The 239,855-nt window shown below is 40.4% G+C and overlaps 2 protein-coding genes across 3 annotated transcripts; one reads left to right on the forward strand and one right to left on the reverse strand.

Moving 5' to 3' along the window:
* Positions 1 to 2,994: 2,994 nt before the first annotated feature.
* On the reverse strand, positions 2,995 to 149,019 carry zmp:0000001301 (uncharacterized). The gene is made up of 19 exons (XM_059645010.1): positions 148,868 to 149,019; positions 137,142 to 137,243; positions 123,253 to 123,337; positions 116,141 to 116,177; positions 112,242 to 112,320; positions 110,391 to 110,467; positions 105,642 to 105,716; positions 101,949 to 102,095; positions 99,816 to 99,867; positions 94,480 to 94,606; positions 77,321 to 77,401; positions 56,758 to 56,845; positions 52,336 to 52,384; positions 21,395 to 21,482; positions 14,014 to 14,073; positions 13,635 to 13,735; positions 11,805 to 11,889; positions 6,537 to 6,641; positions 2,995 to 3,099 (listed from the first exon to the last, which is right to left on the reverse strand). Exons 2-19 carry the CDS (start codon positions 137,201 to 137,203, stop codon positions 2,995 to 2,997), a joined length of 1,503 nt encoding a protein of 500 aa, XP_059500993.1. The 5' UTR covers positions 137,204 to 137,243; positions 148,868 to 149,019.
* On the forward strand, positions 147,896 to 228,622 carry mfsd14ba (major facilitator superfamily domain containing 14Ba). 2 transcript variants are annotated; one of them, XM_059644610.1, is made up of 13 exons: positions 147,896 to 148,243; positions 178,932 to 179,027; positions 182,305 to 182,367; positions 186,183 to 186,310; positions 188,012 to 188,126; positions 200,100 to 200,318; positions 207,627 to 207,740; positions 209,151 to 209,222; positions 211,682 to 211,794; positions 212,019 to 212,116; positions 221,959 to 222,104; positions 224,035 to 224,097; positions 225,842 to 228,622. In XM_059644610.1, the coding sequence occupies exons 1-13, from the start codon at positions 147,917 to 147,919 to the stop codon at positions 226,049 to 226,051; spliced, it is 1,764 nt and encodes a 587-aa protein (XP_059500593.1). In that variant the 5' UTR covers positions 147,896 to 147,916; the 3' UTR covers positions 226,052 to 228,622. The 2 variants fall into 2 exon arrangements, with proteins under 2 accessions (XP_059500593.1, XP_048383423.1); XM_048527466.2 differs by lacking the exon at positions 224,035 to 224,097 and having other exon boundaries at positions 147,901 to 148,243.
* Positions 228,623 to 239,855: the final 11,233 nt, after the last annotated feature.

A 239,855-nucleotide genomic window follows, 5' to 3' on the forward strand; every position in this document is an offset into this window, starting at 1 on the left:
CCTGGGTAGCAATGATGCCAAAGCAACTACTTCTGACTGCAAAAAATCACTAAACAATTACCACCCAGGTTGTTTAACGGAACAATGATGTTTCTGTGTAGACATCCACATAGAGAACTAGGAAAGCACAGCACCACAAAGATCACACCCCCCTTCTATTGTATCAACAGTCGTATTCAAATTAAAGATCTCAGAGGTTTTCCATGGACTGGGAGGCGGGGGAGTGGTGGTTTGATGATTGGTTGGAAGGATGTCTATGAGTGCGTGACTTTTTAAAAGAGTGGATTGGTGAGTTGTGGGTGGGTGATTGGGCAAATGAGAGGGGGGGTGAGTAATTTAAGGCCTAAATGGATGAGTGGTATTTGATCGGGTGTATGAATGGTGAAATGTAGTTGGTGGTGTACGATGTTTGCTCAGGGGATCAATAAATGGGCCACGGCTGAGAAGTCAACTCATTTGGGTTTGTGGGTTGAATTATGCTGATCATTATTGTGTTATACTGAAGATTGAACGGTATAATATTTCTAGGGTAAGGTATCTGCACAGGTAGCCCTGTGTAACTCAACGCCTCAACAATGCAATAATGCAAGAGATCTACACAGGGTTCTAAGCAGCGCAGATGATTTAAACTTCTGGGTAATTTTAGTCCAAATGTACAGGCCAGCACTTCCATGAGGTGTAACAATGGCAGACAACTCATTGTTCACTACTGTTGCCATCTGAAGCTCTGGGATGATACTTTTTTAATTGGAAAGTATTTTTATTACCCATTTGTAACTGCCCTTGAGCTGAGAGTGAACCATCTCTTTGGATCCTGGTGCATTCACAATGCTATTAGGAAGGGAGTTACCGGATACTGACCTAGTGATAGCAAAAGAACATTTATGGAAATTATATAACATTTGGCATATGACAATTATATAAAAAATATGACATTTAGGGAAATCCTCAGGATGCAAAAGATTTTAGTAAAGCAGAGATGATGGGCTATTTCTATCCCCTTTAGTATTCTAGGAAAAATTACATGCAAGCCCTTGAGATCATCATAATTCAAGAGCAGCTAAACTAAACATGGCTTTCAATTAGTCCTTCCAAAAATATTTCTCATCATTTATGACCCCTATTTCATACAGTTGTTGCACCATTATTTAGCTCAAACCTCATCAACATAAATAACAGTAAAGGTAAGGTAAAGTTGCCATAGTCCCAGGGAACCACACTCTCATCAGAAAGAAGCAACAGGTGGTGGTTTAATTAGAGGATCACCATACTTCATGAGCAGGAGAGTTGTTCATGGTAACCTCAGCTAATGTGGGAATTGAATCCATGCTGTTGCTGTCACTGCAGTGCAAACTAATTGTCCAGCCAACTGAACTAAATGATCTTTTAGAAATCTGAGTGCATGGTAGACTATATTTGTTTCGGACCTTTATTACTCATTTAGCCCCTATAATATATACATAAACACACACACACAGTCATGGTTGAACAGAGTACTGGATACTGATGAGACTGTAAGCCTGTTGATAATGATGTGTCATGGTAGCCTTCCCTTTGTCCTATCTATTTACCAGCTTTGATGATAAAACAGCTTTTGTCACTTATACCTGCCTTCAAATGTCAATAATAATATGACAGAGGAGGCAATTAAGGCTCTTTATTACCACTTAATTGGGCCCAAGGACAAGTGACCTCATGGGCATTTTATCTGCTGGAAATACACTTGGTGCAATGTCGGGAGGTGGGCATAAAATCCAGCCCAATGTCTTTCACTTAGATTTTATCCCAGTTATAATGCTGAAACTTACTCTGCTTTACACATATATCTCCAATATTATCTGAGGTGGCTTAAATGCACTTGTTCTGGGAGCATTCAGAAAAGATTCAGTGGGCTGAACTCAGAAGTTGGTCTTATGAGAAAAGATTGAGCAGGGTAGGCTTATACTTATTGGTCTTTAGAAGACTTAAGAGGCAATCCTATTGAAACATGTAAGATTCTGAAGGGGTTTGACAGGGTAGATGCTGGAAGTCATTTCCTGTAACTAGAACTGCAGTTTCAAAACAAGAAGACAGATAAGACAGTAATCCTTCTATCAAGATCATCAGTGTTGGGATTCTCTTCTCCAACAAGCATTGAAGGTTGAATCATTGAGGCAGTGGCTTTGTGGTAATGTCATTAGCATAGTAATCCAGATCCTTAAGCCAATGTTCTGGGGATACAGATTTGAACTCCACCATGACTGGTGATGAAAGTTAAACCTCGTAAAAATTTGGAATGAAAAGACTGGCCTGACAGAAATCATCAAATCACCGAAGCATTGTAAAAACCATCTGGTTCACCAGGGAACAAAATCTGCTGACCCATGTTTGGCTACATGTAATTTCAGATCCACAGCAATGCGATTGACTCCTAATTGTCCTCCTGGATAGTAAGAACCGCAGCTGCTGAAGTCAGAGATAACACAAAGTGGAGCTGGAGGAACACAGCAGGCCAGGCAGCATCAGAGGAGCAGGAAAGTTGACATTTTGGTCCTGGATGCCACACGTAACTATGCAGAAATAAATGAAAGGGAGTCAAGAGTTATCGGGGACAAAAAGTGGAGTCGAGGCAATAACCTGAGCAGCTATGATCTGATTGAATGGTGTAACAGGGTTGAGGGGTCAAATTAACTATGGCCGCTCCTGTTTTTATGTTCTTAGCTCTCAGTAGCAACTAAATTGTCAAAGATTTTCAAATAAACATAGAAACATACAGAAATTTTACATATAATTAACAGCGAGGAGTAAGTCAGCCAATGTAACACATTCCTATTATGGAAAATTTACAAATAAATGTAGCTTCCATCCTATTCCTTACAAGATTGGATGTCAATACTACCTTGACCTTTCTCATACCTGCTTGCTACCGATTTGCAGAAGTCTAGTGCCTTAGAAAGAAAGGCTAAATACAGCAGGGTGATTTTAAACAGATTTTTTAATTCTCAATGTAACTTCTCACATTCCTTTAAATTGCTGCATTAAGGAGAGTAGTTGCTGACTACGCATTTGAAGAACAGAAAAACCTTCATGCAACTTGTCTTGTTCCTGAAGCAATTTCGCCTGCAAATCGAGATTAATTTGTTAATTTAAAAAGGTATCTCACCTCACAACTGATGTTCTCACATTTGCATCCCATTTTACAAATCAGACCATTAAAAATCATTGGTTTTAACATTTTTTGATCAGGAAAATGGACATTTTTACTCCAACAACATGTTTCAAACATTTCACACGGGGAATTGTGACAGTTCACCTAAAGACAAACTATGCCTTTTAAAGAGGATACAAGAACAGAAATTTCTTGAAAAGATCAGCAGATCTGGCAGCATCTTTGGACAGAAATTAGAGTCAATGTTTTGGGTCTAGTGACGCTTCCTTAGACCCTTCTTTTTACAAATGAGCTCAATGGAACGAATTAACAGCAACTGTTGGCACCAGGATAATAGCAAAAGCATTATAAATAGAGTGACTAGTAAGAAAGACACTTTCACATTTTCTTATCTGATGTTAATGCATCAGTTGACAAGGTAGAAAGAATGAGAGAAGGAACATTTTCATAAACATCCAGGATCGCAATTGGCTTGAGTGGCCAAATGGCCTACTCCTATGTCCCATATTCAAGGCTCTGAGAAGCAAATGAGAGCAGATGGCATAAAGTGCAAGCTGCTGATGGTGTGACTGTAAACCTTTTCACACTGCCTCATTTTTCCAAAATGCAACCATCTGCTTCTGCATTTCTGCCTTAGATACCTGAGATGTGCCAAGTGGGCAGCACAGCAGCTTCACCAAAAAGAGTGAAAACCAGAACAGACCTCTGATGTTGCCAAATGAACAAAAAACAGAGCAAATGCATGCTCCAATCAAATTTTCATGGATTATATTGCACTTACCACCTCCGAACTGTGAAAAACAGATATATTATTCAATTTTTTGCATCTTAACAGCAGCATGATGGCTCAAGAGGTTAGCACTGCTGCTTCACAGCACCAGGGGACAGGGTTCAATTCCACCCGTGAGTGACTGTGTGGAGTTTGCACATTCTTCCCGTGTCTGTGAGGGTTTCTTCTGGCGCTCTGGTTTTCTCTCACAGGCCAAAGATGTGCAGGTTACGTGGATTGGCCATGCTAACTTGCCCATAGTGTCCAGAATATGCAAGCTAGGTGGATTAACCGTGGGAAATGTAAGGTTACAGGGATGATGTGGGTCTGGATGGGCCCGATGGGCTGAATGGCCTACATCTACACTGTAGGAATTCTATGGCTCTGTGATTAATGTTCCCCCGGCAGCAGGTCACTGTCAGGTAAGCACACCGGCTATTTACTCCCAGGATCTACATGTGGGCCAGTTTGGCATCTAACGCAGCCAATTAGAGGAAATTGCGGAGGTGAAATCCAAGGGCAAAGGTGCAGAGTGTCTCATGGTGTTAGGGGTAATACTTTTAGCTTGTATACAGGCCTGGTTAACTAACCGGAAACAAAGTCAGGTTAATGGGTTATTTTCCGTTTAGCAAACAGTGGTGAGTGAAACATCGCAGGGTTTAGTGCCTGGGACTCAACTACTTACAATCTATATTGATGACGCGGATGGACAAACAGTATAATTTAGCCAATTCTGCTGATGATATGTAGACAAATAGGAAAGTATGGGTATGGTGTGCAAATGACACAAAAAGTCTGCAAAGGGATACAGATATTTTAAGTGAATGGGGAAATACATCAGCAGATGAAGTATAATGTAGAAAATGTGAGTTTTTGCAGAATATTATTTAAATTGTGTGCACAATGATGTCATACAGAGGGATCTGGTTACTCTCTTTAATTATTCATGAAATGTTAGCATGCAAGAAAGTAATTAGGAAGGCAATTGGTAAGATCACACTCAGAACGCTGGATACAGTTTTCCTTACTTACAGAGTGATGATACTTGCATTGATGCAGTTTAGAGAAGTTTCTCTAAACTCTGGGATTAGGGGTTGCATCTATACTTATTGGAACTTAGAAGAATGAGAAGTGATCTTTATTGAAGGTAATGCAGTATAAATTTATATAAGATTCTGAGACAGCTTGATAGTAGATGCTGAAAGGACATTTCCCCTCATGGAGCAATCTGGTTCAAAGAGCACAGATTAGAAATGAAGCATTTTCAATTTAGGATGGAGATGATGAGAAACGTTTTCTCTCATAGGATTAGTCAAAGAGTCGTACAACATAGGAACAGGCCCTTTGGCCCAGCATGTATGTGCTGATCAGCAAACACTAAACTACACTAATCGCATTTACCGGCACTTGGTCCAGAGCTTGGCATGTTAAGTACTTGTCCAGATCCATCTTAAAATGTTGTAAGAGTACCTACCTCCACCACCCTTTCAGGCAACATGTTCCACATTTCCATCACCCTCTGGGTGGAAAACCTCATGCCCCCTCTAACCCACTTAGTCCTCACTTTAAATATTTGCCCCCTGGTTTTAGATGTGTTGCCATGGTGGAAAGATTTTCATGAAGCACCCTGTTCATGTGTCTTATAATTTTGTATACCTCAATCAGATAACACTCAGCCTTTTCTGCTCCAAGGAAAATAAATCCAACTTATCCAACCACTCCTCATATCTGAAAAATTTCCATCCTAGGCAGCCTTCTAGGCTCCCAGCATCAATCCCAGTCAAGGTTGGTGACTGACATCCAATCACAAAAATAGCCTCCACCATCGTCCTTTGCCTCCTATTTATGAGACAATTTTGGAACCGGTTTGCCAATTTGTCTTGGATCCCATGCACTCTTATCTGTTGGACCAGCCTTCAACTGGAACCTTGTCAAAGGCCTTACTGCGGTCCAACAGGTAAGCAACATCAACTGCATTATCCTCATTGACATATTTAGTCACATTTTCAAAAAACTCAATTAAATTAGTCAGACAGGATCTCCTTCCTGTTACTCTTCAGAACACAATAGAACAATGGAAGCACTGTCATTGAACATATTCAAGGCTGAACTTAATAGAATTTCATAAGGGGGTGAAAAGTTTTAAGGGATAGACAAGTTAGCGAACACGATTAGATCAGCCATCATCTTATTTAGTAGTGGAGCAGATTCAAAGAATGTCTGGTTTATTCCTGCTTCTATTTTTTATGATGTGGAGGTGCTAGTGTTGGACTGGAGTGAACAAAGTCAGAAGTCACATAACACCAGGTTATAGTCCAATAGGTTTATTTGAAAGCAGAAGCTTTTAGAGCACTGCTCCTTCATCAGGTGAAGTGATGAAGGATGCAGCACTGATGAGCTGCACCTTGGACTAGTGAAGTGCAGTGCTCCAAAATCTTCTGATTTCAAATAAACTTGTTGGACTATAGCCTGGTGTTGTGTGAATCCTATTTTTTATGTTCTTGAGTTTCTGTCTTTGGGTTCAACACAGATTTCCTTTTGCGCTAGTACTAGCATTGACCTACTCCTTAATTTTTGGAAATGCTTCATAAAATTTAGGAACAAATGGATAATCCCCACCCTTTGTCTGAACAGCTCTTGTCTTTCTTGATCATTTTGCTCAGCCCGCATTCTAAGCCAGGCTTCATTCTGAGATTTATGTTTTTCTAGCATCTCCTGAAGTTCCTGAAAGACAATGATAAGAACACTTTATTTACAAAATTGAAAAAAGCTGGAAGTTATTCAAATTGGATTTGAGATTTTATTCCAATGCTTCAGGGTTTTAATTTTTCAGGTCTCCCAAGTCATAAAAAAGACACTCTAAACTGGAATAAAGGCAAAGTATCTGCGAAGAGAGAAAAACAGAATTAATATTTCAAGTCCAATGTGACTTTTCTTTGAAATCTTAAACTTAAGTTTGAATTCTATCAGGTTGAAATTAAAAGTTAATTTTGACAATTTGCCTAGAATACAAACACAGAGAACACTAAATATACATTATGTGTTTGCTATTATGATTCTCAATGTAGCGCATTCCTTATTTGGAAATTAAAATGTGCAGCCCTAGCATTATCCCAAAGTGAGGCAAATAATAGGACCAGTCACCCTGATAGGTCATGCACAGATTTTAGCTGTTGATTTTGGGAGGGTGTGGGAATACATTTCAGCCAGCATGATGCATGTTCTAGAGGTATATGAAAATAAAGTTAAATCAAGAAATATAATAGAAAGTAATTTACTATTTAAGAAATACTCTTTTAGAGTCATAGAGCACAGAAACAGACGCTTTGGTCCAACTCACCCACACCGACCAGACATCCCAAATGGACCAGGTCCCATTTGCCAGCATTTGACTCATGTCCCTCTAAGTCCTTCCTATTCATATACCCACCCAGATACCTTTTAAATGTTGTACTTTAACCTGCCTCTACCACTTCCTTTGGCAGCTCATTCCATACACACATCGTCTTTACCTGAAAATGTTATACTCAGGTTCTTTTTAAATCTTACTCCTCTCACCTTAAACCTATGCCCTCTCATTTTGTACTCCCCCATCCTAGGAAAAAGACCTTTGTTATTCACCCCAGCTATGCCCCGCACAATTTTGTAAACCTCTTTAGAGTTGCCCCCCAGGCCTCTGACTTAAGCTGGGTTGATGCTACACAATGAAAAAATATATGATTGCATCTTCAGAGTCTGTGATTTGATACTGCATCTCCTTTGTGCAACACATTCTAGGCAGTTGGTATCACAGTTACGATCTTGCAAACAGACTGTCTACAATTTATAGAATCTCATTCCAGGATATCCCAAAGCCCTTCAAAACTTATTTCATTAGATTAAATTATAGTCATTTTTGCAAAGTAGAAAAAAGTGACAGCCAACATGAGCTCAGCAAAATACTACAAACAGTAATAAGGTGATTGAGCTCACATTGAGGATGGAATTTGCTAACCACAAAATGATTGTGAGGATTATACTAAGTCAAATGATTGTGGCAACCAGCATTAAACACACAAGTGAATACCTGCACAATTGTGTAACGGAGTGCAAAATCATGTGGAGGTAACACAATTTTACACCATCCAACACCACTTAAAGCAGACTTCCAATTCCCTGGCCCCCAACACCTCATATTCACCATGGACGTCCAGTCCCTGTACACCTGCATTCCGCATGGAGATGGCCTCAAGGCCCTCCGCTTCTTCCTGTCCCGCAGGCCCGACCAGGCCCCCTCCACCGACACTCTCATCCGCCTAGCGGAACTCGTCCTCACACTCAACAACTTCTCTTTTGACTCCTCCCACTTCCTACAGACTAAGGGGGTGGCCATGGGCACCCGCATGGGCCCCAGCTATGCCTGCCTCTTTGTAGGTTACGTGGAACAGTCCATCTTCCGCACCTACACAGGCCCCAAACCCCACCTCTTCCTCCGGTACATTGATGACTGTATCGGCGCCGCCTCTTGCTCCCCAGAGGAGCTCGAACAGTTCATCCACTTCACCAACACCTTCCACCCCAACCTTCAGTTCACCTGGGCCATCTCCAGCACATCCCTCACCTTCCTGGACCTCTCAGTCTCCATCTCAGGCAACCAGCTTGTAACTGATGTCCATTTCAAGCCCACCGACTCCCACAGCTACCTAGAATACACCTCCTCCCACCCACCCTCCTGCAAAAAGTCCATCCCCTATTCCCAATTCCTCCGCCTCCGCCGCATCTGCTCCCACGATAAGACATTCCACTCCCGCACATCCCAGATGTCCAAGTTCTTTAAGGACCGCAACTTCCCCCCCACGGTGATTGAGAACGCCCTTGACCGCGTCTCCCGCATTTCCCGCGACACATCCCTCACACCCCGCCCCCGCCACAACCGCCCCAAGAGGATCCCCCTCGTTCTCACACACCACCCTACCAACCTCCGGATACAACGCATTATCCTCCGACACTTCCGCCATTTACAATCCGACCCCACCACCCAAGACATTTTTCCATCCCCACCCCTGTCTGCTTTCCGGAGAGACCACTCTCTCCGTGACTCCCTTGTTCGCTCCACACTGCCCTCCAACCCCACCACACCCGGCACCTTCCCCTGCAACCGCAGGAAATGCTACACTTGTCCCCACACCTCCTCCCTCACCCCCATCCCAGGCCCCAAGATGACATTCCACATTAAGCAGAGGTTCACCTGCACATCTGCCAATGTGGTATACTGCATCCACTGTACCCGGTGCAGCTTTCTCTACATTGGGGAAACCAAGCGGAGGCTTGGGGACCGCTTTGCAGAACACCTCCGCTCAGTTCGCAACAAACAACTGCACCTCCCAGTCGCAAACCATTTCCACTCTCCCTCCCATTCTCTTGATGACATGTCCATCATGGGCCTCCTGCACTGCCACAATGATGCCACCCGAAGGTTGCAGGAACAGCAACTCATATTCCGCCTGGGAACCCTGCAGCCATATGGTATCAATGTGGACTTCACCAGTTTCAAAATCTCCCCTTCCCCCACTGCATCCCTAAACCAGCCCAGTTCATCCCCTCCCCCCACTGCACCACACAACCAGCCCAGCTCTTCCCCCCCACCCACTGCATCCCAAAACCAGTCCAACCTGTCTCTGCCTCCCTAACCGGTTCTTCCTCTCACCCATCCCTTCCTCCCACCCCAAGCCGCACCCCCAGCTACCTACTAACCTCATCCCACCTCCTTGACCTGTCCGTCTTCCCTGGACTGACCTATCCCCTCCCTACCTCCCCACCCACACCTTCTCCACCTATCTTCTTTACTCTCCATCTTCGGTCCGCCTCCCCCTCTCTCCCTATTTATTCCAGTTCCCTCCCCCCATCCCCCTCTCTGATGAAGGGTCTAGGCCCGAAACGTCAGCTTTTGTGCTCCTGAGATGCTGCTTGGCCTGCTGTGTTCATCCAGCCTCACATTTTATTATCTTGGAATCTCCAGCATCTGCAGTTCCCATTATCTCTGATACCACTTAAAGCAGATCTGTTTAAAAGGGAGGTATAGTTTATGTTGGACAGGTGCTTGAAACCATTGTAAAAGATTTTGATTTGGGAAAGGTACAGGCATTGCTCAACAAGTCAGAAAGCAAGTTTCAAGATTTGCTGACAGTGCACTGGAGTCTTTGCTACAGGAGATGGAAAGGAGGAGAGATGTCTCTGATTCAAAGTAGGCAAAAAATCAGGAGGCCCTCTAGACAACCTTTACAAAGGCAGTTGGACAAGATATCTGGTAACAGTCAATGCTAGAAAACTGGTGTTGAACATTTGGACACAATAACACAACCAGTTTAATAATCATGACAGTATTCAGTGAAAGTATCTTCAAATGCCACATCCCACCAGTTATATCACTATCCTCTCACATTCAAAATGCGTCACATCACCCTTGGCACTTAGCATCAAATTCCATTAATGGTAACTCATAATCCCACCTCACCTATAAGCACATAGCATATGTTATTCACACCTAGCACAAAGGAAGATGGTGATAGTTTTTGGAGGCCAAATCATCTCAAACCAGGGCATTGTTAGAGGAGTTTCTCAAGGTACAGCGTCACACCCAGGATCGTAGTTACTACAGCAGTGCGCTTCCCATCCATCATAAGGTTAGAATTTTGGGTATTCATTTATGATTACTCAGTGCCCAGAACTATTCGTGAGTCCTCAGATACTGAATTAGTCCATGTCTAAATAGAGCAAGACTTGGTCTTGAGCTGATAAGTAGCAAATAACATTTGCACCACAGGCAATGATCAGATCCAACAAGAGAAAACCAAACAATGCGTCCTTGATAATCAACAGGATTACCATCACTGACTTGGGAGTCTTTAAAAACTGTGATTGGAACTCAATTCTGGGATTCCAAGCCCCATTTCTGGTGGCAGCTATTTTTGACAGCACAGAATAAAGGTGTAGGCAGCAAGCATGCATCTTGCACTTCTGGCCTTGTTGGCTCCATTGCAGGGTTGGACAACTCATAACTGCAGTGACTTTCTGGAGTTAGGCCAGATTCTCCATGATTTGTGGTTCATGTCACCTCAAAAGAATGTTGAATCGTATTTTGGTTCAGGAATCTTTTGAAAGGCAAGCTCAAAAGATCTTGTTTATGTTCCCTATACCCATTTCCCTGTTTCCATATTACATTCATGACCCCATTACTCCTTTGACCATCTCTTTATGCTCATGATGTGGTCTCCATGTCCACTATGCCTTTCTATGGCCTGCATATCCTCAACATATCCACTTATCTAGAGGGCAGTATATACAGAATCAATGAACAGATGTAATCAAAAATGTAGAAATGCTGAGGAGAAAAATGTAACCCAACTGCTGTTCCTACAGATCTACAAAACTTTCAATTATACAGAAAAAATATAGTATCAATAATAGAAGCTTTTACAACTTCACATCTCCTAATCTCAACTAAATCAATATTGAAATGTCGACAAACAAGATCACAGAAAAATGTTTTCTATAACCATATAAAGATGTTAATCATAAAACAAAGTTGTCAAAACAGCAAACATGGAGCTAATATATTTGAAAATCTTGGAACACTGACATGCATTAATAACTGGCAAACGTGGAGAAGCTACCCCTGCTATTTCTCTCAATGACTTCCATGAATCAGGCGGGACTTGTGGCCCTTCAGCAAACAACATAAAGGTTAAACCAGGTTCTGATGCCTCTTGTCCAAGAAAGAATCATATCAAACTTGAAACATTAACACTGTTTCTTGTTTCTTGACAAAGCTAGCCAGACCTGCTGAGTATTCAGAACAAATTTTATTCACTGTTCTAATTTCTGTTGTTTTTTGATAGAATATCTCACCTGTTGCTGATTTCTGTACTGTTTATTGTAAGCCTCTTTTTCTTGCTGAAAAGCAATTTTGGCCTGACTAAGTTCTCCTTGCTCACTGTGATCAAAAATGGGACAAAGGTTATTCACGTTATCTGTTATTCTATTTTGTATGACGCATAATAATCAGATGGCACTGTCATTTTTATTCAGTCAGATGAATGAGCTAAATGGTTATCCTGTGGTTCATATCGCCAACAGTGGGGGTTAGAAAGAGTTAATGTTGAAACTGCTTTAAGCTCTGCCAATCTCACAATGTTACAAAACAATGGGGTGGAGACAAACAGTCTAGCATGATGTCCTGATGGAAACTGAAGGTCTGTTTTCAAGTCCCACCTTCCCCAGACATATGCCATAACACACCTGAACAGGTTCATTAATAACATCAGAAATAAGAATATTCTACCTTAGCCACAAAATGTCACCAGTTGGTACCGCAACATATGAGGGACATAGTCTCTGAACAAGGTCAGGCAATTTAGAGCTGAGATGAGGCATCAACGAAATAAAAACATTAATACACGTGGGGATGATACAGGAAAATGATGTGGAAGCAGACCAGTCACGGTCGCATTGAATGGCATATGGGCTCAAAGGGATGAATGATCAACATTCGTATGTTTGCTCTGAACTCACTAATGTACTCATGGTATTTAACAGCTCTGCTGTATAGCTGCCCTACACCCTCCACAAATATACATTCCTAAGGCTTTGGAACAGACTTGTAGCTCGGGTTGTGGGTGTTGAGGTTAGTCCACTACAGAGGAACCCAGAAGTCAGGCAATCCATCGCAATGGACCCCAGAGTTTAAAAGGCAGGCAGGAAAGCAGACCGGCACTTCATCAGAAGCTGCAATGAGGATGTCACCAAGCATGGTAATGAAACGTCAATGGAACAGCAAACCAGCTCGGCCAGCCAACCAACCTCAATATACATTCCTGTGTAGCATCTTAAGTCTACTGGACAACTAACAAATGTCAAGTTCCTGTTGGAAACTGCAAATTATGTTACAGTTAATTGACTAAGCATATGCTATGTTGCTGCCATATTGAATAAATTTTATTACTGCATTGCACATGAAAATTGATATTCAGTTGCTGTATTTCATTCTTTGTCATAAATACCTCATTTGCTTATGGCATGAACAGCTGGATAAAAAATGTTTTGTGTATTCATGAGAATACATTTAATGAAGCTTTTATAAAAATGATCTTCAGCTTTGGGCCAGGAAACATAGTTACCCTATTCCGCATGTTTGGTAGATTGTGTAATTCTGTTCTTTATGTATTATGTGCCTTTGAGTACATCTCGACCCTCCTATGCATATTTGTTTACCCTTCTGTATTTCTTTCCCATTATTAAAATTGAACAAAAATCAGAAATCTTTGTTGCACCAGAAACATTGCAGATAAACTGACAAAATAAATTAACTGCCAGCAAGTAAGTCTGCAAAGTTATTCTACTGCATTCACAATGTAAAGTCTAAAATCATACTTTCATGCATCAATATTCACAGGAAACAAAGTGATAAAATCTCTGTCACTCTACCTTCCTTGCTTTTTTCAGACCCTCATTAAAATTGAATTCATCAACAAAGCTTTTTGTCCCTCATTACTATATGCTCCTTTGACTCAGTGTCTATTTTCTCTTTATATCTCTGTGTGTATTTTTATAGGTACAGTTTCAATTATGGTAGAGAATAAGAAACTCTATTTCACTTAAAATCGATTGCTCCAATGTTTGCAGATACCAATTATATTAAAAGGTAAATTTAAAGTATATTTGAAATACGATATAACATACATATCCAATTTCTGAAACTCGGCGTCCAGCACAGCAAAAGCATTTGTAATCATTCCCACAGCTTGCTTGTAAATGGAACTCAAATCCCTGGATTCTGTTGCCTGCAAATAAAATTTTGAAAAGATATCATAAGATGTTCACAGCAGCCATAGACGTTTGGCATAAACATCTTGGATTAAATTTCATATCTGATGAGCTTATGATCTCACTTAGGCTTGAGATGGAATCTTAGGGTGTAGGTGATGCTATCCATTGAATGAAGTACAACATGGCTGATGATTGCCTAACCAAATTCTCAACTGAGAATAATATGGCACAAAGAAAAATTCAACTTGCAGCATGGTGCAAGGATGGAAATCAGGCAAGTATTATGCAGTACCGTCAAATCAGATAGTTTCAATTTGGAAGTTGTGTTCTTCTCCAAGGTGACATTTAACATCTGAATGGGTAATTGAGATTAATAAATTACATTGCACAAATTCTTGGCATTATTGGAAAGTTGATAATCTGATAGATGAACACCAAACGGACTACAAAAGATGGCGTGTGGAGTTTCAAATTTTGTTTTATAAAATCATGGAATTCTTACAGCGCAGAAAGAGACTATTCAGCTCATTGAGTCTGCATAACCCAGTGAACAGCATCCCACCGAAACCCCACAACCCTACATCTACTATGGCCTGCACATCCCTGGATACTATGGGGCAATTCAGCATGACCAATCCACCTAACCTGCACATCTTTGGAATGTGGGAGAAATGATCAGCGATGCCCAGTTTGGGTTCCTCCAGGGCCACTCAGCTCCTGATCTTGTTATAGCCGTGGTTCAAACATGGACAAAAGAGCTGAATTCTAGTGGTGATGTGAGAGTGACAGTTCTTGACATCAAGGCCGCATTCGACTGAGTGTGGCATCAAGGGGAAAAACTAGAATCAACGGGTAGCAGGGGGCAAACTCTTCAGAGGTTGGAGTCACATAGGAGGATGGTTGCGTTTGTTGGAGGTCAATCATTTAAGCTCCAGGATACCTGTGCAGGAGATCTTCAGGGCATTGTCCTCGGCTCAACCATTTTCAGCTGCTTCATCTTCCCTCCATCATAAGGTCAGAAGTGGGAATGTTCGCCAATGATTGCATGATGTTCAGCACCATTTGTAACTCCTCAGATACTGAAGCAGTCCATGCTCAAATGCAACAAGATCTGGACGATATCCAGGTTTGGGCTGACAAATTTCAAAGGACATTCACATCACAAAATTGCCAGGCTATGACCATTACTAATAAGAGACAATCTAATTACCACCCCTTGATATTCAATGGTGTTACCATTACTGAATACCCCACTATCAACATCCTGGGAATTATCATTGGCCAGAAACTCAACATACTGCAGAAATTCACCAAAGATCCTCAGACAATACCTTCCAAACCCAAAACCACTTCCATATAGAAAGGACAAGGGTAGCAGACATATGGGAACACCGCCACCTTCATGTTCCCCTCCAAGCCACTCACCATCTTGAGTTGGAAACATATCACTGTTCCTTCATTGTCCCTGGGTCAAAATCCTGGAACTCACTCCCTAATGGCATTGTGGGTCAACCTACAGCTGATGGACTGCAGCAGTTCAAGGCGGCTGCTCACCACCACCTTCTCAAGGGTAACTAGGGATGGGCAAGAAATGTTGGCAAGCCAGTGACACTCATATCCCTCAAATGAATAGAAAAAAAAAGCTGGGGCCCCCCAAGGAAACATGTACAGACACAGGGAGAAAGTACAAACTTCAGGTTTTCTGTTCTTTAGAACAAATAGGGATAGCCGTGCACTTTTAATCATCTATATGTTTTAGAGTCAATAATTTTCCTATCCACTTCCTACACTTCTTTCAGGAATGACCAAGCAGTTTTAAAATAATCTATACAACTCATTCTCCAGCTAAATTAGCCAAGACTAAGAATTAACTTTAGGGTTGTCAAGTCATGAAATATCATTGAGCACTTTGCATAGTTTTAAATTATACTGATTAGGCACAATACTAACTTCCCAGCCGAGGCAGGATAAGAAAGATGAAAATTCCTGAGACTTTGCCGCAGGTGCAAAAGGTTGGACTTCTGTTTTTACCAAAATGACTGTTTTTTACTTAGTATCTCTGCAAGCATAAGTTGGAAGGGGTAGCTATGACAACAAATTCATAAGGTACATTAGGGAAAGTTTCCTAGAGCAATGTGTCATGAAGCCAACCAAGGATGTTGTTTTAGATACGGTAATGGGTAACCAAGGAAGTGTAATACATGACCTCAGCAGAAGATCCCCTAGGAAGGAGAGATTGTAACATACTAGAATTTAATATTCAGTTCGAGAGTGAGAACAGTAGCACTTGAAATGCAGTCAGCCAGGCAGACCTTACAGGGCAGTTAAACTAGTCCAATTGGGCAGCCCTCACTGACAGATAAAAAGAAGAGTGTCAGACATTCTGACACTTTGAGAGCAGGCTCTGAGGGAGCTAGACCAGTGTTAAAGAGTTTACACATGTAAATTAAGGTGACTTGATGACAGAATACCAAAGTCTGTGGAGTTATTTCAATAACCTTGTGTCAGAAACAACCATGTCTAATTTAAATAAAAGGAATTACAGTGACATGAGAACAGAGTTAGCTAAAGTGGACTGTGCAGTTAGGTGACCAGGAATGACAGTAAGCAGGCAAAGGCAGAAATTTAAGGAGGTAATCCTTGACTGTCCATAAAATAATATACATACCAGTTATGAGTAAAGTTTCTAAGAAAGGGATAAACCAACCATGGTGAATGAAGTTAAGGAGAGTATAAAGTTGAAAGAAAAAGCACAGAAGGAAGCAAAATTCAGTGATACAACTGAAGACTGGGTGACATTCAGATTCCAGCAAAGGAAGATTAAAAAAATACCAAAGAGGGAGAATCTGAGATAACAAAGTGTGGAGCTGGATGAACACAGCAGGCCAAGCAGCATCATAGGAGCACAAAAGCTGACATTTCGGGCCCAACGTCAGCTTTTGTGCTCCTAAGATGCTGCTTGGCCTGCTGTGTTCATCCAGCTCCACATCTTGATATCTCGGGATCTCCAACATCTGCAGTTCCCATTATCTCTCACAAAGAGGAAGAAGATAAGCTACATAGACAAACTAGCATGGAATATAAAATCTTGACAACAAAAGCTTCTTCAAATATATGAAATGGAAGAGAGAGGTCAAAATGAACATAGATACTGTAGAAAATAAATATAGGGATATAGTTACAGGCAACAAGGAAGTGGTGAAGGTTTTAAACGGGTATTTTGCATCAGCCTTTATGGTGAAAGACACCTTGAACATTCCACTAACTGTAAAAGAACATCAGAGAGGAATTAAATTCCATTACCACCAACAGAGAACTAGTAATAGACAAAATAATGGAGCTAAGGACAGATAAATCCCCTGACCTTAATGGCTTGTATCCTGGGATTCTAAAATAGGTAGACACTAAAATAGTGGAAGCATTAGTTGCAATTTTCCAAAATCCATGGATACTGGAGATTTGGCAATCTGCCATTGTGACACCCCTATTCAAAAAACTAGGGATTCAAAAAGCAGCTAACTATTGACCAATTAGCCTAACATCTATTGCTGAAAAAATGTTGGAATCAATCATTAAGAAAGTAATAGAAGCACATTTGGAAAGCCATATTCAAAATTAAGCTAAGTCAGCACAGCTTCATGAAATGGAAATTGTGTCTGGCTAATATATTAGAATTTTTCAAGGAAGTCATAATCAGAGTGGATAGAGGGGAACCAGTAGATATGTTGTATTTGGACTTCTCGGAGGCATTTGACAAGGCACCTCACAAAAGATTACATTATAGATAAGACCCCATGGTATGGAGGTAATATTATGGTATAGATAGAGAATTGGCTAATGGGTAGGAAACAACAAATGGCAATGGACGGTTCTTTTTCAGGTTGGTAGCCTTTAACCTGTGGAGTTTCAGATGGATTAGTGCTGGACCACAACTGATTCTAATTCACATTAATGAACGATGAAGGAAGCAAATGTGTTGCAGCCAAATCTGCAGATGACAGAAAAATGGGTGGAAAGACAATTAGTGAGAGGTATACAATTTTTTACTCAGAACGTAGTAAGGGAATGGAACGCTTTGCCTGCAATGGTGGTAGATTCGTCAACTTTAAGTACATTTAAATTATCATTGGACAAGCATATGGACGTACATGGAATAGTGTAGGTTAGATGGGCTTCAGATCGGTATGACAGGTTGGCACAACATCGAGGGCCGAAGGGTCTGTACTGTGCTGTAATGTTCTATGTTCTGTGCACAAACAGGTCACAGAGAGATATTGGCAGGTTAAGTAAGTGTAAGTAAGGAAAAGGTTGCCAAATGGAGTGTAATGTGGGAAAATGTAAAGCTGTTCATTCTGGAAGGAAGAGCAAAAGAATAGAATGTTATTTTAACATAAAAATGCAGAAAGCTGCAACACGGAGACTTGGGAGAATTAGTGCACGAAACTGAGAATGCCAGCACATAGGTGCAGCAGGAAATCAGGAAATCTAATGCAATGTTGGCATTTATTTCAAGGGTGTTAGAGTATAAGAGTAGAGAAGTTTTATTGCAACTGTATAAGGGGCTGATAAGACCACATTTGGGGTACTGAGAGGACTTTTGGTCTCCTTATTTAGGAAAAGATACTTTATATCTCAAGGAAAGGTCCCCTAGGATGATCACAGGTATGGAGGGATTCTCTTATAAGCACAGGTTAAACAAATTAGGGATCTACTCCCTGGAGTTTAGAAGAACGAGAGGTGATCTTTTTTGAGACATATAGGATTCTTAAGGGGCTTGATTCAATAAATGCTAACAGGATGTTTTCCTTCGTGGAACAAATAATAATAAGAATAAAAGGGTGCCAATTTAAGACAGAGTTGAGGAGGAATTTCTTCTCTCAGCTGGTTGAGAGCCTTTGGACCTCCTTGCCACAGAGAGCTACGGGAATTGTGTACATTTAATGCTGAAATAGATGATTCTTGATGAGTAGAGGAACCAAGTTTTAAGGGGAAAATACAAAAAAGTGGACATGAAGAATGTTGGAATAGCTACAATCCTATTGAATGGCACTGCAGCTTGAGGGGCCAAATGGCCTATTCCTTTCCCTTTCTTATGGTCTTATGGCCATCTCCTGTTCCTATGTTTTGCTGTTAATCTCCAACCTTAAAAATATATTCCTGAAACAAAAGGTGATATTCTAAAACAGATGAATTATGCGATCATATATCCACAACAAGGGCCAAGTCTTCAAATAATTATCTCTACATGATAATCACTGATCTGAAAATCTCACAGAGGTTGACTACGCACCTCAAGACATGCAGTAGTTAAATACGTTAGTTACTGTAGTCATGCTGAGTTTCCAATCTGCAGGCATTTTGTTTTTCACCTTTAACTAGATCTGCCATAATTTCCCCACAGGTTTAGACACTTACAGTCCGAGGCAAGTTGAAATTCCCTATTATGAATCAAATTCATTCCAGGCTGGTGAGATGAGATTATTAGCTTTCAGGTTCCTTTTTTATATGTATGGACTAAGCGAAAAGCTAGAAGATAAGGAACTGTTTGAACACCTTCTGGATTGAAAAGAGCCTTTATCAAGTGATTTCATGGAAAATGAAGTCAACAGTATAATGTGTGCTCTGGCCTTTATAGAAAGTCAATGACTTTGGAGAAAAGTCAAGCAAAGTTTTTAGGAAGATAAGAGATGGGCCCTTAGTTACAGAAATCTGGCTATGAGACGGCTGTGGGTATCTTTGTGTTGATGTTTGCATAGCAACCCTTTCTGGACTTGAATTCTATTTTCACAGACCTTGGTGGTCACAAGGAAGAAAACTGCAAAAGCTTCAAGTCTCTGTCATTGTCTCAGGAGAACTTACATCACAAAATTTCCAAATATCTGCACTTCCAACTACCATATAAACCCTGAAATGCTGAATGCTGACCTCTTTCCAAAGTCTCAGATTCAGCTTGGTTTCATTCCAAACTGCAGATTTTCCATTGGCCTATCGCTGTCCGTAAAGAAGAAAAAAATACAGTGCACTTGAGGATTCAAAAAATTCTAACCTTTGCTTTCAGAATCTTGGTCAATAGGGAAAATTTTCCTTAAATTGTTTTGTTGAAAACATGAGCCCAAAGAGTCTGCTTTCTTTTGTAATGCAAGAGTATGTCTGCTTTGGGAAAAAGATTAATTCCAAATTATAAATTGGATGTTAACCAACGCTAGCCACTTGTTTTTTAAGAGCAAGTTCATTAAAGAAGCCTGGTAAAACTCTCATTTATTCTGGATTGTGGAACAAAAGTAAATCAATTGGCCATTTTGATTATTAGATCTAAACATTTTGACTAATCATCACACCTCACTTGTGATAGTGTACTGTAAATTGAGCCCTGCTATTCCCAGAATTGTTACAAAGTGTAAAGATTCTAAAAAGTATACAAAGATTCCCTAATTTACCTGTCTTTTAGACCCAAGTTGACAGAAAGCATGGACCAAGTTTCTGTACTTAACAAAATGGCTATTTAATGCAAGTAAGTATACTCTAGCTACAGGTAAAGAATTGTGTACTGTCAGCATATAACCCTAATAATTAAACTCAAATCCCCTCAAACTCTCTTTCACACACACTCACACTAAAAGAAAATGTGTTATGGATGGAGGGAAATCTTGCGAAGTAGTTCAGTGGTATCTGTTCACAGGATGTGCTGAAACATTTCTTGCGTTGGTTAGAATGCTGCTTCTTAGTCTTCTTCTCCAGATGCTTCTTCTGGCTTGGAATCTGCAAAGGGTAGTTCGCTCACTTATAAAAGGTCTCTCACTTATAAATTAAAAGTGATAGCTTATGGCAACTGCTGTAGGGGAAATAAACTGTTTTCTTCAGGTTTAAAGTGGCTTTTACTGCAGAGAACAGAGACAGCTCCTGAGCTGGTGGAGATCTGATGACCTCTCCATAACTTGTTTACAGCCCCAGTTGTTCAGCTACCTGGGAGCCAATCGCGTGGTTGTTGGCAAGCAGAAGGCCTTTGTTATTGATAACTAGTCACTGGTACACACCTGCCTGTGCCCACCAATGCACCATTTGTACACAACTCCTCGACTCCAGTGCATCTGCAACTACACTTTAACTGCTGGTCAAACAAATTATGTAAATGGTACTTATAAAACATGCTTTCAAAAATGCGCAATCTTTGGTTTTTAAACAGTACTTTTTCTCTCATTTTGGTTCACAACAAAATTGCAGAAAAATAAAAAGTTATGGACTTTACATAATAGTGAGATTGGTGGAGCTTGATTACCAGCGCATTCCTCCCATCACTCCTGTAACAGTCCTATGTGAAATGATGTTGAGCAATCTGAATTAATTCCTAATATGCACAAGCTCAGAGTTCAGTTAACTTTGATATGCAGTCACAAGAATTAACATTGGATAAATGTCACACAAATGCACTATAGTGTACTCATCTGAGGTTAGAATAGAGGGACATGTTGTGAGGTAAGAGTACTTTATTCTGTGACTAAGTGGAGGTATGTATGTCAAAAGTGGAACGAGCATTAACATCTTTCAATTCCACACTTTTGTGAGCAAAGCATTCACAAAGCAAAGCCACAAGTTAAATTTATAAAGATCAATATCCACAGTAAGAGCTAATAAGTTACACATCTGAGAAATATTGTTGAATGCGATTTACTTACTGGCACAGGTGGTGGTGAGTCTGCTTGTGCAGGAAATGGGCAGACTGCCAACTCATATTTTACCTTGGGGATCCTTGTAGGTGAAAAGCTTCGTAACAGTAATTTTTTATAATTAAATGAATTGCACAGAATAAATGACCATTTTCTGCTTAAATGATCTGCTAACAAGATGATTATATTGAAATATTTCCAATTCCATTGCTTATAAGTAAAGCAAAGTATTAAAACAATAGTACAAGAAGGGGAAGAGGTCAGAGGTTAGAAATTCTATGCAAAGTAAACTTACCTCCTGATTCCCAAAGCCTGCCCACAATGTAAGTTAGGAGTAATGATGGAATTTTTCTTCATTTGTCTCGATGGGTACAGCTACAACACTCAAAAAGCTGGACCCCATCAAGGATGAAAAAGGCCCACCCTGTTGGTACCTCGTCTAACACTTTTATCATTCTCACTCTGTATCACTGTTGCACATTGGTGACAGTGAGTACCATCTACAGAACACTTTACAGCAATTCATGAAGACTCCTCTGACAGCATCTTTCATAAGTAGAACCTTTATTACTTATAAGGAAAAGGCCAGAGGATGTATAGGGACTCGTCCACCTGTAAGTTCCCCTTGAAGTTACATGCCATTAACCTTTGGGACTATATCACTGTTTCTACACTGTTTTTGGATGAAAGACCATGATCTTCCTTCATAACGGAAGAGTGGATATGTCTATGCAATATGAATCACTGTGGGTCAGTCGGGGGCATCCATGTAATAAGTCACAGACAGCTGCCAATATCAGTCCAAGGTTCGGAATGCCATTTAGACATGGAGGGCAGTCAGCAACAGAATCCTCCCCTCATAAGCAGTGAGAAACCGAATGTTAGCCACCTCACCATCATATTCTGAAGGACAATTAGAAATGGGTAAATACTGACCAAGACAGAGGCACTCACATTTCAAGAAATAATAAAAATGAAACTTTGAAGCACTTAGCCTCAGGTTCCCGTTCCAACAACTATCACATAGATAATAAACACCAAGAATTCCTGACTTGGGAACTTCGCGATTCAACTTTGCCACATTTCTTGTGGATTGCATTTTGGACATCTGACACCAACATTTCAAGGTGTGTCCCATAGGCAGTAACTGCATGTACCTCAAATCTACAGACCCAGACATCTGATGCATGCCAATCTCCTTGCATCATCTCAGCACATCTCCAACCAACTTACAGTACTCTTCCACACTGAAATGCTGTACTTTGGAGTCCACTGGTAACTATAAATGGAATGCTGCGAGGACACTTTCTTCACAGACAGCTCAAAGATTGGATCAGGTTGCTTCTCAGGGATGCTCCTGTACTTTCTTAACAGTCACTTGTTCCTACCTGGATGCTCAACATTTCAGTCTTACCTTGCCTTTATATGCTTTTTTCTCTCAGCCAGAGTCAACAGGCACAGTCTTGACTTGTTTTTCAGTGCAGACACAAAGCCAAGAAACTTATGATGATTGGCAGCAATCATCAAGAAAGTGGACATGTCGCTGCATGGCACCATGCTATGTCGATCTCATAGCAGCATATGCCAAAAACGCATTGCATGTTCTTCAGCAAATGACTACATCTCCAAGTCTACGTCAAGTAATCCTCACAGAGACACAGTTTAGTTAGGGCTTATCTGCATTGTAAGTCAAGGACAGCCTCCAATATCTGCACAGGGACAGCATGATCATTTAGAGACTTGGGCAGTTAGAGACTGAGGCCACCCCTCATAAGCAGTGAGCAGACAAATGCAGACCATGTCACTATTCACCTTGGCTGATTCTGCCACATCATGGGGAGTTTTCCTCTGGAATAAGGGAAAGTGAGAAATCAAGTGAAATAGAAGTGGCTGGTATAGTTAGAGTCATAGAATCCCTACAGTGTGGAAGCAGGCCATTTCCCCCATTAATTCTACACAGACACTCTGAAGAACATCCCATCCAGACCCACCTCTACCTTATCTCTGCATTTCCCACCCTAGACATCATGGGCAATTTAGCACAGCCAATCCACCTGGCCTGCGCATCTTTTGACTGTGGGAGGAAACCGGACTGGAGTAACTGGAGAAAACCCACACAGACACAGGGAGAATATGCAAACTCCACATAGACAGTTATCCAAGGGTGGAATTGAACTCGGGTCCCTGGCGTTGTGAGGCAGTAGCGCTAACCACTGAGCCACCGTGCTGTTATTAGTGCTGGTGCAGTTGGGGAAAGATGGTGACGAGTGCCACATGAGTAAGCAGCAGAGAGGTCATGCAGAGTTAGTGATGTGGGGGGGTGGAATTGGTTGGGTAATAGTGAATGAGAGAAGATGCTGAATGTAATAGTGAGAGTGGTACAGCATGAGCCTTAGTGAAAGATGGAGTTAGTGTGTTTCAGAGTCAGTTTCAGAGGAAAGATTGGGAAGACTGAAGCAAGTTATTGACCTTCTTCCGACACTGTTAGGTGTCTCTCCAGGTGGCTCAGACCACGCTGGCCTGGGAGACAACCTCTGACCAGGATAATAGGATTTGGTGTCATGGCCTCCTCTGTCAGTCCAGTGGGTACAGAACTTCCTTCCTCTGCACCATCCCATCCATCTCTACTCTCCAGGACCACGTCCACAAAGCAGGGCATCAATTTTCTTTTACCTGCCATTTTTAGACATTTAGGTGTTCAGGTGTCATAATATCCTTAACAGGGCAAATGCTACGAACTGTGTAGTGCAGTTCCAGACTGACAGCACTAGTCTGGGTTTACAACAGCCTTTTAAATATGGTGTTCATACCAGGGATTCCAGGATATCCTAAAATATTACTGGCTACAGTGGGTGGGAGAATCAGGCTAGCATCAGACAAGAGTGGTACCATAAGTATATGTGTAGGTAATTACTGAGTTGGGTTTGATATAATAAACTTGAGAACTTTTGGTAGGCCTCTCAGAAAGAACCTCCCTACGAAACTCAATGAAAACAATATTCCACTAAATGTTGGCAATTCAAATCTACTGTTCCCAATTTTCATGAGTGCAGTTCAATGTAAGACCTGTGACCAATTTCCTGCTTTTGCTACTTGTCACAAAATGCTAAATGAATACATGAAAGTCCACAGTTTCACCAAGTAACAAATTGATTTTTGCAGAATCTACTGAGAAGTGGATTTCATAGTTGAATCACCACTCCTTAAATAATGAAAGGTGTCATCAATAGTGCTATCTTGTTTAACAATATGCATTTGCAATTCAATTTGTATTCAGCCAGGGCCACTTAACACCTGACTCATACAGCCATAGTACAAATGTAAATGAAAAAGCTGAATGTCAGACATGAGGTGAGAGTCTGTTCTTGATATCAAGGTTGCATTGAGGAGCCTTAGCAAAATGGAGTCAATGCGAATTGGGGTAAAAATCTCTACTTGTTGGAGTCATACATGTCATAAAGGAAAGATAGTTGTGGCGTTGGAGTTCGGTCATCTCAGCTCTAGGACTTTACTGTAAGAATTCCTTAGGGTAATAAGACAGGCACAACCATCTTCTGCTGCTTATTTAATGACTTTCTCACCATTATAATGTCAGTAGTGGGGATGTTTGCTGATGGTTGCACAATACTCATCACCAATTGTGACACCACAGTTACTGAAGCAGCCCATGTCCAAATGTAGTAAGATTTGGACAAGATATGGGTTTGGGCTACAAGTAACATTCCAACCATACAAATGCCAGGTGTTAACAATTTCCAGCAAAGAAAGAATCTAACCGTTACCCATTGACATTCAAAGGTACTACCATCACTGAATCAACAATTAATCAACATCATTCGGGATTACTGTTGACCATGAACTGAGCTGGACTAGCCATATAATTACTGTGGTCATAATAGGAGTTGAGAGCCCAGGAATCCTGTACTGAGTAAATCACCTCCCCACTCCCCAAAGTCTAGCTGCCATTTCAAAGTACAAGACAGGAGTACAAAGAACGTCACAGCACAGGAACAGGCCCCTTGGCCCTTCAAGTCTGCACTGATACATTTTGCCCTTTCATACTGACACTATTTTCAGTTACAGATCTATATCCTTCTATTCCCTTCTTGTTCATGTATTTGTCCGGGTGGTAATTGAATGCTGCTATTATGGCTGCTCCAACCACCACCTCTGGCAGCACATTCCAGGCAGTGTGAAAAATTTGCCTCACACATCTCTTTTAAACTTACCCCCACCCCCGAACCCACTCCTCTACCATCTTGAATCTGTGTCCCCTACTAACTGACTGTTCTAGCCTTGGAAAAAGCCCCTTACTTTCCACTCTATCCTTGCCATTCACAATCATATAAACTTCTATCAGGTTGCCCTTCAACCTCCTGTGGTCCAGTGAAAATAAACACAGTCTTTCCAACCTTCCTTCATAGCTAAATCCCCCAAAGCAGGCAACATCCTGGTAAATCTTTTCTGTACCCTCTCCGAAGCATCCACATCTTCTGGTAGTGTGGTGACCAGAGCTATCTGCCATATTCCAAGTGTGGAATAACTAAAGTTCTAGAAAGCTGCAACATAACTTGCCTATCCTTAGGCCCATTCCAATGAAGGCAAGTATGCCATAAGCCCTTTTTTCTTGCCTGTGACTTCACCTTTTGTGCCAACCTCCCACGAGAGACCTTGTCAAAGGCTTTACTGAAGTCCATGTAGACATCAATTACTTTTCCCACAATCATCTTCGTCACCTCCTCTAAAAACTTGATCAGTTTAGTGAGTCACGACACCCATTACACAAAACCATGCTGTCAATCGCTAATAAGTCTATATGCTTCTAAATGCAAATCGATCTGGTCACCAATAATCTTTTTCTATAACTTCCCTTCCATCTACATGTAGATCACAGATTTGTAATTTCCTGGATCATCCCCGTATGCCTTCTTAAACAATGGGACAGCATTGGATATTCTCCAGTCCTGTGAGACCTCACTTGTGGCCAAAGAGGGTACAAAGATGTCTGTCAATATTTCACCAATTTGTTCCCTTGCCTCCCTCAATATTCTGGGACAGATCACACCAGGACCTAGGGACTTATCCACCTTAGTACTTTTTCAGATGCAAAACAATTCTTCCTGTTTAATAGCAACTTGGCTTAGAAATTCAATACTCCCTTCTATGAGGTCATCCTCCCACAATTCTCTCTTTGTTGAATACCCTTACAAGGTATTCTTCTAGCTCCACACATAGATTCCCTCCTTTGTCCTTAAGTGGGCCAACCCTTTCCTTGTCTACCCTCTTGCTTTTTATATATGTGTAAAAAGCCTTGAGATTCTCCTTAATCCAATTTGTTAATGACTTTTCATGGCCCCTTTCAGGCCTTCTAATTCCTTGTTTAAGTTCTTTCCTACAACCCTTATATGATTAAAGGGAATCATCAGTTCCCATCCTCCTAGACCTTACATATGCTTCCTTTTTCTTTTTGACCAAGATCATAGCATCTCTGGTCATCCAAGGTTCTCATAACTTGCTACACCTATCCTTCTTTCTCGTGGGAACAGGCTGTTCCTGAACTCTTAACTGCTGTTTTAAATACTCCCGCATGTCTGATGTGGATTTACCTTCAAACTGCTGCCGCCAACCAAAATTCTCCAGTTCCTGCCTAACATTGGTGTGGTTCTATTCCCCCAGTTTAACACTTTCATCCAAGGACTGCTGCTAAACCTATCCATGAGTATCTTAAAATTCACTGTATTGTGGTCACTAATCCTGAAATGCTCCCCCACTGAAAACTTCACTCACCTGGGCGGGCTCATTTCCCAAAACCCGATCCAAAATAACCCCTTTCCTGGTTGGACTGTTTACATACTCTTTCAAGAAACCCACCTAAATGGTTCTTACAAATTCTGCCCCATTAAAGCCCCTCACATAACGTGAGTCCCAGTCAATATAGGGGAAAATTAAAATCACCCACCGCAACATCCCTGCTGTTTTTACATCTTACCAAAATCTATGTACATATTCCCTCCTCTATCTCCTGCTGATTGTTGCGAGGCCTGTAGTATATACCCACAACATTATGATTCCACCTACCTTGTTCTTAGTTCTACACATGCTGCCTTGTTGCACAAGTCCTCTGAGTATCCTCCCTCAGTACTGCAGTGAGATACTCATTTACCAGAAATGTAACTCCCCCAACCCTTTTAGCTCCCTTACTAACACATCTGAAACATCTAAATTCTGGGTTATTCATCTGCCAGTCCAGTCCCTCTTTTAGCAAAGTCTCCAAAATCGCAATAATATTATAATTCCAGGTACTAACCAATGCTCTAAGTTCATCTAACTTGTGCATTATACCTCTCATATTGAAACACATGTATTTCAGACCACTGCCCCTGCTCTTTTCAGCAGCGTTTCCCTGCCTGTCCTTAGTAATGTTGGCCTTGGGTTCTACCTCTCCCTCAATTTCTATATCTCTATATATTTCTATACTCCTCAGGTTCCCATCTCTCTGCCACATTAGTTTAAACCCTCACCAACCACTCTACCAAGTACATCAGTCCAGTTCATACAGGTTCCACCTGGCCCTGAACTAGTCCCAATGCCCCATGAATCAGAAACCCTCCTTCTCATACCATCTTTTCAGCCACATGCTCATCATATATATCCTGCAGTTTCCACAATGACTAGCTCGTGGCACTGGTAGTAATCCTGAGATAACTACCTTTGAGGTCCTACATTTCAACTTTCTTTCTAGCTCTCCATATTCTGCTTTTGAGACCCCATCCTTTTTTAAACCTATGTTGTTAGTATCAACATAACCACAAGCTCTTTGCGCACCCCCTGCAGAATGTCCTGCAACTGCCCTGAGACATCCAGGATCCTAGCACCAGCGAGGTAACACATCATCCTGAACTTCTGTTTGTAGCCACAGAAACAAATATCTATTCCCCTTATGATTGAATCCCCTACAACTACAGCATTTACATGCCTATTTCTCCCTCCCTCAACAGAGCCAACAATGATGCCATGCATTTGGTTGTTGCAGTTATATCCCTTGAGATCATTCCCCTCAACAGTATCCAAAACAGTTTCTGTTTTGAAGGGGAATAGCCACAGGAGATTCCTGCACTACCTGCTTAGCCGTCCTGCGCTGCCTGATGGTCACCCATTTTCTTCCTACCTGTGCAATCTAAATCTGATGTGTGACCACCTCTCTATTTGTGTTATCCATGATACTCTCTGCTTCACGAATGTGCCATAGTGTCCCGAGACGCCACTTCAACTGCACAACTCGGGCTTCCAGGAGCTGCAGCTAGAGAGACTTCTTACACATGTGCAGGTCCCACGCACTGGAAATGTGTCCGGCTTCCCATATCAAGCAAGAGGATCAAACAATGATTTGGAGCTTTTCTGCCAAGACTTACCCCTTTAGCTTAATTAATCCTTCCAACATCAAATACTTTTAAAACTCAATTGAAGCCACTGATGCTCTCTGCTCCAATAAGAATTTCTCAAAACTTATCTGTTACTCACCAACAATAGTTTCCAAAAGCTGTTTAGGCTCGCACTCCTTTTCCTGCTGCCACATCAATAAAATTAAACACTAATTTGGGTGGCACAGTGCTTAGCACTGCTGCGCGACAGCTCCAGGGACCCAGGTTCAATTCTAGCCTTGGGTGGCTGTGTGGAGTTTGCATTCAGGATTGCCTCATGTCAGCCAGGAGATGAAAGGCAAGTCAGCATTGAGAGTTCCATCAGAAAAAAGAGCACAAATAGTGATCAGGGAGCGAGCAGAGGGGGTAGGACATCACAAGAGGGAGGTCAGCAGTGAGAGTTCCAGCAAGTAAAGGAGTATGAAGGATGACTGGGAGCAAATGGAGAGGCATACCTAAACAGCTTCTGGTGACAGGGATCATGAGATCCCAGAGTGATGTCACAGCCAAGCCAGTAAGTGATTAGCTGTTTGAGTGGTGAATATACGTTTTTAATATTCTTTTCCTAATCAAATAACCAGTTGAAATGACTATACTTACTAGTTGGCTGATAATGCTGAATTTAACCCTCACTGACACACACTATTTTGATGGGTAATTTTTGGATCAATTAAAGGGATGGCAGGCCAGCTCCTTCAAGTGGTATGCTCTATCTGTGATTTGTGGGAGCTCTTGGATGCTGATTGCATCGATCAGTAATGTGTGTGAAGGAAATGCCAACAGTACCTCCAACTCAAGCACCAGGTTATGGGGCTTGAGCAAGGTCTGGAGGCATTGAGGAGCATCTAGGAGAATGAGAGTTATTTGGATAGTACGTACAAAGCAGTGGTCACCTTAGTGTAAAATGGTGCTGGGGAACAGGGAATGGTTAACTGTCACAAGCGAGGCAGGTAGTACAGAAGTCCCCTAAAGCCATCCCAACCCCCAACCAGCACTCTGCCGAGTTCTGGTGATGCCGATGATGGCTCAGGGACTTGCAGCCAAAGTAAAGCACGCTACACCATGGGATGGTCAGCTGCACAGAGTGGGGGGGTGGCGGAGAGACGTGTGGTTAGGACTGCAGTGATACGAGACCCAATTGTTAGGGGAACAGAGAGGGGCTTTGGCAGCTGCTCTAGTGACAACAGGATGGTGTGGCACCTGCCTGGTGCAAGGACCCTGCAGGCTACTGAATGGCTGCAGGGCATTTTGGTCAGGGGGTGGGGGGTGGAGCGGGTAGGGAACCAGCAGTGGTTGTGGTACACGTTGCTACCAATGACATAGGTAAGAAGAGAGATGAGGTCCTGAAGGCTGAATTTAGAGAGTTAGAAGCAAGATTGAAAGCCAATAAATCAAAAGGTTATATCTCTGAATTACTACTTGTGTCAAGTGTAAATAAGGCTAGGTTTTGGCAGATTAGGGAGTTGAATACATGGCTGGGGCAGTGGTGTAGGAAGGAAGGCTTTAGATTTCTGAATAATTGAGGCCGTTTCTGGGGAAGGTGGGACCTATTCTATTAGACCCCACCTAGCTCCAGACTATTGGTCTCTACCCAAACAGTGGCAGGACCAATATTCTTGCGGGTGATTTTGTTAGCACTGTTGGGTGGACTTTAAACTAGTTTGGCAGGCAGTTGGGAACCTAAGGGGAGGCTCAGAGTTAGCTAGAGTGGGTGAGGCCTTAAGGAAAAAAAAGAACTAAAAATGTAAATAAGAAGCTGAGCAATGTAGCACTAAGATGAGTAGAAACCATGTCATGACAGAAAAGGAGTGAATGTTTAAAAACAAAGGTTCTTTGGTTGAGGTGCTAAGATTCAAAAAGAAGATTAAAAAGAAAATTAGTATAAGGTCACTTTCCTTGAATGGAGAAAAAGGTTGAGTCAATGTGGGTGGAATTTAGAAATAGTAAGGGGAAAAAGTCATTGATAGGTTTACTCTGTAGGCCACCAAATAATAACATCAAAGTGAGGCTGACAATAAACAAAGAAATAACTGACGCATGTAAAAATGGTACACCAATTATCATGGGGAGTTTTAATCCATATATTGATTGGACAAACCAAGCCAGCAGCCTTGAGGAACATTTTCTAGAATGTATCTGTGATAGTTTCCTTGAACATTATGTAATGGAACCTATGAGGGAGCAAGCTATCTGGTCCTGTGAAATGAGACAGGAATTATTAATGATCTCAGAGTTAGGGATCCTCTCAGTGAGAGCAATCATGATATGCTTGAATTTAAATTATAGACAGAAGGTGAGAAGGTTAAATCCAGTGGCTGTGTTTTGTTCTTAAACAAAGCAGACTACAATGGGATGAGGATGGAGTTAGTTAAAATAGACTGGGAGTAAAGACTATGTGGTGGGATAACTGATGAACAGTGGAGGACTTTGAAAGTGATTTTTCATGGTGCTCAGCAGAAGTATATACCAGTGAAAAGGACTGTAGAAAAAGGGATAGTCAACCATTGATATTTAAGGATATAAGGGAAGGTATCGTATTAACGAAGAAACAAAGAAACCTACAGCACAGGAACAGGCTCTTCGGCCCTCCAAGCCTGCGCCGATCAAGATCCTCTGTCTAACCTGTCATCTATTTTCTAACGGTCTGTGTCCATTTGCTCCCTGCCCATCCATGTACCTGTCCAAATATATCTTAAAAGACGTGTCTGCGTCTACCACCTCCGTGTTCCAGGCACCCACCACCCTCTGCGTAAAGAACTTCCCACGCATATCTCCCTTAAACTTTTCTCCTCTCACTTTGAACTCATGACCCCTAGTAATTGAGTCCCCCACTCTGGGAAAAAATTTTTTGCTATCCACCCTGTCTATAGCCCTCATGATTTTGTAGACCTCAATCAGGTCCCCCCTCAATCTCCGTCTTTCTAATGAAAATAATCCTAGTCTATTCAACCTCTCTTCATAGCTAGCACCCTCCATACCAGGCAACATCCTGGTGAACCTCCTCCGCACCCTCTCCAAAGCATCCACATCCTTTTGGTAATGTGGCGACCAGAACTGCACACAGTACTCCAAATGTGGCCGAACCAAAGTCCTATACAACTGCAACATGACCTGCCAACTCTTGTACTCAATACCCCGCCCAATGAAGGAAAGCTTGCCATATGCCTTCTTGACCACCCTATTGACCTGCGTTATCACCTTCAGGGAACAATGGACCTGAACACCCAGATCTCTCTGTTCATCAATTTTCCCTAGGACTTTTCCATTTACTGTATAGTTTGCCCTTGAATTTGATCTTCCAAAATGCATCACCTTGCATTTGCCCGGATTGAACTCCATCTGCCATTTATCTGCCCAACTCTCCAGTCTATCTATATTCTGCTGTAATTTCTGACAGTCCCCTTCACTATCAGCTACTCCACCAATCTTAGTGTCATCAGCAAACTTGCTGATCAGACCACCTACACCTTCCTCCAAAGCTAATGCATTCAAAGTGGCAAAGATTAGTGGGAAGCTAGAAGATTGGGAACTCTTTAAAGGTCAAAAGAAAGCCATGAGAAAAGCTATAAAGAAGGTAGGTCAGATTATGAGGGTAAACGAGCTCAGAATATAAAAATCATAAAACATAGAACATAGAACAATACAGCGCAGAACAGGCCCTTTGGCCCTCAATGTTGCGCCGACCTGTGAACTTATCTAAGCCCCTCCCCCTACACTATCCCATCATTATCCATATGCCTATCCAAGGACTGTTTAAATGTCCCTAATGTGGCTGAGTTAACTACATTGGTAGGCAAGGCGTTCCATGTCCTTACCATTCTCTGAGTAAAGAACCTGCCTCTGTCTTAAATCTATCACCCCTTTGTAGAATAGCTACAAATCAGATAGCAAATGTTTCTACAAATATATTTAACAAAAATAAGTGACTTAAAATAAACATTGATCCTTTAGAAGATGAGGAGGGGATTTAATATTGGGAAATGAGAAAATGGCCAAGATGTTGAACAGGTATTTTGTGTCAGTCTTTATCACGGAAGATACAAGTAACGTACAATAATCAATGACAAGGACGCTATGGCAGGTGAGGACCTAGAAAAGGCCATTATCGCAAGAGGAGGTATTGGCAAATTAATGGGGCTGAAGGTAGACAAAAACTGACAACTGCAGTGTTTTAAATCGGAAACAAAAGCAGAATTTGCTGGAAAAGCTCAGCAGGCCTGGCAGCATCTGTGGAGAGAAATCAGAGTTAACATTTCAGGTCAGGTGACCCTTCCTGGGAACTCGTTCCAGATGCAGAACTTAACCCAGTTCTAAGGAAGGGTCATCCGACCCGAAATGTTAACTATGATTTCTCTCCACAGATGCTGCCAGACCTGCTGAGTTTTTCCAGCAATTTCTGCTTTTTTGTTTCCGATTTAAAACACTGCAGTTGTGTCAGTTTTTGTCTGAGATAGTGAGACATCTAGATAGAAACAAACGGACACAGCATGAATTCATGAAAAGCAGTTTGTGTTAAACTAATTTACTGGAATTCTCTAAGGACGTTATGAGCATGGTGGACAACAGGGAACCAATGGATGTGATGTATTTGGATTTCCAGAAGGTATTTGACAAAGTGCCACACAAAAGGCTGCTGCATAAGATAAAGATGCGCAGTGTTACAGGTAATGTATTAGCATGAATAAAAGATTGCTTAACTACCAGAAACCAAAAAGTAGGTGTAAATGGGTGCTTTGCTTGATGGAGATCTGTGACTCGTAGTGTGCCTCAGGGATCAATGTTGGGTCCTCAATTGGTTACAATTTTCATTGATGATTTGGAGTTGGAGACCAAGTGTAGTGTGTCAAAGTTCATACATGACATTAAGATGAGTGGTAGAGCAAAGTGTACAGAGGACACTGAAAGTCTGCAGAGGGATATAGATAGGTTAAGTGAATGGGCAAAGTTTGGCAGATGGAGTACAATGTTGGTAAATGTGAGGTCATCCATGTGGTATGAAAACAACAAAATAGAGTATTAAATAACTGATTAAAAATTGCAGTGTGCTGCTGTGCAGAGGGACGTGGGGTGTCCTCGTGCATGAACCAGGAAACATTGGTTTTCAGGTGCAACAGGTAATTAAGAAGGCAACTGGAATATTGTTCTTCATTGCTAGAGGGATGGAGTTTAAAACAAGGGACTTATTCTGCAGCTGTATATAGCACTGGTGAGGCCACACCTGGAGTACTGTGTACAGTTTTGTTCTCCTTATTTAAGTAAGGATGCACTAGCACTGGAGGGGGTGCATAAGAGGTTCACTAGATTGATGCTGGAGTTAATGGAGTTGGCTTATGAGGAGAGATTAAGTAGACTATACTCATCAAAATTTAGGTGAATTCAGGAGAAGGGGGAGGTCTTTTAGAAACATAAAATTATGAAGGGAATACACAAGATAGAAGCAGGGTGTTTTTTTCCACTGGCAGACGAAACTAGAACTAGGGGCATAGCCTCAAAATAAGGGGGAGCAAATTTAGGAATGAATTGAGGAGGAACTTCTTCGCCCAAAGGGTTGTGAATCTATGGAATTCCTGCCCAGTGAAGCAGTTAAGGCTACCTTGTTGACTGTTTTTAAAGGCAAAGGCAGATAGGTTTTTGAGCACTAAAGGAATTAAGGGTTATGGTGAGTGGATGGGTAAGTGGACCTAAGTCAACGAAAAGATCAGCCATGATCTTGTTGAAAGCCGGAGAAGGTTTGAGGAGCCAGGTGGCCTATTCCTGCTCCTATTTCTTACGTTAACCATGTCCATTCCTTCCAGCACCAATGCTAAGCAGCAGCAGTTTGTACCATCTATAAGATGCACTGAAGAAATTCAATATGGCTCCTTAAACAGCACATTCCAAACCCATGACCTCTTCAATCTTGAAGGACAAGGGAAACAAATATATGGGAACACCACCACTTGCATGTTCCCCTCCAAGCCACTCAACATCCTCACTGAATGATGCTGTTCCTTCAGTGTTAAGGTGTCAAAATCATGGAGCTTTCTGTACACCTACAGCATGTGACAGCAGCATTTCAAGAAGGTACCTCACCATCAACTTCTCAAGGATAGTTGGGCGGGAGTGAATGGTTGGGGGCAGGTCAGTTGTGGTGAGAATCAGTGTGACTGATTGGGGGTCAGAGTGACAACTGGGAGCCATATAACCATGAGTTGGAGCAGGTCTTAACTCCTTCTGGTTAACTATTAAGGTTGGTAAGTCAGAACCCTCCAAAACCTCTGACATTAACTCAGATTTGAGGACTTTTTGGGAAGGTTCTGGAGGCCAGGTATTTTCCCATTTGGAAGTTTAAACTCACTGAGTAGTTATTGCATCAAGGCTTCGAAGGGATCCTCAGATATAATTGTTAAGATATGTCCAGTCTCTGAATTTATGGCTTCTGGAAGATCTAGGCTGAAAATCTCTCAAATATTTATGGCTCTGTCATATGCAGCATGTAACCTGTGCAGTACGCTGTTGGGAAAATGAGACAATATTAATGGAGCTCTGGTTACCTAATCTAAGTTATTTTTATTAAAACTCCTCCATTGTACTGATACTGTGGGTGTAGTGTGGCAATAGCCTAATATTCTCATTTCTCAGTTCCATCCTCCCCCACCCTTATTTAATTAAAGAACAATTAGAGAAGAGTTCTCAATATAGTACTGTTAATCTCCCTGGTGGTTTCTGCTTGTGAAACTAAAAGGAGAAAATTTACCTTTAGCTCCCTGCACCATATGAAACCATTTCCTCTTGGCTGTGCTCAGTGTTTAGAAACACATTAAAAAGTCAGGAATAATTATTCAGCAGACCCAAAAATCACACTGAACAATTAAATTGGTTTCTTTTCCCTTTCATCCCTGATGCTCCAAAGTACAGTGATTCATACTCAGTTATGATTCTATTTACACTGGCAGTTCTTCCAAGGACCTTACGCAAATTATCATGAAATTCTGGTTTACATCAGACATTTACCATGGTTGGCAGTTCTACATTGAAGAGGGAAAGTGTTTTGCTGCTCAGTCAATCCTATTGTTATCCATTACACACTGAAACAAATTGTTACATTGAATGTCACTGGATAATTGAGAGTTGCTGGTCGCTGCAAGCCTCAGTCATTGAAGCAACTTGAAATTTCTCTACTGAAGATCTTCCTTTAAAAAAATGTCTTTTCTACTGCAAGTTAAATGTTAGTCATTCATGTGACACAAGTATAAGACTAATTCTATTTGAATTGGTGAGATTCCAACACCTCAACAGTACGTTCCTTGCTGGTACTGTTACTTAACAAGAAAGATTATATATAAATGGGAATAAAGAATGCATACAGAAATTTTCTCTCTTGAGATTACAGTGTGACAACACCTTACAAGCATGATAGCTGTTTCTTCACTTCCTTGAAAGTTGTGGCTTGGCTGACCATTTCCAAAGCTGTCTCAGAGATAATGAGAACTGCAGATGCTGGAGAATCCAAGATAACAAAGTGTGATGCTAGATGAGCACAGCAGGCCAAGCAGCATCTCAGGAGCACAAAAGCTGACGTTTCGGGCCTAGACCTTTCATCAGAGAGAGCGTATTGTATTGTATTGTATTGTAGTATGCAGAGAGTATTGTATGATCTGCCTGTACTGCATGCAAAACAAAGTGTTTCACTGTACTGAGGCACACATTACAATAAGAAAACAAATCATATCAAATCAATTGTCTTCATTCTTGTGGTGATCCCCAGACCCAGTCAGACTGGCAAGGGTGTCTATTTCCATCAAATACCTTGCAACTCATTTCCTCTCCTTGGCGCATTTTCCAAATATAAAGCCAATTGTAGTGCCTGTTTGACATCCAGTTGGACTTCAGCTACTACGCATTTTTGCATAGTTACTTCAATAATCTCACATACCAAACTGCCTCTCAGCATCTCCTTAAGGATTAAACCAAAGTCACATGCCTCTGCCAGTCATCTTAACTTAGTCAAAAATCCTAATATGGATTACTAAATGGCTGAGTAAAACTGATAGCATCTCAGAATTAGAGACTTGGAGTCATACTATTCCTTAACTACATCTGTTAACTCTTGAAAGGTTTTAGTATCTGGTGCCTCAGGGAAAGTTAGGGCTCTAATAACTGAAAAAGTTGCAGGTCCACAAATTATGGGGGGTATTACTCTTTACTTTACCTGAAATATTACACATTCTTTCCACATACTGGGCCCAGTCCTCGATGGCAAGATTAAATGAGTCAATCTTCCCAAATAATGGCATGATACCAGAACTGCTTACCCAAACTCAAAGACAACTACTGTAAGCGAAGTCATTCATGGGGTGTGGTTTTCTCTTGTCACCACTGAAATAACTCCACAGCCTGCCACCCCATCACCAAATCACCCGTTATTTACACATGGAGAGTCCTTGATACTGATCCAGCTCCCTCGGAGCCAGCTCTTAGATGAACAGGATATTTAACATGCTTATTCCTATCTGTTAACCAGGGCTTCCTGATTGGACCAGATTAATAGCCCCAATCAGGATACTGATATACTGTGAGGTCCACCTGGCTGACCTTGTTACAATCATTGCAAGGACATGTATTTATGGGTTATTTTTAAAAATACATTTACCTGAGTGGGCTATAGTAATAAACTAATCTCCCTAACTGAGGAATGCTTCTTTAGCTCAGCTGCTGCAAAGCTGTCCATAATTTCAAATTGGACAAGCAGTGTCCTATCTTAAAAATTTAGAAAGGCTTGTTGCTGTTAAATGGGGAATAGGCAAAGAGGAAAACTGGTGACCTTTCCTGATCTTATCATAATATTAATATTCATGAGGATCTGTGGTTTCTGCACATCAAATCACAATATAATGAGAAAGGTTTGCTATTACAGGCTAGTTTGTCAAATTAGCAAGAAAGTTGGAAGTTTCCTTTCTATTCTGATGCTCTTAATTTTAAAGTTATCTGAGCAATATCAACAATAGGCAGCCATGAGTTCAGTGATATTTCACTGCAAGAAATATTAGTATTCAATCAACTTCAGGCATTTTCCCCTCTTTTCACTTTGCCTTACAGGACTGAATTTTGAACTCTACAGTTGCTCTAAAAAGTAATGACTGGTGATCAAAGAAAAGAGAAAGATTGTTCTGCTAGGAGACTTCATAAAGTTTTAAAATTTGATGGTATAAAGTAACATCTGAAATTTTACAAATAGCATTGCTGAGTATCAAGGTCCTGCACCTAATCTTGCTGAGACCGACAAAATTCTCTGGCAAGTTCCAAAGAAGGAACCAAGAAATGTTGACATAAGACAGATAATTAGCCACACAAAATACAAAAGACAGAGAAGAAGTGATAAACCACCGCATGTTCATTCTCTCTCTCCTTCCCCACTAAGGAAAATCATCAAGAACCCTGCTTTTCCACCCACGGGAAATGGCATAATTGTGCATGATTTCGCAGCAGCCAGTGAGAGCTTACAGTTCCGGTAAACATACCAATTACTTGTCTAATAATCTCAGTGTTGATTTTCCTTCAGACTTTTGATGCTTTAAATTTGTAGACTGCTCATGATTTCAGGAAACTCAATTCCCTCTCCAACCCTGGCTGTTGCATAATCAGTTCATTCAATTGAAATTGAAACGAATATTGATATTAAAATGATTATTGAAATATTGACACAGACCTTCTGGTCTCTGGACAGTTACTGACTGGACATTCCTCAAAGATATGCTTAACAATCCCTCAGAAATTCCAATGGATATTACCTGGCAAGTTAAAACTTTTAGTGGACAATTCCCCAGTTCTCTGGGGGCCTGTGCAAATGTCTCAGACTCTGTGTTACCACCCTGCCTAGCTGCAACCATGCCACTTTATCCAGTTGCATCACTCACATTCACATATTAATAGCCTGAAAATCCATATAAATGTCCCAAAAGCCTTCTAGTGTGTTAGTGAGTGAAGAATTATGAGAATAAGGCAGCTAGTGCTGTTAACAAGGAAGAGGACATGATTTGGCTCCTTCTGACCATCCTTATTGTGGAGGTGCTGGCGTTGGACAAGGGTGGACAAAGTCAAAAGTCATACAACACCTAGTTATAGTCCAACAGGTTTATTTGAAATCACAAGCTTTCTGAGTGCTGCTTCTTTGACAGGAGAAGTGAAGAAACACATTGGGGCTCTGAATTTATAGGTAGAGAGATCAATCCAGATAATCCAAAGCTGTACAAACTAATTAAGATAGAGAGATTATAACAAATTATCAAGGCAATGTTGTTAAAACAGGACAGTAAAGAAGATTTTACAAAGGCAGAACAGTATGATGGGATTTCATGCATTTAAAGTTTTGGCAAAGACTTGTAGCTTGGTTTGTGGATGAGGTTGCTGACTTGCTTGTTTTTGTTCAGACGTTTTGTCACCATGCTAGGTGGCATCATCAGTGGAGCTTCTGATGAAGTGATATTATTCTTCCCCGCTTGGAATTTATACTGTCTGGTCTGTTGTGGTGAGTACTGTCATTTCCAGTTTTGATCTGTTATGGGTTCGTGTATGGGTTCAATTTTTGTTGATTGAAGTATGGGTGGAGAACCATGCTTCTAGGAACTCCCATGCATGGGATGACATGCAACACGAACCCAAGATCACAACTGAAGCCGTCTTCATGGATATGGGTCCTCCAAGGTGGCCTTCAAGATGCACAACAATGCAGAACCGCCGAGCAGGAACTGACAGCTAAGTTCCATACTCATAAAGGTGGCCTCAGCTATGTAACTCCATCATACTGCGCTGTATTTGTAAAATTTTCTTTACTATCCTGTGTTAACATCATTATCTTGATTACTTGTTATTATCTTGCTACCTTAATTAGTTTATACAGTTTTGTATTACTTATTAGTTTGGTTAGACCCTCGGCCTACGACTCTTATACCTATCATGTTATTGCAGCTGTTTGGCTTGTCTCCGGCACCACCTTATTTTGAATTTTTTATAATTATCTCTCTTCCTTGTTTAATTGGATTATAGGTCATTCCCTTCACTTACTATTCAACTATTGACTCTTTTCTCACACCGTCTGACACTTCTAATCACCTGCTGGAGTTATTTATTCAGCTATAGACAATCCACTCACACCATATGTATGATCTTTTGATCTCTCTGCCCATTGATCCCTCTATCTATAAATTCTGTACCTGTATGCTTTTCTTCATTTCACCTGACAAAGGGACAGCACTTCAAAAGCTTGTGATTTCAAATAAACCTGTTGGACTATAATCTGGTGCTGTATGACTTCTGACCGTGACCTTCCTGTATTGCAAAGAAGGACTCTAATTTCAGGTGCATGCTACATCTCTGGAAAGGCAGGATTCAGAAGTACTGGCCAGAAATGCAGAACCTGGTTGTACAGGTTCTGGTATAATCTGGCAACGATTGCAGTTCCTGGAAAATATGCATTATTGGCACCATTATTTAATAGTGCTAAATTTCTGAATTTAATAACTAAACAATTTTAAGAAAACTTTTATGTACTTTTTTTCCAACCAAAGACAATATTCCACTTTATCATAGCCATCTTCTTCATTTTGAGGTTAGACATTTACCCTCTATTCTCCTGATCATCGGTTCCCCCTTCCCAAGTGAGAGGAATCTTCACTCGCTGCAAAACATATTCAGAGTCTAGTTTTGCAGTTTTAGTTCTAGCTTTCCGATAAATATTATATCCAGCCTCTCAAAATTGACCGTACCTTGCCTGTCACCAATTTTTAATCTATAAAATCACATCCAAACAAGACATATTTATCTTGGCAGACATGCGCTGGTACTTTAATATGACAACGACCCAATCCCAGATTCTCCACAGAGGTCATTTTAGGCTATTCTTTTTGCCAACATGCAATACTTTACATGCATTTCATTTGCTATTGTTCTAACAATTGGCTGAGTTTGTCCATATCATTCTCTAAATTCTGAACTGCCTTTCATAGCTGGAATCATAGAATGGTTTCAGCACAGAAGGAGATCATTCAGTCCAATCTGTGCCAGTGCCAGTTCTTTAAAGGGGAAACTCACTTAAACCCAGTCAGTTGCCTTTTTCCCATATCCCTGTAACACCTTGCCTTTACAGATAAATCCCATTTATATTGACTCTGGTTTCACCACACTTTCAGGGAGAACATTCCAGATTCTAACCAATTGCTTGGTGAAAATATTTTCCATCTTGTGACCATTGCTTCTCTTGTTTATCATCTTAAATCTGTATTTTAGTGTATCTTTGCTTGGCTTGCACTAGGATGGCTGCATTGTCCCAGTCGAATTGGTGTCCCTTTTTGTCCATGTGTATTGAAATGAGTGATAGTTGGTCATGTCTCTTGGTAGCTGGTTGGTTTTGTGAATTCTGATGGATAGTTTCCTTCCAGTTTGCCCTATATAATGTTTTTGGCAATCCTTGTATGGTATCTTGTAAATAATGTTGGTTCTGTTAGTTATGACTGTTGGATTCCTTTATTCTTGTCAGTAGATGGTGTAGTGTAGCTGATCGTTTGCGGGCTACCATGATTCCTAGGGGACAAAGTAATCTGGTAGTCATTTCAAATATGTCCTTAATGTATGGTAGGGTGACCAGTGTCTCTGAATGGGATGTGTCTTCCTTTTGTAGGTATCAGTGGATTACACTTTTTGGGTAACCATTGTTTCTAAAGATGCTGTATAGGTGTTCTTCCTCAGCTTTGCATAGCTCCAGGGTGCTGCAGTGTGTTGTGGCTCACTTGAATAGTGTTTCAATGCAGCTCTGTTCGTGGGTATTGGGATGATTGCTACTGTAGTTGAGTACCTGTTCCATATGGGTGATCTTCCTGTGTACTCTGGTCTGGAGCTCACCGTTGGCCATATGTTCAACCATTACATCCAGGAAGGGAAGTCTGTTGTTGTTCTCCTCTTCCCTGGTGAATTTTATGCCAGTGAGGATGTTGATTATGAGTAGATAGGTTTCCTCCTGTTTAGAGCGATTGATAATCACAAAAGTGTCATTCACATATCAGATCCATAGTTTTGGTTGGATGGTGGGAAGGGTTGTCCATTCCAGTCCTTGCATTACAGCTTCTGCTAGTAATCCTGATATCAGTGATTCCACGGATGTTCTGTTGATTTATCCGTATACCTTGCCTTTGAAGGTGAAGTGGGTTCTGATGATGTCGGTGTATGGTGTACCTAGTATGATGACGAAACATTTGCTAACAAGAGTTAGCTCCTCGAGCCTGATGTGACTCTTCAAAATTTGAGATGTCTTGTGAGTTTTGTCACTTGTCATGTTGTTTGTGAAAAGATCCCAATCATTGTTGCTTATTTTGTAAGATTCAAATGTAGAGTAATGTTCAACTAGACAGTTCCCTTGCAAAGATATTCAGCATAGGGGGTTGCTAGTTGCTTCAAGGAAACCAGCAGTAAACCTTTTTCAAAATTATATCTTTCCCTCTAGTTGCCCTGAGAAGGCAATTTCCCTTCTTAAACATCTGCAGCCCATGTGGCGAAGGTCTTTCAGCAATACTGTGTAGTAGGGATTGGCACAATAACATCTTGGTGAGCAAGTCAACAATCCAAGCTACAAATCCTTTCAAAAACCTTTCAGGTAACTTCCTTTATTATTATTTTAATAATAAAGCCCAGCATCCTTCACCTCTTTCAACTTGTCCTGACACTTCAATTGATTTGTGAATGAAAACAACCAGGTATCGTCTACTTTTGTTACACCCTTTAAAACTGCAACCATCATTTGACATCTGCTTTCTTCTTACTAAAATGCATCACTTTGCACTGCTGTACATCAATTTCTGCCTGGCATTGGTTCATCTATTCTACTAACGTGTAATAAAAGCAGTACAACTAGTAATAATGCAAACCAATTCCATAAAAGAGCAGATTTGTTAAATATGATGAATTTTAAAACTGTCAAAAATGAATGTGCATTTATTATGCATTTTCAAAAGATGCCAAAAATCTGATTTGTTTTATTTTATTGTCACATGTTTTTATTACAAATACAGTGCGAAGTGATGCCTAGTGTTGCCATCCTCTAGCTCCATCTTACAACACACATAATACATCAAAATATAGAATATATTACTAAAAAAAAAATTAAAGCTCAATTTATAGTCTTATCTCAATACATTTAGGTGGCCTTTGGAACAACTAACATTTCTAGCTCAGCTATGGGCATGAATCTGGGTTTCTTGCTTCATTGTCAGTAAATTACTTTGTAAAATATTGTTACTGTTGACATATAGTTTCAAAGTGTAAGCTATTGATATGAACAAAAAGCAAATGCTGGATGGGCACTACACCATTAAGCAACCTACTCAATAACATTCCTCATCTAGGCACAGATAATCGAACAACTACAGCATTTGCTGTTTTTTAACCTTAATTTTATTTTTATTCTTACTGTAACATGAGATTTGAACAGATGGGTGGCCCAAAGACGACGAAGCAGGTTCTTTATTCCACTGGCATCAGGTCACTTCAAGCATAAGGGGAAATAAGATTAAAGACAGAAGACACAGTATTTACTTAGAATTATGCCAATGATTTATATTTGGTTGAGGAAATTTCATCTGTCTGATCCTTGAACCCGTGGGCTTTATTTCCCTCATATGAGCCTCTTTTAATCTCATCAATGCGCTCATTGACTGGCCATTTCCAGTAAAGGAAATGGTGAGCCCAAAGAGATGTTTGATGGTGAATACTGGGATAAAATAAAGCACAGAACTGTAAATGCTGGAAATCTGAAAGTACTCGGATAAAATTGCTAAAAATCAATAAAATCGATAAAATCTCCAAAGTAAAAATAGTGTCGTGAATGGCCTGTGGATGATTATGGAGTGCTCTTATAAGGATAAACCAGCTCCAGAAGGTACTCCGAGATAATGGGAACAGCAGATGCTGGAGAATCCAAGATAACAAAGTGTGGAGCTGGATGAACACAGCAGGCCAAGCAGCATCTCAGGAGCACAAAAGCTGACGTTTCGGGCCGAGACCCTTCATCAGAGAGGGGGTTGGGGAGAGGGTTCTGGAATAAATAGGGAGAGAGGGGGAGGCGGACCGAAGATGGAGAGAAAAGAAGATAGGTGGAGAGGAGAGTATAGGTGGGGAGGTAGGGAGGGGATAGGTCAGTCTACCTATCCCCTCCCTACTTCCCCACCTATACTCTCCTCTCCACCCTTTTCTCTCCATCTTCGGTCCGCCTCCCCCTCTCTTCCTATTTATTCCAGAACCCTCTCCCCATACCCCTCTCTGATGAAGGGTCTAGGCCCGAAACGTCAGCTTTTGTGCTCCTGAGATGCTGCTTGCCCTGCTGTGTTCATCCAGCTCCACACTTTGTTATCCAGAAGGTACTCAGGCTGCTTTTGTTTATTCTCAGGAAACATGGTGTACAATCTAAGCTTGAATCATTCACACTATCTATTACCCTCTGGATGATAGAGGGTGGTTCAACTTAAGACAGTGCTATTGGAGTAATTCTCCATATTCCTGTCATTTGGCTTAAGAATGGCTGACATAAGCAACAACCACTATTTTCTGACCTTCAAGCTGAGACAGCATCACTCCTAAGCTAAGGATGTTGTTATCGGGTTTCAGAAAGAAAAGGAGATAGGAATCTTGGTAGTTGACAACAGGTGACGAGATAGGCTTTAACTTGAAGGTAAAAAAGGATACTTCACATTCTGCGGTCCAAACTCCCTGTGATGCTTAGTGAAGTGTCACATCTTGTAAACCTTTCCCAATGACTCCTGCTGATTTCCACAGCAAATTGTGGAGTGGGGCAACAAAGTGTGCAAAGCCTTGCCCAAATCTTAAGCTAGACCAAGGAACCCACGTAGTTCTCTTAGTCTTTGTCCAGTTTGAGCTTACTCACCATTAGGAGGAGTGTCTTTGTTGGTAACAACGGGACCAAAATACTCTACTTTTGGATAGAAAAGTTGACACTTCTCAGGTTTGACTTTCTGCAACAAGCAAGTTACGATAGTGTCTAAGATAACAAGGTGTAAAGCTGGATGAACACAGCAGGCTAAGCAGCATCTTAGGAGCACAAAAGCTGATGTTTCGGGCCTAGTCCCTTCATCAGAAAAGGGAGATGGGGAGAGGATTCTGAAATAAATAGGGAGAGATGGGGAGGCCGCCGAAGATGGATAGAGGAGGAGATAGGTGGAGAGGAGAGTATGTGTGGGGAGATAGGGAGGGGATAGGTCAGTCTGGGGAGGGCGGATAGGTCAAGGGGGCGGGATGAGGTTAGTAGGTAGGAAATGGAGTTGCGGCTTGAGGTAGGAGGAGGGAGGGGATAGGTGAGAGGAAGAACAGGTTAGGGAGGTGGGGACGAGCTGTGTTGGTTTTGGGATGCAGTGGGGGAAGGGGAGATTTTGAAGCTGGTGAAATCCACATTGATACCATTGGGCTGCAGGGTTCCCAGTGTGGAGCGGACAAGGGAGTCGCGGACAGAGTGGTCTCTCTGGAAGGCAGACAAGCAGATGTTCACCTGCACTTTCCACTTCAAGAAGATGTTCACCTGCACATCTGTCAATGTGGTATACGGCATCCGCTGTACCCAGTGTGGCTTCCTCTACATTGGGGAAACCAAGCGGAGGCTTGGGGACCACTTTGCAGAACATCTACGCTCAGTTCGCAATAAACAACTACACCTCCCAGTCGCGAACCATTTCAACTCCCCCTCCCATTCCTTAGACGACATGTCCATCCTGGGCCTCCTGCAGTGCCATAATTATGCCACCCGAAGGTTGCAGGAACAGCAACTCATATTCCGCTTGGGAACCCTGCAGCCCAATGGTATCAATGTGCCTCAAAATCTCCCCTTCCCCCACTGCATCCTAAAACCAGCCCAGCTCGTCCCCACCTCCCTAACCTGTTCTTCCGCTCACCTATCCCCTCCTCCCACCTCAAGCCGGACCTCCATTTCCTACCTACTAACCTCATCCCGCCCCCTTGACCTGTCCATCCTCCCCGGACTGACGTATCCTCTCCCCACCTCCCCACCCATATTCTCCTTTCCACCTACCTTCTCCTCTATCCATCTTTGGTCCGTCAACCCCTCTCTCCCTATTTATTTCAGAATCCTCTCCCCATCCCCCTTTTCTGATGAAGGGTCTAGGCCTGAAATGTCAGCTTTTGTGCTCCTAAGATGCTGCTTGGCCTGCCGCATTCATCCAGCTCCACACTTTGTTATCTCAGATTCTCTAGCATCTGCAGTTCCCATTAACTCTGATTACAATAGTGTCCAGTCTTTCAAAGGTATCCTGAAATGACAAACTGAAGATGAATAAATTCATCAAATACAAAAGGAGGGACTGGAAATTAAGGTCATAAAAAGCTTTATCCATCACAAGTATGAAGTTGGCAGATGGGAAATTACTCAGCCATAACATCACTCTCATTGATTCGTAAAGCCAATCGGTGCTTGTTCAGAATGTCTTCTTTCCATTGTCTTATTCAGCAACGGGTAGCTGCTTTTAACTAGGGACAAACTGAGAAAGCAGACATACTTTGCACTTTTGAGAATTTAGAATATTCCCTCAATCCAAAGCACAGGGCAAGCATTGATATGTACCTTTGCATTGAATGCCCAATAACCAACAAGAATTCTCAGTTTTTTCATCTTTCTTCTGCACTAGTACTATGGGGAGGTGAAGAGGTTTCATGAATCTTGGATGGCACCTTACTTCTGAAGGTCGTCCCAGACTTTCTTCCAGTGATGGGGTGCGATCCGGCAGTAAGAATTCTTATTAGAAGGCCATCTTGAGCCACAATCTTGTGATTTACCAGGTCACACCCTTCTTGCCAAATTTCACACTCACTTTCGGGCAAGTCCCTATTGCTGTACTTGAGACAGAGATTGTTCCTAAAGGAATGCATCTTCACCTCACACTGACTCTCAATGGCTAACCCAATTAGTCTAACATCTAGTTAGAAGGGAAGGCCATTGTACTACATGGTTTTTGGTTAATGGCATCAATAGTATTTGCAGAATCAAGTACCTGATGATGTTGCTGTCCCGTTACAATTGCTTTGAACTTGCATCTTTCTTCAAGCATCAACAGTAAATTATTTAGGTTTGTTCAGAGTTCCTTTCAGGAAGATTTGATAGGTGTAGAGGCAGTGATCAGTTGCACAGCTTTTCACCTAGGCTAGCTTTAACAAAATAATGTTCTGTACTTATGCATCAACATCAGCCTATGGATTGGTCAATACTTTCACATGGCTGTTGGCAGTATGACATGAACTCAAGCCAATGTATTTTGAAGTTGACTTGCATCATCAGTTTATCCTGTCTAGATTTATGTGGTCATTGTAGTGAAGAAACTACCAGGAGATGCGGAGAATTCTTCAGGAAGTTAAACTTTTATTAGCAAACAAAAGCTGTGACAATCAGAAAATGGTTTCCCGATTGCCCCCGATCCTCGGGGCTTTTTTTTAAATACCTTTTTCTAACCTACTTTCTTCAAAATTATCAGCATGCACAATGGTATTAACTGGTAAACAACTTATGTCACTACACTTAGATCATTTTTATCTAACGACAGAGAGCCAATGCACCTGCACTTGAAGGTCAGTCAGAGCAGTCAGTGCTTCTCTATCTTATCAGGTTACTGCTGTATTCTGAAACGTGCATTGTTCACTATCTTCCTTTGCAACGGTCTGAGGGTTAGTGAATTACGTAGCTCTAGCAGAATTAAACAGTTTGCAGCCTAGATGCCATTTCATTGCTAACTTATATCGAGAAGCCATCTTGTGCCTGTATCCAAGTTTCTTATTTATTATTACATCTGCCACGAGCAATTAGATTATTAGATTAGATTAGATTACCTACAGTGTGGGAACAGGCCCTTTGGCCCAACAAGTCCACACCGCCCCATGAAGCATCCCACCCAGACCCATCCCCCCTATAACCCACACATAACTAACCTAGGTGTACTACCATTGTTCTACATTTCCTTGAGCCATGCTTAAGCACTTCATTCTATTAAGGTATAGCATTCTATTGATTATTGTAACACTCCACAAATCTGTACATCATCCTGCTGATCATTGTGAGATTTAACCCTTCGTCTGCCCCTATAATATTAATTTCCATCATCATCATCTGAAATGCTGGAGAAATTTAATTATTTTCAATCGTTTACTCCAGAAACCAATAAACAGTTTGACAGTCTGTTTCTTTTTGTCACGATTTGTTATCTATGAAATGAAGATTTATTCTCTCATTAAATACTTAAAGTTTGGACTGAATTCACTTGAATGAGAGTGTATTTACAGATTTTTGCCTTCCATCCTACTGTGCTTCTTCCTGCTCATTTAATTTACCAGCGGAAAAGGATTCTGTGCTGCAGTGTAAAACTTTTGTTGTCTTTTTGCTTCTATTGGCTTCTCTCTTTTCTTCTCTTATTGCTGTTTTAGAGATTGCAACTTTAAAACAAGCAGCCGAGTTTTAAATGACATCTAAGATGGAGGCGGGAGGGTAGGAAGTGTTCTGGCATCATCTGCTTCTGATTTCTTGGCCTGCCACATCCTTCATCGATTTATTTTTTCCCATTTTTATTTTGAATATTTTACTTTCTCTTGATGGCTTTGGTGGAGGAGGGATGATTTGTGGCAGTGATGGTGGTTCCTCATGGCAACTGTGACCTCACCCGATGATGGTCAGCTTCGGCGCCTTCAACGGCACAGCCCAGGATCACATCGGTCCGGAATGGCACCAGCTTCAACAATGAGGTTGTTTTGGTGTGGCATCCAGTGGTCTGCGATTCTTTTGGACAGTATCTGCAACGTCAATACCGGGATTGCTGAGGCTTCGGGATTCTGCAGAGTCTTGCAGCCCAAGAAACTAGCAAAAAGGATGGCTGGTTTCAGCAATGAGATTGGTCCTTTGGGCAGGGCTTCTGCAGAGCCTTGCGACCCTGGACTGCAGCAGCCAGGTGCAGATGGACTGCTTCAGTGGCAGCTTTTGGGCCAGTATGCCAGCAGCTCAGCTTAGCGGTCTTCTTCTTCAGTGGCAGCTTTGTCAGCTTTCTACAGCGGTACTGTCTTTTCCTGAACCCAGGAACTGTGAACTAAACAACGACGGACTTTGTCTTAATTTTTTTTTCTTATCCATGCCTTCTGTTATTAAGCAAGGTGCCATGGTATGATGACTTAAACACTTTTCACTGTATTCATTTTTGTAGGTGGTGTTTGTTTTATGGATTTCTATACATTAGTTCATACAAAACATACCACAAAGAGACTGGATCGTATTGAGTCAGATATCTAGACACTTATGAACAATTATCAATATTAATATGATGTCTTAGATTTACATATGCAGTGTGGGTTGAATGCTTAGTTAGATTATGGTTACATTGTATACACAGTTGACTGGCTGACTGCACTAACCAGCAAGCTGCCTAACACCTGAATGTACAGAGAATAAAATGTCCTCGTGCTTTTAAGACATCTGTCCAATGATACAGCAGTGGACTCTTTCCTTCTACAAGGATAACCACTAACTACATAGAATTACATTGTATCAAACATGCAACACAGAAATTGACCATTAATTTAATCTAATCTGTGCTGATATTTGTATTGCACATCAGTCTCCCTCTTCTATCTATCTCATCTGAGCCTTTCAATCTATTTTTCTATTCACTTTTCTGTCAAGTACACATCCAAGCTATTTGCACCATATGTGGCTAACCAAACAAGTTAATGTTGTAAAAAGATTGGGAAATCTTTATAAACCAGCATAGTTTGCTAAAAGAATGACTAAAAATAAAAGCAATGATACATATTAAAATGGAGAAATTACAGTATGACCTAAAGTTAGCAAGAAATACAAAACAACAGTAAAAGCAATTAAAGACCGCATAAAAGGAAAAGTGTAAAGAAAGAATTGCCTTAGAGGTTGAGACCTGGAGAATAATAATAGAAACAGGAATGGCAGAAATTTGGGCAAATATTTTATATGTCTCTTCACAACAAAAGACAAGAAAATGCGTCTCAGGAATAGTAGAAAATGATATGGCAAATGTGAGGGAATAACTTGAAATAATCCCTACCACTAGTGAAAAAAATACTCAGAAAAACTAATGTGATTAAGGATTGACACATCCCCTGGACCTGATGGCTTGCAACCTTGAATCTTAAAAGCAGTGGCTATAGTGATAATGTACATTTCAATGGTTATAATTTTCCAAATTCCCTAGATTCTAGGAATATGATGGCAGATTAGAAAACTGTAAATGTAATCTCTCTATTGAAGATTGGAGATGGAAATCATTGTTCAGTTTAGCGTGACATCTGTCACTTGAAAATGGCGAGAGAATCCTTTATGAAGGAAGCAGCAAAAGGTCAATTAAAAAACTAAAATAATAAAATTGGTCAGAGTCAACATGGTTTTGTGCAAGAGAAATCATGTTTGACAAATATACTAGAATTTTTTGATGATGTAACAAGCAGGGTAGAAACTGTGGAACAAGAAAATATAGTGTATTTGGATGCCAAAAAGTCATCAATTGATTGTCACATGATAGGTTACTACAAAAGATAAAATTTTGGGGAGTGATATATTAACATGGATAGAGGATTAGCTAACAAACAGGAAACAAGGAGTCTGATAACAGGATCATTTTCACTCTGAGAAACTGAAATTCTTGTAACTAATGGCATGCCACAGGATCCAATGCTAAGGTTTATTTATTTATAATCTGTATTATTGATTTTGTTGAAGGGATCAACCATATGAAAGCTAAATTTGCTTGTGATACTAAAATAGATAGGAAAGCAAGTTGTAAGGGGGACATAAAGAGTCTGCCATGGGATACAAATAGATAGGTCACATGAGCAGGCAAAATTTGGTAAGGGAATATAATATGAAGAAAATATGAAGTTGTCCACTTCGGCAGAAAGAATGGGGGTGCAGGGTAGGGTGCATGATCAGGCAGCAAAGTGGAATAAAGGCTACAATCATATCAATCCTAATCTAATTGAAGGATGGAGTAGGGTCACATGTCAGATGGCCTTTTCCTATTCTTGTTTCTTATGATCTTAAATTTATATCCAATAGTAGTGAGTTTCATATTGTAACGACCTTGCTAAAAGAGAAAATTTGCCTAATGGACTTAATAGCAACTAACCTAAATTTATTACTGCCAAATTTGGATTTTCCCACAACTAGAAATGTTGGGCTGCATTTGACATGTGCCTGGTGTGTGGCAAAATGGCAAGTAAAACAGGTCAGACAATTAGCCAGCACCTTCCTGCTCACCCACACATTACGTTAACTGGGCAGGCACTGAAAGTAAGGTACACTTAGGATTTTAGCAAATCTATTGATCTGAGAAATATAATTTTCATGCAAAAATATGGCTGACATGGGCAGTTGGCCCGGTGTGGATAGGTTATGTTTAAAGGCCTCCATGAGAAAATGCAAAAAGGGGCACATAATTTGTTGGGGGGGTAGCATCTGGATGTACATTCTCCCCCACTTCCTTTCATGCCAACTGTAACCAACCCCTCAACTACTCCCCAAGCTGTGGGAGGGCTTTAAGGCCGGGAACTTAAGATTTAACTTCTCTGGTCATCCACTACTCATGTCTGGCACTGCCAGGTGAGATGGACCTGCTAGCTTTCCATGATAGGACATCTTCTTGAGTGTAGGGGTACAAGTCAAGCATTAAGCAACTTGCTGCTCACTACAGTGCATCACGGTTGCGTGGCAGACGTTCTCAGTGCAAATCAGTTTCCAGCTAACCTTTCTTCTGGCTAAGCGAGCAAACCACCTACCCTCCCCCTCCCATAAAAAGCAGCTCATTATCACCATCTAACCTATCCAGCTGATTTATAATTTTAAAGAAGGTATCATCTAAGATTTCCCTTTTCAAAAATTTTTAAAAAGTTACCCTAAACTGTCCAATCTTCCCTTGCTGCCAAAATCTTTCATTTCCGGCAACAGTTTTATGAATTTTTTGTGCATTTTGTTCACTGCTTTTATGGCATTCTCATTGAATAGAAACCAGAGCTGTGCATGGAACACTCTTGGCAAACTTGGAAGCCCTTGAGAGTTTTGACAAAAAGGCTCACCTTCTTCCATAGTTTGCACAAGGTAAACAGTGCCTGTCTTCTCTGCTGCTTTGCAGTAAAATTGAAGTTGGTGCAATGGTGCCAATCCAATTTACTTTTATTTTTCCTATACTGCTATAGAATTTGAGCAGGTGATACAAAAGAGTAAATTAACATTTTTTTGTTTAACTTTCTTTCCTCACTTAAGAGAGGACATCAGGAAACTGCTCATTGCTGTTTTAAATAATATAGCAGAGCTGAGTGTATAAGGCCCTAAGGGATAACTTCTGTTCCCATGACATGGAGTGCCATGACCCAGCTGGAACAAAATGGATTAATAAAGTGCAAAGGAGGGGAATTTTTTTATTGAGCTTTTATTCTTTAGTTGAGAGATCAGCAGACAATTTAACTAAAATTAAAAGCACTAACCTGTAACCGACTTCATTGATTCCAAACTCTGAGAGAATCTCTTTCATTACTGAAATTTAAAAGAAAATCAGTTTTCATACAGGCTAATTTTTTTTGAAAATCAAAATGCCAGTGTGATCTAAAGCAAGAATGATTGAGAGTGTATTATGAGGTGTAATTTATTACGCAGAGGAGCTAAAATAATGCACAAATTACAATAGTGTTTACAGAGTGTTCCAAGACTCAAATGTGTTCCGCTCTCAAACACAAATAAAGGCTTTTGATCCAGACTTTTGCCAAGTCAGATTGATTCAGGAGCCCTTGAAAATGGCAGGCTGGTCCCAAATACAAGACTCTTGACCCAGTTCTCAGGTTTAGAAAATTTCAAGAGTTCCCTTTAAAGGTGTGGACTCGTTCAGGTTGCAAACAAATGGAACAGCTAATTTGAGTGGATTCTGCAAGTAGTGGCAACCAGCAAGTAGGAACAGCGTTGCCTCTCAGAAAGATGCTGTCAGTGGGAATAACATGGCCAGCATCAAATGACAGCTCAATCAGCTGACCTGGGGCATGATGAGTACTCTAAAGACTTCCTGGTGCAGACCATATATAGCAGTCCCACAGGTTCTTTATGAGGGTCAGGGATGGAGAAGCTGCAAGTCTAAAAGATGAGCGCAGGCAGATGTAACACACCAGAAGGTACAGGGAGCATCCTCAAGTTCAGCAGTCAGACAGCAGCAGAGGCACCAACTGGGCCAGATAAACAATGGATCTCACCGCGCTTTAACAAGTTTACAGACTATAATGACTTGCAAACATTAAAGCTATAATTTACAATGTTTACAGAGAAATTTTAAATAAGTATTAACTTTACAATGATTGTTTACAAGTCAAGTAGTTTCAAGTACCTTGCAGTTTCAGGTATTGAAACTTTAAAGGGTCCAAATAATTCATATTTTTATTGCCATTTAGTGAATAGAACTTTTTTAAATGAAGTGTATTTAACACAGTAGAAAATCATAAGAGTTATTTTTATACGTGCTACTGTCACTATAGGATTAATTGCTTTAATGCAGTGCGTAAGTTGCCAAGTCCTCCCAAACCATGGGGCTCATTGGAGGAAAACAACTGGTGGTGGTTTAACCTGAGGGTCACCACACCTCAGGGGAGGAGAGAGATTGATAAGGAGAATCCTTCATTGTAATCTCAGCCAGAGTAGGAATTAAACCCACGCTGTTGGCATCACTCTGCATCATAAACTGACCTTCTAGCCACGTGAGCCAAACAAACCCACAATAGAGGGTATAGTAAGTGAATAGACCCGGGAGCGCTAAACCTTGCATGAGTGTATGAAGGGCTATGCGGAATGCAAAAGGGTATACATATTGGCATGCAGGCTTGTTGAATTATGGTTTGTATTTGGGAGGGTCTGATATGGTCTAGGTAGTGTGTTGAGTTGTACGTGGGAAGTGAGGGGAAGACAAGAATGGAGTGCCTTTCATTTATTGCATTTGGAATGAAGTTCCTTAGCAGCAAGACAGGCATTTTAGGTTGTCCAGCACTGCAGCTGGTTGCCTTTGAACATTTTCTGGGGTCAGCTATTGTGGCTCAGCAAGCACTTACACCACCCAGCAATGAAGATCCTGCTTCCGGAGTCAGTAGAAACAGACATGAGGGCATACAGCTGGGAATTGTTGGAACACAGAAACAGGATAGGGCCATTCAGGATTTTGAGCTTGCCTGTCATTGAATATGTTCATAGCTGATCGAACACTTTAGTGACTTTTACACTCCCCATTCCCATTAACCCGTAAATCACTGTTATCAGAAATCTTCCAATCTCTACCATAAACATAATCAAAAACCGAGCCACCATAGCCCCGTGCAGTAGAGAATTCCAAAAGTTTTCAACCCTCTGAGCAAAATAATTTTGCTACATCTTTAAGCTAAATAACATTTCTGTTGCTTTTAGGTTGCCCAACAGGGGAATCATCTTAGCTGTATCTATCTTGTCTACTCCATTAAGCATTTTCTAAGGTTCAGTGAGATCATCTCCCATTCTTTGAAACTCTCGCAAGTACAGCCCAGTTTACCCAATTTTTCTTGACAGAACAGTCCTGTCATCCTGGGAACAAGTTTATTGAGTTCCACTGCACTTTCTTTGGTATCTTTCCTGTGATAAGGAAACCAAAACTGCACAAAATAATCCAGGTGAGATCTAATAAAGCTGTTACAGAATTTAAACAAAATTTCACTATTCCTATACTCAATCCTCTCGTAATAAAGGCTAACATTCTGTTGGTTTTCCTACTATCTTATTGATTTTCCTGTTAGCCTTCAATGATTCATTGACAAGGACATCTGGGTTCTTCTGTACGTCCACACTGATCCTTGTTGTAGTTGACTAGATGCAGCCAGCCAATGCCAGAATGGTCTATTTATTCCTACTCTTTGAGTTCTGAATGTTGGGCAATCATTAATCCATATCAATACATCACCTCCTATCCCACGGGTATTAATCTTTCTAAGCAGCCTCCTGTAGGCCATTTATCAAAAGCATTCCGAAAATATAACTATACTACATCCATCAGCTCTCCTTTACCAGTTTTACTGGTAACATTTCCAAAATCTCCAAGTTCATCAAATACCATTTCCCAATCATAAATCCATGCTGACTATGCATTATCAACCAAGTATTTACTTATTCCATTTGTCATAGTAGATTCTAGCACTTTCCCTCCTGATCCAAGGTTGACAAGTTCTAAAGTGCTGTGTTTTTTTCTCTCAGTTCCTTCTTAAATAGTGAATGACATTTGCTACCATCCAATCTGGAGGATTAACTCTAGCATTTATAACTTTGGAAGCAAACGGTTGACTATTTCTGAATGTACCTTCTTCAACTTTGGAATCTAGACTCTCAGTTCATGGGAACTTATCAATTATCAGCCCCACTAATTTCTCCAGTACAATCTTCTTATTGATGCTAATTTCCTTCAGCTCCTTAACATTTTGGGTTCAGTGACCTTTCCTCAGAACTGTTCTGAGGAAGGGTTACCAGACCCAGAACGTTAACTCTTTTTTTTCCTTCACAGATGCTGGCAGAACTGCTGAGCTTTTCCAGCTACTTAGTTTTTGAGCTTGCCAATTAACCCTTTTTCACTACATAATGTTAGAACTGAAATAGCATGTCCTCTATTTGGCTCCTCAACACATTACTCTAGAAAATTAATCCTAAGATTCGAAAAACTTATCTTCCACAGCTTTAGTGATCAATTGGTTTACCTAGTCTAAATGCAGTTTAAAATCACCCAAGTTACATGCTTTTGTCCATGTTCACGTTTCCCCCATTTCCTGATTAATGTCACACTCCCCATTATATTTTTATTTGTTGGCTTATAATTAACTTCAACTAATGTCTGACAACCTGTGCTGATTCTAAGCTCAACCCAACCAGTTTCCCAAATAGAAAAGAATTTTCTGAAGTAGGGTCTGGGCCTGAAACGTCAGCCTTCCTGCTCCTCTGAGGCGGCTTGGCCTGCTGTATTCATCCAGCTCTACACCTTGTTGTCTCAGGTTCTCTAGCATCTGCAGTTCCTACTATCTCTGCTGATTGGTATGCTGAGTGAAGCATTAGGAAATTTTTAATTTAGGGCATGCAATGCAGTTCACTGTACCACTGATGCTGTTTCCCCCCACTGGTCAATGGGACATGTAATACCTTAAAATGGTGTCACTTGAATGAAGCATGTAATCAGATGAAAACAAGACATTTAGAACTGCTAAAACAACACAGTCTTCATATACCATTGAAATGGGGTATATTTATTTACTAAGCCAATGGGAGATGTTTTATTTGTCTGAAACACATGGAAATACAGCTTACTAATCTCCAAACAAAGTAGCTGAGAAATGGAAATTGATACCATTTCAGGGTGGTAAATATGGAGCTTGAGTTCCTCCTACATAATACAGCATTTATCTGAGGCCAGCAATTGTAGATGTAAGTTTGTAAGAATGTAGCTCCAAAATTGCATGACTTTAATCCAGCTGTGAAGCCTTGACCCTCAGGAGCACAAGTCAGAAAATAGCAGATCTATAGTACTAATAATGTGAGACATTAACCAGGAACCGCACAAAATAAATATGCAGTTCTGTCCATAATCTTCATCTTTTTATTGAACAGGTGTCAGAGTTGGGGGACTGAGTATTGTACCACAATTTAAATTTATGTGTTAATCCCTCAGCATGGTGATTTTCTTTGTTTTATTTAACATCGTAGATGAGACTTAACTTTAGTAAATTGGCAACATCTTCCCGACACTGATCTTATCCACCCTAGGCATGCTCCATCCCAGGATTCACAGTGAGCAAAGCTGCATGATATTGGAGTGCAATTTCATTTTCCAGTTCATTTTTATAACCACTTACTGGAACAATGAAACTTACTTGGTTGTCTGTCGGATGGATTTATTAGCTTCATTGCTTTTATGTCATTAAATTCCTGCTCCTCATTAACTCCACCGAAAATGTAAAGCTGAAAGAAAAAGTATTTACTGTTCATTCATAGATTTAACATGACGATGGCAGTCAAAAGCAATACATTTAATTCTAAATAAAAGCAGAAAATACTGGGTCTACACATAAAACATTTTTCTTTTCAGCTGTTGGCTACATTGGTCCATTTTTGTAGCAATTTTACTTTCCTCTCAGATTTCCACCATTTGTAGATTTTATTGCTTATATTTTATTTGAAAATAGCTTGACTTAATTGTGATCCAGCTTCTGTTGAATTTATTTTATTCATTGACCAAAACATTTCTTAAACACTTTTGGATTTTTTGCGTGGAAAACAAATTAGAGAGTAAATTACTGTTTCCAAGTAATTTGCTCCAAATATCAGTTAGTCCCTTTCAGTTCACAGACTGCTATATCAACTTACATTGATGCTATGCCAGAGCAATATGCAGTCAATTCCTGTCTGCCTCTTCATGACATCTGTTCCAAAGAAGATAAAGGTCCATAGAACTAACAAGCCACAAAAAAACCATCAAGCAAAAGAAAATGAGCTTATCCTGAAATAAACAAGAATTCCGAAATTTTCTTGGGCTTTTATAGTGGTTTATTTTGTTTTGTAGAGGCTAATTAACTAGTTGATCTCAGAATCCACAAGGGTCCGACCATATCCAGGGCTAAATTAAGTAACCCCTGAGTAATGTACAAATGTACCTGCACCTGCTCATTGCAATGTATGCAACATAAAACATTATCATTGGTGTCAGTTGGTGCACTTAAAAACAAACCTGAGCTATCTAAACTTAGTCAACACTCTTAAAGGAGAAAGCATTGTGGCAGTCACACAAATAGTGAACCTTATCTGAGTAACATTGAAGAATGGCGTTACATAGGTGAGAGCGATCTTGGGGTTTTTGGGCCCTGACCTGAAAAGCCTTGGTGGAGGAGGTAGCAAGAAATATGATTAAATCGGAGATTGATAAAATTTTGTTAACTACAGTTATTAAGGGATATGAGGCTAAGGAAAGTATTTAAAATTATGATCTCACTGTATTGCCAAAGATGCTCATGAAGCAAAATGTTCCTACGTTCCTTGGTCCTATGATCCAAACACTTAAAAGGCAGTGGGAATTTATAGCCATGTAGGGCAATGCAAGTAAACAAACCTCAATCTAATGCTGCGAGAGCACCAACGATCTCACACAAATGGTCAAGTCAAGTCATTGCATCTTCAAATGTCATATCCCACAAACAGCACAATCAACTCACTACCAACAATTTCTTTCAATGATATCTAACATTGTTTCACTCCAGAATACCCTCATAGACTTAGCACTACTCCAAGCTCTGCATCCACATCTCACAACCTGTACACACTGCCAGTTATAGTTATAACAGACACATATCCAAACAAATTGCAGGACACTCACTGACATACTTCTCTTTCACTTACACACAAGGTGGCGCACAACTAAAGGCATAGGATCCAACTCAAACAGGATAGACACAGCTTAACATCTTAATCCCAATGTAGCAGATAGTGCCATTGTAATTCGGATACCAGTTGAGGTCACAGTCATCACCAAGACTGATACCGTTGAAAATCATTTACCATTATAACGAATCCTTTTCTTACACCCCACATTTCCCTCATCACACATTTGTTTCTAATTTACAAGCTGCAGATTATGTAATCATGTATCACTTACTTTCACAGCACTACACATGGCTCCCTTCTTTCAAATAACTCAGAATTACAACCTGACCAGGTAATGGAAGAACATAAAGAACACAATGATAAAAATGGAGTTGCATTGTCACTTGATATCACACTCTCAATCATCAGATATCAAATTACGTATAATTTAAAGGTTAACATTGAGGCACAAATTGTGCATGATTAGACAGTGGACCAGAACAGGGAGCATGAAGGTTAAGATGTACAAGAATTCTATAGATGATTGACTGAAGTATTTTAAAAGGCAGTTGACAGAACAGACCTGTTGGGAATGCACAATGAAGCAAATTTTCTGGCATTTGGAAGTGATTTCTTACTGTCCACACTTCTGCATTCACCATGTTCCAACCTGCAGCTTAGGATATTGTTTCAGCTGTTTGCAACAAGCACAACAATCAGGGTACAGTGTTCAACAATAGGCATGATTCTGCAATGGACAACATTTGATACATAGCTATGAGTATGCAAAGAATTATGCTGAAAATCAATTTAGGACTGTCATTCAGGCTCAACATACTGAAACTATATATATTAATACACAGTGCTCAGTTCTTGGCAGACAGAAATAGCACGTACACACACTGTACCTATTTCAATGCAACAGAATTAGTGAGGGCTTAAGTTCTGCTTAATTTCTCAAGGCTTTAGCAGAATCAAACGGCCTTGTTTCAACATTTAAACAAAGTTTGGCAGTTAACTGTCGATCATCAAGTGGTGCACCCTGTATCAGTGTCCACTTGTCAACAAATCAGAATTCTCCCCTCATTTAGCAATACTTGCACTGATGTTGGTCAGCGAGCAGTTGATTTTGAGATGTTTAGTTTTGTAGGTCAGCTAGAAGTCCTTTGCCCTGCTTCCTTTTTTTATTGTGGTTTCACTTGTATTCAGCAAAGAGATAAAATATCCTCTTTTCTTTATTTGCAGCAGAGGGATGACCAGATATTTCTTCAGCTGGGACTTCCAGTCCATACACCTTCACCCACGAGACACACAGAAGAGTGTTGAAAGTGTTTAACGTTTGTTCTATTATATTCTTGAAAGTATACAACTCAAACTTGATTATATTTCAGTTTCCACAGCATTTATGCCCTTTCCTCTAACGCTTCCTTGATACAACGTCAGATATGATATTCCACAGTCTCCCTCAAGGCAGCAGATGATTCACACAGACCTTCTAGACAGTCACTGAGTTACATTGCTCAGAACTTACATTCTTGCATTTAATAAATCATTCATGTTGTATCTAAAAGTTCAAAATATCTGTAAACGATGTGGGGTCATGATCCATGGCTATGATACTTGCCCTGCATGATTCATTCTTATTTCATTACTAAAGTAAAAAAAAGCGAGCAACAGACACATTCACAAACATACTCCTCTTAGCCTTGGTAAATATAATCTAATCAGTTCTAATTGGATCTCTCCAAGTTCTGATCCAGGCATCTGCAATTCCATTTGATTTTCCAGCAACGTGGGTGATTTTTAGGCAGTATGTTTAAAGGAACAAACTCCAATAGAATAAAGTGACCTCTTGGGTTTTAAATATTTGCATACACGTTTACAGGTTGTAGTCAGTATAAACTGTGGTTTTTCTGCACTGATTTTGCACATACATCTCAAAATGTTTGAGAATGATTAATAACCTGACAATAACCTTAACTGAGATAATGGGAACTGCAGATGCTGGAGAATCCAAGATAACAAAAGTGTGAAGCTGGATGAACACAGCAGGCCAAGCCGCATCTCAGAAGCACAACTTGGATTATCATCTCTGATGCTTGTTTATCTTTTTGGAAAGGTACCTGAATAGTCTCTTAATTTTGGAAAAATCTTCTAGAGGAGTACAATATCAACCTCAACATCACTTGCATAGACGGCTATTTTAAAGCTTGTTTAAAGTTTGGAGCTGCAAGCACTGGTTTGCATGTTAAAATGGCCACTGCCTTACAAAAGCTGTGTGCCATTTCTCAGCCACATTTGGTTTTGTTTTTGGTAGTAGCTCTATCTGTGATGTGGCTACTATGCTGAACTTTGTGTTGGATTTTTACTACAACCCACACATCCCTAAGAATTTCATAATTTAGTTTGCTAGGCTACTACCAAGGAGGTTTTATTTCTAACCTCCTTGAATCTTCTAAATTTGTGAAAAATAAGTTTCAGATAATGAGATTGGGGCATTTAACATTTGCAGTGCCACCTCAGCCTCCAGCAGCTAAGCTTGTGCGGCCACATATCTCAATTGCACACAGTTAGAGAAAATGCCAGGCACTTTTGATTGCAGCTGTTCACTCACCCTGACATCAGTGGGCTTCTTGGAGACCATTAAGGAAATTATTATCATTGATCACACCATGTCATTGGCAAGGTCAGCCCTGTCAACAGGCAGACTGTGAAGAACCCACAGGGTCACTGGTCCTGACACACGATCGCACTCTGGATACACCTAGTAAAAGGGGATAGGTGTGGATATTCCTTTCATCCTTTTCGCCAGCATAATGGCACTTGCTGGGAAAATCATGCTTTGTCCCAGCAATAGAGTTTCGCTGGCCACAGTATCCTTCAGTATCACTACAGGCTTGTATGCCTTACCCTAGAGAAAAGTGCCAGCAATAAGCAGCTAGCACTGCTGCCCTCACAGCACAAGGGGCCCAGGCTTGATTCCAGTCTTGGGTGATATTGTGTGTGGAGTTTGCATGTTGTCCCCATGTCCACGTGAGTTTCTGCTGGTACGCCTCTCACTGTTCAATGATGTGCAGGTATTGGCCATGCTAAATTGCCCCGTAGTGTCTAAGGATGTGGAGGCTAAATGGATTAGCCACAGTAAATGAGTGGTTATGAGACAGGCCAGAGGGGTCGGACTGGGTGGAATGTTCTTTGGAGGGTCAGTGCAGACTCGATGGGCCCAACGGCCAATTTCCATACTGTTGGGATTCTATGATTGTAGAATATAATAAAAAGAAATAACAAGCCTGACATGTCCCTTCTTCAGTTGGAACCAAAACTTTAACTCTGTTTCTCTCTCCACAGATACCAGCAGACCTGCTGAGTTTATGCAGCACTTTCTGTTTTTATTTCAGATTTTCAGCATTCACAGTATTTGTTTTTAACCCTTTTAACTCTCTGTTCATCTAAGTGCATTTTTATTGAACAGAAATGAGCTGTTACATTCTAAGGGAGAATTATTTCATAGAGATTTCTGTTTGTGAGGCCTTCTGTGTTTTATACCCGCACCCATTAGTCAAAAACAAGCTGTTTAAACATTTTAAATTCCACGTTCTTCCGGTCAGATTTTTCCTGAGAGTATGGGGCTATTGAAAGAATGCCTCCGGCACTAACTGGTACGCACATAAGACAGCCCATTTTTTAAAATTCTCTTGTTATTAATGCCATTTTCCTCGGGCAAGAAACAGTAAACTTTGTAAGCTTTTGCTGGCAGCTTAAGTTGCAGTAACAAGGACTAATGTTAGACTGGCCACTTTAACTGCTGTACTACCTTCTCAAAGGAGTGAAGAAGGCTTTCATCTCTCATCTTCAAACTTTGAAATCAAATGAACAAATCAAGTTGCCTCCGCCCTTAAATCTGAAGCAGTGGTGCCTTCAAGGTACACAGAAGGATTCCTGCCACTGAGCTGAGGCTGTCATAGTTCAATCTTCTTTTCCTCTTGCTCTTCTCTCCTTGCTCTTTGTTCCTTTTCTGTCTCTTTCTTCTTTCTTGCTGTCCCTACATTTCTTTTTTTCCTACCTTTTCTATCTCCTGACAGTCTAATTTCTGCTGCTCCAATTTTAATCTCTATTGCTACTCTATCTATTTCATTGTCGTCAACTGCCACCTGCAAAACTGTGTTAGCTTTTTTTCAAAATTCATGGTTTTTGACTATCCATAAGATTTAGGAGCAGAATTAGGCCATTCAACCCAACACATTTGTTCCATCACTTAATCATGGCCGATATGTTTCTCAACCCCATCATACTGCATTCTCCCGATAACCCTTGATCCCTTTACTAACCTTACTAGCTCTTTCTTTTCAAATCATGTACAGAGCCCCAGTTTGTTACAAACTGTGCCAGGGCCAGGTTCCATAATTTGAAAAATAGGGTTCCAGGTGGGATGCACCACACTGTCAAGCACCCAAATGAGAGAAAATTAACTGATTCTCCTTTTGTGATCATCATCCAGATGGTTGGTGTCACCAAGGTTAATTTTCTCCCATAGCAAATGAATATATAGGTTTTAAAAATTGGAACACATCCAGGTGCACTGGTTTCCTCCCACAGTTCAAAGGTGTGTGGGTTGGGTGGATTGGCCATGGAAAATGCAGGGTTACAGAGATAAGTTGCATGATCTTCAGAGGGTCAGTCTGGACTCGATGGGTCAAATAGCCTGCTTTCCACAATGTAGGGATTCAATGTAGAGCCAATTTTACGATGCTTTCTCAAAATGAAAAAACGTGAATTTAGTTCTTGTTAAACATGGGAAGAAATGATAAAGCAACTCACATACATACAAAAACAGAAATTGCTGGAAAAGCTCAGCAGGTGTAGCAGCATCTGTGGAGAGAAATCAAACTTAATGTTTCGAGTCCAGTGACCCTTCTTCATAACGGAAAGGTGTTCTGAGGAAGGGTCACTGGATCTGGAACGTTAACTCTGATTTCCCTCCACAGACACTGCCGGACCTTTTCTAGCAATTTCTGTTTATGTTTCTGATTTACAGCATCCACAGACCTTTCAATTTTTACAAATACATACAGATTGGAAATGAAAGATGAGTTTAAAAAAAGACAAAAGTTAAAAATGGTAAGTCTTCAAGCTCATTAACAGTTAATGGGATACCATTGCCATTATATTAGGTGGTTGGTGAGCAGTTGTTTTTGAGATGTTTGACTTGACAGTCAGCTGAAATGCCTCTGTTCTAATTTGTTTTCATTGCAGTTTCACTTGCTTACTGGCATTCAGCAAAGAGAGAATGCCTTTCTTGCATTTAGCTGCACCAGGGAGATGACTAGAGGTGTTCTTAGCTGTGTCTGTCACAGCACAAACCTTCACCCATTAGCATACATGGATCAGGGTTGAAACTAGCTTTTAACCGCTGTTCTTGTATATTCTTGAAAGGGAAAAACACAAACAAATATTTCATTCAAAGTGCTGTCCTTTCATTCATGTTTGTGTCCAAGATAACTCACAGAAGATTACTGTTCAGTTTACAGCACATTTCTCCCTTTGAAGTCCTTCTCTTGGCACTCATCAGTTGTAATATTCCAAGCTCTCTCTCAAAGACAAGGATAATCTAGACAGGTCTTCCAATCAAACAATCATCTAATTATTTTGCTCAGAATTTACATTCTCATTTCTTTTGGTTCACGTCCTCATGTATCAGTAAAAGTTCAAAGGTAAAAATAAAGTAATGATATTCGTACTAGGCTATCTAATCTAAGGGACTCAGGACAGAAGGCAGGAAAATGGGGTTGAGTAACATTTCAGCCATGATCAAATGACAGAGCAGAAACAATTGGCTGAATATATCTTATGGTGTTGTAGGGCTGCTCTCTCATTAGAGACATAATTGGTGATAGGTGTACCCTAGAACTTTGTGAGAAGCTAGGAAAAGGATTGCTGGGCCCCTTGCTGAGATATTTGTATCATTGATAACCACAGGTGTGATGCTGGAAGACTGGAACTTGGCTAACTTGATGCCACTATTTAAGAAATGTGATAAGGAAAGGACAGGGAACTATAAACTAGTGACCCTGACACCCGTGAAATGCAAGTTGTTAGAGATAATCTAAGGGACCCCAGGAATTACATGTGTTTGGAAGGGCAAGGACTGATTTGGGATAGTCAACATGACTTTGTGCCTGGGAAATCATAGCTCACTAACTTGATTGAGTTTTTTGAAGAAGAGTGATGGATGTGATCAGTATGGCGTCCAATAAGGCATTTGACAAAGTTCCTCATGCTAGACTGGTTAGCAAGGTTAAATCACATGGAATAAAAAGGAGAATTAGCCATCTGGATACAGAACTGGCTCGAAGATAAGAGGTAGAGGGTGGTGGTGGTGGAGGGTTGCTTTTCGGACTGAACACTGTGATCAGCACATTGCCATGAGGATCAGTCCTGGGTCCACTGCTTTTTGTCCTTTATATAAATGATTTGGATGTGAACATAGGAGGTAGTATGCAGATGATGCCAAAATTGGAAACATAGTGGACAGTGAAGAAGGTTACCTCAGAGTACAACGGGATTTTGATTAGATGGGTCAATGGGCTGAGGAGCAGCAGATGGAGTTTAATTTTGGTAAATAGAGAAGCTACACTTTCGAAAGGTAATTCAGGGTAGGACTTATACACTTAATGGCAAGGTCTTGGGAATTTTGCTGAACAAAGAGACCTTGTAGTGCAGGATCATAGTTCCCTGAAAGTGGAGTTGCAAGTAGAAAGGGTAGTGCAGAAGCTTTTTGGTATGCTTGCCTTTATTGGTCAGTACACCGCGTGTAGGAGTTAGGAGGTCGTGTTGCGGCTGTACAGACATTGGTTGGGCCACTTTTGGGATACTGCGTGCAATTCTGATCTCCCTGCCATAGGAAGGATGTTGTGAAACATGAAAGGGTTCAAAAAACATTTACAAGGATATTACCAGGTTTGGAGGGTTTGAGCTACAGAGAGAGGCTGAATAGTCTGGGGCTATATTCCCTGGAGCATTGGAGGCTGAGGGGTAACCTTACAGAAGTCTATGAAATCATGAGGGGCATGGATACGGTGGGAGAGTCTAAAACTAGAGGGCATAAAGTTTAACATGAGAGGGAAAAGATTTAAGAGGGATCTAAGGGGCAACATGTTCACGGAGAAGGTAGCGTGTGCGTAAAATAATCTGCCAGGAGAAGTAGTGGAAGCTGGTACAATTACAACTATTAAAAGGCATCTGGATGGGTATAAGACTAGGCAGGGTTTAGAGGGATATGAGCCAAGTGTTGGCAAATGGGACTAGCTTTATTTAGGATATCTGGTCGACATGGATGAGTTGGACTGAAGAGTCTGTTTCTGTGCTGTAGATCTCTATGACTCTAACTATCTTCGTGTTTCCAGTGCCCGAATCAAAAATGAGAGACTTTGTAGTTATATCGACAAATGTGAATTCTATCAAATGTTTGTTTTAAATTGCAACACCATCATGGACCCTTTAAAGCATATTGTGTATGCCGATTTACTGTCACAGTAAAACATATTTATTTCAAATACACAAGGACTTGACATGAAGCTCATATTCTGCACAAGTCCATTTTGATCATATTGAAAATGTGGTCCAATGATACAATATTGACAGTGATGCTTTGTAGGGCACTGATCTTAAAGAGGGCACTAATGGTATCAATCAAAGTTGAAATTTCATTGTGCTTGCACAGTACCCTCACTATTATCGTAGCTGGCATGATTAATTCTAACAACCTGTGTACATTCTGCGAATGCCATTTTTAAATCCTAAGGGCATCCACAGTGTCGAAGAAAGAACATTAACAAGCCCAGCTCTCATCCAACACTTGCAGCAACATAATTAATCCTTCAATACCTAAGCGTTTGGAATAATAGTTTACATGGCAAGATGGATACCTTACTGTTTTCTAGGCTGCATGCAACTCTACATAATTCTGCCAGGCTTGTAATAGAAAGAGGCTGAAAGTTATTTGAAAAGACAAATGTGAAATAAAAGTCCCAGGATTTCCAAAAGTGAAATGAAAAGTGTTAAATGAAAAACCTAAGGCAGCATACAAATTTCGGAACTAACTACAAAAGCATAACAATTTCAGTTCTTTTGAAATTGGAAAAATCAGACCTTATTCAACAGTGAAGTCAGTAACAATACCAGTTGAGGCAGTAACAGTTTTGTTTCTTTTTTAAAAAATCCAACATGAAGAAAGCTTGGCTAAAATAAAATCAGTCTTGCTAATTTTAGGATCTCTAAGCACATTCAAATCTCTGAAAAAAGTCCTATTTAACCAAACACTTGAATCATCCTCCTTCTCAACTGATTGACTTATTCTGATCAGATTTAAGAATCTGAACCCTAGATTTACACAATCTGGAATCAATCCAGGGTATACCTCATGCAAAAATATTCTGAAACTTTCTGAGATGCTCATACTCTCAAATCTGTGAAATCATTACCCAATGTAAAATTGAGCCCTTCTTTAGTAACATTTCCCTCAGTAACAGCCCTGTTTACTCTATCACTTTGTTGTTAAATTTTATCCAAGGACACGTGTTCATAATTGCCATGAATATCCCACAGCAATACTTTTTTGCCACTAAACTATCTGGAAGACAAATTGCATCATCAGCCACCATCAATGACTGGAACTGCCCTGTATCTTTCAGAATGTCAATATTGGCCAGGAGGCTGCTAAAACATGGATAGATTGCTAACTTGGCCAGATAACCAGGAATGCTGGGTGCACTGGTCAAGTAAAATTCTGAAATCACATAACCCGCACGCCAAACATAGTGCAACCACAGCAGCTAGAAGTTAATGGCATGAGCAAAATGTAAAAGGCAATAGTTATCCTGAACAGACATACCCCCAACAGTTTGTCCACCAAACAAAGGAGGGCCCGGACAGAAAGACACTGGGTCCTGCTACACAAAGAAATAAACAGTAACAAAGCCATCTAAATGATTGACGCTGTTTCAAACTATCAAGTGTGTCTGCCTGATTAACCAGAACTATAGAAAGTTCCAGAAAGCCATCTAAAAAGTATAAAACCAGAGTTCACTTGCAGACCTTACTCTTGAATCTTCTGAAGCCCTCTGAGGAGACAGCATTGCAAGAAGCAGAGACTAACTGACCACCCAGAGAGAGGGAGAAAGCAGCTTCACAGTCCCAAAGGCAGATCCAGAGAGACAGCCACTGCATAAATCTACTAGAGACTAGGACAATATTGTAATCTTAAGGGGCCAGATGGAATTGAATATAGCATGGCTAGTATTAGCGGTTATTGTAACTTTGTTCTTAATAACGTTAGGATAGTTTTGCATTGGTACTAGCTTGCATTCGTATTGATTTGATCGCTTCAGTATTGTGAGACACCTGGGCAAATTCATTCAATACATTCTGGTCTCACTTACTTAAAGGAGGAGTAGACAATGGTATCTTCACTTGCTTTGTTGGAGGAATAACAGAGTACTTCTCTCTTAGAGATAAAAGGCAGTATTTTAAATAAATCAGCTAAGAATTTCATGGTGAGTTTCATGAAACGTTTCATTTTGGGTTTTCTCATGTTATCCTCCACAACTCATCACATTAGCAACCCACCACACTCGCATATCTTTCTTCTCATCAGAGGCAGAAGTACTCACTGCTGCTGGGACCACCGGGATTCTTGGTGCACCAGGTCAATTACTGCTTGCTGGAGTTTCCCAGCAAGGTTCCTGTTCCTCAAGGTTTGGCCTGCAGATGTCTCAGAAAGGCAAGTTGACTCCCTTTCTTGCCAACAGGCACAAACAGGACATCTAGGTGGAGTGGACTGATGCAGTGGAGGGTCCTTCTCTTTCTCTAGGCCTGCCAGAGGAGTCCAGGATCACCAGGATCTGTGCATTGTCAACAGTCTAGAGAAACACTGATATTCTGCACTCCATGAGTGTAAAAGCTACCATCGTTTCTGCTATGTCACACTCACTCCATCTCTGCTGCAGCATATACCCTCCACTAAGGCTCATGGTCCACCAGTCTCACTATTGTATGAAACATCTTCCCTCATTCACTCTCGCCACCACCAATCCAGGCCATACCACTAGGCTACTTACTCTGCATGCTGCCTGCATCTATTACTCTCATTCAGGATACCTCACCATCTTTGCCCCATTGGCACCAGGACTAATAGCTATGCCAGCCACTTTCATGTCAACTGGATATTGCTGGAAAAGCTCAGAGATCTGGCAGTATCTGTGGAGAGAAATCAGAGTTAATATTTCGGGTTCTGACCCGAAACATTTAATTCTTGATTTCTTTTCACAGTTGCTGCCAAATCGGCTGAACTTTTCCACCAATTTCTGTTTTTGTTTCTGATTAACAGCAACTGCAGTTCTTTCAGTTTTCATGTCAATCAATTCCTTTTATCATCTCTTTCCAGAAGAAAACAGCCCACAGTTAGCCTGACAGAGCCAGGGTGGTGGTAAGGTGCCTAATATTCTTGTCCTTGCCTCTTATGAGGAAAGAATTCATGTTTTAGCTGGAGACAACCATGATTATTCATGTGGTGATGCCACTCAATGTCTTGGCAACCAAATAAAAATCATTGGTTAACCCCCAGCTGCCTTCCCATTACCACCACTGTGAATGAATTTTTGACATGTCCAAACTTCAATCTCTATTTCACACCTCATTCTTTCTTCTGTCTCCTGCAGCGATGAGTATTATGCTGACAGTCTCTGGCAACAAGAGGATGGTCTTGCAAGACATCCTTCCTCCAACTCTGAGGATGAAGCCACGGCTCTCTCAGACTAAACACAGGCAAGGCTGTTGCCTGCACACTCCAGCAGCTCAGATACTGACTCCTTGGAGGGTATTTTAGCTAGATTACCATCAGGAGCTCAAGCTGATGAACACCTCACCACCATATCTCCGCAGCCGGTTGAGACAACATGCCCCAAGCTACTGGGAATCAGAGGACTTCCAGAGACGAGGTCCTTGCTCAGCCCCAGGCAGGAGAGGACTCAACTGATTTGAAAGTTGGAGGACTCCATCAATTCTGTTCGTACTCTTGTTGCCTTTACATCCAGATGCTTCCGTGGACCGGTTGGTGATTGCCATGGAGAGCCAGATCCAGTAGAGTCAGTGTCTGATGCACAGACCTGTAGTCCATCTCTCTACTGTTGGTGCTGAGCTCCAAGGGTAAAGTGACAGGAGGATGAAGGACCTTGAACTCATTTCAGCTTCTACTTCCTGACAAGGAGACAGGGCATGCCAGTAGGCACCCAAGTGGGGGTAAAGCCATACACAGTTCCCTAGACATCTCTCAGGAGACTCAAGAGTTGGTAAGGCCTTCGATGTCTACACTGCCTACTACAATAAACTCTGTGGGAATTTGGTGCACCTGCCTTTGGATAGATTGTCTCTGCATGTCTGGGCTCTCAAGCCACAAAGGCAGCTGCGAGTCACCCAACCAAAACACTACGGCCAACGTGTTTCACTGCCGGGCAAGCTCCCACCACCCAGCATTACAATTAGGTTCCTTGTTATGTTTACTCACATACAGGGATACATGAATATAGAGAAAAATATTCAAAGTAACCATTTCCAGCACCATCTGAGGTACAAAGGTACCTAGGCTCCCCAGCTGCAGAAGCCAGAGCTGCAACTAAATGTACTGAGTTGGAAAGACAGGAGATGACCTTCTGACGTCACATAGATGGCATGGGTGAAATTTCATTGTAAACTCATTTTCCCATTTGCAAAAATATGATCACTTTTCTCCATTACTGTGTGTGAGCAAATATTATTCTCACTGCAACTATATGAATGAAGGTACAAAGGCTAGTCATTCTCAGTGTTACAGGAAGTTCTAATTCTGCCTAAGCAATAGCTATCCTGTCCATAGCACCCATATCAGCATGAAACATTGTCAGGATTGAATAAGGTAGCACCTGATGTTATGAGGCTTCTTTTCATCTGTAGCCTATACTTTTATCGAACAGCATGAACCTCATAGAAAGATCAAACCATTAAGCAGCACTTGCAGTTGTATTACATAGGGGATGATGATTTCAGCAGCATCAAATCATTTGTACTAAGTGAAAGATAATTCCTGAGATTTATTCCACAGAACAGGATTCACCAGGAAGTCCTTCTTGTGTTGCCATGGCCAAAGCTGCTGTACTGTTGGATGCCAAAGGTGTTGTTCCCCCTAAAGAATGTCCTCATAATTGCAATGCTGCAACTTTCATGGATCCCCATTGTCCATCCCATAGCCTCAGTGCATCCTGCAGTAGTCAGGAGCAGAAATTCTAAGGGTCAGGTAGAGTCTACTGTTTGGACAGTACTGATGTGAAACCCCAGACATGATATACAAATATCATGTGGAGGGGCCATCCCACGTCGTAGATGGCCCCTTTAGAAAGAGAACTTTCATTTGGGAAATATTGGACAAGGTGATATGGGGTTTCAACCTCCACCTCTGAGCTGTGTGCCCACTGCCTACTCACATCTGAGGGAGCCCTGTCCCTCACAAAATAAAAGGTTTGTTCTGGGTGCAGTGGCAGCCATTTTCCAGATATTATTTCAATGAAAATAGAAGAAAACACCAGTCCTACTTCATGGAGTGACTAACAGACTCAGCCTCTCAACAAGGTGACTCCCAAATTTTCATGTTCCCTTCTGACCTCCCTGTCAAACCTATCAGCTTTTAACTTCCTCAAGTTCTCACTAAGCCCGCTGAGTTTTCAATGAGTTTGCCACATATGCAGTTGGCACATGGTGCAGTTGTGACATTGACATAACACAGTGCTGTACAGCGAGGTATTCATCCTTTTGATTGATCACTGCTATAACTGTTTCATTAGCAAATGCATGGAGAACTGTGTACCAAAGAAATCAGTCTGAGTGTTCCCCAACTGTAAACCTACCAAACAGACTCCCACCATCTATGGCAAGGCCTAAACAACATTACGAGATATAAAATGAAACAGTGTAAGATAACGGACGATGGTACATCCTCTTCAACACGCTCAAAGCTTTGTATGCTTGGTTTGAATAGAATAACACTGGTGACACCTGCCCCAATAGGCCCAGACACACCTGTTCCCTCTGTCACAGCTGCAGAAGTCAGATGAGTCTTCCTGGGAGTCAACCCAAGGAAAGCGAGAGGCCTAGACAGCGTCCCCAGCCAAGCACTCATATCCTGTATGGTCCAACTGGTGGAGGAATTCACCAAAATCTTCAACCTTTCCCTCCTAAAAGCCGACGTCCCCACCCGCTTCAAGAAGACCACCATCATTCCTGTACCCAAGAAAACACATGCAGTGTGCTTTAATGACTACCACCCAATAGTTCTGACTATAATAGCCATGAAATGCTTCAAGAGGCTGGTCATGGCCCATCAACTCTCGTCTCACAAACTTCCTCGATCCCCTACAGTTTGCCTACTGACATAACAGACCCACAGAGGTTGCACTGCACTCATCCCCAGAACATCTGGACAATAAAGACACCTATGTCAGACTCCTGCTATTTGACTACAGCTCTGCCTTCAACACTGTTATCCCCTCCAGGCTGATCTCAAAACCATGTGACCTTGGTCTCGGCTACGCCCTCTGCAATTGGATCCTCAGCTTTCTGACCCACAGGCCACAATCAGTGAGAATAGGTAACTTCACTTCCTCCGCAATAACACTCAATGCTGAAGCCCCCCCAAGGATGTAACCTCAGGCCCCTGCTGTACTCTTTGTACACCTACGGCCAAGTTGCCAAATTCCAAACTTGCAAATGGTGTTCATTTGGAATTTGGCAACACAGTTATAACTTTAGAGGGAGTACAGCAGGGGGCTGAGGACGCATCCGTAGAGGGCTCCAGTGTTATTGTGGAAGAGGTGCAGTTACCTATCCTTACTGATTGTGGCCTGTGGGTCAGAAAGCTAAGGATCCAATTGCAGAGGGCAAAGCATCAAGTTCCTCGGAGTGATGATAACCGATGATCTGAGCTGGACTTCGCACGTAGATGCAACAGTCAAGAAGGCACATCAACGCCTCTTCTTCCTCAAGCAGCTCAGGTAATTTAGCATGGCTATAAAGGTCCCTCACCTATTTTTACAGATGCACAACTGAAAGCATACTGTCCAAATGTATAACCAGCAACTGGTCTGCCCAGGACCGTAAGAAACTACAGAAAGTGGTGTGCCAACGTTCCATCCACTGACTCTATTCACATGGCTTGCTGCCGCTAAAAGGTGGCTATCATCCTCAAAGACCCATTGCAACCCGATAATGATTTCCTGCAACCTATTCCATCAGGCAGAAGATACAGAAGCCTGAACACATGCACTAGCAGGTTTAGGAACAGCTTCTTTCCGGCCATTGTCACACTATTGAAAGGACTCTAACCTCAAATAATGCAACCTGAAATGTAACCTGAGATAAAAAGGTGTAGAGCTGGATGAACACAGCAGGCCAAGCGGCATCATAGGAGCAGGTAGGCTGACGTTTCGGGCCTCGACCCTTCTGCTTCTAAGTCATTTTGATCTGTAGATCCTTTGCTTGCTGTGATCTGCCTGTACTATCCATAAACAAAGCTTTTAACTGTGTTTCGGTACACATGACAATCAAATCAAATCAAACCATGACAAGCTGTCTGAATTTGTGCTCGTACTAAGCAGAAGGCAAGACAGAAGTACTGCGAGTCTTTAAGTTCAGACTGAGGGGACAAAATTCAAAAAGTCAATCAAGGAAGAAATGTTGTGGGCATCCAGAGGATCAAAATGAGTGAGCAGTACTGCAAACAAGATGACCCGAGGTACATTCTGGACAAATCTGTGAGATGGGTGCCTGTCCTGCACGCAAGGTGTCCTGCCAGCAGCATTCCAATTAAAGGTGCCAGTGCACTTCAAAGTGCAGCAATAATGTGCAGGACTGTACTGTTCATGAATTGGAGATATACTTTGAGAGTATAGCTTGGCCTGTGTCTGATGCCAATGTCCATTGACAGGGGTGGAGCCAGTCTCTACACATGGAGCTTGCCCCAAGATTTTGGGGTCTGCTGGCCAAGATGGAGGTCTGGAGGATTAAGCAGCAAACTGGAGTTTCCAAGTTCACTCTCTGACTTTCATGTCAGTAATTATTGCTATCTAGTTTCTAGCTGGCACGCACGAGTATGGGAAATTGCAAATCAATGAGATGAGATTAGGCAATAATTGCATGCTAATGTATGTGAATGAGCCTCTTGCTGCTAACAAGGAAATTCTCTTTTTTAGACATATTTATTTGTCATATGTACTAAGTATAGGAATATGTAAGTACAGTGAAAAGTGCACAAAGTCGCCCTCATCTTGCTGTTCAAAACCTGTTGGAAAATTGGACATGTTAACCCCTTGATATCCCATTTCTGCTGATCTCACCACATTTTCTCAAGTGACTTGCTGATGGCCACCTTATTTGGGCTGGGAATATTTCACCCTTAACATCTCTTACCTGCAGTAACCTGACTTACTAAATTGGTATCTATTAGAAAATGGGTTTTCTTCATTATCCCGATCTATATCCACTACTTGAATTGGTTCTAAAGAAATACTTTGCAATTGTATTGTTGCTACTGTGCTATGACACTTTCTTTACCTTTGTTCAAAGGCCCCATTGACATCCCACATGCTGCTGCAGATTTAATTGTAGCTTTCAATAGCTCCCTTTTACATGTCTTGATGTGTGGCAATGAAAACAAAGATTCCTTTATATCATTTCTGTTGTCTGGAACAGCTTCTACGTCTTCATGAGCAAGAATTATTTCCATTTTGAAACTTCCTATTCCTCCATTTTCTTAGTGGATTTACAAATGAAGATCTTTCATCCCATTGCTTCATATGTAATATATTGTACCTATCTGCCACAACTTGCCTCTTTCAGAAATCGTATTATATTTCAGGTGTGACCAAACAGCTAGTTGTTTCTAAATTCTTCCTTTACTATTTTCTTCACATTTTCAAAAGTCTCTTTTAACTTTATTGATCAAAAACACTGGTCAAACAACAAAATCTGCAAATTTTTGATGCAGTTAACTTCAGGCTCAAAAATTTTAATTGATACACTTCTGAGACAAGCTTATAGAAATTAATTACCATTATGTTTATGATTCATAATTGGAAAACTGCTCAGCTGAAAAACTTGAATATATATCCAGAGGGTGGGGGACAACTTCTTCAGGTGGGCATCCTTGGAACAGGCTTCGCAGTGGGGTCATAAATCACTCAAAGATAGCAAGAACTGCTGGAGTCAGAGACAACACAGTGTGGAGTTGGAGGAACACAGCAGGCCAGGCAGCATCAGTGGGACAGGAAAGTTAACGTTTTGGGTCAGGGCCCTTCTTCAGATTTCTATGTTGTCGCTGAATTCAGCATCTGCAGTTTTTGCTTTCTTTGAATATACATCTAATGCTTTTCCTACTAAGATATTTTTGAAAAGAATAGTCCACTTCTTTTGTGATATGCTGTCAAAGAGCACAAAGTCGTTTTCAACTCCTTCCTCCCTAAATGTAGGTACCAGCTGATATTCCTAGTTAAATCAAAACCTAGGGATAAATTCAAATCATTTTTCAAAGTTTCAGTTATTCCTGGTCCATGTAAATAAAGCATCATTTTTCTATATACTTCATGATACCTAATTTCTTTCTTTCACCGAAACTCTCATTCTTGTTATTTTTATTCCCTTTTCAAGTTTCACTTGCTGGAATTCAATATCAAACTTCCACTTATCTCTCTCTTTTCCCATCTAGTGTTTTTCAACTGCAACTGAGTCATAGTTAACTTGATTTTAACAATTAAAATGCTAGACTATTACCTCAATTGGTTCTGTTTTTAGCTCCTATTTTTAGTTCTATCTTCTGCAAATGTTTTCTCTTTTATCCATTCACAGCATGTGAGTATCATTGGCCAAGCCAGCACTTACTACCCATCCCTAATTGCATTAAGTGTCAACCACATTGTTGTGGGTCTGGGCCACATGTAGACCAAACTAAGTAAGAATGACAGTTTCCTTACCTAAAGGACATTAGTGAACACGAAGGAATTTTCTTGACCATTGGCAATGGTTTCACGGTCGTTACTAAACACCTGATTCTCAATATTTATTGAATTCAAATTCCACAATCTTCCATGACCGGATTTGAACACTGGTCTTCAGAATATTACCAGGGTCTCTAACACCACTAGGCCATCATTTCCCAAATAGTTTAAATTCATCCAGCTGCCACGGTGGAATGTGAACCCATGGTGCCAGAGAATTAACCCTTCAGATTATTAGTTCAGTGACATTATTGCAACACCAGCACTTTGTCGAATTTCATAGAATCCCGACAGTGTGGAAACAGGCCCTTCGGCCCAACAAGTCCACACTGACCCTCACAGCATACCACCCAGACCCATCCCCCAATATCCCACCTAATCTACATACATCCCTGAACACCAAGGGCAATTTTAGCATGGCCAATCCACCAAGCCTACAAATCTTTGGACTGTGGGAGGAAACCAGAGCACCTGGAGGAAACCCACGCAGACATGGGGAGAATGTGTAAACTCCAATCGCCCAAGGGTAGAATCAAACCTGGGTCCTTGGCACTGTGAGGTAGCAATGCTGACCACTGAGCCACCGTGCCGCCCCAAATCTAACCTTAATTAATGCAAATCACTCAATGATAAATCTTTCAACAAGAGCCTCAGCAATAGAAAAAGCTAATCTGAATCCTAATGGGTACAGTAAAATTCAAAGTGCTCCAGTACCGAAGTAAAATGGGAATTGGGGAACATCCTCCACTGGTGGAATCAAACAATACACAAAGGAAGATATTTGAGCTGTGACAGGACAGGTTTTTCTGTTGCATAATTATACCACATGATTTCCTCAGAATCAACCATATTCAACTGCTTCATTAATGATCCTCGCTCCAGGTTAAGGTCAGGAATCGATATGTTTACTCATTACTGCACTGCGTTCAGTTCCATTTGCATTTCCTCCAATAATAAAATATTGCATGGCTGTATGTGATAAGACATGGAAAATATCAAGGCTTAGTTGATTTTTGGGAAGCAATGACCATTTCTTGAAAAGGAAACGTAGCCTTCATTCCCACCCTCACCCCACTGAGGTATCACGACTATTGATTCACCTCACATTCAATATCTTGGAAAGTAACCATTGACCAGAAATTTAACTGAACCAGCCACAATAGTACTATGACTACTAAAGCAGGTCAGAGGATAGGTATACTGTGATAGTAACTCAATTCTTGCCAAAGCATTTGCATCAACTACAAGACATATGTCAAGAATGTGATTAAGTACTTTCCACTTGTCTAGATTAGTGCAGCTTCAAAAAATTTAAGATACTCAATAACTTTCAGGACAAAACATCCAGCTTGATTCTGTTGGTGGTAGAAATTCAGCCTCACAACTCACTTCATTAGGTCGTAGCCACCAGCAAAAAAATTGCATACATTTAAACAGATGTGGAGGCCAATCCTTTTCTGTCACATATGAATATCAGCTCTAAAGACCCCATTGCTACCTCAGAGCTCATGAACCCATGGGAGGTCATGATCCAGAGTTTGGGAAATATGGTTTCATGCAATGAATTCCATTTAATATCATCTCATTGAGTAATGTGAAATTCTCATCTCTCCCCAAACTTTTTATGAATTATTTTAAAGTGTGCCTGCTGTTTATCTACCCTTCTGCCAGTGGAAGCAATTTCTCTACATGTATTAGAAAAATAACCTCTGAACTTGCAACAATTCTTTGAACTGCTATTTGAGCCTTGTCTGTTCATAAGAAATATATATATATCCTTAATAAATAGAGCAAAGTAGTAGCAACTTTTTCATCAAGTTTGTTCAAGGGTTCTTAAGTAAAACCGATGTACTGTGTCTCAAGCTATCATAAATTTGTTGAAGTGTATCACCCAATATAAAGACATCTCTGCTTTAAATTGTGTCACTAGAGGTTATAGAATGCTTTGAAGTGGGAAATGGGAATACATTGAAGGGGGATGTTTGAAGGTTTTGGCTCCTGTACTTACATGACTATGAAGAACAAATGCAGCATGGCTTTGTCTACGTTCAGGGGAAATTCCAACATATAAAGGTGTCTTCCACTTTTGCTGAAATGGAAATTATATTAACGTGAGACACATGACATCTCTCAACTCAGACAAACTCAGGCTAAAATACACTAAAATACAGGCTAAAAGCAATCTGTAAAAAGTGTATTAGACTATTTATCTTTGGTACAAAGCTCTTGAACCTTTGAGTATAACTAATTATCTAACATACAAATTGAGCAGGTGATAACCCTCAGAAACTTTGGGCTACTGGTCTGATTCCAACTGCCTGACCCCCAGGACAATAGCTGAAAATAGAATTACTGTAATTCAAAACCTGTAAAATACAACAGTTCATCAGTTTTCTGTTTTTATAAATATTTTTTGTTTCAAACCTCTGATATTCTCAAACAATTTGAACTTCAATATCGTGGCATGATTAAGAAGCTTGCAGGCAACACAAAAATTGACTGAGCATTTGGTAACGAGGCTGAACACTGTACATTCCATTAGTGGGAGAAGAAATGTGACATAAAATTCAGTCAAGAGAAGTATGAGATAATGAGTTTGGAGAAGACAAAGAAAAGGGAAATCACAATTAAATGATAGGATGTTGAGAAATGTAAAGAAAACACATTGGTTGTGGAATGTATATCCATAAGTCCCTGGACAGAGAGACAAGGTGGTGAAAAAGGCATTTGGGATACTTCCCATTTTTCAGTATAGAATATAAAAGCAGGAAGGTTATCCTAATTTTCTATAAAATGATACTTAGGCCAAGCTAGCTTATCTCATACAATTTGGATCACCATAGGAAAGATATGGTTGCATTAGAGAGGGTATGGAAGGAATTTACGAGAATATTGTCTGAAATGGAGAAATTTTGTGATGATAGGCTGGCTTTTCTTTTCTTTGGAAAAGAAAACCCTAAGATTTTAGACAGGCACATGAAATTATGAGAAGCCCTGTCATTATGAATAGGAGGAACCTATTTCATTCAGCTGGTAAGATGGAGATGCAGCAATAATGTCACTGGTTAGTCATTCTCTGAACTAGGTTGATGCTGTGCCGACATGGGCTCAAATCCCATGCCTGTAGCTGGGGCAACTTAAATTCAATTCATAAATCCAGAATATAAAAGCTAGACACTGGTCTCACCATCAGTAACCATGGAAGTATTGTCAGGAAAAAAATAGTTTCTTGTTAGCACGAGGAATAAGCCAGAGGATTAAGTGGAACTGTGGAGTGGTGCAGCCTGGAGTCAGTGTGATGCGAAGCTGATGTAGAGAAATGTTGAGAGAGTGCATGTGACACCGCATGGCACTGAGTGTGGATCTCAGGATATGGCGAGAGCGGCTGTCCGTGAAACACTGAGGATCACAGAGATATCTGTGTCCCGGGAGGATTCAAAGCACGAGGGATGAAACTTCAGTTGGAATCCACGTGGCGTGAGTTTGAGCTGGAGGCAGTTACTGAGGAATGTGATATGGCTGTGGAAATGAATTTTAGCAAATACTTCATCAGACACCAGAAGTGGCAGTGAAATTACTGTTGTTGGGCAAGAAGATTGGAATGGAAATCCCGTTGGAGAGAGGAGCAGAACTTCTTCAAGGTGGGCATGCCTAGAAGAGATGGGACAGTGAGTTAAATACTATATAAAAACCAAAAGAACTGCGGATGCTGTAAATCAGGAACAAAAACAAAGTTGCTGGAAAAGCACAGCAGCTCAGAGGAAGAGTCATCGGACCCGACACATTAACTCTGATATGTTCTTCACAGAGCTGAGCTTTTCCAGCAACTTTGTTTTTGTTCCTGATTCACAGCATCAGCAGTTCTTTCAGTGTTCACTGTGAAATTACCATCGATTGCTATAAAAACTTATCTAGTTGACTTGAGCTTTTTCAAGAAGGAAACATGCCATCCTTGATAACAAAAGTGTGAAGCTGGATGAACACAGCAGGCCATTGAGCATCTCAGGAGCAAACAAGCTGATGTTTCGGGCCTAGACCCTTCATCAGAGGCCTTCACCAACATGCCATCCTTACCTGGCATGGCCCTTATGTGATACCAAAACCACAGCATTGTAACTAATTCTCAACAGTGCTCCTCAGGAGGGCAGCCAACATAAGCAAAATTCCCTCCCACCCCATTTACAATCTCTTCCAATTTCTTCCAGTGAGCAGAAAATACAAAAGTTTAAACAGATACCAATAGATTCAAGAACAGCTTCTTCCCCATGTTACTAGACTTCGGAATAGGCCTCTCAAGTTTTAAGTTTAATGTTGATCTTGCTCTTTGTGCACCTTCTCTGCAGCTGTAACACTGTATTCCTCACTTTTTCAATTACTCATAAGCACTTTGTATGTATGGTATCAACTGCATGTATTGCACGCAAAACAAAACTCTTCACAAGATACATGTGACAATAACATATTAAATTAAATGAAGAAAATGGCTGAGTAGGCCACTCAATACAAGGGCAATTAGGGATGAGCAACAACTGCTGGCTTTGGTAGTGATCTCCATGACCATGTTCCATCAAAGAATCTATTTGTATATTAAAAGCTGAAAAAATTATTTAAGCTGATCAAAGCTACAGCTTTCAGACTCAAATGTTCAGACTTTCTTATAATACATTGCAAGTAATAAACTGTTTCTGTTGTTACAGGTTCTATTTTTATACACAAGCAGCATTTATATGACAATATGCAACCCAGTAACAAAGGTTTTGCTGATCTGTTTACATGTAGCTTGCTGCTATATTGTCATTATTCTTAAATGGTTACCCACATCATTGCCACATTTGTGTAAATTGGAGAGATCTTAGTTACATTTTGTGCACACACTGTAATGTGCAGTTATTGTTTTCCAAACTAAACAAGTTCAATAACAACAAACATACAACATAGAACAGTAAAACACAGGAATGGGCCCTTTGGCTCACAATGTTGTGCTGAACACAACACCAACTTAAACTAATCCGTTCTGCCTGCCGTGGTCTATAACTCTTCATTCCTTGCATATTTATATGCTTATCTAAAGGACCCTTAAACGCCCCTATCGTATTTGCCTCCATCAGAAGCCCTGGCAGTATGTTCCAGACTCCTACAGCTCTCTGTGTAAAAACTTGCCCCTCACATTTCCTCTGACTTTCTCCCCTCACTTTGAATGCAATGCCCCAAACACTTTGTGACATCTAAAATATATTTTTGTCAGCAAAACACAAAGTTTACATGAAAATGGTAATCATTCAACTCAATATTTTCATTAATTGAAAGTACAGTCATTAAATGTGCCATTTATAAAAATGATCAATACCAGCAATAAATAATGCAAGCAGTATCCTCTGTGTTATTTTGGAAGGATTTTGATGTTTTATACATTATGATAAATAGAAGGTTTTGGTTGCACAAAATCATGTTGTAAATCTACATGCAAAATATTGGATTTGTATTTAGGTTAAATACTCATCATTTGGACCTCTGATGGAATGTTTAATCCACTACACTTTGAAGCTTTGGAAATCATAGGTGGCTCATGTCTTATCCAATAAGGAGACAGTAATAATAAAGTATTTTGTTTGGCCATTTACTAATATTAAATAATATTAAATATTTAGTTTTGTAGGAAGCTAGGCCCAATTTACAGGGGGGTCATCCGTGTTAATAAGTATAAGTTTATTAGCTGGATACATCCACGTTTAAGTTGCAGTTTGGCATTTATATAAACATTTGGCTTTCCTCCTCCCCAACTCCTCCAACCTGGTATTGCCTAAATTCAGGACATTTTCTCTGAAGCAGTTTATGTGAAATCATGAGTTTTCCAAACGTGGAATCAAAGGAGCTAATTCACATCCAAAACACATTCTTACACAAGACATGTTACACAAGCAGGCTGTCTCCAAAATATTCAAAACAGCAAAATAACTTTTCTTTCTCTCTCAAAAAAATGTAAGACTGCCCTGAAACAGCTGCACAAGCCTTGTTTCCCACTTTGCAGTTTCCAGTCTAATTATGTCGCTTGTCAACACAATTTCCCATGCACTTATATCATATTTACATGAGTTATTAGACAAAATAAAACCAAGGCACTTACCAAGGCTTAATTTCACAACATCATTTAAAGTTGTTACATTTCCCCCTTGATCATGATAAGATCCACCAAATACATAGATGTCCTGCATTTAACAATATTGTTACTGTCATTTCAAACGTTTTTAACAAAGCAACTGAATTCACAGAAAATACTGTAACGATACAATAAAACTTTAAATCTACCTTATCATGGTGTGATGTGAAGGTATGGTATCCCCTACCAGATGATCCTTCACCTTTGACCTCACATTGGCTCCATGTTAATGATACTGAAATAACAAAACTCCATTTATCAACTATTGAATGAAAATAAGTATTGTACATTAGATAGTGCAAAAACAGAAATTTACAACACATTTAGAGCCATTTAGCCCATCATATATGTGCCAGTTATTTGCTGAGGATCACAAGATAATGATAATAATTATGGAATAACATTTAGTTCATTTTGGTTTCCCTATCCAAAATGTTGCAAAGAACCCAATAAAGAATCTAATAGTTCTTAAATTATTCAATTTCTTTCACTTTTGTGGCTGAAATTTTATCAAATGTGGTGTAGTTCTGATGTTATACCCAGAACTTTGTGCCACTTCCACACTTGGTCTCATTTTGACATTTCCCATGCAATTACAATTAAAATTCAAAATGCCAAGGGCATAGATGCAAGATGCAAAGCATATGTAATTTAACAGCAAGGAACCTTTTTGTTGGTGAAATTCACTGTCAGCTGATAATGCTGCATCAATAAGTGACCTATTAAAGAGCCTTCTTGCTGCAGAGACTGTGAAGTGGCCCCCGCTTTTTGGCTCAATCACATTGCCATTAAATTTAAGACTTGAAAGCACAAAGGTGGCACTGTGTTTTTCACAATTAAGTTTCACTTGGAAATATTTCACATTACTTTGGTTTTAATTTAATCATGCATGCACATTGTCAAGGCTAATTTGAAGAGCCAAATATACTGGCATGCCTCATGGTTGGCATGCATCAATGGTCAACATGAGTTACAGTCATTTCCTTTTTTGTGGAAGAAACAGTTATGCACTGCATTCATTTTATTGAATATTAATGTTAGTTTCAAGTGTTTTATTCACCATTCTGTGGAAATTTCAAGTTCAGTTTGCGCTCTCTTCTCTGCTATGTAAAGGACATTATGTGAGAGCAATCTCATTGTGAATAATTAAAATGATGTAGGTGAAGTCAAAGCCAGCCAAGGTTCTGCTAACCAACACCTGAGACAAATACCTATTTTGACTGTAACAACAACTACCCAGGACAACAGGCTTTCCTCACGTCATCCTTCACAAACCCACCCTCTATCCTCTCCTGGATTCTACTCCTATTCCTCTATACCCCCTACTCAAGTCCACACATCCCTCCTCACTGAACCAATTTTGCCAGTTCGGAGCCTGCATTAAAGAATCCATATGTTACAAGGTGGAATGCACCTTAGGACAATGTGAGGCTTGATTCATCTCAAATATATCACTGAATTTATCGTTGCATCTTAACCTGCTATCCGGAAATCAAACTTTCCCTTTCCAACTAATTAAGTCACTCTGTATGACATGTTGTCCACTCTGAGGTCTCCACAAAATAACCTCATATGGTTTTATCTTAGGGACTTTTCTGTAGCTGAATATTTGCCCTTGGTATGGGACAGGCGTCATCACATTCTCTGGATCTTAAATCTGCTCTGGAAGGAAAGAATCATTCTTTGGGATTTTGACTAGGAATAATTTGACAGGGATATGAAAAATTATGAAAGATTTACAAAGAGTAATTAATTAATGAGAAACTGCTCCCAAAAGTTGAAAAATTTATAGCAGACAGCAAAAATCTAAAGTGATTAGCAAAAGAACTGGAGGCAATGTGAGCAAATTTTTTTTACCATAAATGGTTATGATTTAGAATATACTACTAGTAAGAGTGAATACAGATTCAACAACTGCACTCAAAAGGGAATTGAATAAATGAAGAATAAAACTTTTGAAGGATTTGGAAGAAAGGTGGTCACACAGCAGCTCAAGCGACTAGGGGAATGAAGGGAATGGATGAACACCAGACAGTTCAGAAAGAACTGAAGGGTAGTGCAGGAAACCACAGGAGTCTCACTCACTAGCTGTTTTTTTCATTTTGGAAGTTGATGACTGCGCTGGTGCCTCAGAGAATGCAGTCAGAGCCAAGCTTCCAGCATCACAAGTGGCTTGACTGTAGAGTGGGGGAAGGAAGAAGAAAATAAAAGCAATATTGATAGGGATTCTTTAGTCAGGGAAGCAGTGAGGCATTTCTGTGGCAAAAGACATGAGTCCAGGATGGAATGTTGCTTTCCTGGTGCCGGGGTTAGGAATGTCACTGATTGGCTGCAGGGCATCCTGAAAGGGGAGGCTGGTGAGTTAGAGGTTGTGGTATATGTTGGCACCAATGATATGGGCAAAGTGAGGAATGAGGTCTTACATCAAGAATTCAAGGAGCTAAACAGTAGACTAAAAAGCAGGACCTCAATGATTGTAATCTCTGGATTACTCCTGGTGATATGCTGGTGAGTATAGAAATAGGAAGATGGGACAAATGAATGTGTGGCTTAAGAATTGGTGCAAGAGGGAGGGTTTTATGTTCATGGAACATTGGGATCATTTTTGGGGAAGGTGGGACATGTACAAATGGGATGGTCTGCACCTAAACCACATTGGGACCAACATCCTTGCAAGTAGGAGACAAAAAAAATTACAGATGTTGGAATCCAAGAGAGACCAACAGGAGGCTGGAAGAACACAGCAAGCCAGGCAGCATCTGGAGGAAAGGGGCAGTTAACGTTTTCGGTTTTAAACTTATTCAGGTAGATTTGCTAGTGCTGTTGGGAGGAGTTGAAACTAGTCTGACAAGGGGAGGGGACACAGAATATCAAAACAGCAAAGGAAGCAAGCCACAGTGAGTTCAGCTATGTTGAGTGTCAAGAGAGTTAGGCAAGGCTGTTTGGTCTATAATGCTAAGGGCGTAATAGGTATGACTGATGAGTTAATGGGTGGATTGACACATGGAAGTATGCTATTGTTGCCATCACAGAAACATGGTTGAAGAAAGCGTGGGAGTGGCAAATCAAAATTCCAAGGTATAGGATCTTTAGGTGAGACAAAGAAGGGTGTAAAAGGGGTGGTGGTGTAGCATTATTAATAAGGAGTCAATTACTGTAATAAGGAGAGATGATATCTTTGCAGGGGCCTCAAACGAGACTTTGTGAGTAGAACTTAGGAGTGTTAAGGGGAAAGCCACTTTACTAGGACTGTATTATAGGCCCCAAAGAATCACTGGGAAATAGAGTGGCAACTGTGCAGACAGTTAACGGAGGTAAGTAAAAGTAATATTTGGGTAATTGTACTAGGCGATTTCAACATTCTCAACATAAATTGAGATAGTCATAGTGTGAAGGGTTTAGAGGATATGGACTTCTCGAAATATATCCGGGGAGTTTTTTCTATCAATATGCAGATGGCCCAACAAAGGGGTGTAACAGTGCTGGATTTGGTTCTGGGGAAAGAAGTCAGACAATTGATGTAGCGGGGGGAGCGGGGGCACATTTTGATGTTTGCAACCACAGAACAGTACAGTTCAAATTTGTTCTGAAGAAGGAAAGTATTATTATGCAAAAGATGGCTTTGGAATTGGAGAAGGCAGATTTTATTAAAATACAGCAGGATCTGGCCACAGGTGACTGGGAATAGCTCCTTGCAGGTAAGCCTGAAGTGGAGCGGTGGGTGCATTCAAAAAGGAGCTGGGGAGAGTACAGGTCCAATATATACTCTTTAGAGAGAAATAAGTAGGAGCAATAAGTTCAGAGGACCCTGGATGTCTAGGTCAATTCAGGACTGGATGGAGAAGAGAAGGACTTTCAACAAGTCCAAAGGGAGCAATTCAGCTGCAGCTCTAGAGAAATACAGGAAGTGCAGGAGGAAACTGAAGAAAGCAATTAGAAGAGCAAGAAGCCAGCATGAAAAAGGACTTGCAAACAGGATTAAGGAGAATCCTGAAATATTCTATCAATACATTAAAGGACAAGTGTTAACCAGGGAAAGAGTAGGGCCATTTAGGGACCAAGGGGGCAACTTCAGTATGAAGCCAGAGGATTTTGGAAAGGTGTTAAATTAATCTTTTTTTTAGTCTTCTCTCTGGAAAAGGAGAATGTAGGAATGGAATTGAGGAAATGGGACTATGAGGAACTTGCACATTTTGTCACAGGAAATGGGGAGGTATTAGAAACTCTGTCAGGTTTAAAAATAGACAAATCCCTGGCTCTGATGAATTGTATGCCAGGCTGCTGTAGGAGGCAAGACAGGAAATTGCAGGGCTTTGACACATAATTTTAATTCCTCTCTGGCCACAGGGAAAGTGCTGAAGGACTGGCAGATGGCAAATGCGGTTCCACTTTTCAAGCAGGGTGGTAGAGATGAACCAGGAAATTACAGACTGGTGAGTATCAGTCAGTGGTTGGAAACCATCGGAGAAATTCTGAAGGAACGAATTAAGACTGATTGAGAAGGTTAAAGCATAAGGAATTAAGAAAACGTGGTGAGATGAATCAGAAACTAGCTTAATAATAGGACACAAAAGGTAGTGATAGAAGGCTATTCGAGTCACAAGAGTCCAGTGTCAAGCAGTGCACCATTAGATCAGTACAAGGTGCCTTATTGTTTGTTATATACGTAAATGATACAACTGAAAACGTGAGGGGGGAATGTTATGCAATTTTTGAAGATGACACCAAGATTGGTAGAGTAGTTAATAGCAAAGATGATGACAATGGGTTACAGAAAGATATAGATGGCTTGATCAGATGGGTAGACCAGTGGCAGATGGTATTTAACCCTGATAAGTGCAAGGTGATACACTTTGGAAGAAGAAACAAGAAGAGGGAATATTTAATGAATGACAGGACACTAGGTAGCTGAGACGAACAGAGGGATCTTGGGGTAATTAGTCACAGTTCCTTGAAGTCAGCAGAGCATGTGAATAGGATAGTTAAGAAGGAAATAGGACACTTGCTTTCATCAATCATAGCATAGAGTATAAAAGCAAGGAGGTAATGTTGGAGTTGTACAGAGCATTGGTAGAGTAACAGCTGGAGTATGGTGTGCAGTTCTGGTCGCCTCAATACAAGAAGGATGTGATAGCATGAGAGGGAGTACAGTGTAAGTTCACCAGGATGTTGCCTGCAATGGAGAAATTGAGCCAAAAGGAGAGACTAGTTAGGACTGGATTGTTTTCTTTAGAGCAGAGAACGACTGAGAGGGAACATGAACGAGATTATGAGGGGTATGGACACGGTGAATAGACAGCAGCTGTCCCCCTTGGTTGAGAGGTCAATCAAGAGAAGGCATAGTTTTAGGGTAAGGGGCAGGAGATTCAGAGCGAATTTGGGGAAAAAGCATTTTCACTCAGCAGATTGTGGGAATCTGGAATTCACTGCTTGGGAAGGTAGTGGAAGCCAGAAAACTTAGAACTTTTAAAAGTTTTTTGATGAACACTTAAGATTTCACAGCATTCAGGGATATGGGACAAGTGCAGGAAATTATGATTATCAAACCTTTTGTGGTAGTTGTAATGGTGCAGACTCGATGGGCTGATGGGACTTTTTGGTGCTGTATGAATTTATGAACCTATAATTTGGAAGAAGTTGAGATGAGGAGGAACTAACTGGTTGAGCCCTTTTAAACAGCGATCACAGAATCGATGGATTGAACAGTTTCTTAACATCATTCTATGAGATGATAATGCCACTTAGAACTGGGTCATAAGATAGGACACATCAAATGATTCAAGATACATTTTAAACTGTTTACACTTGTGGGATGGCAAGGATGATTTTATTCCACTGTTAATCATTTGCTCACATGGTTCACTCTTAACTGCTCTCTGAAATGGCCTACCAAACCTCCATTCAGTTCAAGGACAATTAGGGATCGGCAAGGAATGAAGGTCTTGCCATTCTCACTCACATCTAGAGATGAATAGAAAAACATACTGATGGGTTTGTTAAATCAAATACCCTGTTGCGTGCCGTAAATTCTACAGATTTCTATACATTTAAAACAAAGAACAATACAGCACAGGAACAGGCCCTTTGGCCCTCCAAGCCAGTTCTGTATCCATCTCGCCAGCTCACTCTGGATACCATGCAACTTCAGCTTTTGTTTCAGTCTGCCATGGGGGGGGGAGGGGCATTGTCAAAGACTTTATTGAAGTCCAAGTAGACACATTTTGCCCTTCCATACTAAAACTGTCTTCACTAACAGAATCCATAAGCCTCTATTACCTTCCTATTCATGTATTCATTCAGATGCTTCTTGAATGGTGCTATTGTTGAACCTGTGACCCGTGGTAATTGAACCCTCCACCCTGAGAAACCACCTCATACTTTCCACTCTATCCACGCCATTCACAATTTTATAAACTTCAATCAGGTTGCCCCTCAACATCTTGCATTCCAGTCTATTCAACTTTTCTTCATAGTTAAAATCCCCGTACCAGGCAACATCCTGATAGCCCTTTTCTGTACCCCCTCCAAAGCATCCACATTTTTCTCATAGTGTCATGACCAGAATTGCACACAATATTCCAAGGGTGGCCTAACCTAAGGTTCTATAAAGCTGCAGCATAACTTGCCTATCCCTATACTTAATGTCCCTTCCAAAGAACACAAGCATGCCATAAACCTTTTTTTACTACCTTATGTACCTGCGCTGCCACCTTCAGTGGACCTGCACATCCAGAGCCCTTTGCATATCAATTTTCCTCAGGGTTCTGCCATTCACTGATCAAAGCTCTAATTTCACCTCCCTTGCTTATTATTCTGCTCGCGTTAAAATACATGCATTTAAGACCTCTTCTGCTTTTTTCAGCACTGTTTCCCTGGCTGTTCTTGTTGTTAATAATGTTTGCCTTGGTTTCTACCTCTCCCTCAATGTCTGCATCTACTCTCCTACTCTTCTGGTTCCCATTCCCCTGCCACACCAGTTTAAACCCTGGCCAACTATGTACCAAGTACCCCCCAACAGAACACCAGTCCCAGTCCTGGCCAGGTGTGACCCATCCAGTTTGTGCAGGTGCCACCTCCCCAGGAACAGGTCCCACTGCCCCATGAATCTGAAACCATCCCCCTCACACCATCTTTTCAGCCACATGTTCATCCTGTGTATCCCGCTGTTTCAACTCTGATTTGCTCGTGGCACTGGTAGTAATCCTGAGTTAACTACCTTTGAGGTCCTACACTTCAACTTTCTTCCTAGTTCTTACTTATTTATTTGCATGCAATGGGTATTATGAAGATAAGGAGCTACTCATCAATAAATAGAAGTGATTTGGAACCACACACTTGTTATGGAAAGAATACCTGGTTTCACGAACTATCAGAGGGAAACATTATATCATGGATATATTACAGTTTAACAAATTTTAGTACATGAAAATAAAGAATTAAATTAAATACCTGTATCAAGCACATGGATATCCTTAAAATATAAATTCTCAATCGTAGTGCCCCCAAATAAATACAGAAGTTCTCCAACTGCAGCAAAGGTGTGAGCACATCTTCAAAAAAGTTAATATTTAGTTATTGTTACCTAACAAATGTTTAAGGAAATTTTTATTATATTTTCTGAAATGAGGTTTTAAAATCCTCGCACATGTAACCTAAATTTTACAGGAGGATCTCCAGACAATTCCTGCTTTATACAGCTCAGCAATTTTAGAACCATGTCAAAATGTTCCATAAAACACTATAAATACTGTTTTGTAATGCATTAGAAGAATGGCATGGACTCTAAGATGTTAAAATGAAGGTTTATTGCTGGGACAGAAAGCTTTCTTACTTAGGTACTACTAGTTTCACAAGAATGAAGAAAAGCAAAATGATCCTGAAATTCAGTCAAAAGACTTTAACTTAAGCAATGATAAATTCATCTGAATATTCTACCAACTGCTAATGTGTAAGGTGCATTAGGGTGCATCATCAGGGTTATGGTAGTTTAATGTTTATGCTGATGGACTAGTAATTCAGAGGGTCCAACTAATGGTACTAATGAAAGTTGAAATTGGAATTTAAATTTAACTCTATAATAAAGTCTGCAATAAAAATTAGGCCCAGATTTTTGCCATGACATTTGCCCTCTTTACCTTGGCTAAATGCTGGAAGATGTCTCGTCTCCAAGTTTGACAATTCCCATTTTTGCAGTAGTGAGCTCGGGAGTCAACATGGTTCATGCACGCAGGATTTTTGAAGCAAGCCGGCCATTTACATGGTCATCAGCCTCCAATGAAGTCGGATTTCAGACTCTTCATGTTTCAATAAGATCAACTCTTACTCTTCAAATTTCTAAGGAATACAGGCCCAACCTGCCTAGACTTTCCTTATAAAACAGTCCCTTCTTCCCTCAGTTGGGTGACCTTTCTTTGGACTGGTTCCAGTGCAATAATATCCTTTCTTAAATAAGGAGATCCAAACTATACAGGGTACACCAGGTGAGGTCTACCAAACATTTCCATCCCCAAGGAGTCTATGTTTTCCAATTAACTTGTTTAAAGATGTTATTACATTCCTCTGGACAGTGGGACTTGAACACAGGCCTCTCAGTCTAACGGGAGGGACATTACCACCATGTCACGACAGCCTTAAAGAACAATCTTTCATGATCACCTTGGCCAGTGCATGAACTGAGCCCACACAGTGGGTATCACTCTGTATAACAAACTGGCTATCCCGCCAACTGAGCTAAACCGGCATCTATCACTCTGGCAGATGGTTGTCATTTTGCAGTTTGTAAGGATTTATGTGTGGGACTGTGTAAGAGGCACCTGTGAAATGATTATATAAGAGAACAAATCTCAGAAAATCTTGAAGAATGATCATGGCTCCACAGAAAAACAGTTATGCGGAGCTATGTATAGTTACTTAGTACATTATAAAGGGATTGTCGATTCAACACACCAATTATCCAGTAATCTTTCAGAAGTTAGACTAGACAACATAGAACTTGGTGGCAGCTGAGGTAGATCCTCAACACAAGAAATTTAACTTTAAAGAAGATCTGTAGTCAGGCCTGAAAAAATGGCTATAAGACTACAGAAGTCAGTAAGAGATACATGACAAACTTCAATTTTATTCCATAGAAGACGTGGAAGCAGGCAGTGTAAGAAAATCAAGTTTCATAAGCACTCATGGCGATACCACAAAAATGTGGTGAACTTTGAAGAGTAATCCAATGATCAGAAGTGTCAAGTTGGATAACATGGCAAACCTCATGGAGCTATGAGCAATCCTTGAAAAGAGTAAAAAAATTGATTTTAACAGCACACTGGACAGGCAGTACTGGAAACCGAAATCCCTCTCAAGGGCAGCTTAAAGCAAAAGCCCTGTGCCATGTGTCCAAAGTTGATGCTATATATGTGATACCTGTAAGATAACAAAAAAAATCAAGAAGTGGATGCAAGCACTCAATACCAGAGGGTAACAGAATGAAGAGAACACTGGAATAACTTAAAGCAAAGAAATTTACAATGGTTGTGCACCATTTAAAAACTAAAGATCTAGTTTACTGAGAGATTCATGAAGAAAGCACAGTCAGTACAACAGGAGTCAGTGCGAGGCTGAACAGCACTTCAAATATCACAAGACATTCAGTGACTTCACAACAGACCAAAGTCAATGAGTGTACCTTCACACCCTTATAATAGCACCAGTAATCACAGGCACAGCTCAATTCAACGCAACTCTATTTTCCTATCAAAAACTTCTACCCGTGAAACTCATGTGGCCAGAAGAGATGCTGAAGCTATCAGAGACCACGGTAACATTATATCTATTCTCCTTCAGTTCATGCTCTCTTCTTTTGTATAAACTGCATTTGGTGCAAACATGGACCACTTTTACATCTCCCCTTTTCTGGTATCACAAATTTACCTTTGTGCCTTTCTCCAAAAAGTGCAATTTTACTGGACAGTGCATGGACAGCAAGAAGTCAGTGAAGTTGAAGGCAGAACATCATCAATTAATTTCACCTTCGCAAACTTCCAATCAGATACTGCATGCAATTTGGAGGAAAGCACAGAAATGGGATCTGCATGGTGTGAGACATCAAGTACCAACGGCCTGTGTCTAGGGCGGGGCCAGTTCACCAGAAGGATGTTGATGGTTCTTCACAACAAAATGCTTGGTGCATTAGGAAATCTGCTAGAAAGGACACAGAGGAGCACAGTACTTACATGGAAAAGATTTGTACGAAGCTTGGAGCTTATGCTGTCAAACATGGAAGTTGTGACCAACTACATCAGCATATTCTTGGATCTAACAGTAATGTTATGTTACATTGCAATGGAAGTTGTGACATTGGCAAAACTACCTCTAAACACCCAATTTCGAAGCACTGGAGTGGGAGCTAATATAAGATCAGCTTACTAGAGAGTGCTGTCACCATGATTGTGGATTACACTGTGCAAAGTTTCATGGAGGTGTCACAACAGACTTGCAATTTATCCTCCAGCACATTACTAGAAATCCTGCAGGGAGTAAAAGGGCCTTCCTTGAAGCTGAAACAGACTTCTTTCTCAGGGTAACAGCCTTCATCCAGTCACCACCACCACTCCATGAGTTCCGTTGCACTTGCCATTCAGCCCACATGGCCTGTTGCTATCCATGGCAGAGATGGTGTAGACTACATTTGGACCATAAGTGTCTGATGTCTCCTCCATTTAAAGACAGTAATCTACATTCCTAGGCCAGAGGCTACAAATCCCACAGTGAGTGATTCAGTATTGACTTTCCAATATCTTCTACCATTTATGAGGCACATATCAGGAGTGTGTTGGAACACTCGCCTCTTGCCTGGATGTGTGCAGCTCCAACAGCACTCTAGAAGCTTCAAACCATCCAAAACAAAACAACCTGCTTGATTGGCACCACAAGCAAGCATTGCCTCCTTCCATCTACAAGATTCACTGCAAGAATTCACCAAGGCTCCTTAGACAGGACCTTCTGAAATCCTGACCATTACCATCTAGAAGGACAAGAACAATAGATACATAGGAACACCACCTCTTGCACGGTTCCCTCTAAGCCACTTATCAACCTGATTTGAATATATATCAATGTTCTTTAATTGTCACTAGGTCAAAATCCTGGAACTGCTTTCCTAACATTGTAGGTGTACCTACAACCAATGGATTTCAGAACTTAAAGTAGACAGCTCACCCCCACCTTCTGAATGTCAACAGGGAATGGACAATAAGTGCTGTCCTCGTCAGTGAAGCCTATATACCTGAATGGATAAAATTTGCTGTTTTACACCCCGTCTAATCTTCGTTCTATTCCTTTATTGAAAGAGGAAATGCAACTGGATTGAATCAGTTGCCCATTTGGAGCTACTAGCAAAGACCACTTTAATCCTCTCAATTCCTCCAAAAGCAGCATTTCATAAAGGGTTATTGTTCCAGGATCCTAGCACTTATTGCAGTTTAATGGTGGGATCAATAAAGGAACAGGAACATCTGATATCAAAGCTGCATTTGGAACAATGCTTCATAGATGTTATGAGACACTGGCATTCTTTTATACTGAAAGTCAAAGGTTACACTAGAGCCAAAAGATGTGTAAACATCTGCCATTTGTGTTATGGATCAGTCAAGTAAGATTTATCACTGGGCTAACAGAATAGTCTAAATACAAAGATACAGTCCACCCCTGTAAGATGCCGTGTCAGCTTCCCATTGGCACGCTGCCTGATTTATCACAAAATAAATCATTGTGTGCAGTATCTCATGTATTTGCATGTGTTTCTGTGAAACTTTTCACATCAAAACAGAGGAAAATTTTATTAGACTTTTTTCAAGAGCCACAGAAAACACAAATCAGCTACACCTTTCAGTTTTCATGTGGTTGAATCAGTAAACATTTTCATTCCATCTCTCCTGAATAGTAAGTCATAATTCAAATACTTTTTTACAGGCACTAGCATATTTCATTGAGACAACTATTCGTTTTATTTGAGGTGGGCATTCCAAAACAGCAGGACTTTATATATTGAAGGAGACTCCCCAGGAGAAATTTAATGCTACTCCCTAGCATGTGCATAGCCATGTTTTGCAAGCTACAGAACAGTTAACAGTATTTAGTTTGATGTTCCAAACAAGCTGTAAATGCCAGACAGTTATGTCTAAGATGAACTAAGTGTTGTCCAGTGTTTAATTGAAATAAATAACTGGGGTAATTTAAAGATAAGGGCTGATTTTTTGGGACTCTCCCATTTCTCCAAAGTCATGAAAACTTGTTTGGGAGAGAGGGGAATTAGCCAAAAATATCTGTACAGCATGTCGATTTCAAGATGCCAATTCAGGCAGTGGCAATAATTATCAAAGCAGGTATGTTGGTCTACTGTGCCAAATAAACTTAAAATCTCCCTGACAGTTTGACAAGTCTTGAAATCTAAAAACTTTTAATGAGTCACATGATTATTCATAAACAACAATGGAAATTGCAGTAAAAACTCAGCAGGTCTGCCAGCGTCTGGGAGAGAAACCAGAGTTATCATTTTGGGTCCAATGACTTTTCTTCAGGACAGCATCATTATTCATTTTTTCAGAAACAGTAATCTGAAAAAGAAGCAGATAGACAGGAGTCTGTCATGAGAATCACAGGTCATTATTAGATGCTTAGTGCTTAAAGAAGGATGTGACCTAGTAAGGGGGCAACCTTTATGTGGATAAGTGGCAGGAAGAGTGGCCACTCAACAGTTGGATGTTACCCCAGCATCATGCTATAGAAAAGCAGGGGACAAGGCTACCAATGACAATTGAACAGTCACTTGTCAGAAAGAAGGCTGCAGCTGGTGATGGGGACACAATAGCTAGATTTTGCACTCCATTGGCAAACTGGGACAACACTCTCACAAGAAGGACAACACCCTGGGCATCAGGAGTGCACAGAGGAGGAGAGATGGGGTCAGGTGTCATTGGAGCCTAAACTCTCATCACACAATTCTCTGCCAAATGTAGAGCCACCTGAAGATGACTAAGATATTGTTCTGCAGTTAACTCTGAATCTTCAGGCGAATAGTTACTGGCACCTCTATCTTTATAGCCAAAATCCTTGCACTTCACAGCACCGCTTAACATGCCTTCCCAGGGCCTATGAAAATTAAAGTGTACAAGTACATTTTGCTTCACCCAAAGTTCGGTTGTAGGCTCTTATGAAATCCCAAAAATGCTGGACTCTACTATATCTTATTGCGCTATAATATCTTCCTTGCTTCAGCTGGACATTTGTTTAATGACAGATACACCTCATGGGGATGGATGGTATTGCCCCATCACTGGGTTCTCCAGATGAAGGGCACTATCAATTGCACCCATGTGGCAACTGTGATGCATCATTAGGAAAAGTGTCTACTCACACAATGTTCAACTGGTCTGTTAGTACAATAAGAACATCCTGCATTTCCAAAGAAGAATTATATTGGATTCTTGAATGTTATCCATGTATCTCTTCCTACAGTTGCTGGCAGACTTGCTGAGTTTTTCCAGCACTTTCCATTTTGATTTAAAACTTTTTCCCTGCATTTGCATTCACTTTCCTGGCAGCTGCCATTTCTTGTTCATCCTCCACCACACCACAATGCCTCAGATCCTCATTCTACTCCTTAGGAGACAATGGATATTGCTTGAAGAAATGGCCACAAACTCTTGGTGAAGGCCCAAGACAGATACAAGAAGACAACTAATATCACCTTCTCAGTTGGACAACTGTTGAGCAAGCCATTGGAATTCTTAGGATGCGATCCAAGCCATGGACAAATCCAGTGGTGCCCTCCTGCTTAATCATTGTTGCAATCAGTAGCTAAATGTAAACCTCTGGATAAGTGTGAACCTTGAAGGCTGAGAGGTCCTGGAAGGAGGCAGCTCATCACAGGAGAGGCAAGGAATGAGACAGACTAATGAAGAACTGATAGAGGGAAATGACACTGAGAAGTGCCCCTAGTCATGACAAGAAAGCCTTTCTGCACCCTCTGGGAAAAAGACTCCAACATTAGATCCAAGTCAGTATCAAAGGAGCGAGGGAGGCCCTACCCTGAGTGCCAGACTTCTGTCTCTCCTGTGGCTGCTCATTAGTCACTGGTGGACTGGAGGGTTTTGAGGCAATCAGCAGATTTCTTTCTCAGGACAACCATTAGATGATGATTATTGTAGCTTCAGGGAGATTACTGAGGCATTACGGTATTCAAACAGCAATGAGTTTATTACATTTTCTATTCTTTCATGCAATATGGGCGTCACCGACAAGTTTAGCTTTTGTAGCCCTTCAGCAGAGTAACTTGTTAGGCCATTTCGGACAGCATCATGTTACGGTGGATCTGGAGTTGCGTGTTGGGCAAACCAGGTAAGGATGCAGATTTCCTTCCCTATAGCAACATTAATGAGCTAAGTAGGTTTTCACGACATAGATGATAGTTACACGGCACCATTACTGTGATTAGTTTTCAAATCCAAATTTATTAATGAAATATAAATTCTATCAATTGACATAGTGGGGTTTGATACAAGAGTATCAAATCACATCAACGCCTCTACTTCCTCAGAAAGCTAAGGAAATTCAGCATGTCCACAATGACGCTTACCAATTTTTAGAGATGCACAATAGGGAGCAGCTTAATGGATACATCACAGCTTGACATGGCAACTGCTCTGCCCAAGACTGCAAGAGATTACACAGAGCTCTGAATGCAGCCCAGCTCATTACATAAATCAGCCTTTCATCCAGTGACTCTGTCTATATTTCTCACTGCTTTAGGAACCAGCTAGGCAGCCAACATAGTCAAAGACCCCTTCAAACCTGGTTGTTCTCTCACCCACACTCTTCAGTTGGGTAGAAGAGACAAAAGTTTGAAAACCCATACCAACAGATTCAAAAACAGCTTCTTCCCTACTGTATTCGGACTTATGAATGGACGTCTGATATATTAAAGTTGATCTTCCTCTGCACCTTCTCAGTAGCTGTAACACTATAATCTGAAATCTGTTGTATTACCCACATGTACTTATGCAAGGTATGATTTCCTTGGGTAGCATACAAAACAATACTTTACATTGTAACTCAGCACGTATGACAATAATAAATGAAATCAAAATTAGTTGTGGAATTTCTTAGCTCTTCCTATTAATTCCTGCTTATGCTGTTTGGCACACAAGAGATGTCTTCCTAAGTTAGAAAAGACATATGGGTTTTTCTTTACCCAAAATTATATTTGATCTTAAGTTTCCTCAGGCCAGTAAATAATTTTGGAAAGTCTTGACTGCAGTCACTTTTCATTCCTTTATACCTTCGGCTTAGAAGCGAGAAGTCCTGCTTCATGTTTTTAGCAATAAAGGCTAAAATTCCATTTGAATTATAAATCAGTGCTCAAACGTTTTTAAACTTTAGGTTTAAAAACAGTTCTAAGTGTTTCCTATTCAAAAGCAAGTGTAAAAAAAAATTAAATATAACTCAAGACATCATTTGAGGAAAACATACAGTTTTGAAATTACTGAGTCCATTTGTACTGGGTTATTGCTTGTCCTTTTCCCTTGATGTTGAATTCATTCCTCCTGGACCATGTAACTGGGTTTATGTTGGCAGCAGGCAATGTATTGTGAACTATGTACCTTGTTTGATAATATAAATTATACTTGCACCGGTATTCAGGTTAAACTTCGTAGTATGGCAGTGATATATATATATCTGTTTTAGAACGCATCAGGGTCATTTGTCAACCAGGGAAATATTTTTATTACTTTTCTAGCAGAAATTCTTCATCTTCATAGTAACTTTATACGTGAATACATTTTGTTTGGAATCTATGAGGGTAGAAGTTTTGCCTTGGCACATCTTCCTAGAGTGGCTCATTTTTCTGGTCCCATGTGGATGCAGATTATCTCCACCCCTTTTCATTTCCTCCAGCAAAGCTTCTAGTGCATCATCCAAGAAACACGGAACCCACCATGAATTTTAATAAGTGATAAACATAAGTCATGCCTTCAACATTTAAAGGATTCATGAGGCCCCGGTGAAATAGCAGCTGCTACATATTGTGACCGACAAGAATTTGACACCAAAAGTGACAGATGGCAACAAGATTAATTGTCAGGTTAAATTGTAAAGCTGGTGAGCAATACAGTAAGCTGCCACAACAACAGGTGCTGAAATAATACACAAAATTCACAAGGTTTTTATTACTCAGTAAAATATTAAATATGTATAATTCTCCATTAATCTTGTGTAATTTATACTTTACAAAAATTACTGAATTTACTTGTTCAAAATCATAAATAAATCATAGAATTCATTTTAATATCTACTATCCTGTAAATGCTAAAGGTGAATTTTATAATTAATTGGTTTATTTTATTTACAAAAAAACTATTAACACACAATGGAGCTTGACTCATTACGGAGCTCTGCAATGCTTTAAAGTACTTTGGATTCTAACACTTCACTGATAATATTTTATGATTGCATTAATTAGTTCTCAAATAAAATCTTGAGTTATATTTAAATTTTCTTTACATTTGCTTTTGAATAGGAAACATTTAGAACTGTTTTTAAATGTAATGTTTAAAAACGTTTGATCATTGATTTATAATTCAAATGGGATTTTAGCCTTTATTGCTAAAAATAAAAATAGGGAGCTTAAAAATAGGGAACTGTACAAGATGTTTGTGAGGCTGCACTGGCAATATTGTGTATGCCTTCATCCCGTATTAAAGAAAAAATGTACGGGCATTGAAGACAATTCAGAAGAGATTTACCTGGCCAAATCTCAGGACGAAGGGGTAACTTATCAAGAACAATTAAACAGGTTAGACCTTTGTTCATTAGATTTTTGAAGACTGAAGGGTGATTTTCTTGATACATACGAGATTCTGATAGAATCTGACAGGGTAAATGTTGAGAAGATGTTTCCATTAAGGGGAAGTCTCAAATTACGGGACATGATTACAGAAATTTAAAATTGAGATGTGAAGGAATTTATTCTCACAGAGGGTAGCCAATGTCTAGGGAGTCAGTTAGCTCAGATGCCTAGTTTGCACTGCAGAGTGATACTAACAGTGTGGGTTCAATTTCCACACTGGCTGATGTCACTACGAAGAACATACCTTCTCAAACTCTCCTCTTGTCTGAAGCATGATGCCCCTCGGGTTAACTCACCATCAGAAAGACTATAAGATAATAAAATGTGAGGCTGGATGAACACAGCAGGCCAAGCAGCATCTCAGGAGCACAAAAGCTGACGTTTCGGGCCTAGACCCTTCATCAGAGAGGGGGATGGGGAGAGGGTTCTGGAATAAATAGGGAGAGGGGGGAGGCGGCAAGAGAGTTGCAATAGGAGAGAGATTCCCTGAGGTTGGTCCGGAGGGAGGAGGGTAACTTCTTCAGGTTAGGCATCCCTGGAAGAGGCTTCGCAGTGAGGTTAAAATAGTATCAGAGACAATGGGAACTGCAGATGCTGGAGAATTCCAAGATAATAAAATGTGAGGCTGGATGAACACAGCAGGCCAATACAGCCTCACATTTTATTATCTTGGAATTCTCCAGCATCTGCAGTTCCCATTATCTCTGATACTATTTTAACCTCACTGCGAAGCCTCTTCCAGGGATGCCTAACCTGAAGAAGTTACCCTCCTCCCTCCGGACCAACCTCAGGGAATCTCTCTCCCATTGCAACTCTCTTGCCGCCTCCCCCCTCTCCCTATTTATTCCAGAACCCTCTCCCCATCCCCCTCTCTGATGAAGGGTCTAGGCCCGAAACGTCAGCTTTTGTGCTCCTGAGATGCTGCTTGGCCTGCTGTGTTCATCCAGCCTCACATTTTATTATCTTGGAATTCTCCAGCATCTGCAGTTCCCATTATCTCTGGCTATCATGTGATTCCAGATTCACAGAAATATGGTTGACTCCGAACTTCCTTCTGAAATTGCTTAGTTTAAGGGCAATCCGGCATGGGCAATATATGCTGCCCTTGCCAACAACACATGAAACACATAAATTTTTAAAAGAAATGGCCAACTCTCTGCCTGCAGATGCCCTCAGTCTTGCATGATCTGATAAAATATTCTGGACCACCACCCCTCCTGCTCACCCTACGGCTTCCTCTCCTCTCTCCCCCATCACCACTACCAGCTCGACAACAGTTGGGACAATGACCAAATACTTGGTAAAGAGTTACATTTTAAGAAGAAATATATTTTTATGTTAAAATGTCTTGATCAGAATGTTGAAAACCTGGACTTGTTTAACTATATTTATAATATTTGCTATTTTATTTATGATGCTTTGTCAACAGATTAAGCTTAAACCAGAATTTACCTGGGAACTGGAGTCAAGCCAACTGTTTTAACTGGAGTCCAAGTCATAGATACTAAATAATATAAAACAGGTAGTCAGATCATTTAAACCAACGTATGAGCAAGCAAATGCTTTAATTTGAAACAGACCTACAATACTGAGTGTATGTAGAATTATTTTCAATGCTTGTTTTTATCTACCGCATCAGTTTCAATAACTTATATATATCCATGTAACCTTAAATTACAGACTTCAATTATCTTAATTAATAATTGGTAAATATCAGCTGCTATGATGCTTTGTCATAAAGACCAGAAAATACAGACTAGAAGAAGATAAAGTTGACATAGTCCTACCCACCGGACCATAGGGCTGCTCTTTCATTAGAGAGAGAGAGAGAGAGCGAGAGAGAGAGAGAGAGAGAGAGAGACTAGTGATGGTTTAACCCAATGGTCACGACACCGCCGGCAAGGGGAGATATTAGAAGCTGAGATCTTCATGGTAACCTCAGCTCATGTTTGTTTGAATCCATGTTGTTGGTGTTACATAATATTGCAAACCAGCATTCCAGCTAACTAAGCTGGAGGACACTTGGCTCTACATTGAAATTTTCCAACATTATATAAATTCAGAGAGAAAAACAACAGAAACACTCGAACCTAAGCCCTGCAGTCCAGGGCAATAACAGACAAAATATTTGCCGTTCTTTATTTCTCAATTAGTTTGTTAAAATGTGTGCTTGTTTGGACAGAATTATGTTCAATGGCAAGTCCTTTGTTCTATCAAATGGTTGAAAAGCTTATCCACAAATGGATCTATATTTGTCTCTATGTTTGGAGTCTCTGCAGAAGCAGATCGGGGTGGGACTCATACATGCTAGGTTTCTCCTACTCTGAACCTGGTGTATTTTCCAAAGCTAATAAGTATTTATGATGGAATCCCATTATGAATAGCACTCTCTTTCAAGATTTCACCTCTGGGAACAGACAGAAAGTTAGCTGTGCAGTATCTGAAGAGGATATTATTTATTCATTGTTTCAGAGATTCCAATTTCTCATTGATCTGCACTAGGCAAACTGTCTATCACCTTAGTATGCTTTCAAAATTCATAGCAGCACTTGGATATATTGGGAGGCACGTTTAAAGAGTAGAAGTTGCATTAATGAATAAGAAAATTGGTCTACGTCAGTTCAACAAAGTAATTCATCTTCACAGAAGTTATTTAAAGTTGGGCAGTTTGTATGCTGGCTCTACCAGCAATGCTCACTCCACATGAATGCAAGTAAAAATGACTGAGGCTTCTTTTTATCTTGCTACTAAATTACTTAGAAGCATTTATCTATTTTAGCAGGCAAGTACCAAATGAACACCAATCATTTCACTTTGAAAATTTAAAGGTGCATTAATTGTTTACTTTGAACAGATCACCATCTCTATTAACACAGCAGACATAAATTGAATGCATTATGTGGGTATTCTTTTGCAAGGCTGCAGCATTTGATTATAATTTATTTTTAAATAACAATCAGCCTGGCTCTATTTGAAAGAATTTTAAGTTGTTAATAAAATCATTAATAACATTTAAAAATAACCATTCTAATGGTTCATCAAGTTTATTAACTAATTATCTAAACCATACAAAGTCTGGTAGCCAGGAGATACTGCATTTTATTCAGAGTTATCTGTTGTTTGATTAGTACTATTGTAGAGGTGTTACAATTAATTTCTGAACTCCTGGTTTAGGAATGAAAACAAGGAAAGGAATCTCCAAACTTTTCTGCTCTGTATTATTATTCCCTGATCACTGCTAAAGCAGCCAATGTATTTTGGAAGAAAATGTTAAGACACCCAGTGAATTTAAATAGCTTTCTAACACTTACTACTAGGATAAAATATGGAGAGGGATCACTTGGGTGAACCCAGACGTAGCGATTGCTTCGGTGATTAGAGAGGCCCTGTGGGAGTGAAACCTAGCAGAGGGTTATGGCTTAATTTTGATTGTGAAATTAATGGAAAAGAAGATCTGGAGAGATGTATAACATGTGGCCAATCTTAAATGACCTATTTTGCTTTATTGTCCAAAATCATATATAAAACTTTATTGTCTCTAGTGTTTATTATTAACTGGGAAACATGCTGAAGTGCTGTGCTAACCTGTGTTAAATATGAATAGGTTATCTGAGACGGCCTCATTCTGGATTCCACCAAAGACAAAAATGTTGTCCCCAACCAATGCTGCACTGTGGTTCAAAGTACGTGGTGCAATGCCATTTATCTGCAGCTTCTCCCATGTTAAAGAATCTGAACAATTCAATAAAAAGAAAATTGGAATTCTATGTCTGGTTTATATCAAAATCTTACAAAGGCTAGCCACAACAAAATCTTTTCAATTCAAATTGCTACCCAAAAGTCTTTCTGAAAATTTAATGGAGCTATTTTAAGATGCAGAAAATTGCTTTGGCATTAAAATTAAGAAAATATAACCATTGGTGATATATTTCATCATACTATTTCAAAAGGGATTCTGGAACAGTTCTGTGGATGAAATTAATCTATTGAGAATTATTTTCTGTTATTATCAGGCAGCTTTCAGATTGATTATCACGATTCTATTGAAGAGGCATTTCCATCACCTCTATAAGGTTTCATACATACTTTAAACTGTTAAGGTGTTGAACGATTTGGTTTCCAAATTAATGGCAAACCACTCATTTGAAAACATGTAACAGAACGGCATGGTGCCTCAGTGGTTAGCACTGGTGCCTCATAGCGCCAGGGACCCAGGTTTGATTCCACCCTTGGGCAACTGTAGAGTTTGCACATTTCTCCCATTGTCTGCGTGGGTTTCCTCCGGGTGCTCTGGTTTCCTCCCACTGTCCAAAGATGCACAGGCTAAGTGGATTGGCTGTGCCAGATTCCCTGTAGTATTCAGGGGTGTATAGATTAGGTGGGTTATAGGGAAATGGTAGAGCATTTATTTCCTTGGAGAATCTAAGACCAGACCACAAAATCTCAGAATAAGTGGTTGCATATTTGAGATGGAGATAATGAGGCACTTCTTCTCTCAGATGGCAATGGATATGTGGAATTCATTACAGTAGGGGGCTGTTGATGCTGAGTCACTAAGTATATTCAAAGCTGAGATAGAGTCTTGATCTGGAGGGGAATCAGGCTTTATCAGGAAAAGGCAGGAAAGTGGAAGAAAGAAAGTTGCAGTTGAAGATTATCAGGATTTTATTATTAGTAAAAGTGTGATTGAGGACTGAAAGCATCAAATGCTGGAAATCACAACATGTCAGGCAGCATACATGAACAGAGAGCATGCTAACGTTTTAAGTCTAGATGACTCTTAGTCAGAGCTGATGTGAAATGTGGAGGGGGTAGCATTTATGCAATAGTTAGGGAGGGAACAGGTTGGAGCACTGGGAAGGATGTTGATGGTTCAGATTAAGAGATTGGAATGTGAGAATGGCAGAATAATAGTGTGTCCAACTTCCAAACCTGAAAGGGCAGACAGTCCCACTAGGGTGGGAGGAGGGGAGAGAGGACATGGTGACAGAGAATTTACAGATAAAGCTAAAAGAATGGGAAGGAATGGGAGTGGGATCACAATCTGAAGGTATTAAACTCAATATTAAGTCCAGAAGGTTGTAAAGTGCTGAGTCTGAAGATGAGATATTGTTCTTCCAGTTTGTACTGTGATTCATTGCGGCATACCAAGGACAGGCAAGTGGGCATGTGAGCAGGATGCTATGTCAAAATGACCAAATATGGGAAAGCTGGGGTCATGCTTGTACACAGACCAGAGGTGTTTTGCAAAGTGGTCATCTGGTCTGCGTTTGATTTCTCCTATGTGGAGTACGCCATATTGGGCATACTGAATACAATACACTAGACTGGAGGAGGTATGGGTGAAATGCTGCTTCACCTGGAAAGACTGTTTAGACCCATGGGTAGTGAGCAGGGAGGTGGTGAAGGGGCAGGTGTTGCACCTTCTGCAGTTACATAGGAAGTTACCGTGGGAAGGTGGGTTGGTGTTGGTTGTCGATGAATGGACCAAGACGTCCTGAAGGGAATGATCCCTGTGAAATGCTGACAGGGGAGTGTGGATAAGATGTGTTGGGTGGTGGCATTCTGCTGGAGTTGTTTGAACTTGATCCTTTCAATGAGGAGTCTGACAGGGTGAAAAGTGAGAACAAGGGGGGCCCAATCAAGCTGTTGAGAGTGATGGGAAGGGGCAAGGATAGAAGCACGGGTGATAGGTCTGATGTAGTTGAGGGCGCTGTCAACCACAGTGAGCGGAAACCACAGTTATGAAAAAAGCAAGAGTAGTGGTGGATGGGGATTGTTCAGGCCTATGGTCGAGGAAGAAGCCAAGAGCTCTCAGACCATCCTGGTGGGGAATGGAGGTATAGAGGGGTCGGACAACTATGCTGAATAGGAGCAGTTAGGACCAGGTAACTGGAAATTGTTAATATGGTTGAGGGCATCAGAGGAATTGAGGTTGTAGGTGAGCAGGGTCTGGACAAGTAGAAAGTGGATGGAATCAAGGTTGGGTGACATAAGCTTGGTGGGGCAGGAACAGGCTGATACGATGGGCCTATCAGGCAGTCTGGTTTTTGGATTTTGGGAGGTAGAATTGAGGAGTTGAGGATTATCAGATTATCCATGATCTCAATGAATGGCAGACCAGATTCAATGGGGTGAATGGTCTACTTGAGTCCCTATGTCTATAGTCTCAATTCCACCTGGGTAAGATGGAATGATTATCAACAGCACTCCCTCACTAGCAAGAACCACAGAAACCTAGTATGCATGCAATAAGGAAGGCAAATGGAATTTGGCATTTATCGGGAGATAAGTAGGGAGAGTTGCTGCAACTATATAAGTCATTAGTAAGACTGCACTTGGAAACAACTTTGGTCACTTTACTTGAGAAGGGATGTCGTTGCATTGGAGACTGTTCAGAAGAAGTTCACTAGATTAGAGTCATAGAGCTGTACAGCATGGAAAGAGACCTTTCAGTCCAACTTGTCAACGCTGACCAGATACCCTAAATTAATCTAATCCCATTTGTCAGCATTTGACCTGTTTCTTTCTAAACCCTTCCTATTCGTGTACCCATCCAGATGCCTTTTCAATGTTATATTTCTACCCACCTCCAATGCATCCTCTGGCAGCTCATTCTATGCACAACCCACACTCTGCATGAAAAATTTGCCCCAGGTCCCTTTTAAATCTTTCCCTAGTCACCTTAAAACTATGCCCTCTAGTTTTGGACTCCACTAACCAAGGGAAAAGACCTTGTCTATTTGCCCTAACTATGGCCCTCATGATTTTATAAACTTCTATAAGATCACCCTCAGCATCCAATGCTCCAGGGAAAACAGCCCAGCCTACTCAGCCTCTCCCTATAGCTCAAACCCTCCAATCCTGGCGACATCCTTATAAACCTTTTCCGAACCCTTTCAAGTTTCATAACATTCTTCCTGTAGCAGGGAGACCAGAATTGAAAGCGGTATTCCAAAAGTGGTCTAACCAATATTCTACACAACCACAGCATGTCCTCCCAATTCCTATACTCAATGCACCTGACCAATAATGGCAAGTATACCACATGTCACCTTCACTATTCCTGTCACTCTGCTTTCAAGGAACTATGAACCTGCACTCCGTGGACTCTTTGTTCAGCAACCCTCCCCAGAATTTTATCATTAAGTGTATAAGTCCGGCCCTGATTTGCCTTTCTAAAATGCAGCACCTCACATTTATCTAAATTAAGCACCATCTGCCACTCCTTGGCCCACCTGCCGATCTAATCAAGGTCCTGTTGTACTCTGAGTTAACCTTTTTGGCTGTCTACTACACCGCCACTTTTGGTGTCATCAGCAAACTTTCTAACCATAACTCCTATATTCACACCTGAACAATACAAATGACAAAAAGCATTGAACCAGAAACAAGCCATGTGACACACAGCTGGTCACAGGCCTCCAGTGTGAAAAGCAACCCTCCAGCACCACACTATGTCTTGTACCTTCAAGCTACTCTGTATCCAAATGGCTAGTTCTACCTGCATTCCATGTACCTTGAAGCTATTCTGTATCCAAATGGCTAGTTCTACCTGCATTCCATGTGATCTAATTGATTCACGAGATAAGGGGTTTGGTTTATGTAGGGAGATTGAGTGGTTTAGGCCTATATGCAAAGAACAAAGAACAAAGAAATTACAGCACAGGAAAAGGCCCTTCGCCCCTCTAAGCCTGCACCAATTCAGATCCTCTATCTAAACCTGTCACGTATTTTCCAAGGATCTGTATCCCTCTGCTCCCTGCCCATTCACGCATCTGTCTAGACACATCTTAAATGACACTATCGTGCCCAACTCTACCACCTCCGCTGGCAATGCGTTCCAGGCACCCACCACCCTCTGCGTAAAGAACTTTCCACGCATATCTCCCTTATTCACTGGATTTTAGAAGAATGAGAGGAGGTCTAATTGAAGAATACAAGAAGTTAAGGGGGATTGACAAAGTAGACATAGAAAGGATGCTTCCTCATGTGGGACAATCTAGAACAAGAGGTCACAGTTTTAGGATAAGGGGTAGAAGATTTAAAATAGAAATGAGGAGGAATTATTCCTCACAAACCGCCATGAATCTGTGGAATTCATCCCACTGTAGGGCAGCAGATGCTAGCTTACTGAATAAGTTTAAGGAGGAAAATGACAGATTTTTAATCATTAATGGGTTATGGACAGCAGGCAGGAAAGTAGAGATGAAATTTGCCTTATTCTATTAAATGGTGGACCAGGCACAAAGGGCTCAATTGCTTGTTGCTGCTCTTAGTCCTTATGTTCTTAAGGGTATAAGTTAATTGGTCATGGTTACTACAAATTGACGTCTATAGAAGCATCTTTGGCAGTACCAAGCAGGAACCCTAAGTCAGCTGTTTTGGGGAAGGCCCAATGAGTTACACGGTGCCTAATGGCAGCCTTACTTGGGATTAAGGACACCAAGGAATGAAATCCCATCCTCTGAAAACTGCCTTTCAATTAGAGTGCTTTCTGTTACAGACAATGCACCTAGAGAAAGGTTCAGGTTCACTAAGTGCAGGCCATGGGTCAGTGGGAGTGAAGTAGAAGTTACAGATGTGGGATGCTGTGAGTAGGCAGAAGAGGTTCAACAGCAATGGCAAGGGGGTGGCTCTCAGCAGGGCTCCCTCCCCACTTCCCCATTACTCTTGCTGGGTCCATTCATCAGACACTGAGTGCCTTTGATTGAAGGAACCCTATGGAGTCCCAAAAAGATTGGTTTTCAAGCTTCCTGTGAAGTCACTGTCCTGCCTGTCACTGGTTGAATTAATTTCCCACTTAAGGGTTTCCGTTGACAGTGGCGCAGGAAGGGTGTCCACTAGCATCTCCAACCCAGACTAATCGGGCCATTGACAGGAAGTCAGCAAGAACATACCAGCATGTTCCCTAGATTCCAAATGCATTACATTCCATCCCTCATTTCTGAATGTTTATATGCAACTCCTTGACATGGAGTTGCTTAGCTCAGAAACATGTACAAAATCTGAGCAAATCATCAAACCAAACTATAAAACATAGAACTGTAATTTTCAAAAAGGTCTCCTGAGATAGTAACACTCCTGTATCCTGATACACTATCCACAAATCAGAGCAAAAGAAGCCAGGGAAAAAATAAAGCTATTCATTTGCCAGCAATATATTCTAGACCATCCAAACTATCAAGGGAAAGCCACCTATAAATAACCCCAATTCCCAAACATAACCAAGCAAAATTTAAAATATTCACCATCACAAATCTAGTCCTCCACATATACTGGGATACCCATTAAAGGGGAGTGAAAATTGGTTGAAAGCTGACTCACTCCATGCAATCCCCCACCATAGCTGTAGGAGGCTGCAAATAGATTAAGTTGGTTAAATTGGCAGGACTTCTGTGGGAGGAAATACTGCCCTCAGAGGCAGTGGTGCCAGAGTTCTCATCATTGATGGAACTGAAGGATGAAGCTGAATCATAATGGTCCTAAAAAGTCAAGTCTCAGGGTTTTAGAACGGGAAGGGACACATGAGTCCAGGGACTGGTGGGGAGCGTTCTGTCAGCAAGGCAATTCAAAATAAAATGGGCATGTCTTTTGAAGCATGCATTAATGATATATCGCTTTCCCTTCCCACTTTCCCTACCACCCCACTTTTTTTGCATACTCCATTAAAAACGGCCTATCATTTCTACCTGCCTGCCAAAAATTAACTGTACTTTGTTGTGGGCAGCCTTTTGTTCAATCAATAGGCTTGCTAACAAGTCTAAATAATTCTGAATTATTATTTCAATGTGGCTGATGGGCTGCGGATTTTGGTACCAATCACAGCTTATTATGTAAATGAGCTCAGGCGTAAACCAGGTAATTGACAGAAGTTTGCATCATGCTGCTATTGGCAAATTAATTTTGATATTGTTCATGCTCAAAAAACCTTGCAATGATGTTAAAGTGCTTTGGTCATCAAGAATACAGTAGCCTTAAATAATCTGAAAGGGTTTAAAAGTAATTTACATATCCCCAAACTTAGACTACTTAATCCAGACAGTTGAAGTCGAACAAGGAGAATTATAAGGCATTGTCAATCAATATGAGGAACATAGTGGACACGAGAGAAATATCAGTAGATTGGGAACAGGGTAACGAAGTACATATATTTAGAAGTGTGACAAAACAGACACAGCCAATTGCAGCTCTAATAGTTTAACTTAGTTAAATAAAAATAAACAAAAATTGATAGAATTGATTATCAAGAGTAAATGGAGAATTGTCTGTACAACCATCTAGTAAACAGCAGCCAAACTAATTTTTGACAGGGATGATCTTGTCTGGTCAAACTGCTTAATTTCTGGTAGCAAATGATAACTCAAGCTGACTGTGAGAAATCCCACAATATCTACACATAAGTTTCCAAAAGGAACGTGTATTAATTGTGTTCAGTGTTGTGTGGATGCAGGGTAAAAATTCAAAGAGGGATAAGATGGGATTGAACAATAAAAACATGTTACTGGTTGAAGGGGTGGTTACCAGGGTGAGAGGAAATATTCCCCACGAGATGCCCCAGGCTTTACTCAGTACTGTACTGCCTACATTTAAAAAATTTTGCTTCACTGTATCAGGTTCAAAACGCAATGTAACCAATGGTAAAGTTTCCCATCTTGTCAACAAAAACAATCAGTGTGGAACTCCTATTGCACCAATTGGTGGCCCCTCTGCCATTTTGCACCCTGAGGAGCAGTAATTGGATGAAGATAACTCTGGGTGGGGAATGGAAGGGCCGGTGGGCAAGACCAACGTCATGTGAGTTGCCAGTTGCCTGACTGGTATTTGGAACCAGCTATGGCACAGGGAATGGGTGCATTAAATCTCAGGAAACAAAGAATCTGGAACTGGGTGAAAGGTAAGTCTGAGAACTCCCAGCAGGGACAGGCAAGGATACCCTAAGGGCTGTGGGGGAAGGCAATGAGGGCATTGGGATCCCAGGGCAGATCTAAGTGGTCCCATAATTGGAAAAAGGTGCCCCTGAAGATGCCCCACAATACCCCACATTTTCTGTCCAAAGTCCAAGCAGGATAATCTGCCAGGCAACATCCCACCATGACACCATAGTCCCACGCTCCTTCCAGTAGCTGAAAGAATTGCAGCCATGTGGGAAATTACTCTTGATGATCACAAATGGACTGTAGTTGGGCAGAGGGTGGATGGGCTGCCCCAGACTTTGCCTTGATTCACTAAAATTGTGGTGAAGTTGGAGAGGGTGTATAAATGCGAAACCTTAACTACAGAATTTTATGCACACCCTCAATCTTGCCTGCAATCCCGGTCACAGGGAGTGGGGGCTTTATATTCTGTCCAGCTTACAATTATGCATTCAGTAAATGATATCAGACTAGGCAATGCAGTAAATAAAAGATGCCAACTCCGAAATCACAGAATGCATTGAACAAAATCTGAGACACCCATCTAACTCCCTAAATCGGCTGTAACCCTGGCCCATTTTTCCGGGTTAGTGTCAAATTAGCATGGAGGAAGAGCTCCCATGGGCAGCTACTACGCTAATGAGGCAAATCTTGGCGATTGCACAGTTGGGTCAAACAAAAGCAGCCAGAAAGTCCCAAAGATATCAGACATATGTTTTCTAGAAGTCTCAGCTAAGACTGAGGTAAACGAATTGAACATAACCAAATGCAAAACTGATCACTATAACCGTTACGATGATCCTGCTGCTGTCTCTTACTAGAGGTGCAGTGATAAAAAGGTTGAATAGAAGAGAATAGAGTGCAATGGGCAGAAGAAAGCTGCTACTGATAGTCCGAACGAAAGCGAACGGTCATCACCCCTCTTAAGAATTTTATTTGTTCTGTGAGAAAAAAAATCTAAATCTTAAGTGTTTTGACAATTACGATTTTATGACAAGCAATAAGCTCAATTAGAACAAGATGATTTGTACAAATTACAGAAAACAACTGTGAAGAACTTTATACTTCCACAGGTAAAAGGTTAGAAGCAAATGTGGTATAAACTCAAAACAATACATTCCAGGTAAGCATTCTCTTACAAGATGGTGGGACCGGCCTCCAAATAAATAGATTTTTCCTTTCACAACACTTAAAAACAAAGTTCTTATTTAATCTTGTGCAAAAGTTTAAATAGCTTGCCACTGTATTTAACTTTACATAACTTTAAGTGCAAGAAAAGGTGGAAGTGAGCAAGTAACGCAGAAAGAATAAGTTGTTCATATATAAGCAAAGGAATTACAACATGGAAGGATCTCAATATTATTTTATCTTTGAAAGGGGAACGGGAAATGAAAAGAAAGGCAAAAATATTACGTATTTAATTCAATATCAAGTTGCCAACAAATTGCTTCAAGCCAGATGTATAATTTAGTTTTATGATGTATACAAATGATGTGTATCATTCAATTTTATAAAATCATAGAATCGCTCAGTACAAAAGTGGCCCTACAGCCCATTAAATCTGGCCTACAAAATAAACTGAACCTTTACTAGTTCCATTTTCCAGCACTAGGCATGTGGCCTTGACTGTTATGACATTTAAAGTGCTCATCCAAGTGTCTTTTTAAAGGCTGTGAGCTTACCCGCCTCAACTACTGTCCGAGGCAGTGCACTCCACCCTCTGGGTGAAAACATTTTTCTTCAAATCCCTACTAAACCTCCTGCCTTTCACTTTAAAATTATATCTCCTATTATTGACTCTTTGATGAAGAGGAACAGCTGCTTAACCATGTTTGTTTTAAAAACAAATTTGGAAGCATATTCATAGAATCAAAGAACAATTCCAGATCAAAATGAAACAATTTGGCCCTATGTATCTGTGCTGGCCTTCTGAACTAAGAGATTTCACTTGATGTCACTCCATTGCCTTTTCCATATCATCCTGAAAATATTTCCTTTTCAGAGTTAGGTAACACCATAAGTTGTAATAGGATTCTTTTATTTCAAAGGAGCAAGATATTAATAATAATGAGACATCCTAGCTGAAGACATCTAACTTTTACACTGATTCCTCATCTTATTCACTCACATTCTCTTTCCATCATTTTCAACAGAGCTGAAAGCAACACACCTATCATATCGACTAAAACAAATTATTACCTTAAATAAAAATGAATAAGAAATTGATCAAGTAACATTTTCTGTTCAACATATTCAAAAAACACAAATTCCAAAAAACAAGAATAATAAAGGCTCGTTTTCATTGCTAGTTGAAAGGACCTCCCAAAAGACATGTAATTAAATAGTCATTTCAAGACAAATGACATCTCCAAATTTGGCTCCTGACGAAGAAACTATTCTGAGCATTCATCACAGTGGCATGGTTTTCATAAGTTGCATCATTAAAGAGAATGAACATTGCTTGCTGCACAAATTTTCAATCTCAGTTCCAGCTTCTAGCAGCAAATGCAAACATGCCATTGCCTGTTTTCAAGGGGCTTCACATGCAACTCAGCTTGTCCACTTTTGTTCTCACTAGACATTAATGCAGGAAGATAATGCTATTTATTTTTTGCTGTAAATTCAGCAATTACTATCACAACAAATAGCTTGACTCCTGCTCCACCTTGAGCTACAACTGAACCAGCCTGTAACAGACTACATCAATGTTAGTGACACCATAGAATGGACAGAAATTAATGATATTGCAAGGTATATAAACCCATCCCACCTGGGACCTTCAGAACAAATAGGAGATACTTTTCCATAACCAGCATCAAATTATAATTGCTGATGGTGTGCTTTTTGCTATTAGTACTCCCTGTAAATTATGCTGTGAATGTAACAATCTTAATCAGTACAATTAGATACCAAGCCAGTATCTGTCTGTTACCCATTTCAATAACCCCTTGTTCTCTCTTACCACATGGAATGCCCTTCTCTGGAAGATGGTATGTATCCACTTTGTGGTATTATTTCCCAGGTCAGATCAGAGGGAGTTACTGTCATAAAAGGAACTATATTACTAAAATGCTGTAAATGTTACAAGTAGCAAGAGTCATTTTGTTATTGTGAACACCACAGCTTTAAGACCATTCATTGATTCTATTTACCATCAATAACATCAGCTGCATGGACTCATTTGAAACTAGTCTTAAAAACTCAATGCTCAGTGCGTTAATTCAATCTATTGTATGATATTAAGTTATATATACAGGTTTGTGTCAAGTTGATAGAATCCAAGAAATTTACAGCACAGAACAAAGCCATTTGATCCATCATGTTCATGCTGGCTGACAAGAAGGAATTCAGCATACTTGCCAAGTATTTCTGAGAGATTCTCCCTCGACCACCCTTTCAATCACACATCTTATTGATAAGGTATCCTTACTACTTCTCACCCTGAATCAACGTATGGTGGTCATTGCCCCTCAACTAAGTTGGACAGATTCACCTAACAACTCTAACTCATAATTTTATACGCTTCAGTTATGTCCTCCTCAGCCTCCCGTGTTCCATTGAAAACAACGCTAACCTGTACAATCTTCCATCATAGTTCGAACTCTCCAGATCCAGACAGCACCCTGTAAATATGCTCTGTACTCTGTCCAGTTTAACCACAGTGCAGAGACTAGGGCTGTATGAAGTACTCTTGCTGCAGCCTAATCATTATTCATACATATTAACCCCCCAGATATTATATTTCATTCCTCATTCAATAAAGGCAAGTAACCCAAATGTCTCATTTACTACCGTTTCTATGTGACCAGGCACCTTCAGGGGTCCATGAGCATTCACACCAAGGATTCTCGAAACCTCTACATTTCTTGGTATACATTTCTTGCGTTGTTGGCATCCTCCAAAAAGCATCACACTTCCTTGGCTTGAACATCATTTACTATGGTCTGTCCACCCTATCTAGTCCACTGATATCTTCATACAGTCTAATTTTCTTCTTCGTTTTCAAACACATGATCTATTTTTGTATTGTCTGCAAGCTTCGTAATCATACTTCCTACATTCAAGTCCAAGTCATTGAAGCATTTCAGAAACAGAAAGGGTACTCATCCAGTCTACTGCAGAACCCCACAGAAAACAGACTGAGTCACAAATACACCCACTGACAACTATCTTTCTGAGTCAGGAGATGCCGTTCCAGTCTTTTACAAAACAAACAGTGGTCTAACAAGGAGAACAGGAAAAAGCAAGGCATTACATCTGAAATCTAGTGACAATAATGAGTAGTAACATATGCCATAGATAAAGAGGAGCCCACAGACATAAAGTATTCGAATCTAGAGAAAGACTTAAAAAGGTACCACCTAAGATTATTGCTCAAAGTAGGAACTTATGATGCAGAAGGTAACATATAAGCATGGACAGAAGATTGGCTGACACATTGAAAACTGTGAGTATGTATAAATGAGTCGCTTTCTGGTTGGCAGGATGTGATCAGTCCCACAAGGGTCTGGGCCAGGGCCTCAGCATTTTACAACTTATATTAATGCCTTAGAAGATTGAAGTGAAAGCACAGCTATCTTTTCTTGTGGTATAAAGTTAGTTAGGAAAATATGTTGTGAAGATGGCAAAAGAAAGAAGGATGAAGGGTCTAGGCCCAAAACGTCCGCTTTCGTGCTCCTGAGATGCTGCTTGGCCTGCTGTGTTCATCCAGCTTCACACTTTGTTATCAAAGGAGATATAGATGGATGCAAATAGGTTGAGTGAGTGGACAAAAATCTGACAATAGAGTATAATATGACAAAAACTTTGGCTGGAAGAAAGAAAAAATGAAGTATTACTTTTGTGGAGAACAATTGAAGAATTCTGAGGTGCAGCAGAATCTAGATATTCTAGTGCATGAATCACAAAAAGGTAGTATGCAGGTACAACAAGTAATTAGGAAAATGAATGGGAAGTTATCCTTTATTATAAGAGGAAATGAACATGAAAATAATGTCTCCTCTACATTAGGGCAGGCTGACTGGATGACTGTTTTACAGAACATCCATGCTCTGTCCAAAAAAATAATACGTTGGATGCGGAGGTTGGGGGGTTAATATGTGAGGGCAAGGGGGATTCTGTCTTTTGTGAGGACAAGGGGTTTCTATCTTTATTTTTGAAAACAGAATCCCCCTTATCCTCACATATCACCCCACCAGCCTCCATATCCAATGTATCAGTCTCTGACACTTCCGCCATCTACAAACCAACCCCAACAACCAAAATGATATTTCCCTCCTCACCCCTTTCTGCCTTTTGTAGGGACCACTCTCTCCATGACTCCCTCGTCAGCTCCACACTCCCCACAAACCCCACCACCGCCAGTGCATTTCCCTGCAACTGCAGGAGGTGCTACACCTGCCCCTACACCTTCCCCCTCACCTCTATTCAAGACACAAAACAAACCTTCCACATCTGACAGGGGTTCACCTGTCTATCCACCAACTTAGTCTACTGTATCCATTGCTCCAATGAGGCCTCCTCTACATCCGTGAGACCAAGCGTAGACTTGGAGACCGTTTCGTAGAGCATCTGCGTTTTGTACGTGACAAACAACAACACCTTCCAGTCGCCAACCATTTTAACTCCCCCTCCCTGGGTGACATGTCCATCCTGGGCCTCCTCCAATGTCACAATGACACCACATGCGAACGGGAGAAGCAACACCTCATATTCTGCGATAATGGGAACTGCAGATGCTAGAGAATTCGAGATAACAAAGTGTGGAGCTGGATGAACACAGCAGGCCAAGCAGCATCTTAGGAGCACAAAAGCTGACATTTTGGGCCTAGATCTTTCATCAGAAGAAAAACCTTTTTTTTCTGATGACGGGTCTAGGCCCAAAACGTCAGCTTTTCTGCTCCAAAGATGCTGCTTGGCCTGCTGTGTTCATCCAGCTCCACACTTTGTTACCTCATATTCCACCTCAGGAGCCTACAGCCTGATGGCCTAAGCGTGGAATTCACCAGTTTTAAAATCTCCCCACCCTCCAGCCTCATCCCATGTCCAAGCACACCCACTGATTTTGTTTCCTTGACCTGACACAACCTGTCCATCTTCTCTCCCATCTGCCAAATGCCCCACCCACCCCACAGACCAATCCCCACCACCACCTACCTGCATTCGCTTATCATCATCGCATCTACCTTGCTAGCCCCACCCCTCCTCTCCATTTATTTCCCAGCTCCCTTCCCCCCTCCCCATCTCTGAAGAAGAGTCCTGACCTGAAACGTCTATTCTCCTGCTCTTCTGATGCTGCCTGGTCTGCTTATGTTCCTCCAGTTCCATACTGTGTTGTCTCTGACTGCACCATCTGCAGTTCTAGCTATGTCAGAATATTTACCTATATGTGGCATTTCTAACCATCGATGTCAATAATTTATATCTGGGCCTGATTGCTGAAAGTATTTTTTGTCTGCTTTACATTCAGTCACTGGTTGTTATTACTTGAAAAATAAACTGACTCATTGAAATTAACATGCAGAAAGATCATTGCATTAAAATGAGTGGCAATAATAATGCTGTCTAGATTTCAGTGAAGCATTTAGCTTAGCAATTGCCAGCCGTCTCCCGATGTCACTCTGCTGCCTGTGGGGGAGAGGCCCCTGACCTCCACTGAATGCCTCCCACAGAATGATATAAACGAGATTAAGAGCATTTCCAGTGGGCAGGAACAGGACCAAACTTACACCTTATAACATGACTCTTTTAGCAACTGCATATCGCTAGAATAACACAATAAAGCAACTGAAGTTTTAAATAAATCAATCATTATTTTATGTTTGTTTAAATACTTGAGAGACAAGTGTTATAGCTACTTACCTGTAAGCATGTAGAAGTCGCTAAAATATTTGGATTGCTCACCCTTCAGAAAAGAAAATTATTGTTCCAGAATTATATTCAAACATTTCATAGTGACATATCTGTGTCATTGTAAATTACGTATTACAACTGAAGTGTGAACTTATCTGAATGCTGAATATCTTACAGCGTTTTCTGTTTTCATTTTTGTGTACAGCACTGACAGTTTTGTTTTCTCATTGAGAAAGAAATGCTATCTGTATCTTCCAAAGCAATCTAACAATATTCTATTTGAATATGTAAACCATTTCTGTCATTGAGCTAGTTCTTACTCGATTCCCCTGACAGCTGATGTCAATTCCCCTGTTAGGAAAGCGTCAGCGTCCCTTGGCTTAAGAAAAAAATAGAAATCACAAATGATCTCTGACAATACGGTGTAGAGCTGAAGGAACACAACAGGCCAGGCAGCATCAGAGGAGCAGAAAAGTTGACATTTGGGAAATAAATAGAGAGAGGAGGGGTGAAGCTGGGGAAAGTACAGGGAGATGGTGATATGTGATAGGTAAATGCAGGTAGGCAGTGGTGGGAATTGGTCACTGGGATGGGTGGGATGAATGAAGAACAAAGAACAAAGAAAATTACAGCACAGGAACAGGCCCTTCGACCCTCCAAGCCTGCGCCGATCCAGATCCTCTATCTAAACCTGTCACTTATTTTCCAACGATCTGTATTCCTCTGCTCCCTGCCCATTCATGTATCAGTCTAGATACATCTTAAATGACGCTATTGTGCCCACCTCCACCATCTTCACTGGCAACATGTTCCAGGCACCCACCACCCTCTGCATAAAGGACATCCCATGCATATCTCCCTTAAACGTTTCCCCGCTCACCTTGAAATCGTGACACCTAGTAATTGAATCCTCCACTCTGGAAAAAAGCTTCTTGCTATCCACCCTGTCTATACCTCTCATGATTTTGTAGACCTCAATCAGGTCCCCCCTCAACCTCCGTCTTTCTAATGTAAATAATCCTAATCTACTCAACCTGTCTTCATAGCTAATGCCGTCCATACCAGGCAACATCCTGGTGGCATAGGTGGGAGAGAAGATGGACAGGTTGCGTCAGCTCAAGGAAATGAGGATGAGAGGGAGGCTTGGACATAGGACGAGGCCATTGGCAGGGAGATTTTAAAACTGGTGTATTCTATGTTTAAGCTATCGGGCTGTAGGCTCCCAAAGTGGAATATGAGGTTTTGCTGCTCCAGTTCACGTGTGGTCTCATTGTGACATTGGAGGAGGCACAGGATAGACATGTCACCCAGGGACGGGGAGGGGGAGTTAAAACGGTTGATGACCAGAAGGTGTTGTCACTTGTCACGTACAGAGCAAAGGTGCTCTACGAAATGGTCTCCAAGTCTATGCTTGGTCTCACCGATGTAGAGGAGGCCACTTTGGAGCAGTAGATACAGTAGGCCAAGTTGGCGGATATACAGGTGAACCCCTGTCTGATACGAAAGGCTTGTTTAGGGCCTTGAATGGAGGTGAGGAGGGAGTTGTAGGGGCAGGTGTAGCACTTCCTGCAGTTGTGTGGAAAGGTGCCCAGATATGGTGGGGTTAGTTAGGAGTGTGGAGCGGACGAGGGCGTCTTTGCTCCTCATTGTTATTCCGTGCCCTTTGTTATAAAGGAGGAAGAAAGAATGCTGTACGGTATGTCAGCATTGACAGAAAGCAATGTGAATTGTCAATATGGCCATAATTCAGTTTAAAAATATGATTTACCATATTAATAATGGTGTGTTAAAGGCCTCTAAAGAGGAGAAGGAAACGGAAGAGAAGATTTGTAGTCTTTTTGAAGAGATGAGTGAAAACAACACAATTATTATTCTGAGATATTTTAGTTATTGATTGATTAAGAAGAATGATATATTCAAAATGTGTACAGATTTCATCAAGCTGTATGCCAGCTGGCCTACAACAACAAAGGTGTTTCTAAATATGGTTATGAGTAATGAAATACTGTAAATCAGAGTCAACTGGTATTGAGCATGTTTGGAGCAATGGTTAAAATATGACAAGATTTAAGATTCAACCAGAGAGACAGAAAGTCAGTCCAAAAAGCAGAACAGTAGATTGTGGTGGAGCAGAGAAATGTAATTGTAAAAGGCTTGATGCGGTGGAAGACTAGAAGGGATTAGCACATACAAGTTCACAGGAAATTAAAAACAATGGGGTAGATTTTCTGCTTTGGATGTAATTAGCAAATGATTTCTCTTTGGCATTTGGTATGAGATTCACAGAAAGTTCTTCTAATTAAATACTGGAGATGGATGTGAGTTTGCTCGCTGAGCTGGAAGGTTTGTTTTCAGACGTTTCGTCGCCATTCTAGGTAACATCATCAGTGAACCTCCGACGAAGCGCTGGTGTTATGTCCCACTTTCTATTTATCTGTTATATAATTATATAATCTGATTATACCTAAACAGATAAATGGAAAGTGGGACATAACACCAGTGCTTCATCGGAGGCTCACTGATGAGGTTACCTAGAATGGCGACGAAACGTCTGAAAACTAACCTTCCAGCTCAGCGAGCAAACTCACATCCAGAACCTCAACCTGAGCTACAAATCTTCTCAAAACTCGCTAAATACTGGAGATACCCAAGCCATTCTCTTCAGTCCCTACAACAAGTGCCAATGACTCCATTCCTTCCCATGGTCAACTACGGAGGCGGATTCATACTGTTTACAACGTGGCATTACGCTTCCTGAGTGAACTTCAAGATACATATTACGCCATCACTAATTCTGTTCACTTGCACCTCCATAACATTGCCATATTCCTTGCCTCAATTCACCTACTGACAAGACGTATATCTATGCCATAGTTGTCTCCAGGTTGACTATTTCCAGAACTCCTTATTTGGCCTACTACATATTACCTTCCGTAAGTTTAATGTTGTCAAACACTCTTCTGTTGACGCCCTAGTTTGCACTGAATTCCATTCATCCACGACCTCACAGTTCACTCGCTGCTGATTTGATTTATTGTAGTTACATGTACTGAAGGACAGTGAAAAGTTTTTTTTGCGAGTAGCACAGGCAGATCATTGCAAACAAGGACAAACAGATCATAGGGTGCTTAGACAGAGTGAGGTACACTTGGTTATGGCTGCACTGGAGGTGCATAAAGCAAGATCAATGTTAGCAAGGTTAACAATTATTTGAAGTTAGAGAGGTCTGTTCAGTGGTCTCATCACAGCAGGGAAGAAACTGTTATTGAACCCATTGGTGCATGTATTCAAGCTTTTGTATCTTCTGTATGACAGAAGAAGTTGGAAGAGAGTATTACTGGAGTGTGACTGGTCTTTGATGATGTTGGCTGCCTTTCTGTGGCAAAGAGAAGTGTAAATGCAGTCCGTGGATGAGAAGTTGGCTTCCATGATGATCTGGGCTGTGCACGCAACTTTCTGTAGTTTCTCACGGTCCTAGGCAGAGCAGTTGTTGTAACAGGCCGTTATGCGCCTAGTTAGAATAGAATGCTTTCTGTGGCACATCTGTAAAAGTTGGTGAGGGTCCTTATGGACATGCTGAATTTCCTAAGCTGCCTGAGGAAGAAGAGGTTTTGTTGTGCCTTCTGTGTGCATGCTGGAATGGATAGAGATAGAGGAAGCTGATGTGCTGAAAATTTTGTCAAACATTAAGATTGACAAGTCGCCAGGCCCGGACCAGATTTGTCCTCGGCTGCTTTGGGAAGCAAGAAATGCAATTGCTTCGCCACTTGCGAAGATCTTTGCATCCTCGCTCTCCACTGGAGTCGTACCTGAGGACTGGAGAGAGGCAAATGTAATTCCTCTCTTCAAGAAAGGAAATAGGGAAATCCCTGGCAATTATAGACCGGTAAGTCTCACGTCTGTCGTCTGCAAGGTGTTAGAAAGGATTCTGAGGGATAAGATTTATGACCATCTGGAAGAGCATGGCTTGATCAAATACAGTCAACACGGCTTTGTGAGGGGTAGGTCATGCCTTACAAACCTTATCGAGTTTTTTGAGGATGTGACTAGAAAAGTTGATGAGGGTCGAGCTGTGGATGTGGTGTATATGGACTTCAGTAAGGCATTTGATAAGGTTCCCCATGGTAGGCTCATTCAGAAGGTCAGGAGGAATGGGATACAGGGGAACTTAGCTGCTTGGATACAGAATTGGCTGGCCAACAGAAGACAGCGAGTGGTAGTAGAAGGAAAATATTCTGCCTGGAAGTCAGTGGTGAGTGGGGTTCCACAGGGCTCTGTCCTTGGGCCTCTACTGTTTGTAATTTTTATTAATGACTTGGATGAGGGGATTGAAGGATGGGTCAGCAAGTTTGCAGACGACACAAAGGTCGGAGGTGTCGTTGACAGTGTAGAGGGCTGTTGTAGGCTGCAGCGGGACATTGACAGGATGCAGAGATGGGCTGAGAGGTGGCAGATGGAGTTCAACCTGGATAAATGCGAGGTGATGCATTTTGGAAGGTCGAATTTGAAAGCTGAGTACAGGATTAAGGATAGGATTCTTGGCAGCGTTGAGGAACAGAGGGATCTTGGTGTGCAGATACATAGATCCCGTAAAATGGCCACCCAAGTGGACAGGGTTGTTAAGAAAGCATATGCTGTTTTGGCTTTCATTAACAGGGGGATTGAGTTTAAGAGTCGTGAGATCTTGTTGCAGCTCTATAAAACTTTGGTTAGACCGCACTTGGAATACTGCGTCCAGTTCTGGGCGCCCTATTATAGGAAAGATGTGGATGCTTTGGAGAGGGTTCAGAGGAGGTTTACCAGGATGCTGCCTGGACTGGAGGGCTTATCTTATGAAGAGAGGTTGACTGAGCTCGGTCTCTTTTCATTGGAGAAAAGGAGGAGGAGAGGGGACCTAATTGAGGTATACAAGATAACGAGAGGCATAGATAGAGTTGATAGCCAGAGACTATTTCCCAGGGAAGAAATGGCTAGCACGAGGGGTCATAGTTTTAAGCTGGTTGGTGGAAAGTATAGAGGGGATGTCAGAGGCAGGTTCTTTACGCAGAGAGTTGTGAGAGCATGGAATGCGTTGCCAGCAGCAGTTGTGGAAGCAAGGTCATTGGGGTCATTTAAGAGACTGCTGGACATGTATATGGTCACAGAAATTTGAGGGTGCATACATGAGGATCAATGGTCAGCACAACATCGTGGGCTGAAGGGCCTGTTCTGTGCTGTACTGTTCTATGTTCTATGTTCTATGTTCTTGACTATCGCATCTATGTGGGAGGTCCAGGACAGTTTTTCCGGTTATTGTCGCTCCGAGGAACTTGACACTTGACACTCTCCACCTCAGCTCCGTTGGTGTAGACAGTGGCATATCCTCCTCCTTTCTCCCTGAAATCAATGATCAGTTCTTTTGTTTTGCCGACATTGAGAGAGTGATTGTTACCATTGCACCACGACACCAAACGCTATCCCCTTCCTGTATTCCGACTCAACTTTGTTTGATATCCATCCTACCACATTGGTATCAGCAGCAAATTTGTGGATGGCGCTCATATGGAATTTGGCTACATAGTCGTGGACTTATAGGGAGTACAGCAGGGGGCTCCCACTGCATCCTTGCGGGGCATCAGTGTTGAGGATTATCATGGAAGAGGTGCTGCTGTCTATCTTCATTGATTGCGGTCTGTGGGTCAGGAAGCTGAGGATCCAGTTGCAGAGCGCAGAGAAGAGGCCTAGGTCTCAGATTTTTCAGATTAGTTTTGTAGGGATTATGATGTTGAAGGTGGGGTGTCATTGATGAGTAGGAACCTGACATTGGTATCCCTGTTATCCAGATGTTCCAGAGATGAGTGTAGGGCTAGGGAAATGACATCCTCTGGACTTGTTTTGCTGGTAGGCAAATTGCAGGGGATCAAGGCAGACTGGGGGACTCACTACCTCTTTAATCTTCTCCAGCCTGCACCTGCCCGAAATATCTGCACTCATCTGATTCAGAGTTGCCTCCTTAAATCTCTATACATCTGTACCACACTTTCCACTTTTAACCACTTCTAACAATCTACTTTTGCAACTAAGCTTTTGGCCATTTGGCTCAATGTATCATATGGTCCAGTGCCAAATTCTACATCATAATGCTCCTGTGAAGTGCTTTGCAAAGTTTTATGAAAGAGGCTATAAACATTCCAATTGCTGTTGCTAAGGTACAGTGGGTATAGTATTAAATTCTATGCTGTAAGACAGATTCTAAAGTTGTAAAGATATTTAAGCACTAGGTTACAACTTGTGAGGAAATGCAAATGTGCAGAAAAGTCTGACCCTGTGGGGTTTCATTGTTAAAACAACACAAATTATTAGGTGATTGGAAAGTAGAGTTTTACACTGTAAAATACAGTAAAAGAAAGTTGACAATTTGCATATTTGAGTGATCAAACATAGAAGTACAAGATTGAAAGAAACACTTTTAGGCCAGGGAACAGGAAGATAATCTCTTCAGAGTCCTGAAAGTCAGTGGAATTCAAGAACAGGGTTATTGTTTAGGCATAAAACTACATTAATATTCTAGTTTAGATAGGCATATGAAGGGAACACAGTAGACGGGATATGGAAACAAGATGAGTAAAGGTAATTGGTTGGGCCCAAAGGTCTGTTTTTGTGTTTTAAGGTCTATCTAACACTATGTAAATCTCTATGCAATGCTGAGTCTGCAAAAACATAGGCCGCACACCTTGGATTTACATATTTTGAGTACCTCAATTTTTCCTTCACCATTTGGATCTTCCTCAACACACATTTCTTTGAGAAACATTTGTTCATCTCTTTGTCAATCCAGTTTATTGTGTAAATGAAAGATATATAATTTATAATGCTATTTGTCTGATAAACTTTAACTCATATAATTTGTAAATTCTTTCACTTAGCAGACTTCAAAGTTTCCATTGACAATCAGAAGTCTTGAATTTCTTGCATAAGCTGCAGGAATGGAAAGAAGCTGTCAAAAAAGTGTGGGTGGCCAAACTTCAAAATCACTCATAAACTAGCGTATATAATTGAGTATTTAATAGAAGTATCGCATAGAGATTATCATAGCAAACATGTTGTAAATAAACGTTATCTTGAAATGAAAGTAACACCACACGATTACTCACTTTCATATTAACACGGGAACAGCCTCCAAATATGAATGCAATGTTTCCAGCAACTGCCAATCCAGGGCCATGCCTACAAAATAACAAAACTTAATTTTAAAGACTGACTTGACAAAAAAGAAACTTAAATTTTATGCAAGTTGAAGACAAAACTGGGTGCCACAGTATATTGGTTCATGTTATTATGTGAGTTTGCAACTTTCCCCACTGGAGATATTTTTATTCTTTCATGGGATGTGGATATCACTGGCTAGACCAATATTTATTGCCCATCCTTAATTATCCTGGAGAAGGTATTGGTGTGCTGTCGTCTTAAGCCACTCCAATCCTAGGGTATAGGAACAGCCAGAATGCTGTTGGGAAAGAAGTTCCAGGAATGGCGATACAGTTCCAGATCAGAATGGTGTGTGGTTTGGAGAGGAATTTGAAATTTGTGGTTTTCCATGCATCTGCTGGACTCTTCCTTCAAGGAGATATTGGTTACGGCTATGGAAGGTATTGTCGGGGGAACCTTGTGAGTTACTGCAGTGCATCCTGTAGATGGTGCACATTGTTGACGCTGAGCATCAGTGGTGAAGGGAACGAATATTGAAGGTTGTGGATGGGATGCCAATTAAGAGGACAGTTTTGTCTTGGATGTGTCTGTTACATGTGCAGTTGGGAGTGTGTGCTTCCCCTTTAAGAGACGGTTTCAGGTGACAGGAGGGGAAGTTTTGGGTCAGTCTAAATCTTACTGCACAGCTGTAAATACATTTAATAAATTGTGAACAAAAACAGAAGTTGCTGAAAAAGCTCAGCAGGTCTGGAAGAACTGTTCTGAGGAAGGGTTACCAGAACCGAAACGTTAACTCTGATTTTTCTTTGCAGGTGCTGACAGACCTGCTGAGCTTTATCAGCAACTTCTGTTTTTGTTCCTGATTTACAGCATCCACAGTTCTTGCGGGTTTTATACAATAAATTGTTCCTGGTTCAAGTTCTACAGATCTACTTCTTGGTCTTTTTATAATCTATAAATTCACCTGAGCAAAATAACTGGCAAAGAATCATGGCCCACTAACTGTGTGCTAACACCATTTTTATAAGTAAAGGAGGAGACTGAGTGTCACTAGGGCTTTAAAAATAGTGCAGAATTAAGGAGGTAGTGTGGTAGATTTGGTGGGAGACAGATCAAAACGTCAAGGGAAGTGGTCATGAGGGGACCCGGGCTGCAGTCAACACCAGGAAAGAAGGGTACTCACCGGGACGCAGGCTGAGAACAGCAGCTGTGAGGGGACTCCATCTGCAGCCAATGCTGAAAAGTGGATACTAATGGGGGGCCGTACTAAAATCATCACAGAAAGTGTTCACTGAGGGGACTCAGGATGTGAGTGGCTACTGGCTACCTAAACACAAGTGACAGTCAAACCCATTTGAGGCAATGGGACTGTTTAACATAGAGACGGAAAGTTGGATTCTGTACACCAAACACTTTAATGCTTACTCGAAAGCAAGCAGAATGGGTAAAAACTTAATGGTACTGGTTTTCTTGAGCACAATTGTGAGCAAGACCTTCGCAAATCTAAGGGGTCTGACGCAACCAAGGAAACTATTGGAGAAGAATAAAGAACTACGTAGAGTGCTGGAAAATCATTTCACACCAAAGCTGTTGATGATCGTGGAATATTTCTGCTTTTATAAATGGGTACAACAGGAGGGAGAATCCATCTCCCAATTTGTGGCTGCCTTAAAAAAGGCGAGCACAGCACTACAAAATCGGAGGGTTCCTTAGATGGTTTGTGGTCTCAGACATGAAGCCATGGAAGCTACTAACAAGGAGAGACATGGATTTCAAGGCAGGTTTCAAATTTGTTACCTTAATGAAGTTGGCAGCCAGCAAAGCAACACAGATGGGTATCGATGCCCAGGTGCATAATTAGTGGAGTACTAACTGCAGAATGTTGCCAATAGGCAAGTTTGGTCACAAGGTGTCAATGAGTTGGACTCAAAAAGCCATTGCTGAAAATGTAAGGAAGTGGGCCACATTGGACTGTAATCAGCAATTTCAGACAAACAAGAGAGCAAAGTCAAAAAGAAACAATCCTGATGACAAGGCACAAGGTACACGTCACCAGCCAGGGAGGAGACAGAATGTCAGCAGGGTCTGCAGAAGATACAGAAGGCTCAAAGTTTCGGTTAAATATTTTATGGGTGCAGGGTGAAGCTGATTTTTTCTGGGTTCTTCCTAAATTAGAGGCTAAGAGAGTAAAGATGGAAGTTGATATAGGTGCGGCAGTGTCTCTGGTTCAAATCAGGCTGTAGGGAGAAGTTAAAGGCACTGCTATTGAAGGTTGCCAAGATTACATTGTGGACATGCACAGAACACGTGGTGCCATCGAAGGGCTATACACTGGTGAAGTTACAGGTAAGGGACCAGTGTGCAGAACTCCCTTTATAGTAGTGAAAGGAGACTATGTTGCATTACTTGTACTCTCCCAGTTACAAAAATTAAATTGGAGTGAGGTTAGTAGGCTGGCAGACTCAAACATGAGTTTGCAAGAAATCCGAGACAAGTATAAAGATGTCTTGACGGGAATTCTGGGGAAATGAAAGTAGTTGAAATTACAATACAACTGAAGCCAGAGGCTCATCCAAGGAATCTGAAGGCACATCCAGTAAAGTACACCATTTGGTTTAAAGTGGAGGTGGAACTGGAACAGCTGGTGAACATGGGAATGTTGGGAAGAGTAACAATCAATTGGTTTTAAATATGACTTCAGCCAGTGGAGAGATTTCCTCCAATTCTCATTAACTCTTGTTTTGCTAACATTCCTTGATGGCACAGTCAAATGTGGTCTTGGTGTCAAGACAAGTCATTTGTCATCTCACCTCTGGATTTCAGCTGTTTTGTACATTCAGACCAAGAGGTAATGAGATCAGGAGCCAATGGTCCTTGGCAGAGCCCAAACTAAGCATCAATGAGTGGTCTATTCTTTTGCAAGGTGCCACTTGATAACACTATCAATAAACCCCTCCATCTTTTTACTGATAATTGAGGGTACATTACAGGGCTATACTTGTCTGGGTTGGATTTGTCCTGCTAGTTGGAGACAGACATTCTTATGCAGCAGTCTACTCTTGCAGTTGATGCTAATGTTATCGTGGCTGTGAGACTGGTTGGCTGGTGTCATTGCTAATTATGGAACACAAGTATTCAGTTATATCATCAGAATTCTGCCAGGATCAATTGCCTTTGAAGTGTTAGTGCAAATAACCATTTCTTGGTTCTGTGTGAAGTGAATCATATTGGCAGAAAACTGGGATGCATCTGTGATGCATGGCAAGTCAAGAGAAGGCCAAGATAGACCATCCACTTGAATCATACAGTCATACAGCTCTACAGCATGGAAACAGACCCACCAGTCCAACATGTTGATGCCAATTAGACATGCTAAATTAATTTAGTCTCATTTGCCATCATTTGGCCCACATCCCTCTCAACCTTTCCTATTCATATACCCATCCAGATGCCTTTTAAATGCTGTAATTCTAAGAGCCTCCATCACTTCCTCTAGCACTCATTTCATACACTCACCACCCTCTGTGTGAAAAAGTTGCCTCTTAGGTCACTTTTACATCTTTTCCCTCTCACTTTAAACCTATGTCCTCCAGTTTCACACTCCCCCATCTTCTTGTGCACCAGGGAAAATAGCCAATTGAAGAAGCTTACAAAAGTTTCACTCTGATGTTTTGCACGAATGTCCTAGGTTCTCACATCATTGAGGATTGGTATATCTCTGGACTCTTCTCTGTTACTTGTTTAATTGTTCATTACCATTTATAACTGGATCTAACAAGATTGCAGAGCTTAGATCTGATCCATTTTTTGTGGCATTCCATGCCGCTTATACTGTTTAACATGCATGTGGTCCTGTGCTGTATCTTCACCAGGTCGACATCTCATTTTTAGATATACCTGGTGCTGCTCCTGGAATTTCCTCAGAATTCCTTAATGAACCAAGGTTGATCTACTGACTTGATGGTAACGGTAGAGTGGGAGATATACCAGACCAAAGGGATATAAATGCTGGATAGCAAGGTGTAGAGCTGGATGAACACAGCAGGCCAAACAGCATCAGAGGAGCAGGAAAGCTGATGTTTCAGGCCTAGACCAGTTCAAAAAGTTCAAACTGAAACAACTTTTGTTAGTCAACCTTGTCCATATAGGTATAAATACAAACATGGTATTGCAAATAATAGGGATCAGATGAGGACTGTTGTGAACATCAGAAAAGTCACACTAAAACTAACTGCACGGGAGAATGTCTTCTTTCGGAGTTGAAGCTGAACAGAGTTACTAAAATACATTTGGGTACACAGAACTGCATTGTGCAAATATTCTTTGGTCTGCAAAGAAGGCAAAACTGGGTTACGTTCTCTTAAGCTGATTAAAATTAAGGTGCAAGGAAAATTAAATTTAACAAAGGCATAGGAAGTGTTGTGATTTCTAAGATTTTGGAGTAGATTTGTAGCTGGGTTGTGGATGTTGAGATTGGTTGGCTCGCTGAGTTGGTTCATTGATGTTCCACAAAAATTTCATTACCCTGCTGGGTAATATCATCAGTGTAGCCTCCAACGAAGCACCGTTATGTTTTCCCACCTGTTTTTTAAACTCTGGAGTCCGTTGAGCTGGATTACCTCACTTCCGGTTTTCCTTTGCAATGGAGTGTATATGGGGTCGAGTTCTATGTGTTTGTTGATAGCTTTCTTCGTGGAGTACCAGGCCTCCAGGAACTCCTGTGCCTGTCTCTGCAACTTCAACCTCAACAGTGTTGTGATTTTTTTAAGCGTGATTGTAAAACTCACAATAACAACATTGTTATGCTCAAAGCTGTTTCTCTATAAGGGATACAGTAACAATAGAAAGTCAAATTAAGCAATACATAGAATTGATTGTCATATTATTAGCTGTGCACTTGTTTCTGATTTTAAACATCAACAGTCTCTGTCATGCAAAATAGATAATAATTCATTTATTTCTGTTCAATCTTGATTCAGCTTTTAGTACTCTTCTGCGTCACAGGTGGGACAATAGAACAATGATACATGGGACTGTTTTCAAACCATTACCTTATTGCACCATGGAATCACTTGCCTTCCCTCGCTCTAATGTCCTCCTCTTGGTGGCGTCAACATTATAGTGGAGTGGAGATCATAGAAACATGGAACCATAGAAAATAGGTGCTAGAGAAGGCTACTCAGCCTGCACCACATTTCACCACAATCATGGCTTATCATGCAATCTTAGCATCCCAGTACCGCCCTCGCTCTACATCCCTTCAGCTGAATGAGCCACATCCAGCTCCCTCGTGAACATATCTAATGAACTGGCCCCAACAGCTTTTTGAGGGAGAGAATTCCATGGGTTCACAACTCTGAGTGAAGAAATTCTCCCTCAACTCAGTCCTGAATAGTGTACATTTATTCTTAGACTTTGACCCCTAGCTCTGGATTTCCCCTATATCTGGATCATTGTTCCCACATCTAGTCTTGGTAGTTCCATCAGGATTTTACATGTTTCCATGAGATTCCCCCATCATTCTTTAAGATTCCAGTGAATACAAGCCCAGTTGATCAGTCTTTCCTCATATGTCAATCCTGCCATCCTAGGGCTAGACTCTCCCAATATCAAGAACGTCCTGCCTCAGACTAGGAGCCAAAACTGCACACAACACTCAAGGTGTGGCCTTACCAAGGCCCAGTATAACTGCAGCAAGACATCTTTACACCAATACTCAAATCCTCTCACTATGAAGGCCAGCATGCCATTAGCTTTCCTCATTGCTTGCATGCCAATCTTTAATGGCTGTTTTACTAAGACACCCAAATCTCATTGCACTTCACTTTTTCCTGAACTGCCACCATTCAGATAGTATTCTGTCAACCAAACTGGATAATCTCACATTTGTCCACATTATATTGTATTTGCCAAGTACTTGCTCACTCAGTCAGTAGGCCCAAGTCACCCCATTCCCTTCACACCCTCCTTACTATATACACTGCCACTTAGACTAGTGTTATCTGCAAATTTAGAGAAATTGCATGCAATATTTAAATCCAAATCTTTAATGTTTATTGTGAACAATATACAATTGCACTAAACCCTGCAGCACCCCACCCATCACTGCCTTCTGCTCTGTAAAGGACCCATTTATTCCAAATCTTTGTTTTTTATCTGCCAACCAGCTTGTTATCCATGCTAACACATTACCTCTGATACCACGACTTTTAACTTTCCTTACTAATCTCGTGTGGAACCTTGTCAAAAGCCTTTTGAACGTCCACATACACAAAATCTGCTGATTCATTATTGTCTAATCTATAGTCACATCCTAAAAAAATTCCAGAAGATTTGTCAAGCATGATTTGCCTTTAGTGAATCCATGCTGACTAGAGCCAATTCTGTCATCACTTTCTAAATGCTTAGTTATTGCACCCTTAATGACTGACTCCAGCATTTTCCCCACACCTGATGTCAATCTCATCGGCCTATAATTTGCCATTTTTTCTCACCCTCCTTTTTTAAAGACTGGGGTCACATGAGCTACCCTCCAGTCCATTGGAATGTTTCTAGAGTCAAAAGAATGCTGGAAAATGGTCACCAATGCATCAATCCTTCTCTGACAGCAAAGAAATCTATTCTTGATTGCCAGCAACTCTGCTTTTCCCTTTCCAAGTTGTCAGAAATTGTAGTTTAACTATACATAAATATTAAACCATAGCACCATATAGAAATAAGGACACGTCTGGCTGTATAATGGAAAATGAATTGGTGTCATGGTGTAATTATACCTTATCCCTCTTATCCTCAACTGAAAACCACTAAGTCTGGTGAATTATTAGTAGGAAACAAGGAAATGGTACAGATATTTTGAGCCAGCAACATGTATCTGTGTTCACACTAGTAGACATTGGAAATATCTCAGGATTAGAAGAAAAATCAAGAGTCAGGAAGGAAGGGGTAATTAAAGTCGTCACTATTGCTTAAGCAAGGTATTTGAAAAATTAATTAGAGGCTGATAAAACACTGGATCTGCATTCCCAGTACTTCAAAAAGAAGCTACAGAGATAACAGGTTAATTGGTTGAGATCTTTCAAAATTTCTTGGATTCTTGAAAGTAACACTTGTGTTCAAAAAAGGAGGGAGCTAAAAAGGACTAAACAATAATATACAGCTTCTGACATTCTGAAGTGTGACTCCTCAAAGGGGTTGTCAGCTAGAATTTTGGGGTCACAAGCTCAAAGTCAGCAATGATTGCTTTTGAATTCCGTGTGTACACAGATGAGTGGCATTTTTAATCATGGGAGATTTTTTAATAGTGGGTGTGACCTAATTGAGGATCTTGGAAGCCTGAATCCTGTCCGGTAAAACCTAACGTAAATATTGGGTGCTTTATAATGTGGATTAAACAACTTTCCCCATGAAATAATTCCACAGGATTTGGTATCTTGTCACCAAGTCATCCTTTATGTACATATGGAGAGAACTTGACACTGATCCAGTTCCCTCAGAGCCAGCTGTCAGAGTGAACAAGATGTCTAACACCCTGTTTTATCTGTCAGCCAGGGCTCCTTGATTGGACCAGGTTAACAGCCCTAAGCAGGGAACTCATATTCTGTGAGGTCTATCTGGCTGACGTTGTTACAATCATTACACCCCACTACTTCTATTCTCACAGGTCTTTGATCACCTGTCATACGCCTCTGCAACCCCTCCACCAACGCACGCAGATCGCCTCTCTCGCCCATGTTCCCACAGGAGTATAGTCCCCTTACAGGCCACTCACTTCCCCCAAACTCACAGGTCTACAAACCGCATCTTCCAAAAGAGAATGTTTAAAAAGTATTGATCCAATATCTGTCATTCCATTATTAAGAGTGTAGTTGAAGAAAACCTAGAAAATCACAAGATAATTAAACAGAGTCAACTTGGTTTTGTGAAAGAAATACAAAAATAGGTAACTATTTGGGTATCTTTGTATATGAATCTGAAATTATTTATCTGTGGGTGCAACAAGTAATTAGGAAAGCAAATTGAATGCTGGATTTTAATACAAAGTCATCAAAGTATAAACATGTAGACATCTTGACACAACTGTAAGGACTGGTGAAACTAGAATGCAGTATACAGTTTCAGTCTCCTTAGTTAAGGAAGAATATATTTGCTTTGGAAGAAGTTCAATGAGGTTCACTGGGCAGATTTCAACAGAGATGGTGGTTCTCTAACAAGGTAGGGATAAACTATTATTTTGAGGGCATTCGTGCTTTTAAAGTTTGTAACTTCTGAGACAAACCCTAACCGGCTGGGAAATAGAAAAATGAAGGTAAAAACAGGAAATAAAAAGGGGAAGGTTGGTAAGGAAAGAAAACCTCAGATGAGAGAGACATTAAATGAATATTTTGGGTCAGTTTTTATTGTTGAGAAAGAAATGCAGGCTAGAGACATCAGGGAAATAAATATTTGTGTTTTGAAAACAGTTCTCATTACAGAAGAATAGATGCTGGAGGTCATAGAAAACATAAAGGTAGATAAATCTCCAAGACCTGATCAAGTGTATCCCAGGATATTGTGGGAAGTTCTGGAAGAAATCTGGACGACATATATATTTGTATCATCTATAAACAGGGGTGAAGCAATGGAGGACTGAAGGGTAGCCAAAGTTGTGCCTTTATTTTAAGAAAGGATGTAAGGAGATGCCTAGAAACTATAGACCTGTGAGTTTGACATCGGTGGTGCGTAAGTTGTTGGAGGTGATTCTGAAAGACAGGATGTACATGCATTTGGAGAGGCAAAGAATGATTAGGGGTAGTCAGCATGGTTTTGTATGAGGAAAATCATGTCTCACAAACTTGATCGAGTTTTTTAATGAAGTAACCAAGAAGATTGATGAGGGCAGAGCAGTGCCGAAGGGTAGGCTTCCAGGTTGAATGACTTTATGACTATAAACCAAAATGAGAGATTTAGAATCCTAAATATCTGTGAAGACTGCACCTTGATGAAAGATCATTCCGGGCTGGGTTTAGAACCTCAAGCTGAGAATAAGTTCCTGCATATTTTTTCGTTAACAACAGGTAATAGCCTAAAGATAGAATTAGTGGATCTGCACCATTCAGACTGAAATGAGCAGATGTGTACCATTCATAGTAAAGATTGTGCTCATGGAAGTCAGGTTGTGTGTGAGCTTCTGTCAGCGGGAGGAGCTTAATTCTTAGTAAGGAAGACTTAGTTTTAAATAACTTTATCATTGAGTTTAATACCAATATGGTGTGTGGACTGCTGAGTCATTTTCTAATATCTGCCTCAGCTGTATTTGCCATTTAAGGTATAATCTATAGTTTATAATTGATCACAATTTGCCTGTTAATTTATGTTTGATTTACTTTTATTGTTATCTAACACAATATTTAGTAATGGCTTGTTTGCCTGCTGTGCAGAAGAAAAACCTTGTTTGTCTTAAACCATGAAATCTTAGGTTCATAGACTCAGACAGTACAGAAGAGGCTCATCAGCTCGTCAAGTCTGCACGAAGTTACATCTTGTGATATCATTGCATTCATTAAAAAAACTGGGAAGTTAAGGGTAAGGAGGGCAGACGGGTTGGAAAATAGAGTTAAGGCCATAATCAAAACAGTGAAAATCTTGTTAAATGGTGTAGCAGTTTTTGTAATGTTTATTTGACTTTTGATATCTTTCTGAAGAAGAAATTATACACAATTATGCAAAATTCACCTGTGCTCACTGAGTTACCCGTGGTAAAGTGATGTCCCAATTTTCAAAATATCATCCTTAATTGCAATTTATCCATAGTCTCAACCCTTCTCACTTCAGTACCTAAGTCCAGTCCTACAATCTTCCAAATATCTGCACTCCTCCAATTCTGGCCCCTTCAGCATTCCCATCTTAACTGTTCCATCATTGGTTCTGCCTGCAATCTGGAATTCCATCCCTAATTCTGTTTTCTTTGTCATAATCCTTGAAACTACCTCTTCCTCTTACATTTTGCTAATAAACTTAGTTTAATATCACTTTTGCATAGCCTCTGTATAAATAGAAATTATTGTTATCCTTGATAACAAAGTGTAGAGCTAGATGAACACAGCAGGTCAAGCAGCATCAGAGGAGCAGGAAGGCTGGCGTTTCAGGCCTAGACCCTTCTTCAGAAATGATTATTCTTGTTGCTATTGAAGGAAGGTCTCAAGCATGCAGGTGATAAGCACACCACTAAACACCACAATGAACTATTCACTATGGAATAGTTTCTAGTAACGAAGCCACAGCCTACACTTCACCTTCTACATGAGATATCCTAAGAAGTCAAGGAAAAGGAAGTTTTTCCCTGTCCCCTGTCAATACCTGCCTCAGAGCAAGTGACATATATATTTAAAAACATTCAAGCCTCCAACAATTGAAGCTTTTTCAAGCAAATTTTGATTATTTCAATCTGTAAACACACAAAATTATTGAAGTTAAATTGTCACACAGATTCTCAAGAGACTTTTCATGAATTATCCATCATTACACTTACTGGAGATGATTTGCAGGTATTATGCTAAAAAAAGACATGCCATTGTTAGTTTATGAAAGACCATGAAGCTACAGAATATCATGTTAATAATGCATGATCTTTATTTGGAAAAAGAAAAGCTATTTGGCTTCGTTTCCAGAAGTGTTGGGCAAATTTAGTTAAAATGTTAACATTTGACCTCTGTTCTACTAGCAGGATCATGTCCAGTTTTGAAGGGGGATATTGATCACTGTGAGAAGCTGCTGCCCCCATCATGCTTTTGTTGAGATTTGCCTTGTTGCTGCTGCCTTCCAGTTCCCTAATATTATATTATAATACACACATTCAACATTCTGATTATTCTGTCAACTCTTTCTGACTCATTCTCCAAAGTACCAGCATACCAATCCAAACATTGTAAATGTTGTTTACCAAGCCCATCAATGGGGCTAGCAGCCCAATATCTGCACTGTAAAAAATAGGTTCTCATACATACTACAGAAACAAATTTCCCATTACCTAACCCATTCACCACTGGATTTATTTGGAACATGGGTTTAAACTAATTTGGCAGTGGGGAGGATTTCCAGGATAAACATTAGACCAACATACGTTGGATTGGAAGAAATGAACAGCATTAGGAGGGGGGGGTGCAAATGTGAGGCAGTCCAAGAAGGATTTGGAGTGCACTTATGCAAATACATTGAATATGATTAGGATTATAGCTAGTTGCAGACACAAGTATCAATGTGTGATTCTATCCAATGAGCGATAAACTAAATCTGGTTTAAACAAGGGGAAAAATAAACATTCACTATTCTGTAAGAAAGAGGAAATACTTATAAAAAAAGTCCCATTGGGAAGCATTTTGGGTTTCTGGGAGAAGGAAGGATGGAAATTGCAGAAGCTTATTGCAGAATTGCAGAAATTACAATTTTCTAAACCTCACTGAATTGAGGAGCCTAGCCAGTGGACTAGAGAATAGAAAATGGTGCAGCACAGTTCAGCAGAGAGGAGATTAAGTACAGCAATTACAAACCAGTTAGCCAAATGTCTGTGGTCGGGAAACTTTTAGTGGCATCATAAGGGGAGGCAATGTTATTGTGGTAATATCATAAAACCAGAAAACCAAAACCCAGGCTATTGTTTCTAGGACAATGGCTCAAGTCACATTGTAACAGATAAGGAAATTTGAGTTCAATATATTTTAAAAATTTGAAATTAAAATCTAGCCTCGTGATGACTGTGTAGCCACTGTCATAAAAATCCAGCTGATTCACTAATGCCCTTTAGGGAAGGAAATCTACTTGGTCTGGCCTATGTGTGACTCTAGACCCATGGCAATGGGGAATTAAGAATGGGTAATAACTGTGGGTAAAACCAGCAATTCATATTTCACGAATGAATAAACAAAAAAATGAAGTGAATTAGCATTTGGTGAAATATAGGTTAATAATTGAAAGTCAGTGCCGATATATTAATTAAAATATTGTTTGGATAATGCAAGTTCTTTGTTGAAATAAATGAGAAGATTGATAATGAACCTCATTATCTCCCACAGTCCAACCTCAGTAAATTTGTCATCCAGAATTTTGCTGCCTACATTCTTGCTCATATCACATTCTGTTCAGCCATCACTCCTGTTTTCACAGACCTTTGTTGACTTCTGGTCAGCAAAACCCTGATTTTAAAATCCTTATTTTCAAAATCCCTTTGCACCTCTGCAAAGATGTGTCTTGGTCATCACATCTCAATTCACAACACTGAGATAAAAGCAATCCCCTAATTCCAGCCTCCTGAGCACCCACAGTTTCAACTGTTCCATCATAGGAAGTAGTCCTTCAGCTGCCTAGGATCTAAGGTCTGTAATCCTCTAAACCTCTTAACCTGGCTTTCCTCTCTTGAAATGCTCCTTAAAAGCTAATGCTTTGACAAAGCTTTGACTATTACTTTATATGGTTCAATATCAATTTTTCTTTTATAATGCTCCTGTAAAGCATTTGATAAAAACACGATCTAAACACATTGATGCTATAGTTGCAAACATCAATTTGATTGATGTTATGATTGTGCAGCTCAAAACGATATTTAGTAAAGCACCATTATGAACGAAAATGAAGGGATGAAAGAGGAAACGTATAAGAAATTGTTTATGGGACAGCAAGCAGAGGAGTGTGAAAGGTTAATTTCGAAGCAAGTATGAAGTGAGTTTCGCCTAGAGTAATGTTAGGGTTACTGCTCATCCCACAGTCCACCCTCTGTAAAACTTAAGGTCATACAAGATGATCAGAGGATTAGACAGGGTGGACAGTGAGAGCCTTTTTCCTCAGATGGTGATGGCTAGCATGAAGGACATAGGTTTAAATTGAGAGGTGATAGATATAGGACAGATGTCAGAGATAGATTCTTTACTCAGAGTAGTAAGGGCGTGGAATCGCTGCCTGCAACAGTAGTAGACTCGACAACTTTCAGGGCATTTAAATGGTCATTAGATTAACATATGGATGATAACGGAATAGTTTAGGTTAGACGGGCTTCAGATTGGTTTCACAGGTCGGCGCAACAACGAGGGCCAAAGGGCCTGTACTGTGTTGTAATGTTCTATGTTCTATCAAATTTCTGTAGCCCGTGTACTTTCACTTCCTCCTCTGATGTTTCATGCAAGTGGTGAAATGCCTTATTTGCATGGAAGACCAGATTAATCCGTTTCTATGCTGAATGGAGTCGCATTTCAACACAGCATAGATATTTCCAGAATTTTATTCATTCACTATATGTGGCTTTGATAGCAAAGCCAGAATTTATTGCCCAAATGTCTTGTTTGGGAGGTGTTAACAGCCTATTCAGACAAATACAAATTAAGTTTGACAAATGGTTTACATACAAGTATCCTGTGCTTTCCAGTACTATGACTAGCGGAGATAACAAGGTGTAGGTGGATGAACGCAGCTGGCCAAGAAGCGTCAGAGGAGCAGGAAGGCTGACGTTTCGGGCCTAGACCCTTTTTCAGAAAATTTACTTCTGAAGAAGGGTGTAGGACTGAAACGTCAACTTTCCTGTTCCTCTGACGCTGTTTGGCCTGCTGTGTTCATCCACCTCTACATCTTGTTATCTCAGATTTTCCAGCATCTGCAGTTCCTACTATCTCTATGACTAGCGCAGCAGTCTTAATATACAGTACTTGGCTAATGGAATAGAATAGGAATTGAAAACATGCATACGCTTAAGCCTATTCCATGTAAAAATATACAAACAGAAATCTACATTGGTTAAATGTTGGATTTCTTAGATAAGCTTCTGCACCCAAAATGTTGCTTTTCGTTTTGCGCAATTTACCTTGGACACGGAGGATCTCCCCTGATTTCTTTCTTAATCCAGTGCCCACTTGCCAGGGCCATTTCGTGTAACTCGCTGCAAACAGTTCACGTCAAATTCATTCTGCAATGTAAACAATGTATATTCGTGATTTTGGAGTATACACCACTGATCACCAGGAATTTAGTGACGCTGCGTTGCAAAGCAATTTATTCCGAATATGTCACCGCTAATCCTTTCAGGTAACGTCCCGTAAACCTGCATTTACTACCTTCAATCGACAATTAAGATCGCTGCTGCATCTACTCCAGATATAAATGCTCCTTATTCGGACACTAACTCAATGTAATTTTAGACGTTTCACATTGTCCCCGTGCAGTTGCTACGCCACCTGCACACTGTCAATGATAACGTTTCCAGGGTACCGACTGTCAATGATACAGTAGTAGTACTGCTACACACAAAAAAGTTAACGCTTCAATATTTGTAACTAATTGACTTTTAGCCACAAGTTGAAATGCAGATTTTTTTTTAATCCAATTAGATATCCTGTATAAATCAAAGAGCCTGAATGTATAGTAGAACGAAAGCATTGGGAACAACCTAAGATTTTTTTTCCACCTAAACATGAAGTTAAAATGTCCCGTTGTTATCAGTTTGCTGGATTCAAAAACAAATCAAAAACCACACATAACTTTCTATTCTTTGAAACATCATTTATGGGCTCAGGACCATTTTATAAACAGTGACTAATGAGACGGCCTTTGGCCATGAAACGCATTAATGATAAGTCCCTCGTAAATCTTGCCTCTGCATCATAGGTAACCTTGATCAGATATTTTGAAACATATCGACATTCGAAAGTCCGTGCTTTTGCTGCAACAGGGTCAGTTGCTAAATACAATTCTTAAAATGATGCATTATTTATTCATGAAACCCATTTACACCAAGAAACTTGAGCTGAGTTTTCTCGTTAAAACCTGAAATGGCCCTGATTTTCCAAAACCCACCTTAATCTGGTATTCGAGATAATGGGAACTGCAGATGCTGGAGAATTCCAAGATAATCAAATGTGAGGCTGGATGAACACAGCAGGCCAAGCAGCATCTCAGGAGCACAAAAGCTGACGTTTCGGGCCTAGACCCTTCATCAGAGAGGGGGATGGGGAGAGGGAGCTGGAATAAATAGGGAGAGAGGGGGAGGCGGACCGAAGATGGACAGTAAAGAAGATAGGTGGAGAGAGTAAAGGTGGGGACGTAGGGAGGGGATAGGTCAGTCCAGGGAAGACGGACAGGTCAAGGAGGTGGGATGAGGTTAGTAGGTAGCTGGGGGTGCGGCTTGGTGTGGCAGGAAGGGATGGGTGAGAGGAAGAACCGGTTAGGTAGGCAGAGACAGGTTGGACTGGTTGTGTGGTGCAGTGGGGGGAGGGGACGAACTAGGCTGGTTGAGGGATGCAGTAGGGGAAGGGGAGATTTTGAAACTGGTGAAGTCCACATTGATACCATATGGCTGCAGGGTTCCCAGGCGGAATATGAGTTGCTGTTCCCTCAACCTTCGGGTGGCATCATTGTGGCAGTGCAGGAGGCCCATGATGGACATGTCATCTAGAGAATGGGAGGGGGATTGGAAATGGTTTGCGACTGGGAGGTGCAGTTGTTTGTTGCGAACTGAGCGGAGGTGTTCTGCAAAGCGGTCCCCAATCTGATTTTTCAGGTTATGGTAGAAACACTCCAGAATTCAATGGTGACCATGACAAAATCCTTTCCAGGGTAGACTCGACTGCAGCGGTTCAGTTTAACGTTTTACCTCTGTAATCCAGCGATTTCGAGATGTGGTATTTGCAAGCTGTCTACTAAATGACTAAAATCTAGTTTTCATGAGCCACAATTTTTTTTTGATTTTATAACTGTCGTTCCCATTTCAACGTCAGTGCTGCAAGGCCTAAACAATGAACGAACCACATTCTAGCTGCAAGCTCAAACCAACTGAATACTATTTTAGGAGGTCAACATTATTGAACCTACAACTTTGCAGTTTGACTCAGCATTGTAACTAGGACCACTGAGTCAGAACATTGCACTTTCATGCCCTATAGAACTTCAAGCTGCATTCCAATGCAGTATGAGTGGATATCATGCAATGTCAAATGTGCTGTATTTTGAGTGATGTTAAATTGAGGTCCGAGGGGCTTACTCGGTGGGTGAAAGAAGAAGAGGATTTGAAGAAGAGGATTGTGTTACTGGGTTCTTAACAAAAACATACCAAAAACGGACTATAATTTGTAATCCAAATGAAGGGTTTTTTTAAAATTAAACAATAACAAGGTTTGGGGAGAGCTCTTCACACACATCTAATCCAGCAAACAAAAGTTTTTGGACTACTTTATCACATATTAACTTCCATCACTTTTTGTAGTAATATACTGACCGTACAAAGCCAGTCATTAAGAGTGCTCCATATTTTGGGGACTATTTGACTCCTTTCAATTTTAGATTGGCAGCTGTTGGAAAATCAGATCTTCTACAAAAACAATATTTTCCAACGATAATGACGGGTAGAATTTTAGCATATGTAACACCCAGTATGTTTTAATTACTGTTGGAACTGGTTGGCACTCACAACCTGACAGTATCAATGCTTATTTTTCACAAGTGCTTAGCATGTGAAAAAGGTGTCTGTTGAACTTCAGAGACAGTAGGGAAATCTGTTGCTGATCAGTATATGGAAAGGAATGAAAGCACTGTATGAGGACTTAGGATGCTAAACAAACAAAAGAGAGATCTGTATAATGACCTTCATGAGCATAAAATGACTTAAAGTTATTAAGTACTTTCAAAGTGTGGACACTGCTGTAATGAAGAAAACACAGCAGCAACCAACTTGGGTCTAACAACAACTTGATAATCATGATAATGTTGCTATATGTTTAAAACATATGTTTGAAGGTGGAAAGAGCAGGAAAAGTGAGTAAATTTGGTGAAGCTTCCTTTAAAAAAAAGGCACAGTGGTTAGCACTGCTGCCTCACAGCACCAGGGACCCAGGTTCGATTCTAGCCTCAGGTCTCTGTGTGGAGTTTGCACATTCTCCCCTTGTCTGTGTGGGTTTTCTCTGGTGGTCCGGTTTCCTCCCACGGTCCAAAGATGTGCAGGTTAGGTGGATTGGCCGTGCTAAATTGCCCATAGTGTTAAGGGATGTGTAGCTTAGGTGGGTTATAGTGAGATGGGTCTGGGTGGGGTGCACTGAGGTTCAGTGTGGACTGGTTGGGCCGAAGGGCCTGTTTCCACACTGTAGGGATTCTAAAAACAAAACAAAACAAACTGCAGATGCAGAAGATATGAAATGAAAACAGAAATTGTTGGAGAAACTCAGCAGATTATGCAGCATCTGTGGTTAGAAAGCACAGTTAATGTTTGAGTCCAGAGATCCATCTTCAGATTTTCTTTCTCTCCACAGGTTAAATAATATGTTTATTTTCAATCGTGCTCATTTGACTTTTCTTTTTCCATCTCCCACTTCCTTGTATTAATTTGAAATATCTCTCAATTTGTTTCCACCTAACACTTATGTACTCTAGAACATTTTTTTTCTACCTCCTTGCTGGAACGTGAGCATCACTGGCAAGGCCAGGATCTGTTGACCATTTCGAATTGTCCTTGAGAAGGTGATGGTGAGCAACTGCTGACGTCTATGGGGTGTAGGTGCACTATAGTCTTGCTGGGATGGGAGTTCCAGGATTTTAACATAGCAAGAGTGATGTTATAATTCCAACTCAGGATGGCAAGAAGTTTGGAGGTGAATTTACACGTTATGGCATTCATATGAATCTGTTATCTGTGTCTAATTAAGTGGTAGATGACATAGATTTGGAAGGGGTCTTGGTGAGTTGCTGAAGCACATCTTTGATATGGAACACACTGCTGACACATTGCAGAAATGTGCAGGGTCTTAAATTCTAACATGGTAGATGGAATAATGATCAAGTGACCTGATTTGTCCTGGATGCTGTTGATGTTTTTAAGTATTGTTAGAGCATTTTGAGTGTTGTTGGAGCTGCACAAATGCAGGTGAGGGGAAGCGATGGCCTAGTAGTATTATTGTTGGACACTTAATTCAGAAACTAATGTTATAGTGTCATACAGTAGAGTAATACAGCGTAGAAACAGGCACTTTGGCCCAAATTGGTCCATGCTGACCATTGTGACTACTCAGCTAGTTCCAATTGCTTGCATTTGGTCCATATTCCTCTAAACACTTCCCCTCCATGTACCTATCCAAATGTTTTTTAAATGTTACAATTGAACCTGCCTCCACCACTTTCTCTGGCAGCCCATTCTCTATACACACCACTCTCTATGTGAGGATGTTGCCCCTCAGGTCCTTCTTCAGCCTTTCCCCTCTCACCTTAAACCTAGTTTTCAATACCCCATCCCTGGGAAAAAAGACTATGTGCATTCATCTTATCAATGCCTCTAATGATTTTTCATACCTCAATAAGATCAGCCTTCATTTTCCTACGTTCCAAGGAATAAAGTCCTATCCTGGCCAACCTCTCCTACCAGTCATGGCAACATCCTCATAAATCTTCTTTGCACACTTTCCAGTTTAACTTGTCTTTCTTACAACAGGGTGATCAAAACTGTGCACAATATTCCAAGTGCGGCCTCACCAACGGCTTATACATTTGTAACACAATCTCCCAATTCCAAATTTCAGTGCATGAATGATGAAGGCCAGCATGCCAAATGCATTCTTCACCACCCTGTCCACGTGTGACACCGCTTTCAATGATCTATGTACTTCTACACGTTGGTCCCTCTGTTCCACAACACACCTCAGGATCTTACTATTTACTGTACAAGTCCTACCTTGATTTAACTTTCCAAAGTGCAACACCTCACTCTTATTTATATTGAATTGCATTTGCCAATTCTCAGTCCACTTCCTCATCTAATCAAGATCCCTCTGTAATTTTTGATAACCTTCCTTGCTATTAATGATACCTACTAATTTTATACCATCTGCAAACTTACTAATCATGCCTTGTACATTCACATCCAGATCACTTATGTAAATAACAAATAACAAAGGCCCCCACACCCTGTGGCATACCGCTAGTCACAGGCCTCTTGTCTGAGAAATAACCTTCAACCATCACCCTCCTTCCTACCATCAAGCCAGTTTTGAATCCAATTAGCTGGCTCTCCCTGGATCCCATGCAACCTAACCTTCATGACTATCCTGCCATGCAGGACCTTGTCAAAGGCCATACTGAAGTCCATATAGACAACATCTACTACCCTACCGTCATCTATCTTCTTGGTTACCTCTTCGAAGCACTCTAAAAGATTTGTCAGACATGACTTCCCATGCAAACATCCATGCTGACTATACATAATCAGACTTGATTATCCAAATGTTGGTTGATCTTGTCCCTCAGTATCTTCTCCCAATAACTTGCCTACCACTGATGTCAAGCTCACTGACCTGTAGCTCCTTGGCTTGTCTTTGCTACTTCCTTAAACAATGGAACAACATTGGCCAGCCTCCAGTCTTCCTGAACTTCACCAGTGGCTAAGGTTGAAGCAAAAATCTCTGCAAGGCCCTCTGCAATTTCTTCTTTAGCCTCCCACAACATCTGAGGATGGACTTTATCAGGCCAAGGAGATTTAGCCACCTTAATGTGTTCTAAGCCTGCAAACACCTCCTCTCTGGTCATTTTTATGCTGTCCAAAACACCTCCACTTGTTTCCTTTATTTCCTCCTCGGTAAACACTGAGGAGAAACATTCATTAAAAATCTCCCCCATCTCCTGTGGCTCTACACATAGATGGCTATGCTGATCTTAAGAGGACCTATTCTCTCCTGAGCCACTCTTTCACTCATAATATAGCTATAAAGCGTCTTTGGATTACCTTTAACTTTATCTGCCAGATCCATCTCATACCCTCTTTTTGTTCTTCTGATTTCCCTCTTAAGTGTGCTCCTACACTTTTAAAGTCATATAGGGATTCACTTGAGCGCAATAGCTTAAACCCAAAGTACACTTGCTTCTTTTACCTGACCACAGCTTCAATGTTCCTCATCAGCCAGGGATCCCTCGCCTGCCAGTTTTTGCTTTCACCCCAACAGGGACATACACTGCCTGGACTCTTGATATCACACTTTTAAAAGCCAGCTATTTGGCAGTCGTTCTTTTTCCTTCAAACAGACTCACCCAATCGACTGCATCTAGATCCTGCCTAATAGCCACAAAATTGGCCCTGCTGGAGTTTAGCACCTTAACCTGTGGACCTGTCCTATCATTTTCTTCAACTATGTTAAAATTAAGAGGGTCATGGTCACTGGACCCAAAGTCTCTCTGACTGGCACTTCAGTCACTTGCCTGACCTTGTTTCCTAAGAGGACGTCCAGTGTTGCACTCTCCTGATTAGGGCCCTCTATATTTTGATTTAGGAAACTTTCTTGGACACATTTGAGAAATTCCGCCCTGTCCGGGCCCTTTACGCCCTGGGTGGTCCAGTCAATATAGGGGAAATTAAAATCTCTAACCAATACTATTCTGTTATTCCTACAGATATCTGCTATCTCTCTACACATCTGCCCCTCTAATACCCACTGACTATTTAAGAGTCTATAATACCGTCTCAACAGAGCGACCATCCCCTTCATGTTTCTAAGTTCTAACCATATGGCCTCATTTGATGATCCCCTTAACAACAGTGCTTAGAGAATATATTCTTATGTCCGCCCTTATCAAAAGGGCAAATCCCCCTCCTCGGTTACTTGTACTTGCCTGTAGCTTCTTTATCCTGGAACATTGAGCTGCCAGTCCTGCCCTCTCTCAGTCACGTTTCTGTTATGGCTACAATATCCCAATCCCCAGAGCCAATCCATGCTGTGAGCTCATCTGCCTTACCAGTCAGGCCTTGTGTGTTGAAGTAAATGCACTTTAAACCAGAAGTCTTCTCCCTCCCTTTACTATGCTGCAGCTATCCTGAATAGTAAACTTGCTCTTCTTGGCTAATGTATCTTCCCTCGACTTCTCGATAGCCCCTCTCTTATTCAGAGTCCCACACCCCCGCCAAACTAGTTTAAACCCTCCTGGGTAACACGAACAAATCTCCCCGCAAGGATATCAGATTCCCTCCAGTTCAAGTGCAACCCATCCCTCTTGTACAGGTCATCTTGGCGCCAGGTTCTCTCTAACCTGCAAAACAGTTGTGATGACTATGGCGATGTCTCCCAGATTTCTGCTGTGATGATTCTCATTCACCCTCTAACTTACTCATTGCTGTTTTGGTGACCGGGTTCGAATCCTGCCACAGCAGATGATGGAATTTGAATTCAAACTTTAAAAAAATCTGGAATTAAGAATCTACTGATAACAATGAAACCATTATTGATTGATGGAAAATCTGGTTCACTACTGCCCTTCAGTGAAGAGAATCTGCCATTCTCACCTGGTCTGGCCTACACGTGACTTCAGACCTACAACAACGTGGCTGGCTCTCAGATGCCCTCTGAAATGGCTTGGCAAGCCATTCAGTTGTACCAATTGCTGCAGTCTCAAAGAAATGAAACCGGATGGATCATGGGCTGCACGGTGGCTCAGTAGTTAGCCCTGCGACCTCACAGCACCAGGGACCCGGGTTCGATTCCAGTCTCGGGCGACTGTCTGTGTGGAATTTGCACGTTCTTCCCCTGTCTGTGTGGGTTTCCTCCGGGTGCTCCAGTTTCCTCCCACAGTCCAAAGATGTGCAGGCTAGATGGATCAGCCATGCTAAATTGCCCATAGTGTTCAGGGATGCGTGGGTTATAGGGGGACGGGTCTGGGTGGTATGCTTCAAGGGGCGGTGTGTACTTGTTGGGCCGAAGGGCCTGTTTCCACACTTCAGGGAATCTAATCTAATATAATCTGGCATCGACCTCGGCACCGGAAAAGACAATGGCAATAATGGTCCCGTCCACCGTGCAAAGTTCTTCTTACTTAAGTCTGGGGGCAAGTGCCAAAATTGAGACAGCTGTCTCACAAATCAGTCAAGCAAGAGCTTGACATAGTCCTACTCATAATCATAACTGACAGACAATGTGCATTCAATTATGCATCTGTAGAAGATGGTGAGGGTCCCTACGGACATGCCAAATTTCCCGAGCTGTCTAAGGAAGAAGAGGTATTGTTGTGCCTGCTTGACCGTCGCATCTATGTGGAAAGTCCAAGGCATTTTGTCAGTTATCATCATTCTGAAGAACTTGATGCTCTCCACCATCTCAACCTCAGTTCCATTGTTGTAGTTGGAGGCGAGTCCTCTTCCTTGCCATTCTGAAGCCAATGATCTGTTCATTTAGTTTAACTGACATTGAGATAGAGGTTTTTCTCATTGCACCAAGTCACCAAGCCATTCATCTCTTCTGTATTTTGACTCGTCGTTGTTAGATATCCATCCTACTACAATAGTGTCGTCAGTGAACTTGTCGATGGCATTCATTTTGAAATTTGGCAACACAGTTGTGAGAATACAGGGAGTACAGTAGTTGGCTGAGGACATATCCTTGAGTGGTTCCAGTGTTGAGTGTCATTGTGGAGAAGGCACAGTTACCTATCTTCACTGATTGAGAGCTAAGAGTCAAAATGCTGAATTGCAGAAGCCAGAGCCAAGACCAAGGTTTCGGAGTTTTGAGATCAGTCTGGAGGGGATAATGGTGTTGAAGGCAGAGCTGCAGTCAATGAGTAGGAACCTGACATGCAGTAAGTGTCCTTGTTGTCCAGATGTTCTAGGGATGAGTGCATGGCTGGGGATATGGTGTCCGCTGAGGACTTGTTATTCAGTAGGAAAATTGTATGGGATTGAGGCGGGCTGGGACATTAGAGTTGATGTGAGCCATGACCAGCTCTCGAAGCACTTCATGATTATTGAGGTCAGAGTCACTGGGCAGTGGTCATTAAGGCACAGTGCATGTGCTTTCTTAGGTACTGGGATGATGGTGGTCTTCTTGAAACAGGTGGGGACTTTGGCTTGTAGTAATGAGAAGTTGAAGATATTGGTGAATGGTTCTGCTAGTTGGTCCACACAGGAACTACTCTCAATCATCAGTGAAATGATGGAAGGTGTCATCAATAGCGCTAATACATAATCAGCAATAACCTATTCAGTGGTGCACAGTTTGGGCTCTGCCAGGGCTACTCAGCTCCTAACCTCATCACAACATTAGTTCAAGCATGGATAAAAGAACTGAATTCCTAAAGCAAGTTAAGAGTGACAGCCCTTAACACCAAGGCTTCATTCAAGTGAGTGTGGTATCAAGAATCTCTAGTAAAATGGGAATCAATGGGTTTTAGCAGCAAACTCTCTGGTGGTTAGACTCATACCCAGCACATTGGAAGATGGTCATGGTTATTGGAAGTCAATCATCTCAGCTCCAGGACATTTCTGTTCCTCAGGATAGTGTCCTAGGCTCAACCATCTTCAATTGTTTCATCAATGATCTTCCCTCCATCAAAAGGTCAGAAATTGGGATGTTCACTGATGATTACATCATTTGTGACCCCTCAGATACTGAAGCAATCCATGTTCATTTGCAACAAATCTGGATAATATCCAGGCTTGGGCTGACAATTGGCAAGTAACACTCGCATCATACAAACACCAGGTTATGACCATCACCAATAAGCAACAATCTAACAACCACCCCTGGACATTCAATGGTGTTACCATCACTGAATACCCCCACTATCAACATCCTGGAGGTTATCATTGACCAGAAATTCTACTGGACTGGGCACACAAACAGAGTGGCTAAAAGACTAGGTCAGAGGCTAGGAATACTGCAGGGAGTAACTCCTGAGTCCCCGAATCCTTCCATCATCTACCAGGCACAAGTCAGGAGTGTGTTAGAATACTCTCCAATTGCCTTGATGAGTTCACACCCAACCGCACTCAAGAAGGTCAACATCATCCAAGACAAAGCAGCCCTCTTGATTGGCACTACATCCACAAGTGCACACTCCCTCCACCACTGATGCTCGGTAGCAGCAGTTGCTATTGAAACTATCTCCAAGATGCAATGCAGAAATTCACCAAAGAGCCTCAGATGGAGCCTTCCAAATCCAAAACTACTTCCGTCTAGAAGGACAAGGGCAGCAGGTACATGGAAACACTACAACTTTCAAGCTGTCCTCCAAGCCACTCATCTTCCTAACTTAGAACTATATCACCCATTCCTTCACTGTTGCCGGGTCAAAATCCTGGAGTTCCCTCTGTCATGGCATTGTTGGGCAACCCACTGCAGGTGAGCTGCAGCGATTCATGATGGCAGCTCACCACTACCTTCTCAATAGCAACTAGGGTAGTCATTAAATACTGGCTGGCTAGCCAGCAATACCCACATCCCTCAAATGAATAAGAAAAAAGTATTTCATCATACTTCTGACTTCTGCCTTGCAGGTGATGGGCAAGCTTTGGGGAGTCAGGAAGTGAGTTATTCACCACAGAATTCCAAGCCTCTGACCTGCTGAAAACGAGGAATGGAAAAAAAAGGCAAGGAAAATGAGAACGGTCGGACTTGCTGAGGATATCCGGTATTTTCTGTTTTCCTTTAAATTAAAATGTAAATTTTCGAAAAGCTCGGGTTCTACCAACTGCAATTGTCTACCGTCCTGCTTGTAATTCGTTCGTTGCGTTATACCCATGTGACCTTCTCCGTGCAAGTTTGTGGTTGGGTTTTGTTGCAGTACATAGTGCGTTTTTGGTTTTGAACTTGGCGCCTAAGGTTCTCGCGTTGTCGGAGTCTAGTTCACATGACGGCGGTGGCAGAGAAGGAGGAGCACAGCGTGAATCTGGAATGTGGTGGTGGAGGAGGAGGCGGCGGTAGCGGCAGCGGCGACAATGTAGCGGCTGAAATCAGATTGTACCCCTTAAGGCTTGAGAGCGGAGAATCCTCACTAGCACAGATCCCGGCCCCAGACGAACAGTCACCACCGTGTCCTCGACCCGACTCCAACACTCAGCAGCCGGAGGAGGAGCGCCTTACAACGCTTATAAGATGTGATAAGATGACACAGGAGAAGAAAAGAACGCGCCGCACTGACATGCTGACCAAAAATATCATGAAAGATCCGAGTGCAGTAAGTCGTCTAGGTTTTTTGTTTAAAGAAGACTGTGCGATGCTGTTTTCTAATAATGTCGAAAAAAAGACAAGGTTGGCTAGTTCAGCTACTGCGGCCTGCTGCAGAGAAGTTTTTCGCGTAGTCTTTTTGGGAAATACAACATTTTGCAACAATTTATGATTCATGGCTGACGAGATGTATCGCTTCAGTTTTCCCCCACGCCCACCATTTGTTTTACATCTCGTTGCGAGAATTTGGCTGAGCGAAGTGTTCGTAGTGGATTTCTTTTAAGTTTCAGAGACTAGGTTCAGATGTTTCTTTCAAGAAAACGAAACAAATTACGTTTTCATTTCCGGCTGGATGTTGACAAGTTGTACCAACATCCAACGGCCATATATATCAGTTTAACTGCCTTTGGAACACGTGTTCAAGAGCTCTTGATTATGCTCAGTATCTATTACCTAATGGGAAACGTTACTGTCATATTTCAATCAATATTTCTAAAACACATCACTTCATTTTTAATGTACATATTATCTTAGTACAGTGTCTGGCGATTTTGGGTTTACGGGCAACTTTTGAAAATGCTAAGACAAATACAAATAGACGATGTGTATGATGAGGTTAGTAGCATCGTTTTACCTGAATAACAGACACCTATAAATGAAGCTACTCGGGTTGTAATGTCCGGTGAAGCTGCCATCTTTTAAAGCGCGCAGGAGGCCTTTATCGGAGATAATAGGAACTGCAGATGCTGGAGAATCCGAGATAACAAGGTGTGGAGTTAGATGAATACAGCACGGCGAGCCGGAAAGCTGACGTTTTGGGCCTAGACCTTTCATGATGACACACCTTGTTATCCAGACGCTTTTATGCTGTTCTGTCGTCCCTTGCAAATTACAAGGATTAAATGTGGTCAAATAAAAGTGCAATAAAGTTAGACCGTCTCTTATGGATGTATTTTGAATTAAATTTCTCAACTGCTTTTTAACTGTACAATGACGTTATCCTGAGTTCAGATTGTTTATCTTTCTTAAAACGTCCCGTATGATTTTCTGATTTGTGTGGTAGTATTTTTGGGCTTAAACAGGGGGAAGTTTTGGCTTCTTGAGTAACTATAACTTGTTATCAAAAATCTTGAACGTAAAAAAGACATCCAGTCCTTTTTACTCATGGATGATAGGCATGGTTTGAGAAATTGAAACAAAGCAGACTAAAGCAGATTTTGAAAGTGCCTAATTGAATTACAATTTTATTTTTATTAATGGTATCATTATGGTGGACTATTTAGGAATCATGATACCATAAGATGTAGGAGATAATGGGAACTGCAGATGCTGGAGAATCCAAGATGACAAAGTGTGGAGCTGGATGAACACAGCACGTCAAGCAGCATCTTAGGAGCACAAAAGCTGACGTTTCAGGCCTAGACCCTTCCTGAAACGTCAGCTTTTGTGCTCCTAAGATGCTGCTTGGCCTTCTGTGTTCATCCAACTCCACACTTGGTTACCATAAGATATAGGAGCAGATTTAGGCCCATCGAGCCTGCTCTGCCATTCGATCATGACTGATATGTTTCTGAAGATAACAAAGTGTGGGACTGGATGAACACAGTAGGCTAAGCAGCATCTTAGGAGCGCAAAAAGCTGACATTTCGGGCCTAGACCCTTCATCTTTCTGATGAAGGGTCTAGGCCCGAAATGTCAGCTTTTTACACTCCCAAGATGCTGCTTGTCCTGCTGTGTTCATCCAGCCCCACGCTTAATTATCTTGGATTCTCCAGCATCTGCAGTTCCCATTATCTAAGTTTCTGAACATCATTCTCCTGCCTTCTCCCTATAATCCTTAATCCCTAAACTAATCAAGGACCTATCTATCTCTGTCTCAAATGACTTGGCCTCATTGGCTATATGTGATGCAAAAATCAAAGAATTACATACCTGCACCCAAGACCCTACTATTAATTGTATAAGTCCTACCCTTGTTTATTGTACCAAAATGCAAAACCTTTCATTTACTCAGATTTGAACTCCATGTGCTGTTTTTTCAGCACGTTGTGACCCGTTTGATCAAGATCCCAAAATAATCTTAGAAAACCTTCAGTGTCTACTGTGCCACCAATTTTGGTGTCACCTGCAAACTGACTAACCGTGTGTTCTATATCTTCATCCAAATCATTTATATAAATGACAAACAAAAGAGGACCCAGAACTGATCCCTGTGGAACACCACTGGTGTCAGACCTCTGGTCTGAAAAGCATACTGACTCTGTCTCCTGTGTTTAAGCCAATTATGTATCCAATTGGCAAGCTCACCCTGAATCCAATGTGACCAAAATTTATTAATTAGTCTACCATGTGCACACTTGTCAAGGCTTTGCTAAAATCGAAGTAAATAACATCTACTGCACTGCCATTAGCAATCTTTTTGGTAATTTCCTCAGTCAAGTTTGTGGAAAATGATTTTCCTCACATAAAACTGTGCTGACTATCCCTAATCCGTTTTTGCCTCTCTAAATGTCCATGAATCCCATCTTTTATAAACAAGAATAGTTATAAGTAAATATAAACTGTTGGCATATAACACTACTAACTAAAACTCTCTAATCCTCTTTTGAACTTCTCCTTAACACATACAGACATGCTATTTTATTGTTGGGTGTAGGAAAGACTGGAAAGTCAGTTCCATGGTCTTTGCTTCCCAATTTCAATGTTGAGATAATTCTGCTTTGGCCAGGTCCTTGGTGTTCATTTGCCTTCCACAAAAAGCTGGTTTGTAAGAGGTGCAGAGCAACTGATTCACTTTGAAAATTTCTCTGATTTTATTAATTCAAAAGTCAAAGCTCACAGCACCTGCAGCAGATAGAACTAGTTTTCATCAAATTTAGTTTTTTTTCAATAGCTGTGAACGTGCAGCACCTGGAGGTGCGAACAACAGCAAATCCTTCTATGCATTTTTTTTGTGTCTCTGACATATTTCCAGTTCAAACCTGCACAGTTAGCTGAGGACCAATCAACTTCACTTACCAATAGCTCCCGATCATCTGCGCATTGCGGGATTCCTTAGTAACAAAGGTATCAAGTTACTTGCTGGAAAGTTACACAGACTTCATGGTAAATTGCTGTACTGAAAAAAGGTTATTTCTCCTTGCAGTCCAGTTTTTAAAGACATGATAAAAATACATTCTTGTGAAATGCATCGATTAAACTTTACATGATTGAAATAATTTTTTTTAAACAAATTCATTGTTATTGATTGTATAATTTGTATCTAATCTCATCATTGTGTCAGTTAGGGAAAATCTTGCATTATGTCATGCAGCGTTTTGTACTGCAGTGTATTTTTTTAAAAAATGCCCCAGCAATGCTCAAGTAATTGGAATTCAGCAGTTTTAAAATGATGTATAAAAACAAAGTTGCTAGAAGAGCTCAGCAAGTCTGGCAGCATCTGTGAAGGAAAAAACAGAGTTGACGTTTCAGGTCTGGTGACCCTTCCTCAGAACATGCATCCACAGTTCTTTTGGTTTTTATTAAAGTGATGTACCTTTGTGCCATAGGCTACAAAGTGGAGCTTACAGATGCTGCAATAACTATATTCATATCTGCTGAACTAAAAGGGAGGGAACTTGAAATGAAAAGCATTTTCAGATTAGGAGAGGTGAATCACCTCTCCTCTCTGGTTGTCAACGAGAAAGATGTGAGTACTTCTAGCGCATTAAAATGTAGTTGTGTACTGTATCAGTAAGTGGCCAATTACAAAGTTTTCTTGAGTGAAAGAGCAATTTTTATTGTCTGTTTGGCTTGGGCAACTATGGTTATGTGTGGAAATTCCTAGAGACATGGTTCTCCACCCATACTTCAATCAACAATTGGCCCCACATACAAACCCATTCAAATCAAAACCAGAAATGACAATATACTCAATGGACTGTTCAGTATAAATTCCAAGCGGAGTAGAATAACATTGCTTCATCGGAGGCTCCACTGATGATGCCACCTAGCATGGTGATGAAATGTCTGAACAAAAACAGGTCAGCTCGGCGAGCAAGTCAACAACCTCACCCGCAAACCGAGCTACAGATCTTTGCCAAAGCTTTAAATTATCAAATTTGATGTGGCGGTGTCAGTGTTGGACTGGGATGGACAAGGCCGAAAGTCATATGACACCAGGTTATAGTCCAACAGGTTAATTTGTAATCACAAGCTTTCGAAGCACTGTTACTAGTCAGGTGAAATGAAGAGAGTACCCAAGAACAGATTTTATAATCAGAGATCTACAGATCATGCAAATAGTGAGAGTGGAGTGCCAACAAACCAAATAATAAAAACTGAAAAGACTGTGGATGCTGTAAATGGGGGGGGGGTGGGCGGAAAACAAGTTTTTGGGAAGATGTCAGTTTATAGGCAGAAAATAGGAAGGGCGATGGGGTAGGGAGTAAACAATGGGATAGAGCCCAAAGAGAGAGCCGAGTAGTTGGATAGAAGCGATCTGACTGGAAGGGTGAATAGTTGTTAATGGGGACCGTTAGTAAGTAAGTAATCGGTGGTGTGTAATGGCAGACGATGTGATTACAAGGCCTAGTATATGGTGTAGAGAGCTAAGACATGGGAGCATTTAGTCCCCAAAATTATTGAACTCAGCATTGAGTATGGAGGGCTGCAGAGTTCCCAAGCAGAAAATGAGGTGCTTGTTCTTCATCTTGCATTGAACTTGGCTGGAACACTGTAGTAAGCCAGAAACATGGGTGTTGGCCAGGGAGTAAGGTGCTGTGTTGAAGTGGCAGGCAACAAGTAGCTCAGGGTCTTTTTTGTGAGCAGAACGTAGATGTTCTGTGACGTGGTCGTCCAGCCTATGCTTCGTTTCCCAAATGTAGAGAAGACAACTTTGTGAGCAGCAAATGCAGTAGCCAAATAATAGGCCTCTGCAGATGATCAACTGTAAGACAGTGTGAGTGAAGTGTCAACAGCTGAATAACCAGTAGAGAATGGCCTATAATCCAATTAATTGAGACCGAGAGATAATTACAAAAAAATTAAAAATAATATGGTGCTGGGGACAAACCAAAAATCTGGAATAACACGTTAGGTATAAAAGTCACACAACATAAGGGCTAACCAAAGTCACAAGTAATCAAAAACTATACAAACTAACTAAGGTAGAGCGATCACAACAAGCAATCAAGGTGATGGTGCCAAAACAGGACAGTAAGGAAGATTTTGCAGAACAGTATGGTGGGATTACACGTGATGCGACAAACCCAAGATCATGGTTGAGGCCAAATTCACAAGTATGGAACTTGGCTATCAGTTTCTGTTCAGCAGTTCTATGTTGCTGTCCATCTGGAAGGCCGTCATAGACACTTACCTGAAGGTCAAAGGCTGAATGTCCTTGACTGCTGAAGTGTTCCCTGACTGGAAGGGAACATTCCTTACTGGTGGTTGTAACTGTGGGAGGTAATGAGATTGTAATAGACATCAGTGGCCAGCCTATCTGCAGAAATGGGAATACTGATGTTGTGGAAGGTAAGCGAGCCAGATGCACCAGGTGAAGATAAGAGCAGGTTGAAATCAGAATTGAAATTATTAGTTTTCCAAGTCCAAATGGGAGAGGGAAGCAGGCCTCATGGCATTACCCAGCATCCGTGAAAGGTTTGTGAGGAGAGACTTGAGTAGGACAAGAACAAGGAATGTTCCTCATACCTCGCAAAAAAAAAGACGTAACTTGGGCCCACATGCGTAACCTTTTGATCTATAGAACGTGAGATAAATTAAAGGCGGCTTTGTTCCAAGTAAAGGCAAGTTCAGCCAGGAGGAGGACGGTAGTGGTGGATCGGGATGGCTCAGGCCTTCTTTCTAAGAAGAATTGGAGACTCCTGAGACCATTCTGATTGGAAGTGGATGTATAAAGGGATTACACATCCGTGGTGAAGCGGAGGTGGCTGATACTGTGAGCGGGAAATTCTGAAATGGATGTAAAGCAGTCGAAGAATCATAGAAGCTTTGAAAACTCTTCTACTTCGTGATTACGTGATCTATCATGTTAGCTATGTCCAGTTCTTGGGTATTTTTGCTTTTTCTTGGAAGTAAGGAAATAGAGTGAAAACATTGAAATAACCAGAGCACTGAAAAAAAAATCAGCAGATAGGACAGCATGAATGGAGAAAGAAACAGAAGTAACGTTTCGAGTCCGGTACGATTCTTCAGAATTCTGAAGTTTGATCTAAAGATCTGAACAACTCTGTCTAGTTCTAAAGAAGAATCATGCCAGACTTAAAAGATTAACTCTGTTTCTCTCTCCACAGTTCCTGTCATACCTGCTGAGTTTTTCCAGCATTCTGTGTTTGTTTTAGATTTTCAGCATCTGTAGTGTTTTGCCTTTATTCAAGTGAAAATATTGACATGGGATTTACGTAACTGATACTAGCAGTGTGCTTTGCCTTCCAGAAGTACGTAGTGATTGTTGTGGATGTGGTGCCGTAATTTTCCATCTGGTAAAATGAATAGATCAAATTTTGTATGAAGTTAACTGAGGTTTCCTAAAATATGCTCCTGATTACTTAAATTCTATTTGGAAGTGAGTGCTTACAAAACTAGGTTGTGAGTGCAGTATATCTAATTGTAGCTGTTGCTGAGTTCAAACTTTTAAGGTTTGAACTTTTCGTCCGAGTTGAACCACTTTGAAAGAAAAGTTTGTCGTATTTTAGAGCTGTGAGCTTTAAAGGCCTTTGGCAACTCAACATATGTTTTCATGTTTACAGTGTATTAAGCATTTTGCGGAAAGAGATAGTTTGCTTATAAAAGCTGTTGGAATTATTTTCCCTTCTGAAGTTCCACTGCTTTTAAGTGTTGTTTGGAATTTATTTGAAGTATTGTGGTTCTACTCGCCCCACTATAGGAAGCACCTACGTACTCTCAAGGGTGTGTAAATTCACCAGAATGAACCGAGACTTCAAGGAGTCACATTTATAAGGGCATGTCACACAAACTAGGCTTGTTCTCCTCTCACTGTAGGAGATTGAGGTGACCTAGCTGTCATGTCCGGTAGCCTAGTAAAAGTAAAACTTTTTCCTCCAATGAATAGTACAGAACAGTGGGAATTGGGCCTTTAAAATATATGTAATCTTATGCAGTAAATACTTTTAATATGGGAGCATAACCTTGGAATATGAGTTTGGCCTTTTGAGGCAGAATCAGGAAGTAAATCTTCATGTAAAAAGTGACTTTTAAAAAGAAAAGTTCTCTTCTCTTTCTTGCCTTTTTTCCTGTGTCTCTGAAGATGTACAGAGTTCATACACTGCAAATTTCAAGACTGAGATTGATAGTATTTTGTCAGGCAAAAGGTGCCTTGATGGACCCAAGGTATGTAAATTGAGTTAAGATACCAGATCAACTTTGATCTAATTTAGTGGCTGGATATTTGTGTCTGAATTTTTTTTTTATCATTTGTTTTGCTCTCAGTCAGCATACAACACAGTTATGTGACGTGCCTCCCTGTGCTTCCAAATCAACATGCGTCATTTCCAATCTCAGTGAAGTAATTAACTATTGCCCATGAGAGATCATATGGTTCTTCCCTCTGTTGAAGCACAAGAGACAAAGCTTTTGGAGCATCACTCTGCATCAACTACCTAAACTGGTGTGAAGACTAAACCCCTGTACTTGGTACCTATGCATGAGCTATGTAGCTAACTGACCTCTGGTCCAGTGCCAGTGAACTATTCCATTTGTGGCTAGTCTGCTCAGTTTTACAGAATGCATGGCAACAATTTGTCAAGCTTGATTTCAGAGAATGATAAGAGTTTTACAGTATAGAAGGATGCTATTTGGCACAATTGTGTGAACTTGTTCCAAAAGAGGTAACTAGCTAGTCCCGTTCCGCAACCCTATTTCTGTAGTCCTCTAAATCTCGCTGTCAAATACATATCCAGCTGTTTTTTGAAACTTCCTAGAGAGTCTGCCTCCACCACTCTTCCCAGACAGTGCATTCCAAATCCTGACCACTAAGTTTTTTTTTAAAAAAAACTCTTTATCTTCCTGTTAGCTGTCTTGTTGACAATTTTGAAATTGTGACCCCTACTTACTGGCATACGAACTATGGAAAACGGACTATACTTCTTTACGTTGTCAAAATTGTTCATAACGTATTCTATCCTTGTACTCTATGGCACTGAGATAATCAAGCACAGCAATACCCTGGGAGCATGATTGTTTCCAAGCTGCAAACCATCCTGACTTGAGTATTTGAGTTTTCATGTTTGGATCATAATTTTGGCATTCTCTGCTTAATGCCCTAAGGGAGCATCCATGTCTTGAGGACTGCAGTGATGTAAAAGTAATACCTATCCTCTGTGGACATTTGGAGATGGGCAATTATTGCAATATTTCCAGTGTTACCACTATTGTGAACCAATTCTTAAAACTATGGTTCTTTAAAATGTGGATAACTTTCCAGGTGTTATGTATCCAGCCTAGATATTTAAGTACAAAGATGCATTGTATTATTCACTTGCTTTTATAATTCAATAACTCGATGCCTTCTCTTGTTCACTGAGCTCAGTGCAGAATTTGCGCATTCTCTATGTCTGCGTGGGTTTGCCCCAGATGCCCCAGTTTCCTCTGTGCAGTTTAGATGGATTGGCTATGCTAAATTGCACATAGTGTTCAGGTATGTGCAGAAGTAGCCATGTGAAATGCGGAAATTTAGTGATGGGGGCGATGAGGAGGTGGTGGCTTGGGTCTGGGTGGGATGCTTTTCAGAGAGTCTGTGTGGACTCCGTGGGCCAAATGGCCTTCTTCCACATTGTAGAGATTCTACGAAACAGTCTGACTGTCTTATCTTTCTGGGAATTGACTTGCATTGCCGTATATTTGAACCTAACTGGGAATGTGGCATCAGGATTCTTTTGTAACTAGAACTGAACTTTTGTCTCTCTTTCACTTAAGATGAGCCAAATGCTTCAAAGATAGAGCCAGCAACATTTTGATATTATGGGGCTTGATAGACTTGGATCAACAGCTTTATTTCATTGTAAGGTGAACATGCGGAGTAGCCCGGAATTAAAGCAGTACACCTTTATTGGTGTGTAATAATACAAAATTAAGAACATTCCATCTTTTCTCATCGACTGAATTGTCTTACCTAATTTCTATCTTTTCTCAAATGCATCATATCTTTTTGTCTCAAGAAAACCTTTTGAGAACTTTCTCTTCAAAATCTGAATCCATCTCTTTTTGAGAAACAAAGCAATTCAACCCTTTGAGCCTGCTGTGCCCTATGATCACGGCTAATCATCCACCTCATTACCCTGTTCCCACCATCTTCCCATGCTCTCTGATCCCTTTAGCCGTAAGAACTATATCTAACTCCTTCTTGAAAACATTCAATGATTAATATCAGTTACTTTCTGTGGCAGAGAATTCCATGGGCTCACCACTCTCTGGGTGAAAAAATGTCTCTCCATCTGTCCTAAAATAGCTTACCAGTATCCTTACACTGTGACTTCTGATTCTGGACTCCCCAGGCATCAGGGACATACTTCCTGCATTTACGGTGTTTGGAAATTTGTAGGTTTCTGAGATCCCACCTCCATTCTAGTGATTATACTCCTAACTGATCCAGTTTCTGTTCATGTGAGTTCTGACATTCCAAGAATCAGTTTGGTAAGCTTTGTTGTACTCCTTCCATAGCCAAGATGTTCTTTCTGCAAACATAAAGATGTTATATTTTGTTCCATCATCTAAATCATCAATATATTAACTTCATAGTCTTCTCTTCAGCTGGAAAATAATCAAAAAAGAAACGTACAATGTGAGCTGGTATGCGATGTCCAATCTTTTGCAAATTAGTTGCTTTTTTTTGGCTTGCGAACACCAATTCTTCAGTCTTGCAACTCTCCAGTCCACCAGATTTTCATTTCTTTGGTCATAGCCTTCCTTCCTTTTTCATCTCAGGTCCCATGCTTGAATTCTGCCCCTAAACCTTTTGTTTGTTCTGTCTCATTTCTTTACTTCAATTTTTGTCGATGCCTGTGCTTCATTTCAAAGGTAAAATGAAGTAAGAGATCTTTGGACTACAACTTGGCATGATTGCCATTTCTGTTGTAAAGATAAACTCCAAATGTGTGCAATCATAAAGAGTAATTTAAAACAAGTTTCAGTCTCTGCAATGAGAAAGGACATTCACGTTTGGGTATAACCTCTGATCACAGCTGGAAATGAAAGGTCTACAGTCAGTGTATGCATGTTTTCTGCTCTACTTTATTTGCTTTCTCACGTCCCCACTAAACGTGTTATTCCTGTCGGTTCTCAATCTGCCGTACACCTGTCGTAAGCACGCTTTTTCTTTTCAGTGTTAACTCCTGCCTTCTTTATCATTCAGGGAACTCTGGATTTATTTCTGTTACCTTTTTCCATTTGAGGGAATATGACTCCACTGTACCTAAGCCGCCTGCTCCTTGAAGTTGGGCTCCTGTTCAGTGTCAGGAAGGGGAAGTCGAACCCCTCTGATAATTAAAATCGAAACATGAACCCCCCAGTCTGTTACAGCGGGAGTAAAGGTTCTCTTCTAATAATTAAACCCGAAACACCCAAAGAAACCTCACCTCGCCTAAACTGTTATGGAGAATGGGAGGTTAAATGAAAGAAAATCCATGATATTTGCTTTATAAGTGACAGGTAACAATTTACTTAACCCCAGCAATGAACAAATTAACAGAATTACTAAAAAAAAACTGAACAATTTCCCTTTAACTACAAACTATTCCCCAACTGAACTAAATTATACTGGTATGTTGTTCCAATAAACACGAGTCCCACTTATATAAACCCAAGTAATAAGAAAATAAATTAAAACTTAGTTTCTCAATCTGCATGACTTTCTTTTACAGTTTTCAAATCCATAAATGCTTTTCTTCCGCAGATCCGGCTGTCAGCAATGTTTTCTCTGTGAAGTCTTCTGTGAAGGCACTTAGCTAGAAGTGCCAAGGTACCTTTTATGGATAGATGGTACTTTCTTAGAGAGCTTAGCGATTTCTCAGCTGGCGGCGGTTCACTCTCCCACCAATTTTCAAAAACCTTGTCCTTATGTACCTTGAATGACATGTCAGTTTTCTTACAATAGTATTGGTCTGGGTTAAACTCAGTTGGGTTTCAATTGCTAGGTCCTGGCTTTAAATTAATTGGCTGATTGCAGCTCATTTCCAAAATATCAAAACAAGTGTAAGATTTCCAATCATGCAGCCAATTGATACATGTTTCCATTTCAGAACTGTCAGTACCCCTTCAGTTGCTTCAATGCATTTTCTGTATAAATTGCTAAGTTTAAGAAAATCTTTACTGCTTAAAGAAGCCACGTACCCTTCACCCTTATCAATTTTATTACAAACAAATTCTAGCTTCCTGTCTTCCAATTCACGATTACTGTACACAACTTTGTAACTTCATTTTCTTTCACCAACTTCTTATTCTAATCAATCCTGTCCAGTTCCTTCCTTGCCCCACCCCATTACAGTCAGCTGTCTGCCAATTGCATGCATGCCCTTCTAAAGATGCTTGTCAGTTTAATTGGGGTAATGAAGGTGAACATTGTCAGTTTCTTTACCACCATCTAGATCGCTAGAATGAAATGCTTGCATTTCCATAGGACTTTCCATGATTACCGAACATGTGGAAAGTGGTGCCTGAGAAGGTGCAGATTTAAAAAGAAATGGAAACAAACTCGAAAAGCAAGACTTCGCAGGGCTATGGCTAACGAAGGGGAGTGGGATGAACTGAAAATCTCATTCAAAGTGCTACTACAGGTTTGATGGACTTAATGGCCTTCTGTGTCATGTGATTTTGGAATGCAAAAAGATCGGTATGGACACGATAGACTGAATGGCCTGCTTCCGCACTGAAGTAATTTTATGATCACTTATATATAACAGTTAATCTTGTTGCTCTTTGTGGAACCTCACTGCAAGTTGGATCACGTTTCCTACATCATCGAAATAGCAAAATGAGTAAGCCATGAATTGGAACAGCTGAAGGTCATGAAAAATACTATATAAATGCAAGTTCTTTTCAAGTACAGCTCTGGTATTGGTGACTGTATTTAGAGCTCTGTTTAATGCACAGTGTGCCATAAAATTGCCATTATTTGTAAGCTAGAACTGTTAACCTGTTTGGTTAAACTAGCCTGGTTAATGAATTATGTAAGGTAATTAATGCAGAGACACAGCTGATCTTAAAAACAAATGCCTACTAATTTTGAAATGTACCATTTAACTATTCAGAATAGATATTCACATTATCACGTGGTATTTTTGATCTGTAAAATCTTTGGTTGTCAGAGCTTGGATAATGGTGCTGTATATTATGCAGCTACATAGGAAAGAATGCTGTACTTTTATATACCGCAGTTACAATTTTCCCCTTTTTGTACATAAAAACTAGTCGAATAATTGGGTTTTGTTTGGTGCCAAATATCAGTTAATAGAATAATACAACAGCACTTCTGAGAAATTCAGTAAGAATGGCCTACGAAGGAAGGATGAGTGATTGCCGTTTTTAAAAATACTATAAATATTTGGTTCTGAACAAAATAAGCAAAAGAAGGTTGTGTGACTGAAACAGGTAACAAATTGTAGAATAATTCAGGAAAGATGCTGGCCTCTGATGAGCAGTTGATTTAACCTCTGAAATCTTGCAAGATATTTAAGGGTTTTGTGTGTTCTCCTAGAATTGCTGTTGTAATTCCAGATTTCTAAGGTTAGTTTAAGTTGTGGTTTTTGTTTGAATAGTGAAGGTGAACATTGTCTACGAAATACAGTACAAATTTTCCAAAACGAGATAGTTCAGTAGTGTTGGAAATATACACACAATAATTGATCATTATGAGTGCACCAGCAGGTTCCATAATGATATGAGAATGCCGATGAATCAACTTTAGCAGGACATGAGTAGAGTGCAGATATTACAGCACAAGATGGACCTGTCATCGACATTGTGCAAAATGGGCCAGAATGAATCCACAACTCGTTTTTTATTCTGCATTATGTTAAAATAAGGTGGAAAGTAAAACATGCGGCTATTTCAATATTTCCCCAAATTAGTAGCGCAATTTTATAATGAAAGATCTGAGGTTCTTCATCTTTGGAACAGTATTAAGAATGGAGCAGCCAAGTGCACAAACTTGATGGGAGGGTTTGACCATAATGTAACTACAATATTTAAGCACTATTTTTCTGTTTGAGTCCTCCTTGTTCGGGCAACCTGCTTGCTGCTCATCAGTTTGTTTCTAAAACTGCTAATCTTATCACACACCTGTTTGGTACTTGAATAAATTAAGACTTAGCACATGGAAATCTTTTCTTTTAGTTCTGTACTGAGATTTTCAAATATCAGTGGATTCAGTTTAAAATGCCACTGCACTGAATGTTTCTCCCCTATAAAGTGTTCATATTCTAGTGCAAAATGCTGGAAACACTCTCATAGTATATGATTGCTTATATCCAGGAAGATAGGAAAGTTGAACTGATGAATAACATTAATGTGGACAAATTTAAAGTGAGCAAAGCAAATGAGCTCCAACGATATAAATGTGATAGTTGTAGGCTGCAGGAGACAGCGGAGAGGAAAGGGAAGAGCTACATTTATTTTTTCTAATCAACCTATTCAGAGATGTTATGGAGCAGGTTGGACTTGAACCCGGGCCTCTGGCTCAGAGGTTGAGACACTGGTGGAAGAACCTTAGGAATTTGGATCTACTGATTTGACTGACTGTTAACCAATAGCAATGGTGTGTGCAGCAGCTGTAAGATAGGATAGTTGAGATTAGGGGTATATTGCAAACCAGGGTAGAATGCAAATCTCAGGAGGTGGTAATGAGCCTACGTAAGGTATTGTGTGTAGTCTTGGTGCGATAATTCTCTGCAGTAATATACAGATAGCCTTGGCTAAAAGCCACAATAGGTAATTTTAGGATTCTTGACATTGGGTGAAGGAGATGATCAGAGGAGAGATTTTCCATGATTTATGATTTTCAAACATGTAGATGTATTTTGTTTTCCAGCAGGCTACAGATATTAGAACTATGAGCTTGGGATTTTGGATTAAGTGTCGCTGACGAGGCCGATTTTCATTGATCGTCCCGAATTGCTCTTGATCAGGCGGTAGTGAGTTACCTTCTTGAGTTATGGCAGTCCACATTGTTAGGTATATCAACAGTGTGTTATTAGGGAGAGAATTCTAGGATTTTAACGACAATAGAGAAATTGCAGTTTTGTTCCAGGTCAGGACAGTGTGCGAGTGGAAGGGGACTATGCAGGCCACAGTTAATCCATGCATCTGGGCTCCTGATCTTCCAGGTGGCAAAACTTATGAATTTGGAAGGTACAGTCAAAGGATCAAGGCAAGTTGCTGTGGTACATCTTTGTAGGTAGTACGAACAAGCAGCTGCTTAGTCCTGGCTGATGTCAAACTTCCTGAATGTAGGAGCTGCACTTGAGCAGGCAAAATGGAGAATTTTTCCATTGCAGTCTGAACTTGAGCATTGTTAATGGTAACTGATTAGGTGAGTTAATCATTGCAGAGCCCAGCCTTTGTCCTACCCTTATAGCTCGTGTTTACGTGCATGACCAGTTCTGTTTGGATCATTGGTAATCCTCTGATTAATTTTGGGGTTTTGGTGTTGGTGATGGCAATGTCATTGCATATCAAGGGGAGGTGTTTGGGTTGTCATTGTACAGCACTTATATTGTATAAATGATGCTTGTTGTTTTTCAGTCCATATCTGGCAGTTGTCTAGGTCTCGCTGCATGAGGGTATTATTAAATATTCATTCCCAGAATTTGGGTGTTGCTGGGTAGGCTCATTTTTGATTATTAAATTCAAATTCCACTACCTGCCAGGGTGGGTTTTGAACCTTGGTCTCAACTAATAGTCGAACGATAATACCCGTAGGGCTCCCCTCAAGATAAAGTTGCCATAGTCCTGGAGAACCACAGGTCTGCACTTCTCTCCGAGAGAGAACTGGTGGTGATCACACCTCAGGTGAGGTGAGAGGTTGAGAAGGAGAGTCCTTCATGGTAATCTCGTGGAGCAGGAATTGAAGTTGCACTGACACCACTCTGCATCTCAAACCAGCTGTCCATCCAGCCCCTACTGGATTGCTTCAATACCCGTTTAGTTGTGAATGGTATACTTCTGGACTTCTAATGGAGTGAAGATCTGACTCAACTTTTCAAAGTGAATATGTACACCCAATTTAGATGACTTAACTGTTGCAGAAAGGGTGATAAATATGAGAAATTACCTCTCAAAAAAGTGAATAACTTGAGGAAAATTGTATATTTACTTGAGTGTTGATGATTAACTTGTATTGGTTTTAAGACCTGAGTTTAAGTTCTCCTCTACTTCCCTAGTCTTCCAAAAATTATGGTGCATGCCAAAATTATTGAATTCTGTGCTTCTTGTACGCCTTCCTTCTCTTGCGTACAGTAGACTTCTGTCGTGAGTAAGCTGCTAAGAATTTGAAATTATCTCTGTTTGAGAAAGTGTTCACTGTATAATTTAACACAGAATTATTTTGTCAGTCTGATTGGGGCACTTATCTTTTGAAGGGTGTTTTGAGTCTAACTCCATTTCCTGGTGTGGTTTCTGCACAGCTAATTGCCATGGCAGATTTATACTGCTATCAGTGTCTCTGCTGTTGTAGACAATGGGTTTGCTGCAGGACCAATCTTTGTCGATCAGAAAATTTTAAAAAATATATTGAAGCCGCATGGTCAGTGACAGAATCAACTCTGTGATCATATTTCCTGTTTGTAAAAAAAAAGGAGGTGCTTGTAAATGCATAATAGTCTTCACTCCATTAGAAGTCCAGAAGTATACCATTCACAACTAAACGGGTATTGAAGCAATCCAGTAGGGGCTGGATGGACAGCTGGTTTGAGATGCAGAGTGGTGTCAGTGCAACTTCAATTCCTGCTCCACGAGATTACCATGAAGGACTCTCCTTCTCAACCTCTCACCTCACCTGAGGTGTGATCACCACCAGTTCTCTCTCGGAGAGAAGTGCAGACCTGTGGTTCTCCAGGACTATGGCAACTTTATCTTGAGGGGAGCCCTACGGGTATTATCGTTCGACTATTAGTTGAGACCAAGGTTCAAATGATAAGACCAATACTGATATTATTTAGGAAAGCCCACATTGGAAGTGGCAATTTTAGAATTGCATTGGAATTAGTCTTATTGTGAATGTATTAATTTTTGAATTGAAATTAATCTTTATTGTACGAAGGAGTTCGTATGGTTGTAGTTTTAGATTGAGGTCATCTTTGAATACTGGAAGTTTAGGGTTTTTTGTCTTTGTCCTTGTGCAATTATTCAACCATTTCCTCCATTTTAAACTGCAACTTGCTAAAGCTGAAAATTTGAGGAAACTACTAAACAAAAAGACATTCTGACTCAAAGAAATTAAAACTAAAATTGGAATCAACTCACCCAGTAAGTAATTGGAATGAGCAGAGCTAGGAAGACAATATATTAGTCAATACTAGTCAATTGAAAGCATTCAAATTGATCTCGATGACAGTGGTGCATATTTATTTTATCAAAAGATTATTAAAATGTAGTTATCATAGAATCCCTACAGTGTGGAAAATAGGCCCTTAGGCCCAACCAGTCCACACTGAACCTCCAGAACGTCCACCCAGACCCATCCCCCTATAAACCACCTAATCTACACAACCCTGAACACCACCGGCAATTTGGCATGGCCAATCCACCTAGCCCCCACATCTTTGGACTGTGGGAGGAAACTGGAGCACCCGGAGGAAACCCATGTAGACGCAGGGAGAATGTGCAAACTGCACACAGACTGTCGCCCGAGGTTGGGATCGAACCCGGGTCTCTGGTGCTGCGAGGGAGCAGTGCTAACCACTGTGCCACCGTGCCATTATTCAAACTATATCAGAAAGTAAATGAAACAAATGAACCACATTCATTGGGTACAAAACCAAACTGAATTTCTTTGGCAGACTTTCTGCTGGTAGCAACATTTTACAGTATTAAAGTGAAACAAAAATGTTTGTTTAGAAAGCTAATTGCAAGTGGTTTTTTTTGTTAACTAACTTGAGGTGCAACATGTTGATTTACAAGATGGACTGATGTTTGCAGCTGTAAATATTCTTCACACTTGAAGTACTCAATCTAATTATGAATTAAGTGGATGTTGTACCTGAAGATAAACACGATACTTTATTGGCATCTGAGAAGATAGACTGAATAACATATTAGTTTAAATTCTCATGTTGAGATATTCATTAAATGTTTTGGACCTACCAGTTATAAATCATAACTGGAAGTGTAAAGTCTTTGGAACTTTTTTCTCCAAATTTACAGAAATTGTACGTCACTGATGCAGCCAATGTTAATTGTACAATCTTAGTTGTCTCCTTGAGAAGTTGGTGGTGAGAACAGCTGCAGTCCATCTTATAGAACCAATCCTACAGTGCTCAAATGCAAAGGTTTAAATTCTAGGGGATTTAAACTTCAAATTGAAGAAGAAATAGTAATTTGTTTTCAGGCTAGAGTAGCCCATGGCTTGGAAGGGATCGTGCCTGACCAATTGCTGTGCAGAAGACAAAAAATTCACGAGTTATCATCAGGAACATAAAAAAACTAGCTATTGTAAACAAACTTACTCCTTAACAAATGGCAGAGAAAAATAGATAATTAATCAATTATTCAGTTTAAATTATACACTTTAAAAATCTAAGCTCTTACACATGAATTGACAAATTAAGACTGATGGTTTTGCAAAAATGTTATGGGCAGAAAAATATAGATGGTAAAGTATTTTCAAGGTCAAAAGTCCATTCACATGGTAAGGAGTTACTTTGCACAGTTCTTCTATTGATGTTAGGAATGATGGCACAATGTTGTCTATGAAGTGATGGTCATTTCTTCAATTCAACAGCTGATCAAGTGGAATTAGGACTTCTCTTGAAGTCTCTGGATGTTTGTCTTTTCACTCACTCTCAGGGAAGGGTAAGAGATTTTCCTCTGTTTGCTGGCTGCACTGTCCTCACGTCTGTAACAAACACAGTCTGACCAATCCAAGGGCTTTCATCACAGGGTATTTCACAGGACCATTATAAAATCAAATTTGATACTGAGACATATTAGGACAGTTTAGTTAAATGACTCGTTTTGTGAGAAGTGTGTTAAAGAAAAAGCAATTTCAGAAGAAGTAGGTGTTCATCTTCCTTGGAACTCGGTTTGTATCTCACCAGTTAAAATTCTGCCTTGTTACAGACTGAAACAAAACTTAGGATGTCGTTACTAACTTTTCTAAGGAACTGCGATAAAGGTCACCTTTCCCTCCAAGTCCTTTAGGCTTGTCTGCTGACTTTGATCGTTGGGCAACCGTTTCAATCTCCAGTACCCCTCCCCCCACCTCAATGACTGAGTGAGTTTCCACCATCTGACCATTAGTTCCAGTATCCACATCTCCTCCTCTTGCATTGGTAATGATCCATCTATAGTCTCTTTCTGTTTCTCACTTGTGTGCTTCACTGTGGCATCATCCAGAAACACAACACGAATTTTCATGTGTTGATAACATCCAGCTCTACCACTCTCCTGCCACTTACAACACTTGTTTCTGCATGATCAAAATGATATGGCTGATTACACAAAGTTCTGTCAATTAAATATTGAAATAACCGAAAGCCTTCAGTCCCCTGTAACAGCCAATTTCCCTAGGGATTGACTCCATCCCTCTCCCTGGCAATACTTTTGAGGTTGTCCTAAAATGTAACTATAACAGTGTTATATTTGACAAGGTTAGGGTTGTGGCGGCCTCCCAAATGCACATGTGCACACACACACGCGCGTGTGCTGACATCCCCACATTTGTTTGGCAGAGCTGGTTTGAGCTGAATGGTTTACTGCTGCTCCTAGTTCTTTGATCACCAACTTCAGGTAACTGGTGTTAAATTCTGCTTTGTAATGATCCTATGAAATGCCTTGGGGAAATTTATTAGGTTGAAGGTGTTATATAAATCTGACTTGTGTTTCCAGAGCTTAGCATCTTAAATAGATCAAGCAGCTATCTTTATAATCCTAAGGGCAGTCCTTGCTTGTCAATTGCTTGGTATCATTAATCTAAATAGCATGGTGATGAATCTGTGATAATTCTGGTTAGATGAAACCTACAGGGAACAATTTGATGCATACCCACAGGAACTAAAGTGCAAGATTTTGCCCAAAATATCTGGAAAATAAATGTTCTAATTGGCTTCCTAATTTTTTTTTAAAACTAATGGAGAAGCTTAATATCAGTGGAAATGGATTGCTGTGTTATTGGGTCCTGACATGAATATGGCTAGACAAGTGGATGAGTCCAAAGAAGAAGAGCATTACTTAACGAGGACTTGGCAGACCGGATGCAGGCATGTTCATACAAAAAACAGTCCTGACGCCTGGGCCAGGCTGTGATCAGCCATGTCCCCCCTCTACTTCTGCATATTACCCATGAAATGGAAAAGTATTTATTAACCTGAAATTTGCTTCTTGGATGTCATCTGGGTATTGGATCTGTTTACCATTATTTTGTGGTTGTCAAATTATTTGCAATTTCTCCCAACCTCTTTACAAAACACTCAAGCTTAACAAAGTCAAAAGGTAAATTCCACTCCAGTTGTCTTTGGAGACTTAAGTTAATACTTACTTAATCATCGCTCAGGGATGGCAAGTCTGAGTCTGCACTTAAGTTGGCATTATTTTTTCATGTGATTTTTTTTAAAACTTAAAAATCATCTAAAGTAACAAAGAAAAGTCAGAAGATTAAACTTTTAAAAGCTCAGTATGGCTATGATTAAATTAAAAGCTGTCGTATCATTACCCGAATAAGTTTAGTGGACAGGGATTCATTTCAATAGATGTTTATTGGAAGGGACTTAAAAGATCACGCTAGCAGTATTCTCATGATCTTGCATAATTTTTAAAAGTGGCCGTCAGATTCTGTGTGTCTGGGTGTAAATGTGGAGGAAGATCCCAGTCAGAATTTGTCAAGGCTTTTGTGTACTTTAACATCAAAATTAATCTGCCTTTGCCCACACTCTTAATCTGGTTTGGCCTACGTATGGCTCCAGACCTACAGCAATATGGTTGATTCTTACATCTTCTCTAGATAATTCGGGATGGGTAATGAATGCTAGCCTAGTCAGTGACAGCCACATCTCAAAAAAATTAAAACATTTAGTAATATCTTTCCAGGGGATCAGCGATAATGGGAACTGCAGATTCTGGAGAATCCAAGATAACAAAGTGTGAAGCTGGATGAACACAGCAGGCCAAGCAGCATCTCAGGAGCACAGAAGCTCCCAGGGGATTACAGCTTTCACAGCAACTTTGTAAACAAATTGCATCAACATCTGTATCTAACTCGACTGTCCCATCCATTTTATGATGGATTGCATTAAGTTATTTCCACTGGAATGTAGAAGTGCTTTTAATTGGTGTTTCTCTTTAAAATCAATAATTATGTTCCTCTGCATCATTTAGTCAAAAAGCAAAAACACTCAGTTAGATTCGTATCCTCCACTTGAAAATAACTAGGTTATGTGCATGTGTGTCTGTGTGTTACATTCTTCTTTGAAGTTTTTGAATTTAACTCCTCTTGGAAGGTCATTGGGGTCATTTAAGAGACTGCTGGACATGTATATGGTCACAGAAATTTGAGGGTGCATACATGAGGATCAATGGTCGGCACAACATTGTGGGCTGAAGGGCCTGTTCTGTGCTGTACTGTTCTATGTTCTATGTTCAGGACCTGAGTGCTACTATAGAAACCACTGATGGTGCATTGTATTGTTAAATATGTACTCTGGATGAGGTGCCATACTGAGATGCCCTCTACATAAATGTGATTGACATTGATCCTGTGTACACATTGGCTGCTGCATTTGCTGAAAAACTAATAGCTAATTTGTTGTAAATTGAATTGGAATATAAAACATTATATAGATACACATTTAAAAGTTGCGCATGTTTGCTGACTTTTCAACACATCGCTCCCCTACTAAAATTGTGTAGGGCAGGGAGCATACAGCTGCATTCATTCCTATTTCTTAAACATTGTAATGGACTTTCTAGCCTGATGATGTCAACAACTTTAATGTATTCTCTTGATAATGGGAGATGTACAATCCATAGTTTGTGAAACATTACAAGAAATTTATTTAGAAGTCAAATTACAAGTGAGTTTTCACAGGTCAAAAGGAGCATGGAGCTTCAGGAGCTGAATTCTTATGTCAATGATCAAGCAAAGTGCCAAACAAATTGAAATAACATTGATTTGATTTGATTTGATTTGACATTTGGTGGAGCAAGAAATTGGAAAAAGCAGAAGAGTGGTAGCCTCGATTCTTGTTCTTAATTTTTTAAAATTATGCAAGAAGGGCTGGTGGAAGGAAGTTCTGAATTTTCAATGTAAAGTCTCTTCAGGCACTTGAAAATACAGAGCTACAATGTATAGAAGTTGAAGATGCTGACCAAAAGTGGGCATTGACCTTAAGGTACAGGAGCAGAAGTAGGCTATTTACTGGACTAGTGATAATCCTCAACTCTACTTTCCTCTCTTTTCACTGTAACCCTTGATTCCCTATCTGATATAAAAACTGTCTATCTCAGCATCGACAATGTTTAATGACTCGGTATGTGCAGCCCTATGTGGTTTGAAAAACATATTCACTACCATTTGAGAGAAGAAATTTCTCCTCATCTCTGTCTGAAATGTGCAGTCCTTTGTGCTGAGGTTATGATGGTCTTAGACTATCCCACGGGGGAAAGAACATTTTCACATCTATCCTGACAAGTCTTCCTAAGCGCCTTCTATGTTCCAATAAGGTCACCTTCCATTCTTCTAAATCCAGTGAATCCAGGCCCAACCCCCTCAAACTCTCCTGTGATGGTCCCTTCATTCCCAGGAGCAGCCTCATGAGCCTTCTCTGGACTACCTCATGTGCCACTATATCTTGTCTTAGATAAAGGGCTCAAAAGTATTCATAATATTCTGGTTGTGGTCTGAAAAGTGCCTCATATAGCTTTAGCCAGATTTAAATAATATTCAGCCCTTCTATTCTTCTTGCCAAAGGGCATAACCTCACATTTACTCACATTGCATTCCATCTGCCAAGATTGTGCCAACTCACTTAACCTGTCTTTGGCCTTCGGCAGACTTTGTGTCAACCTCAGCACTTGCCTTCCTACCTACTTCTCTTTTACATTCACTTTCCTCATCTAAGTCATGAATATATAGTAAATAACTGTGGTCCCAGCACTGATCCCTGTGGCATGCCACCAGTTACAGGTTGCTATCCTGAAAATGTACCACTCACCTCAAATGTGTCTTCTATTAGTCAGTCAATCTTGTGTCAAATACAATACCTCCGATACCATGGGCTGTTTTAGAAAAACTAAATAGCCAAATGTGTGGTACATTGTCATATGCTATTTGCATATCAAAGTCCACTTCTTTCCTTTTAACTATCTGGCTGTTACATTCAAAAAAAATTCTAATAAATTTGTTCATGATTTCCCGTTCAGGAAACGATGCAGTCTCTGATCATATTACGTTATTTATAAATGCTTTACTATTACATCCTTTATAACAGACTCTTGCAACTTACCAATAACATGCTAGATAATTGATTTAAAGATAAATACTTTTTTTGTCACCCCTTTGAAATTAAGGTGTGGCATTAACAGTCTCCAAATCTCTAGGATTTATTTTAGAACCGTGGGATTATTGGGAGTTCACTGCCAGTGCATCATTAATTTCTATCACTATTTCTTTTTCTATCCTAAGATCCATCCCATTAGGTCTAAGGGACTCATTGGTCTTTAGCCCGATTAGTTACCGTAAGTGTTTCTTTCTAGATATTGAGTTTATTTTCTCTCCTCCTTTTGCATCTTGATTATATAGGGTTTTTGGACTATTATTAAGTCTTCTGCTACAAGGACAATTGCAAAGTATTATTCAACTCCTCTGCTACTTCCTGATTCCCCATTATTTACTTTCTGTCGAAGATCCTATGCTCATTTTGACACCTGTATCCTGTTCCATATATTTAAAGAAACTCTTACTGTCTATCTTGCTATTAATTACAGGTTTAGCCTGAAAGTTTATCTTCTCCCTCTATCTTTCATTCGCCATCTTTTTTTTGTTGGTTTTAAAAATTTTCCTGATCCTCTCATTTATCACTCATCTTTGCCACATTGTATATTATTTCTTCTTTCATTTTGGTGCTATTCTTAACTTCCCTGGCAACTATGGTTGGCTTAACCCCTTGCTTGCATCCTTTGTCACTGGGATAGATCTTTGTTCTAAACGGGACTATTTTCATAAATGTCTGCCAAACTACCTTCGCAGCCCACTTCAGCCGGCTTTGCCCTCATTCCTTTGTATGCTTAACACGGTGGTTTCGAACCCACATTCCTCCCACTCAAACCAAATGCTAAATTCAAACATGTTGTGGTCACTGTTTCCTGGGGAACTTTTCAGTCTGACAGCACTTATTAAAACTGGCTGCTTCCACATTACGTGATTCTTTGTTGGATTCACAACTTATTGTTATAGGAATATACACTGAATGAATGTCCTGAATATACACTGAATTCTCCCTTGTGACTACCTCTGTCAAATTGACTGTCCTTTATATATGTGAAGATTTAAAGTCAGCAATAATTAATGACCTGCCTTGGTTACATGGCCTCGTACCTCATTTATTCTGTGTTCTACCATATAGCTGCTTTTAGGGGACCTACAGTATGTTTTTCCTGGTTTCTTCATATGTGTGGATTCTACATCATCTAATCCAAGATAACCTTCATACTTCATCCAGTACTAACAATGCTGGCCCTCTTGCCTGTCATTTTGAAAAGACCCATACGTTTAAATATTTTCATGCCCATCTGTCATCTCCATGTAAATGTGCCTCCACAGTGACTGATCGTAAAGGGCCACGCTCTCGTCAGATAGAGACGGCTGGTAGTGGTTTATCCAGAGGGTCACCATGCCTCAGGTGAGAGGAGAGGTTGAGAAGAAGAGTTTTCTTCACGGTAACCACGGCTGGTGTGGGAATTGATGACAGTCACTCTGCATTGCAAACCAACTGCCCAGCTTACTGAATTAACCAACACTCTATACAGTATGATCATGCCCATTAAGCTGTATTTGTGCCATTAATTCATTTATTTTGCTCTAAATACTATATGCATTCTATTAAAGAGCCATCAATTTTGCCATTTTTTTCTCCCTTTGACAGTAGACACTGTTGTTTTTCTATGTATCCTCTGCCTGCAATTAATTTGAAGTCCTCTCTACAGCCCCAGTTTTTTGATTCACTGGGACACTGGTCCCAGAATAGTGCCTACAACTGAAACTGTTTCCACCCGCACCAATCTTTTGACCCATGCATTATATAGAGTTAGTCATATACCACACGAACAGACTTTTTTCAGTCCAGCTAGTTCATGCCAAACATAATCCCCAGCTAAACTAGTCCCACCTGCCTGCTACTGGCCCACATCACTCCAAACCTTTCCTATTCATGTACTTATCTAAATGTGTTTAAAACTTTGTAATTGTACCCACATCCACTTCTTCCTCAGGAAATTCATTTGACATGCGAACCACCTTTGTGTAAAAAGAAATTTGACGCTCCATGTCTTTTTTTTTAAATCTGTATTGTCTCACCTTAAAAATAAGTCCCCCAGTCGTGAAATCCCCCATCCTAAAGAAAAGACACCTACCACTAACCCTCTTTAATTACTCTGTCTGTGGCTTAGTCAGTAATCCAAAGATTATTGCCTTAGAGATTCTGCTTTACAATTTGGCTCAAAACTGTTTAAATTCTGTCAGCAGAATTCCCTTTCTAGTCCTGACAGTGTTGGTTGTACCAACATGGTTGTTGACATGTAAATACTTCCCCCTCCCATTCTAAGTTCTTCTCCAACCTAACGAGAAGTTCTTTACCCTGGCAGGCAACATGAACCTTTTGGGCCTGCTGCTCACAGCTGCAAAGAATGATATCTATCTCCATAGTTGTACTGTCCTCTATCCCAACCACATTGCCCTAGTTGAATGGCACCCTATACCAAGGTTGTGTGATCAATTTGCTCATCCTCCCAGCAGTTCCCAATGTTGTCTGCACAGCTTGCAAAAACCTTTTTACTTTTAGTCTATTTCACAGTCTGAGGCTCCTTCATTATAATCCCCAGAGTCTTCACACTTGCTTCACTTGCAGTCACTCCTCCTGTACCTTGTCTCAGACTAGTTCTGAATTATCTAGTCTGAAGAGTGTGACCACCTCTGGATCAAAGTTTTAGGCAACTTTCCCTTCCCTGATGTAGTGCCTGCAGCTCAGACTCCAGATCCTCAAGTTAGCTATGAAATTCCTTGAGCTGCAAACATTTACATCTTCACTCTGGATCACATTTGTGCCCAGCAGCTTCTGCATGTTGTAACAACAACATCATCCATCCTGTCATCGCTATCGTATTTGATTTAATTTATAAATTAGTTATGCAAGATTCCCTGCTGTTTACATTTGAAATTAATGATGCTTGTTTGTAATTTTTCTAAAAAAAAAAGCCTTCTTTTAAAGAGGGAAGAACGACACTGGAGACCTAATCACAAATTGAAGACATTTTACTTCAAAGACTAGAAATGTTCACCAATCCAACTCATCATCAGCTTCTCTCCTTGCAGTTGCATCAAGCAGTGGTTCATGACATTACTGTGCAGCTGTTCTCAGCTCAGGTTGGCCTCTTGATCCATGCCTCTTATTCCGAAGATCTCAGCTCAAAGAATTTATTGCTTGCAGTAAATATTAATTAGTACCCCCCTAATCCCCTTTGTGCGAAATTCCTACTTTTGAACCAAATTTCCATCAATGTACTCATTCAACCTTCGTCTCAATCTGCTGAAGTCTCCCACACACTCACTGCGCTCCTTAAAGGGATGTTTACGGAAATATATGGTTAGACTTCACAATGCATTCCTCTGAATCATGGCAAAAGTGTTCAGTGAATTTCAATTGCCATCTACCCTGTCCTGCCTATCCTCAGTGCCTCAATTAACAGAACTGATGATAGCAGATGCACAGATGTGAGATACCATTACTTGGTGGCAAGTGAATTGGCGTAAGTAGCTTGTTAATTATGGTATGTGCGTCCAGTGAAATTTTCATTGAATCCTGTAGCAGTTTGTATTTGGTTTATGAATAGCATTAAATAAGTTACAAAAATTATAAAAGCTTGGGTGGGAAACATAATCTTAAAATTGACCATGGTAAATGTACGATAGTTGAGTTACTTTTAATCTTTTTCTAATCTGTGCTGTGCATTAAAATAAAATGAGAATTATTGATACTGTATTTCTGGTAACTATTGCAGTTACTTCAGGTGGCTGTATGGTCACTGGTCCTCATTTTTCTCCAAAGCTGTTGAATGAACAGAGTTGCAGTTGAGTGAATATAAGAAAGGGAAACTTGAATTTGATCAACATTATATTTCATGGGAATTTTTTTGTTTTGCTTTAAAATTGGAAGAATTAAGTTCCTTCATCTAATTTTTGTTTTTAGTATGGTAAGGAAAGTGTCCTAGAATACAGCATCAAAATTAATTCTGCAAAAATAGTAATTCAGCATCAGTATGTAACACAATGTTACCTATCTGATATATGAACTTTGAGTTTTTGCTTTGATATTTCTGGATACTGTCTCATTCCATTGGTCATCAGGTTCGCATAACAGTAATGTAATTGGAATACATAAGCGAGAGTCCTTTCCTTCAACTAATAAGTGCTATCAGTCTCAAAATAAGTAACGTATAATATAACATAGTACTGGAATTTAGCCTGGATGTTAAAAGTGATTTAAGTACAATTGAATTAGGAGCTTGGAATTGATACCTAATTGTTCTCTAATTGCATAGATTCGAGATCACAGGCCATCTGCTTTTAGTTTTGTGTCCATCCTGAGATCTGTATTGACCTATTGGATGGTGGGCCTACCATTATTGCTGAAAACTTTTCAAAGCTCTGAAATAAAATTGGAGTGCTTAAACTTTGTCCTTTATCTTGATTTATTAAAAGGTTTTTGGGTTTGCAAATTAATGCAGATACCCAGATTTATGAATCAAATGCAATGTTCTTGTGTCAGATTTTGGATGTTGTATGTGCTTGATCCTTTTATCATTAGAGGGTAAGGAGAGATTTTCTATTCTAATGGATAATTATTATTTGGTGATAATATCAGTACAATTTTCAGCGGAAATTCATGTCAAACACTTCTTTTTGAGGGAAGCTTTATTAAGTTGATGTTGCAATTTTAATACATTTGTCACTGTATGCTACTTGAATGCAGTCCTACAATGCTGAACAATAGGAGGCCCAATGGAGGAGGAATATCAATATGGAACACAATGTAAAAATAGTATAAATTGTATTGAACATTTCAGGTCAAGTGCCTTGCTTTATTTCAGTTATTATTTGTTTTTATTTCCTGTGTCTGAAGTATTTTGCTCCTGCAGACAGATCTTTAAAGACAAAAACAGGCAGCATTGGGCAATAAAATTGCAGCTGGGATAGTAGTTGGGCTAGAAGCATTTTAAGGAGGAATTTTGAAAGAGATGGCTGTGGATACAAGAACATTGTTAAGAAATTCTGAGGGCAAAAGGAAGATGAGACAGCAGTCAGAAATAACAGGATAAGTTTAAATGAAAGAATTATAATTACTATGATCAGGTTAGTATCAAGGTGTAGTTTTGAGTGTACGTATGCCATAATTGTGTGCACAAATTCTCCATTTTCTTTTCACATTTCACAAAATTTTAGTTTGTGCTTTGGAGGAATATTGAATACAACTGCTTTGAATGTTTAGAGTACTGAAAGTGTTACGCTTGGATAGAAATTAAAATAATTAAAGTTAATAAAATGTGAGGCTGGATGAACACAGCAGGCCAAGCAGCATCTCAGGAGCACAAAAGCTGACGTTTCGGGCCTAGACCCTTCATCAGAGAGGGGGATGGGGTGAGGGTTCTGGAATAAATAGGGAGAGAGAGAGAGGGAGGTGGACCGAAGATGGAGAAAAGAAGATAAGTGGAGAGAGTATAGGTGGGGAGGTAGAGAGGGGATAGGTCAGTCCAGGGAAGACGGACAGGTCAAGGAGGTGGGATGAGGTTAGTAGGTAGATGGGGGTGCGGCTTGGGATGGGAGGAAGGGATGGGTGAGAGGAAGAACAGGTTAGGGAGGCAGAGACAGGTTGGACTGGTTTTGGGATGCAGTGGGTGGAGGGGAAGAGCTGGGCTGGTTGTGTGGTGCAGTGGGGGAGGGGACGAACTGGGCTGGTTTAGGGATGCGGTGGGGGAAAGGGAGATTTTGAAACTGGTGAAGTCCACATTGATACCATTAGGTTGCAGGGTTCCCAGGCGGAATATGAGTTGCTGTTCCTGCAACCTTCGGGTGGCATCATTGTGGCACTGCAGGAGGCCAATGATGGACATGTCATCTAAAGAATGGGAAGGGGAGTGGAAGTGGTTTGCGACTGGGAGATGCAGTTGTTTGTTGCGAACTGAGCGGAGGTGTTCTGCAAAGCGGTCCCCAAGCCTCCGCTTGGTTTCCCCAATGTAGAGGAGGCCACACCGGGTACAGTGGATGCAGTATACCACATTGGCAGATGTGCAGGTGAACCTCTGCTTAATGTGGAATGTCATCTTGGGGCCTGGGATAGGGGTGAGGGAGGAGGTGTGGGGGCAAGTGTAGCATTTCCTGCGGTTGCAGGGGAAGGTGCCGGGTGTGGGGGAGTTGGAGGGCAGTGTGGAGCAAACAAGGGAGTCACAGAGAGTGGTCTCTCCGGAAAGCAGACAAGGGTGGGGATGGAAAAATGTCTTGGGTGGTGGGGTCGGATTGTAAATGGCGGAAGTGTCGGAGAATGATGCGTTGTATCCGGAGGTTGGTGGGGTGGTGTGTGAGAATGAGGGGGATCCTCTGGGGGCGGTTGTGGCGTGGGCGCGGTGTGAGGGATGTGTTGCGGGAAATACGGGAGACGCGGTCAAGGGCGTTCCACGCCCTTAACACTCTCTGCGTAAAGAACCTGCCTCTGACATCTGTCTTAAATCCATCACCCCTCACTTTGTAGCTATGCCCCCTTGTACAAGCTGAAATCATCATCCTTGGAAAAAGACTCTCACTGTCCACCCTATCTAATCCTCTGATCATCTTGTATGTCTCCATTAAATCCCCTCTTGGCCTCTTTCTCTCCAATGAGAATAGACCCAAGTCCCTCAGCCTTTCTTCATTGGGCCTGCCTCCAGACCAGGCACCATCCTGGTAAATCTCCTCTGCACCTTTCCAATGCTTCCACATCCTTCCTGTAATGGGGTGACCAGAACTGCATGCAATGTTCCAAATGAGGCCGCACTAGCGTTTTGTACTATACTGCAGAAGATGTGATAACGTAGGAACTGAAACATAATAGTTTCATGAAAGGATCAAAATACTATTCAGAGACATTATATTTGGTATTGCTGTTACATTAATGGATTGGGATCAAATTTTCACTCTTGGTATTATATATTTGCAAAACTGGAACAGTAAGTTGAGAAAATGCTCCAACGCGTTGAGACCATCTTAAACATTCATAGAATCTCAGTGTGGAAACAAGCCATTTGGCCCAACAAGTCCACACCAACCCTCACAGCATCACATCCCCCCTATAACCCACCGAACCTAAACATCCCTGAACACTACAGGCAATTGAGCATGGCCTATCCACCTAGCCTGCACAACTTTAGGCTGTAGGAGGAAAACGGAAGAAACCCATGGAGACACAAGGAAAATGTGCAAACTCCACACAGACAGTCGCCTGAGGGTGGAATTGAACCTGGTTCCTGAGGCAGCAGTGCTAACCTCTGAACCTCAGTTCACAACAAACAACTGCACCTCCCAGGCGCAAACCATTTTCACTCCCCCTCCCATTCTCTAGATGACATGTCCATCATGGGCCTCCTGCACTGCCACAATGATGCCACCCGAAGGTTGAGGGAACAGCAACTCATATTCCGCCTGGGAACCCTGCAGCCTAATGGTATCAATGTGGACTTCACCAGTTTCAAAATCTCCCCTTCCCCTACTGCATCCACACAACCAGCCCAGCTCTTTCCCCCCCCACCCACTGCATCCCAATACCAGTCCAACCTGTCTCTGCCTCCTTAACCGGTTCTTCCTCTCACCCATCCCTTCCTCCCATCCCAAGCCGCACCCCCTTCTACCTACTAACCTCGTCCCACCTCCTTGACCTGTCCGTCTTCCCTGGACTGACCTATCCCCTCCCTACCTCCTCACCTATACTCTCCTCTCTACCTATCTTCTTTTCTCTCCATCTTCGGTCCGCCTCCCCCTCTCTCCCTATTTATTCCAGAACCCTCACCCCATCCCCCTCTCTGATGAAGGGTCTATGCCCGAAACGTCAGCTTTTGTGCTCCTGAGATGCTGCTTGGCCTGCTGTGTTCATCCAGCCTCACATTTTATTATCTTGGATTCTCCAGCATCTGCAGCTCCCATTATCTCTGATACTAAAATAATTAAAGTCGTTGCTTTGTAAGTTATTACAATTGATTTTGCTTTTAAGGTAAGCTGTTCCATACTTGTTTTTCAGCAACAAGGAATTGGTCGGCCTAGCGTTTATCACGCAGTAGTTGTCATCTTTTTAGAATTCTTTGCGTGGGGACTGTTAACTACTCCAATGCTAACAGTAAGTATAGTATGTTTCAGGTTACATTGCTGCAAATTCTTGTTTAACTTAAACAAGTCTTTTTAGTCGATTATAAACATTTACTGAGAGTTTCCTGTTCCACAAAGAGAGAGTAACCCATTGATCTCCATTTTCAGTGTGAGTGAACGAATAGTATTGATTTTGAATATTGAAAGCCACGGCTATCGATGTTTCCATTTAGACTTCATTAGGCTCTGCATTATTTGAGACATGTTCCTGTTAGCTCATCCATGTGAGGTGGAAGCTGCTCAATTAACCCTGCCCTGAATTGTAGGGGAGGCCATCACGTCAGTGCAAAAGATAAAGTGGAACAGTCTTCAGCCAGAAGTGGTAAGTTAATAATCCACTTTGGCCTCTTCTTGAGGTCCCTAGCATTACAGATGCTAGTTTTCAATAATTCAATTTAATCTACATAATGGTTGAAGGCACTAAAAGGCGCAAAGGCTATTGCTTCTGATAACGTCCCAGAAATACTGCTGAAGACTTGTACTCTGGTACTAGCTGTGTCCCTCGCCATGCAGTTCCAGTGCAGCAATACACTTGTATCTAGCCAACAATATAGAAAAGTGCCTATACGTCTGGCACACCAAAGGTTGGACACATATTAGCCAGTTATTATCCTTTCAGTCAAGTCTCGTTTGTCAGCAAAGTGATGTCAGGAGTTATTGACATTGCTATCAGGTGAAAGTTGCAAAGAAATAACTTGCTTAGTTTGAGTTCTGCCAGGCTCACTTGATCCTTCTCTTGTTAAGTCCTGCTTCAATTATGGACAAAAGAGCTGGCTTCCAGAGGGAATTAGGGTGAAGGTCTCCCTGCTGCAGGAAGGATGTTGTGAAACTACCAAGTGTTCAGAAAGGTTTTATAAGAATGTTGCCAGGATTGGAGGGTTTGAGCCATAGGGAGGGGCTGTATGGGCTAGGGCTATTTTCGCTGGAGCGTCTGAGGCTGCAGGATGACGTTATTGAATTTCTTAAAAATCATGAAGGGCATGGATAGGGTGAATAGACAAGCTCTCTTCCCCTGGGTAGGAGAGTCCAAAATTAGAGGCCATAGGTATAAGGTGAGAAGGTGAAGATTTAAAAGGATCTGAGGGGCAGCTTTTTTCACGCTGAGAGTGGTGCATGTATAGAATGAGCCAGCAGAGGAGGTGGTGGAGGTGGTTACAATTACAACATTGAAAAGGCATCTAAATGGGTGTATGCATAGGAGGGATTTAGAGGGAAATGGGCAAAATGCTAGCAATGCGACTAGATTAATTTGGGATACCTAGTCAGCATGGACAAGTTGGACTGAAGATTCTGTTTTCGTGCTGTATATCTCTGACTCTGACTTCCCTTGCCATCAAGATGGCATTCCAACAAGCATGGCATCAAGGAGCCCTCAAAACTGGAGTCAGTGGGATTTGAGGGTATGTCTCTTCTGGCTAAAATCCTACATTGTACAAAAGAAGATGGTTGTGAGATTGGTCTTCTTTCCTCCATGATATTACTGTGGTAGCTCCTCAATATAATGTCCTAGGCCCACACATCTTCAGCTGCTTCATCAATGCCTTATCTCTATCGTAAGGTCAGAGTGAGGTTATTCACTGTGCAATATTCTGCATTCATGACCCTGCAGTTAATAAATCAGCCCCAAACCATATGTGAGAAGGCCTGATAACATCTTGTCTTGATCAGTGCCAAGTAGCAGTTGTGCCAAACAAGAATGAAACGTGATAATTTCCAACGAGAGAGAATCTGATTGTCGTCCCTTGACGTTCCATGATATCATTTTTGAGGAATCCCCAACCACCAAATTGTGGAAGTTACTAAGAAACTAGAAACAGAACTGGTCTAGTCATATCTATGGGCATAGCTCAGAAGCTAGAAATTCTGCAGCAAGTAACTCCTGTCCAGTCTCCACAACACGTGTTCGCCATCTACACGTCAGGAATATAAAAGAATGCTCTCTGATGGCCTGGAATGGTGTGATTCCATAAAATCTCAAGAAGCTCAACACCAAGCTGACAAATGCAAAAAAAAGCTTGTATAAAAGCTGCAGGATTGTTGTAACTCAGCTAGTTTATAAATAGTCTTCAAGGCAGAAAACCTGTCACTCCTTTCTTCTGTGACCTATATGGAATGACTCTCATTGATATTTAATACCTGTAGTGACAAAAGGAGTAAAGTCATATTTTAAATAAAGGCTAGGATGATGTTTATTTTCTTGTTTTCTTAGTTTTGTTGAAGATTTTGAATTGTCAACTGTGGCTCAGTGGGCACTCCTGCCTCCAAATCAAAATGTGGTAAATTCAAGCAGCATTCTTTGATTTTTGTGCTCAAAGTCCATGTTAAGACTCAAGTACCACACTCAAAACTACTGCACTATTGAAGTTGTTGCCTTTTTGGAAGAGATGTTAAATTGAGCCTCTTCTATTCTCAGATGTGGAAGATCCCATGGCACTTCTTCAGAAAAGACTGGAAGTTGTCCTAGTGTTTAAAAGAAAAGATCCTTTTTGTTGACGTTATCACAAAAACAGATTATTATCATATTGCATTTTATAGGAGCTTACTGTTTGAAAATTGGCTGCATGTATCTTAGGTTGCAACAGTATACATTTTGATTTGAGCTCCATTGGTTCTACAGAACTTTGGGGGAAATTCTGAAGTCATGGAAATATTATGCAAAAATATATGTTAAAGGACTACGTATTTAAATAAATGACCTTCAGACTTCAAAGAAAATAGAGCAGATATATAAATAGAATCCCCATAGTGTGGAAATAGGCCATTCTCCCAACAAGTCCACATCAATCCGCCAAAGAGCATCCCACCCAGACCCGTCCCCCTACCCTATCCCTGAATTTCCTGTGGCTTGTGCACCTAACCTACACATTCCTGAACACTGGGTAATTTAGCATGGCCAATCTACCTAATTTGCATATGTTTGGATTGTGGGAGGAAACCGGAGTGCCTGGCGAAAACCCAGAACATGCAAACTGCACAGACAGTCGCCCAAGGCTGAAATCGAATCTGGATCCCTGGTGCTGTGAGACAGTGGTGCTAACCACTGAGCCACCGTGCCACTATTACTGATTTATAAAGTTTTTCAGCAAAACTAATTTAGCATTTGTGAACATTGTGGTAAAAATGTGGATGCCACCAAAATAAGTTACAGTACCAAAAATTTGAAACTGCCGATGTTGAATTTTTCTTTTGAAAATCTAGGCATTATTTGTGTTCTACCGATTGCATATTTAATACCTTTTTCTTGACAGGTTCTGCATGAAACCTTCCCCAAACATACATTTTTAATGAATGGCCTTATTCAGGGTGTGAAGGTAAGAATGTTTGTGTAATTCAGTTTTCGGTTTAGCAGATTGAGCTGATGTCTGATTTTAATTCTCCAAATTGAGAGATAGTAATGAAGTATGAAAAATCCCAAATGTTCAATTGAATGGCTGAATATTAGTGTGTAATTGATGCCCTTTTTTAAAATTACAACTGTACCCAGCATCTCTGTACTTGTATTTAAATCTCGATTTACTAACTTTAGAACTTGGTTAAGCTGTATTTTGTTAATGCATTGCAGAGTTCATTCTGGAATAATTTTAGGCTCTCTTATGTTGCATGTGTTTTCTGACAAAACCACTGAACAGGCTGTAAAGAAGGTCTGTGCTGTTGCCATTTACTCTGTACCTCCATAACAGCCTGGGCATTGGTGATGGAGAGCGTAAGGTAAATGAACTGCTGAGATTCAACAAATGAGATGGAATACCCAGACAAATAATTGTGACAAGCTAAGCAAATGTGTGCAAAAATAAACTGATCTCTGCTGTCAGTGATAATTTGTTGTTCGATGTTCTTTTATGAATCTTTTACCCCCAATAACCTCCCAAATAATTTGGGCTGATCCAGTATTCGGGATATAACCGTGCCTATTGTATTTTAAAATGGTTGTGCCTGTTATTATTTTTAGTTTTGTATTTTGCAGTGCTGACTGCCTTGTGATGCAAGTGCTGCAAGTTCCATTTAAAATAGATTTTTTCATTTGAAGAAATGCAAACAGAAGAAAAAATAATGACATAATTTATTGAGCAATCCTATAATCTGTGTTCTGTCTCCTGTTCTAATCTAAATTTTCAGCAATTTTTCTACTGATCAATAAAGTCACTTTCATTTCAGTAATGTCGGCACTGAAACGGTGCAATACTTTGGTAGGTTGACCAATTTGGTAATTAAAACACATCAATACAAATGGCTTTAAGAATGTTGGTTAAGTGTTCAAACTCACTTGTAGAATTCAATAGACATTTTTTATAGCCTGTAAAAGGATCTTCATTCACACATCGTACCTACTGAGATTTGTTATGTTTTCTGGTTCCTACAAATTTGCAACAATCGCACTTGAATTTCAAACTTTTTCCAAGCTCTAGTGTTTGATTTCTTTGCGACTCTCCTTGCGTCTGATAGACTGAATCATCACTACTTGGCACTTGATTGCATTGCAGCAATAAAATGTGGCACCCAGAATGTGTATTCTCAAACATTAGTTCTTTTGCAAATAAAATAACAATACAATATCGTTAAAAACAAAACTTGGTTCTACCATTATAGCAATTCCAACTATTAACTTTTCTTTCATTTGCTCATGAAGAACTTGAATATTGTTGAGAAAAGAGTCACATTTTGTTGATACAGTCATCTGCACATTTACAACAAGACTAATGTAAAGTGGAATAACTTTTTGTATGTGAGAAGTTCAGAAATAGACTTTGATTGGCAGAGGTATTGCTATGGAGATTGTCTAACTGGTGTAATGAACAGAAGTACCTAAAAAATAGGAGGTTAGGTATCATTCCACCAAAGGCGCATTTCTCATGGAATCCAGCAAAAGTTGACTGCAGAGATTATCACCTGACAAAGGTATCTACTTGGTATACTTGTCATTAAAACTGAGCATATCAAATGTTGATGAAACTGCATGTAAGAAATGAGCTCCATCCTGGACTAAAATTTGCCTCTGAATTGGGGCAGTTAAATGATCTCCCTTTGACATCCCAGTTGGGGGAAAAAAATGAAGTGGGCCTTCTACTGTCGACTGCAACCCTAGCTTTGCTGGTCAGTATAGGCATTGGGATTCCTACATTCCCATGTGATACACAATTGGCTATGTCATCAACATTGTAAATGAAGTCCACACCATTCAAGTGCAAGCTTGAATGCTTGAATATGAATTTCAGTAACAATTTGATGCACTGCTTCCCAAAATCTGGTGGATTTTAACAAACAGCATGCCCCTTCAGCTGTTTACAGCAAGCAAGGTGCTCACTACACAACCAGCCAGCTTGCAAACTCAAAAGCACAATGTCTAACCACCTATGTAATTGGCAACTTGAACCAAATAATTCTGAGTCTGAGTCAGAGTCATCTAGCGTGGAAACAGACCTTTCAGTCCAACCATGCCAGCCATAATACCTTTCATGTCTGTCTTAAATCTTTCTCCTTGCATCTTAAAAATATGCCCCCAGACTTGAAATCTGTCACTCTTAGGGAAAAAACATTTACCGTCTACCTCCTCTTTACCTCTCATGATTTTATACACCTCCAAGTTTACTCCTCAACTTACTACCCTCCATCGAAAATAGTCCCAGCCTATCCAGCCTGGCTATATAACTCAAACCCTCCATTCGTGGAAAGATCTTGGTCAATCTCCTCTGAACCCTCTCCAACTTAATAACGTGGTGACCTCAACTGGACACAGTTTGATTGTTACCTGGGCTTTCATTCTGGTGTATTTGCATAATGAAAGTTAGGTACGTTGATGCAGAGGACCCTGTTCCTTTCAAATAGGCAGAACATGTACGAACTATGCCAGTTTCAACTTGACAAGATATGTGGCTGCTGGATTCGAGGCATTACTGTCATCAATGGACCAATCAGTGTCGGTGTGCCTCAAGTAAATTTAAAACATTTCATTAAAATTCCTGTCAGTCATCCTCCAATCAGCTCTCTCTTCTCATGCATGAGTTTAATTTGATATTCTTGTGAATGTTCTGATGGTTGCAAGAAGAAAATTTGTCCTTTTTCAGGAAAACTTCTAAATGTTTTCAAAGCTAAATGTTAGCTATTGACTTTACATAAATAAATCAAGCACCTTTTTCATTCTATTGTCTTTATTAAAATCTGGCCTGGATTTTTTAATGGCCAGGTTATTTTCCGATGTGTAAATGGAAGTTAATATGGGAATCCTGTGGAAACCCCAGCATATCAGACTACAGAAGAATTGCCTAGGAATTTGTATGTTTCACTGGGCAGTTCCCCGACGCCTGAAATTCTCAAAAGCTATCTAAATCTGAGAGATTGGGATGTTCTGCTGCAGTGAATAAGTAGTTACTTCGAATACATTAGATCATCTCCTGAATAACAATTAAACAGACCCCCCAACTACACTTCCCAAAACTCCTTAACACAGTATATGCATGCACATGCACTCTTACCCTGCAGTGTATGTAGATCTCTTATTTCCTTTGATGTACAATAATCAAGGCGTGAATTATAATCCTGCTTTGTCTACAAATTTACTCTGGCTGACCAGCTAACTTGTTGCCTCCGCTGTCATGAGACATTACAGTTGATACCAAATTTCAAATCATTAAATAGAGAAAATCTGTGCTTGGGATCTCACTTAGTCATTGTGAGAATGTCTTTGTCTTTTTTTCTGTCAGTTAAGGTCTCTATCCCTTCTCCACCGACCATGGATTTATAGCCTTTTGAGGTATAGTACTCAGCTTAATGGTGTGCCATAGTCAATTTAAGCTTTGTACTGAGTTAGGTAATGGCGGCAGGGTTATTATTTGTAACATTAAAACTAACTTAGCCAGTCTGCTCACCAGCTAAGGAGAGAAAGTTTGCTGCATTCTTCTGATTTCAAATGTGATGAAATAGATTTTAAACACCACTTAGATTTCACTTAAGATTGGAAAGTAATGTCCATCTTTGAAAATTTACTTACAACACTTAAATTTTAAGAACTTTAATTTGTTGTTCAACCAGGATTGCAGGCCTTATCTTCATACCTTATGTTGTCAGCAACCTCATGCCTGAATTTATTGAAGCAATACAGTTTAATTTTGTTTTCTTTTTCCTTTTTTAGGGTTTTTTATCATTTATGAGTGCTCCACTGATTGGTGCTTTATCTGACGTGTGGGGGAGGAGATCGTTTCTTTTACTGACAGTATTTTTCACATGCGTCCCAATTCCTTTAATGAGGATAAGTCCATGGTAAGGATTGTTTGTTTGAATGATGGAATCACATAGTTTTCACATGTAATCAGATAGCACCTGAGAGGGCGGTTCGTGGTGGAAAAATTACACTTTCTCATTTTGATTGCCTTTCCATGTGTAAAAAAAGGATAGTTGATAATGGGTTGATAACTATCCCGGAAATGAAATACATCTTTAGACATGTTGCATTGTGTTTCAGATTGCCTTGTGACGAAATGCAGTGTGTAACAGATGATAATTCAGTGGTGAGGTGTTTTACTTAAAAATAAAACTTCGCATTTGTAATCAAATGGAAGTTGCGGGGGGAGGACAGTATGAAAGTTTTGGCCTCATATCTCAAGAAGAATGTACTGGCCCTGGAGCAGGTTCGGAGGAGGTTCCCGAGAACGGTCCCAGGAATGAAAAGCTTAACATATGAGGAATGTTTGAGGACTCTGGGACTACACTCACTGGAGTTTAGAAGGATGAGGGGTGGGGGGTGGGGGGGGGGTGTCGAATTGAAACTTACAGAATACTGAATGGCCTGGACAGAGTGAGTGTTAGGAAGATGCTTCCATTGGTAGGAGAGACTAGAACCCAGGGGCACAGCCTTAGAGTAAAGGGAAGACCTTCTAGAACAGAGATACGGAGAAACTTTTTCAGCCAGAGAGTGGTGAATCTATGGAATTCACTGCCACAGAAGGCTGTGGAGGCCTCGTCATTGAATACATTTAAGACTGAGATAGATATGTTCTTGATTATCAGGGATCAAGGGTTATAGGGAGAAAGCGGAAGAATCAGGTTGAGGAACTTATCAGCCGTGATTGAATGGCAGAGCAGACTTCGTTGGGCCGAATGGCCTGATTTCTGCTCCTTTGTCTTATAGTCTTATGGTCTTTAGAGCTCCGCTTTTAAATAGCTTTTAACTTTTCCATCAAACAAAACCTGATACTGCCCACTTGGACCCTGTGTGTTTCTTTTATAGATCTTTGTCATCCAAAAACATTGTCCGTATTTGCTCCTTCCAAAATTGCTCTGACGCTGTTCCGAAATTAATCAAAGTTCTCATCTGCCTTTGAAAAATTTAGGCTTGACAAAATGTACATCCTGAGTTGCAGCATCAGTGCTGTGTGTACGTGGAATTGCAGTGCTCTTGAAATATCATATGTTTCCTACGTGAAATGAAAATCCAAAAAGACTGTAAAATTGTTTTATTTATTATTAGGTTGAGGGCATCACCATCTAGGCCAGCATGTGTTGCCCATCTCTAAATGCTCAGAGACCGGTTAGGAGTCAGCCAAATTGCTATGGGTCTGGAGTTGCAGCCAGACCAGGTGAGGATGGCAGATTTCTTTCCCTAAAAGGGAATTTTGTGAACCAGACAGTCCATAACAATTACATGATTTCCATTAGGCTAGCTTTATTATTCCAGATTTTGATTGTGTTTAAATTTCACAGTCTGAACCCATTTTGCTAGAGCATTGACTTGGGCCTTTTGCACGTCCATTGACACGACCACTACACCACCATATCCCCTTGTGAATGTCTCTGTCTCTGTTTTTGGGCTCAATTCTAATCTTAAAATTGTTTTTCAAGAGGGAGGTTTTGATTCAAACCTTTTAATGTCAAATGTTTAAAACAAAAGTATAAATTTAAATTAATTTTGCAGTTAATTTCTCGTGCTCCTTGTCTTACTCTTGTCTCTACTTGTTTTTATAGGTGGTATTTTGCTGTTATCTCGGTGTCTGGTGTTTTTGCAGTCACTTTTTCGGTAATATTTGCATATGTAGCAGACATTACTCAAGAACACGAGAGAAGTACAGCATATGGGCTGGTAGGATATACTTTCATGTAAATGAAACTTTGGTTTTGCATTTTTTTTTAGTTGCCTTTATAAGTTCTTTTTATTGTTGACATTCTGTCTTTTTGTTGTCTTTTGATTCCTGACCCCAGTCCTGGTTGGGAATCTGAGTCATAACTGTCTTTGACTAAGTAGCAAAGTGGTATACCATAACACTGCAGAAATAGATTTTCACTTTTTCCCATGACAGTTCCACCCAAACCTGTAATATTGTTCCCCTGGAAGATTAACAGTAGACTCTTGATTCTAAAACCCATCTTCTGTTGTGTGGCTCAGTCCGTGAAACTTTCTCACCTGACTCAAGAAACCATTAATCATCATGTAGGCTGATATATCAATGTAGTGCAAAGAGTGATGTACTGTCAGAGGTAACATCTTTTCTATAACTTTGCAACTGAATGTAAAAGAAGACCCAGCACACTCTTGAAGAGTAAGAGAGCTATTTCCCCCAAGTGGCCTGGCTGATATTTATTCCTCAGTCAACACTGAAACAAATTAGCTGTTGTTGTCTCATCATTGGGACACTACTTATTACATTTTCTACAGCATTAACAATCACTTGAAAAGGCAGAAAAACACCTAGGAATATCTCCAGGTTGCAAAAGCTACTCGATAAATGTGAGTCCTTTTCTTTCTTTACCAGTCAAATGCAGTTTTTCTTCATATCAACCTTTTGAATATAAACAAGTATGATATCATTTCTGAAGAAGGGTTTAGGCCTGAAACGTCAGCCTTCCTGCTCCTCTGATGCTGTTTGGCCTGCTGTGTTCATCCGGCTCAACTTCCTTTGTATCAGAGATAAAATGGTGTATTGTTTTAAAAAAGGGATTTCATTATTGTACCTTAACTGAAATGTTTCCATATAAGTAGTTGGAGGAATATACATACATTTCATGTAATTGTACAATAGGATGCAAGGTTTCTAATGCACATTGGACTGGTGGTGAAGAGAACAAGAGCTGATAACTCAGAGTCCCTACAGTGTGGAAACAGGCCTTTGGCCTAACAAGCCCACACTGACCCACAGAGCATCCCACCCAGGCCCACCCCCCCCCCCAAAAAAAACCCACCTAATCTACACATCCCCGAATACTACGGGCAATTTAGCATGGCCAGTCCACCACCTGCACATCTTTGGACCGTGGGAGCAAACTGGAGCACCTGGAAGAAACCCACGCAGACACTGGGAGTGTGTACAAACTCCACACAGTTGCCCAAGGATGGAATTGAACCTTGGTCCCTGGCGCTGTGAGGCAGCAGTGCTAACCACTGAGTCAACATGCTGCCCGAATTAGTTCTGACTAGCTTTTCCATAACACTAATAACCTGAAAATTGCTGTGTTTGGTATTGAGAAATTTGAGTTTTCACATTTTAAAACAAAAATCCAAGCATACTCTGTCATATTTGGGCAGTCACTGCTTGTTAAATCATGCTGTTCTTGGGAATATTGCACTCAGCAGGAGCGTTGTTGGAGAAAGATTTAATTGTACAGATGTATTTAATTATACTCAATGCAAACAGCAATTTCCACTCGTTGTTTTTCTTGAAATGTGACCTGCGGTAGGTATCTGGGAACACTGTGCAAACAGTAACCTAACTTACTGCTGTATGTACCGACACTGGAACATTGTGAAGACAGTAATTGCATGCTCTTTCTTGGGTTTATCAGGAAATAAACATAATTTAACACAACTAAAGGTAAACAAAGCAGAATGATAAATCAATTCTTTTTGCATGTTTTGGCCTCTTCAAAATCTAAGTTCTGTACAGTTCTTATACTTGCTTGGTGAAACTCTGCAAATTGAGAAAATCATTGCCTCCTGGCCGTACAGTTGTAGGGGAATAGTGATTATATTACCAAAAACAATCACTTTCTTTCTTTTGAATGCTGAGCTGAGACAAAGGAGAAGTGAGTATGGGCATATAAGGCCATAAAGTATGTTACCAGCATTTTGTTTATAAATTAGAGGTTTAAAACTAAGTAGTCAAAAGTAACTAACAAGTAGGTAAAAAATATTGTTAGGTCACAAAATGTTCGATGTTTTGAATTAATCATTATAGAAGGAACTTCTAAAGCTTCTAGTTTCTCTAGAATAGTGCAAGAGATTCTGTGAAACTCCAGATTCTGGGACAGTTTCTAGTACAGTAGTTATCCTAAACGCAATAGTTGCATTCTTGAGTGACCTCCCACTGTAGAAAATTGTGCTAATGGGAAATTGCTAAAGGAAGTTGTTATACCTGTACAGCAGAAGGTTCACGTTATCCAAACAGCGTCCACTAGTCATCAATTGTGTGACTGCTGATTGGCATTAATGAAACACTCGTTACAGCAGAACTACCTGTATGAGAATTTCATTGATTTTAAATTGTGAGTAGTTTAGGTAGCTGAAGAAATCTCTGCCATACCTTCCTAAACGTAATCATGGGCTAGGATATATGCATGCCGTTGTTCTAGGGGGAGGCATAACATAGTGTCATTATCACTAGATTATTAATCCAGAGACCAAGGTAATGTTCTGGGGGCATGCACTCAACCTGCATGTACTCCTACATTTGACTTGGTCTGACCTCCATATGACTCCGGACCAATAGCAATAGGGTTGATTCTCAACTGCTCTCTGGGCAGTTGGAAATTGGCAATAAATGCCAACCTAGCAAATAGTGCTCACATCCTGTAAATGAATTAAGAAAATAAATTGAGGGGCAGTACCTCGAGAGAGAGATAGCTGAAGAGGAAATGACAACTACGCAGAGGTCAGTGATAAGGTCAGTGGTATTCGTTTAGTTTATTGTGAACAAAGAGAAACAATGAAATTTCTTGACTGGAGATTGTTCCATGTTCCAACAACTGAGTGGCTGAGGGAGAAACCGTTAAATATTCTAAAGGAAAAAAATTGCATGTTTGAAGCGGATGATGATACTGGGGAGGATAGAGGGCAGGGTTTTGTTGATTATTCTAGCAAATGACCAGCATAGACAAGCTGCCCTAATTGACACAAGAAAAAGAAGTCAGATTTGGCTGTTCAGTCCTTGAGTCTGTTCTGTTATTCAGTAAGCTCGTGGTTGATCTGATTGTGGCCTTAATTCAACTTAACTGTTGGACTCCAATGACCCTCCATTTCCTTCTGCTACAAATTGATATCAATTCTACAGAAAACTACCCATTATAAATGTTTCAAAGTTGCCTATAAACTCCAGACAATCTTTCTTGACAATCTCTTCACCTATGAACGAGACATTTCACAGTTGTGAAGTTAAAGATCATGGACCACAGATATTCAATTAATGTTTTCAGTGATTCAGTATTATCTGCATTTAACACTAGATTAAATTTGCCCCATGACATCCATTCAGTTGCCACCGGTGAGTTGCCCTCCTATGTAATTTGGAAATCTTATTTCACATTCATTGAGGCAAGCTATTCCAATAAGCTATCAAGTGACCACTAAGCTAACCACATCAAATTCAAGGAATCCTAGAATAGGCAGAGCATAGAAGGAGACCATGTAGGTTGTCATGTTATTGTTTGCAGTCTGCAAGAGTAAACCACAATTTCAACGCTCTAACCCTTTCTGCCTAGCCCTGAAATTCTTAACTTAGCCAAATCCCTTTCAAAAGCCATGGTTGAATCTGCATCTACCACATAGTCATCCTAATGATGCCTACAGTTCTTCTGTTCACTTAAGTAAGTACCTGTCTTGTCTTGTGCTTCTTGAGCCTGACACCAGTGGTTACCTCGTACTGTCCCAACTCTGCTGATGAATCACTCCTTCTCTGTGTATTAATTAAAACTTGGGGAACAACACACTGATAGTAGAACAGATGAAGAGTATACTCAGAGTGGGTGGGAGATTCTTCATTTCTTGTTAGCATCATAACTGACCAAACTGACCTTATTGTGAAGAACCTGTAGCCAAATTGGATTTGCAAAAGGTGGCATGAGTACCAACTAGAGTGGCAAACCTGCTTAATTTTTGTCAATCTACATGTCTCGGGAGTTGCTACCTGTGGAGCTCTTAAGTCCTGATTCTTTATTAGGATGCATTCCATCGTGTTGTGGGCTGCTTAAATGGTATTGATTCAAAAAGTAGACAGCCATAAATTGTATTCTGCCACAATCTGTAAGGTGGTAGCCAAGTATATTTCTCTGAGACATTATCATTAGTCCAGAGGAACATTTTGAGGTCAAAAATGCAGCTGAAAATAAAAACCATCCTGGTGAAGCTACAACATTAAACTGCATGGTATGGAAGAGTTTAGCAATCAGGACTAACATCAGACTGCGGTGTCCAACTGTAAATAGCGAAGGGCACTTAAGCAGCTTTCAAGAGGCCCCTTGGATATATCTGAATTTTGATGGTGGATCCCAGCACTTGATTGCAAAGAACAAGGCTGAATCTTTGGCAGTTGCTTTCACTCAGACGTACAGAGTGGCTGACCCAACGTTGCCTCTTCCTAAAGTCCCCAGCATCACAGATACCATTATTCATCTAGTTGACTACACTCTACATGATTCTGAGAAATGGCTGAGTGCTTTGCTTACAGCCAAGGCCTATAGGCCCAGGCAGTACTGCCAACTGAACTTCTAGGCAAGTACTTCCAGTAGCACTGGCACATATCTGTCAATGCGGAAAATTGTAGTAATTTTCTATAAATGGCACTAAATAAGCTGGTACACTAAGTGAAATTCCAGGAGGTCGTTCCTCATGCTCCCAATTTTTGGATCAGTTTCATTTCATGCTAGCACTGTGAATTTTGGCTGTGAAACAGAATTGGATTCTGTTGAAAAGAGAGGAATTTTGTTGACAATTTTCAAAGTCATCGAGCTGTATAGCATAGAAACAGATCCTTCAGTCCAACTCACCCATGCTAGCTAGATATCCTAAATTTTTCTAGTCCCATTTGTCAGTATTTGGCCCATATCCCCATTAAACCCTTCCTATTCATTTACTCATCCAGATGCCTTTTAAATGTTGTAATTGTGCCAGCCTCCTTCACTTCCTATGGAAACTAAATCCACACACACACCATTCTCTGCGTAAAAAAAAAAAAGTTGTCCCCCTTTTTTTGTGGCTCCTTTTAAATACTTCCCCTCTCTCGCCTTAAACCTATCCCCTGTAGTTTCAGAAACACCCCATCCCAGGGAAAACATCTTGTTTATTTACCCTATTCGTGCCCCTCATGATTTTATAAACCTCTAATAATGTCGCCCCTCAGCCTCTGTTGCTCCACAGAAAATAGCCCTAGACTATTCAGCCTCTCCCTATAGCTCAAAATCTCTAACCGTAGCCACACCTTTGTAAATCCTTTCTGAACCCTTTCAAGATTCCAGTTTCACAACATCTTTCCAATAACAGGGAGACTGGAATTGCATGCAGCATTCCAAAAGTGGCCTAACTGATGTCCTGTACAGCTACAGCATGACCTCCCAACTCCTGTACTCAATGCACTGACTAATAAAGGCAAGCATACCAAATGCTTTCTTCACTATTCTGTCTACCTGTGATTCCACTTTCAAGGAACTTACTATGAACCTGGATCTTTTTGTTCAACAACGCTCCCCAGGATTCTACCATGATGTGTAAGTCCTGCCCTGATTTACCTTTCCAAAATGCAGCACCTCACAATTTATCTAAATTAAATTCTATCTGCCACTCATCAGTCTATTGGCCATCAGATCATTTTCCCGCTGTACTCTGAGGTAGCTGCCTTCACTGACCACTGCATCTCCCGTTTTGGTGTCAATGCAGACTTCTTAACCATACCGCCTATGTTCACATCCAGACCATTTGTAAAATATAACGAAAAGCAGCGGACCTCGCACCAATCCTTGTGACGCACCACTGGTCACAGGCCTCGAGTCTAAAAAGCAATCTTCTACCTTTTGAGCCAATTCTGCATCCAAGTGGTTAGTTTTCCCTGTGTTCCATGTGATCTGACCTTGCTAAGCAGTCTACCATGAGGAACCTTGTTGAACGCCTTATGAAAATCCATACAGATCATATCCATCACTCTGCCTTCATCAATACTCTTCATTACTTCTTGAAAACACTCAATCAAGTCAGTGAGGTACGATTTCCCACACACAAAGCCGTATAGACTATCCCTAATCAATCCTTGTCTTTCCAAATATATGTAAATCCTGTCTTTTAGGATTCTCTCCAAGAACTTGTTCACGACCGATGTTGGGCTCAGTGGTCTGTAGTTCCTGGCCTTTCTTTACGACCTTTAAGCAGTGGCACCACGTTAGCCAACATCCAGTCTTCCAGCACCTCATCAGTGGTTATCAATGATACCCGTATCTCAGCGGTGATCACTTCCCTAGCTTCCCACAGAATTCTAGTATACACCTGTTCCGGTCCTGGGGATTTATCCACCTTTTGTGTTTTCAGTCATCCAGCACCACGTGTATAATATGGGCATTTTTCAAGGTGTCACAATTTATTTCCCCACGTTCTATATCTTCCATATCTTCTTTCGCAGTAATCACTGATGCCAAAATTCTCATTTAATATCATCCCCCATCTTCTGTGTTTCCACACATAGTCAGCCTTGATGACCTTAAGGGGCCCTGTTCTCTCCCTAATTACCGTTTTGTCTGGAATATATTTGTAGAGTCCCTTTGGATTCTCCTTAACCCTATTTGCCAAAGCTATCACATGTCTCCTTTTTGCCCTCCTGAACTCCCTCGTAAGTTTACTCGTACTGCCTTTACAGTCTTCTAGGGATTCACTCTATCTCTATTGTCCACACCTCTAACGTATGCTTCCTCTTTATCTCAACCAAAACCTCAATTTCTTTAGGCATCCAGCATCTGTATACCTACCAGCCTTGCCCTTCACCGTAACAGGAACATACAGGTAAATGTCAGGTGCTGTGTTCCAGATGCAATTCAAATAGTCAAACTACTCAACTTGAAGCAAAACACAATTTATCCAAAGACTTCCTTAAAATATGATGAAAGAAGAATTTGGCATAACAACTCTATTGGAAAACTTAAGATTATTTTACTACTAAACAGTAACTGTTCCAATATCATCACACCCAATAAACACACCCTTGTCAAAAGGCAAATTCAGAAAACACATGCAGTCTCTTGCAGTTTTCTAATCCATGAGGAAACAGCATAAAAAGACAACTGAGCCCAACATCGGTCGTGAACAAGTTCTTGGAGAGAATCCTAAAAGACAGGATTTACATATATTTGGAAAGACAAGGATTGATTGTGATCTGACCTTGCTAAGCAGTCTACCATGAGGAACCTTGTTGAACGCCTTATGAAAATCCATACAGATCATATCCATCACTCTGCCTTCATCAATACTCTTCATTACTTCTTGAAAACACTCAATCAAGTCAGTGAGGTACGATTTCCCACACACAAAGCCGTATAGACTATCCCTAATCAATCCTTGCGCGTGCATGTGTGTATGCGTGCGTACACACCCACGTACGTATGTATGTGTGTACGTGTACGTGTGTGATATATATAATAGTACACTGACTCTGTTCAATACAGACATGAGCCGACTTGTCCAATTCTTCAACCCTTAATAAAACTGGATGGGGCGGCACGGTGGCTCAGTGGTTAGCACTGCAGCCTCACAGCTCCAAGGACCCGGGTTCGATTCCCACCTCAGGCGACTGTCTGTGTGGAGTTTGCACATTCTCCCCGTGTCTGCGTGGGTTTCCTCCGGGTGCTCCGGTTTCCTCCCACAGTCCAAAGATGTGCAGGCTAGGTGGATTGGACATGCTAAATTGCCCGTAGTGTTCAGGGTTATGGGGGCATGGGCCTGGATGGGATGCTTCAAAGGGCGGTGTGGACTTGTTGGGCCGAAGGGCCTGTTTCCACGCTGTAGGGCATCTAACATCATCTAACAATTCTGAGAGTGAGTGAGTCAGCAGTCAGGAGAGATTCACTGCTTTCCAACCTTGCTTCGACCACAGCAATAACTGCTGAAAGCCAACTAAAAATTGTGGATGTGAGAGAGCTTGACAACACCCACTCGGGCTGCTTCTATTGTTACAATTTTGAAAAATAAATCCCAAGGCCTCAAGTTGTTTGTCATCTCAGAATACACAATGTCTGTCTCCCAGTATCTCCTCTCTCTCTCTCAAAGAAATCAGGACAAAACACACATCTTATAGCCACAACATCATCACAGTAGATCAATTTGTTTTGCTCCTTGGGTTCACTTTTCTGTTCAGTATCTGCTATTGTGTTTTAAACAGAACCATCTACAAGTATATGATAAATGTAAATAAACCTGACATGTTCAATTCATATTTATTGATACGGTTAGTAATTTTATTGCACGATTAATGGTTCATAGTTGATCAGATAATTTATCAATGATGATGTGCAGAAGAGTGATGATTCAACTTTCGTACTAAGTATTCTGCTGGGCATTACTTAGTAGAACATCTGTTCGTAAATATAAACCTACACCTGATGTGTGATGCTGGCAATCCAACAAATGATATAAAATAGTCAAAAACACATTTACTAAATATAATGAATTCTGATTTCTACCAGCAGCTGACTGTGTTACCAGTTGATTGACTGCTGTTTCACGTTGGGAAAGGTGGATAATGTGAGGAACAAATGCACGCTCCATTTAGTTCTTTTTACCAATTTTGTATCTAGTTTTCCTGTCATTTGGAGGCTCTGGAGTAATCTGCCCTGTCAAGAAATTTTTCTGCTTTCTGATTATAACATCCAAAACAAATTAAACAAGATGACACCAACTGATCACTTCAGCCCATTCTGTCTTGTGGAAGTTCTGTTCTCCCATCACAAAAGGCCAGAGACCAGTTTCTGCCTCCACAGATGCTGCCAAGCTCGCCGAGTGTGTTCAGCATTTTACTTCAAATTTCCAGTGTGTATTTTTTTTAGTTTGCCTTTATGTTAACCTAGTCAGACTTTCAATATCCAAAGGAAACCAAATAGAAACTCACCACCACAAGGGCATCCTGGAATGGCTAGTAAATGACTGAGTAGATCGTCCTGCTTCTGGGGTTATGGAATTGCTTGGGTACAGTGCACTTAGTAACACCAAGACAGAAGGAGCGCATTCCTTTTAAGAAAGCCTGCCTGTCTTTCCATCCAGTTTTATTAAGGGTTGAAGAATTGGACAAGTCGGCTCATGTCTGTATTGAACAGAGTCAGTGTACTATTATATATATCACACACGTACACGTACACACATACATACGTGGGTGTGTACGCACGCATACACACATGCACGCGCACATATACGCACGCACAAACATACGCACGCACGCGCATGCACATATATACACGCGCGCACGCACATATATATATATATATATACACATTGCTTTGTTGAAATGTATTTGCAGCACGTGCTTTCCTCTGTTTGGAATTTATGATGTGTACGTAACTAAAATTGATCTTGGAAATTCTTCTTTGAAGTAAAATCTACTTGCCAGTGGGATATATTTTACGGCTTTCTGCAGTTTCACAGAAAAGTGAATGACTTTCAGGTAACTTTACTTTTCCCCATTTCGCTTGATTTAGTTTGCCAAAAAAATTTCCAAGCAGGGAATGTATAGCCTAGATCGTCTGCTTTGAAATATAATTGTAGCTTGAAATTTAATTGCACAGAATTCCTAATGAAACAATATTAATTTTGGATTTCATCAGCTGTTTAAACACATCAAGGTTTAAGTTTGTAGTTCAAGATTGCAACCTAATAATACCATTGTGTTCCAAAGAAAATCATACTTGCTAAAATTTATGGTGCATAAGTGAAGATAGCTGATATGCAAGAATCTGTATTTAATGTCTCTCACTCCTGGTACTTCTATTGTTCAAATAAGCTAATTTCTTACAAAAAGAGCAAGTTGTGTTTTATGCTTCATTGTGAAGTAATTGCCAGATGGCAGCTTGCCTTCCTGTTGCTGTTGGTTTTACTACACATTATATACTAAATGGCACAAGTATAACACGTTTTCAGTCATAAGAGAAAAAAAGTTTGTGTAGTCCCAAAATATCAGTCCAAACCATGATCATCTGAAGAGTTATTATTAGGTTTAGTTGCAATAAGTGGTGTATTGATTTTGTTTTAAATGATATTGATCTGTCTGAATTGTGACTCAGTTAAACAGGATAAGTAACCATCCCTGTTGGCAATTTGTTCGGGTAGTTTCTTCATTTTTAAGTTATTTAATTATGAGATAAGAATGTTTTCTCTTAACAAGAGACCTTGATCAGATGGGCTGATAGGCCAAGAGTGGCGGATGGAGTTTAATTTAGATAAATTTGAAGTGCTGCATTTTGGAAGGGTAAATCAGGACAGAACTTACAAACTTCATGGTAAGGTCCTGGGAAGTGTTGCTGAACATAGAGACCTTGGAGTACAGATTCATAGTTCTTTGAAAGTGGAGTCGCGGGTAGACAGAACACTAAAGAAGGCATTTGGTACGCTTGCCCTAGTTGGTCACTGCATTGAATATAGGAGTTGGGAGGTCATGTTGAGGCTGTACAGGACATTGATTAGGCCACTTTTGGAATACAGTGTGCAATTCTGGCCTCCCTGCTATAGGAAGGATATTGTGAAACTTGAAAGGGTCCAGAAAAGATTTACATGGATGTTGTCAGGGTTGGAGAATTTGAGCTGTAGGGAGAGGCTGAATAGCTTGGGACTATTTTCCCTGGAGCATCAGAGGCTGAGGGGTAATTTTATAGATGTTTATAAAATCATGAGGGGTATAGATAGGGTGAATAGTCAAGGTCTTTTCCCTGGGGTAGTGGAGTCTAAAACTAGTTGGCATAGACTTAAGGTGAGAGGGGAAAGATTTAAAAGGGACGAAAGGGGAAACTGTTTTACAGAGGGTGGTGCATGTATGAAATGAGCCGTGAGAGGAAACGGTGGAGGCTGGTATAATTACAGCAGTTGAAAGGCATCTGGATCGGTACATGATTTAGGAAGAGTTTGGGGGGATATAGGCCAAATACTGGCAATTGGGACTAGAATAATTTAGGATATCTGGCTGGCATGGACGAGTTGCACTGAAGGATCTGTTTCTATGCTGTACAGCTCTATGACTGTGAAAATCACAATTTAATGGGATCCTATGGCATCTATCTCTATGCAGTGTCAGCAAATTAAGTTTATTTTAAATATATCTATCAACTCTTAAAGAGTTGCTGTTTTTCATTGCGCATCAGACAGTGCCTTCGCTGAACTGTTTTCATTGATACTATTGTTAGAACTTTGGCTCCTGTTCCAGCCTTTTTATATCTCCTGTGCCAGAGAAATTAAATTGGTCAATGTTTTTAGATTAAATTCACTTTTCTGTTTGAAATCTATACATGAGTTAGATACAATTCCTGTAGCAACCAGACACGTTTAACTGGTCAAAGTATTGTATAGTGGGATTGATGACACATTTATGTGTACAGTGGAGTTCTTCTCTACTGTCCCTTCAGTGAAGTAACTGTGGGACGATACTTTAGAAGCTCAAAAATACCGTGGAAGGGAAAATTCGTCTATGCTAGTTTGTGGTAGCTGATAGTCTGATCTACTATGTGATAATGTACCTGATAATCAGGTAAAAACAGAATTGCAGATGCTATAAACTGAAAACAAAAACAGAAATTGCTGGAAAAGCTCAGCCAGTCTGGCTGCATCTGTGGAGAGAAATTGGTTAACGTTTTGGGTCGAGTAACCCTTCCTCAGCATTCTGATTTCTTCCCACGGATTCTGCCAGACCTGCTGAGCTTTTCTAGTAATTCCTGTTGTTGTACCTCATTTTCTTGTCTAGTGAAGTTTGTTGAATAGAAAATGTGCATAGACAAATTTCCAAGCCACTGTAAGTGATATCCCAAATTGTGTTTTTATTTCCTGAGATGTTCACATTTTAGTTGCACTTTAACGATCTTGCAAGTAATTTTTTTTTTTCTTGGCTTCACCTCCTAGGTATCGGCAACTTTTGCAGCAAGCTTGGTAACCAGTCCTGCCATTGGTGCTTATCTTTCAAATAAATATGGTGATAACCTTGTGGTACTCGTAGCCACTGTGATTGCTGCATTGGACATTTGCTTTATCTTGGTAGCTGTCCCTGAATCGCTCCCTGAGAAGATTCGATCAGCTTCACGGGGATCACCTTTCTCATGGGAGCAAGCTGATCCTTTTTCTGTAAGTATTCGATTACTTTTATGAACTAAAATTGTCACAATTCAAGATTCGTTGTTGTAATGTTTAGTAAGATATGCTTCACATTGCTATCCTTTTGTCTTAACTTACAGAAAGTCTTATTCACCTATCACCTCTCTGCTTAGTGATCTATATTGGCTCCTAGTTAAGCAAACTCTCAATTTTAAAATTCTTGTATTTGTTTTGCAACTCCTTTATAGTCTTACTCTTTTTTGTAATCTCCTCCATCTATTGAATACAATGAACTATCTGCCATTGTCAAATTCTGGCATCTTAAGTGATTCCAGTTTTCACTGCTCAATTAGTGTTTATTGTGCCTTCAGCTGCAAATACCCTAAGCTCAGCAGCTTCTCCAAATCTCATTGCCTCTTTTAAGATGCTCCTCAAAACCTGGCTTTGACCAAGATTTTGGTCACTGTCCACCTTTGTGGCTCTGTCTTTTTATTTTGTGTTTATAATGCTCCTGTGAAGCAATTCAGGATGTTTTACTGTCTTAAAGGCACTCTGTGAATGCAAATTATTATTGTTGATATCTGTTTTTATTTTCTTCAATTGTACAGTGCACAGACATAGTTTCACAATCTTATGCACTGGCTGATGTCTGCATTAAGTTACTTTGAAGCAGAACTTCATCCTTTTTTCTTTTATGTTCTAATTCATTTCACAACATGGATTGGACTACTCAGAATCAAATTTTTGACAACATTAGTATTTCAGTAAACTTGCAGAACTTAATATTGTAAACAGCATTATGAAAAATGAGATAATTAAACAAACTGCTGCTTATTGAGGCCTGTTATATAAAGACTTGATTAAAAACAGCCTTTCTTAAACAAAATGGTTATAATCTCTGGATTACTACCTGAGCCACGAGCAAATTGACACAGCATCAACAAGATTGAAGGGGTGAACATGTGGCTGAAAGATTGCTTTAGGAGAAACTGGTTCAAAAGGGTTCGCACGAATTTGCACTGCACTGTGTGTGATTTTTCATTTGCTTTTATGCTGTCCTTGTCTTCCCTTGTGAAGCATGGTTACCTCCTCCTCCTCTTGGTATGTTTCTTCTTCCTTGGGATGGATTTCTCCAGTGGCTCTGGAATCAGCCCCAGAAACTCTACCATTGCTGCTCTACCATCTTCTCTGCTAGGCTCCCCTTCCAATCAGCTCTCTGGCCAGCTCTTCCCTCCTGTCTTTATAGTTACTTTTACTCAATTATAATACTGTTACATCTATTTACAGCTTCTTCCTGTCAAACCACAGGGTGAATTCTACCACATTGTGGTCAGTAGAAGGAATCCAGAGGAGGTGTACAAGGATGATTCCAGGGATGAAGAGCTTGTCATATGAGGAGAGGTTGAGGACTATGGCTCTGTACTTGGAGTTTAGAAGGAAGAGAGGTGATTTAGTTGAAACTTAGAGTACAGAGAGGCCTGGATAGGGTGGACATGGAGAAGATGTCTCCACTGTAGGAGAGAGACTAGGAACAGAAGGCACAGCCTCAGAGTGAAGGGGTGTGTCTTTAGAACTGAGATGAGGGGAAATTTCTTTAGCCAAGAGGGTGGTAAATCTGTGAAAGTCATTGCCATAGAGGGCACTGCAGGACAAGTCATTGAATGTCTTTGACAGAGATATGTAGGTTCTTGTTTGGAAAGAGGATCAAGGATTACAGAGAGTAAGAAGGCGAATCATATCAACTATGATCTAATGCTGAAGCAGACATAGTCATAGAAATGTACAGCACGGAAATAGACCCTTTGATCCAACTTGTCCTTGCCAGCCAGATATCCCAAATTAATCTAATCCCATTTGCCCCAAATCCTCCCAAACTCCTCCTATTCATATATCCATCCAGATGCCTTTTAAATGCTGTAACTGTACTAACCTCCACCACTTCCTCTCAGAGCTCATTTGTTAATATGCATCATCCTCTGCCTGAAAAATTTACCTCTTAGGTCCCTTTTAAATCTTTCCCCTCTCACCTTGGACCCAGTACTGATCCTTGTGCTACACCACTGGTCACAGACTTCCAGTCTGAAAAGCAATCCTCCTCCACCATCTTCTGTCTTCTACCTTCGAGCCAGCTGTGTATCCAAATGGCTAGTTCTCCCTGTATTCCATGTGATCTCACCTTGCTAACCAGACTGCCATGAGGAATCTTGTTAAACACTTTACTGAAGTCCATGTAGATCATGTCCACTACTCTCCCTTCTTCAATCCTCTTCATTACTTCAAAAAACTCAATTACGTTAATGAGACATGATTTTCCATGCTCAAAACCATGTTGACTATCCCTAATCAGTCCTTGCCTTTCCAAATACATGTCAATCCTGTTCCTCAGGATTCCTTTTAACAAGTTGCTCACCAGTGATGTAAGGCTCAATGGACTATAGTTTCCTGGATTTTCGTTACCACCTTTTGTAAATAGAAGCAGTACTATTAGCCACCCTTCAGTCTTCTGGCAACTCACCTGTGGCTATCGATGATCGATAGAAATAACTCGACAAGGGCCCCGGCAGTCACTTCCCTCGCTTTCCACAGTGTTCCAGCGTATACCCAATTAGGTCATGGGGATCTATCCGCCTTTGTGTTTTAAGACATTCAGCACCACCTCCTGATATGGACATTTTAAAAGATGTCACTATTGATTTCCCTAAATTCCATTTCTTCCATATCCTTGTCCACAGTGAACACTGATGCAAAGTACTTATTGAATATCCTCCCATCTTCTGCAGTTCCAGACATTGACAGCCTTGCTGATCTTTTAAGGAGTCTTATTCTCTCCCTAATTACTCTTTTGTCCTTAACGTATTTGTAAAATCCTTTTGGACTCTCCATAACCCTATTCACCAAAGCTGTGACATGTCCCCTTTTTGTTCTCCTGATCTCCTCAAGTATATTCGTACTGCCATTACACTCTTCTAGGGATTCACTTGATCTCTGTTGTCTGTACCTGGCATATGCTTCCTTCACCACCTTGAATAAAACCTCCTTCACTTTGGAACTTTAACCTTTAGATCCAGTCTATCCTTTTCCTATTTTAAAACTAATAGAATTATGGTCATTGGCCCTGAAATTTTCCCCCACTGACGCTTCTATCACCTGCCTTGCCTTATTTCCCAAGAACAGGTAAAGTTTAGACCTTTTCTAGTAGGCACATCCACATACTAAATGAGAAAGTTTAAAAAATTCACCTCCATCCAAGCCCTTAACACTAACTCATCCTGAGCCCATGTTGGAAAGTTAAAATCACCTACCATAACCACCCAATTATTCTTACAGAAAACTGAACTCCTTACAAATTTGTCTCTCAATTTCCTGCTGTCTGTTGGGTAGGTCTGTGGTATAAACCCAATAAGGTGATAATCCCTTTCTTATTTCTAAGTGCCACTCACATAACTTCCTTGGACAAATTACCAGGAATAGCATCCCTAAGTACTGCTGTAATGTTATCCCTAATCAAAAGCGCAACCCCACGCTGCTGCCTCCTCTTTGCTCTCTTCCCCCGCCCCGCAACCAACCCTTCCTATAGCAGATAACAAAGTGTGAAGCTGGATGAACACAGCAGGCCAAGCAGCATCTCAGGAGCACAAAAGCTGACGTTTCGGGCCTAGACCCTCCTTCAGAGAGGGGGATGGGGAGAGGGAACTGGAATAAATAGGGAGAGAGGGGGAGGCGGACCGAAGATGGAGAGAAAAGAAGATAGGTAGAGAGGAGAGTATAGGTGAGGAGGTAGGGAGGGGATAGGTCAGTCCAGGGAAGACGGACAGGTCAAGGAGGCGGGATGAGGTGGTAGGTAGGAAATGGAGGTGCGGCTTATGGTGGGAGGAAGGGATGGGTGAGAGGAAGAACAGGTTAGGGAGGCCGAGACAGGCTGGGCTGGTTTTGGGATGCAGTGGGGGAAGTGGTCGAGCTGGGCTGGTTTTGTGATGCATTCGGGGGAGGGGAAGAACTGGGCTGGTTTTGGCATGCAGTGGGGGAAGGGGAGATTTTGAAGCTTGTGAAGTCTGCATTGATACCATTGGGCTGCAGGGTTCCCAAGCGGAATATGAGTTGCTGTTCCTGCAACCTTCGGGTGGCATCATTGTGGCACTGCAGGAGGCCCATGATGGACATGCCCTCTGAGGAATGGGAGGGGGAATTATAATGGTTCGCAACTGGGAGGTGCAGTTGTTTATTGCGAACCGAACGGAGGTGTTCTGCAAAATGGTCCCCAAGCCTCCGCTTGGTTTCCCCAATGTAGAGGAAGCCACACTGGGTGCAATGGATACAATATACCACATTGGCAGATGTGCAGGTGGACATCTGCTTGATATGGAAGGTCATCTTGGGGCCTGGGATGGGGGTGAGGGAGGTGGTGTGGGGGCAAGTTTAGCACTTCCTGCAGTTGCAGGGGAAGGTGCTGGGTGTTGTGGGGTTGGAGGGGAGTGTGGAGCGGACAAGGGAGTCGCGGAGAGAGTGGTCTGTCTGGAAGTCAGACAAGGGTAGGGATGGAAAAATGGCTTGGGTGGTGGGGTCAGATTGTAGATGTTGGAAGTGTCGGAGGATGATACGTTGTATCCGGAGGTTGGTGGGGTGGTGTGAGAGAATGAGGGGGATCCTCTGGGAGCAGTTGTGGCGGGGGCAGGGTGTGAGGGATGTGTTGCGGGAAATGTGGGAGACGCGGTCAAGGGCGTTCTCGACCACTGCGGGGGGGGAAAGTTGCGGTCCTGGAAGAATGTGGACATCTGGGATGTGCGGGAGTGGAATGCCTCATCCTAGGGGCGGAGGCGGAGGAATTGGGAGTAGGGGATGGAATTTTTGCAGGAGGGTGGGTGGGAGGAGGTGTTTTCTAGGTAGCTGTGGGAGTCAGTGGGCTTGAAATGGACATCAGTTTCTAGCTGGTTACCTGAGATGGAGACTGAGAGGTCCAGGAAGGTGAGGGATGTGTTGGAGATGACCCAGTTGAACTTGAGGTTCGGGTGGAAGGTGTTGGTGAAGTGGATGAACTGTTTGAGCTCTTCTGGGGAGCAAGAGGCGGCGCTGATACAGTGAAGGGTCTAGGCCTGAAACGCCATCTTTTGTGCTCCTGAGATGCTGCTTGGTCTGCTGTGTTCATTCAGCTCCACACTTTGTTATCTTGGATTCTCCAGTATCTGCAGTTCCCATTTATCACCTTCCTATAGCATCTCTGCCCTGGAACATTAAGCTGCCAGTCTATCCATCCCTGGGCCACATTTCCTGTAATTGCTATGATATCCCAGTCCCATGTTACCAACGATGTCCTGAGTTCATCTGCCTTACCTATCAGGCCTCTTGCATTGAAATAAATGCAATTTAATTCATTAGTCCTCGCTTGTTTTCTTGATCCTGGCACCAGGGAGGCAATGCACCATTCTGGTGGCTTGCTGTCAACTGCCGAAACATCTGTCTGTGCCTCTGACTAGAGTCCCCCATCATTATTGACTGCTTGGAACCTGCTGTGCCCCTCATTACATTAGAGCCAGTCTCTATACCAGAAATTTGGCTGTCAGTATTACATTCCTTGAGAGAACATTACCCACTACATTGTCCAAAACCGCATCCTTGCTTGAGAAGGGGATAGCCACAGGTGACTCCAGTACTACCTGCCCCATTCTCCTAGAGGTAACCTATCTGTGTCCTCCCTTCCTGTAACTGCCGTCCATCACATCCCCTAGCTCCTGTAAATTCCTCATTGCCTCTGACTGCTGCTCCAGCTGATCCATGCAATTCAATAGGATTTGCAACCAAACACACATCCTGTAGACATAATCATAGTAAAATGGAAATTCTCCTTAATCTCCCACATCTGACAGGAAGATCACATCATACTACTAAAGGCCATCTTTGCACATTAACAATCTACAGACCCAGAAAATAGGACCATCTTACTGCCCTTAAAGCACTACTCCAGACTAATTTAATACCTGTGTTTTATTTTTAACATTTAATCAACAGACACATCTCTAAAATGTGTAATCAAAACAAAGCCACTCTGCTCACAATTGTGGATTTACAAAACAAAAGCAGTAAGATTACAGATTGAAAAACCGTTTAGCTTCTCCCGTGCTATGAGCTGTCCCACACAGCTTTCTCCAAAGTCAGCTGTGAATTTTGCTGTTTGTTTGTTTTTTCTTAGACGAATTCTGATGTCCAGTGACGCTTGAAATCAAATAGCAGAACAGTTGTGCAGATTCACTGCTGGGTCAGACTGCAGTGCAGGTTTATTTCTCTATTTCATTCACTTCCTTTGCGGTCACTGCCTCTCATAGAATCATAGAATCCTTACAGTGTGGAAACAGGCCCTTCGGCCCAACAAGTCCACAACGAACCTCAGAGCATCCCACCCAGACCCATCCCACCTATAACCCACCTAACCTACACCTCCTTGAACACTACAGGCAACTTAGCATGGCCAATCCACCTAGCCTACACATCCTTGGACCGTGGGAAGAAACCCACGCAAACCTGGGGAGAGTGTGCAAACTCTGCACTGACAGTCGCCCGAGGGTGGAATTGAACCCGGGTGCCTGCTGCTGTGAGGCTGCAGTGCTAGCCACTGTGCCGCCCCTCTGTCTCTCTTCATCCTTTTCAATGTGCTATTGTTTTGACCTTTTAGGAAACAGTTCCAAAACAATGAAACAGCTTATAAACTAGTAATTACTGCTCCTAGATTTCGAGGAAATCAGCTCCAACACTGAAAATACCTCAAAGGAGCAGCTCTTACAGCTACAATTATTTTTCCATCCTCTATCTTGGAATACCCAGAATCCTTGATGGACCGAATGACCTAATTCTGCTCCTGTACATTGTGCTCTTCTACTGTGAATTGAATGTTTACATCAGTTATATAAGATCTTTTAATAAAAGGATACATTTCTTTATTCAACATCCCCTTATGCTCATACTTTGCAAACTACCCCGTTCTGGCTTTTACTAAAACTGGAAGTTAGTAACTTGGCTCTCGGAATTGGGTCAAAGCTTAAAATATACTGATGAGTATCACAGGTTGGGGGCCTGGCAAATGCTGTATGCTCTATCCCTATTCATGTTCAGGAATTTCAAGGCAACTGTTATTCCTGGTCCTTTTTTAGTATTTTTCCAACAATTCTGTTAGTTCCTTGTAGCTGTATTCCTTTCCACTTGAGGTGTTCCATGCAGTATTATTAAATTTCAGGATGTTGGACTGAGAATTTTGACATGTATGTTTCTGATCAGTTCTACAGTATAACGTGAGCAAGCAATTTAAAGCTGACAGAACTTTTTAAGTTAGCAGCCTTTTCTTTGTTACAGTCCTTAAGGAAAGTCGGGAAAGACATCACTGTGCTGCTCATCTGCATAACTGTATTTCTCTCATACCTGCCCGAGGCTGGACAGTACTCTAGTTTCTTCCTTTACCTTAAACAGGTAAGTCTGCTGCATTTTCCATTGCATATCTATTTGATTGCATTCTCAGCACTGTCATTGAGTTCACCTTCAATGGTGCCAGTGTTGTTTAACTGAGGGTATGGGCTGAAATGCTTATTTTAATCTGACATGTTGTAACCACCTGACAATGTTTTTTAAAATTATGGAAGTCCAGTAATTATGCAATTGCATCCTTTTAGCTTTGAGCTTAACTTGATGTTTAGAAGAATTTTTTTTCCCCTTTGTCCACTTTCTATCTGCTCGAACTGTTTATTATTTTCATGGAGGTAGTTTCAGTTGCTCGCTAATAATTTGTCCAAGTAACCATTAATAATATTTAAGGCTTAACTGTGTCAGCAAATCATGTGACTTTGGATAAGGGCCATATTTTCAGTGTTAACGTAGAGTCATAGAAGATAGGAGCAGAAGTAGATTATTCAGCACTTTGACCCTGCTCTGCCATTTCGTATGACCATGGCTGATCATCCAGTTCAGTACCCTGGTCCTGCTTTCTTCTCAATACCCTTTGATCTGTTCAGACCCCTAAAGAACTATGTCTTGTTCCTCTTGACAACATTCAATGTTTTGGCCTCAACTGTTTTCTGTGACAGAGACTTCCATGTGCTCGCCATTCACTGAGTAAAGAAATTTTTCCTCTCAGTCCTAATTGGCCTATCGTGTGTCCTTAAATCACGAACCGTGGTTCTGACCTCCCTGGTCATCAGGAACATTCTTTTTGCATTTACTTTGTCTAGTTCTTTGTTTGAATTGTTAGAATTTTATAGGCCTCTGTGAGATTCCTCCTCATCCATCTAAACTCCAGTGAATATAGTTCTAACTGATGCAGTCACTCTTCATACATCAGTTGTAACATTCTGGCAGTCAGTTTGGTACACGTTCATTGCACTCCCTCTAAGGCAAATAAATTGCATTTAAATTCCACCAACTGACTTAGGATTTGTCCCCATACCCTTGAAACATTACTACTGTGCCACTGTTTTACACTGTGTATGTCTCCGTACAGCAGAAAATTGTTTAGGAGAGGAATCTTGGCTAATATTATTCCTGCTCTCTTCTCATTTTGCTGCTCTGCCTACCTCCTTCGCCTGAAAGCGGGCATGTTGAGAATAGTTGGAGAGTCATCACTACTGCATGGTGAAAATCAGCAATTCAGGGTCAATCAAAGAATAATTTTTACTTAAGTCTGCAGTATTTGCAATATTTTTTCTTGGATTGTTAAGCCTAAAATTAATATGTTTAACTGATTTGACACTGCTGTAATAGTGTTATTTAAATGCTTCCCCGATTGTTTTCAGCTTTATAAATTTGCATACAATCATCTATTATCAAGGCAGTTCACCAGATATTCAAACTATTCCTCCTATTTTAATTATTTTCCTCCTTTCATAGGTCATTGACTTTTCTGCTAGCAATCTGGCAGCCTTTATAGCTGTCGTGGGAATCCTCTCTATAATAGCACAGGTGGGTGTTGTATAAGTTGGTTCCTCCACCTGTATTATCATCAAATATGTAGTGACTGTTTCAGAACAAGAGAATTGCAAGCATTTAGTGGTTTGAAAGCTACAAGTTCAGGTTCTAAACAATTTGTACATCTATTCACAACCCCTCCTCATCAATGGAATGTTTTCAATGAAATTGACGATACTTTTGAACTAAAATTTCCAAAAGAGCGGATGAAACAATGTTGGATTAATGCAGATAATTCAGGACAAGACAGTGGTATCATGGTACTGCCAATGGATTTTAATCAGGGCCATGCAAAAAGTGATGTCTTATCTGGCTCACTTACATCCTTATGGAAAGGAAACTGATGTTTTTACCTGGTCTGGCCTGCATGTGACTCCACATCCACAGCATTGTGGTTGACTCTCAGATGCCCTCTGGAATTGCCTTGGAAGTCACTCAATTCAGAATCAGTTGTTAATGGGCAATGAGTGCTGAACTTGCCATTGATGCCCAGGTTGCACAAAAGGATAAATCTTAACAAAAAATTATAATGAAAATTAAATTTTGTCAGTCTTCCATGTGATGAATACATTTCTTGTCTATTAGTGATTGTATTGAGCCTCTTCTTGCTAGGGTACACAGTGGCACAGTGGTTAGCAATGCTGACCCTTGGCGCCAGTTACTAGAGGTCTGTGGAATTTGCACATTCTCCCTGAGTCTGCATGGGTTTCTGACAGGTGCTGCAGTTTACTTCCTCAGTCCAAACTTGTTCAAGTGCGTTGGATTGGCCATGATGAATTGTGCTGCAGTGTCCACGGCTATGGAAGATAGGTGAATTAGCCATGATAAATGTGGGGGTGGGAGTGGATCTGGATGGGTTCTCTGTAGAGGGTCAGTGTGCTCTTTAGGCCCTATGGCCTTTATCTGCACTACAGGGATTCTGTGTTGGTTACTGTTATGATCCCAGTCAGTGCTATTACTGGACAAATCAGATCCCAGTCTGAGATCTAGCTGAATTGATTTTTTTTCTTTGTTTTTCTTTCATGCACCCAAGTTTAAACTTTCTCAGTTTAAACCTTACACATTCACTTTGCTCATCACCAGCAAACAATGGTAGCAGTGTGCACCATCTGTCTTGCAGTAATTTGCCTTCAACTGTATTGTTGAAGTATGTGATCTCTACCACCTGGAAGAATAGAGGAAATAAACAAACATATGATAACACCACTGCAAGCTCCCCACAAATTGCACACTATCCCTGTCTTTGAACTATATCATTGTTCCTTACTGTCACTAGAACTCTCCCCCAACACCACATGATCTGTGCAGTTAAAGAAAGTAGTTCACCATCAATTTCTCAAAAACAATTAACAAAAGCAGCAAATGATGACTTTTCTTTCATTTGAGGAATAGAATTCTTTTCTGAAAGAAATGTATTGGATAATATACTTGAATCTTACTGTCCAATGGAAAATTATACAGTATTGGCATTCAGTGTTTTTTTATATTTATTTCCTTTTAATTAGATCTATTATTTTTACTGCCAATTATTTTGGTTGGAGGAATTTCAACACCCGGTGATTTTAACATTCATTATCAGACCAATATGATGCTGTTTGTGTTTCTACACACTTTAATTACAGTAAGCAAAGTCTGCATGTGGCATTACCATTTTTAGAAATTACTGTTCAGAATGTGAAGAAAGTTGGTAACTATCAAAGAATTTGCTGTACCATTAATTCTTTTCTTGTTTAATGTTTTAAATAATTTTCTTTTCTATGATAGAAGTTGCCTTAACTTCCTTATATCACTGACAATGATCTTAATTTATTAACATTTGTGTAGTGTATGTCCAGTCTTGTCCATCCTCTCTCAAATCTCAATCAATTGACATTCCTTGTGTATCTGTGTTGTTAAACAAAACCCTACAATCCCATTCCAATAGTTGGTTTCTTGGTTTGCAGTTCTAATTATTTTATTTTGCTGAAGAGGAAAACTCATTTTCTGGATTCACACCTGCACCTTGCTGCATGTTACATAATTTGAATGCTTGCAGATGAATTGGCTGTGAAAGGTATCACAATATACCTAGTCACTTTCTCAGTACTGCACTTTTAGTCAGGTTAAATGAATGCTTACCTTGAGTGCATGTCATGACATTTTTCTCATTCTCTTCTCTTTTTTTTCAACTCATTGCCAATCTTGAAGCAAATTGTAAACAAACTGAAAACCACCAACTCTTGGATGTTCTGATTGTGGTTCAGTGTCCCTTGATATGAGCATTTATTCATTGAACGTTAAAGAAAATTCACATTCATTGTTAGTGGTTTGCAATTTCTTAGTAAGAAAGATAGTAACCATTTTTCCCTGCAGGAATAGAGCATTTCAGCCCTGTCAATCAGTCCATTCATTCTTCAGTGTTGAGAGTTGGGGATACGCTAACAATTTTTTTTCTCTAATTTCTGTTTTCACAGACTGTATTTCTTAGTATCCTAATGAGATCCATAGGTAATAAAAACACTGTTCTCCTTGGCCTTGGATTTCAGATGTTACAGCTGGCTTGGTACGGATTTGGATCCCAGCCCTGGTGAGCATGCATGAATCATTGAGTTACTGGCACGTATTCTGTAAAATGCGGTTCTGCAAATCCAATGATTGCAAAGAGTTATGTAGAATTTTGAGTGATTGAAGTAGTGGTTCAAATTCTCTTTTCATTTCTTTCACCCCACTATTCACTGTTGTTGCGACATGAATGCAATATTTTGAAATAAACATGCTAATACGCTTTTTATTTGCCATTTGTTATCTTAGGATGATGTGGGCAGCTGGAGCTGTGGCAGCAATGTCTAGTATTACTTTTCCAGCAGTCAGTGCTCTGGTTTCGAAAAATGCAGATTCTGATCAACAAGGTGACAACTTTGCATCTCAGTTTTTGTTGCAATTAAACCACTTTCATTCTTTGTCAATGTTAAACTTGCAATCTCTCTCTTTTCTTATGACTGCACAATTAAAATCCTTTTGGTCACTTGCAAATACATAAATTTCCTCTGGATTCAGTACCACATCAACTGAGTTATTTAAGGTGCTTCACTAGTTCCAATACAACAAATCCTGTGAGGTTTTAATAATCTATATGGCCTATAGAATCAGTAGGTTATGAGTTCAATTCGCATGGAATGGAATATCTTAGCTGACATTTCACTGCAGTACTGAGTGAACAATTCATTGTTGCTGGTAAATGAGATATTAAAGAGGAGATATTATACTAAGACCCAGACTGCCCTTCCGGGTGAATGCAGAAGATTATTTGAAGAGAAGGGGAATTCCTTCAATGTTGTAGCTGATATTTGTTCCTCAACCAACATTACAAGTGTTTGAGTTGTAATCCTGTTTCTTTGTGGTATTCCATCTGTGTATTTAGGCCATTTCTCCACAGTATAACTTTGTAATACTTCTGGGGTGACCATTCTTGCAGTTGATCATGTTAATTATCTACTTGGTAAGGTTCTAGTAGTTATGTAGATGACTACCAAGACTGATACCATCTGTGATGGTTCTGCTGCAACTGACACAATTTATCACAGATGATTGTGTTTTGAATGAGTTAATGGCTGGCAATTTCCTTTCCTTGTTTTTTTTCCTCTGCCTTTTATTTGCGCTTGCTTTTGAGAGACTTCTGCACCATTTCTTCTTTGATTGCACCAGAAACAGCGATCCAGGGTGAACTTCTCCCTGGATTTGAAGTCCATGTCAAAATTCCTTTGCATTGTCCTTGTAATGCCTTCTTCGACCTTCATGCGATACAGGCTAGAGTGAAGCTGTGCATAAAAGATTCAGCTTTTGATAAATGTTTGTTAAAAATTCTGGCTACATGATCAACCCAAATCTGTTGTGATCCAGCTGAATTCATTGACTGTAAACTGCTTTAGGGCAGTTATTTACGTGGCACCTTTCACAATTTTAATAAGTTAACATTAGGAACAGGAGTAGACTGAATTGTCCCTCAAGCCCATTATGCCATTTAGTACAATTAATTTGATCTCAACGCTACTTTACTGTTAGATTTCTGTATTATTGATTCTACATAACTCTGTCTCAATAAAAACCAAAAGAACTGCAGATGCTGGAAATGAGAAACAAAAACAGAAATTGCTGGAAAAACTTAGCAGGTCTGGCAGCATCTGTGGAGGGAAATAAGTTAATATTTTGGGTCCAGTGACCCTTCTTCAGAATTATCATCTATCTCAGCCTGAAATGTATTTAATAATGGAGCAACCACAATTTTCTGGGGCAATGATTGCAAAAGATTTACAGTGCTTTTAAGTGAATTTTTTTCTCCTGATGTCAATTTTAAGTGATCAGCTCTTTATCCTGAGACTCTGACCCTGTATTCTAGATTCTAGGAGCAAGTTGTAATCAGTTGTCTAAGAAGTCAAGCACTTTCAGAATTCTTGGTTTTGTGAGATCACCACTTCTTTCAAATTCCAGAGAGCGTAGACCCAATTTATTTGCATGATAATGACAGACTATTTCAACTTTGGATGCAGTTGGGTGAATCTTCTCTGACGCAAAGTATTATATAAGTACATTCATGTAACATATATTGTCCAATGTAAGCCTATCTTTCCTTAAATATGGAAACCAAAACTCTCAGTACTTTAATGTCATTAAAGGCCTTTGCAAATATAACAAGACTTCCTTATTCTTTAGTTACCTTACAAAAAAGGCCACAACGCAATTGTCTTCCATTGTAGGCTAACTTTGTGCTCTTTGTAAGTCGCCAGAATATTTATAAGTTTTTAAAAAAAATTCTCCTCTCTATTTTTCTGGCCATGATAAATACAGTCACAATTCCAACATTATATTCCTGCCAACGTATTGCCCATACACTCAAACTATCAGTATTTCATGTCGCCTCTTTGTGTGCTCTTTGCAACTTGCATTCTCAGTTAGCCTTGAATCTGAAATAACCCGCAGAGGAAGGTATCCCGTCACCCTTTATTTACACCTGGAGAGTCCTTGACACTGATGCAGCTCTGAGTTTAGTAAAATAGTTCCATTCAAAAAAGTTGTTAATAATATCTGTGTTTTATACAAATATTGCATTGTACATAGTAGATAAATGCTTTTTAGTTGATTGTTTATTTTGTTAGAATTGAACTGGAAATAGAGAACATTTAAAGTCTTCCACATATTGTTTGGTTTTGAACCTTGTTCCATTTTCCCAAAGTAGGTATCCTGGCTGTCTTTAAATTCTGCTAGAATTGTACAATCTTCAAATGACGCAGCACTTGTCTGAAATCTTGCTAGAATAGAAATCTGTGAATGGATGACAGCCCCACTTGTCAGTGACACACCTGGTTAACTGCAAACATTCTGTAACTGATCTGAGCGGTGTGAAGTCTCAGGTTTTAATCATTCCACAGAAAATCTGGACCACCCACAACTACCTGAGAGTCAACTAGAGAAGGCATGTCCACTTACTCCACAAGTAGAACATGTGGGAGTCAGTATTGTAATGGTAATGTCACTGGGTCAGTAATCAAGAACTTGAGGCTAATGTTCTGGGAGCATGGGTTCAAATCCCACAATAGCAAATAGTGCAATTTGAATTCTTTAAAATTGGAACTTAAATCTACCCTATTGGTGACCACATGAACACACTCTTGCTCTGTGAAAATCCATCCACTTCACAAGTGTCCTTCAGGGAAGGAAATCTACCATCCTTACCTGGGTTGCCCTACATCTGACTCCAGACCCACAGCAATGTGGTCAACTCTTAACTGCTGTCTGGGGAAATTTAGGGATGGGCCACATCACAGGAACAAATTTTCAAAAAATGAATAGCTCAGGATGTGACTGCAGCCACCGTGTTGTGCACGTCCATCCTAAGAAACCTATTCCTGGTGGAATCTCAATCATTCACACTGTCAGCTGAAGTCATTGAGTAGATTGTTAATGTAGATATTAGACTACAACTTTTGCCTTATGATATGAATAAAAAGAAAAACCGAGACTATTTGATCTATCTTTGATAGAACTGTCCAGCCACACTCATTGCCCTGAATCTCTTTGTAATTTTCCTGTGATTTTTGTTTTAAATCCCCTTCAAGCTGTTATCTGTTTCTCTTTTGAATGTTACCATTCAAATCAGCTTCTCCCACTTCTTTTGTGTATTGCATCTGGATTGGAAAAATTTGGTGTATTTGTTTTTAAACCAAGGGTTGCCTCTGGTTCTTCTAATCATCTTGAAGGTGTCTGTTCTGGTTTATGATCTTCTACCATTGTAACAGTAAATAAAAAAAAGCTATGGAAACAATTCAAGATTTTTATCAACCCATGTCAAATCTCCTGCTATTGCTGTCTGTTGTAAGGAGAGTAACTCCAGTATGACCACATACCTGAAGTTTCTTATCCCTTGAACCATTGTAATACATCTCTTCTGCACCCTGTAAGATTTTGAAGTAGGATAGCCAGAATCGGACGCAATATTTTAGTGGAGGCCTAACTCCTGTTTTATACAAGTTTAAGATCACTTTTTTTTATTAATTCATGGAATAGGACATATTGGATTACCCACCATTTATTGACCACCCCAGTTGCCCTGGAGAGGGAGGTAATAAGCTGCTTTCTTGAGCCATTGCATTCCTTGGTGGGTAAAGGTACCTCAGGAAAGAAGTTCCAGGATTTGAACTGAGTGACACTGAAGGATCAGTGATTATTCTATGTTAGGATGGTGTGTGGCTTGGACAGAACTTACAAGTGGTGGTTTTCCCATTCATCCACTGCCTCCGATTTTTTAGGTAGTTGTGGTTACAGGTTTTAAAGGTGTTGAATAACTCTTAAGTTAGTGCAGTACATCTTGTAGATGTTACACACTATTGCCACCACGTGTCAGTGGTGAAGGTGGTAAAGGCAGTGCTAATCAAGGTTTATTCTAGATAGTGACCAGCTGTTTGTGTGTTGCTCGAGTTACACTTATCTATACAAGTGGGGAGTATTCCGTCACACACCTGACTTATGTTTTATGGATGGTGGACAGGTATTGAGGGGACAGAAAATGAATTAGTCACAACATAATTTCTGGTCTCTGACTGGCTCTTGGAGCCATAGTATTTATGTAGTTGGCCCAGTTCACTTTCTATTCAATGGCAACCTCCAAGATATTGATTTGTGAGAAAATTTAGTGAAGATGTTGATGTTGAACATTAGTTAGTGATGTTTAGATTCTGTTTTTTTAGAACTGTAATCGACTGATTCACTCACTTTATTAATAGCAGTAATGCAGTCTTGTCAATTTGTGTGCTACCATCAAAGATTTTTGCAGCCAGGTTTTTTTGTTCTCGCACAGTCTTCAGAATCGTATCTTTTCACATTACATCGTAAATTGCATTATCTCATTCCTCCTACGTCTTTGCATGAAGTTTCATCTGTTGTGTTTAAGTCCTCCTATAATTCACTGCCCTCTTCACTATTTACAATTGTGTTTTCTAGAATCAGTATGTTTTTTTTAGTTATGACCTGTATAAGACTATTTAGCATATCAAAAGTAGTGTCAGCTAACAACTGTTCCCTACTTTGCATTTTTACCCTTGGCTAATTTTGTATTCATGTCATCTCCTGTTTCATTAGTTACATGGGCTTCGGTTTTGTTTAAGTCTGTTGTGTGGATTTGTCAAACATCTTTTGGAAGTGAAACACAAATCAAACATTGTGGTTTTAATAATCATCTTCATTACTTCAGAAAATGGTTTGATTAAATTAGTCAAATGTAATTTATCTTAAAGGCATGTCAACAAGAACTTGTTAATTAACCCATACTCTCCCAAATGCCACTTAATTTTGTTCTGGATTATTGCCTGTTGAAGTTCCTCACTACCACGTTAAACTACCTAACCTATAGTTGTTAGACTTATAACCCTGCTCAAGTAAAGAATGGGTGATAACATGCAAACCTCCAGCTATCTGACAGGACAACTGTATCACTGAAAAGTTGTGACCAGTGCCTGTGCCATTTCCACCTTTCCCTCTGCAACTGAAGATATATCTCATTCAGGTAGTTGATTTTGAGGGTAGTTAACTGCTGTCTTTCAGTTCTTGCCCAAGGCAAATGTGCTACAACCTCCACCTCCATAAAGTTGCTTTGATTGCATCCTTTTCTGTACTGAAGATAGGTGTGAATTATTCAGTTGTTACCTCTGCCATGGCATTTGACTCCTTAACAAGATTTCCTTTTTAGATCCAAACCAGATCCAACTGTCTCTTCACCAACACTTTATTTTTATATTTGTAAAAGATTTTTGGGTTTCTTTTTTGTGCAAATGATAAATCTGTTTTCGTACTGCCTATTTGGCCCTCTTATTGCCTTTTCTATCATTTCTTTCTACTTGGTATTTTTAATTTGATTCCTTCCGCTCCTAAGCTACCTTTCTGTCATACTTCATTTTCCATTGGTATAAAATTGAAATTGGCAGTGTCTGTGTATTAGGTGCCAACAGGTGCTGTTTGAAAACCAAAATGGTACTTGTATTATGCTGTACTGGTTTTAATGCATGTCATTTTGAATACTGTATTGGTGATGTCATTGCCATGTGTAGTGAATAGCCCTTAGAAAATTGCAGAGCAAACTCCTGTGTCATTTATCATGCAATGCTGAGTGTCGCTAATTGTACAGTTTTGGAGCTCAACACATCAGAAATACCCCTTTGGCCCCTGTAAGCTGAACCTACGTTTAGTAGTGAGAAGGGCATACACCATTTTAAGAGCTTTACAAAGGACTCATCAGTCCCTTACAGATTAGGTACTGGTTTCTTCTTGCCACTGCTTGCGTTCTACAAGTAATTTCCGCTTTCTTTAACGGTTTAAAATTGCAAAAAATATACAAGGACAAAATGGCATCCTATACATCATTTCAGTATTGTGTGCTGGTCGACTAAATTGGTGTGGAAGGTCCTTTTAGCTTTTTCTGACTTCAAGGCATTTCTAGAAGCCAATGGTTCGCAGATGTAAGTGCTCCTTGTGGCTTACCAAATGATTTTGAGAATAAACACAGAGCAGGATAAACTGCTGTTACTGGAACAAAGGCTCTCTGCAATGTCTTAATGAACCAGTTCTCTTCTCTGTACTGTAGATTTTAAGAGGAGCTGGTATAATAGTGATGTCACTGGTCTTTCCATCTAGAAGTTCAGACCAATGAGTTTACATCTCACCGTGGCAGCTGATGTCATTTAAATTCATTTGGAGCAGCATGGTAGCACAGTGGTTACCACTGCTGCCCCTCAGCACCAGGACCCCGGGTTTGATTCCAATCTCTGGCGACTATCTCTGTGGAGTTTGCACGTTCTCCCCATGTCTGTGTGTGTTTCCTCTGGGTGCTTTACTTTCCTCCCACAGTTCAAAAATGTGCAGGCTAGGTGGATTGGCCATACTAAATTGCCTGTAGTGTTCAGGGATGAATGGATTTAGGTCATTTTTTTTGGGGGATGGGTCTGAATGGGATGCTTTGAGGGTTGGTGTGGACTTGTTGAGCCGAAGGGCCTGACCCCACACTGTAGGGATTCTATGATCTGATAAATCTGGAATTATAAACTAGTTTTGGTAATGGTGACTGTGAAATCATTATTGATTATTGTGAAACCACATTTGGTAAACCAACATCCTGTAATAAAAGAAAATTGATGTCCTTGCCTGATCTGGCTACATGTAATATCTGATGCTGTAATGTATTAGTTAGGGGAGAGACCAAGATGCAAATAATCTACACAAGTCCTGAAACCCTTCTAACTATTGTACCTGGAACAAAAGACATGCAGTCAAAGCTTTTTGTTTTGCAGTCTTCAACACAGAAGCAAAACTGCCAATTGTCAAAACAAAGTAACAGTTTATTCCACTTGAGATCATAAGTCCATAAAAAAATAGGACCAGGCTGTTGGGCCCCATGAGCCTACTCCAGCACTTAATAAGATCATCGGACATTCCTCACATCCACTTTCCTGCCCTTGCCCCATAACCCCTGATTCCTCTACCGATCACAAATCTATTTATCACAGACTGAAATATACACATGGACTCTGTCCCCATAGCTCTCTGGCAAGAAATTCCAAAGACACTCAACCCCCTAAGGGAGAAATTCCTCTTCATCTCAATCATAAATTGGCACCCCTTTCTTCTGAGACTGTTGTCTGATCCTGGACTCTCCAATGAGGAAAAATATCCTCAGCATTTACCTTGTCAAGCCTCTTAAGAACACTGTTTCAATGAGATCACTTCTGATTCTTGTAAATTTCAATGAGTCTCACCCGTTCAGCCTTTGTCTATAAAAAATTCCTTCATTGCCATAAATCATCCTGCTGAACCTTCTCTGAACTGCTTCCAATGAAATAACATCTTCCCTTAAATAATGAGTCCAAAACTGCGCTCCGTATCCCAGATATGGTCTCACCAGCACAATGTGCAATTGCAGTAAATATTCTGTACTGTTACACTCCAATCCCCTTGAAATAGAGGCCAACATTCCATTACCTCCCTGATTACCTGCTGCACATTAGCACTGTGTTTTGTGTTCAAGTACCCCCAAGCCCCATGTGTTGCAGCCTTCTGCTGTTTTGTCAATTTAAATGATCTCCTGTTCTCTCGCTCTCCCTTCCAATATGAACTACTTCATATTTTGTCACATTATGCTCTATTTGTTAACTTTATGCCCACTCACTTAACCTATCAATATTCCTCTAACTGTATTGCCTCTTAATCTGCCTTTCCATCTATTTTTGTTATCTGCAAACTTGGTTACGGTACATTCGCTTCCTTCCTCCAAGTCATTAATATGTTTTGAAAACAGTTGTGGTCCCAGCAGTGATCCGCATCAAATCCCACTGGCCACCAAATTGATAAAGAACCCTTTATCCCGATGTGCTATTTCCAGCCCATTGTCCAATTCTCTTTCCACTTGAATATACCACCTCCAGCACCATGGACTCTTGTGATTTTAACCTTTTGTGAGGTACCTTTTCAAATACCACCTAGAAATCCAAACACAGTCTATCTAATGGTTCCCCTGTATCCAGTCTGGTTGAGACTTCCTCAAAAAGCCCTTAATAACTTGGTCAGACACAATTTCCCTTCTATGAAGCCATGCTGACTCTACTTGATAAAATAATGATTTTCCAAATGTTCTGCTACTACCTCCTTACTAATTGATTCTAATACTTTTCCACAATAGATGTTAGGCTAATCAGCCTATAGTTAACTGCTTTCTGCCTCCCTCCTTTTTTGAATAAGTGTATCACATTGGCAGTATTTTCTGCCCTCTGGTACTTCTCCAGAATCCAAGATTTCTTGGAAAATTACAACCAATGCATCCACTCTCTGTAATTACCTCTTTTGGGATCCTAGGATGCACGCCATCATGGCTGGGGCCTTATCTGCCTTTCGTCATGTTAGTTTGTCTAATTTCACTTCTCTAGTATTAAATTCCTCCACAGTGTTCTTTAGTATTATTAGGATGTTCAAAGTATCTTCCTTTGTAAAGATTGATGCGTAAATATGTATTTAAGTCCTTTGCCATTTCCTTGGTTAACATAATCATTTCCCCACATTAATTTTCTTAGGGGCCTGTATTCACTTTGACCTCTTCCTTTTCATACATTTAAAAAGCTCTTTTATTATCAGCTTTTATATCCCTTGATAGTCTGCCCTTGTAGTATTCTCTCTGTCTCTGTCTCTGTCTCTGTCTCTGTAGTCCTCCTTTGTTGGGAAATGGACACTGGTTGAAGCACTATTATGGAAAATGCACGAGTAGTGTTGTCGTGAACATTTTGTTTAATTCAAGAAAAAGGCTCACAGCCTGAACATGTTCCACTTGCTTTTACAAAAGCCAAGCTCTTGTATGTGAACGTGTGTGGTTTGCAGAAAATTAGGTGAGCCAAATTGTGAATGGTAATTTGGGATTTTTCAGCAAATGCTGTTCAATCACGGAATCACATCTATTATTGGACGTGTATGTTTTGAGTTTTCTAAGTATGATCTGAGTATTTCTTAGTGGGTGTTGCAGGGCTGTGTGTAGCAGACACAAATACAATAGCTAATGTCAATTGCAGGCATATTTTTCTTTTGCAGTAAGTTCCCCTTAACTTTATAAATGTTAAATGTTTTTCCTCCTCATCCTCCTTTTACTTGTCTGAGAAGCAAAGCTGTGCTCTGCACCTTTCTAAATGGCTTCAGATGAACCATTCTGAGAGCCAGATTACTTAGTATTTTTGTATTTCTGGGTATGCAAAACATTCATTTCATTAAAATCCATCTGAAATTACCCTTAGGATTTACATTTGTTGGTACTGATTGTTGCTGTAGCCACCTATGCATCTATGGGTATTTAACATAACCTCGAAATAAGCACAAGAATGCCATCTGACTCACAAGCCTTCCTCCTCCAGGTGGTTGTGGCCTCAACTCTACTTTAACAAAGTAGAGTTTACACAGTCACTGGGCTTGAAACATTAACTGTTTTCTTTCTCCAGACCTGCTGTGTTTCTCCAGCACACTTTGTTTTTGTTTGTACTATTCTCACTGTTCTACATAACCCTTGACTGTGTTTATAATTCAAAAATATACCTGTCTTGGCCTTACTTACATTTGGTAGATAAGTCAGTCTCCGCAGCTCTTGCTAAGAGAATTTTGAGGGACATGGATTTTATTTAAAAGCCTCAGTGTCTTCTGAAGTAATGATCTTAATTTTATCTTTTGGTTATTTTAGGTGTTGTGCAAGGAATGATCACAGGAATCAGAGGGTTGTGCAATGGCCTTGGGCCTGCACTGTATGGTTTTATTTTCTATATATTCCACGTGGAACTGGAGGCAATCTCTGACGAGAAGGTTGATGTACAAAATCCCAAAATGGAGGTAAAATTTAATTTGATTGGTTAGCTTCTCATTCATTTTTCTTTAGATTTGCTTCAATTAGTGTGAAAATAAGCAACGTATATCTCGTTCCTGTATTTGAAAGTAGGAATGGAATAGTAGGGAATTGTATGTGATGCTTAACAACATTTTTATAAAAAAAAACTTGGGTTTCTTTTCAATTTTTCTAGCATTAATAATCCAAGTTCTGTTGATATTTCAGCTTTGAGAATGGATTAATTACAATTCTGTTTAAAATTGGCCTTGGACTTCTCTTTGAATTTTAAAAGTAGTGTCATCAGTTTCTGCCTGCCTACTGATGACACTAGTGAATGATCGTATCGGTTTTAGAGAATAAATGATCGTAAACTAATTGTAAAACTTTGCTATGCTTGAAATAATGACTGATGATAAAAAATGCCCTTCAAGGATAAAATGGATTATAATGTTAAATTAAATACTTTACCTCATCTCTTACAATGCACCATCATTATGTTTATTGGAAGGAAAGTAACCTGTTCCCATTTTTCTTTTAATAAGAGTTGCTGTTTTCTGTGTTGCAAAATGTGAACATTAATGCACTCTGAGTTACTTAACACAAAATCATGGAGTGCTTTGTATCCAATCCTCTAACAAATAGGCCAAAATGCTGTACAGTCAGATTGTTTGATAATTAATTGATGATATAATATACAAAAAAGCAACAATATTTGCATTCAAGTTCAAATCTCATTATCTATAACTTCAGAATTTTGCATTGTCTACATGAAATTAATGCAAATTATTCCTTTTAAAACAAATACAGAATTTTACTTATTAATAACTCTAGCAGTACAAAGTTGCTACTTTTCACGCTGTGTCAAATTGTGGCCTTATGGAAAGAGAATTTTCTACATTTTTCGTTGATCCTTTTCATGCATATTGCATTACCTATTATTACTACAAAATTGTGCTGCCTTTAACGTCTGGCATAAGGGTCGAACAGATTCGGATCCACTTTGTTGAATTTTATGAATAGCTTGAAGATATCCTGTAATTCAAATCTAATTTAAAAAATAAACAAGCAATTGCTGCTCTTTGTTCTTGGTACGATAACTTAATGGAGCCCAATAAGTACTTTCTTTTAATTGCCTTTCCTCTTCTTTTCACAATTCCACTTATAGGCTTGGGCTAGATTTTTATTTACAAATAAACTGATGTCTTGTCTATAATCTGACAAGGAAGATATTTTCTAAGTAGCTTTCTATCAAAACTTTTCCATAAAGGGAATAAGGCCAAAAACGCTGTGAAGTACGTCTGGTTAGCTCCGTAAGTATACTCATAGAATTTTTGAAAGTCCGCTGTATACTGATAGAATACAGTGTGGAAACAGGCCCTTCGGCCCAACCAGTCCATACCGAGCCTCAAAGCACCCCACTGTAACTGACCTAATCTATACATCCCTGAACCCTACAGGTAATTTAGCATGGCCAATCTACCTAACCTGCACATCTTTGGACTGTGGAACAAAACCGGAGCACCTGGAGGAAACCCACACAGGGAGAATGTGCAAACACCACATAGACAGTCGCCCGAGGGTGGAATCGAACCTGGGTCCCTGGTGCTGTGAGGCAGCAGTGCTAACTCCTGAGCCACTGCACTTGTCCACCTTTGGCACTTTTATTCCAGCCGTGTGCCATCCTCCTTTGAATAACGCAAGAAACTGTCCTTTGCTCTTCCTTCACTCTTCTTTCTTGGAATATTATGCTATACTAATATAATCGGATATGTGTTCAACCTTGACTCCTGATCGTCACCCTGTACAAACTCTCTGAACCCTGCCACGGTTTCTATATTGTCAGTTTATTTATCCAATATTCAATCTTGACAGTCACAAATCTCTCCATCTAAATGTCAAAAAAAATTCAGTCATTGTATTCTGCTTCATCCACAGAATTGTACAGTGTGCAAACAGAAGCTTTGGTCCAACTCATCCATGCCAACCAGATATCCTAAAGTAATCTAATCCCATTTGCTTGTATGTGGTTCATATCCTTCTAAAGGCTTCCTATTCATAAGTCTATCCAGAAATCTTTTAAATGTTGTGACTGCGCAAGTCTCCTCCACTTCCTTTGGCAGCTGATTCCATACACGCACCACCCTCTGCATGAAGGCTTTGTCTCTTATGTCCCTTTTTAAATCTTTTCCCCCCTCAGCTTAAACTTATGCCCTCTAGTTCTGGACTTCCCTACCCTGGGGAAAAGACCTTATCCATGCATCTCAAGATTTTATAAACTTCTGTAAGTTCAACACTCGGCCTGTGGTGCTCGGGGGGAAAACAGCCCCAGCCTATTCAACCTCTCCTTTATAGCTCAAACCCTCCAATCCCAGCAGCATCCTTGGTAAATTTTTTTTCTGCACTCTTGCAAGTTTAACAACATCTTCCCTATAGCAGTGATCCCAGAACTAAAGGCATTATTCTAAAAGTGGCCTAATCAGTGTCCTCTACAGCTGCAACATGACATCCCAACTCCCATACTCTGCACTGACTGATGAAGGTAATTGCCTCTTCACTACCCTGCCTACCTGTGGTTCAGTTTTCAAGGAACTATGATGTTTTTATTTGGCCACACCAACCAGGACCCTACCATTCAGTGTAAAAATACTGCCCTCATTTGCCCTGCAAAAATGCAATACCCCCTTTATCTTGGTTAAACTGCAGCTCCCACTCGTCGGCTTACTGATCAAGCTCCTGTTGTACTCCTGAGATAACCACTTTCACTGTCCGGTACACCACCAATTTTAATGTCCTCTGCAAATTTACCAACCATTCCTTCAGCGTTCAAATCCAAATCATTTATATAAATGACAAAAAGCAGAACACTGGTCATAGGCCTCCAGTTCGAAAACAACCCTCTACCATCACTCTGTGTCCTACCTTAAAGTCAATTTTGTATCTGAATGGCTAGATCTCCCTGCATTCCAAATGATCTAACCTTACTAACCAGTCTACCATGCGGAACCTTGTTGAACGCTTTGCTGAAGCAGTTATCTACAAATTCCAAATTCCAAATCCCCACTCCAGCCACTGTCTCAGGCTAAATCAGAGTGTTCATCATATAAACAATTATCATGTTCATGGTTTAAGCATAACATTTGACCCTGAGCTAAATCTGTGCTCCTATATCTTGTGCATCACAAAGACTGGCTAGAAGCACTTCCACAGCATCATTGTCTGTCAGAGCCTGCTGCCACCAAAACCCATATCCGTTGAAACTTATATTGTTTCAGAATTGATCGTACAATCTACAAATTGTGTTTGCATCAATTACCCTTTGTAAACTGTCTCATCTAAAAATGTATTTTTATGGTTACCTTTATGCTGAACTTCTTCACTTTCGATCTTCTTATTCTTTGAAATGTCTCCATGACCTTATCCCACCCTACCTTTGAAACCTGTGAGCGCTATAAAATTCACCTCCAAATTTGGTTGCCCGGAATATGTTTGCATCCTTTTCACCCTCTGTCCCGTCACTAACAGCCATGTTTTCAGTATTTTGAGGCCGCTACGATGATTCTCTCTCAAATGCCTCTGCCTCTCCACCTCTTCCTCCTCTTCTAAGTCCCTTTAAGAGCTTCTTGATCTCAATCAAGCCTCTCAGTATTCTAAGAGAAATTTGGCTTGTTTTTGTGTAGCTGTATAAGTGTAAACTGTTTGCAGTTACTGATTGCTTCTTTCATTCATTTCTTGTTAATTTCAGAATTCCATTATTCCTGGACCGCCTTTCTTATTTGGAGCCATTACAGTCCTGGTGGCTTTTTTGGTTGCCTTATTTATTCCTGAGCATAGCCTCTCTGGAAAAGCCAGTAATGGAAGGAAGCATAGCAGCAATCTTGGCAACAATCCCACTACTCCACCCATTAGTAGTGATGAGGACAATGAGCCACTGCTGCAGGACAGCAGTGTGTGAGAAGACTAGCTTTGAAGAAAAGTAGCAGCTCTAAACAAAGAACAATGTGTTGACTCCACTGGATCTCTTGGACATTGAACGATCAAATGGCTTGGGCAAATTGGAAATAATTTTGAAGGGCTACTTTGAGGACTGCAGAAGTGGATGTAACCATGTGGTTATGGTTGCTTCATTTCTAATGCAAGCTACTTGCATCCAAAGTTCAGCACTGCCAGTTCAAGTACTATTCAAAGTGTCATCCTGATCAGAGAAGTTCCATACGATGCTGATGACCAGCGCACTCAATATTTTGGAGAATGACACATTCAGAGCCACATCTCAGGGTGTAACTTACACACTAACTGAAAGGGGGAAGGAACATACTTTGTGAAGATTCAGTCTGATTGCTCAATATGTAGTAAGCTCCTTCCCAATTTGATTTCATTGTATGTCCCCTTAGCTGTAATAGTTTCGTGCTACGACCTCTTTAAACCCAAAAATGACTAAATCTACCAAGTCCATATATCATTTTGCAGTCTCTTTTTCTTTGCTTCTGTTGAATCCCTGAAACTCCATAGAATGTAAAAGATGGGGAGAAGGGACTCAAATGACTTGCATAGAAATATGTGCATAGATGTTTGAACATAGCTATGCAAATCGAAAAGTATATTTGACTTTGCCTTCCACAATACTTTGCAGTCTGTGAAACTACAGTCCGAACTTCCCTCCGCCTTCTTACAAATTTGAACCAAATTCGTGGTGGAAATATTTGTTTGTTTGTAAATGAATAAAGCAGATTCATTCAGTCACTGAAGTTTATGATAACGGGTGTAGATCCTTATGAAAACATCTCAGACAGTTGAACTTCTAAGAGTGAAAGATACTACTTTTAATTTGTAGAGTTAGTTAAGGGTAAAAGTCTGATGCCTACCTTGTGACTTTTCGTTTTGTTAGAAGGCTGTGGTTGAAGTATCTCTGTTAAAGATTATTTTTCTGATAACTTTTAGATAAGGATAAAATTGATCTGTGAAAATACACAATGGTTTTCTAAAGAAGAGCATAACTTGGATTATCGAATACTATTTTTCAAGTGAATTTTATATTTAATGTATGTGGCAAATGTTGTAGGGATTGAATGAAAAGCTGCTTTTTGTTTCGGATTTAAAAAGGTTTCACAAATTGTACAATGTTGTCCACTTTGGCAGATTAACCATGCCCCTGTTCTTTCCTTGCACTTGGCCTTGCTAACCATGCAAAGCCTCAGACACTTAATCTGCTACCTCATCTTTAGCCTATATGCAAGCTGCTTTGTAGTCCTGCTACCTTTGATTTCAATCTGTTCTCTGCTACTCCTGTGCATTAAGGCATAAGATAATTGGATTGAGTTCACTTTTGAACCTATGAGATGCTGCTTTTATGCAATTCCTTTGGCACTTGATATCGAGAAAGAAGCTTCCTTATGAACTGTTTGCTAGTTCATTCTGTTACAAAAAAGCACATTCCCATGAACCATCTTTGAACTGAGTGTACTGGATAAACTGATGAAATCGTTGCATTGAATATGATTTTGTAATTAAAGAATAGCCTAATTTGGTAGAAATAAATATTAGATAAAATTGTGGCAATTTATAATTATTGTGCTGTCATTCAGGCATTTATTTTTAAAGCTTGAGAATGATTTTTCCCTTGAATGTGGTTTTTAATGGTCTCATAATTGAAGATCATATTTTCCCAGACCTTCCAAAATGTATTTTCATGAATAAAGTTTTCATAATCCTCTGGTTTAATGCTCATGAAAGAATAACAAACTGAATGTTCCCTCATCAATCCTTTTTATGTTTGCCTTGATATTAAAGCTAATTTCCTACCAGATATTAAGTAAAAAGATGCACTGAACAAAGTCATTTTGAGAGTACTGTATGCCTTATAATAAGGTGATCATTTACTTGGTAATTTCAGTTTTTAAAAAAAATTCTAACTTCAGTATCATCAGGTCGGAAACAACATCAACATTTTTTACTGGGATATGTTTTGAGGAGAAAGAAGTAGCAAAAACCTAAACCCGGAATCTTTGTTGATCAGTCTGGCGTTGTTTGAAGAAGTGATGTGTACTGGAATTAATAAAATGTCCCCAATGATCAGACTTGCAGGGTATGTTTAGATTGCTATGGGCACAATGTTAATAGTGATCCTCATGTAACAAAGATCAAGAACCCTGTTTTAATTGTTTTTCTCAGTCTATCACCAGTCTAAAGTGAATTTTTCATTACAGAATTCAGCTGTTTCTTTGTTCTTCAGATATGATAAAGAAGTTATTTCAGTCATTTGAAATGTAGCCCACCTGATTCCTCAATATTCAAGTTTGGTAATGATCTGTACGCACAGATTGTCATCTTCAGTTTTTTAAGAAAAGTTGTATATTATAAAATATATTTTTCTGAACTGAAACTCTCAAAAGCAGAGATTTTCAGGCATCTTGGCACTGGTATTGTTCATATCATATTGGTTATATTACCATTTTCTTCAAATGTGCCTCATCTAGAACTGTAAAAACATTTTAAAAACTTCAAAATAATTTATTAAAATAAGTAAACTCAGTAAACTGGTCATTAGTGTTGTGTTTTCTGTTGTACCAATGACATTTATAATTAGTTGCCTTTGCTTGTCACTTTTTTAATTTTGGCTATTCAAAGAATTGAGATGTCTCTATGTTGTGTATTCTCTGCCTAATAATCCTACATAAAAGTTGAATTCACTCACTTGTACTTGAACTAGTTTCACTTTTGGGAGCACAGTTAGGCTTGTAAAATTGCATGTATTGCCGATTTTTTTTTTTTTAAAAGACCCTGCCACGTTGTTCTTGGAATTCGGGGCTTGGCATAAGAAGTTAGAGTGGGAGAGGACGGTATAGCCTGTCATGTGTATACCACCATTCTGCATGATAGTGGCTCATCTTCAGCTTTAATTCTACTTTACTGCCCAGTTCACATATCCATTAATTTTCCTTGAAAAACAAAACACTCTTGGACTTAAGTATATACAATGATGGTGCATCCACAGTCCTCTGCGTTAGAAACTTATAACTCTGAGTGAAGGGATTTCTCTCTCTCCTCATCCATTTTCTATATTCAGTAGCTGGAGGAATAACCTCTCTCCCTACTGTTGATCTCCACAAAAATTTCATGTTTCAATGAGATCATCTACCACTCTTCTAAACTACAGTCTTTCATCATAGAACAACTTATAATGCCCAAACAATATTCCAGCAAGCCTTAACTGTACAACCTGCAATACAAGAATACCTTTTGAATATGGCAAGCAGTACTGCATACAGTATTTGAAGTATGGTGCCTTTTATACAGAACAACAGTTATAAAAGAGAACTGCATCAAGCTCTGCAATCTGATGTCACAAGGAAAAGGCGATGTCTTGGGGTCTCTAATTGGGAGACGCCTAGTCTATTATCTTAATCTTTGTAATAATGCCCATCTTACAAATGTGACTTGTACCTAGTTGCATTGTACAGTAGACCACATTTTGGTTTTTCTCCACTACTATAGACCCGATCATAACAACAGAAAGGGAGATGATGGCAACTATCTACCCAACCATTTTCACGCAACAGTCTCAACAAAACCATGTAAATTTATAGCAAGGTTAACTTATTCTTGCATTCAAGGCGAGCATGCTGTTTGCCTTCCTAAATCTTTGCTGCACCTGCAAGCTAATTTTGTGTTTTTTGCATGAGCAAATCAGAGCCATTCCAAATAGCAACATTTCCTAATAACAAAATATACAATCTGGCTATGCCTCAATTCATCACTTTATTTACTATTCACTTAATCTGCCTGTGTCTTTTTTTTTATTTGCATGTGGGTGAGCCATCATTTATTGCCTGTCCCTTGAGAAGGTGGTGGTGAGCTATTGCATTGAACCCATTTGCAGTTTTGTAGAGCATCTGCACTCAGTTCACAAAAGCAACAACATTTCTGGTCACGAACCATTCTGTCCTGGGCCACTTCCAGTGTCACAATGACACCACCAGCAAACTGGAGGAACTGCATCATGCGAACCCACAGCCCAATGGCCTAAATGTGGATTTCACTAGTTTTAAAATCTCCCCACCCTTGGCCTCATCCTCACCCCTTGGCTTGACACAACCTGTCCATCTTCTCCCCTACCTCACTGACAAATGTTCACCACTCCCTACCTACCCTCACCTATTACCATCCCATCTACCTTCCCTAGCCCCAACCCTTTTTATTTGAGCTCCCTGAGCCCCTATTTCTGAAGAAGAGTCCTGACCCGGAACATCAACTTTCCTGTTCCTCCAGCTCCACGCTGTTATCTCTGACTTCTGCATTTGCAGTTCTTTCTATCTGCTCTTCAATAAATTTCTCCAAAGGAAAAAAAAATGTGGGACTACCTGAAACCAAAACACAATTCTTTGCTTAAAACAAAATCATACAAGTTTTTTTTAATGTTAAACAAAACCCTCTAAAACACAACCTTTTTGAATTCTGAATTTAGAATACAAAACACCTCCACTGTTCACTGGAGGCCCTGAATATCTTTTTTTTTAAAAAAAATCTTTGAAGCATGACTTTTTTAAAATTTTCATGAAACAAAATAAATAAAAACCTGATATTAGTAAGATATATTGACTTTAGTTTTATTGTTAGTTATTACAATCTTTAACTAAACCTGCAATCCCAGGACCAGCTGCAAGATCCACGATGATGCATCTGTAGAACCTAAAATCATGAACCAAACCACAACCACTTTTCTGTTCTTAGTTTCAACGAAACCAGCTATTATTAGAATCCCTAGTGTGGCCCTTTGGCCCAATAAGTCCACACCAACCCTCCTATAACCCACCTGATCTACACATCACTGAATACTACAAACAATTTATCATGGCCAATCCACTTTCACCTGCACATCTTTGGACAGTGGGAGAAAACTAACATAGACATGGGGAGAACATACAAACTCCATACAGATGGCCTGGTCTGATGAATAAACAAAAGGACATTTGGCCTGTTTTCCTTTCACACAAGCCGTTATCCACAGTTCAAAAGCAATCTTTAGCTCCAAGTTTACAGCTCCAGATGAAATTAATAAATGCACTTGCTGATTTTTAATTATCTGTTAGAACAGAGCGTGGATGAATGAATTTCCCCAATTGTAAATTTTGGAGGAGGAGTTACCTGTTGCATCAATCTGAAAGGAAATACATTGTAAAACTAAAGATTCTGTGTAATCATTTACAGATTGCACCTGTGGGTTCTTGTGTAGTTGCTATCAGTAACTAGCTACTTCTAGCTTCCATCTCCATGTTTATGTTTGCTGGTTCAGACTGGTGTTAAACTGTGTCTGTGATAGTCAAAGAAATAATATGCAAAACACACAAAGAAACAACTGTTTCATAATTCTGTAGATTTGTAGTTAACATCTGGAAAAAAAGGATCATTTTTGTTTCATTGGTAAGAGGGTTGCATAACTTAATAAAATACTCCAGCTCATTTCAGACAGCCAAATTCCAGACATCACTCACCCCTCTCAAACTTTGAGAGTATTTTTACTGACAGTGAATGCAGAATAAGATCTTCTGCCAGGTTTAACTTTTGAGCTGTAATAAAGAGAGTGCATTTAATCTTGTACTCCAATCCCTGCTGCTATAACCCATTCCTCCCCCCACCTGCCTGCAATGTTGTGTTATACGGGTCATTTTCACCTACACAGCTAAGTAGCTGTCCTCTGCACACCTCATGCAATGCAGATTTTCAACAACAGTTATCTGCAATGTAGCTTATATATGAAAATGATGAAAATATTGCTATAGAAGTCTCTACAACTAATTGTGTGAATAATAATTGTTGAATGTACATAAAACTGCTAGTCTGGGGTTGTGTATGATGTCTCTAATAATGAATTGCATAATGCTATCAAACAAGTCACAAAATGTGGAAAATGCTTGAGTATTGAAATTGAGCACATGTATAAAATACTTAGTTCCGGACAATTTCCTGGAATAAGAGAAATGTACAAAATTTAGTTTCCTTTGAATATACAGTGGGCTGTCAAATTGAAAGTTTTTTAAAGGCTTTTAGATTGCCCAATTAGCACTGGAATGTGTAAATAGACATACGCCTTAAAATGTTGTGTGTAGCTGGAAGAACACAGCAGGCCAAGCAGCGTCTTAGGAGCACAAAAGCTGATGTTTCGGGCCTATACCTTTTCTGATGAAGGGTCTAGGCCCGAAACGTCAACTTTTGTGCTCCTAAGATGCTGCTTGGCCTGCTGTGTTCATCCAGCTACACACTTTGTTATCTCAGATTTTCCAGCATCTGCAGTTCCCATTATCTCTGCCTTAAAATATTTATTTCTGAAGTATTACTTTAAGCATGGTTCATTGACAACTTCTGTTTTATGTTTAGAAAAAGATTATAGTTTTTTGTTTGATTTTCAACTCGAACTTCTTCACCATTTTAATTTGCAGTTCAGAAAATTAGTATTAGTAACTCATTTGTCTGTGAATTCCACACACAGCAAAATAATAGTGACCTCTAGTGGCAATATATAAGCAGTGTTTTACTGTATATCCTGGCTGTAGTCTCCTCATATATGTAGTTTGCATTGTGTGTTTTTAACTACAACTATATTTTTAATCTACTACTTCTCTTGAAAGGAGTTCCAAATAATTCTTGAGAAACAACGCTAGAGATCCCCCAACAGAACAAACTTCTCACAACGTGATTTTTGGCTAGCAATTTCAAAGCCACAAGCAAATTTTCTCAAACTCCTGATTACATACTATCACTAATATAATAAAGCCACTAGAATTGTCAGACACAATATAACTATTACTATGAATAAAGACATAAGCTATCACAACAAAATAGGATCATTATTAACTTAGAGTCACCCTCTTCACCTGCAGATCATCCTTTAACGTTCTACATTATTGGAATGTCATAAATATATGGCTCAAAAACTGTTCACTTACTTATTTGAAGATTCTCTGCTCTGTATTCAACTGTCTGCTCACTTTCTGGATGTTTTCCAAATCCCTCTTCATTTTAGTTTTATTCACTCTGATTGATACGAATGTGTGTTATTCTGACTGTCTTAAAGTCAGTTTCTCCATCAAAATTAAACCATGAAAGCATTGATGCAAAATGTTGTCTCTTTCTACATTAACATAAACTGCCATTATTTTGTTACAGAACATCTTTGGAACCCATTCGTCAGCACTTGATGTAACAAATCACACCTGTACTCACCTTAGTTTCCCAATATTATGCCACACAAATGCAGATCTTTGGACCATGGGAGGAAACCAGGTCACCTGAGAGAAACCCTCACAGCCTTGAGGAAAATGTGGCCAAAGTTGGAATCAAACTCAGGTTCCTAGTTACATGTCCATTATGGACCGAACCAGTCTAGGCCAGACCCTCCCCAAAATATAGTAAGGAGATAGCCTAGACCCTAACTTTTATATTTATTTAAAGGCAAGTGTAATGTGCTACGCTCCAGATGTAATTCAATTGGTTCACTAGGTTTTAAGCATAACACACTTATTTCCATTATAAAGATACAAAGAAAAGACGACTTTATTGAAATATTTAACAAGATAATATGATTCATAAGACCATTAGACCAAAAGACGGAGGAGCATAAATTGGGCAATTCAGCCTGTCAAGTCTGCTCTGCCATTGAATCATGGCTGATAAGTTCCTCAACCCCATTCTCCTGCTTTCTCCCCGTAACCCTTGATCCCCTTGATAAGCAAGAACCTATCTATCTCAGTCTTAAATGTGCTCAATGACCTGGCCTCCACAGCCTTCTGTGGCAGTGAATTCCATAGATTCACCACTCTCTGAAGAAGTTTCTCCTTATCTCTGTTCTATAAGGTCTTCTCTTTACTCTAAGGTTGTAAAATTGGGTCCTAATCTCTCGTACCAATGGAAACATCTTTCCACCATCCACTCTGTCCAGGCCATTTAGTATTCTGTAAGTTTCAATTAGATCCCTCCACGTCCTTCTAAACTCTAGTGAGTATAGTCCCAGAGTCCTCAAACATTCCTCATATGTTAAGCTTCTCATTCCTGGGACCATTCTCATGTACCTCCTCTGAACCCGCTCCAGGGCCAGTACATCCTACCTGAGATTATGGGGCCCAAAACGGCACACAGTTCTCCAAATGGGGCCTGACCAGGGCCTTATAAAACCTCAGTAGTACATCCCTGCTTTTATATGCAAGTCCTCTCAAAAATAAATGTCAACATTGCATTTGCCTTCCCAACTACTGATTCAACTTGCAAGTTTACCTAGAGAGAATCCTGGACTAGAAGTCCCAAATCTCTTTGCACTTCAGACTTCTGAATTTTCTTCCCATTTAGAAAATAGTCCATGCTTTTATCCTTCTTACCAAAGTGCATGACCTCACACTTTCACTTTCGTTGTACTCCATCTGCCACTTCTTTGCCCAGTCTCCTAACCTGTCCAAATCTTCTGCAGCCTCCTTGTCTCCTCAATCTATCTTTGTTTCGTCTGCAAACTTTGCCAGAATGCCCACAATTCTTTCATCTAGATAATTAATGTATAAAGTGAAAAGTTGTGGTCCCAACACTGACCCTTGTGGAACACCAAATGGAACTCCACAGGCTGCCATCCTGAGAAAGACCCTTTTATCACCACTCTCTGCCTTCTGCCAGACAGCCAATCTTCTATTCATGCTAGCACTTTGCCTCTAACACCATGGCCCCTTATCTTACTCAGCAGCCTTCTGTAGAGCACCTTGTCAAAGGCCTTCTTGAAGTCCAGGTAGATAACATTCATTGATTCTCCTTGATCTACCCTGCTCATTACTTCCTCAAAAAATTATAGCAGGTGTGTCAAGCATGACCTCCTGTTGATGAAACCATGCTTACTCTGCCCTATTTTACCATACGCTAAAATATTCAGAAATCTCATTCTTCATAATGGGCTCCAAAATCTTACCCATGACCAAGGTTAGGCTAATTGACCTGTAATTTTCCATCATTTGCCTTACTCCCTTTTTAAACAGGGGTGTCACATTAGCAATTTTCCTGAACTCTGGGGCCCTTCCTGACTCTAGCGACTCCTCAAAAGATCACCACTAACACTTCCATTATTTCGTCAGCCATCTCCTCTAGAAACCTGGGGTATAGTCCAGCTTCAGGCCAATCAGTTTTACTAGCACATTTTCCTTGGTGATGGCCACCATACTCAGCTCTGACCCCTGACTGTCTTGAATTTTTGCAATATTACTTGCGTTTTCCACCATGAAGACTGACGCGAAGTAATTATTCAGTTCCTCAGCCATTTCCTTGTTCCCCACTATCTCTCCACTGTCATTTTCCAGTGGTCCAATGTCCACTTTTGCCTCTTTTTTTTGCCTTTTATATGATCTAAAGAAACTCTTACAGTCTTCATTTATATTACTGGCTAGCTTACCCTCATATTTAATCTTTTCCCTCTTTGTTTCTTTTTTTGTTGCTTTCTGTTGGTCTTTGTAAGCTTCCCGATCCTCTGATTTCCCACTGCCCTTCACCACATTATATGCTTGCTCTTCTGCTTTTATGCTATCCCTGACGTCCTTAGCTATGGTTGCCTCATCCTCCCTGCACCATGTTTCATTTTCCTAGGGATGAATTTTTGCTGTGTCTCCTGAATTGCTCCCAGAAACTCCTGCCATAGCTGGTCCACCATCTTTCCTGCTAGGCTCCTCTTCCAGTCAGTTCTGCCCAGCTCCTCCCTCATACCTCTTTAGTCGCCTTTATTCAGCTGTAATACTGTTACCTCTGATTCTATCTTCTCCCTCTCAAATTGCAAAGTAAATTCTATCATTTTATGATCATTCCCTTCTAAAGGTTCCTTTACCTTAAGCTCCCTTATCAAGTCTGCCTCATTGCACAACACTAAATCTAGTATTGCCTCTTTGCTTGTGGGGTCCACCATGAGCTGCTCCAGAAAGCCATCTTGTAGACGTTCCACAGACTCCTTTTCATGTTGGTAGTGGATTGCAAGATTTTCCCAGTCCATCTGCACATTGAAATCCCCCATGATCACTGTGGCTTTGCATTTCTTAGACACCTTTTCTAGCTCCTGGTGCATCTTGCACCCCAGCTCCTGTCTGCTGTTTGGAGGCTTGTCCACAAATTCAACTATGTTTTTTTTTAAAACCTTTGTGGTTCCTCAATTCTACCCAAACAGATTCTGCACTATCTGACCCTATTTTGTTTCTTCCTACTGATTTAATTTCATTTCTTACTAATAAGGCAACACCCACCCCCTTGGCCCACTTGCCTACCTTTTCAATAGGATGTATATCCTTGGATATTCAGTTCCCAATCCTGATCCCCTTGCAACCACGTCTCCATGCCACCTACCACATCATACCTGCCAATTTTGATCTGCACCACTTTATTCCTTATACTGTGTGCCTGCAGATACAACATCTTCAGTCTTGCATTAACCATAACCTCTTCTCGTTGTCATTTATCCGGTGTGCTTAAAGTTTGATTGCTAGCCCTTTCCAAACACTCTGTCCTATTTGTGTCTGTTCTGGAAAATTTAATAAATTCTCCTGAGTTCTCCTTCCCTGTCATTTCTTTTATATTTTTCCACATAGTTGAATCCACTGCTACAGATGTTAACCTGCTGCTGTGTTTCACCATTCCCTTCTCCCTCCCCCACTCCCCCAACTTTCTATTTTAAAGTCCTATTGACCAGTCTATTTACCATTTTCGCTAGAACATTGGTCCCAGCTCAATTCAGTTGGTGACTGTCCCAACAGCACAGATCCCTCCTGTTCCGAAACTGATGGCAGTGCCCCACGAAATGAACCCCTCTTTCCCGCACCATTCTTTTAGCCATGTGTTTACTTCCCTTATTCTCATGTCCCTATGCCAATGGGCATGTGGCTGCAATCACCAATCATCCACAGTTCCAACACAGGTAGCATCCCATAACCACCTCCTCGGTGAGGCAATTCAGCAAAACAACTATGATTCTAATGTGCTGTCTCTCTCCAGGCAGAAGAAACAAAATTCAAAAGGGTAAGATTGTTTAAGAGGAAGCCTTGCTATCTATGACTTCACTCCAGCAGATAATGCTAGGTTTTAAGCTTCGCAGCAGCTGAAACCTTCTCGCTAACTGAAAGCAAAACTAATGACTTTCCATGGTATGTGAGCCCTGACCCCACCCACTCATGCTTCTATTGTCTAATTTAAAAACAACCACCGGAGACAACTCCAACATTACAAAATGCCTGTCTGAAGCAGATATTCTGGCACCATAGCAGCTCCCTCTGCAACAGGAACATTAAACACATCTCTCTTAAAGGCACAGTACCATCACACATGCCACGATGCCACCCTAGTTAGCACTGCATTTAAAAAAAAATCACCAACAGAAGCAATAACCAGCTTCTAAGATTTGGAAATGGACAAAAGTCAAAAACTACATTCAATTACAGAGTAAATACTGCTAATATACACAAAGATATTAACAGCTTTCAGCAAGCATCTTGAAAGAAAACCCAGAGCACTGAGGTATATATTGATTACAATAAATATCAACTTTTGGAAGATACAATCCATAGACGTGATTGGCTGAATTGCCTTTCTCCACACTGTGCAGAATTCCGTGATTCTGTAGTTAAACCACAGATGAATCTTCAAAGACATTGCAAGCACCAGGGGTTAACAGTTGATGCAGCCAGTTCAACTGTTTAGAAGCAGCATCCCAAAGCAGTCAGCTTTACTGTCTATGATTAAACCTGATAAAGTTACAAGCAAGAATAGACTGCTCAAAAACAAGTTTATCTCATCTGCAGTACGAAAAGCAAATCAATTCTTTCAGAAACATCAAATTCCTCTCTCGCACAATTTGAGGAAAATAAAGATACTCAAGCAAAACAAACCTTCAGCAGTGATGTTGTCGTCACTGGATGATGGGTTTACCAACACCAAATGGACTGTCGCAATTCAAGGCGGCAGCTCACCATGTTCTCAAAGGCACCAGGAATGGACGATGAATGTTAAACCAGCCAGTAAATGCCTATATCCTACGAACATTTTTTTTAAACAAGAAGACGACCTCAGCGAAGAACATCCATGAAATCAAAGACCTGCCAAGGTTACAGTGTAACAATAAAGTATACTTGAATGCCTCAACTTCAAGCAATAGGTTTCTTTAAAAGTTCAACCCAATCAAGTCATTAGTCATTTGTAAAGTAAGAGCCTTGGGGTTGGGAGGGGGGCTGTGGTGGTTGCAGAAATGGGGTTGTGAAAAACCTACTTTATTTTTGAAATAATGGTACAAGGACTTTAACTGATTTGGAGCAGAAGTTGTACCTGAAAATGTTAACTGACATCACAAAATAAATGCGACCCATAAGGATATAAGTAATTGTTCCTGAGAGGAGCTACCCAGTGCTATACCAACTCTTGCAGTCTCCAGAGTGTGCTTCAGGGGTTCTTCTTAATGCCCCATCCAAAGGACTGCACTTCAAAAAGGGTAACACATCAATGTTGTGCTGGGACATCACTAAACCAACTTCAGTCTACTGACCAGGATTTCTCAACTTCCCCACTCAGATACACTTATTACCAGTGAAGCTAAACACTCTCTATGAAATGTTTTGTACTGATCTGGATTATGCAGTCAATGAGGCAGCACATGTTCCTGAGCACAAAGAAAAGTGCTCCTGAATATCTGGTAGTTTCTGCAGGATGACTTATCCATTGCTAGTTTGAATCTAGCACTAAGTCAAGAAGATCTAAAATGTCTATTGAGCTTGGTAAGGCAGCGAGTCTCTTTGATTCTCATACACATTAAACCAGGAAGGAAAGTGCATTGATTATTCTTCATTTTAATTATATTTTATGGAGTGAAATAATTGATTGGAATTTGGAATAAAGCTAGAAACTGATACATCAAGAGACTTTTTTTCCAAAAAGGTGAAATTTATAATGGAGAAATTTGGCATTCTAAATATGAAGATTTATATTCCAGGGCTAGAAAGGTTTTGTTTAGCAGCAACTGTGAACGTAGTAAAATTCTGTTTCAGCTCAATTTACAAGGTATAATTATTTCCAGAAAAATTATAGGGACAAATTTTCCTTGGCTTTTACTTGAATGCATTCAGCAGGGTTGGCTTTGAGTTGGTATATGCATAAACTCACTGACACTGATTTCTCCATTTCCACATTCAGTAGTATATGTGCACAGTCTGGGAGTTGCTGCCAGTTTCAGACAAATGTTGATGGCAAAGGTCATCAGTTTTGCTATCATCAAAGACAATCTGAGGTACAAGACCATTCAACTTACCATATCTTTGCTTAACATACTATCACAGAATGCAGACCAATCTACGTAAAAGCAAGCGTCTTCTTGGAATTATCAGTTTGGTAGTTAAATGCAACAAATTATGTGCTCAATGTTCAACTGATAAAAAACATTTTATAGTCAACTATATTCTCACTGGGAACTAATAGGTTCCAATATTACATGCACGTTATTCTGCTATTCATTTGTAAATCAACTACAGAGTGGAGGTTTTTTTCAAATCTTAGCTAATATTTTCAGCAATAGTATGTTTAAATTTCATATAAATATTGACATTTTTGTGCATAAAGCTAGAGAGTTCTGAATACATTCTGGAAAAAATAACAATTGGAGTAAAACAAATTTCTGCAAGATTTAATTTAGAGGGGATTTAATAGAGACATACATGATCAGAGGATTAGATAGGGTGGACAGTGAGAGTCTTTTTCCAAGGATGATGATGTCA

Source organism: Stegostoma tigrinum, chromosome 3 (genome assembly GCF_030684315.1).
Source record: "Stegostoma tigrinum isolate sSteTig4 chromosome 3, sSteTig4.hap1, whole genome shotgun sequence".
Taxonomy (NCBI): Eukaryota; Metazoa; Chordata; class Chondrichthyes; order Orectolobiformes; family Stegostomatidae; genus Stegostoma; species Stegostoma tigrinum.

What these genes read in the sequence shown, in the direction of transcription:
- mfsd14ba (XM_059644610.1), top strand. Translation starts at nt 147,917, where the DNA reads ATGACGGCGGTGGCAGAGAAGGAGGAGCACAGCGTGAATCTGGAATGT. An exon ending in TAACTACTCCAATGCTAACA is followed by an intron (nt 179,028 to 182,304) that starts GTAAGTATAGTA and finishes TTTTCTTGACAG; the next exon opens with GTTCTGCATGAAACCTTCCC. An exon ending in GGATTTGGATCCCAGCCCTG is followed by an intron (nt 211,795 to 212,018) that starts GTGAGCATGCAT and finishes TTGTTATCTTAG; the next exon opens with GATGATGTGGGCAGCTGGAG.
- zmp:0000001301 (XM_059645010.1), bottom strand. Translation starts at nt 137,203, where the DNA reads ATGGCCCTGGCAAGTGGGCACTGGATTAAGAAAGAAATCAGGGGAGAT. An exon ending in CATTTGTTCTTCATAGTCAT is followed by an intron (nt 56,846 to 77,320) that starts GTAAGTACAGGA and finishes TTTTTCTTTCAG; the next exon opens with CTTTACATTTTCGGTGGAGT. An exon ending in TCCATCCGACAGACAACCAA is followed by an intron (nt 52,385 to 56,757) that starts GTAAGTTTCATT and finishes TTTAAATTTCAG; the next exon opens with TAATGAAAGAGATTCTCTCA.